Source organism: Aphelocoma coerulescens (genome assembly GCF_041296385.1).
Source record: "Aphelocoma coerulescens isolate FSJ_1873_10779 chromosome Z unlocalized genomic scaffold, UR_Acoe_1.0 ChrZ, whole genome shotgun sequence".
NCBI lineage: Eukaryota > Metazoa > Chordata > Aves > Passeriformes > Corvidae > Aphelocoma > Aphelocoma coerulescens.
This window is the reverse complement of record NW_027184085.1, coordinates 71,215,893-71,437,136: the sequence shown is the minus strand read 5'-3', so window position 1 is coordinate 71,437,136 and position 221,244 is coordinate 71,215,893. Positions and strand designations below refer to the sequence as shown.

Here is a 221,244-nt window from a genome sequence, read left to right as displayed (position 1 = left end):
CTTCTGCTGAGCTAGTAGGGTCTGCTCTGACCCTTGGACCTGTCTGCAAGCAGAGGGTATTGTTCAATCAAGAGGGGATTACCTTCAGCCGGCTATACCATTGTTTTCCAGTTGTTCAGTAACTAAGACTTTATATCTCAAAGGTGGCCTTCATTTCGATGTCGCTTATAGTTTTCATATTCCCAAAATCTTTTGTTAGGCAATCATATTTATAAGGCTTTCCTGTTTCATCTTCCCCAACACCGCTGGTCTTATCAGCGGTCTCTTATCTTTTTCTTCCTGCTCTGGTATGCTGACCAAGCTAGACGCATTGCTCCTGACAAACGAATTCTTCTGCTCCCCATCCCCCTGATTCAACAGAATTTAAGAGGGAACAGGGCCTATTTTTCCTTTCTCTCCCCAGGCTTACCTTCAAAGTAAAACAACCAGGAAAATGTCGTCCTGACACTCTGCCAAATAATATTAACTACCCAAACCATACAGGCAAAGAAGAGTGAACAAAGGTAACATCAGCTCTGTGTGTACACAACCAAAGCTTCTGGTACCCCTTCAGCACACAAATCCTCCTTTTTGGGGTACATGGATTATGAACATATGAAGACTGTGCTGTGGACAGACAATTTGCTGTTTCTTAGGAAAATATGAAAAAAAAAAGAAAAAAAAAGAAAAAAAATTTTACAGTTATTTGCACTGCTGTTGTCTTGCTCATAACTCACCTGGTGCCCAGGTACAGGAGAGTTCCCAGCCCAATAACATCAACCTGGAACAAACCCAAACTAGAGCAAATTTAAACAGGCGTGACCTCTGACAAATAAGTGATATTGGAGTTAAATACTCTATTACTGATTTAGCAGAAAGGTGTGAAACACCCTTTTCCGCTGCCTGCAAAGCTTGATCTTAAGTGTGGCTGATCCTGGCTAGACACACATACACATAAAATTCCAGGCTGGAAAAGAAAGGACCACACATTCAGTACTTCATCAGAGCAGACAGCAAAGCAAGTCGCAGGAGCAACTGGGACCTCATGCTGTGGTTGAGCTGTAACGGCATCAGCAAAGGAGGCGTTTTTAATTTTAAAAACGCATACTGATTTCTTCTGGTTTTATTTCCTGGCTTTTAAACGTCGTTCATCAATGATTTTTATCTGCAGTCAGCGCGAGTTCTTCTTAAACCCGTGCCCGTTCTGCCTGGCAGCGGTGCAGTTTAAAGCACGCTTGGTGCACACCTCCCTCTAGTGGGCTCAAAACCCCGGAAAATCGTCAAAATCCGCGAATTCCTCTAGGGAGACACAAGTGTTAGGGATAACAACTAGAGAAAATGTAGTATTCTTTATACATTTTATACAGTGTATGTATAATGCATATATCTTTATAGCATCAACCAGGAAGTGTCATCGGGGTCTAGTGAAATGCTGAAAACACAAGATGCAGAAGCCTGGACCTGGGGGGAAAGCCTAGTTTGGTTTAAACATTTATTTAAGGTGCTGAGTGGCCTCCTCCAAGAACACAGCCCCGGGGATTCAGCTGAGCCCCCACCTGCAGAGCTGCCCCAGCCCTGGGCCCAGCTCAGGAAGGAGCTGGAGCTGCTGCAGCCAGGCCAGAGGAGGCACCAGGATGAGCAGAGGGATGGAGCAGCTCTGCTGGGAGGAAAGGCTGCCAGAGCTGGGCTTGTTCAGCCTGCAGAGGAGAAGCTCTGGGGTGACCTCACTGGGGCCTTGCAGGGCCTGAAGGAGCTGCAGGAAACCTGGAGAGAGACAATTGCCAAGGGCTGGAGGGCCAGGAGCCAGGGAATGGCTTCCCAGTGCCAGAGGGCAGGGCTGGATGGGAGATTGGGCAGGAATTGTTCCCTGGCAGGGTGGGCAGGCCCTGGCACAGGGTGCCCAGAGCAGCTGGGGCTGCCCCTGGATCCCTGGCAGTGCCCAAGGCCAGGCTGGACATTGGGGCTGGGAGCAGCCTGGGACAGTGGGAGGTGTCCCCGCAGCCCCCTCAGGCAGCACCTCCGCCGAGCTCCCCATTCCCTCCTTCCCCACAGTGCCGCTCCCACGACCGCCTCCTCCACCCCCACCTCCCCTCCCTCCCGCTCCTCCTCTTCCTCCTCCTGTTCCCCCTCCTCTTCCCGTCCGTCATCACCGTGCGCGGCCCGGCGGTGCCTGTGCCTGTACGTGTGGCGGGCCGGGCCGGGCCGGGCCGGGCCGGTGCCGTTCCTGTGCCGGTTCCTGGCCCGTTCCTGGCCCGTTCCTGGCCCGTTCCTGTGCCGGTTCCTGTGCCGTTCCTTTGCCGTTCCTGTGCCGGTTCCTGTGCCGGTTCCTTTGCCGTTCCTGTGCCGGTTCCTGTGCCGTTCCTTTGCCGTTCCTGTGCCGGTTCCTGTGCCGTTCCTTTGCCGTTCCTGTGCCGGTTCCTGGCCCGCTCCTGGCCCGTTCCTGTGCCGGTGCCGCGGGGCCGGGGCCATGACCCGCTGGGCCCGGCGGAGCGCCCCGCCCGGGGCCCGGGCGCTGGACGCGACCCCCTGGGAGCAGCTGGCGCCGAGCGGGGAGCCGGAGCCGCCGCGGGCAGCGAAGAGGAGGAGGAGGAAGAAGGAGTACGAGAACCAGGACGTGAACGGGTTCGCGGCGCTCCGCGGGGAGCAGCAGCAGCAGCAGGAGGAGGAGGAGGCGCGGAGGAAGGACAGGCGGCGGGAGAGCAGGAGGCTGAGGAGGCAGGAGAGGAAGAAGAACGCGATGGTGAGTCCTGTCCGGGCCCTGCCTGCCGTCCCGGGAAAAGGGAGCGTTTTAGCCTCAAACTCCTCGCGTTTCGGGAGTGCCTCAGCGCCCTTGAAGGGCCCACATGAACAATGCGCACAATTACACTTTTTATAATAAAATGTGACAGGTTGAGGCTCGAGGGATGCCGCTGACAGCATCTGACTGAGAAAGTGTGTCCACAGCAATCTAATCAAAGCAACACACGGACAAGCTGTAATTCCAGTAAAGCTCACACAGAGCACAGTCCTCACGCAGTGGGGCCCTGTGGGGGAGAGACAACGGATTCAGCTCATCCCACAGGTGACGATGGAGTCTTCCCAAACTTCTCCCCGTTCCTAGCTCACTTCCATATTGTTTTCTTTACGTTTAGATGGAGATTCAGTGACTTCAGCCTTACATCCTACTTAGGGGTGGTCATACCTTGGGAGTGGGTCAGTCAGGACAGTCCCTGAGGTAACCCTGGGGTGGGATGTGGTCAGTCCAAAGAGAGGGATTTCATCACAGCTGCTGATCCAACGGAATATCCTCCTTTATCTTCCTCGTTTTTCAGCTGTTGTGTGGCTGATCAGCTGCAAGGTACCACCAGGTTCCTTCCTCTGCAAGGACTTTGGCAGAGCTGTGGGGTCTCTGCCCCACTCCACCCTCCCATTAGTCCCACTTGGATTGTGGTGTGTGTGGGGTCCCATCCAGGGAGTAGCCAGTGTATTTTCCCCTGAAATTTCCCCTTTTAATCCCCAGTCACTTTCCCACAACCGTGTTAAAAGACAGTCCTGTGTGGGAGGCACAGGCCCCTCTCCCCGTGGAGGTGCTGCTGTGGGGCTCAGCAAGAGCTCAGCCCTCCCCTGCCACAGGCACAGCGTGTGCCAGGTGGTGTTTCAGGTGAAAGAAGTGAAGCTGGGAACAAAAGATGGCTTTCAGCTCAAGTCATAGCCTTTAGCATGGCTCTCCTGGCTCAGTGCTGTTCCTCCTGCCCCTTGAGCAGTCCCCAGCCCCTCTTGGCTCCTGGGTGAAGCTAACTCAGGACATTTCTCTGTGTGATTCATCAATGTGTTGCTGGTAAAAGAAGAGTGCCCATAATAATGTGGTTTGATGGCAAAGCACCAAGTCTCTTCCTGGCTGCTTTCTCCTGGGGGCAAAACTGTGTTTGCTCATTAGCCGCTGTGAAGGTGGGATTTCCAGGTCTCTGAGTGCCACTCACAGAATCACTGGATTTTTCTCTTCCAAGGTGTGTTTCCACTGCAGAGAACCTGGCCATGGCGTGGCTGATTGTCCTGCGGTGCTGGAGAGCCAAGACATGGGGACGGGGATCTGCTACCGCTGTGGATCCACGGAGCACGACCTCAGCAAATGCAGAGCCAAGGTGGATCCAGCTGCTGGTGGGTCTCAGGAATTTGTGGTGTTTTGAGGTGCTTGGGTCTGAATTGTCTAACTGCTGACCCTGAAGCTCTGTGTGTTAGAAATTTAACTTCTGCAGTATGATAACGAGGAACCTGACAGTAATTTATGGCATAAAGTGGTTAAAGTATTGTCACTGCACGGTGTTCGGTCTGTGGCTTCACAAAGGTTTTGATGTGGACCATAAATCCTGTGGGATTTTGCAGGGCCATTTCCATATGCAAAGTGTTTCATCTGTGGTGAGATGGGGCATCTGTCAAGGTCGTGTCCGGACAATCCCAAGGGGTTGTATGCCGAAGGTGAGTGTACTGATTCACTAAATTTAGTATAATTAAATTTCTGTGTCCTTCTTACCTGATACAGAACAAAGTAACACTGGAAGTGAATGAGAATGTGGCTAAAAGGAATTCCTGTGTATCTTTCAGTAAAAGCAGAGTAATTCTGGGGAATTCATTGTCAAATAATTACCTGGGGATTTCTGTTTTAAGTGTAAATTTAGTATGAAATGACTAGGATGAGGTACAAAGTGTCAATGTTCGCTTGTGCTTCGGTACCAGGAGATGCACAGAGGACCAAAATCCTGTGTGAGTGTAGTCAGTGTGTATTTACATGTATATGCACCAAAGTATGTGGTAAAAACATTCTCACACAGTAGCTTAAGATTTTGGGAGGTGGCAAAACATGGGCTCTCACTAAAGGGAGGATATCTTCAGTCTGAGTAACTGTAGTGAGAAATGGGGTCTAACTCTGAAGGTTGCACTTCCCCATTGGCACCAACAACCAGCATTCTGTTTCCCAGCATAAGTGTGTGGTCATGGCAAACTCCAAAAGGTGATCTTGCAGCATGGTGAAAGTGGAAGAAAAATCAGCCTGCTTTCAAGTGTTTGTATTGTGAAATTTTGTATTGTGTAGAATTTCACATCTCAGTGCCTGCAGTTGGATTACCTGCCTCTCAGGTCAATTTGAAAAGTTCTTTTGAGTATGAATTTCAGCAGAATTCAGCCTGTTTCTCAAAAACAGAGCTTCCAGCAAATTAGAAATACTCAGTATGCAGTGGCTGGAATTTGTGGTGTGTGGTGCTGTACAGTGAAGTGTGATCCCAAAGAGCTCCATCTCTTACAGACACTGGAAGAGTGTTTTGTTGGGTGTTTTTTGGGGTGTTGTTGTTTTATTCCCCTCAGATGAGTAACAACTTTCTGTGTGAACAGGTGGGGGCTGCAAACTTTGTGGCTCTGTGGAGCACTTCAAAAAAGATTGTCCGGAGAAACAGAATGCAGGTGAGATGCAGGGGGTGTGGGGTGGGTGTGGGTCCAGCAGTGGTCAGTTACTGCTCTGCATGACTGTGGGCAGGGAAAAGGCTTTGGGAAGAGAACTTGGAAGTAGCAGAGGTGACCTTTTGCTGGGATACTCAAGGAGGGTGTGGAGGAGGCAGTAAGTTGCAATGCAAAACTAAGATAATTCTTCTTTTTAAAAGAAAGGTTATCTTGTGTGTTTCTGAAGGCAGTATGAAATGTGTATTCTTTTGGCCAGTATTTGTGCTGCTGTTCACAGTTTGGCAGCTGTACAACAGAACTGGCTGCTGGTTTTTGCTGATTTCAGTGTAAGTGGTGGAGCTGAACCCAGTGCCAGGTGCAGGGTGGTGGTGTGTGCAGGCAGGCGTGTCAGGCACCCAGGACAGGGACAAAGATCTGTCCAGCTGGATTCACAGCTCATGAACTGCTTTGTTACGTGTTCTTCAGCTTTCCACGTGGGTGGAAAAATTAAATTAGATACCCCAAACCCTCACTGTGCTGAAGGAGACAAGAGCATCAAACAAGGGTTTGAAGAATGATCCTGTTACCGGAGTGGTGACACACCCGTGCATTTTTCTGCTTTGTTTCTGTGGCACTTAGTTAATAAGCCACTTAATAACAACCCACTTTGGTGAAATTTTCCTAAGAAATACTTATAGAGGCAACAGAGGCATTTTCTGTATCTGATCCTATATTTATGATATTTTTAGGTCTGAGACCCTATGTAGGATTCTAGGTGTGTACTGCTCTGCCAGTTTAGAATAGGTCAGATTCAGTCTGAATTGGTATAACAGAAATTTATGACACCAAAAGACTCAGAAATATCCCTAAACTCATCTGCAAGTAGTGATGCTGTGCCCACTTGGGTGAGTGATGCATTAGAAGCCTGTAACTAGATTTTTTTCTACCTTTTCCTAGTAAGGTTCACATCCATAATGAGGACTGTAAGTGCTGTTTATTTTCGCAAGGGACTTCTTTCAAAACTAGCACTGCTGGTTAAAAGCAGTCAAATTAATTGGAACTGTGACAAGAATTGTGGTTGGCAAGAACTGTGATATTTTTTGAAATCAAGTGTGCATTGTGCGGAGTATTTTCAGTTACAGAAAGACAGCTGAGAGCTGGCAAAGGAGTTCAGGCACTACAGCTTCCCGTTTCCTCAGGCAGATGGGGCCAGCTTTAGTACACAGAAGCTGCTCCGGGTGCCCATGGCATTCCCTGTGTGCAGTGCTGGGGTTTGCTGCCCTGCTGGGGCAGAGCCCTGGCTGTGCCCCTGGGGCAGAGCTGGCCCTGGCACTGCTGTGTTGTGTCCTGCAGAGCAGGTGACAGTCGGGCGCTGGACCCCCGGCCTGAGCGCAGACCACGAGGACGTCACGGCCCCGCCAGCTCTGCAGAGAGCACAGCCCAAGCGACCCAAAGTCGTCACGTTCTGAAGGCCTCCTGGCTCTCAAACAGTTCTCCTGCGCTGCCTCCCTCCAGAGAGGTGAGGACAGAGAGTGGAGCCAGACAATCAAGCCACATGCGGAGGAATTGTTGGATTTTTGTCTCCCCTCATTTTTCTGGTTTGCCTCCCTGGCTCACTGAAAAGCTGGGAACAACAGGGACACAGCAAGTGGCTTTTTTATTAAAGGAATTGTGGGTGTTTTTTAAAGGTCCTTGTTGGATTCTGGTTTGGTTTTGCCTTCTCCTTTTAGGAATAATGAACTTACTCCTCCATATGTTCCAGCTTGAGCAGTCTTGTGGTGAAGTTACAGATCAACCCTGTGGCCTGCCGAGCTTGGGGTGCAATTCCTGATGGTTGTAGTTGTTATTATCAGCCATTAACCTGATTGGTCATGCACATTGGGTTGTTTGAGTGTGTTCACTAACAGAATCATGCCCTTCCTCTGAAACCTGTGGTGAAACACACTCCTAAAGAATTGGAGAGCAAGTGAGAAGTTTTTTTAGTTTATTTACTTCTTTTTCAAAGGAAATGCTCAAAAATCTTCAGTGTTTTCATCCCTTGGTGAGTTGGGAGTAAACTTTGTATTACACTGCCTGCTTCATGGCAGACTTTTAAATGGAGACTGCAGCCTTAGAAAAACTGGTGCATATTAAAAAGAAAAAATAGGAAACCAACCAGAGTTCCTGCAGCCACCAGTGTTACTGGAGAAGTGCATCCTGAGCTCCCCTCACATACTTTTCTTGCAGCAAAAATCAAATATGGGGAATTAAATTGTGTGGAGATATTTTATATTTGTACAGGTAATTATTTTTAATAAAATGCTGCTAAAGAATACAGTGGTTAGAACTCTTATTTTAGGTTTCTTGGTTCTGCTGTGGAGACTGAGATAGGGGGTGTGTGTTCAGTTTATATTAATCACAGCACACTTTTAAATGGGGAAGAGGAGTGGATGTGAATGAAACCAAGGATTAATTATGGAGTTTTAATTAACTATTGGATTTAAGCTCAAAGCTATCACTTTAATGTGGACATTTTGGCAACAGACATTCATCCCAGCTTAGGAAGCATCTCCCTTTCTATTCTATGAATTAAGTGTATTGTTTAAAATAATATTTTTAGGTAATTCCCCAGCTCCTTGGCTTTGTAACGTGTTCCTGTAGCCTGGGGCCGTGGACTCGGCCTGTTCCAGTGAGGGCTGGTGCAGGTAGTGGGGTGTGCTGTGGTTCTGGAGCTCCCGAGGAGAGGCTGATCTCCAGCTCCTGCAGAGCAATCTGAGCTGTAACTGCTGGACAGAAATGCTTGTTAGATGCACCCACTGGTATTTCACAGAGGGATGTGTGGCTGCAGGAGGGTGTTTGAAAAGCACCTGTGAAAGGTGCTGCTGTAAGGATGTAAATGCATTTACAGCGCGGGGTGCAGGCAGCGTCTGGGCTGGCTCTCCCCAGTGCCTGTGGCCAGAGCCAACATTAGGGGTCTCTCTTCACCCAACTCTGGGATCTCAGAGCTTCCCTGCGCGGCCCCGGGCTCTGCCCTCACCTGCACAAAGCAGGGCTCGGAGAGTGAGCTCCTGCCTGGAGGGAGCTGGGCCCTCCTGAGCTGGGAGGTGGCAAACACGACCTTGGTGGCTTCTGTGCTCTGGAGGGGGCTGCCCTTGCTCCCAGAATGAGGTGCTGCACTTTATCCGTGTGATGGGAACTCTGATGCAGAATGGGATCTGGGTCTGTGGTCACTGCTCCAGAGCCAGAGGCCGGGAGCTGCGCTGGTCCCTGCACTGTGGGTGAAGCACAGCCGGCACTGTGGCTCAGCAGCCAGCGCTCAGGCAGCAGGCAGAGCTGTACCCAAGCTGAGCCACAGGCCGGGGGACACAGGTGGGGTGACACCCCCGGGGCTTACAGGGCTCCCCTCGGTGCCTCCCCTGCCACACTTCTCAGATGCAAACTCTGCTGGCGCGTTCTCAGCCTGTAAACCCCTGCAGCAGGCTCTGGAGTGGCTGCAGCTTCAGCTGAAGGTGCGTTCATTGGGAACTCTGCCAGCCCTGAGAGCTCTCACCCTGGCAGTGGTGACACTGCAGTGACATCAAGCGGCAGTGCTGCACCTCACGTGCTCTGATCCCTCACCCGCAGGTCCTCGCCAGGATCCAAATGCTGATGAGCACCCTCGTTCCTCTGAACAGCCTCTTGGAGCTTAAACAGGAGCACCAAACAAAACAGACACAACCACACTCCAGCCTCTGGAACCATCCTCCCCTTTTCATCTGCGAGGAGTGGATGCAGGGGTTGCTGTTGTGTGTTTGCTCCAGCCTGGCACAGAGCCTGGAGCTCACGGCTCTCCTGCAGAACCCACCACCGCTGCAGGGCAGCTTTCTGCACCCCCAAATACTGCAATGAAATCTGGTGCATTTGTTACCTCAGAAACAATAATTTATTGGGAGTCACAGAGAAACTGACAAGTACTGAAGTACAGACATTAGCAAACACTAATTTACATGGGCTGTTATCAGTTTATAAATAATGGGTGTGCAAGGACCTGCACAGCCAGGTCAGAGCACTGGCAAAGCTACTTGGTAGCACTGGTTTCTGCAGATTATTTACAGATTTAAAACTGCCTGGATGCCACTCTGTTCAACGTAACATTAAAATAGTGAAGTAGTCTCATGAGCTACAGCTCTACTGAGCCGAGTTCTGCCTCCATTTATATAAAATTCATTAATGCAATCAAAAGCAGAATCTGTCCCTTAATCTTTTTTAAATTAAAAGTTGAATTTAGAGCCTAAGGCCTAAGCTTGGTTTGATAGAAAATGCTTGTACCATGTATTCCCAGGCTGAAGCCCAGTACTGGCTACGTGATCCGAAGTAAGTAACCTACAGAAGCATGCTCAACACCCTTGCAGGAATTTAAACCAGAACTGCTTGATAATCTTCAGATGCCCCTTCAGAAATCTGTTTTTAACTTCAGCACTTACTCTCTTTCAGCTCTAAGAACTTTATACATTCCAAAGCAGTGTCTTCAATGGATTTTGATGAGCCAGTAAGATTTGCAGCTAAGTAAGGCATAACTCCTGATGTCACTTGATTGAAGTAACACACCTGTTTGAACAAAAGTAAATGAAACAAAAAAGCCTACAGATTGCAAGCTAGCCATTTTTTTGCAGAGCCGGGATGAGTATCACAGTTTTTATGGATGTGAATAGAAGCACACAGTGCTTCTGAAACTGAAGGTAATAATTTGCAAAAAGCATGCCTTTTTTACAGCACTCCAGTGATCTGGGTGTCCTCCCTGCTCTCAGATCCTCCAGCATCTGCAGGTAAATGTACAGAGCAGTGCAGCAAGAAACACTGTGTACAACATGTTAAATATGTGTGCTTTGTGAACAAAGCTGCTGCCTGAAAAAAAGGAATTGTAGCCATGGAGAGCTGCTGAAAGTTTTCAGAAATGTGGTTTTTTTTAAATGGGAAAGTTTTAGCCTTTCCATGGTAAAGAAGTCTGGCATGGGTCTAGAGATGGGATTCAGTTTGTGTGATTCCTGGCATATGAAAATTCAGGTGAGGAATGTACTTTGAAGTAATTTTTTGGCCTTAGTGAAAAGAGAGAGACACCACCAGAGACCAGTTTATGGCACACCCTCTAGAGGTGTATTTTAGGACTCAACGAATGACTCTGGAGGGGCAAGGCAGCCTCCAGTGCTTAGTTAGACCTCATTTCTAACAGTCAGATTGGCCAAAGCTGGGCGAGACAGACTCCACACACCCAGACCAAACTCTCTTTTTGGAGGTATTTTGCTTTTCCCTTTGCAGACTGTCAGGTGAGGTGAGGTGACAGCCCCAAGGCAGGGGGCACAGGGCAGGGGGCACAGGGCAGGGGGCACAGGGCAGGGGGCACAGCTGGGCCCTGCAGGGCTACTCACAGTGCAGGAGCTGCTGCCGTTGCTGTGGATCTGAAACCCAGCACAGAGGATTTCACTCCTGCAGAACTCCGGGCTCGGGGGCACCGCCCTGAGGGTCACCGACCTCACAGCCACCATGTAGGGCTCCCTGCAGGGCAAGGGCAAGCATCACCTTCCTCTTGTTAAAAACATGCATGGAAGTAACTACATGTCATTTTCACAGCCGGGCAGAGAAGCTCCTGTGTGTTCAATGATCCGATTGAAAGCCTGGGCCCAGCTGAGTCTCCTCAAGGCTTCACCACAGACTCCAGTCCGGGAGACCTCTGTGGCAGCCAGAGAACAATCCCCCACCTCCTGTTCTTTTTAATTTACCCTGCTCTCCTCAGCCCATGTTTACAGAATCAGGGAACAACCCTTACCCAGGGGCTTCATAGTATGGCCACAGTAAAGGTATCCAAACTCATTCAGTACCCTCATGGGTGGAAAGCAAGCCCAGTACAGAATACTGCCTTTTACTTACTGTTAACTTGAAGAATTACTGAATGTGAGAAAAGAAACAGAATAAAGAAGGGTAAGATACACCAAATGGTCCCATTTGCCCATGTTTCACTATGTAAGAACAAAAGGAAATCCAATACAAAATAACAAAATTTTAAAAAGCAGTGTATGTTAAACTGAGCAAGACTTGGCAGAATTTACGGACACAATAAATGTGGGAGGTTTCAAGCACCTCCTTGACTAAGTAAAAACTCTGTAATTACATTGAATGGGAGTACAAAGTCACTTCAAACAAACAAGAAGACAAGCTCCCAGCTAGGTGCTTCAGCCCACTGACAGGCTCTCTGGGACATGATTTTTTCTCCAATTTGCCCATTTCAAATTTTGGCCAATTTGCCCTCCTGGTAGACCACTCCCAAAGAATCACTATCAAAGAATCGATACTGGACTATGCTAAAAATTCATGCTGATCTGGATTTATTCCATCGCACCTTCACATCGCAAAGCTAATCTGGTTGTACAAACTCAGGCATCAACATAGGAATCTCACTCCTTAAAAAGTACAAGGCCACCTTTGTCACCCAGGGACAGATCCCAGTCACAGGACTCCAGACTGTGGCCCCGAAGAGCTCAGTTACAATCAGAGCCATACTCACTGTGGCCTGCAGGGCTGCCTTTGGGACACGAGGATCACAAAGTCTCTGGGCTTGTGGCCCGTCGTGGGGGGAGCTGTAACGCGATAGATTTTCTCCTCTTCACTCACAGCCTGCAGGACCTCGCATGTCCTGTAAACACATTTCACACACAGGTCAGGCGCTGGTGCGTGCAGCAGCATCTCCTTCACAAATGCAGTGCAAACAGGCTCCATCCCAACACCGAACCTTTGATTTGCATGTTCCAGCAGCAAGGCAGACAAGAGAGAACAACTGAGGTTTTCTGCAACACCTCATCAACAGTATTTCTTTAGGTTTCATTTGTTACAAGCTGTAAATTCAGTAGAGATTGTAGATTTTCAAATATCCCTAAGATTCCACTTCCACCCTCTGGTAAAAATCTTTCAGGATGGAATAACTAACTGGAAATGCTTCACCAAATCAAATTAGTGTAATTTCAATTCAACTGTCGCTAATTACTATTGTACAGCATAAAAGGTAAATAGAAAACCTCAAACACCTTTTAGAGCCATTCCAAAACCCATTTCCAATCAGACAGACTTCCAAACATGTTATTTTTCTGAAAATAGGCATTTTGAAGAACCCCATTTCTTGATTTCTCACTTTGACTGGACAGTGAAACTGAGAATCAGTGTCCCGAACAGCACAAATATCAAGGAATTCTGGTTTTCCTTAATTTTTAAAGTTAGCATGCACAATATATCCACCTCAGTTCTTACTTTTAACTTTTTCTTTTTTTACTCATTCTGGGTGTTTGTTACTTTTAACACACACATGTCTAGGATTGGAACTGTGCTCATTTCAGAAAAGACGACCTCTGTCCCATCCCTCTCTTTTGACAGAGCACTCTGTATTTTGGAACCAGACTAAGCACAAGCCAAATTTCATTTCTACAGTAAAAAACCAAAATCCATACTTCGACTAATGAACCTTTGATGTCAAATTCTTACAACGCTTTCTTCCTAACGAGGCAGCAAAGTTCCAGCACATCAGAAGTGTCTGTGACAGAAAAGAGGGGTGCTCAGGGGGCTCAGAGCCCCAGGGAGAGGCAGGTTCTCACAGGAAGTGTCTGTCCCAGCGCTGGCGGAGCCTGAAGTCGGACAAGAGGGAGAAGGCGACGTGCGACGGGACCTTCACCTGCATCTCCACCTTGAAGGACAGCACAGCACCCTCCTCGTGGGTCCAGATTCTTACCTGAAAAAAAAAGCCAGCATGAATTAAAAAACAAAGAATGATTACTATAAACACTTAGATGCATAATCCTACACATTTAGGACTCGAGCAGATTTTCTCAGGAGTTCCTGTGAAATTCCAGATGCCTTTGTCCAGGCAAATCAGCCACACCTTGGCCTAGGCCCACTGCCTCTAGAGTAACTTCCCTTTCCAAAATATCCTTATTTTTCTCCCTTTTTCTCTTCTGTGAAGCAGAGCACCCAGAACTAATGATGTATTGAATAACTACTTAGAAACATAGTTTTGCATCTCTTGTCCCACACATGTACTATCTTGTCTTGATTATCTTGGGTCTATTTCTATAGGCCTAAATCCCAACACAGAGAATTCAAAAGGAACTGTACATAACAATGCACACACAGAAGAAGGTTTGGCACCTCCCACAAACCCCGTATAATGGCAGAAGATGGGTACAACAAAATGCTTACAATTAGAAGATTTTATTCCCACATGCTTTATTGCTTCTCAAATCCTGGAAAGTTTAACAGATTTTCATTTCCAAGTAATACAAAATTCATAAGGTTCATCATCACTGCTGAGGCTTTGTTGGGGTTTTTTTGCTGTATCAAAAATGAACGATCTTTTGGTTATGCTGCATTTGTGCAACAACACAGATTCTGAATTTTTCTGGATTTTCCTGTCTTGGAAGAGGAAATAAATCACAACATAATCCAGCAAGCACCTTGCTGAAGGAAAGTTTGGTGTAAAACTAAAGGCTTAAGAGCTTTAAAAACCACCTACAGGAGGTCTGCATCAATATTCCTCTAAGGCACAGAACAGAAATCACATTGTTCTAGGAGTCTCCTAGACTTGAGAGATCACAAAACAAAGCAGGAGGTGCAGCTGTCAAAACACCTCTCTGCTATGCGAACATTAGCAAGGCTGGATTATCTCTGCAGGCTTACAAGTCTTGTGGTTTTGTGTCAAAGACTTCACAGTGCCATTTTTTACCTTCAAAAATTGTCAGTCAGCTTGGGGTCATTCCAGTTCCAGGGATAAGGGAACAAATCCTCTGAAGCTTAAGGTCATTCCCCCTTGTGGTGTCCTTCTCCAGACTTCTTGTGGGCCCCCTTTAGGCACTGGGAGGTGCTTTAAGCTCTCCCCAAAGCCTTCTTTTCCCCAGGATGAACAACCCAGTTCCTTCTGCCTGTCTCCATGAGCTGGTTCAAGCTCATTTTTCCCAGCACCAGTGTTGTCGTCTATTTGGCACAGCAGTGTTTACTGATGAAGTCTTTAACCACTGGAACAACCTACACATGGAACTGGCAGATTTGCCATCACTGGAATTCCTTATTATTGTATCTGCTCTTACTCAGGTGTCTTATTGTCTACATGCAAGAGTCACTAAGCAATGTTTCATAGCCTGTGATGCACAGGAGGTCAGACTAAAATACTGCAAAAGTCTTTTCTTGTCCCAAAACACCTCTCGAACAACATGATCTTGAAGTAAACTGAGTCTATCCACATTTCAGAACCCCAGCCTTGGCAGATGCCTGATGTCTCTCCATTGTCTGGAAAACATGCACTGCACTGGGGTAACACCAGGTTTGCCGTTGACTTTCTTCTGCTTTTCCTGGCAGCATCTTCCTCTGCTAGAACTGGTTTACACACGTTTCCTTACTGATTTTGGGTTTGTAACGCCAACTCACGAACAGAGAGGTGCTTTCCTTTCAGACTTCTGTGATTTTTTTTCTGCACTTACATTATCCAGGGTCCTGGTTATGTCCCATCCCGATTTTCTTGCCAGGTGTGTCAGTGCAGCTATGTTGCTGTAACTCAAATATGCCTGAAATACAAGACACATGTCTGAAAATGGAGGGGTAAAGGTACATTTCACTAAACATTGCAGAAATGAGGTGTTCTTCTTTCTATCATTACACTTCAACTGCAAACAAATGTTTATTTTCCTTGTAAGTGAAAACACACTTCAGTAGTTTCTGAATTAAAACTCTTCCAGTGGCTTCCTTATGCACGCACATGGCTGTTGGCAAAACAATATTAATTAAAGGACAAGAAAACACTATTTTCTGCTTCTCCAGTTATAAAGCTGTGCAGAACAACTTTGACCACCAGGGAGACAATACAGATAACCTCTCAGACCACTGAATTAATGGTTTTGTCCATCTTCCTCTGCAGTAATTACATGAAAATTAACCTCTTCTTTGCTACCAAGCTGGGTCCCTCTTGGCAATTGCTTTACACAGCAGGCTCACAGTAAAGAAAGTGCAAATACATCCATTATTTATGCTTGGCTACAGTGGATGCAGTTCTCATTTAACCACTGTATGGAGAGAATACAGCCTTAGAGTCCTTTCTGACAGGCTTTGATTTCACAGGAAATAAATCTTAAGCAAGCCATTTTTATCATTGTGTGTATATTTGCATTCATTGTTCTGGAGAAAAAAAAATGCTGCTTTAGCCACAAAACCTGGACACTGAAACAACATTTAGGTTGTCTATAAATCCACCTAAATTCAGGTTCAACACCATTCACTGGAAGACACAAGCACAGTCAATGGCCCAGCATGTCCAAAGCAGAGATACCAGTCGCCTGGTGCAGAGTATCTGGGAATGAACACCTGATTTCACCTCTCTCTCCATAGAAACAAAGTTTATGCTATTCCAATGTTCATATCTCTGTTGCTATCTCTCCCCCCACTTTTAGCACTTACTAAATGGTTTCCTCACAGCAATTTTTTAGATATTCAGTGGCTGGAGAAAGACAAGAAACAAAACCCCAAACTACTTCCTCTACAAGAGAATTCAGCTTCTGTAACAGCTGGGGACACTGAGGGATAAATCTGCAGGAGACCTTAAGGGACCACTTGTATGTGTCTGTTTTAAGGGCTTTTTTTTATCCTTTGCATTGAACTTACTCTTACATCAGCAGTGAATCATCTGCTCTCTTTTTTTAGAAGAGAAATTTCATTGTGTTACACATGCATCCATTCCCCATGACTACCACAACACTTCAGTGCAGAGGGTCCACCTGTACTGCCACAGCCTGAACAGCTGTTTCACCCACCCCAAAGGGTGCACAAACACAGCTGTCTATGCACCTACAGGTTACCTGGTTGCCTGTCTCCCAGGCATCAGAAGGCATGTCTCCTTTAGCTGACAGCATGCATTTTCTAAAACATAATTAAAAAGAGACATAGTAGCATGAATTGGTTCTTTACACTCACTTCTGTATATGCTAGTGTAGGTACAAAAATGATGCTAGCAAGGATTTTCTTGCTGTTTTCTAAGTCCGTGAGAGACTTTTCTCTCTCACAGAAGAGGTGGCAGGGAATGTAAACAACCCAGCCACCTGCAACCTTGAAAAGTCTTGTTTATGGTCTAGTAGAAAAATATTTTGACAATGGATGTTTTAGGATTTAGCCAATCACCCCCAAGGGGGGGCTGGTCCATTGTCCAATTAGACTATGAAGAAAAAAGTCTATAAAAGAGTTGGTAAAATAATAAATCAATCTTGCTGCACAATTCCTGCCTGCTGGATCTTCTCTCCTCCTCCTCCCTATGGCTGCAGGACATGGTGATATACCCTAGGAACCAGGCCAGTGGTAATATGCTAGGAAAAATCACTTTGTATAGGCTTAAGTGTTTTCTAAATACAGGTACTTTTATCAATTTTTGGTTTGAATAACTGCTTTTTCTTTCTGAGAAAGATGGTGAAACAAAATAACCTACAGAGGAAAGTAATTTTGGGACAAGGAGCCTCTAATAATTTCCATGCCAATGAAAAAAAAAATTATTTGGAAATTTATGCCATGTAACAGCCATATATATGTTAAAGAGAGTTCACTTACTTTATTTGGAGGATTATAACATTAAATTTTCAAATTAAGATCTGCCAATGACCCAGCTATACCTGGTGAGTCGAATCCTCCTCCGGGCAATTGCTCCATGGTACCTCCTCACAGCATCCTGTAGGAAAAGTGAACCAGAGAATAAAACATCTCATTATTTTTGAACAAAGTCTGAAAAAGGACAACTAAAAATTATTAATTACAGATGGGCAAATGCCAGAGAAATAATACAGGCAAATAAAGAGCAGTACTTTGTGTATTGAGCTTTCCACAGACTAACCCAAGTAAACTGGTGGTTTACTTTTTGCCTCAGCACTATTCCCTGAAATTTGTAAAATAACCAATGTGATAGAAGAGTTGTATCATTCTAGCATCCTCCTAGTGATTTTTGGTCCTAAACCAGTGGCAGCTGGGCAGTGCACCACACATGTTCCACTCTTTCTAAATGTGCCACCCACCAAATAAACTATTAACCCAATTTATCATCATCTGGTGTTCAAAGCACAAAGGAAGATTTTATTTTTTAAAGTCCATTTTTCCTCTTGGGACAGCCTGCAACGAGCAATAGTGCAACTTACTGCCCCACTGAGTACATAAGACACCTTGATTTATTTGTCTAGTTGCCATCCTATAAAAAATAAGGTCCCTGATGTTAAAAAATCATTTAATTTCTGCCTACACTGGATCACGAAAATTCTTGTAACTGGAGCAGGAAGATTAGTGACAGGTGTCATCACAGCAAATAATTCAACAATAGCATTCACACTGCTCCAAGTGCTTCATGAACCACTTTCAGGGAAACACAAACTGAGATCTCCATGTCAAAGGAACTGAAAAGCCCACCCACGTCATGGGATTTGATTCCCACAGACTTCTTTATTCACTCTATTTCTCATCTTTGTTAAGGCTTTATAAAAACAACTGTTCACTGAATACTTACAAATTTCATCCACAGTCAGTGGAAATGGCACAAAACAAAGACAAGTGGAAAAATCTCCAAACACATCAGATTCTTCTCTGCCCATCAACCACAGAATCTCTAGTCATGAGGACCCTCTACTGAGCCTCTCAGTTTTGGAATAGTAAAGCTAACAGTAACAAACCTCTCACTTGAGGGCAAACATTTCATTTGGAGCTTTTATCTCCTGCAAGATGCATTTCAGTGCCCTGCCTGGTCCTTGCTTGCCCCAGAAGGCTGTGGTGACCATCCGGCTCCTGAGAGCTCACCTGTGTTGTAGGCTTGACCCTGGGGAAGGTGAGCAGCTCCCCTTTGTCATTCACAGCAGTAAAAATGAGGAATGCACTGTTAATGTGCCGTGGCTGGGCCTTGATCCACTCCTCACAGTTGTAAGCCTCGACACGGACACCAACCTCCACGCTGAAAGGAAAGTTTGAATTAATTACTGAACTGCTGCAAGTGACGCAGAAGCAGCCCTGAGACATGCTAAAAAGGACTGCAGTACCTCCAGGCGTGCAGGAAGCCTGACTCAAATACCTTCTGTAGCATAGCAAATCAATTACTGAATCTGGACAGACACACTTCTGAAATAAAATAAAAGATGGCAGTAGCTAACTAGCATTAACAAAAATAAGCAATACATAGAACCTAGATCTGTCAACAAATGCCAAGATGGGAAAATCCTGGCAACAAGATGGCATCTTCTGAAGAATCAGATCTCTTGGAGCAACTCAGCCCTTCAAAATCCCTGAATTTCAGAGCAATATTTATTGTCCGTGTTTGCAGGAAAGGGATTTGGTGACAAATGGTCTTTAAACTGAAAGTCAGAGAAAAATTGTTTGAAAAACTTCCAGTGATAAAAGTGAAACAAAAAAAAAAAGCACATACAGGCAGTTACAGATATAGATACATCCCTCAAAGTTACACCTGAAAAGTAATTCATTCCCTAATGAAAATCCTGCTGATGAAACCTGAAACACAGTGCTGGCTGGTGCTGGAGATGCCAAGGCAGACAAGAGATGAGGAGCTTTACCTGTTGTGAAAAGTGTTGTTGACAATGGCATTGAAGACGAGGCGGTCACCCACAAAGGATGAGCCCCAGAACTTGAACATATTGACTGACTTCAGGATGGGATGGGAATGACAGAGGCGGCTGAAACAGAGAGAGAGAGCAAAACACACAGTTGTGCTAAAAAGCACAGCTGCGGGGGGTGACTGCAGAAACAAGGTTTGCAGGACCTGGAAGGTCACTAAATTACACTGATGTACTCCATGTTAGCATGCTTAACTCCAAGAGCATGTAACTCGAGCTTCAACCATCATAATACCACTTATGTCATGCTGTTTGCTTTCCAACACATTTTACAAACACCAATTAATCTCACTGCTTGAGACTACCCTCTCTTAGAGCCAGACCATGAATCCTTTACCGACAGAGTAACCACCTACCTCACAGTTTCATTAATTTCTGTAGGACTGCACAGGGAGCAGGTTCCTGAGCAGAGTAAAAATGCCAGACCTTAAAGCCCTTAAACAATTAAAGGAAACCTGAGCCGAAAGGCCAAGCACCAGGGACAGTGTCCAAACAATGCCATGTCAGTTTACCTAGTCTAAATATTTGTACTTTTTGCTTGTTTTTAGATGCTTTCTGCTTGTGTGATAGGAAATGAGAATAAAAAAACCCTCACATGGCTGCCAGAGGCAGTCTGTGTTAATAGGATCTTGTCTGTAAGCTCTCTGGAGCAGGCAAAAATCAGGTTTCTTCATCAGTTGTACAGGTAGCCAAAGCCCCTCACTTTGTGCTGGGATGTCTGTGCTTCACAGGAAGAGGGGACAATATACAGCACATGCCATTTATTTTTAGCCCCTGAAGCAACACACTGCTCTCAGTAAGGACCCCATGGGCACATCTGAGGATAGACTGTTCCATGGTGAAGTTTATAAATTTGAAAATACAGCTCTGTAGCACTCCTAGCTTTTAACTCAACTGCACAACTAATGTACCAGTATTGTTAAATGCACACAATTATCTGCAGCTAATTAACTGACTGGTACATCTCTTTAACAGTCTAATACATTTGAATTACTTTGTAATTAAATTAAAATAATTTGCTCTTCTGATTTAAAATGCTAAGCGTTGATTTAGTTTACAATGTTCACTCTAAAGATGCAAACACAATAATGATGAGGAGAGGAACAAACCAGAAATGGGCTTAAATATTCATTTTTTTCCTGGAAGAGTACACCCTGAATGCTTTTATTGCAAATGTAAGGAATAAGAAAGTATATATCAAGTTCAAGCTAATATTACTAATATTCAAATGGTTTTATGTTGGAACCCTGAGTTCTGAGAATTTCAGCCTTTGAGTCCTGACAGACAGTGATCCTCAGAAGCACACTGCATTTGACCTGAAGCCTTGGGAAAGGCTTCCCAAATTGTGTGATAACACTGAGGCTGTTGCTGTGTAGTTAAAAGTTATGTAGAAAAGTATATGTAGAGATGTAGAAAAATTAGGTTTATGGGATATATGTAACAATATGGAGGATTTTGGGTGTGGATTTGTTCTTCTTCTTTTCTCCTTCTTCTTCACAAATCTGGGTGTTCTGGTATTGGGTCAAAAAACCTGCACTGCAGATCATGAATAGCTATTGGATTATAAGTAAAAAAAAATTAGTTGGCATTCCATAATTGGGTAATTTGGACCTTAAAAGACCTTGGAAGTTAGAACTTGGAGCCACTTTCACCTTGTTAACCAAGAGGCACATCCCGTGCAGCTGTACTATAGATAAGAAAATAATGAACATCTAAGTCCGAAGATAAACTCCCAGGCTCCTGTATTTTAATTCGAACTCTGAGTAAAAGAACTCACAAAACAGAGGCAAAGAAGAAAAGAAATGATAAAAGAGAAAATTAATAGTTTTATTGCTATCTGCAAGCTTTACATGTATTGGCCAGCCAAAAAAAAGATGGTGGGGAGGTGCGAAGCCAGAAGGAGAGTGGGTAACCTTTAAAATGCCCTTAGAAATTTATTTTTCCTGGGTTCTCCCTCCAGTTCTGTTCCTCCATCACAGTCTGTGGCCATAGAAACTCTAACATGGCACCCTCAAAGGTCAGGTCTAACTCTGAGTGGCCTCACAAAAGGTTCATAGTGAGAGTAGTTATTTCTCAAGCTAAAACTAACATCTCTGTTTTCAAACAGCCTCTGACACCAGCTATTATTCCTGAAATTTCCAACATGAGTAATCATGTCTGACATTAATTAGTTCAAAGAAAATTTTGTTCGATACTCCATTTGCTGATGTTTCCCTTCCTTTTTTAAATCTAAATGTGACTCACACTAGGTAAAATTTATCAGATGAAAACTGGTAAATATTCTGAGTCATATTATGGCAAAAATCTGCAACAGTCTCTTCAAGCCATTGGAATTGCACACTGGGGTAAGGTCAGTGCACTCTGATGTTACAGAAACAAGTTGTTTATCCAACCACTACAGAAAATCTGTTGTTATCAGTAAAACCACTGGCTACAAATCAAAACGATATGAATAATGAATAGAGAAGCCATTTAATTATTAAAGATAAAAAGGGAAAACATATCTAACATCCCTGCAGTGAATTAGGTCACTCAGTATGCAAGGAGAATTCAAACTGAAACTTGAGTGGTGCTTACAAAGAAGCTTTGTACAGTGTCCAGGAACAGGAAGGGAGACAAATACAGTTTGACTCCAGGGAAGAGGAATTAAATGATTGTATGTCTGGGTCACACTGACAAGCAGTGTCTCAAAATACACTTTGTTCTTTTTACCTGAAGATGTCTGAGCTCTTTAAAGTGCTAAAATTGTTGCAAGCCATAGGATGTGCAACTCAGTGGGACTGAAAGGTCAAGTGACTTGCTGAGGGTTATACATCCATTCTGTGTACACACCAACAAAACAGAACCTATTTATGTAGATCCTTCTTCTCTGACTTCTTTTTCTTATGGCATCATGAGGATCTGCAGACTAAGTTCTAGAAGGCTGTTCACTTGTGGATGTCACTTGATACAGGGTCAGTATTGGTTTTATCCTTATTAAACAACTTTGTTTAAAACCTTTGCTTTTAAAACACTGTACCAAGCACAAGGAGGGTGGGTTTCTGCTCCGGTATCCAGTGTCATCTATCTGCAAAGATTCCCAGGAAGATAACACAGCCCCTTTTGCCTTAGGGCCTACATGTGTAACAGAGTAATTTCTGACTCTCAGTGGCATGGCATGCTGTGGGAGATGTACCACATAAATAGTTCAAAGGCCTCCTGTAATGTGAGGAGGAGGAACAGTCACTAAGGCCTGGGTCTGTATTCTTCATAAAATAAATCCCTGTGAAACCTTTAACACTAGAAGTACATCCATTTAGAACCACACACAGAGAAATGCTGTAGGAAAGTACCTTGCTGAAATGCTTGCCACTGTCTGCATCCAAGCCATGATCTGGCCACCAAAAGTGTTTCCATGATGGTTTGCATGAGGAGGCAGGACAAGCTCAGTGCTCTGCACATGAGTATGTTCAGTTGAAAGTGCATCTTTCTCCTCACAGGTATCTGAAACACAGCAGCAGTGTATCAATGAATGCTTTCAGAAGAAAACATACCCAGTGAAGCGTGCAGTTTGCTTCAGACTCAGTGAAAAGAAGAAAAACAAAGGCACAGAAGAGCCCTGTGGTTTGCAAGAGAAGCAAGAGGCTGAACATTTGGTCTGTCAGGGCGTGTTCACGGCTGCCAGCACTGCTCCAACAGGGGCTGTCAGAGCAGCTCAGCAGCGACTCAAACGCCTGTCAAAGACTACACTGTGTGTGATGGACACCTGTACAGATGTGTTTAATTAAGGTTAGAGCAGGACACAATTATTTCATAACTTGCTACAAATCCTGTGATTGTCTGAGACAACACTGAACAGATGAGAGAAATGAGGATCTGAACCAGTGACCATCTTGTGTTACTTGAGCATTTCTGATGTCACTTTCAAGTGTTTAGCCATGCATCCTCACTCTAATCTCTGTTCTTTTCTTTGGTGTTTTGCAGGAACAGATTCAGGCATGAGATTACACCAAGTAATTTTAAAAGTGCCTATCTGTTCTAGGAGCTGCTTGACCTGAATGGTACTATTGACTTATGCCATAATTAACTCACTTTGTGATTATACAAGCGTGTGGAAATGTATGACTAACTTGTACTTTGGCCCTACGTAAGTTGCTCCCTAAGATCCACTCATCACAAAAACTTCACTTTCAGGGTATGATTTGTACCTATTTTGCTACCTAGCAGGCTGCACACTCAATGTACCCTCTCTTCCCCCACACTTTGCTTGTTCTGTCTCCTTAAGGAGGTGAAGTAGTGCTACAATAATACCCTTCAAACAAGTTTCCAGGAAAGGCAGTGGAGACAGAACCCATCGACCTCTGATTTGTCACTCAGGTTATTAAACTCTACCCTGTGAGACAGTTACCATGAAGACAAATAGCTTGTTTTCTTGTACCAAACAAGACTCTTCAGTTCTGTGAAGTCGTACTGAATTGTTAAGGCTAGATTTTTTTTATAACAGGTTTAATCTCTCCTCAGTAAAACCACATAATGCCTGTTATTTATACATGGAGCTACAGCTCAGATTTTCCAAATACCAGCATATTTTCTTAACTGCTCTAATTTCTTCTGTGGAGGAACACAACAACTTTTGAGCACAACTTTCTTTAAGAACAGAAATTACTGCCATAAATAAAGAAAAACCTGTTTCTTTGCTCAGTTTTTCTAACTTTTTTACCTGTTTTGACCTCCATGTCATGAAACTTCTGCTTGTTGGGAATAATGTCAGGGCAAAACATAGCTCTTACTTTGCTTCCTGGCAAAGACATGGCCATAAGCCTGAGTGAATGTCATCCTTCTGTCTACATCACAAATACTGTCACAGAACTTTATTGCTGTAATGCAAAGTTCTGTGTGACTTGTGAAACCTCACACACAGAACCTACATGAAGATCTGCACTGCACATCTATTTAATGCATGCTTGGCCTTCAACCCTGCATTTTTAAATCTGGAATTTCTGAAAGACAAAGAAATACCAGTGTATCAAAATAACTGCCTAACACACCTCTGGCACTTCTAAGCACAAATCTGGCACAGACTTTTCCACCTGACACCACAACCCCAGGGAGATGTTTCGTCTGCTTTTTTCCTTCCTTCCAGCTGCCCACAAGTCTTTGTTCCACCTTCTATGCTGAGTACAGAAATCACCTTCCTTATTGCTCTCCTGCATTAGCTTCTGAAAGACCTGGATATAGCCCAGACGGATTCTTCTCCTCTCAATAGCCAGGCTGTGCTCCAGGTGGTCTTCTGTAGACAGAAGCTGTACAGGTTTTAACTCAACCTGTGCAAATGAGAAGGAAAAAAACAGAACAGGTCTGAATGTCACAATCATGACAAAGTGCACTTTGAACTTAAAACGGCATCAGCATTTTCTGCAACTTTTTCCTATCAACTGTCCAAGATGACAAGTTTATTAATACAAACAAGCACAGAGTTTAAAGTTCAATAGGTTCTGCATCATCCTTTCAGAATCATTCATTAAAACTCAGCGACAAAGTGCTTTTAGCTTTTAAATACAAACATCCATGAAAGCACACAGTGTTTAAGACAGTTCTCATTTAAGAAAAAAAGAAAGAAAAAATAAAAAAGACAGGAAAAGATGGAACTTCATATTAAGGTTTGAGGATTGAATTTTTGAACTACAAAAATAATCCAGTTGCACTGATCAGTGGTGTCAGTGTCAATTCCTGTGTATGCCAGTTCAATGACCAACTGAATCCAAACCTGTACTGGCTTAAGAAAATTACTACCTTTGGATAACTACAGCACAGGTGTCACTGCACAATCACTTGTGAGATTTGTCTAGAAGGCCTAGCCTCAGGAACATTAAAACAATGCACAAAGCAGTGCACCACAGACAAATTAAACATTTTGTGTCTTGCAGTGATGCCACTAATGTTTCTCGGCTTTTGACTCTTCCCTCAAACCCTCTTGCAGATTCATTGCCTCCCTCCCAGTCCTTTTCAAGAGTTTCCTAGATTTTCCCAGATGGTTCAGCTAAAAAATTAGGGTGGTGGCTGTATTGGGATTCTCTCTGTACAACTTTAGAAACAGTTTTCAGAAAAGTGGATTTGAAAAAAATATTCTTCAATTTCTCTGAGACTTTAGTTTGTGATGAAATTTGAACTGAACTCTGAAACTCCCTCTGGGTCATTCCTGTCTTAAGCCTAATCTTAGTTAATCATCACCAATTTAATCCTGAGTTAATCTCCTTGGAGATCTGGGCAAAAGATAAACAGGTTGATATTATGAGTATGATATCAAACTAATAAGAAGCAATTCTTACTTGATACTATTTTAGTGCTATCAGGGTAGCAATTTAGTCATTAGCCTTTCAGAGACAAGCTGGGCTTTAGTTTTGGTGAAACTGTTCTAATCTCTTTCTTCTGCAAAGTGTGCCCCATCCTCACAGAAGAGAAAGCAGGAGTGATTGGATATATATTAATATATCATAGGATATATCATGGGATGACTCTGCCAATCTGCAGTGGATGTTTCACAGGCAGATGTGCTGTCATAACACATTCCATGAGACAGGAAAGTCAGATCCGTGATCCAGAAAGTAGAATTTGACATACAAAGGGAATTAATTCAGAGAATCTGAGGAGTATTTGGCCTTTCTCCTAAGGAAATGCTAGAAGGACTGTGCCTTTCTGGCACAGCGATGTGAAGGCCAGCGGTACCGTGACTGATTTCTGAACACCTCCAGAGAGCCAAACACTGGGGAGAAGAAACAGCCCTGGCGTGAAAACTAATTAACATAAATGGCAAAGAATCCATTTAGATTGGAAGTTAGCTTAAAAATAATGTCTTCTGTCTGAACAGCAATGTCTGAACAACCTCCCCAAGAGGGGAAGTGAAGGAAAAAAGCCTCCACCCTACAATCAGCTTCTGAAGAGGAGAGAGATTCACAAGGAGACTCACAAGGATCTCTTTCACCGCTTGCCTCTGTCAATACTGCAGCCCTTACCAAGACCCCACTTCTATTATGAACAAATGTGCAAAAGGAAATGGAAATAACAACAATAATAATGGAAATAATAATAATGATATTGATAATAATAACAACCTAACCATTTCAGAGCAGAGAACTGGAAAAAAAACCCCCAAAACTCTACCTCATAAAGTCTGGACTTCATGATTTTTCCTATCACCAACCAGAATAAACAGTGTTTCTGCTGTGTTTCACAACCAGAAAAGTTGGGTTATTTCAAAGAAACTCAATCACTCCAAGCTTAGGAGTAAACAGGAGAAATACCTTTCCAGCACCATCTGGTTTGGCCACGTATGTTGCATATGCCACACTCACAATCTTCTCGGCATCAGTCAAAACATCCTGCACTGTCACCTTGATGCCAACCTACAAGGAAGACGGTGGTGGAGGAAGGAGACAAAAAAGGTGCTTACATCGTTGTCAATTGTCTTGAGACAAACCAGTGCAGTTTTTATCAAGTTAATCATGTCCAGTCCCTTACTCCTAATGGAAAAAGGTTAAAAAATTGCTCTGATCACTGATACATCTCTGATCATCACAACATTAACCGAACTCTGAGAGGTTTTTTAGTACAACAACTTTTATGTATGTTTAGCATCACTTGTAGGGTACAATTACAAAACAGGAAAGACACTCAGATGTAGTTTTACAGATATTTCCTTCCATTTACTTATGTGGCATTTGGAGTCCCCATCTGAGTATTCTAAGATCTGTACATGCAAAAAAGTGTGTTTAGTGGTGCAAAACACAATTAAACACTCGAATGTGAAACACTGAATTTGGTCCTGTGGAATAGGCTTGACATACATCAAACTTCTGATCTTTTCTAATTTTTAGAACCTTTTGGAATACATTACCTGTGGGATGCATCACTCCCATTAATAATAATGGGAATTGGACACAAGCACAATACATAAAAAGCATCCCCAAGGTTCAATTCTGATTTGAAGTGACTGGGCAAGGCTTTGCAGATTTATAACAATATGAAGACTAAGAACATGTGTACACCTGAGATACATATTTTGTATCAGAAGTTACAAAAATGCTTTGAACTCCACGTATTCAGTGGACCTGGCCTGGACCAACACCACTTATCCTCTCCTGCCCACTACACATGCCAAAGGCTTCAGTTCTTCAGGGCCCAGTTTCTACTCTGACATGGATTATTTTACAGGAAACACACAAACATAACACTCTGAAAGCAGTTTCATGAGGCAGTGTTATTGTTCAGATATCTGCAAGTATCTGGAACAAGTACATCTGGACCCCTGCTGTGTTCCTCTACTGCTCCCACCTCTGCTCTATTCCTTCAGTATCTTTAGAATTAAGAGTGATGATCTCTTACCTCCATGCTGGTTTTGAATGCTCTGTTCACCTTTGTTCTGATGGCAATAATTTGTCCAACCCTGTTAAGAAGAGTAAGACCTCACAGAATGCAAACATGCAGCTTTATAAGGGATTGAATCTGCCTCTCGAGGCACTCCTAACAGTAGTGAGGAAAATCTCATTAAGCAGTCTGTGTCTTCCATGCTGCACTGAAAATTCACTGAAAAAAAGTGAATTTCTCACTGTTTTCAGTTTAACACTGTTATTCACCAGTCAGATTTGGTCAGTAAAATTACAGCCACTCAGAGAACAGCATATCCTTAATGCCAACATTCCTTCTTTCCGCTGGTGTCTGTACGCTGTCAGGTGTGCTCCAGGCCCCAGGTGCACCCAGAAATTTTGGCTTTTGCTCAAAAGCACATCTTGCACCAAATCACTGAGTATATCTAGCTGCAAAAACAGTCAGATACACCCTACATGCACCCCTGGCACAGAGGCTCATGAGGCCATAACCCCAGGACAAAAAAGTGCTCTTGGACATCTTTAAAGGACGGGGAAAGACTTCACGTTCCAAGTCTTGGCCAAGAACAGGATTGCTTGTCCCTTCTCTGCTAACATCAACCCTCTGAAAACTAGTCTTTCCCATTCACCTACATGATATACACAGAATTTTTACTTTACCATCTAGTATTATTTCACTATATTATCGTTTTTTAAATTATATAATTTATTATTTATTATATTTTAAATTCTCTTAATTATATCATCAAATCTAATTTAAATGAGGAAATACTTTCTTTCCTTCTGGAATTCCTACAGTACCTGTTCCATGTTGGTAACAGGAGCAAACCTTGTTTCCAAACCCCTCAAATCCCAACTCTAAGCAGTGCTGAGAGGGTAGAAGGAAGGCAGTTTGCCCTCCAGTTTTCCCATTGAGCAGGAAGTAAAAGGACACAATGTGCAGGGTAAGCCAGAGGCACAGCCAAAACAGATGGGAGTCAGGCCACTGCCTCCAGGGAATTCAAACTGAGTTACAAATGCTGAAGAGCAGTCCTGGGGCAGGCCAAGTGGAGCTAATTACAGCCAAGACTGAAGTAAAATGTAACTCAGAGCACTTGGGTACTGACAAAATCTTCACAGCAAAGGATTTCACACAGTTATTACCCCAGTTTATTAAAAAAATAATAATAAGAATTTCTTCCTAATTTAAATGAATAAAGTTTTGACATTTAAAGGTAAAGGCTTACTTAAATTGCTTATTCCTCTGCAGAACTAGAATGGGAAATAGGAAATAGGAAACCTGCTCCTTCATAGGACCTGATAGGAACAACAAACTACACAGCAATTTTCTCTTTCTTGTTCACACCCAAGAACATGGGTGGATTCCTTTGGGTGGAAGGGGCAGAGGAAATGGTCAGTGGAAAGAACTGAGACCATCTGCAGGTACACAGCTCTCATTAGCTCCTGAAGAGGATGCTCAGAAGCAGTTCTTGCATTATTCATTGCAAAGAAAAAGCAGAACCGTTAAGGCAGTAGTTCTCAACTGCACAGCTGAGGGACCCACCAGCTCCCTTCCAGAAAGGAGTGTTCAGAACAGTGACTACAGATAGGCAGGGGCAGAAGTCACACAACACCACACTTTCACTTAAAACTGTCAGAAACCTGCCCGAACGAAATGACTATGATTCACCCATGGAACACTAATAAATTTTAAATAAATGTGATTTAAAATCAGATGTAACTGAAAATCAGTACCACTGAACTGCTGTGTTTACACAGACAGGGAAGAGGTTATCATGGTATAAAACCAAGTTTTCAGCTATATAGATTTGTGACAATTTCTGTTTACATCTCAGCTGAAATAAGCACAGAAGACTTAATCCTTATAGAAGATTTAGTAAGCTGGTTTAGGTAAATAAACCTTACACCAAGTCACTTCCTTAAAAACCATCTTATTAATTTACTAGTGGGAGCAGCAAGAGCTCTTATAATTTATGCAAGATGTTTGTATAATAAACTAGATCTGGCAAAATTTAGGAACTGCACAGTAACCTACAAGCAGGATGTTTGGGATAACCTGACACCAAAAAGCAATTTCTTACATAATCTCTTTCACAGTTACAAGATTTATACTTAAATTCTTGATACAAATGGAACATTAGTATTACAAGTGAGAGAAGAACTAGGGAAACAACAAATTTGGAAGGAAAAGTATTTTCATTATATTCTAGAAGCTCAGTTCTGCTCTCAAGATATGACGTGAAAGTGCCCTGAAGCTACTAAGTCTGAACTATTACACCTTAAAGGGAAATATTACCCTGACTTTGATTAGTTTTCACAGACAGGATTTTTTTCTATGGACAAAATTAAAAACACAGAGCAATTCCAGGCAGGACAAACACTCCAATATTGTAAAACAAACCAAGAAACTCTCTTTTGAGTTCCAGATTCGGTATGATCATGTTCTCTTCTTTGTTAGTGACTCTAGTTCTTACTCTAATGGCACTGCTCTAACAATCACGAGTGTTAGTGGATGCTTATTTTACACTTATGCCAGGAACAGTTTCAAACTGACAGCAGCTGTACCTCTGACAGCCACTGCTGCTGCGTTCACAGCCACGATAACTGCATGGGCACTGCTCTGGGCAACCATGTCTATCCCATCTAAGCACTCATTAATTCCCAGACTGCACGGTGTGAAACCACAGAAAACCCACAAAGTAATGGCTTTAAGTTTCTGTAAAGACATGGTTTAGGAATAAAGGTCCTATTTCCTCTTACAGTGTCTTTTATCCCTCTGAAAACCATGAAAAATGGTTGGAACAAGTTCAGTCCTGTATTATATTGTAGACTCAGTCGATTCAGTGCTCAGTGAATGCAAAACATTTCTGTTTTTCCTAAAAGAGCTGAAAGAAAAAGATGCTAAGAAAGAACTGGCAACAATAAAAACACTAATAACAGTAACTTTTGTAGGTGTGTAGTCCTTATTTAACAGAGATAAGCAATGGCCTGCAGCATTCACTAGAGCCAGAGACCACCGGGCCATCAGCATCTCAGCAGGCATTCGACTGCCAAGTCAAAGTAACAACAGTTTATTTTTGCCCTGTGAAATGGATCTGCTCTCTAGGTGGATCAGGCTACCACAGGTAGAAGAGAGCAATTTTGAGACTTAGCCCTGTGACTGTGGCGAGTTCATGGGTCTGCTATCTCCCATTTTATAATGCCCTGGTTTATCTCTGCCAAATAAGAATCTGCAGAATGAAAACATCTGACTGTTGTCAGCTGGTTTGTACCTGGCAGCCTCTTCAAACTGAATGTCATCCATGGACGCGGTCACGCAGGACACCCCGGCGTGCTTCTCAGCTTCAAAAGAGACACAGGGACACACCGTTACCACACTGCACCTGCAGGGAGCCACACCCCCGTGGGCTCCTGCCTGAGAGACTGAGACCACACACAGCACATCCCACTTCCTCCCGTGAACACCATAATGCAACCCTGCAGGGGGCCCTGAGGAAAAAAGAGAAGCTAAATGAGATTAAAGGTAACATTTTTTATCATGATTTTGTGGTAAAGGGTGTTCATATTTATGGATAACATCAAGAGATGACACTAGATGATAGCAACTATCCTATTCAAGTTTGAAAACCTCTAACTAAGGTCTTTTTGTTAAAATGAGCATTCTGGTAAGAGAGCCTTAGCAAGCATTTTGAAGACGGAAAGAGTCCCAAAGTGTTACAAAGCTCACAGAAAGCTCATCATTCTCCCTCCAAACAGTATATCATGAACATCAGCTAGGGCAATCCAGTGTGGAAGTTTTATGTCAGCTGAAGATTCTGAGATACAGGAGAAAAACCTATTGGCTTATTAGTGTGGTCACAACAGTGGAAAGCAGCTAAGTGCCCTTAAGCAGAGGCTAAGGACTGAGGCTACGCCTCAGATGCGATCGAACAAAGCTTTGTATGTTTTAAACTTCTTGAATGGCTCCATTTCAGAACCTACTCCACCAATTATCAGGCATTTTTCAAATAGTACTCAGGCAAAATTGAGAGAAAATCCTTTAGTCTTGATCAATGATTTAGAGATGGGAAAGACTGAGGGTCCATTTCAACTAATAACTTGGGGAAAAGGGTATGCTTGTGTCTCAACAGGTGCAGGACCAAAGTGGATTCCAGCAAAAAAACGTGAAACCTTATCAAGGCCAGAAACAAGCAGAAATCGACTCCGGGAACAAGGAGGCAAGCACACAGACGTGAATCAGTGCCAACACTGCTGTCGATGTCACAGACATCAGATGTCTTTCTGTGCAAGAACTGTGGATGGAGTCTTATGCAAAAAGTGGGAAAGTTAATGGTGTAAATTTTGTATGTAAGAGTGTGTTAGAAGTTGTGTTACAGATCAGAGATTCCCATGTGGGATAAAGCTGTTGAGAATGAAGCTCGATCAGGTATTACACTTGTGCCTTATCATCTCACTGATTGCCTTAAGCAACGCAGCTTTCCCAGTGAAACAACCAAAAGGAAATGTCTGGGAGACTTTGGCCAATGCATCAGGCCTAGATACCATCTGCCTAACTCATTCAAGGCCAAAGAAACCGTTCTCAACATGTTTGGTGGGACTACCAGAAGACAAATGGCCACCTTCCAAACATGCTAATCTCAAACTTTCACGATTCGGTTCAAATCCAGTGGAAATTTGGGATGTTTGGACCAAATCCCTTCTGGAGGCTCCTTACGAACCTCAGGAACTGGAAATTCTTGGTTCAATAAAAATGGAGTTTTGCGTAGTGTTTAGTTCTCCAGGGTTGAAACAAAATAAAGACAAGATAACAGATGTCACTCCAAATTACAAAATATACAGAAATGCAATATCTTGGTGCAATTCAACAGTAAAGATGAGCACACCGTTCAACCAGGATCCATTGCAATTGCCACGAGGGATGTTTCTCCTTTGTGGAGACAGAATTTGGCCTGCAATTCCCTCAAATGTCAAGGGCAGTCCATGCAGCTTTGGAAAGCTTTCTTTGCTAACGCCTAACACAAAAATGATAAAAGAGCATAAGAGAAGAGAAAAGATTTGTTGAGAAATATAAATCTGATTGTAAGGACAAATTTGTAGCTTGGAATTTTGGACAAAGGTTTTCTGCAGCTCTCCTTTTACCTGGTGCTGCTGCAGGAGCAGCCTTGAGACAATTGGATCAATTGGGCTGTTGGCTAAGTAAGAACTCTCGTGCTGTCTCTCTCGCACTGAGCGATGTGTTAACTGATGTTCAGGGTGTGAGACAAGCGACTCTGCAAAACAGAGCAGCAATTGATTATCTTCTGTTAGTGCATGGACATGGATGTGAAGAATTTGAAGGTATGTGTTGTATGAATTTGTCAGATCATTTGAAATCCATCCATGAAAGTATACGGCAATTAGAGGATGGAATAGCTAAACTTGGAGAAGAAAGCGGATCATTGTTGAACGATTTGTTCAATTGGTTTGACCTTACACCCTTATGGAGAAAAATTCTGAAGATAGGTTTGTATGTTTTAACTGTTGTAATTCTTTTAGTATTTGTGCCTTGTATACTCCACTGTGCTAGACAAGCCACGGACAAAGCTGTCAAGGAAGTGTTTTTGGTTCAAACAGGAGAGGGAGATGTAGGAACCCAGAGTGCTGAGAATATTTCTCTGCCTGTTTTTAAGGGCTCTTACCCCCCTGAGTGACACTGTTTTAGCCTCCAACCTTGGAAAAAATTACCAACAGTCAGACAAGAACTAGAAAATACAGTGGTGTGAATTTGGTGATAGACTACGATGTGAGATTGTCACAGGGTGAAAAATTTAGAGGTTTTGGGCTTCTCTTTGTAGTAAATAGATAAGAGTAAGAAATATCAAAATGGAGGATTGTTGTTGTTCTCCAAACCTTCTTCTTCTACTACTCCATGCTCTGCAGTAAAAGTAGTTTGGAATGATTGGATAGAGAATTCCGCAGTTCCTGCCCGTGTTACTGAATAACTGGTAGGAAAGTGAAAATAATGTACGTTTTTAGTGACTATTGGTTAAATTATCTTTAAAAGGCTGTGTAAATCTTGACAATTAGACTTCACTCCTGCTTTCTGTGCTCTGTGCTGTACCTGGGTCACGCTGGTGGCTCTGTTCCTCTGGTAAGACTTAATAAACAACTATCCAGCAGCATTGAAACTCCAGGAATAGTCTGGGTTTATCTTTAAAACTCCTTGCAAGAACTTTTAGAAAATTCTCTCCCATCAGGAGGGATTTGATTTATGGCACAGTTCAGTGTCATTAGTGTTGCACCAAAAATGCAGGAATGAAATAAAAACACACAAGATTTAGAAAATTCAAAACCAGAATTCACCTGCTGTGAAATATTTTTACCTAAATTTGAACAGTTCTTCATCTCCCTGGGATACATTTGGTTGTGAAAAAGAATGCACCCTTTTTGTATTAATTGTGAAAGCTAATCTGGAAAAGGTAAAAATCTTATTTATCCCTAATGTTTAATCACCTGATAGTTTTTATAGCAAGTTAATATGACATATGATTTATTTGACCATAGCACCTTGAGGTTCCAGTCAGAAGACAAATCTCCAGTGAACCAGGAGCTGTATAAACACAGGGAACCTCTGCTCCAAAGTCCTGAGTGACAGAAGCAATAGAGTGGACTGGCAGGAAGCCTGGGAAACAGCACTGCAGAACAGGCAAGAGTTCTCATTCCCAAGCAGCCCCGTATTTTCAGTGAGCCTCACAAGAGAGCTCAGAGAAATCAGAGATTTTATATCTCTGAGGACTTCCCTTTGAAAATGTCAGGGGAAACCACAGCCTCTCCTCAAAAAGCGCTGAAGGGCTGAAATCGAATCACTCCTCCATAAACCCCTAAAAAGAGGCGCGCTCATTCGGGGAAGCTGCCCCGCCGCGGTGCCCCCCGTGTCTGCGATCCCCGCGCAGGCTGGCGGGCGCAGGCAGGGCGCTGCCCACGCGTGGCCGCCCCGGGGACAGCCCGCGGGCCGGGAGCCCCGGGGGCCGGGAGCCCCGACCGGGCAGGCTCGGCTCGGGCGGGCACGGGGCGCGCCGCTCGCTGCCCGCGGCCGCCGCTCTCGCCGCGCTCCCCCTGCCGCCTGCGCTCACAGCAGGCACTCACAGGTTACTTCCACACGTCCGCGAGGAGGTTTGAGAAGCTTTCGAAGCCGAGATACGTCAGACATGGAGTGCTCTGCACGCTGGTTGGATCTGCGGTTGTTTCACAGAACCACAGAATCCCAGAATAGCGAGGGGCTGGAAGGGTCCTCTGGAGACCATTTAGTCCAATCCCCTGCCAAGGCAGTGGCACCTTTCCTTCCTTTTGGCACGCATGTGCCAATAATCTTAAATTAGCATTTTTCTTTCTTACTTATCTTTTCCCACCTCTCTTCTTCCCTTCTGCTGCTCCTTTTTAAAATTCTCCTCATCCTCACATTCCTATCACCTTTCCCGCTCTCCCCGTGCCATCTGACAGCTCATGGTGTCTGTTCCTAAGTGGACCCCAGATCCCCTGGGCTCCTCGAGAGAGACGTGGATCTCCTGGAGTGGGTCCAGCGGAGGCTACAAGAATGACTGGGAGACGGGAGCATCTTCTTCATGAGGTAAAGCTGAGCTGGGTCAGTTCTTCATGCTCGGGAAGAGATGGGTGAGAGGGGACCTCATCCATGTGTATAAATGTCCAAACGGGGCGTCAGAGCATGGATGAGGCTCTGTTTGGTGGTGCCCAGCAATGCAACACAAGGCAAGGAGCAGAAAATAATGCCCAGGAAATTCCACCTCAACATGGAGCTGTGTCAGGGGAGGTTCAGGCTGGATAGCAGGGAAGGTTCTTCCCCCAGAGGCTGCTGGGCACTGCCCAGGCTCCCCAGGGAATGGTCCCGGCCCCGAGGCTGCCAGAGCTGCAGGAGCGTTGGGACAGCGCTGCCAGGGATGCCCAGGGTGGGGTTGTTGGGGGTGTGTGTGTGCAGGGCCAGGGGCTGCACTGGGTGATCCCTGTGGGTCCCTTCTAACTCAGGATATTCTGTGTCCCAGTCTGTGCCCTGTGCTCTGCGGCGACCCCGAGGATGACCACTGTGACCCCTTCCACCCTGCCCCCACCCTGTCACCCGGTGCAACCTCCAAAGCCCTTTCCCCCCTCCACGGGATAAAACCTTCCCTCAAGCCTCCCGCTACCCCAAGGCGGGGACTGTCCCCTCCCGCTCCCGGGCCAGCAGCGGGCCGGGCCAGCAGCGGGCCGGGCCCCCCTGGCGGTACCTGCGAGGCAGGCGGCGGCGTCCATCCATCGCAGCAGCGGCCCCGCGCCCAGCTCGCCGCGGGGCCCGGCGTGGGCCGGCAGCACGGCCTGGCACATGCACACAGCCATGAGGGACCCTGCCCCGCTCCGCCCGGCACCGCGGCCAGCGCCAGCCGCCGCCGCCTCAGCCACGGGGCGGGACCGGCCCGCCCGGCGCCGCGCCATGCGGCCGAACCGCCTCCGCCGGCCTCCCGCGGAGGCGGGACGGGCTGAGGGGAAACGGAGCCGGCTCTGAGGGCAAAGGGGTGCCGGGCTGAGGGATACAGGGGTACCTGGGATGAAGGGAGGAGGGGGGTGGGGCTGAGGGGAAAGGAGGGCCTGGAATGATGAGAAAGGGCATGTGAGGATGTGGGGAAGGGGGTGAGGTGCCGAAGGGAAGAGGGTGCCTGGGGATGAGGGAAAAGGAGTGTCTGGGGCTGAGGGGATGGCAGTAGCAGGGGTGAGGGAAAAGAGATGAGAGTAGGGAGATGTTTGGGATGAGAGGATGGGGTGCCAGTGCTGAGGGGAATCATGGAATGGTTTGGGTCTTAAAGCCCCCCCAGTGCCACCCCTGCCATGGGCAGGGACACCTCCCACTGTCCCAGGCTGCTCCAGCCCCAATGTCCAGCCTGGCCTTGGGCACTGCCAGGGATCCAGGGGCAGCCCCAGCTGCTCTGGGCACCCTGTGCCAGGGCCTGCCCACCCTGCCAGGGAACAATTCCTTCCCAATATCCCATCTTCACCTACTATCTCAGTCTGAAGCCATTCCCCCTTTGTTCTGCCACTGCATACCCTGGTACAAAGTCTCTCTCCGGCTCTCACCTCTCCAAGATGAACAGCTCCAATGAAGGGGGTGCTGGTGTGTACAGGGCACCATGGACTAGATGTTCTGTCCACTCCTGCCCCAGGACTCCCAAGATCACCTCACAGCCTGGCACTAGGCACGGCTAGGTTTGGTTTGTCCACTGTCACTGAAATGTCTCAAGTCTGGCTCATACTCTCACTTTTATTTCTCTTCTGGAATCTTGCTCTCTCATGTTGTCACCAACTTGACAGCCCAGCAGATGTGTCCAGAGTAGACATATTCCCATCTCCAGAGGCAGTGCAACCGCTGGCACTTCCAGCACAGATGTTTTGATTCCCACCTGCGTGGCCACGGCCCTGGTAACATATTCCTGCAGGAGCCAACAGCTGGAGAGCTCACAGAGAACTCATTCTCTTACCTCCTCCTTATCACACAGCTGGTAAGGATATTGCTGTTCCTGCATGCTGTGAAAATACAAGCACTGCTGAGGAAGAGCAGACCAATCACTTCTGAACTGTCAGGAGGGTCAAAGTTTTACTACTGCCATAGATACAGTGTTATTGCTACTGAAGGCTCAACCAGTTTGGAGGTGCTCAGTGCCTGGGCTTATCAGCTGCTGGTGAGGCAGATGTGTTACTGCAATGTAGCAGAGGGTATAAACTGTAAATGGTTTTCAGGTAAGACTGCAAGGCTTGTATTTGACTACGGTGCTGCATGGTTTCAATACAGCAGCAAGACTGTTTTCTGTAGCCCTTCCTTACAACCTTGCCTCTCGGTAGTTACTATTCCAGAGAGGGCTTCCCGTATTTCTCAGAAACATACATTCACGAGTTTATATCGTCAACACTTGTTCATTTAAACATTGTTAAAGATCCAGCTTTAACCTACAACAGCCAGGAAAATTTGAATTTTAACCAAGACAGAGTTTCTCAGTGCAGTAGGGATTCTCTTCCCACACGGTCTATCACTGAACTGCTATAGCACTATCTCTGTTTCTATGCACGTACTCTTTTTATCAAGCAACACCATGGCTGTATTACCTCATTTGTTACATTTCAGGAGATCCTGGCTCTGAAAATCAGAATGTTGTGCTATTCCCTACATTTATTTTTGTTCTGTTGCTTCAGAAAAAAAAAATTAAAAATTTACTGGTATCTCTCTCCCTCTTTGGCTTCTGTGAAGGGAAGAAACAGACTGTCGTGGCAGTGAGACACCTTGGTCTTGCTACCCGAACAGGGTCTGTAAAAGGTTTGCACCCAGTGTTTCCTCCTTCCTCAACTGCTCAGTCCAGATGACAAGAACTCAGATTATCAGTTTCTCACACTGTGGGTCCTAGATGTTAGAAGAAAGAGTCTGTAAACAGAACTGAACATTTTCCTATTAAAAAAACCCCCTTCACTTATGTTTTGCCTGCCTAGGCCAGTAATTTGTAAATTTGTTTTCAGGTTTACCTAGTCATGCTCAGGCATTCTCTAAGATAATGCTGATTTGTTGCTCTTCCACGGGTGGCTTTCTGCACCTCTGTTAACACAATTCCAGTGATTGGGTGCCTGGCCTGTTACAGATCTCTTGTTAGCTGTGAGATGAGGAGCAGCAAAGCCGCTGGAATCACAGGGGGGCAAAGAAAAATCAAAATCTGCTCACATGAAAAACCTGCGGTGTTGGGGGGAGCACGTGCCTGGGGTGAGGGGAAAGAGAAAGAAAGCTGGTGTTTCAAAATCACACCTCTGAGCTGTGCACAGCTCCTGGCCTTCAGGGAAGGATGTCATTCAAGGGGTGTCCTTTGGTGAACAGGGATCCAAATGAGCAGTGCCTGTGGCTTCCCCTGCTCTGGGCACTGTGCAGGCACACCTGGGCAGTGAGGCCAGGGAACTCACACCCTAAACTGAGCTTTCCCAAACAATTCTCTGCTTTCACAAGCTGCATTTCTTCTGCTCTCCAGCTAAAGGACATGGAAAATAAAGGAGCATAATGGACTGCAAAGGAACCACTGAAGCTGACTCCTGTAGTTTCTTACACAGTCTCCACTGGACTAATAGAGTGTTTTACAGCTTTTGGTGCTCAGGTAATACCTGCCAAGTTGTACTGTTCTCCTTTCACTGCTGGAAAAGAGAAATTACACTGGTGGCCCCAGTTCAGAGAGGAGATCTGTGCTTTTCAATGGTTTCCCACTTGAAAAGTACTTTCTGTGGCACAGCTTCAGCAGCACCTGTGGCATCACCACCAAGGTAGCTGGGTCTAAGACAGCCTTTGCGGAAGCACCTTTGTGCATCTTTTCCAGTTAATAAAAGACAAGTGCAGTCTTAGATGTGAATAAATCTTCTGTAAAGTAAAGCCCTTAGAGCTAGCAAGAAGTGTTCCAAAATGCATCGTTTTGGTAACACTTTAAATACAGATGTCAGCTACTGCAGTAAATCAACTGCAGTATAGAGCTGTGCATTTCTGTAGACAGCATACTTCTTTGTTCTAGAAACAAACGTATTACTGCCTGAAGTTATAAATGTTTTATGTATGCTTCTTTCATAGTCCTAGTTATTTATGGAAAAAAGGTGTTTGGTTGTGGGGTTATTTTGGGACACAGCTTGTGAAAATACAACTACTTCTTGTAAAATGAAACTTTATTCTAAAATGTATCCAAAATTGCAAGACACAAGCACCATTAAACAGATAAATAGACATATATTTATGTACAGAGAGCATCAAAACACAAAACAATTGTTAATATAATTCTTATACCATTTTAATGAGTATCCATCAATAAAACTTTACAATTTAAAGGAGACTTTTCAGTTGCAAAACAGTTGTAAAATCATATGTATAAATTATGTTTACTACAATTCCAATAACAGAGGCAAAGTAAAATACAAAAATAATAATCAATACTGCAAATTCAAATACAAACCCCAAAAGTAATGCTGCACAGGTACGTATGTACACTGGATGAATTCATGCAGCCAGGCAGTGCAACAAATTAACTGCTGAGTTTAACTTATCACAAAATGGAACCACCATGTCGGCAAACAGAAGAAAATATACTTTTGTAATAATAAATCATAGTGCATTTTGAAGTTAGACTTTATAAAATGATTGTTGAGTGATATACTTCTAATATTCCCCATGTGATCTGAGATCCCCCCAACTCCTTTTTTCACAAAATAAAATACAAATGACAAAAGCTAAAAACCCCACTGTAGAACAGAGTCTGATGTACTGGTACCATCTTGAATGTATTTGTTTTAGTTCTTGGTATCAGACTTGTTTGCAAGTGTCCATGTCCACAGGGACACATGATTTTCCTTGCTACCAGAAGTAAATCTTTCACGCTCCAATGCTATCTCCATAAACTGCATCTCACACGATGCTTAGACTGCACTGGTTTGAAGAGACACAGCTGAGCCTTGAAAAAAGAACCCTTAAATCCCTATGAAGCACAGAGAGAGTAAATGGAGGATAGAGAGACCTCATTATTCCTGAAGCTCCTATCCCTAATTGCTTTAATTACATAAACAGAGATTAACATAAGAGGCTTTTATGGCTTGGGTGAAATTTCTGCTAATTTGCTGGGCAAGTGCGAAGCCCGTGTCTCTCCACAGGGCTTTGCCTTTCACAGTGCAGAGGGCTACAGATTCTTTTGGTTGGTGAAAGGAAGCCTCAGGTAAATATATAGAAAAATACCTCTGCAGTGAAAATGTGGTAAAGAAACAAAAAATCAAAGCAGAACCTCTGGAAAACTGTGACTTCTTGTGTAACAAAAACATGGCTGTCACCTTTCAGGTCTGTGTTGGTTGGTATAACATGAACACGTAGATAAAACTGGTTGTGTCAAAATTATATGAGATACAATTACACAGTCTGACACTTCTTTTCTTAAAATCTTAAGTGATAAGCACGCTCAGTGTTTTCACTAGGAAATTACTGCTAAAATGCTACATTTCGTTGCTGAAAAGACATTTATAGCAGCCTGTAAACTACTGAAGAGTTGCTCCCTGCATCCTTTGTGCTTCCAAAACCCCCTTCGAGCCATCACTAACTTCTGAGTTAATAGGAGTTTTGAGCAAAAAAGGGATGCAGAAAACCACCTGTATTGGGTAAATAATGTAGCAATTTATACAGCAGCTCTTCAGATTTTCCAACATGCAAGCACGTGTAGAGAGAAGCTAAGAGACAGCATGCACTGCAGTTTATGTCATTGTGCTTATGTCTGCTGAGGGCACTATGGCATTTTCACTCAGAAAAACTGAAATGTTAGCCCCAGAAGACTAAAAGAGCCAGTATTAATGAAGCCATCAGCTACTGGTGCAGTAAAGAACACCCCAAAAGAGGGAGGAAGTTCGTCTGCTCGTAGCGTACATATACTGAAGCTGAAGAGAATTACAAAGGCACAATACAAGCCTATATTTCTGGTAAATTATATATATTCATATATTTCTGCTCATACCACCTCAAGATAGTGAACGGTACAATAACAACTGAAGGTACAAATGTTAATTGAAAGTGAAGCTCTACAAATAAAGGACTGTTGGAGAACACAGCTCATTACTTGCTACATTTCTACTCTTCCCGGGTGGTGAGCTCATCCACCTTTCCTGCACTGGCTGACAACAACATGGTGACCCAGTGAGAGCACTGGAACACTGTCAGATGACAGACAGAATGGCTTTAAGCATCTGAAAAGCTGTCAGTGAGCGGCTGCCACAACAATCTTTCCCACTGCTTTACCTTTGGCTCAGAATTCACAGAGAAACCAGGAACAGCAACTGGAAATTCACACCCATTTTCATGCAGAGTTGAGGCTGAGATAAATCTATAAAGGTAGCCTTTTGGTTAACTTCAGCATTCAGAAATATGGAACAGCAGAGCAGGAGTTGTACCAGCTCATCATAAGAAACAAATCTCAATTTTTCCATTCATAGCTACACAAGATGCGTAAAATTTCCAACAGCAAATGACTCACAACTTAGGAAATAAAGTGAATGGATCAATACTGCTTCTGTTAAGCTCATAAAAAGTGACCCCCACTTTTGTGTGATGAAGTTACAGGGCAACTGTGGAGGCGACTGCTGTCCCAGCCCAGCTCTAAGAATGTGGACACTTGATGAAGGTGAAAGGTGCAGCTACAACATTTGAGTTTTTACTCTTGAGCTTTCCTCAGCTCGCAGCAAGAACTGGCACAACTGCTGTCAGGATTTCGTACTGGCAGGTAATGGAGGAAGGTATCAAGGGGAACTAGAGGAGGAGCCTGCTGGAAGCAGCTCTCCTAACCCACAGTAACGCTGCCTGCAACCTCTGCTCTATTTGACATGGGATGTTCCCTCATCTCCAAACCAGCACATTAAATCCCAACACATTTATCGCAAGTTTCCCCCAATAAAACCTATCATCAACTGCCATTACTACATGTATTCTCACAGTCCTCAGTCAGAACCTCCTAGATTTATTCCTTAAAACTCTCTGGAAAGGAATCTGTAGCCACACCTGGAAAGTATGAACATGAATTCCTTAGTTACAAGCCCACAGCTGAATTTAAAAGCTGCATATGCTGTTGCTGGTGTTGACTGATCTATGCAATGGTTTCTTCATGTGTTGCTTGCAATGAAAATCAGTGCAGGTAACGAGGAAGCCCACTTAACAAATAAAGGTGAGGCAGGGCTAATCCCTCTAGAAATGTTCCAACAAGTTGCAAGCTCAAGCTATAGCTGTTCATTAAAATCAAAGGAGAAATAAAGAAAATAGCACTACAGGGCAGAAGTCTCATGTTTGAGATTGAATTCAGAAAGTCATCTGTAAGTCACTTGGATTCAGGCTCAAAGGAGCTGCATTATTTTTGCCCCTTCCAAGTTCAAATAAATACACTTTTGTGTAGAGGTGTGAGAAGCCAATTGTAAACACTTGGATTCATCCCACCTAATTCCGGCCATTCATCAGTGGTGAGGGCAACTGATGCCATAATGCAATCTTCCAGAGGCATCTCCACTCGTGTCCCTCCTCTGCCTTACACACAAGACCCAGGCTGGTAATTTTTAGGCAGCTGAAATTAGGGCAGGATGAATCAGGCCACAGCATGGAGCGGAAACAAGTCTGATGTGGTGGCACAGTATCACCATGACAATCCAGTCTGTCACAGCCCTGCCTGAGGTTCCAAGCCGGACACGCTTTGGGTCAGTGACCCACACCATCCGTGCCTTTGCAGCTCACAGTCTGGCAAGGAGCTTGTCACACATTAAACAGTGAGGCTTGAGTTCATGATGATCCCCCAGAGCAAGACCTGGAGCCACTTGGTCTGGGAGTGCTGCTGGGCAGCTCTCGTCCACAGGGACTGCAGCCCTCCCAAAACATCCCAGAGGCTGCCCTGGAGAGTTACACACAAGGTCTGGAGGGGTTTGCAGCTGCAGTGGTTACTCATCCTAACACAACACGCACACATGTCCATGTATTCATGGTGCTGTGCAGTTCTGCATCCCCATGCCTTGGCTACGGCATGGGCTGGCTCTCTGCAGGAGCTGTTGGTAATGAGGATGAAGCACACACTGAGAAGAAATACAGCGTTCTGAAACACACATTTGTGAGATCCCCAATAGTATCAATAGTAATGATTAAGGTCAGAGGCAGTATCAAGTTTTGCATGCACTTTCTACATTAATATTTATATAGACAAGTTTCATTCTTGCTGGTTTGCAAAATTACTGAGGTTTTCTTTACTTCCAGAAACTGGAACACTGAATGTTAGTTTTATTTATGATGTTGAAAGTCATTCTTTGTCTAAAATACACCTACAAATACTTGGGATTATGGGACTGGGATTGCCCTGTTGCTCTCTGTAAAGGGCAGAAGTAACTAGAAATATTTTTTGATCTTAGAAATACAGGGAATTTATGTACAAATCGGACTGTAAGCATGAGGAACGCTTATTGCAAGTTCTCAAAGTCTTACATGAAAGGGTGAAGGTGCGAAGTCATTAAGACTGCCTTGATTCTAAAGATTAGCCTAGTCATTTGATTAAACTATCAATAGAAACACAGAATTTAAAATAATCGAAGTAAGAATCCCCTTCAACTTTCCAAGCTTCTTCAGTTTTCCCATCATTGCCATTCAGACTAGACAGGACTTGAACTTTTGATGTCAGAAACCAGCAAAGAACACAGACATTTTCAGATCTTTGTTGTATATCATAAAATACTGTAAAAAAGAATCCAGAGTCCCAGAATTCAGGTTATTTTTCTCTCTCGGTAGAGACAGAGAGTTCAAATCTCCTTAAAACACCACCTCAGGTAAAGCCTGCAGTGGGTGGGGATGAGGCCACAATCGCCAGGCAGCGCTGGGCAGCCTCCTGTATGCCCTTAGAGATGGGCTTCTGTCTTGGCACTGGTGCAGTGTTCGGGGAATAAAAGAGACACCAGGTCACACATCTTTGTAAAGCAGCAGCCTGCCCAGGTGCTGTGCCTGGGGCACCCCTTTGCCAGGGGACACCTGCACAGGTGTGACACATCTCAGGGGAGCAGGCACAGGCACCTGGGATGCCACAAAACCTGCAGCTGCCTGCTCCAATCCAACCCGAAGCTCTCAGACAAGGATATGAACTGGGTTGAAATCTCTTACATTACATTGAATATTCCTGTAAATGGCTTATAGATCTGCTGTTTGAAATAAATTCTGAAACCACTAAGCGTGCTTAACAGAGCTTCAACTCTATGTGGACAGCGAGTTCAGAGGACAGAACAAGGACTGTTGCAGTATATAATACACATGGCTGTACAGTCAAATGCCACCTGTTGCTTCAAAACAAGAATTTACAGTAGCAAGCAGTGGTGACAAAATTTCTTACACAAAACCTACAGGAATTTACAGGATATGCATGGATCACCCAGGTTATAACACCAGCAGTAGACAACACAGAGAATCTTGTGCAATGTGAACAAAGTTGACAATAGTTTACCAATGCTGTCAGTAATTCACATAAATATGCTAACCCACCAGCTATCAAATCTTCCTCCTCTTCCCACCAGAACCAGATGTGTGTACACCAATCCATTAAAAAAATGTGGTTTGTTTTTTGTGGTTTTAGCCAAACATGCACAAAATAGATGTACTCCAAGGGGATACTTGCAAAAAAAAAACCCCAAAAACCAAAAGCCTCAAAACTGGTCTCCAAGCACACACAGCAATTGTATTCACACTTCTCAAACAGCCATGACAGAGCCAAAGTTTATTGTATGGATGTTTTTTTGTCCTGGAAAAATAGTAGTATAAAAATTCACTTGATTTTTAACTAATGGAAAACTCCAGCTTTACTCACATCACTCTTCCATGTCTCTGATTCCAGCCCTAATTCATTCCAGTCCTACTTTAGGAACTTGTGTTCTCTTCCTTATCCATTAATGTAAATGCAAATCAAATCAAAACTACAACATAATCAGAAAAAATAAAAGAGACTCGAAAAATGAAAATGGAAATAGCTTGTACCTGCTTTTGGATGTTATGTTTATTGACAATAATTTGGTAGCACCACTTTGCTTTCCCACTAAACCACTGGATGTGCTCCTTGCTTCTGTTACAGAGAGCTTCAGTAAATTTCTACCTCAATTAAATATATCCTGTATTTAGGATTTTACTTTCCTCCAGTCTGCATGACAAGAATCAGCTTTTTTTTCAAGCTATTTTCTATCATTGTTAGGAACCATCTCATCTAATTTGCGAGCATGTGGGATGCTAACTTTCCTGATTTGGAGCAGTGAGAACTCTCGGGATGCTGCAGTGCCACTCCTTATCTGGTGTTATGCTCTATTTCTCTCAAATGAAATAAACTCTCTACGGCAGGGCTCTAGTTACAGATGTGAACAACTTCCTGCAAGTTTGTTGGGCAAAATGCTCTTATTTTTGTGCAAAGATCTGGCACAGTACATTTAATGGGGAAGTCCAAGTGAAAGAGGGTAAAACATGCAGATTAAAACAACAGAAATAAAGCCTAAAATATCCAGTTCATCCAGCCGACAATTTGACTCCTCAAGGATCAGAGCAGTTGTTCCACAGCAATATATATTCCCATCAAAAGCAATTACTGATGATTTCAGTATCTCTGTAACAGCTCAAACTCCTAGGTTGTACAGTCTATTTCCTAGTTCACCCAGGGCATTGAAAACACATCACCTTTCTAAATCCCCATGCTTTGTGCTGTTTCCCTACAACTAATGCGAAAAACTGCCAGAATTTTCTCTTAGCAAAATTCAGCCTCTTGTCTCAGCATTGTAAAATCTTAAAAGGATCCCCAGAACCTAACGGCAAGAAGAGTTGTGCAAGTTCTCAAGAGAACAGCGAGGTAGCGAACTAACACCTTGTTTCTGGTGGATAATTACCCAGTCCTGAGCCACCTGACCTGGGAACAAGCCTGCTCGACCACTCTTCCAAGACCACAGAACCCTGAATCATCCACGAGACACACTGAAAACACTCATCAGGCAAATTAAACCCCTATTTGTGATTCAGGCTTTGTACAAGGTCACACAAATCAGACGATGTCAAGCAGTACACTTTTGGGGATGTGGAAGGAGCTTCCAACATGAAGTCCAGCTGTATTATTTATAGCAACTAGGCAGCAAATCTCTTTTTGATCTGATTTCCCCCAAAATCATGTCTTTCAGCAAATATTTACAATGCTGAATTCAAATAAAGAAAAAATCAAGGAGATTTTCTTTTTCTCTCTCCATTTCTTTTTCACACAAAACTGAAATAGTGGCTAGAAAGTGACCATTTCAAATTATAACCGAAAACTGCATTTATTAAATTTGAAAACATGTACCCAAGAAAACCTTTATACATTTTTATGGCAAGTGTTCCCATTACATGAGAGGTTTTCTTACACATTTTAAGCTTAAATGAAGAACAGCGACCAAACAGAAGTTTGGACTAAAACTGCAAAGCTGTTGGCTGTGTTGAGGGAAACTATGGCCGCACAATTGAAAACAAGATGGAAGAACAAAGTCACAGAAATAGTTCATGTAATAGTGAACAAAGCTCTAATAAAGTAAGAAACAGAAGAAAGCCAAATCTGTTCCGCATGTCAGTACTATTGATACATAAACATGCTCCTGCACTGGTAAAACCTGTCAAATAACGTCTGCTTAGAAAAGACTTAATTTGAGCTCTAGACTCTCCATGTTCAAGCATGGGTTTAGATTATTACAGTCCTACTTTTTTACTTTCCTGAAGGATACTACCTGTGTTCTTAGATCTGTTTAAAATTAACTATGTGCAGGCTCAATTTCAAACCAAGGTGAAGCTGTTGGCAGGATCAGAATTATCATGTGCTGAGCAGATGACCTATTTATTTTTTCTAGATTTGGTACTGTAATTTGTTTCCAATATGTAGACACTATACAGGAGCGCAAAGCAGTATTTTAAATTATCTTTTCTCATTTCTCAGGTTGCAACATAGTTTCAGTAATTTCAACAGACCCTCTGTGTTTTGCTCTATATACTCAGTTTTTACATCTGCCAAATAATGTCACACCACAGGTAAGGTATGTATTTGACTCAGACTAAGGTGGAATCCTATCCAAAAAATGACCTTGTGTGAGTGGTTTCATCAAAGTTTCAGCAGAAGTGGCACAAGCAGCAGTTTATAGGATTGTGCCAATAATATCTGAAAAGCAGAGAGAACTGCATACAGTAAAACTGAAATGTAACTAATTTATCTCTGAATTTTTACAATTGTTTTGGATCACTGAATCATGAATTGGCTCCTCAATGTGCGATGTCAGTGTTGAAATAGCTTTTAGGGGTTTATTTGAAAGATGCACTTTGTCAGCATTCCCATCCTTAAGGCCTGAGCAAACCCAAGTGTGTCTGGGACAGGACCCACAGTTATATCACCACTTATAGTGAATTACAGAAGAAGCAAATTTACCTCTACTTTTTACATTATTAAGGTATATTTTATGTTCTTGAAATGCAAATGTCAATTTCTGAAGAATCCAGTTCATACTTAGGCACCGTAAGAACAACATAAGAACAACAATGGATCAGAGCTCACTAGGAACAGGGGAAAACACAAAATACTTAACTGATACAGAAATAGAAATCTGTGCAGCATGTATCAGCTGAAAAGTCCTTTTGAATAAAGTAATCAACACTAAATATTGTAACAGCTAGTCCCTCCTTAAATCTATTTCCAAATCATTTGCACATGCAGTATTGCATATGTTAGCCACAGAACAGGAAAATTCAGTTGGTTTTAGGCAGTTGAAGAAGCTGTCCTTTGATGCATCCTTAAAGAAGGAAGCTTCCACTCACTTTTTCCCAACTGGAATTATTTAAAATAAATGATTAGCCTATATATCTCTCACTGAGTATTCCTGTTGGAAAGGAAAGGAACAGCTGGATGTCCTGGGACATGGAACATTTAATCCTCCATTATGGGGAACAGGCTGAGCGTTGTTACTGTCACTGAACACGTGACCTGTTGGGTGGCTGGGGCTCTGCCACCAGAGGGCTTCCAAATAAAAAATGGAAGTTTTTGGCGGGGAGGGAGTGCAACTGCAGTTTTTCCTCATTTTCCAGTAATTAAGAAAATAACTTAGTCCCTACATGCAAATATCCAGGTGTTTTGCTAATGCATGCCAGGCCACATGGTTTATGTGGCTTTATGATTCGGACAGCTTCTTCCTTGCTCCAACCCCTGTTCTTGCCTACAAGACTTAGACATGGTGATAAAATCTGGGTGACATGGAAAAAAATCTGGATCTGAACACTCTTTCCATAGGTTTGAGCAGCAGGTAAGACCCTGGTTTCATTGTGAAGTTCACAAGTGAATCTAGTTTCAGCTAATTTCTACAAAGCCAGGATATTTGCAAGAGTTCTTACAGCATAAGAAATCCCTTATTCTTCATTTCTGCTACTCTAAGATTTAATCACTTCTGCTTTTAAGAAGGCTTACTCCAACCTTGCCGGAAAGACCCATTTACAGAATCACCATCTATTTATTTCTATACTAAAGAGCAAGATCTGTCTAAAAACCTAGTGTGAACGGATCTATCCCACACTACTTAAAACAAAATTCCTCACAGAGCTGGACAAATTCTGACATCATCAACAATGCTGTTGCATAAGGACAGAACCAAACAGCAGTTACATTGCTCCTGGTATCTGGAGCATAAGAAATGTAAGTGGGAGCAAAAAACGCTTGGGCATAGTCTTTCTTCCCATATTGATGCTCCTGATACCATGAAAATCCTACCAGGATTTTTAAGCAAAAGAAAGAAAAATGAACAAGCAAAAAGCCCTGTGCATATTAATAAAAAAATAATCCAAAGGTGTAATTTTGAAGTTGAGTGATTAGCACTTAAGATTGTTTTCTAATGGTTCAGCTGCAGAACCTGGCCTCTCCAAAGCCTGGATGAGGCTGGGTAAAGGCTTGGACAAAGCATTAGTGACATCAGCTGCTGCCTGTGAGGCTTTGTGGGTATGAAAATGAGAAATGCAGGATACAGTGACTGAATTACGTGCTGAAAGGATGTTATGGTCTTGTATAAAAATGAGGATAACATTTTTGATAATGACATCCAATCTGTGTCAGCAATTCCTTGCACAGATTTAATGGTCAGACTTCCATCCTTCCAAGGTGCCTGACAGCTCACTGACCTGGGGAATGGGCCTTGGCACTTGATGCACTCTTCCCATCTACCTTAGTCCATAAGCAGTGACATCATCTGACTGGAACTGGGCCACAAAGAGTCCTTGGATCCCTGGAAGGCTACCACAGATAATACAGGTGGCAAACACAGGCTGCAAGGACACCTGGACTCTGGGTGTACTGGGGCCACCCCAGTGGTGTTAGTGACAACAGCAAAGGGTCTGAGGAAATTACACCTGATTTTGTGTTTGTGACTCAAGCTAATAGCAGGGTCTGCCAGCATCTTTGGAGACAGCAACAAAGTGTTTTCCAAAGACAGGCAAATGAATGTGACCTTCTTAATCGATGGGAATACAGTCTACAAAACCATATAATGACTACCTAGGTTATGTTTACATCTAATCAAATAGTTCTTAATAAAAAGTAATGCTACCAAAATCTTTGATACTTCAACATAATTTTAATCCTCTGAGACTTTCATCTTTGAATAGGCCCAACAGGAGAGCAAAGTGTTAAATCTTTTTATTTCCATATATTATACACATATAATATATGGAAATAACGAGTTAGGAGATTGCAGTATTCCTTACACATCCCGTTACATTCAGCTACCATTACAAGCCCATCACATATGTTACTTTATCACAAGCTCCTCAAAAAAAAATCCCCTTTCAAGTGGACATGTCACATCCCAGAACTGCTCCTCCTCTGCAAGTGGCTCTTCTAGATTTAAGTCCAAGGACAGGAATTTGCTGTGGCACGAATTTCTGCTGAGCCACTTTGTGCCTGCACTGCTGATCATCAGCCTTTGTATCACTACAAACTGAAAACTTATTTTTCTTGGGGGAGCTGAAAATCTAAGTAAATGTACCATAATCTTGGTTTCAGAGCTCTGCCTGAAGAGAAATGGGAATGCTTCCAGAAGCGTTTCCTTTAGGCCTTTTTCTGCATTCTGTCCCCAGCTCTCATACCTGTCTGTCCTCCTTATAAAAGGGCCCCCCAGACCTTTGCTCCTCTTCTCTGCATGGCAAAAGGTAACACCCTCACAAGGCTAGTAGTCATAAAAAGTTTACTGTGGCATTTTGGCTCAAAAAAAAAAAAAAGGCTGCTGACTGGAAAGTTTTGGGGGAATTAATTCTGGCAGATATGGTAGATAACACACACCCAAGCAGCAGGATGACCTGATTTTCTAAATGGGCTTGGGATATCCTGGTTATAATTAGGAACATAGATCATATTTGCTCATATTTGTTTGAGAATCACTGAAAACAGGAAACATAATTGTAAGTTGTTAGGAAATGTTTTGGTGATAAGGACTCTACTGTATTTCCACTAACTACCACCCCTACAGAAGACCATGCTAAATAGAAAACTCAATTCCAAGGGCAGGAGAAGCCCTGACACTTTATTGCTAGATTCTATAGCAATTGGAGCTCACTTACAGTAACCTTATAGTACTCTATATAAACTGAGAAGCTTGTATCAAATTCAGGCTTCCATTTAAAATAGGTATTGCAGATATTAGGCTTCAGTTAAAGAAGAAAAATAACCTTCAGTGCTTATTTTTTTTCTCTTAAAGGCAAAGTATCAAAAAAAATCCCCAAACTAGGTGGAAGTTATTAAATTTCTCCAAAAAATTAAGATGAGCTTTCTTCTATTTCTTGAGACAGTACAATTTATGATTCACAGGGTAGCTGGTATCAAACAAAAGTTAATGAAAGCTCGTATAAGCAATTTTATTCCTATCCATAATGGCAGACACTAACAAAATCAAAAGAATTTATCCTTTGAGTTCAACTTAAAAAATAACTTATAAAGCAGTGATATATGCAACATAAAACAGTTCAGGAGGGGAGAGGGAAAGCAAATTTTAATAATTAAAATGTAAACGTGAAAAAAAAAAAAAAAGAAATGGAATAAAAGTCCCTACTTCTGATTGCTACGTAAGATGTCATGTGATACTATTTTACAATGTCCTGGGGTCTGTGTGATTGTGTGTGTGTGCTTTGTGTCACACACACACCCCACGCCGACCCACACATGTACACACACAGACAGGCGCTTGCAGCTCCACCTCGGGCACTTCTCTCATGCCACTCTTTACAGTTGTCTCAAGCATGTTTGGGACCCACTTTTTGACAAAACGGGGGAGATGGTAGGAAAAGAAAACAGGTGGGTCTGATTGTGTCTGAGATCCTTTAGTTAAACTGTACACTGGGACGAATCATTTTCTTCTGCGGTAGCTCTCTGGAGAGGGCCAACTCACTGTGGTCTTCACGGCAACACTTGTGAACGGGTCACACACTCATTGTCATGCTAGGGGAGTACTGGAAAAGAGGAATCCACATTTTAACAAACATTTACTCCCCACCCCAGGTAGCGACATCCACGCCTGGACCGCAGCAATGGGTTCAGGGCTCCTTCAGCTCCCTCCTGAATTTGTGCTGGAGCCTCTGCGGGGGCTGTAGTTCAGTTTGTGTCCTCAGAACTTCTGTTGTGCTTCCCTCATGCAAAAATATGGCTACTGCTGACAAAGGCAATTCCTAAGGGCTGTTTTGGTGTTACCTGGGTGCTGTGATGAACCAATACCTCACTGAGGCTTTCCACACCCTTTCCTGGCCAATGCTGGCTACTGGGGAATTTACCTGGGCAGGTGCCTAGTCTCAGGTAGACTGGCTGCACTCATGGGTAGCTGAACCACAGGAAGATTTTGGAGAGTTTTTTTATTACTTTATGGGAAGAAAGGAGCAAAGATATAGACTGTGATTAAATTAGGCTTTTGGTCTGTACTATTTTGTGTTAGAAATTTTAGGGGGGCAAGCTGAATCAGGGACCAGTGGTCAGTCTCCTTTATGTGAACCAAAAATCCAATGACCTCATCACACTATTGCAGTGACACAAACTGAACTGCAGCCTGTACCCAAGCTACAGCTACCCTCAGGTTAGCAGTGCTTCATTAAAGTAATCAATGGGACACCACAATGCCTAGAAGAAATGCACATCTATAAACTTAATTTGTTCTTAAATTGAAAACTGTGGACTGCAGAAAACACCTAATTTGGCCTAAAATCCTCTAACCAGAGGAAGATGTTCAAATGCAGGAAGAGCAGCTTGTTGAAATTTGACAGAAGAAAAAGGAAATATAAATTTGCCTGTGCAAAACCACACGTGCCATAAATATCCTGCCAAGTCTTGAGCTCCAAGCTGGCCATTTCCAAGTGTCTAAGCACATAGAAAAAACATTTTAGATGGCTCTTCCCCCTCACGTAAACTACACAGGTCTGACTACCAGCTCCAAGGCTTAAGGCAAAGCACCTGCTCAAGTAATTTCCTGTATCTGAGCCAGGGTATCTGGGGGATCACTTTGGGAAAGAAGTCAAACCACGGTCTCAGGGTGTTAAGGATTTTTAACTTGTTATTAAGCCCTGCATTGTTACCCACCCCTAACCAAAATTCCCGATGAACTGAAGAGCAAATCTACTGGAGAAAGGACTCCATGATAATGCCTATTCTGAGCAGCCAAGTGGCAAAATATGGATCAGAAAGCAAAGCAGTTCCCCAGGGCAACAGAGCAACCCATGTTAGAGAGACAGCAGTCCCTGGGAGCAGACAGGCATGTGTCACTCCTGCCTTGCAGGCACACATCTCAACAAAGCCCTTAGGAATCTGAGCCCCTGGCTCTTCCAGGCAGCACAAAAACACCCAGAACCCAGCAAATGTCTGGGAACACAGATTTTCTCTGGAGTACCACTGATGGCTCTTGTTCCCACAGCCCTGTTTCAGTGACCCTGCCTGCCCTCAGCACAGCAGAGTGTGCCAGATTGGGAGCCAAGGGCTGCTGGGAACAGGGACCACATTTCATGGAGGTTCTGAGTTTACTGCCATTTTGGCAGATATTAAACATTGCTCTTTTTAGGTTGTGTATGACAGTTTTCTTCAACACTCCACACAACCTGAATGTGTGCCCACCAACAGCTAACTGAGAGAATCTCTTCCTTTTCACTAGCTAAAAAAGAAAACCTGCCAAAAGCCCTCAAAATCTGATTCCCATGAAATTTTCCATGGAACTCAACTATGCTGTGATCCAACAGAAGCTGTTTACTGAGCTACAGGTCACCACTGGCATAGGTAACGAGGTTACTCTCCTATTCAGGGACCTAGACCAGCTTCAGGCACACAGCTATGACAATACCACAGTCTTGCTCTGTAAAGTGTTTACACCACATTTTGCTGCTTTGAGCATTATCCATTCTTAGAAAAAGCATAATTTGCCCCAGAATGAATACTAGTGGGAACCTTTGCCTTTTATAGGTGGAACAGCACTCTGCATCTTTGCAACATGGAATCTACTGGTGCTCTCATCACATACTTCAGTGTAAACCCTGCTTTTTCATTGATCTCATAGCCCAGAAAAAGTTTCTGCAGTAAATATATGCCTCCCACCTCTTCCAGCTTCACCTCTCTTTTGCACAGTATTTTTTATTCAAATCAATACTGTACTTTCAGAAGCTATTAAAAACCATGCAAGACACAGCACTGCACTACAAGCACACTACAAAACTTGTAAATTTTCTTTTTCTAAACAAAAGGCCAGAGATACAGGTTCACTTTTGCAACCCAACAGCCCACGTAATGAAATACTTACACTCTCACTCTGGAAGGGGTTTAGGAAGTTTCCACCCATCTCACTGTCATCCCTGGGAGTGCCAGGCTGGTTGCTCATGCTCATATTACTGGGAGAGTTCTGTTAAATAAGATTGTAAAATACAGATTCAGTGCTGAAGGTTTCAGTTCATTTCCCAGCCTCACCAGGTGTGCCCAGGGCATGCTCCACACATTACTTGGTGCACTTAGGAGCACTGTGCAGTGCACTAGGCTTCTCAAGGATGAAAAATCAGCCCCAGCAGGGTTCTGCATGATTCAGTCACTAATTTTAGCCTGTTAAGTAATGTTCTTTTTCCTGAAGCAAGGATTATTTACCTGTGCCTCATTTTCAGGTTATAGTCAGCATCTGCTTCTGCTGAAGTCAAGAAAAGCTATAAAAGGCTGCAGCAGGGATATGAGGAAGCTCATATTAAATCATGTGGTTGAATGCAGCCACGTCTGTGAGCCCTGACACATGTGAGTTACGAGTTTGTACTTAAAGATGGACAAAATATGTACCTAAAGGCGGATCTGGTCTGCACAGAGCTTTGCACAGGCCTGTGCCTGAGGTCTGCTCATCGTGGTCACAATGTACTGAAATAGTAACAACGTAAAGCCTTCCAAAAATTAATTGTTACTCCTTTTCTTACAGCCAGTGCACAACTGCCTCTGCAACTTCAAAAGGAGAATGGGTGAAACAAGGTGATTGCCATAGAAATTATTCTGCATCAATAGCTCACACATGGGTATTGTACCCACTACAATTAGTCAGGTGCTCTTACAAAGCTGGTTTGCAGAACCTGAACCATGGGCAATCCTCTTTCCATCACTGTTACATCTCCTACTTAAAGAATCATGATGGAAAAACAGAATTAAGGGGAAGGGAGGAGTGAAACCATGGATCTCAAAATGAAATCCTTACATCTATCACAGTTCTTTCCTTGCCTTTCTTTATAACCCAGAAAAACAGAATGCAATATAAATATAAATATAAATATAAATATAAATATAAATATAAATATAAATATAAATACCAAAGTAATTATGTATATGACATGCAAGTAGAACTTCTTTACCAGCATCTGAAATGCAGCTCAGAGAGTTGGGTCAAAAGCCCTGCCTTAGCCCTTCTTCTTTCTTCAGTCTAATTCACTGCTTCCAAAACTGTGACCCCCAGGGCCACTGGACAACACGCCCATCAAAGACAACTAAAAGCCTAACGAGGTTATTAACATCAGTCCATTAAGTACACCAGATATTCAGGGCCCCACAGCTTGGAGAAGGTTGAACCCTCCAGCCTTAACTCTGCCCCTGCTGCTGTACCCTCAGCAGGCACTAACTCAGGGGAGTCCATTGCCTGTGTTACACAGGAGGTCAGGCTACACAATCACATCACTCCCTCTGGCTGTAAAATCCAGGAATACAAAGACCTTGTCACATTTATTTATACTCTGCACTGTTGCTCATTCCTGGGGGATTTTCCCCTATTTTATCTTGCTCTGTGTAGAACTAAGCTTTGACATTCTGCCATTGCTACAGCACACCAGCCCCAAAGGCCCAAATTCCTGAAAAAAATCCTGTTTTAGAGACTCCCTCAGGCTGCTTTTGTGACTGCTTGGGGTCCAGCACTCTAGCTCCAACTGGGGTTTTCCAAAGCAAGAGTACACCTGATGCCTGCACAAATTCCATGGGCATTGCAATAAATGCAGGTTATTAATGTTTATTTAATATGCATAATTTCAGTTAATTTACTGCCCTCATCTTAATCTACTTCATAAAAATCTTTATGTTGTACCATGCAGCTAATTTAACCAAAATCTTCTCTAAAAAGCTAGGAATTCCATGAGCTGTACTGATTCCACCAAGACTGACTGGATCCATTTGCTACGGACAACTGTGTTACAGGCAAAATTAACACCATTTTCGTTACTTAAAAAACACATAGATGAAATGTGATTTCCATGAGTTATTCATGCAGGTTAATGTATATAACACTTCCAGGTAAATTGTTTTGGACCCAAGCTTTCAAAGCTACTGATACCTGCACCAGCACACACGGAATAGCTACAAGTGCAATACTGGCTTTAAAAATAATCCCAAGGGAATGGAAATGTTTTGGCTTTTTCCTTAAAAATGCTGCACTTTGCAGTGAAATACTGAAGAAAAAACACAGACTTTGATTAAAAAATTGATGTATGCTGGTTATCTCACAGAAGGGTTTCATTGAGCCCACCACTGCACAGCCCAGCACAGCACAGCCGAGGCAATGTGGTCTTTTCCATCCATCACTTTACTTTGTGCAGAGTCTGAAAATGTTTTAAGAATACAGGGTCCTCTTTATTTATGCCCCTTTACCAACACCACATCAGCTCATTAATCCTGAGTTAATGACAATCACGTCCACAGCATTTTTACTTTTACTGAAGTGACACATTCAACTATTATTTCTGTAGATGCAAAATCCCTGCAGATTAAACTCACATCCATTTCCAGCTATTTAATGTTTGTGATATCAAAACAGTGCTTCTTCTGAAACTGCTTCCTAATCTAGTTTCTGGGAATTTATCCTCAGGATTAAGATATTAACATTACCTTACAGAGGTGACAAACCCAATCCTGCAACACCTTAAGGAGATTGTCCCAACTTTACATTTGACTAGAATTGATTATTAGAACTGGTTTCATTTATTTTAAGAGTATCAAAGACTACAACATGATCTATCAGATTCTGAACTGGAGGTAATTATAGATAATATGATATAATAAATGTGCATTAAAAAAAGATTCATAATGCAGACAAAGGAAATGATTTTAGAGTGAAACACTCTAAAAATTCCAAATATTTGATTAGATACTCACTTTGGAAATACTGTCCATGTCTCCTGAGCCTGAAATTAAAACAGACAATTGCTCAGTTAGTTTTGAGCTGAACCTAAACCAGTAATTTTTTTCATAGAAAACACACAGTGCAACATTAATATTTTAAAACATAACCAACTCAGTAAAAGTTTACAGTCGTACAGAATAATCAACTCAATCAATCTGGGGCTCTGACAACTTTTGCTGCACTACATGTACAGAGTGTCTCTTAGAAGAAACCAGATGATCCTGATGTGCAGAGTAACAGAAACCAAATGAAATTAAATATAGTGAGTGCAAGACTATTGAAAACTAATTGAGGTTTTTTTTCACATGCTGTAGGTCTCTCCTCAGGTAAAGCCAAGAATAAAGGAAATGCAACTTTAGGATGGATGAACACAGAAAAGCATTCTTTTACCAGCAAAAGACACATATGTTCAGGAAAGACAAATTCTGGAAGTACTGAGTACAAAACTAGAAGAGTATCACAGCAAAACAATCACAAATGGAGCTGTGGGAGAAGACTGAAATAAGTATTTCATACAACCAGGCAAATCAGGGCTCAGAAGGAATATGATTTCTGTCTCTAAAAACGTCAGATACATAGATGTTATCAAGAGTTATTCTGTCATGGCCCAAAAGGATAAATTACATGCTATGTACATGTAAAATCCTTCCATAACTGTTTCAATTTAATTTTTCATTTTAGCTAAGGAGAAATCATTCCTGTCACTGTAGAAAGAGACAGAAAAAGGTGTGGCTGCCTCTCACAGAGATTTTCATTGATTTGAATGCAATGTGCATCATTATTAGTTAAACCAACTGCCCATTTTAGGATTGTAATAGGTAAAGAAAGGCTGTAAAAGCGTCCTTATATAAAATAATCTAAAATTTCAGGCACACGCTTTCCTAAAAAAAAAGTAATTTTCAGTAGGAGATAGATGCCTATGCTGAATTTTCATTGTTCACAACAAGTCTGCTCAGTGAGCTTCAATTATTTATTTTTTTATTGCCACAGCCTCTTCAAGTCACTCCCTTCATCTCACTGATGTACTTACAACTTTTTCCATACATTTTTACAAACTGTCTTCCACAGAACTCCAAGAATTAGTCACAGAAAATAGCACTGTCACTGAAAATACACCACACTGGCAATATTTACTATTAGCATTACCTAATGATCCATTCATATGATGTGAGTCCATTCCACCCAGTCCGCTCATGGGTCCATCTGAGCCTGGCCCCAGTGGAAACTACGAGAGGAGCAGGCATTAAAAACTGTACAATTATTTTTCACACAACCTAATAAAGAGAGAATATTCCTCAGGAGAAGAGGGAAAAAAAAGTAATGAAAAATCCTCAGCTCTGAATGAGAAGAGACTCTCAGGTCCCATTCAGACCTTTAAGAGAAGGTCTCTCATGTGAAGACTGAAAAACAGCATTGTTTTGGGTCACTTTCATGGTTTTTGGAGACTGTCATCTCTGTAGGCTTTACCTCAATGCTTTTTGTATAACTTCCCAGACTGCTGCTGGCAACTCAGCCCTACCCCCACTGAAGTTACAGGGAACTTTTATAACTCTCTTAAATCCATTTGTGATTAATTAACAGCTTTCAAACCCCACCTGACCTATACAGAGTTGGAAAGCTCCACATCACCTTCACAGCTTGAGCAGTTTCTGTCCAGTTCCAGTAATTAACCTTAAATTTAGCTCTTCACACATTTAAAGGATATTGCCATTATAGCCAAACAATCTACAGTTTACTGCATAATGATTTAGAATATCTATATACATTTAAGTTCTACTAGCCCTTTTTTCCCAGAGGCCCATAGCTGAAGAGCCACCCATAAAAATGGAAAGCTTATCAATAATGATAGCTGATGGAAACGCAGTGTTTGGATAAACAAAAGGCTGGACTACTTAAGAAAGGATGTAAGTAGATTCATATTTACATTAGGTCTGTTGGGCCCAGGTGGCACAGCATTCATTAAAGTGTACATGTTGTCTCCAGAGTTGGTTGAATCTGTAATAAGAGATTATTTTAAGTGCTAAAATACTCTTTTCAATAAAATTACTCACCTCATCCATTTCCTGTCATTTTGTTCATATTATTACTGTGCCTGAATCCCATACACAGAGGCAATATAACAGAAGATTTTATTCCCTTTCTATCCATTGCTGCCACACAACAGGGCTATGAAAAGGAATAATTGCCATGGTCCCCAAGTGACTACTTCTGGGCTCCAGTTTTATGCATGACTGTTGAAAGGTTTATAAATCACCAAGAATCTGTAACTATTTAATTCCATAAACCCTGTTTCCTGGAGTTCTAAATTTCTTCACTCATCTTCAATATTATCCATAGAACAGGACTTTTTTCTTATCAACGCTTCCTGTAATTTGTTTTCCATCTGTAATAAATGATAAAAAGCTTCTCCTTGCACAGACTGAGAGTTACAGTGTTTTACTCTCATCCCTGTCAAGTCCATATGATTTTGAATATATCCAGCTCTTCAGTGGAACGCTGTGCAAAGATCCTTCATTCCTGAGGGAGGCTTTAGCTGATAAATCTTCATGGTACAGCCTGGTGCAATGCTTGCAAAAAGCCCCCCAAAATGACAGAAACTGAAAGGAGAACGACCTGACAAAAGTCTGTATGCATCCCCAAGGGGATAGCATGATTTAAAAAAAAATACTGGCAACTCTGGAAAATCAGTATCTGCACAGAGAATGAAAAGAGCTCAGCACTCGTACCCAGACCCTCCACAAGACCATTCCACACCCAGTAGTCTTGTACGTACAACAGGAGGATATCAAGGTTTCTGCCTACCAATTAATCTTTCCAAGATGAATTTCTAAGCATTAATCTAAGCAAACAATTCCACTATATGCAGAGCACTGTGTATCACACTAGAACAGTCAAATATGCTGTCTGAGGAAAAGGGAGAACACAAGAGCTTCTAGCCTAAAGTAAAATCAGCCTATGAAGTTGTTTTCAACATTCACTGAGGCAGGCAACAAGTTCTTTACCCACCAGATCCTTTTGCAACACACATCCCTGGCTGTCCCCATGTTCTGCTGGCTCGTGTCAAAAACACAGGGGATGGCTGGGCTGTGGGAATCCTTGAGCTGCTGGTCTCAGAGGTGAGTAAATACCTTTGCAAAACTCACAGGGGCCAATTTCTAAGTGTTTTCATGCTTTGGGAAACAGAACTTCAAAATATATTTACCTTAGGTTGCTTTTCATTTGTTCATTTTCTGAGTGTTTTTATTTTATTTGGTTTTGTTTTTAATTTTTATTTTTATAAAAATATAATATTTAAATATTTAAATCCCTGAAATTCTAGTTAATGAAGCCATTATACTTGTGCATTAAGTTTTTATGGTCAGTTTGGAAAATTCCCTGAGCTGGAGACATCAGCAAGTAGGGAAAAAGAAACTGATGTAGGAAATACAGACCCCATAATTTATAGTTATCTGATTCTTTATTAAAAAAATAACTCGTGTACTTCCTAAAATCCCTTGTAATTTTGTTGTTTCCAAGTATATTTCAGTACCTGCAGGACTAGGCATGATGGGTGTTCCTGGTGGCCCTCCACCTCCTGGAGGACCCTGGAGAAAGTAAAAATTGTCAGTTAGCATGAAATAAAAAGTTAGACAACAGCTAAAAGAGACACACCAAAAAAACCCAAACATCAAGGGACATATATTTTTTTACGTTTTGGGTATTTCCATGTCAAAAATCTGATCAAGTCCAAGAAACACAAAATGCTCTGATTGTCAAACAAGAGTTTTAGGGTTCTCCAGGGATTTTATTCTAATCACCCTAAGCATTTACTAAGAACAGGAACACAACATCTTGCTTCCTATGTTTGCAGAACCCCTAATATCTCTAGGTAACATAAAAAACTACCAACTTCCACTTTGCTAAAAATGCCTGCATCAATAAAAGACAATAAATATTGACTTTCCATAATAAAACATACATAGATTGCTAGTAATAATTATTATTTCCATTGCCATATGACTATTACTGTACTTTATCTCTTTTGTTATAATTTAAAAGAGGAGATATTCTGTTTCAGGCAGGGATATCTTTTCAGTGGCAGCAATTACAAGGGTTTGGCTGTTCCTGTCTGCTTACAGGATATCTATCCACATACTTTTTATCCATAAATATATATTCACATTTTATCCATACCCACATGACCCTCTAGGCATCACAGGCTCTCCATATACTTTGTATCCATATACCTGTGTACTAAGCTCACAAACTTGATTTTTTTAAGGGCTCTCTCTGTATATTTTTCAACATTACATAAAGAGATGCAGGAACAACTAACTGGTCATTCATGAGAAAAGTTACTTGTCTTCATTAACTTATGCATCTCATTGTAAATTTGCTTTTACTCATTGTTTGTGTATTTTCTTCTCTTAGAAAGCCTCTTGGTATCAACTATTTTCACTCTGAGAATATAGTTTTATTTATGTATAAAGAGAGTATACATTTGTATATTTATACATATTATATATACTTACATATTTGTAGATAAGCTTATATTTTACTATATATTAAAACATTATATATAGATTAATTGTATTAAGTTCTCAAAGTGAATAAATCCAGATTACAAATCTTTTCACTATAAACCTTTTTAAGGAGCTCTCTGGCCCATCCCTCATCCTCAAACATTTGTTCTCTATGAAGTCAAATATTCCCCAAATGTTGTTAAATTCTGCAAAAACGGAATGTGGCAAAACCACAAAACGTCTTCCAAACAGACAGAGAGTTCTGTGAAGTTCTGCATTGAAAGAACTGACTTGGGGACAGCAAATCTTGGCTGCTTCCACTAAATTGTAACAAAATCACGGCTACAGTTATAGACACTTGCAAGAATCATAACCTTTCCCACCACTAATTGTCTAAATAAAGGACAAAATACATTGCTTTAAATATATAATCCTCCCTTGTCACCCTGTGACACCAGTCCTGTTCATGTGGCAAAAACAGACTAAACAATCTGCCTTAGAAGAGCTCCTCAGACATACAAATAAGCTGAGAAGAACAGCAACAACAACATAAAGAATCTAAAATAATAAACAAAGTTAATCTCTGGTGACAGAGACAAAATCCAGCACTACACGTAAACACTTTTTTCCTGTAGAAGTTCAGAAACTCTCACACAACATTGTTTTACTGAGAAAGCCAAGGGGTTTTTTGTCCTTCATTACTGAAGACAATACACTGTGCTAGCTACAGGAATGTTTTCTGAAGTGAAGCAGCACCGAGGGCAATGAGGAGCAGGCTGATGACGATTCTGGTAACCAACAGCCACATCTGTACCGGGGCCGGCTGGAAACCCTCGGTGCAGGCCAGATGTTCAGCTCCCAGCCGACACACCGGGGTTCCCCTCCACATCTGGGCTGCTGTTCCTCTGCCTGAACGAGACGTGGTGTCCCACAAACCCACAGGCACACACAGGTACTCACCACGTAGTTCCCAGGAGACGCCGAGGAATAAGGTATCTGTAACATCAACAGAAAAGCTGTGATTCCCTCTGCGCTGGGAGGGGCTCCAGGCAGCTGCAGGTCAGGGCTCATTTAATTACAGACACTAAAGATGCAGCTACGATCGTGGGGGGAAACACCTCTGTTGTCAAAATAAACACCTCTCTTCAGCAATTTTAAAATACTAACTATAAATTAAAGTATTAAAATGCTAAGGTGTAGGACTATTAAGGCAATGTAGTTGATAAGGTTTATGAACTTAGGCAGCAAGTACTTGCATTTCAGTCAGCAGGAGTTCAGAGTCAGCCAAGCATGAACTGAATTTGTATGTTCTTAGAGATACCGAATTTTGATTCAAATCATGACCATAAAAGGAAAAGAAGCTACCACATCTTTCACCTCAGAAGACACTGGTATTTATTTGCATTTTTTATTTATGGTTTTTAAAGGGCAGTGTCCTGGAGAAATCCTGTGAATAATCTGGTTGTCTTCTGTGTTACAGCCTTTGCAATTATTCTGTCCAAAGGAACACAGGCCAGTGCTGTTGTGGGAGGAGCAACTGTACTGACAAACACAAATTTCTCTACAGACAACTTGTCAGCCAAATGATTGTTACAAATGAATCTATTGTTGGACTTGCCAACTGATTTCAGGGACTGAAAAGACTTTGACTATCAGTTAAGAAATACCCATTTCAGTCAAGTACATGCAAAAGAAAACTGAAGAAGAGTTTCACTAATAGAATTAAAAAGCCCAAAGTGAGAAAACCAGAAAAAAACTGTTTAACAGGGTGAGCCAGACCCACCTTGTCCAAATGCAAGTGCTAAAAATGGACATGCTTAAGCCAATGATCCCTGAAAGAAAATGAGATTTTTCTGCCTTCTGGAGAAATACCAGACACTGCTGTTCATGTAGGACCCCAGAACAACCTTTGTATTACGGCACTGCTGGGCCTGCTGTGAAGGTACTTCCCTAAATACAGGAAGATGTCAAATATATTTGCAATATTTACTTACTGAATTGGCATTGGTTGGGTTTGGCCAAGGTCTGCCACCCCCAGGACCCCTGAAACAGAAGATGAATGATGAGACACAGAACATCCCCATCCTCTGACCATTCTCTGAGGAAAAAATCTGAATAACCTGTTTCCAGAGGAAGGAAGAAAGTGGCTTTTTTCAAACTAAAATGTGTTTACAAACCATAACTACCCAAGTAAAAATGAAGAGCAGAATTCTTGTTGTTGCACTGCTATTTAATAATTTGGTGAGGTAATTAATTTATTTATGACTCAGAAAATAAATTTAAGTCATAAAACAAATAAGTGTTCAGTCATAAAACCAGTAATCTTGCTCACATAATTAAGCACATGTCTGAAGTACTGAGGATGCATGCATTTACCATGGATCTAGAATCCTGCAATACAGTCATGTTTCATTAGTAAAACTTGTGCAATAAATGTTTTGGGAACACCTAATTTATAAAAGAACAAGCCATACAAAATATGTTGCTATGATCCCTATATGATGATGAAGATGATGATGATGATCACGATGATAACAACAATAGCCATGATAGTAAATTTCATGCATTAAACCCAGAAAACCCTCAGAGGGTTTTTCTCACAACTTCTGCTGTTATTTTAAGTTTCTCACTCTCAGCTAAGCCCAGAAAAATAGTTTGGGGATGAGGCTTCATCTCTTAACAATTCAGAGGGAACTCAGACATCTGTGTTTACCATCACAATGTCTCAAACCCACAATTATTTCTGGGAGCACTAAGAGCTCCTGGTTGTTTATAAGACTGAATCACTTTTTGAAGGCCGTGACAATGGAGAGGCAGAGCAGATGACAAAACTTTCACATTTAAAATGGCATTTTGGCCTCATTAGCTGTAGAAAAGCAACATTAACCACTGCAGCTCACCAGGCACGGGAGAGAGACTTAAACAGAGAGAAAGAATCACCCTTTATTAATGACTTCCAAAAGTTTTCTAAGTCTTGCAGAAATAAAAACTATTAAGTGCATACATTGCCTGAGGGATTTAATATTGAATCTTGGGGTTTTTTTTATTACGTTGTTGATGAAGCTATAAAGGAACTCTCTCAAAAACAAATCAAGAGAAAATTTACTTATTTCCACTGCCATTATTGTTGGAATGCTGGAAATCAAGAATGTTTGTATGGTCTTTTCTGCCTCATTCAATGAAAGACTGAGCAAGGAAATGCTCCTCAGGTCAAATATTCAGCAATTTCTCCTCTGCTGATGATCACATGGTGAAATATTAACTGGGTTTTTTCTCCTGTTGTTTTTATTTTTCATTGGTTTATTGGATCCTCTCTTTCAGAAAAACCAGGAATATTTGTAACACTTTAAAGTCTGTTTTCACCCCAAATGCTCGCACTCACTTCGGTGACATGTACTGACTCAGAGACATGACTGGAATATGGAAACTCAGAAATTTACACTGAGACATGGGAACTCACCTTTCATCTAAAAAGCTGTTGGAATTTCCAAATTTATTGGACAGCTTTCAATATAGACTTAGAAATCACTGCAGCAGAATCTGCTGGAAAGCCACATGGATTTTGTGGAGCCAAATGCTTATAAAACACACATAAAAACCTACAAACTGAATTTTGCTTTTCAATTCAATCCAAGCAGGTCTTTTGCCTTCCACTAAATGTTTTCTATTGGAAGGACTGACAGGGCCATAAAACACTACCATACAAGTACCGATTCCAAAATAATTAATGAAGTATCTGCAAGTATGACCAATTTCAGCTGGCCTGCACCAATTTTTTAGAGTTTTTCCTGTTAATGTCAAAGCTGACTTGAAAAAATAAAAGTCTGAAATTTTAGTTTCCCAAGAGGAGAATATATTCCATCAGGAAATGAAACATCTAGACTCAAGTTTGTGAATTGAAATTAAAAGACAAAATCACACCTTTTTTTTTTTTTTTTTAAATTCTGAGGCATGACTGAGATATTCTTAGTGCCTTAGACAGCACTGCAGGTCACACAGGGTGTTAAAAATCACCAGTGAAATGTAACACTGCTCCCTGAAATCTGCCTTTTTGCTCCAAAAACTGGCAGAGGCATGAAATCTTCCTAAAAATGGCTACGTCAAGTTCCAACTAAAAAACTTACAGCTAAAATGAAGTTATTCTGTGGAAGAACATGGGTTGTGCATCAGCTGTGTCCAACAGAAGGCTGATGGTGTTATTGATGACAAAGCAAGGAACTACCCAGCAGTGCTGCATTTGTGGATTATATGGACTGAAATGCTGCCTTATGAGTCCTCAGGCTGCCATTTCTGACCATAAAGAACACTTTCTCAACCAGAAAAATGGCAACATTTTATTTGGCAGATACTCTGCCCTTAACCAAAGCAGCTTCCTTTCACACCTTCCAAGGAGGAAAAGCTGGATTTCAAACAACAGCTGTTTCTGTGGAGCACACATTTTTGTATTTAACACTGCCAAAAATCCAAGAAAAAAAGAACAGAACACTAGAAAGGCATGTAAAGAAAACACTCAGGTATGAAAGACATCCTTATGTACAGCTGAAACGTGATTTCCCCTGATGACCCCACTGCTGCCTCCTGTGCTGAGATAAAGGGTGAGGGGTAACACAGAGAGCACATTTGGGTCCATCCTCTGCCACTGCCCCCAGGCCAGCCCTGGGTCTGATCCTGGACAGAAACGAGGCCTCACTAACATTTCAGTGACAGCAGTACATTTACAGTAAGAAAACACTCTAATGTCCAGAAAACACAATTAAAAGAATCCCAACTCAGAGCAACCCCTCTGATAAAATGTGCTTATAAAAAAGCAGCAATATTAGTATTTCAATCCATCTTCTGTCTTTCTGGTAGGCCAGGAAAACTTTTTGTCATCCAGGAAACTCTCTTCTTACGTTTCCTGTGCAAACTCTCATTTATGCCAATAAATAGTTTCAAAATATCTTACCTGTCCCTCAATTTTACTTCTGGAAAGTGAATTTCCTTTTCTTTATAAATCAGTCTTCTGCTGAGGAAAGCCTCTACAGTCCTGATACTTGACTCACACTGAATTGCAAATGCCCAAATATTTTTTCCACATCAATTTAACTGAAAAACGTAAGTGCCTACCCTCGGGAAGGCTCCTAGAATTGTACTGAATCCCCATATGTGATGTCTATGATAGGGCAACACACAACTTCAGATTTTAATTTATGTGCTTCAAGAATTCAATGTATGTCTGGAAATCCAAACAAATTAGAGGTGCGGTGGATTTTTTAAATCACACTATCTATTTCTGTACTTCTTTGAACTTTTCAGGGTGGAAACTTTTTACTTGAAATGAAAATTAACATTTCTTATTTGCATTTTCTATAAAAACTAGAGTAAAAATGGGTATATATGATATAATGAGAAAAGGGTATAGAAATCTTTACTGTTTTCTTATTGTTACATCTGAAGTATTTCTACACACTTAAAAGGGGGGTTGTCTTCAGGGATACAAGGCACAACACCCTGCCATGGCTAAATCCATGTCTGAGATAAATCTCAACTCAAATTATATCCAGTTTTACCAGATGATGATCCAGACCCACAAATACACAGAAACACTGACAAAAATACTCTCATATCTTTAGAGCTCTTCTATCTGTTTAGACTGGAAATAAATGTAGTTAAGGAAATAAAAACTGCAATTGAGGAAGACTTTCAAAGCAAATGTGTCCTTCTTTTTCTTATAAATAGTTCTAGACAAAGGCTATTTTGCTTCAATTAAGTACCGATTTATTTTGCAGAGAAGAACCATTCCTCACAAGATATTTAGTAAGTAGAAATATAAATAGTGTCATTTTTTAAAATGCATACAAGGATATATGAGTGATTACATAGACAAAATATTCCCAGTATTTGAAGTTTGATCTGTGAAAGAAACTGAGTATTTGTATAGACTTGTTAGGACAGCCAAGGCTCCAGTAAGACTGTTGGGTTCACTGCTTAAAACTGCATTTATTGGTCATCAAAGCATGTTCGCCCTGCCTTATCCATCCCAAATTGTTCCTTCTGCAATGCAGTAGTTTTCTAAGTACAGTAGGATTTATGTGGTGCTTACATGTTCATCCCAGGCATCCCCGGGCCACCTAAAGCGTTCAGAGGGGGTCTCATGGCACCTCCATAGTTCTGCAACGACAACCAAGGGTCAGACTACCACAAAACAAAAAAACAAAACCAAAGAGGAGGGGGAAAGAAAGGACAGCAGGTTAATGACATCCCTGTGCAACTGCTGCCAGGACAGGCCATGCCATTCATGCTTTCAGGATTCCCTGACTGGTGACTTAAAAAAATGAGATGATTAACCCCGAGGAGAAACGACTACAAACAACAGAAATTGGCTAAGAATGGTTAAAATGGTTTCAGGAGGAATTATATAATTTACACGTATTGAGCTCAAGTTTATGGCCAGCAAGGGTCAGTTTTTATAATGAATTCAACTTTTAATCCAAGGCTATTCAAAATCAGAAACCCTGACTAAGATTCTGAGATATCAAACTGTATTATTTCTAATTAGATTCCATTGTGTTTGCATAAAATTAAAACCATATGATATAACTTTTCTAATGTACCGTTATATTTCTCTTTCCATTATTCAATTCTAATAAATCACAGTATCCCAGGACGAGGCTTTAAAGCCCATCCAGTGTCACCCCCTAGCCCTGGGCAGGGACACCTTCCAGTATCCCAGATCTGTGATAATCAAAATGGAGAGCATTTAATATGGCAATTAATGTCATAGCAATGCTAACAAATTAATTTCCCAAGGCCCATAAAATCTGAATTTATTTCCTGATATTATGACCAAAGTTTCTCTGCACTACTTACACAAAAAAATAAATTACACCTATTTTTATTCAGTGGAATACAAGTAGAACAATCTGTCTCACCTGACAATCTAACTTCTGACTGTAATTACTGCTAGTCCTAAGCAGATGTACTCCTCTGCCCTCAAGTAACAGCACTGCCATTAGGGCCACCCATACAGAAGTTCTTTCAGAGCAGTGATGCTCTCTGCAGAGCCTGGTGGCCCAGGTAGATGGTGGTTCAATTATGGAGTCATTTGTGAACTTAAGTTTTGTGGACTTAAATTTTGTGTTGGTTAGGATGCTGAGCACAAGAAAGAAGAAGCTTACAAAAACACTGCATCTTAAATGACAGCAAAAATGGAAAAATTATCTTCATAAAAAGTGGCATGAGATTTGCCTGCTGTGTGACTAATGGTGCTGCATGAAGGATCAGCTCAATGTCATATGGCAGCAGAGCTTCTTTTCTACTCTCAAAAATGGTAAATACATTTCAGGGCTGCAGAAAAAAGTAGCTAATATATTTAATAATGTTCTGTTGGTCACACACAGCAGCTGTTGTGAAGAACTGCACAACTGGTTTCTAGCAAGAAGACCCAAAATTGTAGAGACAGTTGTGAACAGACTTGAAAGGCAAAGCTATTCCATCATTTAGAATTCAGTTGTTATTCAAACAAGAAGCCACCAGAGAGATTATCTAAAATGGGGAAGCAAAAATGCACAGTGTGGGCACAACAAGCACACTGTGAAACAAAACACTGGCAGAACCAGTGTGAAACACCACCACCCACGCTGCTGGCTGGCAGTGCTGACAAAACACAGAGCAGCCTCCTGGATTTGTGTGCCAGGGGTGCACCAGGACTGTTTGTGCCCTGCCTTGGAGCCCTGCTGGGACAGAGCCACAGAGAGGCTCGAGGTGGACAGCAGGGACAAATGGTAACGTGGATGTCTCACTTCACACTAAAATCCCTCCTGCACTCACCAAAATTTAAATCAACAGTGGATGAAAGAAAAACTTCACAGAATTTGGAGAGGGATTTTTGGTGAAGTTAGAGGTATTAATCTTTTCCTCCTAAACAGCTTAATCAATGAGGAGGAGGAGGAGGAAACACCTACCCCACTCCTGGTCTCCCTTGCCAATGTCACTCTTTGACTACAACATACACTTTTCTAAAAAAGCAAATGAAAGGATTCCTCTTTTAATTCCAAATATCAATGAAAATGACAGATTTTAATTTCAGTTTTGTACAGCTGCTACTCAGAACTGATTTTTTTGTAAAACAGGAAGTTTGTTTTAAAAAGGGACTATGAAAACAAGTCCTGGGCATCTTCAAGCTATGCAAAGACAGAGAATATAGACTAAGTCTAAGCCTGTCACTAAGAATAACCCATCTGTGGAAAATACCTGTGGTCCTAATGGCACCATTCCCCTTGGAGGAGTCATCCTCTGCATCGGCCCACCCATGTTTGGATGACCTGCGAATAAAACATAAAAGACATTATTTACGTACGCAATGCACGACTGATTTAATTATGCAAGACACAAGCACCTTCTGCAGCTACTTTTAATGAATCATCCCTTTCTAATTAACAGAAAAGCTTAAGGATCTGCAGAAAGGTTTGAAGCTCAGGGAGAAAGGTGTCAGTTTGTGAGGACAGCGCTGTGGAGGGGTCCCGCACTCACCCTGCTGCCGTGTGGGGTCCATCCCGCTGGGCAGGAGGGGCTGACTCCCCGGGACACCTCCAAGGGCCTGAGGCAGGGAAAACACAGCATTAAACCACAGAATGCCTTGAAATTCATGTTAAAGACACAACACACATATTTCATTCCTAATTCCTGGATGTTTCCTCTGAGTCAAGAGTTAATGTGCTTTTAAATCCCCACATTAATCTGCCCTCTGAGTTTACTGAATTAGGTTTAAAGCTCATTTTAACATGGTTTTACCTGTAGCTGGGTCAAGTAGAAAAATGTTTTTATGAATGATCTTTGCAGCTGATCCACAACGTGCTACTTTGCATTTCAAAGCACCACCACATTTTCAGTAAAAATGTATCCTGAATGAGCAGAATCTCAGAATGGTTTGGGTTGGAAGGGACCTCAAAGTTCAGCTCATTCCATCCCTCTGCCATGGGCAGGGACACCTTCCATTATGCCAGGACCAAACTACCACCCAAAATTTGGGCCTTAAAGCTGCACGACAGGAGTTTATTGCTTCCACACACTGCCCATCCATGCTGTAACTTGAGTACTGATGGTGCTGTTAAAGCAGCAATTCCTGAACGTGGCACAGTGTGAATGAAGCAAGAGCTGCAATTTGCTGGGATTATGTGATTAGCTTCCACGCTGGACTGAAAATACCACAGTGTGCAGAAAAAACCACTCCTGAGACCAAACCTGCAGGCTGGCAGTGCTTCCAACCACCACATCCAGCACCCACCTGCCAGGATTCAACCTGCTCAGGCACACAGGGTGTGAAACCCAAACACTTGGCTCAGGGGCTCAGACACCTCTGGCTAGGATAGTATTGGGAAGTCCAAAGTCCCGGAATGCACTGAGAGACAGCAGTAAAATGCTATCAAATATTAAGTGCAGAACTAATGGCACTGCACAGATGATCACCTAGTCAAGGTTATTTAAGTCACCCCCTGCCCTGGTGAGAAAGTAGCCCTGGTACAGGTACCTTAACCTGATTCCAAACCCGACCAGGTAGAGCAACACCTGGACAAGACTTGCCACCGGATACATCCAGCTCACTGAAATTTAGATTTCGTATCTTCTGGTGATACAGTGTCAAAATATGAAACTGTGTTACACAGATATAAAAAAATAGCCAGAAATGAGCCTGGGGAATAGTGTGACAATGGAAAGGCAGTCCTGGAAGCCAAAGCTGGACCAAACCACCTCTTCCATTTATCCTTTCAACCTTTCCCAATATTGTAAATGACCTAGTTTTCCTCTCAGAGCTCCACTGATGTTTTTTTGTCTGCTTGTCTTTAACTTTTCATCTGCTGACGACTCTTTCTCCTCCTCTATCTCCACTATGGAGAACTTAAAAGCACCAGAACCCTCTTCTCACAGATGGGCCAAAAAAGGTCCCTGCTGATGACCAGCAGCTCATTACTCATCCATGTCTCACTGGCACTGCTCATCCTTCGATGGAGATGAGACAAAATTGGGAAGTCAAAGCTTTTACAAAGTCCTCAGTGTCTGTAGGAGCCACAGAGCACTTACTGAGATCTGTTTCTCACCAATAATCCCCATATTTACTGTGAAATAAATATAATCTGTATGTCCAACAGAGATGGGCAGATGACTTTACACAGAACTGAGTAACAGAGGGAGGGAACCCCCAGCCTGGGCCCTGCAGAGCATCAGGGGTAAAGCCTTACCTGGTTGGGTATTCTGAGAGGTGGCCTTGGACCTCCAGGGTACCGAGGGGACATGAAAGGCTGCAGGGAAGAAAGAGAAACACTGCTGATTAATTCCACTCATCTTGTAAAAGCCACCCTGTGTCACTGCCATGCTCACACCCACCCAGCCTAAGCACTCCCGTGGAGAGCTCAGGACATTGTTCCACAATGCTTAGAAGTATTACATAAACTTAGACTTTCTCAGCCAATCCATCTATCAGGACAAATTATTTAACACTTTGTTTCAGCAGCTGTAAGTGCAGAATATAAACAACTTAATGCATTAATAGTGAAGAATAAGCCATAATCAGACATCTGTACTTTCCACTGCAGAAAGGGAAAAGATGGGAACTTTGGAATAGAAAACAAAAGTGTTCTTGGGAGAGTTTAGAGGTAGGGAAGAGCAAAATAATTCATGAATACTTCTCATTCATTTTTTCATAATACAGTAAAAAGCAACACAAAATTTAACTGATGGGGGCACAGATTCCCAGTTCATGATGCAAATATTTTGAATTTTGCTGGCTTCAGTTGCCATGTCAATTCAGTGCTGCACTCCTGTCATCCCTCCCTGCTCACACTCTGGATCTCCTCTCTCACACCTAAATTTATACACAAATCTGTCACACCATCCACACCATGTGAGGTTCTGGGGGCTCTTGGTTACTCCTGAGCTGCCTCACAGCCCACAAACAAGCCCAATCCCCCAGATAAATGAGTGGTACTGACAGCAAAAACATTTAACTTCTCTGCTGATCCCACCCCGAAGCGTGGCAATAACCTAGAAATCTAAAAAGATGAGTGGCAAATCTACAGGAAAAAGGCACAAACATCTGACTAAACAGAAGATGAAGAGGATGGCTTTGGCAAGCAGGAGTACCTACAGCTCCAGAAGAAAATGAAGAGATAAAAGTTTGCTTTGACTGAGCACAGGGACAAAAAACACTGATTTAGAGTAGCAATAGCTTGCAGAGAAACTGCAATTATTTTACCAATGATTACTACTGGAATTTTTCCTATGATCTTACATCCATAAATTAATGAAACCTTTCACATCCTGGAATCAGATGAAAGCTGAAATAATGTAACCTACATAAACACATACTCAAAGTAGTGCTAGAAAGCAATTTAAAGTACAGAGGGTTTACAAACTGGAGAAGAAAGTTCAATAACAATTGTGAAAAGATTAATAAAAAGATACTTGAAATGATGTGCTGTAGACGAGGGAGGCTCCTTTGTGCACTGTCTGATGGTGAGAACCTCTGATAAGGAAGAGAAAGGGCTGTGCTTGTGTCGAGGCCCTCGTGAAACAGTAGGAGTGTCAGGAAATTAGAATTTCAACCATTTCCACAAAGGTCAACCGAGTGCAGCCACTCCAGGGAGGACCCTGGGTTTGACTCGTCTCCTCCAGCAAACGAAACTCAGCTTTATTTACAGCTGTGCAACTCACAGAAGAGAAATCTGAAGTGTCTCTCAATTCAGCCATGTCTCAAGAGCAGAACCACCCTACTAATACTATGTAATAGTAATAAAAAATAGTAATAAAAACCTGCTCCTTCCAAGCTTACAAGGCTTATATGCTGTAAATATTCATCTATCTATGTATTCCGCTTAAACTCAGGTGGAACTGCAGTGACAAGCAGATTTCAAGTAGTTCCTATGGTTTGGTTTACCACAAAAATTTTACCATTAAAAACATAAATATTCTCATTTTTGTGTCAGTGATTGAACTCCCTACCAATATTGTGTTTGTCCACAAAAAGGTTCCACCAAGATATCTCAAGACAACAAAGAAATTCTGTCCAACATTTTACTGAAAATATGTTAAATACTCTCAGTTTTTCTCTACAGTGGCAGCAGTTTTAAAGTCCTCACACACATTATGGAGCACCAGATTCTGAAAGACACAAACTCAAGCAACAGAAACTTCGTGCCACATGTTTATTTATTCACCACTTGCCTTGTCACTTACAGGAACACCTGACATTTAGTCTCTGAACTAGTTTTACTTTAATTTTCTACTCATTTTTTGTTAGGAGTTGTTGAAATGTCCATGGCTTAGAGAGGAACCCCTGTGGGCTTCCATTTCTTACATCAGGCATCCCTCTCTCCCTGACTTCTTGGAAACTTCTTCCCCTTCTCTTGTAGCACAAACACCCTCAAACTTAATGGGCTCAAGATACTGGTGCTAAATCAAAACCAGTGCCCACAGACCTTGAACTGGTCACTCAGATCTTGTTTCTGAAGGTGAAAATATAATGTTTTCATGATGAAGACTTGGACATTTCTGCCTGCTGCCTCAGCCTCGTGTCAACTCAAAATTCAGCATTTTAAATGCACCTTAAACGGATGCTCGTACTGAATTTTCAGGAAGACAGAATTCTTATTTGTCTTGCAGTTAAGCTGGAAAAATATTCAATAATGCAGCAGGCAACTTTAGCTGCCAGATAGGAAGAAGACAGAGGGGCTAAAATCAACTTCTCCAATGGAGTTCAACAACTGGCAGACACAATAAGGTGTTAGGAGAAGCAGAAAAAAACCCACTGTAAAACAAACAAACAAAAAACCCAGCAAAAACCAAGCAACCACCCACAAAACAAAAAAAACCCCAAACCAGAGGACACACAAAGACCCCAACCTAATAAAAAAAACCCAATCCACACAAACAAAATCAAACCGCCTCCAAAACCTCTCAAAATTAAAAACAAAAAACAAGACAAAACCAAACAAGCCACCACAAAAAAGGGGGGAAATCCCAACTGAAAACAAATCCCAGCTAAAAAGCAACCGAGCAACCAAAAAACTCCCCAAAAATGAATAAAACAAAGAAACAGGCAAGCAAGACAGTTCTAAGCCACTGCTGAGATGGAGATGCCACCAGCATGTTGACACCAACATATTCCTACCCACAGGTATGAAATTCACTCATTTGGTATCACAAAAAGTGTCCTGAAGGTTGCTATCCTGCAGATAAGAGCAAAAAGAACCTTCTACTAAACAGGGTGAAAACAAAGCCAGAAAGGAAAAACTTTTTGTGTCGTCACTGCAGAATATTTTCATTTATCAACTTACAGTGGAAGTTAAAAAAAAAAAAATCCCAAAAACCTAAAAGAAGGAAAGTATTAAAATACTAGAATAATAGTGACAATACAAAATAAAATCAAGACGTGAAATGCTAAATTTAATAAGGTCCCTACTCTTACAGCAACATTTCATGTTGAATTGTTAGAAGTACTTTAAAGGAGGACAAGTTCAGGAACTTGAATGAGGGTGCCAGAAGTTGTAGCACTTTTTTGTTATCTCCCTGCTCAAGAATAATCCAGCTGTGTACAGGGAGAGCAAAGGGTATCTCATAACCTGAGTGTTTAATGCAAGTCTGAGAGGTCTGTGTGCTGTACAACATCAAAGTCTTGTAAAATCCTGTTTTTCTTGGTTCTCAACACAACGGAAAATAAGTTTCTCAGTGGGGAAGTCTTTGAGAGAGCAATGTTGAAGCACAATGGCCTCACTGCCCACATTTTGGTGCCAGAAAACGTGATTTTACAAAAAGCATGCACCAGGAATCTGATGTCATAGAGACACGGAGGTTGGGATGTTTCTCTGCCAGTCACACAGTTCTTACTCTTTTTCAGTTGTTCAGGAGACTCCACACCATGATGTGGATTAATTTTCACTTCTAATAATAGTGGTGAAATGAGGAATTCAGAAGGTGGTGTTCTACTAAGCATGACAGCCTCCAATGAATCTATGGTTTCTTTAAATTGACTTCCCTTCTCAAAGCTGGGAGTGTAATTTACTTCCTTCCAGATACAGGCTTTTTGCACTGACATTTTTATCCTGTTTTTCCTCATATCTTTACATTTATCAATCACATTTTGTCTCACATAAATTTGCAAAACTTACAACAACCCACAGCCAGAGAAATAACCCTGAATATTTCAATTCCTATTGTGACTTAATTGACTGTAAATATATTGACCACAAATTTAAAAAGCACATGGTGAGACACAGCTTCACACTTGGTGTGGAGAAGGACCGAAATGGCAATAATTTGTTTTATAACTCAGTCACCAACAGCACAAACGTAAACACAACTTATGCCTAGAAGCTGAAAATGGAACCACAGACCTTATTTGTACACACTGCAAGAAGTGATCTTAAATTAATTGTGCTGCTACTCCAGGTGCAAGTACTGGAGGTCAAGCTGCCAGAGACAAGGCCACATTCCCTCTGGGAATTCTGAAAATGACCCAATCTCTCCATCTATCCATTTAAAAGTTCTAAATGATAACAAGTGAAACAAACTAAAAATCTTTGTTCTCCTCTGTTTAAAAATCAGTTGCCAAGTTACACATTCTGTGTCTAAAAATACAATTAATCTTCACCTTTTTTGTTTTCAAACCCTACTCCCGGCTAAAAGGTTTGGCATCACTTCCTATTATGATTATTAGTGTTAGTACCAAATGATAAAAAATAAGACTTCTGAGCATTTTTATTTCATTTTCCTATTAGGTAAATAATATTTTGATATATCTCTTTAAGACTCCTGTGTTTTAGGAAATGCTCCCGAGGTGTTTTACACCTACATCTCCCGTTCTCAACCCAAAGGGGGTTTGCTGCCCTCCTGAGAGGACGACAGGGAACCATAAAATACGTGTGAATTGAATTTATCTGAATAACCTTGCAATTAATTTTTCATTTCATTACTTTTTATTTGTTAGTTTCCTCTCTGATTTATTTTTGTAGCATCTCCCTCAGCAGTAAAAAGTCACCCAAGTGTTCAGGACACTCTTCATTAGCACATTTGAGTTTTAACCAGAACTAAGCTCAAATGATATTTTGCTGAAGTATTTCAGTGATGAAATTTGGGTTCTACACTGCACATCTTGCAGTCTACCACGGCAAACCAAACCAGTTTTTTTCTATATTATTTTATATAAAAACATGTTATTCTCAGCACTGAGAGAGAATTTCTCTCCACATTGGCCTTTCCTGATGACCAAACCCAATTCCATGAGCAAGTTCTTCTCTGTGCTTCAGAAGAACATTCCTAAAAAATAATTCCTGTATTTATGGTTTTCTAAGAGCAGACTGACAACTTATAAATAGCAACAGTAAGAGGTGTGATTTAATTCAGAACAAAGAGAAAAAAATTTTTTTCCCCTAAATTGAAGAGCTCCTTCAACATCTAAAATTCCAAGTTACAGCAATACCAGCTTTTAAAATAAATTTGATGTTTTATCCCTGGTCAAGGAACACCATTTGGAAGAATACTGCAACACACACCTTGTTTGGTGTAGAGAAATGAAGAAATAATGCCATGCTTAAAATAACCAACCAACCAACCAACCAACCAACCAACCAACAACCAGAAAAGCCTCAAACAAAACCTTTTTTCCCCAACTAAACATTTGTTGATGCTGAAAGCCAGGTCTGCTTTTAGATGATCTTCAGGAGTTGCACTGTTACTGCATCTGTCTCACTTTGTGGGGAACATCATTATCTGAAGCTCAAGATTTCATAATTGGGGGAGAAAGTTGCTAAGTTCTGCACATCATACTTGAAGGAATTTTTGAAAGAAATTCAAATTTTAAAAGAGGTATTACTTATACGAATTTTAAACCAGGTAAATAGTTTTTACTTTAAATTTTATTAAATGCAAATAGAAAGGAAAATGGCATTTTTCAAATCTGACAAGCCAAAACATCTGAGATGTGTTACCTTAAAAACCCCCCAAAATAAAACCCCCTGCATTTCTAGAATTCAGCACCATCCAGACAGGTGATGGAAGCCTGAGAAAGCACTTCCCTCAGTTTGATAAACCTGATTATGATACACGGCTGATTCTTTGGAACAGCTGATTAACTCCTCAAGCTGAGCAGTTTTAATTTGTTCCAACAGTTATGAGCAGTAAAAGCATCACCACAACTGCAGGGTGGAATTATTGAGGCCAATAGATCCTGGATAACTTTATCTTTTAAAAGTTGACTTTTTTCCTGGTATTTAGAGAAAAGGAACTAAAAAGAGAGAAAAGCACAAGCTACTTATAGATCTTTCTAGATGATAATACCCTCTCACACAGTGCAACAAGTCATAATAATTTTAAAAAATGGAATATTTTAAAATGCAGTGTGATACTGCTGAGGACAAAAATGCACATATCGCAATTCTGCAAAGAATTAGACCTATAATTTTATGAAATTGAATATTCCCAGACTGCTCTGCTGCAGTGGATGCATTTACAAACAATGAAGATTCCAAAAATACAATAAATTTCTTCCTACCAACATTAATTGCACGAAGTCAGAGGGAAAAAGATCCCCTTTAAAATCTTATTTTCAAAGCTTCTCAAGCCCTACCAAAGCTGCTATCTTTGCTGACAAGCTGCTCGTGCAGCTCTGGTGACGTTTCATTCTTCCATCACAATGTTTTCACAGTCCAGGATGGTTTTGAAGCTTTTGGCACTCCCCTGTATCAAATTCTTTAACTTTTCACTCTCTCACCTGCAACTGCCCCATTTGCTGCACTGGAATTGAGGCTGGGTGTGAACATGTGCCAAATCCAGCTAGTTTTGCACTTGTGTTACAGTTTGTAACTATCTTCGTTTGACAGAAAAGTTAATGCTGCAAAAATGGGGAACACAGGAGGAGGATCAGCACTGGGAGGCGGGTGATGGATCCTGGGATGGATAACGAGGTGTGGCTGCTGGAACGGGGGAGATAAACACTCCTGGGAAACCAGGACAGTGTGTGAGCATTAAGGGCAGAGCTGAAAGAGCTCAAAGGGGTTCAAAAAGAAACAAACCATTTCTAAACTGGCAGAGATACAGGTGCTGGTTCTGCACAGACCAGGCTGAGCCACAGCACATCCTCTGGCTCCAGCTGTGCCATTCCACAGCTGGAATGGGGAATCCTCATTCCCTGCACAAAAAACAACCCCCAGTGGAAAATTCACTCCAAAATGGCTTTAAAGGGGTGCTGGGGGATTCCTCCCTCCTCATCCTCCTTTCTTCAACTGCTTTAACCAAATGCTGCATTTACTGAGTCTGGAATACAAACTCTACTGTTTAACAATGTGTCATGCCATGACTTTACCGTAAATACGGTCAATATTAAGTATGAACTAAAATAGTACATTACAGAGATATTTTACAGCCTTACACTGCACCTTACAAATCCATTTTCTTTTTATGTGCAAGTAGTTCACCATTTCTACTTTAAAATGCAAGAGATGTATGTTACTAATTTTCAATTTGCTGACTTTGCTTATTCTCCCTTAACTAAGTCCTAAACCTTGATTTATATTTATTTACATATGGTAGATATATATTTGTTATATATTCATATATAACAAAGCGAAATGCTTATATATACATACATGTTTATATATACATACATATTTATTGTCCTGCCTAGCATTACTATTTGAAATATATATATATATATTTGTATCTCAAATAGTAATGCTAGGTAGGAAAATAAAGTCCTTTCTGCTCATGTGGCTTACTGTAATGATGCTCTCCTGAAGCATTAGGCCAGCTCTACTGTGGCAAACAAGGCTAAAAATAATACTTTAGAATAATATGGATTGAGCTAAAACAAGCACAGGCAGCTGCCACTAGATGGCAAGGCAGGCTCACGGTACTTTGCAGGGCTGGGTTAGGGCTGGGGTTTTTTTTCCCCCTTTATATAAGAGGAATATGTAACATTTGTATTTCAAACATGGTGTCGACACTTCTCTCCCATGCCATTCCAAGTTTATCTGGTGATCTGAAGTTGGTGAACGAAGCCAACCACTTGAAAAACCCTTTAGAAAACACAGAAATAATGTTTAGTGGTAAGTTGAACTTGAAGAGATTTTAACAAATGTGCTGAAAAAAGTAATGCGTTTAAAAGAAAGGGCGCTTCACTTATGTGTGAAAAGGTACAGACAAGTGTTAGAATTTGACTTTTAACAAAATTACCAAATTAAACGAGTGAACTGTCAATTATAAAACAACCTGCTTCCCCTACAGCTCTCAGCAGGGTCTCCCAGGTGAGTGCCTCTAAATCCAGTCACATTCCTCCCACAGCCAAACCTTTGGTCAGCCATGGAATAGAGGAGCTGAGGACAACTGGGGTTTAATTAAACATACATTTAAGCATTTCTCCTAATTGTAGTGCAAAAGGCAGCAGCCAAGGCAGACTCTGGGTGTCAGTAACTTGGAGAATCAGTGGAAGGTGCCCCTGCCTACGGCTGGGGGTGGAACACGAGGGGCTCTATGGTCCCTTCCAAACCATTCTATGCTGCTCTGTTTTAAACTCTGCATTTAGGAGAACTAAAACTGGAAATTTAACTAGAAGGCAAATAAAATCCTGTGAAATCAATAGTTACATGCTGTTTAAAAACTTCAAGCACCTCAATGAACACACACTCCAAAACTTCCCTCTGGGCTCTGAGGCTCATTTGCTTACTAACACCAACATTGTCCACAAGGATCAAATAAATGGTCTGCAAAAATACAAACGTAACATCTCAAATTGTTTAGCTGCCTTAAATCATCACTGAAGAGAGGGATGGAAATGGACCTCAGTACCTGAAGAGCAGCAGTTGCACCTGCAAGACTGGATGTGGAAACCTGTAAGTCTCTGAATTCTACAACCTGAACCTCTTTGACCACAAGTGGAAGATTAAACTCACTCTAAAAAAGAGTTTCTAAGAGCCTTGTCTAAAGTTGTGGCTGCTGACATTATATATATCCACTAACATGAGACACAACAGTAATTATTTATTATGTCCTTACTCAGTCTTTCAGTTGCTCAGTTACTGTGTCAGGGTCAGACAGGGCTCCAAAGGGCAGGTCATGCTGATATCCATGACGGGCCATATGAAGAAACTAACATGGATTTAAAATGTCTACAAATGACACAGAAAACGTCCCAAATGACTTTATTATCACAGTAGCTAAGTGCCTTCCTCACACCTTAGCTCTATGTCCGGGATGCTCTATATGGGAAAACTGGAAAAGGATGATGTATTTCCAGACTCAGGCGGGGGTTGGTTGGGCATTGCAGATATGTTTAAAATCCTGTCACCTCTATGCAATCTAAGACAGTTTCATTGCTTCTTTGCCCAAAGCAGCTGCTTGGGTTCTACTATTTGGAGTTAAGGAGTCTTGTAGGGCAGAACTATCGTGCCCCACACATTCAAGTGCTGCTGTTCATGAACCAAGAGCACGTTCAGTTTCTGTATCACACAGAGTTCTTTCCAGAGTCCCACTGCTGCTCAGACTGAGAGAAGATGAGGACAAAAAGTATGCACCTGTGAACTTAAAGTTACATTAAAACAGAAACACACCAGCGGAGGAAACTGAGGAAACTCCACATAAACACAGACTTTTCGAATTTCACTTTTGACACTGCAAACAATTTCTCTTTAAAAAAACCAAAAAACCACAAACAAACAAAACCCCAAAACCTCATTTATTTGACAACAATAGCTGTGTACAACTCCACCACCTTCCCTGCACTGTGCCTTAGGTCTGGACTGTCAGCACTGCAGTGACCATCATCCCTCACCTGAACTATTAAAGTACAACTACAGAGAGAAACAAGACAAATCCAGCCGCTGGCTTCAGAAACTCCAGCTCTGTGTTCCAGGCATGAAATGCCACAGGTTGCTAATTAGTAACAGCGCTAGTGGTCTACCTGTATGAGAAAACCTCATTTTACAAAGAGAAGAGTTTTACCACACACCGTCTTAGAAACAACAATTTTCCTGTACTTCCTTACCTCCATGTGCTATACTAGCAGACTGCATTATTTATTAAAATAAAATATATTTCTTTTCTTTTATAAAAAATAAATATCTCAGAAATCATGTTAGAGGTCAGCAGTGCCAACCAAAAGGAAAGCCTGTTGGTATTTCTTCACTCCCAGCACATTTTCCCCCCTGGTCTGTGACATTGCCCTGCTCTGATAAGAACCCAGTGCAGCAGCAATGACCCCGCTTTGCTCATGTCCCTGTTAGTGCTCAATGCCCACCCAAAACAAAAAGTGCAAAACCAAGAGGGAAGAAATTACTTTAGATCATCTGTGACCCCTGAGCTCTGCAAGCAGAGCTGGTAGGTTCTGGCTGTCAGCAGCTTCAGCTTAGCCCAACACAAACAACTCCTGAAAGCAACAACAGGCACCCTTATCACTCCAGGGTGACCTTCCAGATAAATTCCGGGCTAAAGGAATTAAAATGTTACGAGGCTTTTGTGGACCAAAGTCTCAGTGCACTAAATATAGACACAAGCACCTCTCTCCTGCTCTGCCCATGCTGTCTGACTCTGGAGAACAAACTGTCTGCTGCCATAATCTGGGAGTGAGGGGCAGGTCTCAGCTCCAAACTGCTGAGGGAGAAGAGTGAGGACTGCCAGCTCTCAGACCGAGACAGATGAACCTGTTCTCTGTGGTCTGTTTTACTGTGGGATCAGAGGAATTGCAGAAGAGGTGGGAGAAACAGCCCGTCCACATAAAGGTCTACCAGAACAGCAGTACCCGTGGAGGAAGGAGGAGGTTTTCACCACAAGTTTCGCTTTCTTGCCTGTGATTTCACCTGCGTTTCACAGCAGCAGATGATGCCCCTCCATTTTCAAGTTCCACACACACAGGCTCTGTCTGCCAACACATTTTCTTGTCCTCGGGCGAATTGACCTTGGTGAGACTCAGCTCTGATGAAGGTTTCAGAGCCTGGCACCAAGTGCTGCCTGACAACACCCACTGCAGCACCAGGGCTGTCTGCACTCACAGCCTCACACACCTCAGGCTCTCACTGGGACAGAACCCACTGGATTTTGGCTTAGCTCCCCTTGCTGGGATTGCTCCCAGCCACATCAATGCACCCACTACCAGTCCTGATTTACGAAATTACATGTATTCTTAAGCACACAACTACAGCAAGAATTAATAATCACTTGAAAAATCTTCCTTTTCACTCCCAGGCCTCTCAAAAAGAGCAGGATGATGTTGTGGCTTCAAGTCAGACTCAAGCCAGATACTGGCATACAATGAGATTTTACCCACACCCAACTTTCTATCAGCTTGTCTTTCTTACATCTTCAAAGATCTGGAGTGGCTAGAAGTCTTTTCACGCTTCTAAAAACAAAACTCCCACATCCCCCTGCAAAACCTTTAAAATAGTTACTCTCTCCTCTGTACTTCACACACTTGTCCTATCTGTGCCCCTTCCCCCTCCTAATTGTCATCACAGACAATAACAAAAAAAGTTAATTCCTCTGACATCACAACTGGAGTGGGAGGCTGAAGTAAAAAAAAAAAAAAACAAAACTGAAATATTGATATATCGATATAATATAAAAATTAAGACAAAAAATTATGTGTAAAAAGTCTACCTAACCAGCTGTTCAAAGCGGTAAAAGCAGAAATAAATTAATTAATGAGTTCTGCCAGCTCCTGAGAATTTTTTGACTGGCAGCAGACAGATATTTTCCACTTCACTAACAAGTATTTTTTCATTCATATATTACAAATCAAGCCTCAGTTTGCCAGTGTAGAGGAAAACAACTGAGTTTTGGTGAGGAGGAGATGCAAGCCCAGCATGGGAGAGTCCAGCCTCGGGTCACAAATACCCTGCTGGGCTTGCACTAAAATGTAATTTCTCCCACCGTCATATCCTGTGCTGCTACTGCCCAAAGTGCTAAATGGGTGCTCAGCTCCACTTAGGTCAAAGCTGAACAGAAGCAACACATGGTCTAAATCCCCAACTTCACTTGTTTAGGCACTGGGGCTGAGATCTTCAACGTGCAGGGCAATGCTCAGTGGGACATTGTGCACTGCCCAGGCTGCATTCCCACAGCAGCTCAGAAACCTGGCCCGTGGCTTTGGCACAGAGCTGAACACAACCAACAACGTTCTGACTTCAAAATTTCTATGCAATGTTATGTATACCATCGTAAGAAATTACTTCAATATTATACTCCAGCATTTTCAATCTCTGCTAACAACCTGGCACCATTTCTTGTTCTGTGCTGTACTATTTCATAAATTAAATACTCGTCAGTCAAGTCCCTTCCTTCCCACCTGTCCACTTCTGTTTAAAAATAAACTCTCAAATATTGCACCACACAGTGAGACATAGTTCAGAACAGGACCTTTTCTACAGATTTGCAAACAGTATCAAAAAGGATTTTCTATCCTAAAATTCCTGTAATTATAATTTTTTTTCTTAATACCTGAAAAAACCCCGGTGGTACTGGACCTACTGGCATGCCATCTCCTGGGGGAATGTTTCCTAGCACTGGGCTGGGAGCTGCTGCAGCACTCTGAAAAGAACAAAGGGAGAATAAACCTTTGTCATTGCATGGTATGCATTAAACCCCCCCAAAAAACCCCAAACCTGACCAAAGTGCAGAAAGTAATTCTCTGGATACGTCATTATTGTTTCATCTGAAGGTAAATTAAAATTGTTCAGCCTTTTGTCTATACAAGTACCATGATTTGTTGAAATAACAAATGTATGTTGAGGGGAAGGGTGCCAGAGACTGCACAGGCCAATTAGACAAATCCTGACTAAATTTTTAAAAATGTTGCATCTGAGTGTCTCTACATGCACCAACGTGAATGTAACTTGCACACTTCTTGTCTTACACACAGGAACAGTCTCACACATGCACACAGAGCATAAAGAAAGCAATTTCTGCATTTTATCAGCAATTTCCAAGCACTTTAAAGATAATTTCAGCAGCCTGCAATATTTTTCCAGAACAACAACAAGCTTCAAAACAGGGCTCTGTTATAAACAGTACAAGAAGAGATGCTCATGATTCTGCCGGTAATGCTCAAGGTTTTACCAACCCCAAAAATAACTACCATGACAAATTAGAAGAATTCAGGTTATGTTTTTGGAAGGGAAAAGAAAAAAGGGATTTCTAAGGAGTGAATCAGAGGATGAAATTAGTTACCTTTGCAAATCCTTCAGCTGGAATAAGCGAGTAAAGAATATTGCTCCTGGCAATTTACACGCAGAAGATTGTCACAGAAAAGAGAAGCCAAACTGCTTCTGTTGTCATGTGTTGGAACCTCAATTACTTTTAATTTCTAGCACTCTTCCTTCCTGCAATGTGTTTCTGTGGGGCATGAGGCTGAATCACCTATAAATGCTCAAAATCCTGTGTGAAAGTACTGGAGCACACAGAATGCTCCCAGAGCCACTGGCAGGTTACTAATGACCTGCCAATGCCTGCCCTGCAGAACACACAGATATTAAATTATCACTCTATTTATTGGGCACTCACACTCGATACCCTAAAGATGCAGATCTGGAAATTGCATTTCCAGGTGTTTGGCACATACCTAGGAAAGGAAAGAATAATGCTGGAAAGATCTGAAAACTGGCACAAAGGAGGGCTGGCCTTTTTCAACCAAGCAGAAAGGAAATATTCAGTTAATCACCACAGATTCCTTCAATGGCTTAAGCTGTGTTTTAGAATTAAAAGTCCTGAAAAACTCACAGTAACGTATTTAGCATCCAAGCTGAATGTTCTTTGGAAAAGTCTGGAATGTATCACTGAAATATAAAGTCTGCAAAAAGTACTGGCTTTCAAAATGAGTGCAAGGCTTTGATTCACTGAAAACCCCTGTAATAAAGGGTATTATCTATGCAAGCATCAGTGCTAGAACACTGTCGAATTGCAGCTGACAGAGAAAGCCAGCCAGGTGAGCTGGATGCAGCAAACACTTTGGAATCATAACCACAAATCATGTAGGGAGAGGCCACCACAAAGCAGCCAGAGCAGCCTGGGAAGATGTGGCCAAAAAAGGTGGTGCTCTGCCAGCCACTGCTACTCATGTCAAATAATTATTTTTGTATCATCTCCATTTCCAAAGGAAAACAGAAAAAAAAGCTGCTGGTTTGCTGCTGTTTGGGTATGCTAAGGAAATATGAGCTCTTTAAGCATCAATGTCCAATAAACCCATGACAGGCAGTCTGAGTGGAGCATGTTGGATGCAATTCTGCAGGTACAGGTTTTCTGGATGAAGGATGACAACAGCAGCACCACTGATGGAGAAAATCGATGATGTTAAAAGCCTGAGCATCTCCAAAAGCCCCAAAGAGGCTGAGCTGCAGTGGCTGACCAAGGAGGAGCAGCCCATTAAAGAGGCACCAGTACTGATGGGCTTTATCACAGCACCATCCGTCCCTGCGTGGCCATCCCCTGGGCTGAGCCCCCTCACTGGCCATTGGATGTGCCCCCTGCAAGGTCCCTGGGGTCACAGGGGAGGGAACAGCCCCTCGGGATGCAGAGCTCCACAGGGATACAGCAGCCTGCTGCTGACAGTTCATGCTCCTTCCCACTGTGAAAAAGACTTTTCAAAAAACAGCAAATGTAGCTTAAATAGAGAGGGGGAGGGGGAAATAATGATTATTCCAAAATGGAGGGAGAAAAGGATTAAAGTTATAACTGTTAGCCATTTAGTGTCCTATGAAGGCTTAGTAAGAAATATACCTAAAAACAACATTTTCATTATTGTCTCAGAGAGGTGGGGTTTTTCCCCTATTTCTGAGTCTCACCTGGCACTGACACCAGAGGAGCCCAGCCCTGCTCCCTGGTGAATCACCAGGAACTGGCAGGGAGGAACTCGGTGTGCTGGGTTTAATTTTCAGTGGATGATCAGTGGCTCGATGCCCCCCAGGTCACAGACACCCGTGCACACGCCCCGTGCCCCGCAGCGTGCGAGGGAAGGGGGACACAGAGTCTGTGGGGCCACAGCAGCAGGGCAGTGTTACTGACATCTGCACCCATCGTGGTAAGAGTTCTGCAGTTACAGCCACTCGCAGGCGTTACAGAAACCTCCATTTCTATCCTTCATTATGCAATGCACTGGGGTTTTATGTTTTCATGTTTGCTTGGGATTTTCTTCCCTGATGGGCAATGAAGTCCCAAAGCCAGAAATAAAGCATTTTCAGTGTTTTGGGTATATTACATTTTCTAGCCTGTGCTAAATAATGAATCTTTTAAGAACTTCTACCAGGTAGATCAATAAACAAACCTGCAACTGCTGCATGGAAATATTCTTATTTATTCTATCGTGATGAATTATTCATTCTTTTTCCACAGTCCCATAGCAAACCATGGCCTCCTTTTGCATGCCTTACAAGTTGTTCATCATTTATACTTCCATTAGTTTGACATTTTAAATATTTGCAAATTGCTTTCCCTGCTTTTCATAAAAAGATGAAATCGGAAAATTTAGATGGTATAAAGCCTTTGTACAATACCTTACCTCCTTAAAAATGGAATCTGTATTTGCTTTTGTAGCTAAAAGAATGCATTTATACTAATGAAATGATAATAATTCACAATTATTAATTAAAACTGTGTACTTGAGTGGAAGTTATGGTCATTCCTTCTCTATCCAAGCTACTCTTGGCAAAACAAAACCAGATTATTACAGTAACTAATAAAACTAGCTATGGTTTAGAATGGATTTACAATAAAGAAATCACAAAGTAAATAAAATGCAAAATAAAATCATTTAGCTATTCCACTAGTACAGTATCTGAAGTATAAAAATCCAGAGATAAACCTGCAATGCTCATTTTTTGAGGCCATCCCAAGAAGTGCCTAATGAGGAAAGCTTACAAATAATTTCATTTGAAACCAAAGAATGCTACAAAGAAATGACTTCACTTTATAAAAATCCTCACTGGCTCTTTCTTTCACCAAGGCATTTAATTTCAGGTATTTTGTTTACAGTAAGACTTCCTTATTTTTATCCAAATAAAGCAGTTTACCACATGCTACTAAATTTGTCCACTCAATGGAGAGTTCTGTTTTTAGGAAGTCTCACTGATGGCAAATGATGGAATCTACTGGATGATGGTGGGGAGGAGCTGGACCCTACACATAAAAGTGTTGGGCACCCAATTCCCTCATCATCCCACCCTCCTCCACATCAGCCCTAAATCTACTCTTACCATTTAAGAATATAATGTTTTCACATATTCGTACAAGCAACCACAACATGCAGTCTCCAGACAAAGATATTCTGCCATGGGTGGTACCAACTTGATCAGCTGAACCAGAACCAGAGCACAAACCATCAAAATCTCAGGATATCTTTGTATACACTGGTATTGGGTTAATGAAACAAACTGGGCAGTGAATGTGGAATGTGAAGGACAATGCAGGGAAACCACAACCACGTTTGAAATGCTGGTGAGAGCAGCACAGTCAGAAGGAAAAGCAGAAAATGTCAAAACTTAAAAATTTCTGTTTCTTTTTTTTTTTTTCTTCTTCTCTTTTCTTTTCTTTTCTTTTCTGGGGTCAGAGGATAAATATCCAGTACATTAACTCAGGAAATGATGGGAAGCAAGGAATTTAAATGTAGTTGTTTGTTCTTTTTTTTTTTTTTTCTGGAAAGACAAACAGTGGATGATTGCTATTTCCAGTCATATTTACCACATATTTAATTTCTGGTCATTGATAGCTTTGAAGTGCCAGACACACTGCAGCCAATACGGTAAAAAATATCAAATTTCCTTTTGTAAACACTTCAACCTGTAACTTACCAAGTGTTTCTAAGACATCAGCTGGTTACTGTAACAGACCTTCCCTATTTGTACCCATCACAAATTAGAGAAGGATTAAAGGAATTATATTGATCAACCACTAGCAACCTTCTAGTTTTCTCCAAGAGAGAACATAAAACTACTCATCCCTCTGAACAAAAACATAAGTAAAATTCTAAAAACTCCCAACACTTTAATTAAGTCTCTGTGCCTTTTACAAAGCCTTTGAACACTTGGCTGTACACAAAGAAGCCAAAGCCCCCAGAATGAGCAGCCTTGGTTTACTCAACACAGACTGGAAGGTCAGGACCAAAAAAGGTGGATTCATCACACTGAAAGAGGCAGGTAATTTGAAAGATCTGGATCATGAGGCCTAATTAAATCCTGGCGTATCTCCACTGATATATATTTATCTAAACTGCTTAATTTCTGTTGTGTAACAGGAAGGCATTCACTTGACAGCACAAGTCTGAGAAGTGTAATTGTGGAAGGTCATTCCTTGCAACTTCTCAGTTTTCCTCCAATCAATCCCAGCTCCCTATGGTTTTATCTGGACTCTGTCATTTTATTTCTCTTAATTCTATCTTATGGGTAATAAAGAATAATAAAAATAATGATGGCATCAAGGCAGATGAAAAAAGAAACGACATTTAATCCTTTTCTTGGAAACACAAAAAGGGTTGCAGCAGCAGACATGGTCACCTAGGGAAGGGCAGACCTGTTGATGGTGAGGATGATGATGATGAAGGTGCCCTCTGGGACTCCACCCATCCTTCTTCCCCAAGAAATAATCCTACCCCCAAACCAACCTCACTTTAGCAAAACTTCCCCATATCTGAAGTGGGATCACAGTTTGTATCCCAGTGCCCAGTCTGAGGGTTTCATCCTGCTTAGCTGAGACAGAGAAATTGTATTACAGTGCTGAAAACTAGCCACTGTGCTGGAACAGAAATTAATTTTGTGGAAAGCTTTGTTATCAGTGAATAAAAGAACTTCAAATTCCCGTTAAAAGAGAGCATTTCCACCCTGTCTCTAAGCACTGCTTTTTGGATTATCTAGAATATAACTTCCAGACAAGATTTTCTCTAAATTATGTTTATAAAGAAAAGTTGTTTAAAAGAAACTGTCATTATTGCTGGAAGTTAATAAAATCGGTATTATCCATAGGTATCAATGGACTGTTCACTTACAAAAGCTGCAAAAGTACTTCGTGTTTTAGATACGGAAATAAACCTATGAAATTCTTTTGAATTTCTGCCCATTCTTCTGTTTTGTTGTTTTTTTTTTTCCAAAACAGAACTGTACCGAAAAGCAGAATACCCGGCTTTCCCCAGTTATTGATGAAGATTCACAATACTTCAAATAATGCTTTCAGCCCCTTCTCTGTGACGGCAAGGGCACTCCTGTGAGCTGAATTCCAGGGCCGGTGTCAGCCAGGCAGGTGCATCTGTGTGCAGGGCGAGGCAGGACCCTGCGCTCCTGAGCTGCAGCAGCGCTGCCAGCGCCAGCAGGAACCACCGCGCTGCCGACAACAAGAGGCACTTGAGGACGCAAAACGCTGCTGTTGAAGCCTGGAGCCGAGTTGCAGTGATATTTCAACAAAATTACTTCTTTTCCAGAAGTGACACTTACACCCCTCCTCCAGACTCCCTGGAGACTGAGGCAGCTCCGATCGGTGCAGCTCCGACCGGTGCTCGCTCGGCAGCCACGGAATCCTCCGCACGTTCCAGGCGCTGCTCTCCTCCTGGTTCCCTCCAGGATTGCCTCTGCCGAGCCAGGGCCTCTGCAGACGATGGGTTTAGCCCCCTGCCTGCCCCAGGAAGATGCTGCTCCTCACACAGGGAACGGTTCGACCTCCACACGCTCCGTGTCTCCAGCTGGAATTTTAAATTCCAGATATTCCCTGTGCTCAAGACACGACTCGCTGCACAAAGGGGGCTGATCACTGCTCATCCTTCCCTCCTTCTTCCCCAACATACTCTGCCATTTTTTTCCACGCTCTACAGATAATTCATGGTTGTGCTAATTGGACTAGTATGACAAGACTATCTCGCACCCTGACTTCCCCTAGCAATTAAGTGGTTGGCACAGTGTCTTTTAATCATTTAATTAATCTAATTGTTAAATCCATTTTATTTTCCAAAGATTTTAAGATTGCCAGAGTATTGTATCCCAGTTCTCATGGCACAGCACTCCACACAAGTCAAGTGCTTTCCCATTTTAGGAATATAGTGATTATTAAGATGAAAGTTTTTCTGTATCTCTCTGTCCTTTCCAAGTTGTGAAACAAATGAAAAAATATGCTGTGAGCTGAAAGACTAAAATTTGGCTATGAAATGCAAAGTAGCCTGGTTTGGGGTTATCCTCAGGTCACCAGGGAGTGATTCACCAATGCTGGCAATATATGCACAGCTTCAGAAAGGAAAATACACCAACCCCCCCCCCCCAGTAATTCCTTCACAATTCAAAATGGATTTTTGTTTCCATATGTAGCTGACTGGAAAAATCATACGTACAAAAAGCTAAATTGTACTTCAGAGGGACCTGAACTGCAGAATTTACTTTATTATGAAAATGCTTTTCTGCTTCTCCAGAGCCTGAAAAATTGTTCATTCGTGTGTTCTTGTCTGGACCTTCATGTCATGAAATGCCCCGTTAATAACATTTACTAAGATACCAACCACAGATACATCTCTGCTTTCCAAGTCTGTGCTCCAGAAGTTACTACTCCGTCCTAAAATGTGAAAACATGGGACTCCACAACACTGCAATTCTGACAGCACCTTTTCATAGAGGAAACTTACTGAAGCATCCATTTGGGGATTTTATTTCAACATTATCTCCATTATCAGTGGAATTAGTGGTACATAACATATAACACAATACATACTTTAGGGTCCCTAGACTAAATTTCACTGCTTTAAAACCAGTGGTATTTCTTGTATGTGCAGCTGCTGATAAATAAATACTTAATTCCCTAGCAATTATGTATTCATTTGAAGAAAAATAGGATAAATTTAAAACTCATGGAAAGCTAGCCTCTAAAGTATCTCATTTTTTCTCATGTTGCCTGAATATCTATCTTTGGATAAATGTAACTTGTTGAGCAGGGAGTTAACACCTCTAAGTGCTAAACCAGAATTAGGCACTGTGCTTAGAGAGACCACACATTTTCATGCTGGTGATTATTTGCTATAAAGGAGTTATAGGGAGTAGTCAAAGAGCAACAGAAGCCTCACAGCCCACCCCAGGGGGTACCAGAATTCAAAGAATTTCTGTATTTCCTTCCATCCATCCATCCATCCATCCATCCATCCATCCATCCATCCATCCCTCCTCCACAGACAGCAGAGGCAGAGCAGGGCTCAGTCCTCCAAGGACCTGCTTTTTGGATGTCCTTCTGAAAAAAACCCTTAATTCCGTTTCTTTGGGAATTTGATCCACGGAAACCAAGCCTGTGAGTGCCCAGCACGCACCCCAGGGCTGGCCGAGGATCGAGGCAAGGAGAAACAGCCCTGCCAGGAAAAACCCTGGCTGCAAATGTGACCAAACTCACTGGTGCCCAAGTCACACAGCAGAGCAAGTGAACCTGTCTCAGGTGGCTCCTCCTCAGGGAACCAATTATTTTACACCCTGTGGTGTGAAATCCATAGCAGCGATAATGAAAGCTTGAATCTTTCAGGGTTAACTACCTCCTACAGCTCTTACACACACCCTTAAAATCTTATTCTTCTGATTATTTTATTATTGTTTGGGTTTTTAGGTGGTGCCCATACAGACACTGAAGGGATGCTGATCCATGCACAGCTATTCCACCTGGCTGGTCCATGGACTACTGGGTCACCCACATGGAAAACAGCAACACTGACAGTGTATTTTTAAATATATTATGTTATACAAGAAACAAGATTCAAAATTCAGCTGATGCAAGAATGATTGCTGAAACTTCTGCTTCACCATGTAATTCTTCATTGCACTTCATTAAAAAAAAAAGAAAGGAAGGAAAAAAAAAAGAAAATCAGCTAAACCCAGGAATATGGTATGAAAAATTGCCTTCATAAACAGTTTTATACATGCACAGATTGCATATAGAAACAGGCTGGGTTTAAATGAGAATTATGTGTATATGTATCTTCACTAAAAATGCACATTTCGCGGTGAAGGAACCATTACAAAGTACAGAAGGTATAAACCCCCTTGTTTATATAAATAAATCAGGTCACATTACACTGATCCAAAACAAAAGCGAGCCTGTTTTCCCAAGGTCCTTGACTGAGTCTGTGAGTGCAGACCTGTCAGGGTCACCTTTACCTCAGCACCACGTCCAAGATGGCCTAAAACACCAGAGATTAATGTGAGCACTTAGTGGTTGCAATAATCCATATTTCACTATATATAAAAAACTGGCTTCCTCCTCAGCTAACACAGAGAGGCTTACAGAAGGAAAAGTACAGACAGATCCAGTTCGGCTCTGTTATTTAGAAAAATTACCTAAAGGAGAGCAGCAGCCACCCATGTGCCACCTGAACACATGGGTCCTCAATGTCTTTGGAATTAAGTGTAAGCTCAGGTTAAAACACAGCAGAATGAGAACTATGGAATGTACAGGCTGGAAACAAAAGGAGAATTGAAGTCAGTTAAAGCATTCTCCCCATCCTAAACTACGACAGAGGCATTTTCCAGGAGGAGGAAAACGCGGCTTTTATTGGGATTGCTCTAAGCAGCAGCCAAGGCACAGAACTCTAAAGCTCCCCCATCCCACCATTTCCTCTTCTTCACTTCCACTTCTAAGCCTTCCAATCCCTCATAACAACTCCAGGCTTTTCAGTCTCTGGGGACTGCAGCCCATCACACAAAAATAAGCAGTTTTCTGCAGGCAGAGGGTCCCAGGGGAGGGATATTCCTGCTTACTACAAAAGCTGACAAAACTTAAGTGTCAGGTAACAGTGGGTAATTGTAGTACTTCATTTAACTGCTTCATCTACCCTAATAGCCTGCACAGAGCAAGTCTGATGAAAGGGACTGCACATTCCTGGGATGGTGAAGTTTGTTTCCTGCAATTACCTTAGAGCTGCTCACCTATGTGCTTGATGTCCCTTGTGCCTTCAGCTTCATGTGAAATGAACGGAAAACATTTTTTATTTTCCAGGCAAGTACCACTCCATAGAAGGGACTTTCCAGGATCTGTTTTCCAGAAAGCACCCTTTTTTATCATTCCCTGTGATTATCATTTGCATGGATATTTTACTAATCACGATCATACACAACAGAGGCTCTTCTTACTTTCTATGCACTCAACTTGGTACCTCTTTAAAATGTCTGGTCTACTTCAACTGCTGTCTAATTAAAATGTTACCACTCCAGCCTAAAAATCCAAGAGAAAGGTGCAAAGTTTGTATAAAAGAAGGACAATCAAAGGGTTATTTTTTCCCTTAGTACCTCCAGTTTGGTGCTATTCCTGTATGAACTTATGTTTGCAGCACTCTTTGTGCTATTGTACACATAGCAAAATTCACATTTACCACTGCTTCAGATTGGTGAAGTCTAGCTAGAGCAGACTGCATGAAACAACTTGTAATTTTCAGATGGAAAACCAGCCTAAAACACAGTACAATGTGTGAAGAGGTGACAAATATCCCAGTTTAAATATATGCAATATGAAGCTTGGACTGAATTTTTTACTTCTCGGGCTAAGGTAACACTATCACAAACTGTTATCAGCCACAGCAATGAACTTGTACAGGTTTTTCAATTATTTTTAAAATTCTTCTTTATGCCCAGGACACTGTGTGCATTTTCAGTATGATATTGACAAAGGCACACTTGATAAAGCACTGTAAAAAAACCCCCAAACAGAATTTTATTACTTTTCTCAGTGTAATTGCTAAATCCTTCTCATCCTCAACAGCCCTCAACTCTACCAGTGCCCATTCCTGTAGTGTTCCTCAAGCACTCAAGTTTTGAGTGTATTGGTTATTTTGAAGCAGGAAACAAGGTTTTAAAATAAAATAAAAAGAGTTTTTCATGCAATACAGTGCCAAGACAAAATTACAGGAGGCAAGGAGACGCTGCTCCGTGTTTTCCAATTTAAGTTGTGCCATGGTTAGGACAAGAAAAAAAAGATGTGTGGTACCTGCAGGGAGACTGGGGGCAGCCCCCAAACCCCAAACCTGACTAGGCTCTGATCCAACAGGTCCCACCAACGCCTGGAGCTGGGAAGAGGCTTTTTGGGGTGACCTTTGGTGGTCTCAGGAGGACAGGAGGATGGGGAAGGTAAATGCAAGTGCTCCCATTAGTGCAGTTCTGAGTCACCTCCACCCCCACAATTAAAGAAGAAAGGGCAGAAAGTTCAAAATCCGACTGCAAAGGGCATCTTAAAACTGCTCATGGGTCTCAAAATCCTTGTAACCAGCATTTTACTCCAGAGATGGGAACGTTTTGCACAGGCAACCCTCCCCCATGCACTTTTTAGGCTGTTGCTTTTGGCTGAGGCTGCTGCTACAACAGGAAATAAAAATTATATTACTCAGGAAGGAAGCTAATGAGTTTCCCCTCCCCCCAGCGCCATTAGACACTTCCTGAATAAAGGAGAAGCACATTAATATAAAGAACGGCCCTACGTGAGCAACCAGGGGCTGAACAGCTCCGGGATTAAAGCTGAATTCCACCTTTGGAGGGACCAGGAATACCAGGCCAGCTGCCCGGAGGCACCACCTCACTGCCTGTGCCTTGTCCATTCTGCACTCAAACCACCCAAAATCAGCCACGATTTCATCACTTCCTCTGGGAGAGCATGCCAGGAGATAAAACAGCTCTTGTAAGGAGTGCTTTCCATGTGCTTACTCTGTTCATTTTGCTTTATTGTTCTGAATTTAAGATGCTGCTTCATAAAACCCCAAATCTGGGCTTTTATTGCTCAGTTCGTTTTGGGAGTTCTTTAGGCTGAGGGATTTCCCAATCTGGGAAATATCCAGAGCCTGAAAAATAAACAAAATACCCAACACTGAATTCATGGAAGCTTAGTGACTGACCCTGCTGTGTTATTAACATTCAACACTATCTTAAAAATGCAGCAACTGTTTTAGTGCTCAGAATATAAAAATTTTTGTGTTGATACTAAGACTTGTGTCCAAATCATCAAGCTTTCCATGTAGCTCATCTGTATTAGGTACTTTGGACTGTAGCTACTTCATTCTTCACACTGTTTTTTTTTTTTTTAAATCAAGTTACAGTAAGAAATTTAAGGGGAAACTCTGCAAAAATGTAAGTGAGGACCATCTGAAGTTAAAAAAAAAAAACCAGAGGAGTGAAGTTTTGCACCTGTTTTCAATCTTCACAGGAGCAAACCTTCCCAGCAAAGGAGCACGAGACACACAAAATAAGTGAGTTTAGAGTTATTCAGCATGAGTTGGCTCTTCTGACCACCCCAGCACAACCAACAGTGACAGCTACAGCACTCAGAAAATCCACTTCTTTGCTTTGGCTTATTCTGTTCTCACTTCCTTTTCTTTTCTGTCCAATAAATATTTTGTTTTCTTGCCTTCTTTAGGCTCCTCCCAATTCCTCAATCCACCAGTCTTTTTAATCTCTTTTGATTTACTTTAGCTGCTAAGAATTAATGAGATGCTGAAAAAACAAACCACAGTTTTGAGTTTAACTCTTACTGGCACAAACGAATGGGGAGTAAGTGTCCCTCCTGGTACCCTGTCTCTGCCACTGGCACAGCCCTCATCCAAAAGGATAAAACTCATGAGAACAGAGGGGTTTCTTGCCAAAGCTTCTCTAGCTTCTGTATTCTGTAACATCTTTCATATCTAAACCATGGCTTAGAATTATTTTACATGCCATTCGGAGAGTTTCAATTTCAGACAAGACCTAACGGTGTAGAAGACAAAACAAAAAGCATAACTGACATAATTTTAACTTTGCACATCCTCTTCCTAGTGTTACAATACACGTGTTGTTGTATTATAAAATTTAAATATAGGACCATTTCATTAAAAATAGAACCATTTCATAATCACACTGAGACATTTCAGAGTGTGTCTCACACTGGATCTTCCTCTTTCCATCAGGAGCTGAGACACCCGGATTTTTCTCTTCCGAGGAAACCGAGATGCGACAAGAAGCCACCGTGACACGGCGTGTGTGGAGCCTCAGGATTTAACTACAGGATCCTGCTTTTTAAAGAGAAACCACACCAGTGCCCACACCATGTTCAGGAGCAACAGAAATGTGTGATTTAAACCCTGTGGATTAAATTCCTTTGCTCCTCACTGCGGACAAACACAGCATTAGTGACACTCACATACAACACCTAAAAGGCAAAAAAATAGGGGGAAAAAAAAAATAAAAGAACCCAAAATATTACTTTCCAATTTGTTTACCCATTTAAAAAGCAGAGCTATTATTTCCAGCCAAATCTAGCAGCCTTTGGCCATGATTCTGAACATACCTACGGAGTATTGTGAACAACAAAACAAGTTTAAATTATTGAAGAGGAATTCTCCAGGAAGCAGGAGGATGAGCTGGACAGAGGCCAGCACCACCAGCCAGGTTTTGTCACGGGGACCTAAGCTGGAGCCCTGCACACCACAACTCTTGCACAAAAACAATAAATGACTCTCAGCAAAATAAAAAGTACACACAAAAGTGCACAAAACCTTCCATGTCTCTTCCTCCCCAAAACGAAATGTTAGTGAAGGGTTAAATTTCAGCTCATGTTAATGCCACAGAAAAGCAGGATAACTCTGCGAGGAATTAACACTAAATGAACCGAAATTCCCTCCAAAAATAAAGGATTGTGATTTTTTTAAATGATTGCCACATTCAAAACATTACGTACTCTAAATTTGTGCACAAATTTATCTTTTTGAGCATGTTTTTTCACACTCCTCACAAAGCCTGTATTAATCACCTGCCAAACATGCAACAGTTCCCAGCTTCTCCTGGCACAGCCCCTCTGCATCTGTGGCTCCTGATACCAGAACATTGTCCCAATACCAGGCCAAACTGTAAGCTCACAGAACGTTTACCCACAGTTTTTCTTATCAGTTGCAGCTAAGCAAGAACAAAATCTAACCTTCACACAACCCCTCAAGTCGTTACCCTACTACTCAACACCCACCTTTTCCTTCATTTAGAAGGCAGTGAACATTACATTAAGAAATGAAGGCACTAAACCATTCAATTTCTCTGTTTGGGTTTGATTTGTTTGGGGTTTTTTTTCAGATAAAGCAACTAAAGATCACCTCAAGATAAAAAAGGGTTTTTAAGTAGCACAGGAATTTCAAACTCTGGCATTCCCCTGGGCATAGCCCTGTATCTGGCCTGCAGGTGATGCTCTGAGCCTGCCAGCCCCAGCCCAAAATACAAATTCTGCATACTTAGATACAGATAAACTATGAGTATTCTAAAAGGTGAGGACAAAGACAACAAGAAAACTTTATTCTAGGGTTTTTTCCCCCACCCTGGAAAGAAAGGACTTTCAAATAATGAAGCAATAATTACTGTAGCACCCTTATATTATCATTCACTTCACACACCCTGTCGTGCTTTTTGTTCAGAAAATTGCTCCAGTAGGCTAAAAAGAAAAAAAATTCAGAACTGCTTCAAATCCATTTGTAATTCAGTAAGGTTTTTCATTTTTGGCCGATCATACTGACACTGTCATTAAATATCCACATGAAGAGCAAGTTTCCTTTCACCTGGAGATTCCCAAAGTGCTGGGCACAGAAATCTGTTTATCTTGATGCTATTCAACATCTTTGAAATTAAGATACGAATATTCAAAGAATGCCTCCCACACCAAACCTAAAGATAGCAATTTCTCATTCCCATTGTATATTCTGAACTCCAGAGCTGGCAGTTTCGGAGTTCGGAATTTCTGAGTGCACCGTTTTTGCTTCAGAAGAGGGAAAACACTGAACAGTGATTTCATCAGAGCTCAGAAAATATTTTAACCCTTATTTAAAATGAGGTTCATTTTGTCCTCACTCTTCTCCTCAGGGGGAGACCCACCTGTTCTGCACCAGTGTGACTGCTTTATAAGGCATAAGCACAGCATCTATGTAGCACTAAATCACTGTTTCAGAGCCACATGATACAGCAAAAACCTTCTGAACTGAATTTCCAGAAGTAAGACATCTCAGTTCTGAAAAACTGAGTCAAGTTGGGCTTCACTGCTGCAGTTAAGACTTAAATAATACCACTGAAACAGAAATCCTAATATTTACAGCTAATACAGGCGTTGCACAGGGTTGTTTTGAAGCTAAATCCAACACTTTGAGGCACTGGTACTTAATATTAATGACTTTTTCAGCTTTATAGCAATGGCTATCCAAAATTTGAATAATTAAACAAATAAGGAAGGGGGGGGGGAGAAACTATCATCAAAGTAAAGCCAAAGCCTTTCTTGATACATATTTTCAAAAACAGCAAACAAAGCTTCCCTGAAAAGCCACCTTGTTATTTAATGGTTCCTAACAGCTACAACCTTGCACACCCCTTATATATTTAAATAAATAACAGTTTCTTTGGTGTAGTAATAACAATGAGGAGTATCTTAACAGGAATCAGCGGTCTGTGCTTGGAGGGGGGTGGGGAAATCCAGACCAAGCAGGATATAACTTCTCTGGGGACTGAGGAGACCTTGTGTGTAAACTGTCAACTCCTTCCTCTTCCCTCAGCAGCAGGAAAGGAAACATTAAGGGTGGGACATCACTTGCTTCTCTTATAAACAAATGCCAGGGATCACAGACACCACAGAAAAAATACCTGTATCATGAACAGAAGTGATTAATTTTATTCAGCAGGGAGAAAAACAAAAGCCCTGTAATTACAGTATTGCTAGCTAACACCAGAGGAGAGAGGTGGAGTAAATATAAAATAAGTACAGCTGGACTCTTTTTACTGCCTGGTAGCAAAGAGGGAAATAAACCCCTAGGATAAAGCTCTTTTTAAGAGATGGATCAAGTTGAATAGTTAAAACCTTCCCAGAATTTAAGGGAAGAGAGTGCACTTACAGCCGTCTACAGTGCTTACATCTGTCCCAGCTAAATCTCACCTAATGAGATTAAAGCCAATTTCATTCACAATTAAGTTATGTTGGAAGAAGAACTTCTTACTCCAAAATTATTTTATTTATGACTTACAAGCAGGTACTGAGGTCAGACAAAACTGAGAGCAGAGAACATCTGATCCTTTTTACTGCAGTGAGTGACTGAAATTAAGAGTTTTGAGGGATGACTTTAGAAAGGTCTGAGGAACAACTTGACATTGTCTTAAGAGAAATTCTCACTTTGTCTCTTGGTGCAGCCTTTTCCTTTATTTTTCACAAATGTTAATCAGCCTGTGACAGACCCCACAGGCCCCCAGCTGCAGCAGCTCCTGCCTGGGGTGGTTTCATACCCATTTCAGAGACTCCCTCTCACAACAGGGTCTCCAGAAAACCTTTAAAGAATGCATTTGTTTCAAACATTTGCTTGAAGACTGTGTTGGTGGGAGGAATAAAAGGAGTGTGGCACGAGCCTTTGCACCACGAAAGCCCCTCCAGCTGGACACCTGACCCCCATGGCCGTGCCCAGGTGTGAGCACTGCTGGCCCTGTGGGGCTCTCTGCAAAATCAACAAGCACATGAGGGTCTTGGTCAGCATTAAGGATGCTACTCCTCCCACTGAGGCATCTCCAGGTTTCTTTGTTTTTGTTCCAGAAACTTGGAAGTAGCCTCATTTGAGGGGATTTAAAGGGTAAATGTCAAGGATTATGATGAAAAGATAGAAAGACAAGGCAGGATTTCACCCACATTTGGCTCTGGTTGATCACCACAACCAGAAGGTACATTTCTCTTCTTCTGGGAGAAGCAGCTGAAGTCACATTCAATTTTTACTGCTGCCACAGTAAAACAGCTTTTTGTGATGCCCAAACAGAATTACCTGTATTTCAGTCTGTGCATTGTGTATTAACTCACCTCAGTTAGCAAGATCTTGTATTAATTTTGCCCAATATTCAAGTTTCAATAAACACACTTTAAAAGGAATTAAGCACTGTACGACTCCTGCTAGTTTCAAAAGGTATTTCCAATTATATATGTGGTAATACCTTAAAAAAAGGAAAAAAAAGGTAAATTAAGGTAAATTCTACATGAATAGCTGTCATTGGATGCAGAAGAGTAAAATTGTGGCCAATGTTAGTAAAATAAACAGTCCTTAAAGAGCTTCCTTAGGTAATGGGCACAATCCAAGCAGAGTTTGAAAAGAGATGTTTTTGCACCACACTTGGAACAAAAATACATCAATTAGATATATTTGTTGGCCTCACAAAGACATTCCAGGAGTGGTCATGCAGCTCAGAAGTCTGTGAATCCAAGCTCAAAACCAAAGTGAGGCTCTCTGTTTGATAAAGATTATTTTTCGTGTTGCTTCCTAAATATTCTCTTACTTCAGTATTTCTTTTTTGAAGGAATTCAGTGATACTCCACTCATTTCAAAATTGAAGATACTAAGATTACCACAGCTCAAAACTTATATAATTAAATACTAAACAATCCATTTTTAAGAAGAATCCTACTGAGCCAAGTTCCAATTCAATGGCATGATGTGTTCTGAGGATCAAAACACAGAGGAAAGAAACCAGCTGGTAAATAAAAATGTTTTTTCAGGGAAGCATAGTGAATGTATGAAGTTTATACAGGTTTGAAAATAACATGAAATAGTAAGTTCTCCAATTCCAAAGGGAGGAAGGCAAAAAGAAAAAGAACTCCCTGGAAGTGTAAAATACAAAGAAAAGTATAAACATGCCCAAGATTATTAAATTATCAATAGAGCCTTTTCTTCATAATTAAACCTAATTTAGTGTTTGAAGACATGTTTAAGTCTTTAACTGAACAAGTATAGAATTATACAAAGCAAGAATCAAAAACAAAATTATGAAACATTACATAATTTTTAGATTATTTTGAAAAATGAGCTTTTAATTATCACCTACTATTTGGATTTCTCCAAGGCTGCAGAACTATTTGAGAGCACATCAATCCCTGATAAATAACTGAAGTCAGAGTCTCATCTGATGCTAAAACATTATCACATTCTGCTAAGGTGCTGTGCTAATGGCTACATGGGAAAAGTACAAAAATCAATGAAAATCTATTAAATCTAAAAGGTGCTCCCTTTTTTCATCTGAAGAAGCAATATTAAAAGCATGTCTGCAATTCACACCCTCCATGATCAGATTAAAAAAAAAGAAACTGAAATCTTACAACCCTTGACAACATCTGAAGAGCCTTCATAATAAGAAGGGATACACCCCAAAAAATTGGTTTTTACACAAGAAATCTTGCACAGTGACAGTCTTCAAAATCATAGGTGGTGAGCACTTTCTGCAGCTGTAGAAATTATGGATTGTAACAAAACTAAAGCAGGTGGAAGTCTTCTTCTGAAATACAGCAAATCAGTTCTCCAGCTCTGAACTGATTTAGAAAATTAGCATCCTCCTCTCATCAAACGAGGTCACTTGCATCATTACATTTAATTTATTTTACAGCTACATAAGAAAAAACTTAGTATCATTATACGATATATGGGAACCTCATTAACAACAATAGGAATTTCACATCCATGGGGAGAAATACATCAATGGAGTCACCAGGATTTGGGAGAATTCATTGTGGGACCTTATGTTTTTGCAATATGTGTGTGTGCACAGGATGTGACCACAATTTACAGTAGATTAGGAAAGATTAAAAGTAAGTCTGGGTCATTAGGATATTAGAAATTAAAAGCCCGGGCTCACACTGCTTTAGGGCACCCACAACACTCAAAGCACCTTGATCTTGACTGTTGCATTGGAATGATTGATTAGAGGAGCACAGAACTGGAAAAAGGATTATCCATTTGTTTCTATGCTGAGCAATGATCAGTGCAAAACAGTTGCCAATATTTAGCCAATTCCTCTTAGGATTGGGCCCTTCCAATCTATTTCTCTGCTGCAGACAGGTTACATGGAGGCCACAAGACAAGCAATTTTGGGTGTTCTGGCAGTTTTGTTAACCAAAACCAAAGACTGACCTAACCACTGCTGAATAAAACAGCTTCTGCCCATCATTTCCAGCCTAAAAAATACAAAAGAAAATGTTGTCATGGAAACCAGTCTATCCCAAAGGTATACTGCATTTTTCTAGATCCAAATTATACCAGTATCCATACTTCACTTATTAGCAGAGATAAAATCTTTGTCACATCACACTGAGCACAGCCACCATTCAGCACAAGTAAAGCCAGCCTAATTTTTAAAACAAATTACTAAGTAATGCTATGAAGTATTTATAAACTATGATTTTGCAAATATGCAAAATTATAAAATCTCTATACAAATATGACAATGAAAGGCAAATCACACAAGAAGACCAAAACCACCAAGTAACTGAAAATCAAGACATGAAAATCACGAAGTCTCAAAAAATTGAGAAGAATCTGAGTATTGATGTCAGCCTTTGGCTACTTTTCCAGGACTTTCAAATGTATACATTACCCTGATTCATGTCTGGGCCTCAGGGATTATATTTATTTCATTTATTTGCTCCACCAAGGTCAAAGCCTTTACATAAAAGCAAACAGAACCTGAAGAGTGTCCACTATGTTTAGTCCAAACACCACTAAAGATTAAGTCAAAATGGCAAAAATCTTGCTCAAATCCAGCAGTTTAAAGCAAAACTAAAGCTTTTTCTTTGCACTTTAGGTGGCACTGTGGAAAGCTGTGGTAGAAACCACCTGGATCCAGGTCAGTTGTGGATTATCAGGAAACCAGGCTGGATGGAAAGGAACACCAGCCTGACCAGTGAGCAGATGAAATAAGAGCTTTTAAGGGTTTTAGTTACAGACTGTCTCAAGAACATTCCTGCAGCAATGTGTTTATAGAAAACCTGGTGAAAATGGGAAATGGAAGATGTCTGCTTGCTCGACTCCCAGCTCCAGTAGACACAGCCTCAAGAAATATTCCTCTGAAGGACCAGGACTTTCAGCCTCCACAAAGCAGGAGCAGAGCTACAAAAAACTGCCAAACAACCAAAATAAGAAGGGAGGCAGAAGAAGACTCTCAGGTCCCAGTTTCAACTCCTTCCAGTGACCACGTTGGCTTATTGACTCCAGGACACTCAAGAAGTACACTTGGACTTGGTCAACCTCTGCGTGGCATGCCCAGGGTAAAAAGCCTCACAAAACCAGCTGAAATCCAAGAGGATTTGGTACAACAGAATCTTCTTGCTGCTGGAGGAGTAGTGGTGATGGGACTGGGGAGCTGTGCAAGTCTCTGATGGTGGTGGAGAAATACCTATTAGTCATTGTGAAATATATGGGCAGACAAGCCTAGAAATTGATTTTTTTAAAAATTCAGCAGATCATAAGGATATATTTAAATGCAATTTGTTCTGGTGACCCGTGCTGCATCTGGAGCTGTTCAGAATAGTTTGAGTCTCTACTGAAAATGACGCAGGGAAGGAAATCGACCTGGTGTTCACAGCAGCTCTGTTCCCATAGCCACACAGAACCTTTTCTGTGTCACAAAATAAAGCTACTAGGGAGTAAAACCAGGGAAAAAATCCAGGCTCCCTCCTAGGGCACAGACATTTCACTCTGCTTTCCCAGGAGAGTTTAGGCAGTCAGTGGTTTTCCTGCACTGACAGGTATTTACCCAGAAACACTAACCCAAAGGTGGTAACAGAGCTGCTAATCTGGGGATTAATTCCGACCCCCATCTCAAGCTTTAAATTGCTACACCTGGCTAGCAATCCAAGCCTGTAATTATTTCAACTGTATTCCTCTCAAAACCACTTGGAATGGCCCATGGGGCTGCTGGTTTTGGGAAGCCACCTCTTCTCAACTTCACTTCTAAAGCCAGAAAAAAACATGGTTTATGGAAGGGGCTCACGAGACACAGACACACAGTACAGTTTTGGTTTTTTTCTTACCATAACTGTAATTATCAAAGTGAATAACCATAATGGTGGCTTTCTGCTCCACGATCTTCTCCCCTCTCTACGGACTTTCAAAAAACCCCAAATGCAGTAGCAGACTTCTGTGGGTGTGGTTTAACTTCTTGGGTAAATAGCATTTTGGTTGATCAGTGAGAACATGAGCAGAAATCCCATTTTAAATAACTTAAAAGATGAAAACCTGACACAGTTCACTGTCAACAGCTGACTTTTGTGAGATCAATAAAAATTTTAAAGTGTAATATACATCATGCCCAAATAACACAGATTCTATCCAAGTTGTGCTTCAAAATTAACAAAATAAAACTTCAATTTTTTTGTAATTTCACAAGCCTGTCAAGGAGCCATTTGAAACTGGAGAAAATTTTACTTGATATTTCTACTGAGTTTTCTAAAGTCTGTAAAGTTCACTCATGGGAATTTCTACCCTAAGACTCGAGATACTGCAAGTAAAAAAACATCTTGCGAGTTACTGCAAGTAACATGTATTTGTTGTTGCTAATCATCCAAAGTGGATGTTCTTCAGGTCATATTTAAACAAAATACATCTTTTTCTAACCCCCCATCACAGTCTTTCATTGGTTTCTAATTAATGGCTACTAACATAATGTAAATAACCCACACTGAAGTTCTTGGAGTTATGGGGAAACAAAGTTCCAACTTGGGATTTTGGAGTTATAAATCACTGTAGCCTTTAGTAAAAGGAGAAGGTAGATAATCTAGTTTATTTTCTTTTCTGAATTTTCTTTTCAGCATGCACACTCTGAGGCACATGAAACCATTAATCACATATGGAAAATCCATTTTTTTACTCATACAAACAAGACAAGCCTCATACAAACAATCAGTGTGTGGGACTTGTTACATGGATTAGAGCCTACAAATTGCTGCTATTCAAGGTTCTATGTGAACATTACTGGCCTTGGAATCATGTGTGATTGGGGAATTCAGAGGCTATTGGTTTTGTATGGCTGCCAAACCAAAACCAGTGTCATTGTTTGCTCAACAATACTCAATACTCTTGTCTTCGACAGCTCCACACCGAGCACTGCAACATGACAGGGAATGGAGAACTCTTACATTTCCCCACAAATCCAGCAGAAGCAGTGAATAAAAGAGTTACAGTGAGAAAAGAAGCCAATTACCTGGAGCAAAGGAGTGTTGATGGCAATTAGATACACTGAGATTCCTCTGACTCCATCTTTACTTTTATTTAAATGGTTGAAACTTCTCAGCTCATATCCATTTTTCTGCCTTCAGCATTTAATTCCATCTATATTTTCAACTTTCTTACCAGCACTTTTTTTTTTTTTTTTTTGTTCCAGGCTAATTGTGTTTCCAGACCATACCATGCCTAGTGTACTCCTTGTACAATTTATAACATTAAGGTAAAATTTCGTTATTTTATGCAAGTATTCAAACCAAACCTCCTTGTGCCTTTACCCAAAAGAACAAATTTAAGCCCAAAATCCAGCATCTCAACCTCTTGTCAGAATCTTTGTGATGGTTTTTTTTCATACTGGTAAAGCAACAGCTGTTGCTGAGTATTTTTAAACACAGGAGGATTTCTTTTAGTGCTGCTACATAAGATAGCCAAAATTTAAAGTGACAATAAATTAAAGCTCATTATTGTCATAGTAATAGCAGTGTGATGTGTTTAAATGGTACTTAGAGACTGTGTCTTCTGAAGTTAAAATTAATTACACCTGTGCTACCTATCACAGATTTATTTGAAAAATTACAGCCCTTGGTGAGGCCTAAGAAAATCTTGAGTTGATCTCATCTGTAACCTCTGTATTTTTAAATAAAGGACATATCTAGAGACAAAATATAATGAAAATAATGTAAACCATCACCCAAAATAACAGAACATGTGACAGGATGGCAGCACACAATATTACAGCAAATCACTTTACAACTCCTGTTTTCAGGGAATTGGGTTTATTTCCGTAATAAATGATTACTTAGAAGATTTATAACTCTGTTTCAGGGTAAGTATGGTAGGAGTAGTTTCCCTCAGGAAGGACTGCAAGATTACGTCAATAAGCAGGTCCCTGGTGATTCTTTTAACCACTTAGGACTTGATGTTCTGATATCCAAGATGATTTCACATCAAGCTCAGCAAATACCCTTTTTTGGTGTGACCTCAGAGAGATTTCGGCAGCCAGGCAGCAGAGCAGGGAGCAGGGAGGCAGAAATGTCTGAGTCCTGCTCATATGAACAGGTTTTGGATGCTGTTGCTTCTGCTCCCTCTAAATTTTCATGGATTTGATTTGCAGGAAAAATCTCCAACAGTAGCTAAATGTAAGATTCTCACAAATATGCACACTTCCAAGGACTCTAAAAAAATTCTACTACCCAAACTCAATAAAGCAGCTGTACTTTTACAGGAGTACAAGAGAACATTTCATGGTTACAATCCTGCAGATCCACCACATACTGATATTTTCCCTGTAATGTGCTACCTAAGCAGATGAAACATCACTGACTATTTTTTTGTTAAAACCATGAATCTTTAATGCAGCCAAGGTGTCCTAGTACTTTGTCACCCTTTGCCATATTTAAGATTCGTAAAAATAGCTATCTTGAGTTGATGAAATGGTTGAGGTGTTTAATCATGACATTATTTTACATCTTTCACATTCAAAAAAAGTTGAACCTAAGAGTGGTAACTGTGTAGAACACAGGTGAGCAGCATCACAACTAAAGCAGAATGGTTTAGAGAACTGAAGATTACAAGCAGGAAGTACTAATGCAAATATTTGCAGCAATCTCAATTAGGATTTGTCATTCTGACATAAAACATTACTGTATGAATGGTGTGGTTTTCATTCAATCCAGCTGTGGTTTATGATGCATACCTTTACATTTGTATTTTAATTTGTATATTCATTTTAAAATTCACATATAATTACATCTGTATCTGTGTGTAACACTGTTCAACATGACATTGTGCTTTATTCCTAGTAACACACTACACTGAAAACTTTGGTAATTGTCTGTGAATTCTTCAGAGGTACAATTTTACTGTACTAGTTGTTCTTAATGCCCAAGATAAACTGTAGACGTGTCCACTTCAAGAGCTACCACTTTCAACTCTTGCTACTGCCCAGAGCTTTTCTTACATGTGTAAAATCATGTAAAATCCCTCAAAATCAGGCAAGTCATCCAGAATCATCAGTTTGGTCAGTGTGGGGCAGCCTGAGACAACAGGACAAGATGCAGTCAACTAAAAGTAATTCTTTCAATGTGTCCCACAGAAGAAAATAAGCCAAATAAAACTAATATAACATGTTTTTGGTTGTTTTTTTTGTTTTTTTTTTTTTTTTGTAAAGGCACTGAGAACAAATATCCCCATTTTTAAGAATTACTATAGGATCACCAAGTAATTTAGGTTGGAGGAGACTTCTGGAATTCCTCTACTCCAGCCTTCCCAGGGACTTGACCAGACAAGCTCTGAATATCCCAAAAAGTGATACCACAGCTTCTCTGGGCAATCTGTGCCAGAGTTTTGTCACAGTTGCTGTAAAAAAGGTTTTCCTTATTTTTACCTGGAATTTCCTATGTTCTGCTCCAACCTCGTTTAGGTCAAATCACCCAGTAGAACTGATTCTCAAATAATTTGCCCATTTAATTTTCACTGCTCATACAACCTGAAAATATACAAAACATGCTCTTTGTGCATTTCATTTACACTGTCATTTTCTTTTTAAATTAGAGGAGGAAATTATTTGTTATATGAGAATCTTTAGACTCCCTGAACACACTGCAGTGGAAAGGCAAGAATATGATCAAAGACCTGGAGGGAGAGTTCAAGGCTGCAAAGTGTAACAAACCTGTTCATATATTTCAGGTTTCTCATGAAACTAACAGAAGGTTTCAACTGCACCAAGCCCACCCAAGGTACAGCAAGCGGAATTTAAAATCCCATTTCACTGGGAAGAAAGGAACTAGGTAAAAACATTGTAATAAAATTCACAGCTCCAAATTAAATAATTAACAGATATGATTTCTTAGGGTAGCTTACTATTGAACCAAAGCTTCTTATTTTGTTTTACAAAACATAAAGAAATAAAATTAATGGCTATTTTATGTGGTGGGAAAAAAAATGTTGAAGCATGCAGAAGTTGTGTAAGTAAAAATGATGCAGAAAAATGAAGTGCTCAGCAGAATCTCCGGCAGTTCTGCTCCCAAGCAGCTTTTATGCACCACAATGACCCCTCTTCTCCTTCCACATGCCACTTTTGGCAGGGGACCCCCAACAACCACTGTCAGTGCAGCTGATCCGACCCAGGACCTCACTGGTCACTCCCAGAGCCTGGCAGCAGTAACTGGAATTTTCTTTTTATCCTCTTCAGAGGCATGTTTATGGGTTGTTTCTGTGAGTCTTGGGTTCGTTTTTTCGGTTTGTTTCGAGACTGTTAAATGAAAGGAACCGATTCAATGGTTCTGACATGAAAATATCTCGTAAAGAAGAGCTTTAAAACCTTATGCTACTGGATTTAAGGACTCTGATACCCAAGGACAGGGCTGTAAGAATTCAGTACAAAATCCTTGTAAATTCTGAACTTACGGATGTAAGGAGAACTTTGGATGTGAGCCTGGCCAAGATTTCAACACTTGATTTTGTGCTAAAATCTATTTTGAGTGAAGAACTTGTAGGTGGACATTATAAAATAGATTAAAGTACAGTATAAGCACATGGACAGATGGACACATGTCAGAACCTGCAAATGTTACCATTTTAGTAGGACTAAATTAATTATTTGTGGCACCCTTATTTTGTTGTCATTTGTAAGTATTAGGCAAAACTTCATAAAAAATAAAATGCACTGTAATAATCTTTTTTTTCTGCCAACAGATGTAAATATGTAATTATTAAAGCCTTACTATTCAGACTCTCCTAGTATACAAACCAAACTATTTATTATTTATTATAATTAAGAAAATAAACAACTCATGCTTTGAAATCTGTCATTTACTGAGATACAAGGAGCCAGTCTGCTTTATGGCTGAGGCTTTTAAAAAGTAGGGTGTCAGCAATTTTAAGGAAGAAAAACTTTTGCCTCTGTCAGAATTATATTCCCTTTTATTCACGATACCTTTCAGCTTGGGCAAACACTGAGTATTTTCTCTACTCCGCTCATTTTTAAGTTATTTTCTGAATAAAACCTCAAAAAACAGTCACAACTCTTCCAACCCAAGCCTGTCTGTGACTGAAGGAGGTCGATCCCATGGTGACCTGTGCAAACCCTTCATGGAACACTGGGAAACACAGGGAAGGTGAAAGATATTTACATTTGTGGGCACTGCAGGAGTGTTACCAATAAAATTTGGCAATTCCATGAAGTTGGAGGTCTCAGGAGTGAAGGAACAGAACACCGCTGGTGAGGAAACAGATGGACAGGATGACCCTCAAAGGGACAAAATTTTTCAAGTGTTAACTGGGAAATGGATAGCACATCTACAAATTAACAGAATATATATTTAATCAACCTATGGCAGAATAAATATATAACAATAAAGAGTGATTATGAGACCATGAAAGCAAACACAAATCTACAATTTGAAGTAATTTTGGTAAAGCACTGGAAAACACTGATGTCAGTCCAGAAATGATCTGTGAGATCCCAGCTGGGACATGGAAAACTGTGACCATTAAGTGAAATTAATGTGGACTGTAACAGAATTAAAGAAACACAGTGGCAAGAGGTTTGATCATTAAGGGTGGTGGAGAGTTAATCAGGCTTGTATGTCCATTTATTAACCATAACTAATTTCACAATGGACATTCAGAAAACTGCCAGAGCCAACTGAAGATGGAGCATTTTCATATGGAGTATATTCCCTTCAATTCTGACATCTTTTGAAACACAATTTTATACATCTGTATTGAAATAACCAAAGATGAACAAATGCAACCCCCCTTGTGGTTTTGGATGAGAGGGGTGGGGTTGTGACAACAGGTCACAACCTGTTGTCACAACCCAAACTGTAATACAGAATCATCAATTAGGACAAAAAACTATATATATTATTAGAAAGTTTCTTCCAGCTTCTGGTTTGTTTCATGAAAGTCTCTTTTACATCTGCCACTCTCCTAAAAGTTGAAAAAAATGCTAAAGATGCTCATGCCTGTGTTCCCACACCAAGTAGTTTGTAATATTCTTGTGCTACATGGTCATAGGCTCTTGTGACCAAAATAACTCCAGATAAATTCCTAGCAAACAGAACTGTAAATACTGTTGTACTCCTTTTGACTTTGATCAAGATACACTGTGTTGCCCTGGCTGAAAACCTGCCCCCAAATATTAATGTAAAACTCTGGTTCCAGCAGCACAGAACAGGGGAAGAAACAGGAGACTGAGAAAACTAAGGTAGTGGTTTTTGAAAATTTGACCAGAGCAAAGATAGTACTCAAATTAGATTGTTTCCATCAATTTCTGTATATAATGCTAATAATACACATTCTTTAATATGTAAGACCATAAAAAATTTTTGGAGATGGCAATATTCACTTCCCCCATTTTACAGGAAAACAAGTTTGGGGAAAAATTTTAACAGGGCAAGACAATGACAACAGGAGGTGCAGGGAGGGAACCCCAGAGCTCCCAGCCCCACATTCAACCCTTTTAATCACACTATCTCTTCTAGAGACCACATGTTGTACTCATGACTGGATGTAACTGCAGCAGGCCTGTGTGTAGGATTGTTTATTATTTTTAAGGTCCCAGAAAACTTCTGTTTGGCTTAAGGACCCATGAAAACAAAACACTGAAGAAAAGTGGAAAGGGGGAAAAAAATAAGGAAAAGGCAGTCATGTTCAGAAATAAACAAACATTTTCTTGACATCTCATTTCATCCACAAGGTGAGGAGGTGCCATCTGGTCACCTTAACCCTCCCACCTGTGGTTCAGGTTAGGGGAAGGTACTTGAGACAAAATGCTTTTTTTCTAATGCCCACCTGGAGAAGTGGAAAATTCCATTTTAGCAAGAGGCACTTAAGAACTGTGAGGGTCCAAAATCGAGAGAATATCCTTGAATTTCAATATAAATCTATGATGTTGTTTTCTAAAATAAACTATTACAGCTGATGTGATGCCAGTAACTAATTGATTCTGTGTTAAATAGAAGTATCTTAAGGATCACAGAGCTCAAGAGCCAGTGATCCACAGGAGCAAGCACCTGGCAAGGAAGGCAAGAGACCAAGGAGCAAGGACTTGCTGGACAAAGGAAAGGCACAGAAGCAAAGGCAGTGGAAAAGAAGAGGTGACCTGGGAAGAGTCTGGGGGTGAAGGTGGGTTGTGTAGGGATGGAGTGAGGAAGGACAAGGCACAGCTGGAGCCAAACTTCTCAAGGGACACACAGAATAACAGCAAAGGCTTCTACAGGTCTGTCAGACAGAAGGCCAGAGTTGCCAAACCACTCTCCAGAATACTGGAAAAGTCCAGGCAGCCAGGTGAAGTCCCAGGTGACTGGAAAAAGGGAAACATTGTCCCCTTCTTTAAAAGGGGTGGAAAGGAGGACCCTGGGAACTCTCCCCTGTCAGCCTCCCACTGTGCCTGGGGAGATCCCTCCTGGAAGCTGTGCTGAGGCAGGGGGAGGACAGGAGGTGACTCGGGATAGGCAGCATGGCCTCACCAAAGGCTAGTCCTGCCTGACCAACGCCGTGGCCTTCTCTGATGGCGTGATGCCAGCAGTGGACAAGGGAAGGGCTGCAGATGGCATTTACCTGGACTTCTGCAAAGCCCTTGACAGAGTTCCCCACAACATCCTGCCCTCCACACTGGAGAGAGATGGATTTGACTTATGTGGATTAGGAATTGGCTGGATGGGCACATCCAGAGGGCGGTGGAAAACAAGTCAAAGTCCTGATGGGCATCAGTAACCAGTGGTGCCCCTCAGGTGACACCAGGCTGAGGGCACAGTGACACCCCTGAGGGATGGGGCCATCCAGAGGGAGTTGGAAAAGCTGCAGAGGTGGGAGTGGGAATCTCAGGAGGTTTAACAAGGCCATGTGCTGGTGCTGAGGCCCTGGCACAGGGTGCCCAGAGCAGCTGGGGCTGCCCCTGGATCCCTGGCAGTGCCCAAGGCTGGACATTGGGGCTGGGAACAGCCTGGGACAGTGGGAGGTGTCCCTGCCATGGCAGGGGTGGCACTGGATGGGCTTTAAAGCCCCTTCCAACCCAAACCACTTCGTGTGTAATTCTGTGATTCTATTTTACATAACAACAGAAAATAAACTCTTATGAAATAGTTACTTGTTTCTCAAAATTAGAAACGCAAAACACAAAATGATGCCTGCTTATGTTCTTGGGAAGAAATCCCCAACCAACCAACCAAACCCCAAATACTAAAATTACTGTACAGTGGGTAAAATTATAGCAAAAATTCCTGCTATACCATGCTGTGAACTAATGTGCTCGAGCTTGTACTGAATTACAATTTCCCATAAATGATCCAAACATCACTACTCAGAGATAAGTCACCCACTTTCTCCTCGCTCTCACTGCATCACCTCGCCTTTATTCTGGAAAAAATTCAGTCTTGAAGACACTACCTGCAGTTGCCATTAAATATTACTTTATGTAAGGGGTTTTGTGCACTAGTACTACCTTAAGGAAAAACAAAAAAAGTCCTTTCACTGACTAGATATCTCACCATTTTTTTTCCACTGAAAGCCAGCTGTGAGTATCAAATACGAAAGAGTATTTTAAAATGTAAAAATGTCTTAAAATAAGGACATTTTCACATGAAAACAAAATGATCAGACACTACTTTGAATAGTGAAGAAAAGTCGGGGCGCTGCTACACAGGAGTAAGTGTGTCATGGGATGACTGAAAATATTGTATTTTATCTTTAAAGACAGGTTTCAAGAGGCATCAACTGTTGGAACAAGCAACTCAACAGTGAAGGGGTTAAATGAAAAACTGTGTCACAGTAAAGCTATAAAACTTGTTTTCCTACATTAAAAATGAATCTCATGCTAAGGTTATTTTATTGTGCTCTGGTTCAGAACCTTTCCATGCCTTCTGTGAGTTCAGCTCTCCACTGAAGAGCTTCCCATTGTGTGTACACAAGCAACTCCAACCCTGAGCAGACCCTAACCCTCCAACAGCAATAATTTAATGAGCTGAGCCACCACCAGCAACAGGCACTGCATGCAGAGTTTCAAGAACATTAACCTCCTTCCTCACCATTCAAAATCCAATTACCCACCCAGCCCAAGCATCACAATTACTCTTCATTAAAAAAAAAAAAAAAAAAAATCAGTAACATCCAATATTATAAATCCAGCTCACTGTGCAATTATTTCCCATAATAAATCTACCATTTGAAATAATTGTTCAGAATCCTTTCTGGAAAGCAATCCCAAACCAAAGCTGGTTCTGTATGGCCCAAAAAGCACTTTTATCATAGGAGTATAGGCAAGGGGTTGGAAGAAGAAAATCTCTGGCGGTTGCAATGACCATTTTTGCACACAGAAGCCAGATGAGGCCCTAACACACATTTTTCATTATGAGTTTATAAAATTTTCCATACTGATTCCCACCCTGTTTATTATGCAAGCCTTACACAAGCTTATTATCCTGTGCTATCATAAATAATTTGAAACTGAGAGATATGGGGTTTTTTTATAACTAAGGAGAGAACTTCCTCAAAATCCAATTTGAGGATACTTTTTGCAAAAGGAAGGTGAAAAAAAAATATAACACAAATACAACATGAGAATGTTAAAAACAAGAGGTTTGTGTCAGAAAGGCTGGTTAGTTTGAGCCCTGGATTTATTCATCAAGCGAACAGTTAAGCAGTGTTTTTTACAGGTGGTGTGTTTTGTCAAACTTTAAAACAATTATTTTCCACATATATTAATTTATATAGCAATTATATTAATATATATTGTTTATATATAAGCAGGATTACACATTTCAGTGGTAGGAATGCAAAATTTGTTAGCATAGTTGGCACTATGCCAACAATTAAAAACACTCCACTCAGCTCTGGAAATACTGGAATTTTTCAAGGACAATTTTAAGAAGTGTATAAGATGCTGAACCACACAAGTTCTGAACTGAATATTTATGATACACAACAGCCACTTCCTAACAGACTTTGCTTGAAATTATTCTACCTGTGGATATAGGCACTCAAATACATGAAAATCTTTGATCATAAAGGGCTCACCAGCCTTACTGAAGCATCACAAGATCCAATAGCCAGAGGTTACAGTTATATTGTTAAAATTGAGAATTATTCAGCACTTAAGTGCTGTTTTCAAGAAGTCAGGATTATTACACATAGAACTGACTCACCAAAAGAGGTCATGGGCTTATTATTGGCAGACACTTTTTCAGGTAAGGCCTTTTTTAAAGTTATGTTCCTACCTACTTTGAGAAAAAATTATCTGCTGTGCCCAGAGCCCCATTTTCTCTGCCTCTTTCCTCCTTTTGCCCTGGGGAGAATGGAGATGCTCCCACCGCCCCCAGCATGCTTGGAACAGCTGTGACCCTGTGTGGTAGAACCAGTTAGGGCAAAATATCCTCCCTAATGAACCTGCCATGGTCCAGACCCTCTCCCCTATGGTTACACCTGCTCTGACAGGACAGCACTTCACTGATTTTTAAAGAACAGACTGTTTATGTTCCAGGCTGTTCCTAATAAACTTAGAACATCGTTTCAGTTCTCTTTTCCCTTCTCATTTTCCCTTGAACACTCCTCTCTGAAATTTACATTCCTTACTATTCACCTCATGTAAATACTTCAGACTTCCCAGTGTTTTTCTTTGAAGAGCATTTACACTTTACTGGTTGAGCATCCCATCTTACCTGTCCTTGCTGTTCAGTGTAACAGTGACCTCTAAGAAACTGCTGGTTTCTTCTCAGACCATGCTTCCACTAGATCCTTTTCACTTTTAACCTCAGTGTCTCTGTGATTAACTATCTGATTTTACTTCCTCTGAAGCTTTGTCTCCTCTGTGTTGCCTCTTGGTTCTCTATCTCCCCCTAGGATGTTGAATTTAATTATATTGCAATTATTATTAAATTGGTGGCTCAGCCATTCCATCAGAAATTAACTTCAGCTAGGTATTTAATATTAAATTGAGAATAATGTTGGCTCTCCAACTAACTGCTCTGGAGAAGTTCTTTAATGAGCTGAAAAAACTCACCTCAAGTTTTGTGCTAGCCACCCACTTCAATCCTAACTGGAGTCCTCCATTATTGTAACAATTTAGACAAGATTGCACAGACTCTCCATCCTTCTCTGCTGGCACTCCAGTATCCTTTCCTTGGCTCATGCCTGAATTATGCAGTTTATTTAGCTTCTTTCACTTGGGAATGAAAATCTGAGAGGCTTTAAATCTACCAGCTGACAGTGGCTGTGTAAAGAAATAAGTGAAACTTGAATAAAATAAGCATTGCTTGAGTTATAGACTGACTGCCACTCCTCACTTCCAGACACAAATACACACCACATCTGAAAATATGCCCCAAAACATCTATACTTTGTATAACCTTTGCCTGCAGGAGCAAATACATTTCAGACTGTCTTAAGGCTTTTTTTTTTTTTTTTGCAATGAGCTCCCCATGCCTATTATCACCTACCATTTGCACTTTGATAAAAGAAAAAGACTGAGGCAAATCATAATTGATCATGGGGGACATTGCATAAAGAAAAAGAAGGAGGTAATTCTTACTACAGATAATTTATGCTTTAAACAGAGACAGAAGATCTGAGAAAAGGACAGTTATGACCAGTTTACAGATAAGAACCTGAGGCAGAGAAATTGTCTTCATACAGAATTCTGCCTCAAAGGTGGGCATTTTCCTCAGTCCTCCCCACTTGACTCCCATGTGGAGATAAAGATGTATAAATGACTACAAGGTTATTCTTTCCTTCTGCATTGTAAGGGAAGGAATAAAAGGAAACCACTGGAAGTCCTCCCTCTCCCTCTGAATCAGCTGATGGAAAAGGAGTTCTTTAAAATACACAACACCTGAAAACCACTCAACAACTTTTGAGTGCTCTCTTTTATGGCTTTTAATATTTACTGTTTTGCCATTTCAAGAACTTAGTGAAACTCTTATACCTAGACTACTTGAAAAGACCAGGAACAACATTCACTGTCTGTGTTTACTGTCTGAACTTATTTCCACATTCTTTGATTAAATAAATGTTGTAAGTGCAATCATACCTGTTCTTTATTCTGTATGCTGCCTGACAAATATAATTTCTGCAATATATGAAACACAGTGATTCTGATACTTAAAAGTCTGATGGTGAATTATTGAAGAAATCAGTCACACACACCGAAGAGACTGACTTTGAAACTGGAAAATTCTATGTCATTGGCAATGCCAGAAATAGGTTCCCAGAGGACTTTGTAAGTTCCTGTATAATGTAGCTTTACCACTGCTTTTTCTTCTGTGGCAGAACAGTAATTAGAATTATATTAGAATAAATAGAAGTTTATTTCCCTCTCCAGTGTAGCAACAGGAAACTTTTGTTGCTGCTCAGGTGGGTCTCTCCTTTGGATAGGAAAGAGACAGAAAGCAATGCCCACAGAGCAGGAAAATCTAAAAATGTCTCATCTAAAACACACTGATAATAAGATATTACCTGAGGTCCAATCTTCAGAGCTGAATCTCTGAAAGTTTACTTTCAGGCTGTATCATGCCTAACTGAGGAGGTTAAAGCTATGTTCAAACAATCTTATCTACCTTTTTTATCATTATCATTACAATTATTATTATTTAAAAGTTTGGATTTTCTATTATTACCGTGTCCCTATTTTACTTAGACAAACCTTCCAAATCTGCATAGAGAGGGCAATGGCTCTTTTTTTCTAATGATGCTGAGTGGAAAATATTTTCTCCTTTGTTTATTTTATTTTTCCTGTGCTGTACATGAGGATGAACATCCAGAGTATTAAAATAACTCAATCATTGTTTTAAAAAACAAACATGTGCACCCGAGGGGAATAATCCTTCCTGAATTTCTTCCTCAGATCTATCCAGATCCAATTCTGAGAACTCTTTTTCTCTTCCAGATGAGAGAGGAAGAGATGCACACACTCTTGCTTCTTCATGTTTAAGGTTTTCTTTTTAATTTCTCTTTGATATTTTGAACTGCTTGACGAATATCAACTATAAACTTAAAGAAATAGGATTTCCAACTTCTCTTTTCTAAGCAAGGGGGATTACTCTTCCTGCCAATATATCCCTGCTGGAAAGGACAGAAATTAAACTAATAATGTTAAGGTTTTGTGGAACCTCTTCAAAGTTTGGGATGCACTGAAGTTGCACTTGAAGAGGGACATTATAGGTTGGCTGGTTACAGGTTTGCACTCTTGGAAGACAAGGAATCACCTCACTTCCTCTGCATGGAATACGTATAAAACTGGCAGAATTGGTACAAAAGTGTCAGGCAGACACTCAGAGGAAAAAAAAAAAGGGAGAAAACCAGTTTGTCCCTCTACAGTCAGAGCAATGGATTCATAACCAGGGCACTTGAAGCTGCAAAGAACGAACTGAGAGAAGACTGCTGGACACAAATGCAACCAGTTTCAGAGGAAAAAATCCTAATACATTTAATAGGATCCTTTGTATTCTACAATGTTGTTAATGACACTAACAGGACTTTCTTGAGAAATCAGACTACTTGACAGTATTAAGAAAAGTTGCTAAATCATCAACAGATATCAACATAAAATTCCAAATCAATTCCATTACCATATTTGAGCACACAGCAATGAATTGGTAAGCAAGTTCCTTACACAAAAAACATACTAAGGAGCAGCTAAAATTCTTCAAACTCAAGCTACATTACTATTTGGGAATTCAATGATTTGTTTCAAAAAACATAGTGATATAATGGGGCATGCCTTTGACTCCTCTGATCTATTTTAATTCAGCTTCCAGGTTTAAACATTTCCATGTACAATCTTTGGTCATAAGGTTTTATTCACTCTCCAGCCTAAGCTGTGGCTGCCCCTGGATCCCTGGCAGTGCCCAAGGCCAGGCTGGATGAGGCTTAGAGCAGCCTGGGACAGTGGGAGGTGTCCCTGACCATGGCAGGGGTGGCACTGGATGGGCTTTAGGGTCCCTCCCACCCAAACCATTCCAGGATTCTGTGATTCTAAGGAGTTGCAACAATAAACTGCAAAAATCTCCCTTTGAGGAAACTGGGGTTTTTTCCTCCTCGTTTACTACCTATGACACTATCACTTACAAGGCCTGAATATTTGCAACTAACAGAGCTATGAATATCTAGAAAAATACATCATTTTTTGCAGAAACTGCAAATGGTCCGTACTCCTCTGTTTTAAATATAAACAGAGCTTTTATTACTTACAATTATGTGCAATGGTCTTGGTCTTGCTATTGACTTATTTGGTAACTGATACGTACAAAGGAAAGAGAGCAAAATGAACATTTTTCTAAAGATTGATGGGAGGGAAGGTTGAGGTATCTGTACAAGGCTTGTCCCCAGGGTAGAGGGACACAGCTCAGAGGCTGATGTGGAACAGATCCTCCTTACATGGGAAATTCTGGGAAAAGAGATCGTCCAAGCTCAGCAAGTCAAGACATCCTCATGTCATGTTAAGACCAGAATTACTTTTTGCCCTGGCAAATGAGGACTACATTGCACCAAACTGAATATATTCTTCTTAATGACTCTAAGCAGGACCATTTCTGAAGAAATCCCTATTTGGTCTTCCGAAGACAAGGTAAAAATAATTACAGTGTCAGATAAATACTCTGAATATTTCAGCTGCCAGAATGTCCAGGACTACAAACAGAAGGACACAGAAAAAGAGGACAAATCAAGGAAAGAGAGAAAATCAAGGAAAGAGAGAGACCACCACACAGGCAGCCAGACAAACCATATTAACAGTGCACTTCCCTGACTTTTAATGTATAAAAAATACTGAAAACAAACAAAAAAACCCAATTAAGACACTAAAGTCAAGTTTAAGTATTAATCTGGAGAACGGTGACAAGTAAAGCCTGAGAATATTGAGATAGCTTCTCTTCAACAGAAAGGAAAAGCACAAGATTGGAATGATGGTTTGAAAATCAATGCAGGAAGGGCAAAATTTGTATTATGGCAGGTTATTAACTTTTTATTAGTAACTGGTAGCAGTAGAGTGTGATCTCTGAAGCACAGAATCAACAACCAGTAGTGGAAAATGCAAGGAAAGTGAGTACCAAGTTAGAAGCAGGATTTCTATAGAGGGTGGTACAGCAACCCCAAGTTTTTGAGGGCCAGAGAAAAGCACAGTTCCATAATCAATATATTGGTCAAGCAGAGACACAGTAATTTCAGTTCTACAGAAAGACTGAGAAGACTGGAATGAATCTATCTATCTATCTATCTATCTATCTATCTATCTATCTATCTATCTATCTATCTACCTATCTAGTGACTGGGAAATACCTGCAGATCTCAAAGCATTCCTGGCTATGGTAAGAACAAGGGAAAGGAGATAGCAAGTTTAAAAGCCTGAGGGTCAGGTAGTCAAACAACACAACCCTTAATTATCCTATTTCCTTCAAAAGGAAAGGTGCAAGAGAAAGGCTAGGATGCTGATTTGGAGAAAATAAATTTTTGAGGATGTGAATAGTTATGAAGACAGTAGCTGTGTTTGTGTTTGGAACTGACCAAAGAGTGAATATACCCAGAGGAAAAACAGGCAAAAAGATGAGAGAGGTTAAAAGATGAGGAAAAGTCACTGTAGGAAATACTGTAGGAACATCTGGCAAGTCAGGAGGTGAACACACAGCCAAGCCATCAATGGCACTGAAGGAAGGATGGGCTGGATCCCATCAAGAATGGATCAGATTTTTCACTTGAACAGAACAGGTAGAATCCAGGTTGGAGAAGGCCACTCACGCCTGTGAAAGAGAGGTACCCCAAACACACACTGTGAGGGGTGAAAAGCTGATGACAGACAGTGATGTGGCGCAAGGAAAAGGAAATCAGAATATTTTGTGTGTGTGTGCTCTTAGAGAAAAGAAGGATTAAAAACCTTTAGTTATAAATCAGGGGGGAATAGCAATTAATAAGAGGAAGGTGAAGAACTATGCAAAGAATGCAAGAGAAGGAAGCTGAACAAGTGGAACAAGCAGCAGGAGAGCTACAACCCCTTCCTGAACCTGTAACGAAACAGAACTGAGCAGGGAGAGGGGAGAAGGCAAACCAAAGGAGGGGAAAGGTCACACTGTGTGTTACTGTGCTCTTATTTTACTGTTTGTAAGACACCAGTGAAATTATACAGAGAGAAGGATGGGAGGGCGACAGCCAAGAGTTCAGCAGAGATCCAGAACGAGGGGAGAGCCAAAGGAGCTGTTGGGGGATGTGGAGATGTGAAGCTGCTCAGCGCGAGGATGGCAGAGCTGGGGAAAGAGAGGAGCTGGATCTGTGTCCAGAGGAAGCGGGGCTGGCCGCAGGATTTCCGCAGGGATCCAATGCTGCCGCAGTCGCGCGGGAGGAAGCGGATGCTGGGAGCCTGCCAGGGACAGCAGTTGGTAGCGGGGGAAAAAGAGAGAGGACAGCACAGTTTACCCAAGAGCTCTGTTCAAATATGTGGTTAGAGGAGAACAAACCCAGGAGTCAGAGCAAACAGGGTGAGGGCCTGGAGTGTTTGCTCCTGCAGAGCTGGGCTGGCTGGGGATTTCACGTCTTGCTGTCAAGACAGTGCAGGGCGGGGGGAAGCAAATGATGGGTATGCTAGCAGATAACCACAATGTTAATTACCTTAAAATATCAATTATCTCCAGAAAATCTCCCCTTTGATCTGGGGAAATCCCAGTTTCTCAGTGGCATAAACATGCAGAGCTGGAGGCTCAGGAGCTATTCCTGAATGTCTGAGCCACCTTGATCTAGAAATGTTTTTGATCCCACACTCACTACCACAAGCTCTCAACAGTGAATTTTCCATCTTCAGTTTCACATTTCAGCAGGTCAACATTCAAGCAGTTCCTGTTCCCATCCACCACACAGTTACAGGCTTAAATACCCTCCTCCTCGTCCTTCAGACTCTGCCAGGAGCAGCAATATAAAACAAATTCTGGAACAAGGGATTGCTTTCAACACCAGTGCTGCTGAAAGATACAGGTGGGCCTGACATTATTTCACCAACTGAAAACTGGGATTAGGGACAGTTCTGCTGTGAGACATATGGATTGCAATGCCTGCATTCATCAGATACGTTTATATGTATGTTTGTAAATCTTGCAGACATAATTCCAGTTTCACTGCAGTGCAATCCAGCAATCAATGCTATCTGTATCGGGGACAAAAAAATACTAAATAAAAAAAAATCAGGAAAAGGTTCCCTAAAACCACCTCTAAAAATTACTTTTTCAATAATCATCTGGAAAATGCAACCTCAGGTGCAGCAACACTGATTTTTTGAGAGAGGAACTATACATTATCCTGTGGAAAATACTATCTTGGGTCTTGATAAATTATTCTGGGAGTTTAAACTGCAGGTTTTTCTAAATACTCCAAATCCTGAACAACCTTGCAACACACTCTCCTAATCTCCAATATAGTGGCAATGAAGCAGCAGACTTACATATCAGGCACTGGCAATTTAGGTCCTTGTTTTTTCCCCAATCCTCCTGAAATTCCCAAGAATTTTGCTATAGTACAGGAAATCAGATTTTTCTGGAGAGCAATGAATTTACAAATTTTTATGTATTAGACTTCATGCTGGGAGCAGTGTTTGAGGGCCATGTACAGACACAGTGCAACTTAATAAGAAAAAAGGGGTTTTATACTAATCAGCAAATGAAAGCTTGGTTCCAGCACACAGTACAAAAGTACCACAGCACATGAATTACTCAACACAGTTCAGCATTTCACTTTGCATCTACAAAAATAAAAGTACTATAGTGACACAGCATGTGCTGATTGCATATCTTCAGAAATAAAAGGGAAATAAAACCCCACTGGAAAAACTGATATACAGAAAAGAATGTCAGCTACTTTAGGCAGCAGATTTAACTTCCTGGATATAATAATGAACTGGTTAATTTTGGGGGGTGCTGCTTAATTAAAAAGCTACCAAGAAGACCACAGATACAAGCAATATTGGTTGGTTTTAGTCAATACCTAGCACAGAAATTAAAATAGAAACCTTTTCCACAGTCGGACACTGGATATGGGACCCATTTCTAAATTTCTTCCATTCCATAACAAGTTTTGACTTCAGCAGCTGCCTCAGTACAAAAACCCCTTGACAATATCAGGCTGCAAACTGCTGAGCAACTGGAACAAAGAATATTGACAGTACTGCTTGGGTCCCCAAAGAGAACATTTAGAAACCAAGTAACTGGAAACGAGACTTGAACCAATTCTATGGTTCATCAAACATCTGCAATAATATTTGATTCTAGTGTAGTTACAGGGAGTGAATCTGAATGTCTGTCAGGCTGGGATTAAAAATTAAAGCAGAGGCCTTGGCTTGTCAGGAATTCATGTTGGTAAGGAAAAAAAATAGGAGAAACATATTTTAAAAGCAAAATCACTGAACAGTGGAGGATCACCACTACAGTGGTGACAGTGGGTTGAGAAAAGGAGGAGAAAATGTATGTATTTTGTCAAGGCTGATAGCCAGTTTGAAGTCTGACATTTCAGCATGCTTAAAAGCAATACTTGAGACTTTCTTTACAGTTTTTATAAAGATACAAGTGGTTTGTTACATCCCTAAACTGTAAGATGGGATAAAATAAAAACATCAACTAACTTACCTTAAAGCAGCTTCAGAGAAGTGAGGACTGAGCTCTCAAACAAAGGGACATAAAGCACAGGTCTAGAATGGTGAGTTATGCAAGGAAAACACAGGTAAAAGAAGAATCTGTGCCTTGGCTTATTTACCACAGGCAAACACCGACAAGGGTGTTTAGAGTGGTCACCTCATCTGTGTGAATATTATTTAAGTTTAAATAAATCAAAATAATAAATTTTAAAATAATAATTAATTTTAAAATTGTAGATTAAACAATGTTTTTCCTGATCTGTAGAGAAGTCATGATGCTTCAGAAGTTCATGGGAATTGGGGAAGAGGCAACCAAAAGCAACTCCCATAACCTGTGCCCATTATTTAAAACAGAATTACAGCTCAATTCTGGAAATTTGTGCAAAAGCAATTAACCAATATGGAAATGCCTTTTATTGGAGCAGCCAAATGCTTATCAGAGTTCATGAGCCACAGCACTACCAGGAGCAGTAGGTTCAAAACCTTTTTCTCTTTAATACTAAGGAAATAGCCCCAAACGCAAGAAGCACTCGAATTTCAGATAAATTTACGGGGAAAACTTGAGGAGGCTCTAGGACACATCTTCTGTGTCATGTAAAGAACTTGTAAGAACCTCTCATATTTTTAATTCTGTATAAATAAATATTATAAATAAATACATTTGAAAATTTCCAAGTTTAATTTACTATAGGTTGGTCCCTGGAAAACAAGACACAGTAGCAATGGCACTTTAAAAACTTTGTCCTGCCACTGTTTGTTCTTTTTGTGCTGAACTTCTCTCTCATGACCAGCACTGTGAATTATAATAATTCACACAGAGTCTAGAATACCAAGTATTTCAGCACTACTCCTACCTCCATATAATGTGATTTCTGAATCAGCACCAGTAAGGGTTTGCTAAGCCTTTTTATTTCCACGGAAATAACACTTTAGGATTAACAACTCCAACAGTATTTTGTGTTTTGGGGCATCTGAAGTTTCCCTGAAGACAACCAGAGGAACCAAATGTCACCACCATGACCTCAAAAAAAAATTAAGAGACAATTAAATAAGGATTAGAAAGCCCAGGGTGAAGTAAAGCACCAAGCAATGGCACAAGAGTTTAAATGTTCAAGGGAATGTGTTGTCCACAAGACACAAATGGACACAATTCCACTTCTGCAGCTCCAACACCTCCATGGTTTGCCTACCCAGCAAAAGTGCAACACAGAAAGTACTACCAAAAAAAGACAATTCTTACAGAATTCTTCTCCTGTTTAGGCAATGGTTGTGCAGAACTGCTCACACCACCACAAACAATAATTCAGTTTCTGCTACCAGGCAATATCTCAACAACTGCAGCATTTGCCAGGCTCTATTCAATAAAGCTGGAATGCATTTTCTAAGGTGGCTTCTAGTCACTAATAAGTCTAGTATGTAAATGCATCTGTATTCTTGCAGTATTTCCTTTGACTTCAGCCTTTGGTGAATTCTGAAAACTGTGACCAACCTCATCTGAATTACTGAGTTTTACTGTAACTTTTCTAAACTAAGAAGTTTCTGACAAAACCAGGATATACCACCTGTTTTATGTGACTGGTTTACAGACTTTGGCTAATCCAGTATCAGCCCTGTACAAAAAAAAACCAACCTCTTTGTTAAGAAAAGAGATTATTACTACAGATAAATACCCTAAACTGAGCCTCTTGAACAGGCAGTCTGATTTATGGCAGCTGGAGAACCTCTGGAGTTCATCTCATGTCAGGAACAGCTGCTGCAGACTCCACATTTTTACGTTAAAAAAATAAAAGAAGAAAATAAAACAAACACGGTACTTCTATTAACATGAACTGGTAGCTAAAATTTAGACATAGCTGAGATTTAATTCATGACGTCAGAATCATCAGAACACAAATTACTACCTGTTTCAGCTCTTGCTCTCTTTAAACATATTTTTAAGGCACAGAACAAACTCAGAGGTTTTACCACCTTTCAAACCTATACTGGATGTTAATAGTGTTAACTGGGCCACTTCCAGCTGACACTATGAACAAATCATCACTGTTTTGCATCTGGGCAGTGGGAAAATTAAGAAGAAAGCAGAAAATAAACGTATTGAGGTGATAATTTGTTCTCTCTTTTTTTTGTTTTAAAGTCACAGGCTGCTCAAAAGTGAATAATACACTGTTCATTGAGGGCTTTCTAACCCAGAAACACACACCAGCCAAAAAATTGTCACTCACAAATGCTGCAAAGACTGAGGTGGGGTCAAAGAAACTCCTCTGGAAGGATGTGAAGGTTCTGCACAACAAAATCTGTGTGTCTACATGCGAATTAAACACAACACAGCTAAACACAGGTATTTAATAGAAAAAAAACCACCTCCATAAAACCCCCAGGTAGCTCAAGAGGTGCCTGAATGCCACAGCAGCATCACAGAGACATGTCGTGGAGGGATATCTTGGATAGACAGCTACAACTGCTGAAATTTAGGAAAACTTAAAGCAACCAAAAATAGGTTTTTTTTAAAAAGAATCTGACACTACAGATTACCCTTTATAAACTTATTATCCATATTGCACAAAAATGGAAAGTTACACGTGTTTGTATGTTCTAGTGTCAACAAAGTAGATTTACTAATGGTAAATGTTCTAGAACTACCCCTGTGGGGTGAAATGGCATCTGGTAACAGGGTAGAACATTAAAAACCTATTAAAAACCCTCTTCTGCAATCACCCTCTTGGATACCTTAGCCTTCAATAGCATTTTCTTGTAGTAAAGTGGAATTAAGGAAGCTGAATAGAAGCAATGTCAGTTTTACTGAGGAAATTTCTTTCTTTTGGTACCTAATTATTTTCCACCATTCACTCAAGTCATGTTTTCTAAATAATCAGGCTAAAAAAAGATTTTTTTTTTTTTTTTTTTTAAATAATGAAAGCTCAGTTCCTTGCACAGTTTAAGAAACATGACTTAGGGAACAGGAACTTCAACAAAACCCTCCACAAACTATAATGCTGCAACAATAAATAACAATACCCATCTTGTTCCAGGAAGAAGAAATTCTGCACATTATCAGGATAAGATAGCAAAGATGTCAAGGAGCTACATTTTTTTCCTATTAGGAGGAAATCCAACACGTGTTCTCCAAACAGCAATGGGGGTAAAGCAACTGGAGCAAGAAAAATAAAGCAATTGGCAGGGGGAGTCACAAATCACCTTGTGTTGTCAGTAACACAAAACTATGAAAATACAGGGAAAATAAACCAAATATTATAAATTAAATGATAGGATGGAGTAAAAGCTTTCTGCAGGGATATCTAAGGGTTGTCCAGCAACCACTCTTTAACACTTTTGTCCTTGCAAATAAGAAAATTTGGTATTTTCTTCACAATAGAGGAAACTGGAAAAGAGTCTCTTTGCCTCAAATACATAGAAATAAACCCAGATTAAATAAATAGTTTCAGTACAGAGAAATAACTCTAAAACTGAACAGTAAACAGGAATGACCCCACTGCATTTGTACTGTTTTCTGTGCCCCTGCTACTGCAAACATGTGTGACTCTAATCAAAGTATTCACACAAAAAATGCTACTCGACCATGAAATTGTTTGCCAGACGAGGGCCAGAGTCCCTGATCCTGCTGTCGGACCTGTCCAGGCACATCCCAACATCTGTGCAGAGCTGGGATCAAGCCAACAGGGTCGTGCTCCATGGGGATTCACTGCCTGCTTTTACAAATCTCACTGAAATCCTACTCATGTAAAACTGATTTATTAAATGAAGTGTCATACTCAACTATGCATATGCACAGTCTGTGCACTTTTCTGCCACTCTTTTAGAACAGAAAAGACATTAAAACTCACCTCAGGGGTTAAATTATTCCCTTCATTATCTACTACTTAAGAACTTAGTACATTTCAGACTAAAATTTAGGTTTGCAGTATGGAAATCAGATCTGAAAGCAGAACTGGAAAATGTTTTCCAGATCCTTTATGTCTCAGAACATATTTATTACACACCTTATGAAGAACTTTGTCTTCCTATGTCACAGAAAACCAGACAGGTCATGTATCTCTTCTGGTGTAAATTATGCACAGAACTACTTTATTGGGTAAATGAGCCTCTGATGGGTTACAGACTGCTGCATCTGAATTTTGTTACAGGTATCCTCCTGAAGTGGCATAAATCCAGTCTGTGGATGTTGCTGTGACAGCACTTTGGAGAGGTACACTTAAGTTAAGGAGGGGTCACAATAAAACAGCCCACAAGGACAAAGTGCAGTGCAGACTTTCACCTTAAGTCAAGTTTAATATTTTTTATTCTCCTTGATTATGCAACAACCTCCATTTTTCTCTAGAGGGGAGAAAATGGAGATGAAATATTGTATTTTCTCTGTCTGTATACACTCCAGGTTTACTGTTGTCAGTGGTTATCACGTTTGGAATGCAGAGATCTCAAAATAAAAAACAAGATTTCCAAGCTTCCCTCTAAATGTATCCCAATCTGCAGATCTGCACGTTTCTTCCCAAGCACCACATCCTGTGCAGGCCCGAGGACCCATGTAAACACAATGCTCTGTAACACCTAGGCCTTAATTCTGCAGAAAATTCAGAACAGACCATTATCTGCTCCCTGTGACTCGTGTTTCGCAATGTGCATCTCATATTTAGCGCGGTGTTTGGATGTGACAGTTCTAGTCAGCCATGGATATCCATGTTCCCTCCAGAGGCCTCCCCGCCTTTCCTCCTCATTACTTCACTTTTCACCACCTCTCATAAGGCATTTGTTGTTCAGCTGTTCTTATTAAGAGCCGCATGTCTCCTGCAATTTATGATCTTCAGGATTCATCTTTCATCATATTAGAGAGCAGATGGAAGTTGTAAGTCCTTGGATTTTCCAGAAATGTGCTAAGCAAGTCTGAAATGAGTCACTTAGACGTATTAACAGAGCAGTCGAGCTGATAACAAAATCTGTGTTTGGCATATTGTGCAGAAGTAAGACTCTCACTTTCACTTTTGCTTTTCATGAAGCTAAAGAAGACTGCATTTAGGCAAAGTGCCTCCAGCCTAGGCAAACAGAAAAAGGAAAATGCTTCCCATCAGTGCAGCTGTGCTTAACCTGGTGCAGACAAAGGCACGGCCACACGCCGGAGGCGCAGCTCTGCAGAGCCACAAAATGCCCTCGTCCTCAGCCCAGAGCAATCTCACAGCTGAAGTGGGACTGCTCAGTGCAAACACCTGAACCAGGGGCATCATAAACATCAGGAGGGACCCTGGCATGGAAAATGAACCATCAGGAGGAAGAGCACACGGAGGAAGTAGGCCCTGGCAAGGCTTAACCCAGCACTTGCTCCCTATTGATCAAATGTTTGTGCAGCACTCTATTGATGTAAGGCATTATGTACAATCAGTGTTAAATATTAATGCCAGAAAATCTCCAGCTCTGAATTCAGAGTTAGTCCATTTAACATTCCCAGTGTTACTAAGCTACAACTTGACCTCCTTTGGTAACGTTCTGGAGTGCTGTAAGAACATATTGTGTGCACTATGCCATGAATAAGGACAATCTGCATGTCAACAGTGACAAATAAAATGCTTTTAAATACAACTACTAAACCAAACATTTAGAAACAGGGCATTTTTCAATGCTACTTAAACTCATGGTAGGCTTTCTCTTCTCACTCTTAAAGGTGAAATAAATTCAAAATAAACAAAGCTGCTACAACTTTTGAGGCAATGTCTAAAATCCAGAGGGTTTACACTTCTGTATACTGAATTATTAGATTATTAAACACACCCCATGAAGTGTGTATATGTATAAGTGCTTCCATTTGTAAAAGAAAAAATATCCTCTCTCCATTGAAACCTTGATTTTAAGTTCACTCCAAATGATAAAGTTTAAAATTTAAACTGTAATACAGCTTTCACTATGGTAGCATAAATAATCCATTAGAGCAAATGAAAAAATTAAAATTTGAATGAGCAGAGTTCATTCAATTGCAAGACATTTTACACAGGATACATTTAACAACATTACTCTGAGAAATGTCTGAAGTTAACAGTTGTACATCAGGACAACCACACAGGAAAAGAAACTGCAGTACCCTGGGACTTCCATTGAGCTGGTCAGAAATTTCCTGTGGAGCCTTCTTCCAGGCGATGACACGTCACAACTTTAGAGCAGAAGCACCTCAGCTTTATTTTAATTATAAAGAAAGCCCCTGGCTTCAGAACTCAGAGAAATTAATCAGTGGAGACACCTATCATGAACTAAAGTATCTAGTAAGGTAGCAGTCTGTCTATCAACATTAAAAAAAAAAAACAAACTCAAACCTTTACAACCAGATTTTACCAGTGTTTTTTTAAAAAACTAAGCTACTCCAGAAGGCTGTGAAGCAGCCTGAGCATTCCAGCTACTCCCCTTTGTCTTTCAGCCTCTGCCTCATCCTGTGAATTCCACATTATCTCTTCAACCACTCACTTCTCCCTTAACTTCCTGAGCCTTCACATCCTCCTCCTTTCCTCCAAGCAAAAGAAAACCAAATTTTATCCCATTTCATAAATTTGGCACGGTTCTGCATACAGTGTATATAAATCCTTTTAGTGCTCCACTCTAAATAAATACTATTTTTCGAACAGAATGTTCCCAAAAGCCTCCCCTCATTAAAATGGCTGTTATCTCCCATTGTTTTCAATGAAAGTGAAGCTAAAATGGTTGTTAGAAAAGAGGCAAAATAAAGAAATGTGTCCAGTGCCTCCCTCTAGGAACCATGAAAGAGGAGCTAAATTACCTTTGGGGAAATGGTGGTTCCTTATCCTGTCTGAGGCTTCCATTGAGCTCAAACTAATTAACCATTTTACTTCTAAACTCTAAGAAAATTAAATATTCACTCAAAGAAGAGCCATTGAAATTTCGGGGAGGAAATGCTTATTGTTCTCTCTGAAACAAGTGGCTGAGTTCTCACATTAAAAGAGAAGCAAAGCCCAGAATTACCTGGGAAATTACCTCTATAAAGAGAAAAATTATGTTGGCTGTAAGAAACAACACATCTCTGTATCAGAGCTTACAATTAACATTTGTGACACACAGCAGTTCAAATCCAAGCCTTATATTTTCCACTAATTTGTGGAAAGGAATGATGAAGGAGGATGGTATGAGCAGAACAAGCACATCTTCCCTCTTCATGAAAATGTGAGAATGAGAATTCAGCTGAGGGATTTCTTAGCAGGAAACAGGAAATTAATCCTGATTTTTCTGCAACAGGAGTCTCTGCAATCCAAGGGAAGCACCAATTTCTCAACTTCAAAAAATTCCTGATGAGCAAACAAAAAGAGTTTCATACTCCTGGAGATACAGTGCAATATTCTGATTTTCACCTGTAAATACATGAGACCAGACAGTGCTGTTTGCAGACTTGGGAGCTGGAGCATGCTTTTAACTAATCCTTTCCACACAATTGCATTAAAGAACAGCTACTGAGCAATAAAATAAGAGCTGAGAGACTGAAGAAGCTCAGCTCCCCTGTGTAAATTCTATGTAAGATCCTCGGGTGGTGACCCACCCTGTCCTCTCCAAACCTCCCAGTGAGCACTGGTCTCCATGCAGACAAAACAGCTCCTACACCAAGGACAAGAATCCTAAACATTTATCCAGTTTTTCACACTCATGGCATTTTTGGCAGCACACATGAGAAAGTCAAGGATGTATCACCTTGTGATATTACACCAGTGTTCTGCACAAAATACAGTTTGTTAATTGTTTATTGTAGTGCAATCTTTAACCCTATGGATTTACTTAATGTGTTCAGATATGGAATTTCAAGGCAACTGCAAATTCCTTGGTTTTCTTCTGGCTTCCACATCTAAGAACACATTTTACTGCAGACATATCTGAACAGTGTGAGACATGATCTCCACAGAATGAAAAGAGCAGTAAAGGCACTTCATTCAAAATTAAATATGAATGCTATTTACAAAAGGAAAGAGCACAATTTTAACAATGAATCTATGAGAAGAAATGCTACAAAAAGAATGCTATGGCCACTTAATAAATTTCTTCTACTTTTAAGAAATAACCTGTTCTCTACCTGGACACAGGAACTATCTACAGAGTAAACAAATCAGTTGTCTGAAGAACATATTTTGAAGGCGAAATCACTGACTTAGTGATGACCAGTAAACATGTAAAGGGTCTTCCAGAACTTCGTGACCCTCAGGTCACAAAGAACTCAGGTAAGGAATTAACAGGTAACTCAGATCTCCAGCATTGCCTCTGGTACAAAAGCCCTGGAGCAAAGCAGGACACCTTGTCATCTTTTGCCTTTCCATGGGAGGATGTGAATGATGGGGAGCTTTTTTTCCTTAATTTCTGTTTTAAGCAGAAGGAGTTTAACATTTATTCTCCACAGAAAATGACAGCTGGAAATTATCCAGTTCAGGTCTCTTGTGGGTCCTGGGACATATATAATCTTGAGAAACTGATTTCGAGAAGGAGACTGAAGGGAATGTTGAACATGCATTCTCCACAGAAACCAGACCGAGAATTCCATTTCTAGCAATAAACCTAGAAGCAAAAGCTGCTCTAGCTAGGCTGCCTGCAGAAGGTCACAGTAGCAAGAGATGGGTCAGGCAATCAAGAATGAAGACAAGTTCCTCCATCCCTGATACACAAAAGGCAGAGAAAGAGGACAGCAGTTTAACGAAACCAAAAACAAAACAGTCCTTGTGAGAGAAGTCTCACAGGCTCTTCATGGTAATCTTTAGTCCAAAATGGACATAAAAATATTCATAACTCCTCAAATACTGAGTACTGATAATGATTAATTAAGGGGGCTTGGGGCATTTAGGGTGTGCAAGCACCTCTTAGTTCTACTGGAGGGAGATGGGTTCAGAGAAGGAAATGGTAATTTCTCCTCCTCCTAAATGCAGAGACCAAACTTTTCTGAAGAGAGATGCACAGAGATTGATCAGCCATCTCAGCCATCAGCGTCCAAACACGCTGCTCATTAACCTCTAGGAAAATTTGATTTCCAGAGTTATGACCTTTAAAAGGAATAATCTGGACAAAACTGATGGCAGCATTGTCTTTGGTACACTCTACAACCCTCACATGACCTAAGCTGTGTCACAGAGCTCAGCATTGAACTGTGCCAACAGGGCAGGGGGGATGTGGTACCAGCTCATGAGGCTGCTCAGTCTCTGGGGCGAGGAATGTCTCTGGTTTGTTACCCTGTACATTACCTGGAATTCTGGGAGACACAAACACAAACCAGAGACCTTTGCCCATAACAGAAGTGATCTTTCAAAGAGCTGGGGAGAAGAACTAACCAAACCTTACCTGGGAAATAATCAAGATTTTAATACAGCTACATGTGAGAAATAATAAATCCCTTCTTTATACCAGCACCACACAGTAAAACTTCCAGTGTCAGGAACATGAGAATAAAAGGAGCACAGGAATTTCTGGACAGTAAAAATATCTTAACCACTATGTATAGAAATCATCTTGTAAGGAAGGACTTTTCAGGTACCACCCCCCTTCAGACCCAGAGATGGGGATGAATGGCCAGGCCTGAGGACGAGCAGGATGGTCATTTGCGGCCATCAGAAGCAGTGGTGCTGCTAAAAATCCAGTTTTTATTTCCCTTTTTGACCCCGTTTTCACCTTGGAAAGAAGTGGAAAGAGATGCATGTTGGAACTTGCTTCTCTCAGCAGAAGATCTCAAAACATGGAAAAATGAGCTCTTAACTAGAGGTGAAGAGATCTCCTCAGGACACCATCAAGAAACACAAATCATTCTACACTGAAGACTGAATTTTGCCTCAGACCATCCATGTACATGATTTCTCACAAGACTTTAAAGCACACAGAAGTTTTCCTGCAGGAAAAGTAAAGTAACAGGTACCTGGAAAAGAATCACAGGGATTTTTCTGCTTCAAATGAAGCTACCCCTACTGAAATACCTGCATTATTAACAGACTGGGTGAGCAAGCAACAGTTTTCTTTCCTCAGTCACCTGATACAATTTCCAATTCTACATCATGTATCTCAAAATTTCCAGGCCAGGACCTACCTCCCTGATCCAACACATGCATGTTCATGACATGCATCTTTTCAAGCCTAAAAAAATGATATAAATGTACATAATGAGTTCAGAACCTTGTTCACTCAGAAGAAAACATATCCAGTGGCAAATCTTGACAGAAAATAAACACACAATCCATTTTAAATATGGACGAGCTGCAAATACTTAAACTCATGATGAGCATGGAAAGTCTTTATAAAGCCAGAATAAGTCTTTGCTTTTCTATTTAGTGGGTTTTTAGTAAGATGAACATTGTAGTGCTGCAAGCAAAAATGCTGGGGGGGGAGGGGGGGGAGAGATCAAACAGCATTACTCTCACAATTGCAGCTAAGATAATGTAAAACTTATACGTAAACTTAAAGAAACTCAGTCTTTCTGTGTATTCGTTTTATGAGTCAACCTGTGTGTTCCTGCCTGACTCGCAGCAATGTCGAGTGAAGCAGCAACATTTCCAAATCATTAAATCATCTGCAAGTGCTTTCTTCCTCCATCAAGCATTCCTAAGCCTTTCTCTCTCCACAAAAGCAAAGACAAGATTATTTCCTCTCCAAACACAGCCCACTCAGCTACAGCTGCCATGTCTGCAGCAGCCAGACCATGCGCCCCTTCAGCAGGAATGGTTTTTCTTAGGTCAAGTGGAACACATGCCTCATAAAAAATTCTGAATTGCTCGTATGAATTAATAAACAAGCCTTCTGTGCTGTTTTGTACTTACAATAGCAGTTTTCAGATATGACAGCACAGCTACAAATGCTCTACTACTTGACCTGCAATGTGGCAGCAGAGTTTTGATTTACCAGCCCCCTCAGCCTTGGCAGGAGCCAGAATCCAGCAGCAGTTTCTGATGGTCCCCACTGATGGTGGGATTTTGACCCCTCCACAGTCAATGGTAAGACACTACATGGATCAGGATTTCACTTAATTCATGTTCATCTTCCTCTGCTGTGAAATCTGCTTGGCTGTATCCCATAACCACTTTCTTGTTCTTTGACATGAGCTTACAACACTCCCTTAAAATACCAGACACAAAAACCATGATGAAGACTGTCCTAAGCAAAATTCATGTGATGACAAGGAGCATTGTGAGTCTTGTGAGGGATTAAATGAGTTTATGCCAACTGTGACAAAAACAATGCAAAGCTTTTCCTGCCACCTTAAAATATTGAGAGAATGGGTTTTACAAACACCAGGTGAATTAATTTCTGAAATAAATCAAATTGTTTCTAAAATAAGCATTCATCCTGCCTTGATGTGAAAATAGAATCATACCATGATTTTATCTTTCCTTCATCAAACACAACTTTATATAGTAACTTAAACGTTCAAGCACAGAACTGTAGGACACGCAGAACTCACATTTTCTCACTTTCCTTGAATTATGACAATGCACATCATGAATGAAGACAGAACTGAGCAATAAGGCCATGTAATATTCCAAGACCTGTAGAAATTAGAAATGCTAAGGGGTGCTTCTAAATACTTTGATTCACCTACTCAGATTCTTAGTATACCTCTAAATTTAGACTTACTGATCAGTTAAACTCTTCTGAGCTTAAAGGTTTGTGGACTCCTTCTAGACTCCAAATACTTTTTCACTGAAAATTTTCTCTTGCTGATCGTTTTGTTTTACAATTTTGTTTCACAACAATATTTACATTTTTTGGATTTTTGGCTTTTGTTACACACACTTTATTTTGAGAACACAATGTCCCCCACTGAAGTCAACTGTTGTGCTTTGGATCTCCCCACGTTTAAATCTCTAATGTCATTCCTCACGGTCTTACACCATTCTTGTAAAATTGCTACTCCTTCAGTGAGGAATTACACCTTCCTCTAATAACAAGGATTCAAAATACTAAGTAGCTAATACTAATAGCTAAGTGTTCTATTTTTCCAACAACTTTATATTTAAAGCAGATTAGGCCAAAATGACCACAGCTATTACACTTGCAAGAGATACTTCATTTTTAATTTGAGGAATGTGCCTTACTAAGTTGGCTGACCTTAACAACTATGTGGGTACAAAATGCCCTTAAACTTTATTCCTCTCTCGGATAATTATTTCTTTTATTAATTATGTTTAGTGGTCAGCACAGCCTGGACATGACTGTGCAACATTGTCCAAACTCCTTAACCAGTCACCCTCCCAATTTAATCACCACTACAGGGTGTTAAAGAGACATTGGTGAAAGATGCTGAACAGCTCTGACTGTGCTGATGGTACATTTAGAGTCTAAGGTGCTGTTTACTGCAAACAAGGCAAGAACACCATTAGCTCACATGTTGTAGGATGCCAAGCCATTACCAGATTTTGACAACAGAAAATGGAAAATGGTCACTTTGCTGAATCATTTCTGTTGTTCTCAATCTGTGTTTGTAAGACACTTAGGGCAGTCTAATTTCAATTTTATCCGTAGAAATATTTTTTGGCAGTAACTAGACACTATTTGTGAGACAGACCTGGAAAAGACTCAAGGAAAGAGGTTTCACAGTTGTACTGTGAGAATTACTCTTACTCAAGACCCTCCCTGTTGTGTTTTGAACTAAAGGCAGCAAAACTGTCATGAAACTTCTGCTCTTTATTCCTCCTGTTCTCTTGGACCAGCTGATGTTGCACTTAACTTACTCTACGATGTTTGGTTGTTTATTAGGATGAAAAAGACTTACTTCAGGATACAAAAATATATGACCCAGCCCAGTTTCAGCCAGGGGGGTCCTGACAGAAGCCAGGGATCAATTCCATCTACAGAAGAGCCTTTTCTTTAGCACTGACAGAGCACAGATATTTGGGCAGGTCACATCCATCTGTCCTGTGCCTTTGTGACCAGCCTCATGTGTCAATGGCATGGGGGACAGAAGGACACTCTTTTTTCTGCATTAACACATGGGACAGCACGTTGATCTCTGAGCTTCCAGGAGTCACCCATATTGTGCTGGCAGTTAAAGAATTAGGAACTCCTAATTCTAAGGTAACCTCAGAAAACTGAGAGTTACATATGACCAAACCTGTGTTTTTGAGCCACTGCAGTGCAGAAATACTTCTCTATGACATTTATACATGCAATTAATGAAGCCATGGTAAAGACACACGAAACTTACATAGTCATGAAAGGCTTTTGCTTCACTTGAGTGTTCACATGTTTCTCGTCTTTCTGGAGCCGCACAGTAGAGATCCCAAAATACACTGCAAGGGAAGAGGTTACAGGGATGATGAGAGTGTCACTGTGATGCTCATGCAGATTTTATGGTGTACACACACCCCACGTGGATGTTCCTATACAGAATCATCACTTCTCCTCCAAAGCATGGGAACACTCACCCCTAAGGAAGAATTTAGCTTTGTAAATCATCTGTGAGGAACCAAGTCCTGCCATCTGATCTCTGAGGCAAGCAGTGCTCTACTCCTTTAATACCACTGCAGTACAGACCAAGAATCTGGGCTAATATATAAGAATATAGCATGTATTACTGTGCTTAACCTTATCCCTCTGACAACTGCTCAAATGATTTCCACAACGCATGGGAAGGAATGAATTTGTAATAATATGGAAAGGAAAGAAAGTGGAGAGAAAACTGGGAGTCCTTCCATGGTCAAGGTTCATGGAATCACAGAATGGTTTGGATTGGAAGGGCTTTAGAGCCCATCCAGTCTCCACCACCTTCCACCATCCCAGGTTACTCCAAGCCCCATCCAACCTGGCCTTGAACACCTCCAGGGATGGGGTAGCCACAGCCTTTGCAGACGAATGTCCAGTCCTGTGCCCAAACCAAAGTTCCCTGAGGATCAGGTGCCTGGGCAGGCACAGAAAAATGGATGGGTATGTTCTTAGGTCATAAAGAGTGAAAGGAAGGGTATTATGGTACGTAACCCCATTGGTCCTCCCCCACAAACTCCTTCAACTAGAGTTATACACCAATCAGTTCTACCACAGAGTTTCTGGAATTAAACTCTGTGTATGCTAGAATGACTTAATAATAAATTTGATAATAAAATTTGTTGGAGTTCCATAGTCGTTTTTTACTGGTTTAGACTTAATCCTTTATAACTTAATCCAGCACCATAACAGCAATTTATGGACAGTTTGAGCACTCTGCTGCAGACAGTCAAAATTAAGGATAATGCAGACATTAAAGGGACACAGTCTTGCCAGGCTTCCATCACACTGCAAAAGCTGTGAAAGAATGGTCAAAGAAGGACACCCCACTTCCCATGCAGCTGTGTAAATCCCTTTGGTTCAAATGGGATGGTTTCAAAACTTGTGAATTCTTGTGCTCCTGACAGCTGGGCATACTGTCTGCACTTCTGCATTCCTTCAAACACAGGCTTGTCGGATATATTAAAATAATGAATAAATACCATGGCTACACAGCAGTGCCTATGAGCACTCTTCTCCCCTGGGGAATTCTGCACACACAGCTATGGACTGCAGACTGAGCAAGCTCACATCTATGGAGTCTCTGCATTTACTGAGTTTTCTTTTCAAATGCAAGTATTTATGATATGCAGAATGATCCCATAACTGCAAAATGTGCAGGAAGGTGGTGAAGAAGGAAATCCAGGCCATCTTCTTTCTTATGAATGCCCTATGCACATTTTTTTTTTCTGTATCCAAGATCCGTATCTTTTCCTGCATCTAATTTTCTTTTATTTTATTCCTTAACAAGAGAATGCCTCTTTATCCTCACCCTCTCATTCTTCTTACACTGTTCACCTGAATTTCTTGCCTCTAGCAGCTGGAAATGGCCATCGACATATTCTAAAAAAATCAGAGGAAAAGAAAACTGGTACTTACCACCACCAGGAATGCAAGAATCCTGGGGGCTCCCCCAGTGTGATGTTTTTTTCCCATCTTATCTAAAACAAAATGATAAAAACAGAGGTGTACATTCTCATGATCACTGTGACTAAAAAGCATTACATAATTCAGATGGAGAAAAGATGAGGAAGAGAAGATTTCATGGTTATGAAACACTTTATGGGCATCAATTTGGATGCCCTATTTACTTACTTTTTTACACTTATTGATATAGCTGATACTTAAAATTAGCTCTTCTTATGCTAGGGAAGCATATTTTAGAATTTTATTCCTTGTTTTCTTCTAATTCTGAACACACTGTGTATTATTTTAAGGTCAAAAATGCAGGATTAAAAAAGTAATTATAAAGTACCCTTAAACCCTGAAATCTTTTCCCATTTGCACAGGACTGATGCTGTAGATTCAGCAGGTGGCACTCTTCCCCCCGCAGCCACGGCCACCAGCGTTTTATAATCCTCAAGGAGTGCTTCAGTGAGAGGCAATGAGGCAAAAGCAAGGCAGCACCACTGCCATAACCCAGTCTCCCACCACTTGGGGAAGATGTACAGCTACTCTGTCTTGGTTTCCTGTGCTGGCAAGCTCTCCTCAACACCTGTACAGGCTGAGACTTCCTTCCCACCAAGGAAACTTGGTTAGTTTGATGCTGTTTTCAAAGGAAATGCAGTTTAAGAACTCTCAACCCCCGAATTCAAACTTTTGTTGTTGATCAGGGAACCCATCAGACAACACTGATGACAGCAACAGAGTCTGTCCCTCCGCTAAACTCCCGAAATGTTGTACTTTAACTATACTAACACAACCACCTTTTCAATGCCAGTCATTAGCTTATCCTTAACTTCAAAATTAAATAGTTTGGGCTATAATAAAGCCCACACAACACTGTCCAGAAGAATGTCCTATGTTAGAACTTGGTGGATCAAAGGCATTGTGTGTGCTCCAAACTCCTCCAGTTATGACAAACAGTATCATTTCCTGTCCAACTCTGTTAAAAAAGGAGTTGTTAAAAGCACAAACCTTCTCTAGAGACAGAAGTAATGGTAGACAAGAAGAGGGTTATTTTAATTAAATGCTTTAGTAGCCTTAATATGAAAGGAATTTAAAGAGATAGATCCATATGCATATATGTAAAAGTACATAAAAGCTAAATATTAAAGGCAGATATAGTGTTCATACTGCCAGGGACCCTCCTAAAGCTGGCATTTTTCAAAGAGACTTAAGATTCTCAACTCCAACTTGATTTCCACATCCAGTTCTTAAGAAATTTAAACACATACAAGTTTTGTCTATAGCAGAAGAATATGTAGCACATACACCTAAAAATGTTGTTTGCACTTACATGAAAATCCACACAGAAAATCTCAAACATGAAGAAACCTAATGCAATTTTGATATATTATATGAACACAACAATTCAAAAATAATTGTGCTGTTTTTAAATTGTTCATAAAATATAACCTTGAGCCACTATCACTTTAGTTGGTAAAGCTGGCAGAATGAACCAACATCCCTCACATACGCTAATACACAAAAAACCATATTTTACAAAATTCCTGCTTAAGTGCTGGCAGAAAAAAGTAATGAGCATTTGAACACCAAAGCTGCTACAAAGGTATTACACACTCTTCAAATACACTTCTCTGAGGCACAGCTACTCCTCCTGTGCCCTGGGAATGTCTTGGAAAGACTTGCATTAATAATCAGGAACACACAGTACCTCTGAAAAGGTTCAAAATAACATAATGAAGAGATGCAATGTACAACTAGAATGAGAACGGGGTTCCTGAAGCAGAAAAATCATTTGCTTAAGAGTAAAAATTTTGTCTGTGTAGAACACCCACATTATGTCTAAGCAGTGTTTTGTTTTCTTCAAAGGAGGGCCTGCTGAAGAAATTACCCGATTCAGGTCTTTTGTTAGTCCTGGGACATATTTCATCTTGAGAAACTGATTTGGAGAAGGAGACTGAAGGGAATGTAGAAGTTTGGGGCTCTTTTCAAGGGTTTTTGGTTTTTTTTTTCAGAGTATCCTTACTTGTGCTTCACATGGCAGATGCAGTCTGTCTGATAAATGAGACTTATCAAGAATTATTCATTATAGAAAAAAAACCCTTCATTGTCAACTGTACAGTTTAAGCTCATAGCCAGGGATGGACTAACTGGGAAGTGCCCACCAACCTCGTCCAGCCACGCTAATGGAATTAGCCCTCCAAGGCTGGAATCTGACTCCCAGGACAGAAAATATGTGGGAAAAGGATCAGCTCTTCAAGGGAAGTGTACAAAAATCAAACTAAACACAAAGCACAACAGAAACACAGGGATGGTCAGGACAACCATCCCTAAGTTATAGAGTATCACAGTGGATTCATGGATATCCAAGTTCTATTTTCCTTGAATTTGGTTCCATTCCTCTGAGCCACAGTCCCTGGCAGATTTGTGAGAGAGGGCTCTTAACTTTTAGACACCACTGGCCCTACAGCTCAGATAATCTGTGTGCTCTTCTTTAAAGCTGAGTGTTGGGGCTTGAGAGTTGCTCTGAACCGTTTAACTTTTAAATGAAACCCACCCAAACTGAGAGAGCCTCCAGCCCAACAGTCAAAGAACCATTCACAAGAATTATCAGCACATTTACCCCTCGGCACTGCTAATTACAGAGGGAAATAAACTCACAGCTTGTACCTCATACCCACTCTATGCACTGCTAATTGTCCCTGACCCTACTGACCACCTCTTGATGAGTATAAGTTTTAATTTGGAAGATTTGATATATCCTTATGTTTCATTGTTCAGATCTGAGAACTTCTCTGGAACTCAAGACTGAATTAGTTTTAAAAGGTGAGTTTCAAGACACTGTATTTAATGTTTTCTGGAAATCCACACGTCGTACCAGCTATGCTTCTGCCAACTGCTCATTTTGCAAATACATCATAAAAATAAAGTGAGCAGAATTTACCTTGGGCAATGCATTATTTACAAATGACAGCTGTTTTGGGAAAGACAAGATGATACTCTACATTATTTTATCTCTTATTTTTCCATTGCCTTACCACAGAGATAAAACAATTGTCAAAAACATAAACAGATCCTACTACAATTCTACCCTTTTCCCTTATATCTGCTTTGTCAGTTTTGTGTAAACATCACAAACAACACTCTGGGTTTTCATTTGTTCCTCTTCCATCTCCAAAATGTCATCACCAGCATAATAATTTTATTAGCTTTTGGAGGAGGATCAGCTAAAGCAGCAAATTTTCATAAGACAGTATCTTGCCTATTTTTTCCCAACTTCTGCTCACTATTCCTATTATTACTACTTCTACATTACTATTGCTATTATTATATCATTATCATATCATCATTATATCATTATTATATCATATTTATGATGATGATAATATCATCATCATCTTATATATTCTTGTGAAAGATTAAAAACAATAATAAACCCAGAAGACTTCAATATGTTCAGCATACATTTGTATCCCAGGACAAAAGTAAAATGCCAAGGAGACATAATTTACTTCAACTTTCAAAAGATGCATATCAAGTCTTTGAAAAGACTCTTAAAAAAAAATAAGCTACTGTGTAAAGGTAAAAATTCCATTAGCAGTTGAAAGTGTTTTAAAAAGCAGGACCTAAGTGGTTGTAGCCATCATTGATTCAACAGATGAAAAGAAGTGAAGTGGTTAAAAGCATGGTGAGAGCACAGAGAGATCAGCAGTGCTTCAGAGAAGGAGAACCGAGAGTGTATGACAGTGGGATGTAAAATACATTTAGAAGGGCCCATCATTCACAATTGGAGATATCAATAGTAAGTTAAAAGGTCATCAAAAACGAGTACCACTGAAGTGTTCTCCAACATGCCCACTTATTAGAGAAAATAGATTAATCTTCCCCAGTGTAGAATGGGGATAACAAACCACAGCAAAAACAGTTACACAAAGTCATGTAAAATGACATGGTAAACTGGGTTCCAGAGGATGAGGAACTACTGATTGAGGCGAACTGATACCCCAGGTTCTCACTGCTGTTATTCTAGACCAAATCATATTTATTTCACTTGCAGGCCCTTGGAAGTCATATAAGAAAACTCACCTCTGATAAAAATGTCTGGGCTGATTTCTGTGCTCCTACATGGAGCAGATACTCATATACGTACAGTGCTAATCTGGAAAATAAACAGAAAGGACAATATTTAGTATTGTGCATTTGTTTGCTCCTTGTCTTCAGAAATAAAGGCTTATCGCGAGTTTGAGGTGTGCCCCACTGCCTTCCACAATGTACTGAACGTGCCAAATCTATTACCTCTACCAGAATTGTTCAGCTAGACATGTAGGTCAATCTGACCACAGGTGTTTAAATAGTCGTCAATTAAAACGTTATTAAGCCCCCAAATTACTTAATGTCAACATTTTTAATATTTGGCCAAGCGCCCAGTGAGCTAACAAGTGACCCAGTGCTGCTCTGAGTGAGCGTGCTTACTGTAAATACAATGTATTCATACAGCATCACTGATTGTTTTTCCAGGTCAACTTTTTTTAACATGTGGAATGTGTCAAGTTGTTAGCACACTTGAAAAACAGCCCTGTGGTTTTTCCAAAGAACACGGAAACTTCAGGCTGCATCAGGAGAAGCGATGGCAGCCTCACTGCCCTGCACAGCTGAACAACCACAGCTCTGCAGCGAAGGGAAAACGGATCCTGAGACTCATCCAGACCTGGGCTCTGATGGCAGCAGAGCTACAAACGACTGCCACAGCTCCAGGGACTCCCCAGAGACTCCTGTCTGTCTGTCTGCGAGCCTCCAGTCCTTCCAGGAGAGGGAGCAGGAGCAGGAGCAGGAGCAGGAGCAGGAGCAGGAGCAGGAGCAGGAGAAGGAGAAGGAGAAGGAGAAGGAGAAGGAGAAGGAGAAGGAGATAGGCGTCTTTTGTATTTGCTACCTGTGCTGTTTCTAAGAAGTAAAATGCATTTGAATGCATCTAGTGATACATCTATTCTTATTTGAAACATTCTTACTATTCATTTTCAAAAACCTGCAGATAACTCCACAAAGAAGAGGGAGAGGATCTGTCTTCCTGTTACTGTTCGAAACGCCATGCCTTGGTCTGTGTGATCACTGTCATCGTGGCACTGATAGAACAGTAATTATAGCAGTGATCTATGAAGTGTAAAATTTTAAAATCTCAGAGAGGCATTGCCCAAAAATGGTTTTCACTAGTTGTTTGTACTTTGTACATGCAATACATACACGTATTACTTTACTCTCTGTCCAACTTCAAAAGGAAAGATGTACTTTTTTCTCAAATTAAATATATATAATTCAAACATGTGACTAGTTTTAGTTTGAACTCTCTAAGTACTGTGGGGAGAGCGGATCTCCTAAGAGTTGACTTAATTCTTTCCAGTTCAAATTCATCCAAATTTTAAGCAATAAATGTTGTAGACAAAATCTAAAACAGATGTAAAAGACAGAGAAGAAATGCTCTCCTGCCACAGCCAATACATCCTGAATACCCAGTAATGCTTTACAGCACCTCATTTGTCTTATGAGAGTCCCTTTTTTGTTCTTACCAAAACATGAAGCCTGCAGTCCGGATAAAAGGATTGGTGCGATCGCATCCTTCCTGCCCCGCCAAGGAAAGCGAAGCAGCACGAACGCCGGGTTTACTGCAGGCATTTACACCACCCCCATGGGTCTGCCCTCGACTGAAAGCTTTGGCAGAGAGGGAATTGTGATGCCCACACTGACAGCACAAGAGAGATTTAATGTCCAGAGAGATTTGTGACTCCTCTCAGGACTCCTGGGGTACCCATGAGTGCTCCAGCACAGCTCAACACCGCTGCCTGTCCCCACTGTCTCTGCCCCAAAAACACAAGATATTTCAACACTGCAACAAAAAGACAACCCTAAAACGTTTGACATAAACACACAGAATGTGCTAATTAAGCATGATGGTAACTGTTAACATCTCCAGCTCTGTGCGAGAGCTGTTACCTCTTGGTTGGGCTAAATGAACCAGTGCAATGAAATGGTGTTTAATGAGTGTGTGGAGGGTAAACGTGGCAGATTTCAGTAAAAAGAATAGCCAGGCTTTAGGCTTCCAGGTTGATCCACCTGTGGTAAACCCCAGGCTGGCAAGGGGACTGGCTGCCTCCTGTGCCAGGACAGCTGGGACCAGCTCCCACCGGCAGACGTGGGACAGGAGCACAACACAGAATAACCCGATCAGGTCTTACCAGGTCCTACCAGGTCCGTATCGCCGGCCCAGCCCTTGTTATTGTGCTGTCAGGAAGTCTTTACAGAATGTAACAATGTTACAGGTTCATTCGGAAATAAATGCATTAACCACAGAGATCAAAAGAGAGATACTAATGTTTCACTGTGTGACAGCCAAAGGATCAATGGGAAACTGACGCTCTGGGGAAAGACCGCAGAGACGCCCAAAAAGTTGACACGCTGTGTAACAAGGAGGAATACTGAATATACAAACTGTAACTACAGGCTAGGAACAGAACAAGACAAAAACCAGGCTACAGTTCAAATGTGTAAAATGAACAAATTAATGAACTATTTCACATGCTGGCACAAGACTAAGAAAGTAATAGCGAGGTGGTCTTCGACACCAAAGACTTGGGTTTGAAGTGACATTTTAAAAAGACAGTTTTTACTCATTAAACTGGTGTGAGAAACTGTGCAGAAGCAGCAAGCAGACATATGTTGAATTTTCACATTTGCATACTTGTTGACATCCCATGAGTAATGTGAGGAAAAAATATTTCCAATCAATTTATGACAATGCCGCAGTAATTTCTGTTAAAGACATGACACAGGCCAGAGCTCCCCCCTCCCTGCCAAGACAATTAGAGCACACATTCATCTGTACCCTGATGATACATTCACTCCATTAACAAACAAAAAAGGTTACTGTCTGACTCATGTTGCTAACCTGGTGCACTTTGCCTGAAGTTTCTGCTTTAATTGGACAAGGCATTCTTACATCCCACAAGCAGCTACTGAATTCCAAAGAAAGGAACCATTTAAGTGGTTCAAGTCAACCATTTATCAGAATATTACCAGGAAATAAACACTAATCCTCTAACTGTGCCGTGGAAATTACATTGCTACATTTTAGAGATGGGGAGATGCAATTAGCTTAATGAGAACTTACAACTCAAGCCTTGCAGCAGCATTTCCATTGACAAAAACATGGTGAACTCACCCAATTCCAAACCAAAAGACTAAGACTGCACATCAGAGAAGTGTTCCCACCACTTCCTCCGTCACCAAGAGCCATTATGCAGCTAACATCTGACGCTGGATGTAAAAAAATAAAGTATCTATAATGGGAATGTTCCAGATCTGAGCATCACCAAGACATATTTATAGCATTTTTAGATTGTTAAGATGTAATTTTTTGAAAACTCTTCCTGTATGGAGAGTTCAGCATATGGCACACCATCCATTTAGCTTTTGGTGGGTTCAAAACAGTAATTAAAGAACTAGAAAATCAATATCCATACATAATTGTAAGTCTGAGTGAAGCAGCTGAGCAAGAATTAAAAGCAACTCCATAGAAGAGATCTTAAATGTTACTCCCCATGTTTCAGAAAACCTCACGTATTCTAAAATTACTACTCTGAACTATAGAGAAGTAGCTTTTTTGTTGTTTTCAAAAATGTTTATAGACTTCAGTTCAAATCCATATTTCATTTCAAAGCCTAGGAATCTCACTCATCTGACACCCAAATTACAAACCTCATTCTCTAAAACAAGAGCAAGTAGCACTGAATCTTAGCACAAGTGGGGGTTTTCCTGAACAAATTTTCTTGAATCCATCAATCCAGTACTTTAAAACCTGCTCCAAAGCTCCTGGTGGTGAGCTGGTTTTACCAAGTTTCAACAAACACTGGTAAACAACCCTTCTAAGGAAGTTTATTTAACATGCCAAACCATGCTTTCTGGCCTATTTGGTCATACTGACAGTCATTTTCCGCCCCTTCTCTCCCCTCGTTTTTAGCATGTTTATATGGTAATATAAATTATCCCTAAGTATTTATTTTTAATATATTTTTGACATATAGATATGTGTGTGTGTGTGTGTATATAATCTTTTCCTACACATCTCCCCTGAGATTTAGGGGATTCAGTCTGCTGTCAACCACCCACCCCTTGGAGAACTGGACAAGAGACAAGATGAGCCATGGTTCTGGATCAAATTCAAGCACTACCTGAGAAGATCATGACACTTTTTCCCTGGGCTTTGGCAGCTCCATGATGGGCCTCGAGGCTGCAGGGATTTCCCTGCACCCCCCAGCACATGCAGCAATCCCAGGGTCACCTCCACATCCCACACACCACTGACATTTTGGGCTGTTCAGCTTGAGCCAGCAGGCTGCCCTTGCCAAGAGGCTCCACTCAGGCTGCTCTACTGCTCCTTCTCCAGCTCAAGACTTGATCTGTGTCACTGTGAGTGCTCTGTGTCCCATCACAGCAATCTGAGAGGTGCTCTTAGGAACACCCAGGTATTGAATGGAACCCAAACGCTGGTTGAGGAAACAGTCCTTGGGGAGATCCTTGATGTTTGCCTGGCACTGAAGTGTCCTGAGAGCTCCTGCACTGCCCTGCAAACACAGCCAGTGTAAAAGTGAGTGTGTTCAACATGATTTATATCCAGGTATTTCTCCCTCTCTCACACAGCAGAAGACACTTTCCTTGCATTCACCCAAACACAGAGGGATTGCACCCAGTGCTGCAAGGAATGGGGGCCTTGCAGGAGGCTGGTGGTACTTCCCAAATAAGCTGATCCTTCTCCTTGTCCATCCCAGTTTCACAGACAGGGAAAGCCTTCACCCAGCACAGCTCTGGGCAGGCAGACCCACCTCTGGTCTCTTTTCCACTAAACGCCTTGGAAGATGTCCCAAAAATTCACCTTCTGAAGTGTGGCCACCCTCCTCTTGCTTACTGCCCTGACAGTACCATAAACAACAGCAGGGTTTTTCAGTTCACCCATATACTTGCAGCTCACTTTTTTTTTTGTGTGTGTGTCCTAATTTCACATGCTTTTGCTACTTAACCTCCTGCAGACTTCAAGCACTGGCACAGCCATTTCCAAGCATGTGCGAAGTTGAGCACCAATGTGTCACTAAACACTGAATAGGTACCTGGTATGCACTGATCTTTTGGGAAAGATCAGAGATGTGTGCCGTGGTAGTGCCTGCAGTCTCCCCCACAAGCACTTAATTGCAAGGTTTTAGGTATTTTCATCTGCTAAGGATGCCTTGGTTTGTGCTGTCACATTGCAGCATTCCCCACTTTGCTTTTATCTGACTCTGGTTAAATTTAATATTCATTTTTTGTCTCCGCTCATAGAAATTACTACAGATCCAAACTACTGCAGAATCAAAGCACTCTTCTGCAGGCTCCATCTTGAATGGGACAATATCCATCAATTTCCCAATACTTCATCAAAAGGCAAGTTTTCTTGATGACCTCCAGAATTTAAAATAAAAACTGTCATTTTTGCACCTCTGTTTGGCACATATATTCCTCAAGATTTCCAGTGGGGTTTCACAGGCTTCCTGGTCCATGGTTAGGAAAAAAAATAACACATTTTATGAAAATATATGGATTTTTAAAGGTACTCTCTAAGTAGTTTCTTGGGCTTAACCCAAATAAACTACACAACTTTCTATAATTATAAAATATTCCAAATGGCAGCTAAGAAATTGTTACCTGACAAAATACATTTTAAAGTGCAAGCTGAGACTTTTATAAAAATACTTGATGTTTCACCTCTTCCTGGTAGTAAAGGTAGTAACCTTGGTCTTCCCTGCTGCTTTCAGTGGGATAGTAATGGGTTTTTACACGGTATTCTGTCCCCAGTATATAATTTGCTGTATTTAATGAGTTTATACAATGCATCCTGACCTGGCAGTAAGCAGAGGCAGCAGCACAGAGCTGTCATGGAGAGAAACACCACCAGAGAGCAAAGCAGAGACACAGTACTGACCAAAACGCAAATTTCAAAGCTTTAAAGTCACAGAATTACTGATTGGTATATGACATCTTAAAACATTACAGCTGTTCCTGATGCAGCTGCCTGCTCTGAGTAGAAAAAAACTGTCTACAGCATCCGTGGAGAAGGCTGAGGAGGAGGAGGGAGCAGGAATGCACACAGCAGCTCCCCAGGGACAAGCTGGATCAGCACTGACTGGACATGCAGTGCCCACCAGCCTCACCAAGCAAGTAGCACCTAATTTGATTTTCATTCATAGAAAGAAATCAGTGTTTCTGAGTATCTGGCTCCTACAAGGACCCATGATTTTGCTAGTAGCTTTCCCAGCTTTTCTCAGAGAGTGTACATTTAATATCCTGTCCAAAGGATCCCAGGATATTTGGGGCTGGACTGCTGGTCTCCCTTGTGTCATCAATAATGTTGGGCAAAATAGTTTATTGGTCTTTTACAGCATATCCTGGTTAAACCCAGCTGCAGATGTTAAATACAGACTGTGGCATTCCCCCTCCTCACTCCTTTTACAGTGTTCAGACTCTGTAAAATGCAAACTCCGCACTTAGAGCTTGGTAGGACGCCCTGAAGAGACAGTAACGAGTCACCTCATGAATTTTATGGGAATCATATGGGATGGTGACACACAAGATGAAATTCCATGAGTTTCTACCTAAAAAGTAATGGTGGAAAGTAATTTATATGACTTATTATGAAGCAGTAAAATTTTCTTCTGGAGAGAGTAAGTTCTGAAAGGATCAGAGTGAAGCTACCAGACCTTGGAAGTCAAAGAAATTCAGGGAGCTGGTGGAAAGAGTTTCTTCAGAAAAACAGATAACCTGGAGATAAGAAGTGCAAGACAAACACCAGGTGCTTCAGGCTATATTAAAAAAACTGATGGCAAATATCAGTGGAAGACAGACAGGAAATAATAAGAGGTTACTCTGGCTGCATCCAAAAAGTCCTCAGTGATCCAAGAAAAGACTGCAACAACAATGAAGAAAATAAAACCATGTAACAATATTAACACCGATTTAAGTATTTGAGTCCAGTAGATGACAACTGAGCCTCTGCCTGAACCATTAAGTTTCCCTCCCAAAATGGGGAGCTGTGATGCTGGGAACAAACAACCACCCATGGCTTTGAGACTGCCACTCATGCAGGGTGACAAGTTCTGCACTGGAGACTGAGGTGGAGGAACTCAAGGCATTTCCCTGCAGAACAAGAACAAAACAACAGCCACCCCAGACAACAGAAGGTGTTTGTGTGTGAGTGCAAGCACACCACTGGAAGTTCTCAGCACACCTGAACTGGAGGTGCAGGGCTTGAAGTGCAGATTCCTCCTCAAACCACTGCAGTTTGCACCCACAGGACACAGCTGGCACACAGCTGGCTCTGACCAGGCCCACAGCTGCCTGCAGAGCTCCTACACAGCTGGCCACCCTGCTCCAGGGATTTACACCCTTGCCTGCTCCTCATGCCCACCCCTGGCTGACAGAGGGAGCTGCAGGGAGTCTCTTGCTGCTCCCCCAAACTGTACCATGGCCCAGAAGGATTAGCCAAGACCCCCAGTTACTCAACGCTTCCACTCAGCAACATCTCCAGATAACTCCCAGCCTCAGCTACAGCTTACACATGAAGACTTTGCTGAGCCTCCAGTCCTCTCAGGCTGCCTGGGGGATGGTCTACTACCCACAAGTGTATTTTACAACTTTACAGATAGTTAGACCCTGAACTGGAAGTTACCAGAAATACCTTCCTTTTGAAATGCGGGTCATAAAAAAAACATAGTGGGTTCCATATCCTCCCGGTTTTTTTTACAGTAAGAATACTTTCCAAACAAAGAATTACAGCAATAGGAGGAAGATACTTGAAAATCAGGCTCACAAAGAGCTGATCCACACATTAAAAACCCCAAAACTTAAAAAAACCTCAGCAATAATAAAACGTTGCAGTAGAGAAGCTATACTACGAAATGTTTGACTGTCAGTCTAGAAAATTTGAATGCTAACTCTGCAAATTGCTACCACTGCCTAGTGTTTGAAAGGAAGAAACCAGATGCAAGAGAAAAGGGATGGGAAGGATTTGATTCCGCACTGACTGCTGATGTTTGGTAGAAGAACTGACACTGTGTTGTATTTGCTCGTGTATGACACAGGCAAAACAGGCAAACCACTTGTCACACGATCTCTGGCTGTGCACTTACTACTAAATCAAAATTCAAAGGGCGTAAGCATCCAAAAGACTCCAGTTCTACCACATGCAGGACCCAACTCAGACTGTAGTTCTGCTCTTAACAGTTATAAATGCATTTCTGCACAGGACATATTCAATTAAAAAAGGGTTGCCTTACATTGGTTTACAGGGGAAAACAGAAAATTCTCTGTTTTCTTAAGTATGTATTAATAGAATTCTGTAATCCACACTGGATTCAGTTACTAAGTTAACTTTATGGATAACTTCACAGGCAGGCAGGACAGGAAATACAGGATATAAGTCCATGTCATGTTGTCAAGATGCAATTCCTGCAGGAGGGCAGTAAACAGGCAAATAGGAGACTTCAACAGGGCATGGACAGGTTTTAGGATGTCAGGAGCTGGCACTGAAAAGTAAAAATAAACATATAAATAGATACAGGGTTTTGGTTTTTTTTAAAAAAAAAGGGGGGGGCAGTGGCAGGAGGAAAACAAAAAGGAGAGGGAGAAAAAATGGAAAAATAAATTAAGGAAAAATAAATCCAGATGGGTTCTGCACAGCCAGACATTTTAAGGTTCCAGAAGTTTATGCTTCAGTGAGCTGATGTGCCCCAGCACTGCAGCCCTATTAATGTACCTGACTGAGCCAACACCTGAACACAGCCATGGCAGAACAATTCCAAGACCCCTGGGGATCACCATCAGTGGCACTCCGAACACAGCAAAGAAGTACTTAAAAGTGTCAGCTTGTGACCAAAAGGAAAAAGATAGTGAAGATGTCTTAATGGAGTCAAAGGTTTACAGATTAAAAATACTGGTGAGCACTATGCAAGAACTTCAGGCAGTTTAGATAAGGAGAGTTTCCGAAAATATTTTCCAATGCATCATGAGTGAGAAACCATTTCATGTAAAAATCCTCTGTAATAATAGTGAAAAAAAAAGTTAACCTTCAAAAGGAACTCAAAAATGTTTTATTAAATATAAACACCAGTTTGCTTACTGTTCATGTGCAAACTCCTGCTTGAGCACAATTTTTCATTTCTTCTCAGTGATATTTTAAAGAATTTTGATTGAACTGCTTGAGAACAGAGAAAAGTTCATGAAAAAAAACTTACACAACTTTCATGTGTTTTTCACTTCTCAGTTAAATATTAATAGAACATTAAGATTCAGCAAATATTTGTATTTAGGATGGTGTTCACACACTACCTGAAATTGACTTGAGATATTTATGTGGTATTAAAGAGATTCTGATCCTGAGCCACAAAACTACATGCACACACACATAGAATACCAGACTCATGGAATGGGTTGGGTTGGAAGAGACCTCGTAACTCATCCTGTCTCCTTCCTGCCACGGGCAGGGACACCTTCCACTATCCCAGGTTGCTCCAAGCCCTGTCCAACCTGGCCTGGGACACTGCCAAGCACATTGCAACAAGAGCACTGCTATTGCATGCTTCATTTATTTCTTTATCCTCCATTCTTCATTTTTCCTGTTTCTTAGAGTAAAAGGAAAACTAATCTTGAATTACTCTGGAAACTCTCAAAAGCAGATTTCGGTGTAAGAAATCAGCACATGGGAATTACAAATAGCAGAGAACAGGGATTTGTTTTGCTGATCCTTATCTTCGACAAGAATCCTACCAGCAGAAGGAAGGGGAAAGAGACTTTCTTTTAATGGCTGCTTTTTCTGCAGCCTTTCAGCATTATCTCTGCTGCGGTGTAGGGAACGGCTGGTCCTGACAGGGGTGGGAGAGGGGAGGGAGATGTTCTAAGACTCCACCAAAGATTTTGCCCAAGCCACTTCCAGCACCAGCTGACGAAGAAAAGCCTGTTAAGATCCTTTCACTCTTTCTACCAACTATATATTTTTTACCAGTGTACACAAATAAATCAATTTATGCCTCCTGTCTCACCTTTGATACACAGAAAGGCAGAATATAGACTTTTACAGGCACAACCACTTCAGTTTTACAACGCATAATGTTCAAATCGTTATGAAACTCTGTTATGTCACATAAAGCTTTTATGAAGAAAAATTATGAATCAAACTGTAGTATACACTTTTTCAAAAAGAAGTGTTGATGCAGGATTCTGAACAACTGCAAAAACTCTGAGTGAAGAAAAAGATATTAAACTTGCAATGAATGGCACTAAAGTGAAAAGGAAGTCAACACCTGTGATTTACTAAGCAACTCTCCTGTGTCTGCATTAACTGTTCACTTGATGCTGAACAGAGTAAAAAAACCCATGAAAATTTCAGTTCTCAGCTAAGTGGGGAATATCCTTCACTCCTGTCTCACATTTACTGGAGACAGAGTGAAACAGAGAAAATCAGACCATACCTGAAATGAACAAAACCAGCTACCACCAAAGAAGAAAGGACAAGGAAGGCGCACCACAAAGACCTAGGACTAAAAAAAAAGCTTCACTATATCTCTGTCATATTAATTCAGTGTTACGTGAAATGTATCTGCTAAAGTTTCCCTCTTGAAAAGGTAAAACTAGAAACAGATCTCACAAGAAATTGTACATATATATAGAAATCTGCATTAAATGCAACATTTTCATTGGCAACAGCAGATGATTGCATTAAAACCAAAAATAAAGAAAATGTAACTGCCTGTTAAAACACAGAAATTAATTTTCATTAGGAATACCATTTCTTACTCTCAACATGACTCAAAATGAGACTTGATTCTAAATCTTGTACTCGTGTTAAAATACCTTGCTTTATCTTCCAAATTACTGATGCTTGACTTGGTCCTCTGTCTACTTAGAAAACACACATTAGTTTTTTAAAATATCCTTTAATTAGTATATTACAAGAAGACAGCTTGTCAGCACAGCACCAGGCATTCACAGCTCTGGATTTCAATTTCATCTCAAAAAGGCATTCCCTCCTCAGCATGGTTTTACTGGAAGGCTGGAGTCAAGTCCTGGAATTATATTTAGTACTAACTATAAAGTATTTATAAATATGCATTGAGCAAATCAAATGTTTAATATATATTTTAACAAAGGGTCATTTGTTATGGATTTTAGGGCAGTAGTTAGACAAAACACTGTCTTTAACACCTTCTACTGTGTGCTTATTGCCATACATAATACACACTCTTCATGCCTGTAACCTGTTTAATAACAGACATTAATTATTTATTAGCCCTCTATAAACAATTTATAAATGTACTCTTACTATAAAGCATGACTGGACTGGCCTTTACTCCCACAATGAAGGCGTCTGCAGAATTTTAACTGCTGCATTAAGGAGCAAACCCCACTTATAAAGAACTTAACAGCAATACATATTTTGTGATATAAAAATACAGCTAAACAGCACAGCCCGTCATTTATCTCAGAATTCGGTATTATGCAGGGGATTTCCCAGAAGTTTATGTGAATTGGTTGTGATGGCACTGTTAACAAAACTAAAGTCGTGTTTAGGTGCAATAGAAGAAGTTTTTTTATACCTCTGTCATGCATCTGTTGGAGAAGTTTAATTTTGTGCTTGGGTAGGTTGGAGTGTCTTACCAATACTCTTTTTAACAATATCACCCCAGGCAAGGCTGCCTAGGGTGCTGTGCTTGCCCAGGGGAGAGTGAAAATTTTAGGAAAGCTGTGTATTTTGCCACCCTAGTTTTCAACAGCTTTGGAAATAATGCTGTATGTTAACTGAGGGTCAGTCTTCTCTTTCAGACCAGCTGATGTTCTTTATATTTTTAGTATTAAAATCAGTTAATAGTTTTAGCATGTACAAGGCATTTTGTGGCTCCTTCTGGTACTGCACTGGTTTGATTTTTTCTATAAATGTTAATTCTTCTTGTGTGAGAACTGCATTAAATTTAAAGCAAATACTTACACCATAGAAAAATCAAGAAAAGTTCCTTAATGGCAAGACACAGGGAACAACACTTCCCTCTAAGTTTTCAAGTCAGCTGTTTGCACCTCTCCTCTCTGGGATTTTTTTCCAGCTCAGTGAGTAATCAACCACAGCTTTCTAACACTGCTGAAACTTGTGGCATTTTTCTGATTAAACTCAGAATTCTCCTTATGGAATTTTCCTTATGGGACACATCTTTTCTGAGCAGCACAAGATCTGAGCAAACTGGTGGAACATCAACCCCAAATATCAGTGGTTGCCTGTGTTGCTCATCTCTGAGAGCATGTTCAGGAGAACCAACCACAAGGAAGACCACATGCAAAAAAATCAGGAATAAAACAGCAGAGTCTGTTTAACTCCATGTTCCCAGTAGTCTGGATTCATTCAGGAAAGAGACATTGCACCAGGGAAACATAAAATACAAAAAACACAAAGGCTCACAGTGTAAGATTAACTCATGCAGCTCAAAACTACTCATCTATTTAAAGTCAATGAGAAATAAAAATCACAGTCAAGGCTGCTCTTTGTACATGTGGAAAATGCCTGTCCTTAACAATAAAAATGTCCTCTTCAGATCTAAATTATGCCTTCTATGTATCACCTAACTTAACATGAATGCACAAACAGAAAAACAAACCCAACAAGTTCTTGCCTATATGAAGCCCACGGGAAAGATGACAAGGGAATAACTCTATTATTTGAATAAAGAGAAAAGAAGCTTTGAGTTCATAAATGAAGACAGACTAATCACTGTTTTTTAAGATGTGTCAGGAAAAAGTAAGCAGACCTAACACAGAACATTCAGGTAGAAGAAAACACTAGGAAAGACAGAGAGGAATAACCACAGGATGACACACATTATGTGGCATTTAACATCCTTGGCAAGACAGCCTAGAACTGGATGGATGGAGGTACCAGGTGGGAATTTGAGCAGCAGTGCTGGGGGTGAGAGCAGCAGGAAGGAACACAGCTGTAGTGATGACACTGGGGTGCAAGAGCTTCAACATCCCCTACAGGCAGCCTCTGGTCTCTTTCTAGCAAGGAAATGGATGTGCCAACACAGCAGAGAATTTCCTGGTGTTTCCATCATGCCTGTACAGGTGATGCAGTCTTTCCACTGCTTGGTCAACAAGCCAAACCCATTGGGATTTACAGTCACTAAAAAGATCCTAAGCACCCTCCAGGGTGATGAACACAACCCTTCCAAGACTCTCATGCAGCTATCCAATCCTTTGAAGATCGAGTCCCTGGGGATGTGCAGCTTTGAAGGCGTCCTCAAACTATAAAGCAACAATCTTATGTGGGGAAAAAAAATGCATGCACGGGGATAACAACTGAACAAGCAAACCTGAGATAAAGATCTGTAAAGTCCAATGGGAACCTCAAGACAACCCTGGCAAGATCAGCACAGTTAAAAACTGCTCATTATTTCACAATGTGTTCCTTTCCCGGTGCTTCTGACCTAAATAATGCCCTTGCTTTTCAGGAGGTGGCCACTCTGTGGTTCCTCACTGCTCCCCTCTCCAGGAGAGCACAAGCTTTACTGTGACTGAAACCTAAACCCAGGGACTCTGCTTCTTGTGCTCCAAAGGAAATGGCAAAAACCCCACAATGAAATGCCCTTGAAAAGGGATAACAAGAGGTGGGTAAACCTCGAACTGCATCAACCATGAGACTGCAAGAGACGGAGATGCACTTGGAAATGTTAATCTCTGCGGTGTCTGTCAGACTCTGTGGTCTCTCCTCATCCCTAGATATGTGGGACTGCAGGAAAAAGGGAGCAGCATGAGGAGAAAAGGGAGTATCTGGAGCTACACAAGTCTTGCTACTGTGAAAGTAACAGAAATCTGAGCCCCATGCAACCTCCCTTTACAAGTTATTTCTATTGGGAATTCTGCAATTTCCCAAATCCTCCCTGAAGGTGCAACAGCCATGGAGAGATAATTTTTAATAAAATATGTTTTCCAAAGGTAGCTTGTTATGGGCATCAACTATCAAAACAAATTTAAGCCTAATGGGAGCTCTGGGACTGATGGTGAGCAAAGTTAAGAGTGCTTACTGGACCTCCTAACAATCCATAAAAAACCAAAACCAAACCTTTTACCAACCAGGTCTGCTATGGCCAAGAAGGGAAAAGCAGCATCTCCTCACAAAGACCACTCCTCCCTTCCACGTGCAGACAGCAGAGACCTGGCTGGTGCAGAGCAAGAGAATCCAGGTGGTTATCACACCTTTCTTGTGTTCTGGGTTTTTAGGAGGGGTACAGTCTCCTCCACAGGACATGGGAACGTGTCCAGGTGGGCTTGAGATGTCTCCAGAAAGGGGGATTCCAGGTCCTCCCTGGCAGCTATTCCAGGGCTCTGCCACCCCAGAAGAGAAGCCAGGCCCTGCTCCATCTCCCTTCCAGACCTGTCGGGACATCAGGGACAAGCTGCTCACCAGCACCGGCTACAAACATTCCTCAGGAAACCCAGCCTTGCCCTTCCTGTCTTCAACTCTCAATGCCACCCTTGAAAATCTAAGTCAAAAAGAGTCACTTCCATCTCTTCATTTCACTGAGGGCCACTCACTGAAACAAGGGAAACGTTTCTCAGGACCTTTCACTGTTTTAGTAATCTTACCCCTTCACTTTAATAAAAGGGAGCCATTGCTTGCCTGTTTGTTGAAACCTCACATGGAATCAATGAAGGCAACATTTGCTGCTTGTTTGTGAGTTTGATCACACTTCTACAGTGATGATTTCATTAGACCTTCCAAATACTAGAGTTTTGAGGGGTTTGGAAGGAAAATACAAGGAGTAACAATGATTTCTTTCTATACTCATCCTTAGCCAACATCAGTGAAATAATTACAAGGAATGCAGGAGAAAAGGTTTATTGAGAAGCTGCAATTTTTCATTGTTTGCCTCAGACCTGAATGTGCTTCCCTGCTTTTTTTCACTCAAAAGCCTACAAAAGGATTTCATTTAAAACAGTAGAAAAAATATACTGCTCTTATTTCAAGATGTGTCAGCTGTTCCCAGAACAAATGTTGATGAAGTATGCGATGTTTGGATTCAGAAAGTTACTAATCTCTGTTACAGACTTCATACCTTGGCACTGTTCATATATGAGGCACCAAATGCCTGGATAGGGTATAAAACTAATGTGGATTTGACCATGGCATGGAGAGATCCTGAGGTGGTATCACTCTCCTCAAATCAAGCTAACACACACAAACCCAAAAAAAACCCAAAAATACTCAAAACAACAACCAAAAAAAACCCCAAACCAATCCCCCCCAAACAAAAACCAACAAAAAACCAACCCAAACCAATCAAGCAAAAAACCCTAAAGACACCAAAAAACCTAACACAAAACCCCCACAAAACCCAAAAACCGCACCCCAAACTAAACCCAAACCCCAACCAGACAAAAAATCCCATCCTCGAACCCCCAAATCAGTGCTTGTGACTTCAATCTCAAGCTGCAGCATTCAGTACACACTACCCTAAACAAGGAATATGCTCCCCTGAGGCTTCTATGCCAAGTATTTGCGTGTTCATTCTAAAAACAGCTTTTCAGAGCAGCTCAGGAGGCTGGTGCTTTTCCCTTTCTCATGCATCCCATGACCTTTTGCAGGTGAGAGGGGGAACATCAGCCCCCTGAGGTGCTTTTCACACTTCCCTCAAGGTGAACAATGGGTGGGTACAAACTTTACAACACCAGGACTAAATTTCAAACCCAGCAACTTGGAGATGGAAGATTAACAGGAGACATCGATAACAACCGGTTTGACAAAGCACTCGGAGTTCCCCAAATTCCAGTGCATCTTGCTCCACCTGGCCCCCGGGAGGGTGATTTGTCTCCCATTTATCCCACCTGGGCTGAAGGGTTTTGCTGATGCCCGCGTGTCGTGTGCATTCCACATAAATACATATTTATCTGTTAAAATCTCTGCTGTTTTCCAGCGCCCAGGTCGCTCTGGAGGAGGGCACAGCTTCATTCCTGCTCCAGTTATTTCCCTCCCCAGGGCTGCCATGAAAACAACAAACGGAAATCACATGGATGACGATCTTGTCAGGTCTCATCAGCAAATAAGAGCCGGCCTGGTCATTATCAGAATACGAGATTTAAAATACAAGCTTGAAACAAGGCCACAAAACTTTCATAGACCGAGCTGAAAGCGCTCACTGCAGCTTTCCTGTAACAAATCCCTTTACTGCGAGGATTTTACAGAACTTTTCATGTTCATGAAGGACGACTGGAAAAAATATTTGTACAAATGGCAAAAATAATGAGTCAGCTGCTCAGTTTATTTAGGATCCCTGCAACTTGCACGGCAGTTTAAAACAAGTTGCACAGGAAATTCAGCCAGCAAAATAGATTTTTAAAAATTTTTAAAACTTTATTAGGTCTGGACTTGCAAAGAGAAAGAAATTTCCGACCAAGATGCCAACAGTGTAATTATATTAGCCTGCTAGAAAACAATTAAAAGTAATGAAATTTTGACTTCTCGCTAAGTGTTAAGCTTAAGATTAGTATTTGGTTAATCCTTCAGTCCCACTGAGAAGCCCTCACACGGACCAGACAGCATTCTGGAGGTGGTAGGGTGCCCCACAGCTTCCCAGCAGTATCACTCATCTCAGAGCGGGAGACTGACAGCTCCAAACAACAGCAGCTCGCCCAAAACCACCTTTTGTCATGTATAGATGCACTCAGAGGTGTGCAAAAAGGAGACCCGCTGTGCAAAAAGGAGTGAGGTGACAGCTGTGGGTACAACATGAACCTGGCCTTTAAAAACAAACAAAACTGGTGCACCTATATTGAACTGCATCCTCTAGCAGAAAGCTGTGTCTGAGGAGGGACTCATGACTGCCCACTCTCAGGGAGGAGCAGGGCAGGAAGGACTAAACAAATACTATTTAATTTTTTTTTTTAAATATATAAAAACATTTTAAAAACCCTTGGGCACACAGCCCCAAAAATAACTCCACCACCCACAGTACTATTTTGGGTGGCAACTTTTAGGCTTCATTCAGCTTTGCCAATGGCTACTGGAAGGTTCAGGGTCCCTTCCAGTAAAGGAATCGCTGGGTGGTGAGGAGCTGCTGCAGCCTTGCCAGTGCAGACGTGTGCCCAGCCGGTCCCAGTTAATGGGTTACATCCTGGTGGCTGCTGCAGCCTTCGAGCAGCTCCCACTCCTGCTACAGAGCAGACTGGAACCAGAACACTGAGACAAAGCCTCTGCAGAGAAGGCAGAGTCATCTCCTCACTCTGCAGGGCAGGGGCCATGGGATGTATTGTCCCATATAAACAAACACCTTGGAGGGGATGCAGAGAAAAGGCACTATGGTCCATTTGTGTTTAACAGCAAACGTCCATTCAATTTTCCTTTTAAACTGAGCATGATTCCCACCACCTGCCCCTCTCACCCCCACCTCCCCAGCCCCACAGGGACAATGCTGGACCAGTTGCTGGAATCACTACGTTTCACTGAGGCAAATCTGCAACTTTTCATCTTGAGTCTGAACTTTGTTGGGAAAAGAACTGATGACATTAGGATCTCTGAAATTATGTTTCAACAGGCTGAGGTGGATCTTAAAGGCAAAAGGTCAATGTAAGTGATTTTTTATGCTTTCTTTCAAAGCAGTGTTCATGTGGGTTTCAGGGAAAGGTAGGGTTATTCAGAAACTTGAAAATGCTGTAAGATGTGCCACCAAGTACAATATCTGGAATATTGAAGAATTCCATCAGATAACAGCCCAGACACCAAATACAACAGTTGGTAATAAGAGTGAGGATTGGAACAAATTGCTGCTTGGAACAAAGAAAAGAGAAAGAAGGTATTTCCAAATAAACAGTATTTTGTAATGCAATATCCCATTTAATTATTCTCTGCTTTTTAGTTTATTTACTTCTCTGTGTTTTTAAGCAGAAATCAATTACATCTATTTTTTTATACAAACACCACCTTTTAAAATAAAAAAGAAGCTTCACTGAGAACACAGCTATGGCAGCATCAATCAGAGAACGGAGTAATGAAGCTGATGCAAATACTTCAGACCAAGAATCAAACTTCCCCCCCAGTTCTGAAGTGTTCAGTTTCCTGGGAGTCGGTGTGGGCAATTTGGCAGGCATGCTCATGAATATATTAACTTACAAGAACCATTCCCCCCCCCCCCCCCCTCCAGTTAATATATATCAGGGGGAAAACATGTAGAGAGGCTCAAATAGCTAAATATCTCAGGCTAAAAATATCAAGAACTCCCTCAGCTGGAAGTTGTTAGCAAGAGCTCTGATAAAAATAAGGAACCAGGACAGCATAAATTCTTTCCTTTCCCTGCAGAAAATAAACTACATTTGGGAGGAAAGTATTCAAAACATAATAAAAGAGGTGACTCACCCCTTTCAACATGCAGCACACAGTGCATGGAAGGAGGGAAGGGGGGACAGGGACGCAAACCCAGTGGAGGAGTCCTGGGATTACAGGAGAGCAGCAACTCCCAGCTCCAGCTCAGCTCCCAAAAGGGTCACCACAGCAGCTGTCACACACACACCCCTGCCCTGAGGGAGCCCCTGTGCCTCTTGAAGGGCTTCAGAGACAGTAAATGACCACTGCGAGTAAATGACTGCTTCTAGAGCCTTCTCCTGAGGTTAGTGGGATGCTCCTCCAGAAGGCTCCTAACACCTACAGCAGGAACTGCAAGGCTGAAGATGTTTCAAATTCACCTCTTAGCCAACAATACTTCCAGACATGGGCTGCATTCTTTATTTCTTACATATTTCTCAAACTTACCTTGACACAGTCCAGTGAGAAAACCCAGAACTAGCAGAGCCAGCTTGGCTTTGGTTTGCAAGCAGACACATGCACATCACTTCCATTTTTGGGCAGGCAGGGTATCAAAAATCAAGCCAAACCACCTACATTTAACAGCCTTCCACACTCAGAAGAAAAAAGGAGGTGAGCAGTATGGGCTTGTCTCAGCTACAGAGGAAACAAAGCAAACATGGTGTCTTAGGACTACTAAGACAGCAAATAATTTACAAGGGCATCCCATTCCTTCATTGTGGATGGAGCTGGAGGAACTGCATAAAGAGGAATGATATGGCTACAGCACATCACAAGTCTAACCATTTCATAATCACATAATTGATGCTTGTACATCACTTTGGGTCACACGCCAGAGACACTCAAAAGGGTTTGGACCTTTCAGAGTCATCTCCAGCGCCTTCTTCCCTGCAGTATCCCACAGCAGGGTGGGATGCTTCTGCACACCAACATCCCCATTTCTTGTAGAAATAAAAACTCAGGAAAGAAAGAGAATACTGGTGCAAGTCTGTATCTGAACATCACCTGAATGCCCAGGAGACTGATGAAATTTACCTAGTTTTACAAACTGTGTCACATAAGTAAAAAAAAAAAAAAATAACTCTGCCACTAGGAAATACTCAGATCCCAGCCACTTCAGGCAGACATATTCTTGGACTCTTGGATACAAATACAGAACAGTAGGAGTGGGCTGGGAAATGGTTGTTTACTGAATTTCAGTCTTTGAACGTAAAGGAAAAAAACCTTGACTCCGATGTAAGGACACCTCAACATCTTCACTGAGGAATGCTGCAGCATAACTCATGGATTGTATCACAGCCCGGAAAGATCTTTTTCTAACAGTTTGTAACAGTAATTTTTCAATTTTACATGCTGGATGAAGACACACAGGGGTGCTGGGAAGCTTCCTGTGCTGAAGAGTGAGTTGAGGGAAGAGACAGGAAGGTTCGCCCCAGCAGCACATCTGAGTATCCAGGCACATCATGTATTAGCTTAGAACACACAGAATTTTTATCTGTTACCATTACAGCCATAAGACTGTGGGACAAAGAGGGTTCAAACACACTTTGATCCTTGAGATGGCTTCTGTATTGTTTCAAACAGTGGTACACCTCTCCTGTCCTCTTCAAATGTTCACATTTAGCTAAAATATCTGAAGCTACCTTAAGAGCACCAGCTCTCCCTCCATCTGAGGTCTCCCCCACCACCACCAGGTGAGAACAGAACCCTTCATCCTGGTTTTTATACTGCTTTCAGCATTCCCCCAAGCCCTGGAACCACACTGTGAGGCTCTGTCATTCCCTAGGCAGAATCAATAGACCTGGAGGGAAAAAACCCACACAAACCAAAAAGTGGGCAAACGAGAAAGAATAAACCTTTGGAGCACAAAAGCTTCTTCAGCTCATTTGGGCTGTCAAAAGGTAAGAAAAAACCAATTTCTTTTTTGGATAAACTTGTGTCAGTTGCTGGGGGTGCTGTCCAGAGAGAAACATGGATGGAAGCTTGTTGGGGGAATCCAAAGCTTGTTCTACCAGATTAGCATTAAGGGAGTAGTGCATTCCCAGGCAGAAAACAGTTACACATATGGTCTGCTCTTGCTGTTTTCAGAGGCTTTCATTCACATTGCTTTAAACAAATACTTTGCTTTAAGAAGCTGGGTTGTTGGGTATTCCTTTTGTTGGTCCTAAAGAGAAGCAAATACAGGTGTTGAATATTGATCCTAAAGACCAGTAAATGCAGGTGTTGAACATAAAATCAGCGTTGGTGAGGTAACGACAGTCACTACACAACCAACAGGTAGGACACAGTAAATTCTGTGTTTCCATACCAAGCAACATGACAAGGGTGTAAGGCTGACACTGAACCAGCTCAAAAGTGGACTAAGAGTGCCATTACTCTATTAACTCTGAAAATGCCCCTTCTAATTTTATTCCATATCTGAATCAAAACTGTTTCTTATTTTGTCTTTTTTTTCCACCAATCTGCTTCTGTGATTTAACACGTGCAAGTGATGCCTGTTTACCTGGTCTAAAGACAAAGATATCAACCCTTGATATATAAACATGATTATACACATTCATACATCCACCTATAAACACACACAAACAAAGGCGACACAGTGAGAAAAATGAGTGCTGGGAGAATGTGATGATCATCTCTCTTCAGCTACGTTAATCCTTCAGATATGTTCCTGGAGTGGGAAACGAGAAAACACCAAGAAAGTTGGGGGCTTGCTAAAAACTGCCTGTCACAGAACTGGACTGAAGTTTAGCTGAAATCCACAACTGAATCACAAAGGCAGGAAGCACATGAAAACACTTCCATTTTGAGGCTGCAGAATACACAGCAACTACTTTGCCAAGTTGCACTGTTGGTCCCTTTAATCTCATTTCTTGGTTCCTTTCACAACACCCTCGGAATGCCTCAGAATAAGGTGTCAGGAAGCCCGAGGCACATCTGACACTGCCATGGGTTAGGTTTCCCTACACTTTCCTCAATTAGTTTTTCACTTGCGCCCTGAATTACTGAGGATTTCCAATGTTTGTGCTGAGCATTAAGTGCCTGTGCTCACTCCAGCCCACAACCATTTGCAGAAGGCAAAGCTCTCTGTAAAAACACACTACACCAGAGAGGCCCTCTAATTATGCTTTGCCCACTGAATGTGTACACTGTGCAATGAGAAATTAAACAGAAAATAATACCAAAACACTTCCACAAGCTCTGTGTGTTTCCCTGTGGCTGCCGCTGATCGTCCCTGTGCTGCTCTATCAGGGAGCCCCTTCTGCACGATCTGCTCTCTAAAATATGGAACAGGTACTCCCACAACCTGCTGCAGCCATGACCCTGCATTTTCAAATGCATTTATCTGGCTCACAGTCTAAGTATTGAAACCACAGTCTGTTTTTGACTTTCTGAAGTATTTTTTGGGCTTTACCAGATAGTGATATGAGTGAAAAACTGCTCAATCCACTTACATTGTTTTACAGGAAAAATACTTACGGTTTTATGACAAGAAAACCTTCTATTTTTTTTTTTCTCCCCCTAAATGAGTAATCCCACCCAGAACTGGAGATTGGCACTGGGCAACTTCTATCTTTCTTTTTGTTTTCTAGTTTGGAATTACTTACTACAGACTTACAGGTCTGTTTGGGGAATATAGGTAACATTTTATAAACAACTATTTTTAATTACTGCATTTAATAGGAATACATCTGCATCCAGTACTCCAGTCTGCTTTTGTTTCTAATCATCTATTTTAAATAATCTGTGAAGTAATTCAAAATACTTTTTTCATTCACTTTTTCTATGTTCCCCAGCTACAGTTGGACAAATTACTTAAGTCTTGCATCTTTGAAGCATAAGATAGTTTTATTTGGGGACAGGAGTTGTTTGCTTATTTGGGTTTTGCTGCATCATAATACCTCATATTATTTCTAAAAATATTTTGAAGTATATATAACTAAGTTTGTGGATGCAACATAATGGTTGTCTACACATAATGGTCTTCTAAAAGTAAACATCTTTCTTTCATAAAGAATTAGATGTACATTTAGCACAATTAGAAGTGACACTGGATTTGAGGAGCTGCATCAGAAGTCAGGAACACCAGCATGTTTTACCTTTCAGATCTGCTTGTCAAGCCCATTACCATCACCAGAGGCACATTTCCAAACTTCCAACGCTGCTCTTCATTTCCTGATCAGAAGCTCTCCTTCATCTTTTCCAGCTTTGCATTTTTGTTAACCAACTGTCCTGTGTGCAAGCTCTGTGTGTTTATTTGTTGATCATGCATTTCTACTCCAACCCAGAAAAAGAACTTTCATTTGTATTCTTTTACAACGTGCATAAAAACACACAGCAAAACCAAATGCCTCAGGCTGGGATATGTGCCTTTATGTTTTTTTAAACATCACCTTCACGTGCACGTACCCTCTCCAAATTCACATTTCAAGGAATATTAAACAATAAGCAATTAAAAGGGCCAAACAGTTGAAGTGACACACAATAGGAGTCATAACCTTCATTTCCAGGGCAGTTTCAGATTTGGCAAGGGAGCTTCATTATTCCTGATAGACCTGATGGAATTTCAGTAACTCACCCACACTCCAACCATGCAAAAAGCACCAGCACCTCCCCATCAGCACCTCAACTCAAAGGCTGACCCGAACAGGAGCCATCCAAAGCTGGCACCCACCCTTTGAGAGTTAGCTGGGAGAAGAACATAAATACATATCTATCATGGAGAAATCAAGTGGGGCTTTGGTTTCTCAAATCCTGCTGTTGCTGTTACAGGGATCTGATAAAGCACAACTTCTGAGGAGCGTCAGGTGGCAGCCTCACAGATCCCCCCATATTTATGACACAATCACACACCCTGTCAGCCACATGGTCCACTCTGTCCCAGCACCGTCCAGAACAACATTTTAGTAAGGAATTACAGTTCCATTTCTGTACTCCAGTATCTTCCTCAGAAAGCACAGCCCCTCCCAAGGAAAGGAACACAGGCCACTTCAGGTTGCCACTGATGTTGCTGGAATTTTTTTCTAACCTATAAAACAGGTTTTCAAGACTAAAAGCCAACATTTTTTTATAAGCATTAAGGTGTTTACCACAGAAAACACAGAGAGTCTTTTACCTTCTTCTGATTACCTGTAAAAATGCTACATTCCAGCAGTGGAACATTCTTATTAACTTTCCAAATTCATTATATCAATATAAAAATGCACCTGCTAGTAACAAGACATTATCAATAGCAATATAAAAACAAAATTACATGCACTGGAATTTACATATACTGGGAACTCATTAGTCCTGATTACTTATTGCTTCTGTATTTTCAAAACACTGGATTCTTTCTATGAAAATTAGAGGGGTTGGGTTTGGTTTTAAGGTGAAATCTCTCCCAAGAATCAGAGGCATTGGAAACAAAATGGAAATTAATGTAAAGAATAGGACATGGTGTAATCAGTAACTTCTTAAATTTCTTCTTCATGATGGAAATTTCTTTCAAAGACAATATTTTATTAAGGAATAGGAGAAAGGAAGAAAAAAGAAACAGTCAAGCCTGAGTAGCAAGTTAGGAATTCATTGGCAATTTAGGCCTGATCAATCCCATCAAGAGTTTGGGGTTAACATCAAAGACTGTAGTTCAACCAGACCCATACAACCTCCAAAAAACACCAAGACACAAGCCCAAAGGCAGATTTAAAGCCTAGCAAGGATGGGATGAAGCAGCCCATGAATTCAACGCATAGAAGAGCTAAACAAGCCCACTATCCACAACCACAGCTGACAAACTATATCTGCCACCAGAAATGTGATTTATGAAACCTGGATTTTCTCAAATTGTAATTTTCAATTGATATTTGCACAGGAAACAAGGTGAGGCAAAAAAAGTGTGGTGTCACAATGTTCTTTCACAGGTGGCTTCAGCTTAAAAATAAACCCTAAAAGACCCCGGTACTCTTGCCCAAAGAAAGATTGAGAGAACTTTGGAAAGCCTAGAGAAAAAAATGGGCAACATAAATGATATTAATTTAAATTTTTGCTCTTTTATCACCAGCAAGGCTGGTTTTCCTAGAGAGAAGATATGTATGTCAAAGCTGTGTGCAGCTGGGGCTTGGAGGAGCCAAAGGCTTCTCCACAGCAGGCTTAGGTCGCTCTGGGCACAGGGAATGGAGGGGCAAAGGGAGAGGACAGGAAGGGCTTCGGGGATAGAAACACCTTCAGAACAGAAAGGCAAGAGGCCAACATTATCTGTCAAGGAAAAGAAATGTCAGCTCAGTTTGGGTTCCCTGGGAGAGTGGGCAGTGGGCAAGGAGGAACACGTGGAAAAGTTAAAATATTAAGTTTTGGCTCCTAGCCTATCACATGACGCCTGCATCAGCAAGCATCTTCATGAAATGAAAAATCAGGGTACAATCACATGAAATAAATGATGGAAGAGTCACTAACAGCGTGTTTCTACAGAAGAGAGACCGTTTCAAGAAAGCTCTTGCTACCCTAAGAAAACTCCAGTGAAAGACATCCATTAATGAGTGGTATGTAGGAAAATACAGAAGTGTACATGACAAATCAGGAAAGATTACAAGCCCTTCTGGGGACAGGAAAAGAAAAGGGAAAGTTAATAACAGAAAATTCAATACAGGCAAATGTGGAGTACCATGCTCAGGACTAAGAAATCAACTACACAAATATGAAATGGGGAATAATTGGCAAGGCAGCTGTGTTGCAAAAAGAACCTGGAGGGCATGTGTGACTGCAAAAATGGATTACTTGAAAAACAAAATAAAACAAAAACCCTCAAACAAACAAACAAGCCCTCCCAACAACAATAAACATGCAAGTGTTCCAGGGAGTATTAGCAGGATTGTTTTATAAATATATTATTTCAAATGAGAGGTAATTATTTCATTCTGCTCTGGACACGCTACTAATAACATGGAGAAAACCCAAAAACAGTCCAGAGGCAAGAACCACAGAAGGTGTGAAAGGGGAAAAAAAAATGATCCACCACAAAAATGTTCAGTTTATTTTTATATTTGATGGAAAGTGAAAAGCTAGGACTCTATGGTCTTGACTAGTGCCATATTTCATTTTCTTAGAAAGGGACATTTTATGTTGTCACCTGTTCCCTTCCTGGAACTGCAAGTGAGAAATACCGCAAAGACTAGAGAAGGATGGACAGAGGTCATTAAGATTTCTGACTTTACACGTTTATTATTATCTGAGGATGATTTTCAATCAGGACCTGAAACAGCACCTTGCCCATTGCCTGAACAGCCTGGACTTAGGGGTCAGTGGCTCAACTGAGCAGAAAAAATCCCTCAGCTGTGACTCAGCCTGGACCAGCACTCCTTTCTGGAATGTTTGTGCACCAAAAAAAGCAGGAAACAAGTGGTCCTAACCCCAAGCAACACTGGAGCTGGAAGGCTCTGTAGACATAGCTCCTGAACATCTGTGGAGAAAAAATGTCATCTGGTTGTGTCCAAAGGAGCTTTAGCAGAAATCCCTTAAAAACAAGGTGCTTTGAGCCATTGCTCATTGCCTGCAGAGCACCACACGAGGCTGTGCAGGGCAGTGACCCTCCCAGGAAGTGGCTGTACTCAATCACAGTCACCCCAAACCACACAATCACAATCACCCCAAACCACACAACCACGCAATTGTGAGTCTCCCTCCTGAAGCACAGCAGCCTGGAGAGGTCCTTCTGCAGGTAAGTGCAGCTCTCCACCTGGGATAACTTTTGAGTGTGTTCCCCAATTTAAAGTGGAACCAAAAGAGAGATGGTTTCAAAAAAAATACTACATTTCTACAGTTCCTTTGGCATCTCATCCTGTGACAAGAGAGACAGTGGAAGCTGTCCATATGCATTTCTGGTTTATGTGATACACTAATAAAAAAAAAAAAATTCAGGGCTACATACCTCAAATTGGGCACCCAATAACCAATAAACATTTTTCTTTTTGCTTTTCTGCACCTTAGTGCTACTTCCAAACTGGCTGTCGGTCAGGAGTGGCTTGATGCCTATTTTTAGAGGTGAAGCTCAGACACAGTGGAGCTGGGCACCACAGAAACAACACAATCTTCCTGTAGGAACAGCCGTATTATGAAACAGCAAGGCAGCCATAAGGCACATACCGCAAGACAGCAAAATAGCAAATTATCAAATAGCTGCTCATTACCAAAACAATGCTCTTCTCTGCACAATAAAAACCCCAGAGCTTTTTTTTCCAGAGGGAAAAAAATTCAGTGAACATGCAAATGAGGGCAAAGTGAGAAATACGCTCAGTATATATCCGCATTTTCCAAGTTAAGAGAACATTTTTGGGAATGCAAGTACAGCACCCAGACACTGCAGAGACACACTGTTCCAGCTGCTTGTGAATGGCAAATCCTACCCTTCCCTCCCAGGGTTCTGACTTCCCTGAGATGCAGCTCCAGGACTGCCACACACCCCTCGGTCAGCTGGCATCTCATACGTGTGGGCAGCGTTTTACCTTGCAAGACAACAAATTTTACACCTCTGCTCTCTCGAGTCCTTCCTGGCAGCAAGGGGATGGTCATTTCCCAGCACTTGGAGGGACAGAATGTTCCTCCTAACTCAACAAAAGCCTCCCGCTTCCTGACCTGCCTCCTAGCTGTGCTGGCTCTGCTCCCTCCTGCCAGGTCTGTGTCCCTGGTCCAGATGCTGCAGCCAGATCCCCGACCCCCAATCCCAGATCCCAGGGCCGGTTCTCTTAGGGAGCAATTCTCTATCTCCCCTCTCCAGACTGGCCATTTCCACTCCGTGTCCTCCATGCTCCCTGTTATCTCTATGTCCTGGCAACTCACAGCTGCAGGCTCCAGCTGCTCACATCTACACTTTCCTTCCCACCCAGCCCCAGTTTTACTCCCCTCTGATCCCAGGATCTGCTGCCTCCCAGCGAAGATGAAATATTCAGCGATTACAGTCAGTAAGCCCTAAGCATATGCAAATGCATCTTTTTGAAAAGGCTTGTATCCTGGCTAAATTCAGATGCTTTGTCATGCAAATGGGAGAAAGACATATCCCTGGAATCAAATCCCGCATCCTTTTCTTTTTCAACCAGATTTCAAGCGTTTCGAAGGAGAGGAGTATCATCGGTCTTCCACGGCAAAAGTTGTGAAAACTTTTAAAACACTGGAAAACGCCTTTTTTTTTTTTTTTTTTTTTGCCTGATTTTCAAAACGGGCCTCATTTCAACTGAAGTTTTACACACAAACAAGTTAAATAAATTGGCACAAGGCTTAAATATTGCATTATAACTTTTCCACCCAAACAGTGGAAGTTTGGCAGAGTTAGTAAAATCTTGGCTGCTTTAATACTTGTGACAGTATCATATGCCTGTAATTTAAGCAGAATGAATTTCTACTGTGTACCTGTTTAATCTGAATGGCAGTACATACATTCCCTGAAACATTTTCATGTGCTCCCCAGACACCTGTGCAGAGTAAGGGAGCACCTGAAGCACACGGTCAACAATAACTTGTGATAAACAGCTACTAATTCCAGAGCCTTCCCTTCTGCACGCTTTGCTAAAAGGTATATTCTCCTAAAATGCCTGATATCCACAGACTCCCTGAGCAGCACAACTGCAACTTTTACAAGTTAGACCTGACAGACGGAATCAGTGTATAAATGTCAAACCCAAACTTTCTAAAATAGGCAGGATGAAACTACCAGATTTGTCTTCAAAGAGGGGAAAAAAGAAATTAATGTATCTTTTACCACCATGAACTTAAAAAACTAGGTGGCCATTTCCCAGGGATGAGCAGCAAATTCGTCACTGAAGCCAGTTAATTTTTATCTGAATCCTATTTTTATGTAGCTTACAAACATTGCAGTGGGAAAAGGTGACTTAACTATGTAAACTTGTGCAATGCAGTCTTTTCAAATCTGAAGGAAAAAAACCAAAAAACCACGAAAAAAGAAACCCAAACAACTCCACTCATACAAAGGAACTGTACGTACAAACAGCCAACTGCCCAAAACAGACCTGATGAGAAACAATATTTTGATAAGGCATCCTTTTGTAACAAATGAAATTGCAGTCTCTTGTCATCCAGTTAATTTTAAACAAAATCTGCGTGTCTGCCAAGCCCCAAGAAGGTTAAGGGCTTCTTGGGAAGAGGACTAGTTTAGAAGACCACTGGAATATGAGGAAAACTGATTTCAAAACATATATTCCACCAGAATTCAGTTTTCCTTATATGTTTTTTAAAACTGCTTTTCTACATAGGTATTTTCAACTAGAAATATTATTTATCTATAAACAGATAGCTGCATTTGCACCTGGAACTTGAATGGTCCGGTCCTCTTTTCTCAAAGATTAAAAATTTACAGAGTTTCACCATTCAGTGAAATGTTGGCAGGTCCAAGCTCCTCATCTGAAATACTCCCATTTTAAGGAATAAGGGGGGGAGGGGGGGGGGGATCAAAAAAGATTGCTCATAGTTGCTGTGAAGAGATAACAGTAGAGGATGTGTGGGTACTTTTTAGTCTTTTTTCCTTTGACGATGTAGTCAGCTCTTAGGTGGAGCCGGCACAGCGTTGTGATGAGGAGCTACTGTTTAACACAACTTTTCCCTCCTTGAGCAACTGGGATGGACACAGCGCAAAATTAAGGCACAGCTGTTCCAGTGAGAGGAAGGGGCACAAAGACTCCCGTGATTTTCCTCTCCACCTTCCTCAGGGCTCACAGGTATCCTGTGCCCTCACTTTCGGTGTTTTACCCAGCTGTGCTGCACCTCTCTGGCACAAAATTCGGTATTGTCGCCCCCAAATTCAGCTACCCACACTTCACACGTGCTGTGGAGCTAAGTAACACAGGCACTTCACCCCAGAGGTCAAGCAGGAGGGACAAAGAGAGGAGGACCATAAAACAAATGCCATCTTGGAACTGAAGATTTGCCAAGGGCTATTATAAATGGCTGGCAAAAGTTGTTCATTTTTATAGTAATTACATAACCTCAAAGGACACAAATACTGAAGGCAGCACACAGCAAGACACCGTGCTACAAAACACACTTGGCACTGGATTGTTCTGTAAAATATATCACAACAAATATCACAAACAGCAGCTGAACAACACACATCTTTTCCACACTTGATAAATAAGCTTTTCACACCCTGGTCCTCTCACTGGCACACATCCTCATGGGGAGGAGACATGGTCCACATAATCAGGCCATTAAAAAAGTAAGAGAGTGTAATTTTTTAAAAAATTTTATTTCCTCAATTATTACAAGTGTGTTTTGGAGATTGGCTACTGGCTACAAATTTTAGGCACTTAAACTCTTGAGGAGACATGCCAGCGTTCAGTTGAATATTCTGTTCTAAAAACTTTGAAATTAAACATAATTATAATCCCACTCTTCTTGATTAAATAAGTACTTATTGTATCAGTCAAACATATGTGTTTTTCTCTGTGGTTTCCAAATTAACACAATTTCATGCAGAAGTCAGAGCTGTATTTTTGTAGAGATATTTAATTGGACAGCCACTTCTTTTTGAGTGGAACAAAAACTCATGCTTTACGTTGGGACAAGCATTGCGTGGCTGTAAAACAAAGTCCTAACAGAAAAAAAAATTGCAATCATAGTTTTTTTGAAAGTCAGAAAGAAAGCATATGCAAATAGCAAGGATGTGATCTGATCAGAAAGAAGAAACTTTAACAGATGTAATACCAAAAAATCTGGAATGTAGACTATACATAATGGTATTCCACATCATAAAGCAAGTCTAAAAGCTTTTTTTCTCTTTTTTTTTTTTTTTTTTCACTGAAGGAAGGAGGAGGGGGGAGAAAGAGGATATTTCCAACTCCCAGCTGAGTTCATTTGCAAGTATGTGCGACCATGAAGTTTCCGACCTGTCAGGTCCACCGTGTAAAAACAAACCATTTCAGTGCTTTGCATAAAATAATCTACATGTGAGGAGCCCACATTCCCAGCTGTTAGTTCTGAGTGGGAGACAACGTGTATTTAAATCGAACAGCACCATCTAGCAGGTCCTCATAACTTTACTTTGGAGGGCAGTTGCTACTTGGCAATAAGTCAGTCTGGCAAGCTTGCCCTGAAAATTATCAAGCATTTTCAGACCAAACGAAATATTATGTGCTTTACAGCAGCCAAGAACCTCGAAGAAAAAGCACCTACAATGAAAGAATACGGCTGAGAACTGTTTAAAGTTTCAGCCGCATGACCAGAGCACTTGTGTGTGTGGCTTATGCCGGGTAGCTTTTGCAAAGCAGAATTAAAACAACATGATCTTCATCTGATCCGACACACAGCAGCCCTATGGATTTGTTTTCAGTCCCACTGCGAGATCCCACTGTGCCCTTCAGTGATTTACCAAGTGTATTGACAAACACCAGCAACCATGTAGCACAAGGAAATGGTTTAATTCCCTAATTTTGCTAAGACAAATAAACAGTGCTTCCACTAGCCGGTTAAGCAATTATTTTTAAAATTATCCCTCCACTGGAACTAAGGAGTGCCACTAGTTGATCAGATTTCAGAGCCCAAGTTGTGTCTCCCGCTCCATCTCAGCAATTAACGCTTCCCGTCAGGGCTGCCTCTGTCTCCCTCCACTTTCCCGTGGCAAAGTTAGGTGTGAAATCGTCAAACGCCTTAAATTCCCCCTACCACCTCCCTCTCCTCTAGAAACAGAGATGCCTGGCCTGCTACTGCTGCAGGAAGCGTGCATGCCAGCCTTTGGAATTAGGAAGTCCCTTAAAAAAAACCCACCAAACAAAACCAAAAATAAAAACGCACGAAAAGAACTAACCCAACGTTAAAAAAAAAAAAAAGGCAAAAAACCAAATAAAATCACCAAACCAAAAAAACCCAAGCCCCCCCCCCCCCACACACACACAAAAAAAGAAAAACACCCAACAAACAAACAAAAAACTTTTAGGTGAAGGTTCAAGACAAGCTGCCTGAAGGGAAACTCCTCAGCCGTGCCCGGAGCGCGGATCTCGGTGCTGAAACCAGCTCCGGAGCGATGCGATTTTTGGAACAGAGAGGTGTGAACCTGGGCTCTGGACGGAGGTCTCCGCCTCCGGACCCCCTCGGCAGCCTTACCCCGACCTTCCCACCTCCGATACACTTCGTCCCCCTCCTCCTCTTCCTCCTCCTCCTTCCTCGCACGGGCTTTTCCTCCCCCTCCACCCCCACCGTGCCAAACCGGCCTCGGTCACGCCAAGTCGCTGCCGCTACAGGACAACTTGGGGAGACGCCGTCCGTTCCCAAAAACTGGGTTTTCCCCCCGAATTCCCCGGCGGTGCGCGGGTTGGGGGCACCCCCAGCCCTCCCCGTCGGGCTCTCCCCGCTCCGCTCCGCGGGCAGCAGAACCCAGGAGCGCGGCTCGCCCGGGCGGTTTGTGCGCAACGGGAAATAAAAAATAATAAAACCAGCAGGAGTTTGGGCAGGCAGCGGGAGCCCGGCCGGCCCCAGGCGGGGGGCGCGGGGGTGGCGGGGAGCCCTTTGTGCGGCGGGGCGGGCGCGGAGCCCCCCGAGAGCGAACAATGCGGGGCCGGGCAAAAGTTGCGAGGCGGCGAGTTGGGACGGGCGGGACGCGGCCCCGGCCCCCTGCCCGGGCTCTTTGTTAGCGGAGGGGTCCCGGCACCTTGCGGGGCCGGCCCGGGGCGCGGGTACCGCGGGGCAGCGTCCCGAGCGGGGCCGGGGCAGCACCGCCGCGACCCCCCCCGAGCGCGGGCACCGCGTCCCTCCGCGGGGACCCCCCGAGCGCGGCCGCTGCCCCCGCGCCCCCTCCCGCGGGCCGGGCCCCGAGCGCCGCAAAGTTTGTGAGGGGGCGCGCGGGGGGGGGGGGGGCACTCACTTCTCGCGGGCCTGGCTGTCGGACGGGACGCTGCTGTTGCTCTTGCCTTTGCCGTACATGCCTGCGGAGAAGCTCCCGACTGTCACGCACCTGTCAACCCATCACCGCCTCCCCGGGACCGGCCCCGTCGCCACGGTGACGGGCGCCACACGCGCGCGCCATTGGCCGGGCCCGCCCCCCGCGCGGTGATGGACGGGGCGCGCATCCGGCCCCGCCCCCCCCCGCGCGCCGCTCCCCGCGCGAGGGGGAATTAGAAACGGTTCGAGAAGGATTTTAAACAACCGGCTGTTCCCGGCGCCCGCCGCCCCCCCCGCCGCCGCGCCGCCGAGCGGGGAGCGCGCCGGAGAGACGCAAACTGCGGACCGGACTCGCGGCCGCCCCGGCCCGCGGCCTACCGCCCGCGCACCGCCGGACCCCCGCGGCGACCCCCGCCCCGCTCCCGCCGCCCCACCGAGCCCCCCCGCCCCGGCCGGCACCCCCGGACACACCCCCGAGGGTCCCTCCGCCCTCAGCGTCCCTGCACGGCCCCCACCCCCAGGGACCCCCCCCAGCGACGGAGGAGGGCGAGAGCCGGCACCGGCCCTTGGCGGCTGGAGCTGGGGAGGAAACGTTTCCTGAAGCAAGGCAGCGTGTCTTAGAGGAGCTTAAGAAAATAAAATTTAAAAAAAAAAAAAAAAAAAAAAGAGAGAGAAACACCCACGGTCTGAAGAAAATTCAAGGAAATGCTTTGATTTTTTTTAAAGTTACATGGCAATAATTGCGTGCTCCGCAGAGAGGGGAGAGAGAGAGAGCGGCCACTGGGGCCATTTATTACTTGATTTCTCTTTCTTTAAGTACCCGAAGCTCTGGAATTTTTTTGCTCTTCCTCCTCAACCACAGTCCCAAATTTTGCAGATATTAATGCCTGCTTATGTCTAAACTTCGACCAACCTTGTAAACCCACGCCCATGTGTGCCCGTGAGAGGGGGGCTTTTAGTATTCTGATGTTTTAAGTGTTCGATGCCAAGCCCTTTCTTTTGGTCAGGCCAGGTTGCAAATGCACCCAACATCTATCTCCCCGTTGTGTTGGCAGGGAAATGTCAGGAACAACCAGGGCCACGAAAAACCCGACCAAAATTCGAGCAGGGAAGTTGTGCCAGACGTAGACCACCAGCATCTGTTTATCATTGTTGGAGCTGCAAGGGGAAAAAAACATCCTCTGGATCCTGAGCTGCCGGAGCGAAGGGAATGGTTGGTGAGGTGAAACTGGGGAGGGGGGATTAGGAGAGTATTAATGAGCGGCTGGAACAAATTAGCGAGGGAGTAGCAGAGACAACAGGAAGGAGTGAGAGAGGCTGGAGAATCCGAGGTGCTTGTGGCAGTTCCCTGCCCGGCGTGGGCTGTGTGGGATGTGTGTGGAACCCACCGCAATAATTCATCAGTTTAAAGCACACGGCGACAAAAGACATTTTGTGCCAAAGTTGGTCGTCTCGGGCTTTCACCCCATTATATGGGGTTTTTTTTTTATTATTTTTATTAACAGCGTGAGAGTGTGGTTGGAGTGGATCTAGGGAAGGAAGTAAATTAGGCTGACATCATTCACCCTGGTTGGGACCGAGGCTCCTGCTCCCGAGCTACACCCAGGAAACCAGAGGAAGCGGGTTATGGTATGAGGAGAAAGTGGGAAAGGAGAAAAAGAGGGAGGAAGGAGTGAGTGGAAGGGAAGGAGAAGTCGGCAGAGGAAATGAAGGATGAGGAAAGGAAGGATGCGAAAAGGAGAAAGCGAAGTAAAAGCACAATTCAAGGTGAATTTGGGTGCTAAAGGAGGTACAGACTAGGGAGAGAACCTGGGGAGCTCCTGAGGAGTGAGCCGAGGGGAGGGAGGGAGGGAGGCGTTCTGCCCGCGTTGGGGCAGGGTGATGCTCGCTCGTGGTGTGCCCCGGAGCTGAGGTGCGGCTGGTGGCACCCGGAGCGAGCACGGGCAGCAGGACACGGCACAGACAGACAGACCGACTGAGAAGGAATCAGGACAGAGAACAAAGAAGGACTCGGGCTGTGCGTAGGACGTAAAAACAGAAGGTTGCTGAGGAAAGGAAAGGAGTGAGCGTGGACATCCTCGGTGGAGCTACAGGGGCCGCTGGCACTTCGATACACATCACCCAGAGCACAACTTTCGTCTGAGTGTTCGCCTGCCCTTGGGGAAGGGCCCTTATCACCCATCAGACACGATGAGTAACTCCTCCCCAAGGCTTCCCTCTGCCGCCCATCAGCCGTGGTATCAGCAGGGCTTTCTCACGAAACTGATAACGGTGGCGAAATCCTTCCCGGGCAAGAGAACCCTCCGAACCTCCCCTTTTTGTTTGCCTCAATAGTTTTGGTTGATTTGTTTGTGGTTTGAAGGGTGGGGGGATATTCCGAGAAAACGGCGGTGTCCGTGTTGTGTCAGCCCTGTGAGGGGAGAATTTTCTCCTTGAAAGGACAATGTTGAGGTGTTTCCCAAAAACGTGATGGTGAGATAGCGGTAATGTCCTTTGGATATGCATCCCAGGACGGGACTTTTGCAGCAGAAAATGCTTTGTTCCCGTTTTTCGTGTGATTTGTTTGCATCCCTGTGGTTTACTTCGGCCTGAAGGACCGCCAATGCCTTGTGGGTTCGCCCATCAAATTGTGGTTTGGGGCAGAGCAGGATGAGCCTCGGGAGGGCGGGGATGGGCCCTGGGACACGAGCAGGATGGCCCCGGTAAATGCTAAACGCTGAAACTCATTCTCTTCACAGGTCTGCTTCCCAAGCCACCATTAACATTCAGGTGATGACTTGGTAATTTTGCTTTTCAGTGGAAAACGCAGAGATGGTGCTAGCCCTTATTTATGCTGCATGTGGAGAACGGGGCACAGGGAGCAGTAAGGCGCTCGCAGGACGCTGCGGGTTCGCCAGGGTAATATTACCTCTGCCTTGGGAGGAATGCTGTCGTGGGGTATTATCTGTCAGCACCACACAAACAAAAACCCCATCGCGCGGGGACAAAAGTTTGCTTCGTAAGCAGGTGAATTCGCACAAAAACCCACCCAAACAGTCCTCCCAAGTTCGGTGTGTCAGTAATTCTTCCCGGGAGTGGTGATGCACGTACAATACCCGTGTACCCCTGCCCTTGTTCCCGTCACTCCGAGCACAAACACTGCTCTCAGCAGGAGCAGTTGTATCTCATGAGGCCAACGCTGTAATTAATGAGATTTGAGGCACAAGCGCTGAGACAAAATTCAAGTTTCCAATATCAGAAATGAAGATCCAGCCTTTGTTACAAAAGGGGATGAGGGGTGGCAGTACTTTAAAGCTTCTCAGTCCGACACTGGAAAGGAATTCACAATGTATTTTTAGAGTGTTATAAAAATCTCTTACATAATGCTGATTAATTCTTCGGTTTTAGGGAAGAGCACTGGGCTTTGTGTATAAGTGTTGACCAGCTAAGCCACTGAAAAGGGCTGGTTTGGGCTGGATTTTTTTTTTTTCCTTTAACTTTTTCTTGGATAGAGAAAGCTGCAATTATTCAATTATTACAGGATTTTGCTTTTGTTTGGGCGTGTATGAATATTATTCTGGAAACTGCGTCTTATTCTTGGAAGTCTTTATCATTTTAAAACATATGTTATGTTATATCACCCTGTCTGAGATATAGGATAGCTCCAAACTGGGTGGGTTTTTTTTTTCCCCTCTCTCTTGCTGCAGCTAGTTACATTATGGATTAATGTTAAGGATATCTGCAGTGAAACCTTGCTTGTGTGGCTGTGCAGGACTGACTTAGACAATGTCACATTACAGGATCATAATTTTACTGATACGGTAATATGTGCAATTAATTTGTGTTTCTGCCCATTCTGTTGATCTTCAAAATTCTTTGATTAATCGAAGTGGCAGGTTTCACACAGTTCTTAACAAAGGGCCATTCAGGAAATTAAGTCAGTAAATGGTACTCCCTTATTTTAATTCTAGTTATCTATACTTATTGCTGTGTAGCTGGGAAGATTTTTTGGGCAAGATATCATAGGAGAGAGACGCTTTTGTTTTGTCTTTTTCAACAGATACGTGACCGAGGCAGCTTTGAAGCCTGTTCTGAGGAATCCCTCGTCCTTCTGTAGAATGTTTAATCTTCCTGTGGAGTGTCTAACTATGAGACTCATTCTGCAGACTTTCATTCTTGTGCCATACAGATGAGCCGGGGTTGCTCAGGTGATTGGATGAGCCCTAAATCGTTACTGCAGAATGGAGGCAGCAGGAATGCGTAGGTCAAAACAAAATCTTTATTTGCCCCTCTTCTCCACCCAGGAGGAAAAAAACGTAATTATAGCTCAGGGGTAGGGAGGGATAATCCTTGTGGGTCCCTTCCAGCTTGAGATACTCTGCGATTCTGGGTCTCAAAGAAAGGCTTATCAATAACCCAATAACCCCTTGCACTTCCTGCTTCCAGCAGGAGCCACAATTCCCTCCAGGACTTGCAGAAGGAGCCAGGATGATTTTGCAGCCTCTTCTTACACAGTTCATCCATGAAGGGGCCAGAGACAGCACGAATACGATCAGCTTGGAAACAGAACTTGCTAAGAACAAACCTTCCATGGGTTTATTGCTCTCGCTGGCTGTGCTGTGTCTGCTCACACACTGCACACACACATGCAGCTCAGAATAGGGGAAGTTATCTGTACAGGGCACCCAGTGCCACACAGCCTGAACCTTACAATGGAAAAAAACCCCACGTTTGTGGGTACTGGTTTCTTCCATGACTTCATTTTCTGATGTTTCATGTGGTTTCAGCTCTCCCTGGTGCAGTTTCCACTGGAGGGGCTGTCACAGCCTCTCTCTCACACAGACACTCACGTGTGTGTGTGCCTTTGGTGCTGGCTCTCGTGACGGAAAGTTCAAAACCAGTCTTCCTCTTCTCCCCAGTCACACATTTTTACTTCCACAATGGGAATTGATACATTCATTGGTGAAATTTATTTGGTGATTGGGTTAAAATTATGTCTACATATACATAAACACCCTTGGCACGTGACATCTCCCTGATTTCATTGGTTACCTGTTGTTTTAAGCCATCTGATGGAAATTATATTTTACCAGACAACCCAGTCTGTGGAAGAAAAAAAAGTAAGGAAAAAAAGTAAGGGAAAAAAGTACATAGCCTTAGTTACTAATCATTTGAAGGATAGCTGAAAGTCACCATTGCTGGTTCAGGGATGTGTCACATCAGGAATGTGGCTCCTTGTGCTGTGTGCGGCAGTAACCGGAAGAAGAGCAGCGTGGAAATTGGGGAGACACGTGGATGTGAGGCTAGATGGGACCCAGATCCCACATGAAGCTCCACACGGGCAGATCTATCTTTGCATGATGTGGGTGCAGGGATTTGTGACAAAGGACTTTGCTGCTGTAGCGCCTTAGCTGCCACTTTTAGCAGTTAGTGCTGTGCTAAAAAAAACCCCAAAAAACAAAAAAAAAAAAACCAAAAAAAAAACCCCAGCCAGAAATCACATTAGCAGCATCAAAATTGCTTTTATTTTCAGGGTCACTACCCTCAGCAATATGTTGCAGGAAAAGGTTGATCCCAGTATGGAGTTGCTGATAATTCCCGAGTTGGTTTGACATATGCGGGCTGCTGTCGACTTCAACAGGCTTATTTAACACATTTGTTTCTTTTGGGTTTAGGATTAGCCAAAATGCAATTTTGTGAAGCTGCACTGACGAGGCTGCCTGTAGTGGGCTGTGGGCCTGGCAGGACTCAGGCTGCACAAGTATGACAGCAGAAAGGCTTCCCCTTTAGCCTGGAGCTAACCGTGATTAGGGCAAATAACCTCTTCAGAACACTCAAGATTTTTACATTTATTAAAGTCTGCTCATAAAAAAAGAGACTCCAAAGCAAGCAGTGGCACTCAAACTGAAGATCTGGGAAAATAAATGGCCAAAGCTATCACACTGTGACAGCTTTGGCAAACCTTTGCACAGTTTTATAAAACAAACACGTGTGATGTTCTATTCTCTGGGTAGGTCTTTGCATTAGAAGTTCATACCTAACTCAGAAGATGAATAAAATGGTTCTCTCTCTCTCTCTCCACATATTTACTGAGCACATACTAGTGAATTGAGTGCCATCCCCGTGCTGTACCATATCAGCCACGCTCTATCAGCACATCCAAGCCTCTGTGCAGCTTTTCTACCTTCGTCGAAGTGTGTAACCCATAGAGGATGGAGATATTTCCAGCCTGTTTTGTGGGCTTAATATTCCAAGGAACTAACTTCTCTGCATCTCAGGAATGACAGAAAATAAAACAATTGTCTGTGGGCTTGCTCTGCTTTTCAGCAAGTACAAAATGTGCCAGTGGACTCTGATAACCGAGTGTGCCTCCGCTGGTTTTCAACAGCAAGATTCGAGCTTCTTCTGCTTTTTATGAACCATCTGAGGTTTTTGTGTTCAGCTAAGAATATAGTGAAAACTGAGAGAATTTCACTCTGTTTTGGACCTGTGGCCCAAGGAGGGGGTGGTGATGATAAAAAGCACTGGCACATGTCAAATCAAAGTTGTACCGGGTCTGACTGATTGTTTAACAGCTGGGCCAGGGCAGTGTTAAAAGTAAAAAAAGGAAATCACAGCATTATTCATTAATTTATGCTTATGTATGTTTTGTTTCCCTCAACACACACACACGTGATATTGTTCATATATATTGTTCATCTGGTAAGGAAGAAATAAAAAAAGAAATTGATACCAGTCTGCATATGTGTTCAAAAGCTTAGTGAATTCTCCGAGCTCTGCTGGGGATCAGATTTCATGAAACTGCAATAAAAAAATCCTTTTTTACCTTGTCTTTGTGTGTTCTGAGGTGGGTTTGTAAGGTTTGAATTACTGGGTAATAACCAAGAAGTCTCCTTTTCATGAGCCTGCAGCTGGGAAATGGACAGTTTAATATTAATGGAAAGAACAAACTCTTCTCCTTTCTCTCTCCTCTCTTCTCTGCACTTCTGCTTCATCGTTTCCTTTCCTGAGCTCTCTATCCTGAAACTGCCTTTGTGGAACTCCAGGATGAACTACAAACCAGGAGGAGCTCAATTTTTCAATTTTTCATTTAATGGTGTCAAATGACACCAACTTGTGAACATTCAGGATAGAAAAAATCCACATCATTGATATATCTACAATTATTTGTTTAGCTAAGAAACTAATATCACATGAATATGCAGAAATCACACTAATATCACACGAATATTCCCTTCTGAAATACTTTATTAAGTGCCCTGATATCAGCATGCCAGGGGGAGGGATGAGAAAGTGGAAGTAATCACTTCTGGCTTCTAAGAGAAGGAAAATACCAAATTTTGTAGAGAATTACTTCTCACAAGTGACTGAATAGAAGTAACCAGCACCACCAGTCTGTACTGTGGTGTATATCCACTTCAGGTCCATCCTAGCTTCACTTCCAGACAAATTCAGCAAGAAATTGAAGTTAAATACCAAGATTAAGCACGTTGTCATTTTTGTTTTTCATTAAAGGATTTATTCAAAACCTTTTTCCTTTAAGCCAAGTGCTGGGAATTCGCTGTGATGGACAAGAGAGGACAACCCCAAATCAGCATCTCCAGGGACTGCTGGGTCTGACCCTCTCTGGGATTTCTGGCACGAAGGAGCTCCTTGGCACCCAAAGGGTTGTGGGAGCCTGTTGAGAACCTACAGAAGTCATGGGACTGAACTGACAGCTCCAAAATGTTTCTTGCTTCTCCATTTCTGGACAATGGTATACTTGAACAAAATCCTCTGCTGATGACTGCTCTGCTGGGTTTTGAGCTGCCCTTCCCCTGTCTAAGCCTGGTGGTGTTTTTTAGGGAGCTGAACAGAACAAGCTCCTCTGACCTCTTGTTTCGTCCCTGAGAGATCTGTTTACACAGGCAGAGCTGTTCTAGGGGCTGAAGCCACTGGGTTTCTGCCCAGGTGGTGTCTCTGTCCCAGGAGATGTGGGTCTGTGAGGAGAGCCCAGCCCTGGTCCGAGCGGCTGGAGCGGGGATGGTTACAGAGCCGAGTCCTGAGCGAGGGAACAAGGATGCCTTAGGGCTGTGAAACAAACAGAGGCTTCTCCCATCTGTTCTCTCCTGTTGAGTTCTCCACATACTTGCTGCCTGGCATGGTGTTTTCTTAGGATATCTGAGTAAGGAGGAGCCTGAAATCTAAGGCGAATTGTGTTGTTTAAAATATCCTTCTTTTACGGTCAAAATTTATAGCCCAGTTTCATGACGCTTGCCTGACCTGTGGTACCCTTTTCCCCCTGGTGATTTAAAAGTGGCCTTGAGAAGCAGAGATGTTTTAATTCCTTCAATTTCCTTTCATGTTCTGGGGTTTTCTTCCCCCCTTCATTTTCTCCTGCACTTAAAAAAACACAAAACCCAAAATATTCTTCCAGCAGCACAAGCTATGACTGACCAGTGCGTCCCAAGGTATGGATTTTGGTGAGGGAGGAAGATGTGCATTTTTTATGTGGCTGTTGCTAACAGACAGGAGTTCAAGGCAGGGAGGCTGGTCTGGGAAGCCTCCTCTGTGGCCTGGGAGGGCATCGTGTCCCATTATGACAGCTCACTCAATCCCAGACACTGCCCAGCAAACAGGGATGTGGAAGGGCATGTATATGGAAGAGGAGGGCTTTTTCATCTCCCTGCTTGGCCTCGGGGGTTTCGGTTCAGAAGGAGGCAGGAGTTATATAGAATTCCCAGAATACAGCTGGTGCACCCCTAACTGCATTGGCTATAATGGGATTTTTTACTGTGCGAGGAATGAAATATCAGGCTCTCATTGTTATCTTTCCTCGTGCAGCTGTAAAGAATTTATTTGTGAGTTTTACAATATCCAGAGGTGGTTCCTTTGTACCCTTTTTCAATAAAGTTGAAATGCCAAAAGTTCTTTAGCTTGTTATTGCTCTCTTTGCCCAGCACAAAACCCTTGTAGCAATCCTGAGACTGGCATCTCTGTCTGATCATGAACCTTCTCTTAAAGAGACTGTCCTGATTTCCCTGCACAGCTGGTCCCTCTAATGCCATTTTTTAGTCTGCCCCAATATCCAGTCTTTTCCAGCATCCTGACACTTGTATTTGTGGTTCTGAAGAGCTGCATTATTTTATGTGTTCTTGGCAAGAGTCTGGATCATACTTTGGATTTTAAGCATTCTCTGTTCAGTGTATTCAAATTTCTCATAAGCTCAAAGAGTCCCACCTTAGAATGGAAAAAATGTTATTTAAGATTGTGGGGATAAAAATGTTTTACTGGGAGAAGATGCCTCCGTTTTCTGGAATACCAAGGAATCAGGGAGCCAGTTCATTTCCATCTGCCAGCTCACGTTCCAGGTGCCAGCTTGCTCCCTGGTCTTCCTTTTTAACCATTCCTTAAAGAGTTTGGCCCTGATTTCTCGCTGCCTCGAGGGGAATCAGGAGCAGGCAGTGATGTGGCTTCCCAAGCACTCCACTCTCCATCATCAGTCAGTGGCTGCTCGTGAGAATTGTTCTGGGTTTGATACTGGGGGCTGAGCACATCCAATCCTGACAAACACAGTCCTTTTTAAAAAAAGCTGCCAGTGTTAAAGGTAACTTGCATGTTGACGGAAATGACAAATTAATCCAGCAAAGAAATACACAGTGATGAGGAGATTCTCTTTATATTTTATTTCTCTTTCTCCCTACATGCTGAATCTTTAAAATTAATTTTAAGAAATACCTTTTTCTTTTTTTTTTTTTTTTTTTTTTTTTTTTTTTTACAGTGGGACTTTTTTTATCTTTCACTGAATTTCATGAATCCCCTTTCACCTCCATAGGTGCTTGTCCTGTCTGGGGAAACAGCACATGCTAAATTCACCTGCAGCAGGTCAGTCTGCTCAGGAGTGAGTTTCCCCTTGAAACCAGGATGGTTTGGAATGGTGTAGGACTAGGGATTGCTGCTAAGGAGTAAGGAAACAACAAACTTCACATTTTTTGGAAGGACATGAGGGAAACAGTGAAGAAAATCTTTCTTTTAAACCCTGCCAGTGAACCTACATCATATATATCTATAGATCTTCAACAGCCCTCCTCATCTGGGAAGTATGTGGACAGACGGATGTCAGGAGGGGACTAATAAACTGTTTCAAGGTCCCCAGATTAGGTCTGCTTGAAAATTAAAAATAGATTTAGAGATACTAGCATCCAATCTGAATGTTGTCCCTGATTTCCATGGTTCCAGCAGTATCTGGCTCCTAACATAAACACAAAGGTCATAATTTGTTTTCCATCCTCTCTGATGTCAATGTAAACAAATCTTTTGGATGGGTCTGGATATTTCTCTGCATGAGGATGGAAGCCTAACCCTGCAGTATTGTGTGAGCTTATGAGAAACAGAAGGGGAATCTGACAAGCTTGGTGACATTGTCCAAGCTATCTGAAACATGAGGAATGTCTTACACAACGAGAAGCACTCGGGAGTCGAAGATATGTGCTGCATTCCTTGTTTTGGTGTTCATTGGAAGCCAGCCATGTCAAGACTTGAGTTAAAATGACCAAAGCTAAGGCCAAAGCAAAAGGCATATAGCAATGGCCAACGTTTCACACAATTCCCTATCTCCTGAAGCTATTAAAATGTTCTGTGATGATATTCTCTTTTTTTTTCCAGATTTGTGAGGAAAGGCAGTTCATGCAGGGCCATGTCGAAACCCAGGGAAGGCAAGGTTCACCCCTTTCTTTCCTATTTGTTTCTATTTCTTTCCTATCTATTCCTATTCCTTTTAAAAATAACCTGATGCATCTTTCCTGGAACACACAGAGATATATATACATGGCTATATATAAATACATATATATGTATATATATATATACACACACATATGTGGTCTTGGTTCTTGTCTTGCAATCTGAATTTGAATCCAATCAACTGCATTTCCCAAGGAAGTCTCGCATTCCAGCCCAAGTCACCAAAAACATTTGTTCACTGCTTGTGGACAATCATTATCTGTTGACAGATAGGGACTGGAAGACCCTTTTTAAATTGACTTTTTAGAAATATTTTAGGGCTTATTTTCCAGAAAGAGTTCAGGCAAGAGGGTAAATGTGAGTGAGTACAGCCCGTTCTGCTTTTCCAGGAGCTGCACTTGGAGTGGGAATTCAGGGGTCAGTGCACCCTGGAACGAAGGAGGCTGGAGCTCACCACGGGCACTGCGGTGTTCCCACACTTACTTGAAGACCTGGCTCTTCATTTGGAAGTCTGGTCACTCTGTACTCGGCTAACAATGTTGTTTACCACAAAGGGTTCAGCAAAAGCTACTGCTAAAGTTGCTCTGTGGTCAGTTGTGTTTCTGGAAATTAATTTCCAGGCTGCTGTGAGGAGCTTTATGGCAGACTGTCTCTCCTCACTGCCAGAAGTCGCCCAGGACCTTTTCATGCACGAGCAGGGGGCTTCAAAATATGCACTTGCTTAGGCACATTATTATTCTAAACATCTCAAAGTTATGTTCTCCCTCCTTGTCACCATAGAAATGATGATACAATTACGCTCCCGTTCCTCCACAGAGGGGCTGCCTGCGTGGCTGGGTAGGGACACAGTGGCTCTCCAAGGCACTGAGGAATTACTCGACTGCAGGCAGAGACCCTCCCTTCACTCCCCAGATGTGGCAGGGAAGGAGCAGCTGCTATCCAGGCTGACCAGACCTATTTTGGGAGGAGCAGGTAAGGCAGGCTGTGGGCACGTTCTCCCCTGCCTGCAGCCACACACCTGCCTCATCTTTCAGGTAACTCCCACCTTCACTCCATAATACATTTTGTGTTCCCTCTTTTTAAAGCTCTTTCAGGTTCAATTTTTGTTTCTGCCTCGCTCCTCTCTTTGTTGGTGTTTTCTTCCTATAGAAATAATCTTCTATGGATCTTGAGTTTAGTGCCCAAGTTCCCAGCAAGTCCTAAGAATTCCCTTCTCTGAGCAGTGCATTCATTAAGGACTCTCACTGAAGAGAGCCTTTTTCAAATTCCAAACTGTGCTAAGACTGCTTTGTTCCCCCATGTCCAGAAAAAGTGACACTGAAGCATTACATAAAATATTCTGCTGTGGTTTGACATCTTGTTCTGAAGGCATCATCCTGGAAAAGTATTGACAAACAGAGGTAATTTTAGAGGAGGAGCAAAGCAAATTGTCCAGATGCCAATGTGATAGGATTTGTGTTTTTATATCTATACTGTAAAAATAACTTGGTTAAAAGGCAACCATGAGGGTTTGGCAAGGTCCCAGCATTCAGAGGCCATGAGAACACAAACACAAATGGCTTTTACCAGTCAATTCAGGGGTATTGCAGCTGACTCCAGGAGGAGCTTCTTGAGCGAAAGATGGATCCTTGGGGCTCATACAGAATAGCTGACTGCAGAGAAAATGGCATAACTAGGCAAACTGTGTGGAAATCAATAATATAAATAAGTCATTGAAATGAAGGGAAAACTCCTAGCAGTGAGCATCCAACAATATTCTCAAAGGAAATGGTGAATAGCTCATCCATCAGAACATTTACATCTCATTTGGATAAAAACTGGGATTTTTTCCACATGGATTCCCCTGGTCTCTGCCAATTCCTTGAAAGCTCGCGGGAGCCTCAGTGGGGTTTGGTTACACCTCGGCAGAAGACGAGCCCTTATCCACCCAGTAGAGAAATATTTCTCCTGGCCATCTGCCACACGGAAACCAGACCTCAGTGTTCATCTTGGTCCTCTTCTCTGCATGTCTTGTGTGCTTTCTCTCCTTTCCCTCTGCTTCTGGGGCCTTTGCCCTGCAGGTGCTGTGCCCCACCAAACCCCGTGCCCGGAGCTCCCCTCCCCACTGCTCCACCGTGCAGGAAGCACAGATGGAAGTGTTCCTGCACAGGAGCATCCTGCACGCTCTGACTGTGCAAAGTTGACTCTATTTTGACTCATCTCACCTGGTCAGGGCAGATTTGCTCGTGCAAGCTGACAATTTGTTTATCTCTTGTTCAACAGTTAAGTACTGGAAGCTTCAAAGCTAAAAATCCCCAGCTTTCCTAAGACCTTTCAAGTCAACTTTCAGAGGCACTCTTTTATTGCCAGGTTATAGAACCCTTTACAAAGAGAAAACTTCAAATCTGAATATTGAAGTAAAGTGTTTTAAGTTCCTTTTTTGATCGTGAACCTATTATTAAAGCAGGATGGAAACCAGTTTGCAGCCTGTCTTCTACATGGAGCATCCATAATGCCGGAGCCCAAAGTGAAGTCACTTTTTTTGGATTAGGCACTGACCACAGAAGGCTTAGAAATGCCACTTGTAATTAAAAACATTGTGCCTGGATCCCTCTGTCTTTATTGAGGTGAAATGGCCACTGGAAGCAATACAAGTTGAGGCTGAAGAACAACAGCAAGCTCTTGTCCTCTGTTTTCTGATACATTTAACTGTTTATGGATGCTGGGGAAGCTTTGTACGTTCTGTGCATTTCAACAGTAAAATGGATGCAATTTCCTCCAGCTTTGATAGTGGTTGTAATAAGAGTTAGTGCTCTGTGAGGCCAAGCAGAGCCACCTCTCCTTGTCCCCTTCTCTGTGCCACGTGAGATGAGTGCCAGCCCCTCAGCCTGCAAAAACCTCTGCTGTCGTTCCAGCTTTCTTCTGTTTTTTCAGCTTCATCTCTTCTATTTCTACTAATGCCTTGTCTACTTTATGGATCAGAGACTTTTATCTACCCGTCTGGAAGGGCTTAGCACAACACAGCCCTGATTCTGCCCGAGCAATCCAACATCACCACTAATTGCACAGCATTTTAATTCTTCAAAGTGTTGTGTAAACGGGCTGGGCTCCACTCTTGGTGGTACCCAGAAAAAGGGGGTGGGTACTGAAGTGCCAGGTAAAATACTGTGTTGTAAGGTGTCCCCTTCCAGCTGCTGTCAAGGTGCTCCAGGCTCCCCTCCTGAGGTAGAGCTGGGAAGCCACAGAAGTGTTTGTTTTCCCTGTCACAAATGGTCTCAGCATCAGTGAACTCCCTGCAATCATGTCTTTTCAGAGGGATCCCTGTTTTGCCATAAGTCTTCCATGCCCAAATTTAGATGTCTTTCTGATAAGGGCTCCCAAACGTGCTGGATTTGGCATGAGGTTGTTCTGTGCACTCAGCAGACCACAAAGCGGAGGAGAAATGCCAGCAGCTCATTAACCCTTGCACCCCCTCCTTTAACCATGTTAATTAAACCCTTTACCAATCCACAGAGGTGCCACAGGCACTGTCAGGAAAGACTTGAGGCTCAAGTGTAGCATCCCAGCATCCCAGAGTTGCCTGAGTGAGTAGTAAGAGGGAAATTCATCTGCTGGGATGCAGCCCCTGCACCACCACACCAATCCATGATGTGTTCCGGTTGAACAGCAGCCTTTAATTTTCATATTCTTTTCCCAAACACATCTGCAAATCTGCATGTCATACTCCTCAGTGGCTTTTCCATGGCAGAATCCTACAAACAGTGAAGTTGTGGTTGAGACACTGGTGGTGGTTCCTGCTCAGGGGTGGTCAGCGAGCAGCGCAGGTGACGTTCGGCGCCCGTCACCACGAGAGGAGGCTGGAAATACTGCAGCCTGCAACAGGGGTGGGAGGGCTGTGAACAGCTCTGATACGGTACAATTTAATTCTGGCTTTGCCCATGAATCAGCAGGAGACCTGGAGAGATGTAAATCCTGGTGGTCCTTGCTGCCTGGCTGCTGACTGTGCACGATGGTGCCGTGCTCCGCAGGGGCCGTGCTGGGGCCGTGTTTAGCCAGGGCTCTGCTGGAAGAGCTGTGGATCACTGCCATAGGAGCCAGGGTCAACAAAAACTCCTTGGTGAGGTAAAATCTGATGTGACATCATGTGCAGGGCGGGTCAGGGTGTGTGGCAGTGGCCAGCAGCGTGACCACAGGCGCCCGGCTCCCCTGAGGGTGCTGCGAGGTGTCCACGTCTTGGTTTTGTTCTGTGTGTCTCAGCCAGAAGTGCAGGCTTTTTAGTCAGTTTTAACTGAATGTGGAAGTTTCTCTGCTTCCTTTTGGAGCTCAGGGATGGAGACAAGGAGAGCACTAAAAGCAGGGATTAAGTGAATCCCTGCTGTCTCCAGACAGGTAGGGCAAAAAATCACAAAGGAAATCTGTGTGTTATTAGCCAGGGTGGTTAACAAAAAATTAATGTATTTGACACATTTAACAGCTTAAATATGTCTTAAAACATTTTACTGGCAAAATCTGAGAAGCCATAGGTATTTCTTCGCTGAGCCAAGGAGCTGTGAAGGAGTTGTCTCACAATGTTCTGTGCATAGAAAATGTCAAGAAAGGGAAAAAGGTATGGAAAATAATGGGAAAGAAACCCTGAATATGCTGTTAATTCTTTGTAAAAGCACTTATACTTGCAAACAGAGAGATGCACTTTTTGCTCAAGGCTGTTTTGTGCTAGAGGAGTAGGGTAGGACGAAGCTGGGAGAACAGGCTTGGAATGCAGCTGCTGTCAGAGGGCAGAAAGAGGAGAGCACAAAGACGAGGACACTGCCAGGCGTGGAGCTGAGGAGGAGGTGCCCCAATAAACACCTGGGAGTGGGAGAAGGGTGATCTTGTGCTTGACGTTATGCTTGGAAGGAGGAGGTGGCTCCAAGGCACGCGTCCAACTTCTTCCCAAGCCTGCTCCCAAAGGTGACACCAGCACGTGGCCAAGGGGAAGAAGGATCAGGTTTCTCTTCCCACAACTGTCAGTGTTCAGGAGAATAATCCCTGATGGGTCGGTAGGGCTGGAGACTGAAATCACACAGCAATAAATGTTCACCATCATCCAGTGGGAATGTGAATGGAACCAGCTTCCCTGCAGCACCTCACCAGGAACGGGCTGGAGAACAGCTTGAGAGTTACTGATAAATTATGGCCTGTCTCCTGCTACAGACACTGCCTTAGCATCTGAAATGCTTGATAGAAATCTGTCCTAAATGATCACTGACCTTCAAACGGGAGGGGGAAGAAAGCCAGACCCAACTTGGCAATATGTTCTCTGAAGAAAAAAACCAAAAAACAAACAAACGGGAAAACCCCAACCAAAACCCCCTGTATTTTACTGAATTCTCATGAAAGATCACGTGTGCCACAGGAAAATAAATTCAGAGCATTCTCAGTTTCAGAGTGGATATTTTATATAAACAGACTAAACAGTATAGGAAAAATACAGTGCTGTGCACAACAGCAATGCTCAGTGAGCTAGAAAACCAGACTGGGCCAGATCTTAGTGATAATTCCCAGTGCAACCTATTCTTGAGTCTGAAGTCTCCTGAGAGATACCTTACATAACAGGAAATTGTGGATAATCACAGAAAATACATCAAAGCCATCTCAGATATTTCTAACACAACGTGTACTAAACGTTAGTGGGGGGGGAAAAAAAATAAATTGCAGATTAGCATTTAGGATTGTGGTGTTTTGGTGGGTTTTTTTTTTTTCCCTTTATTTTGAGTTGGTTGGAATATTTCCTTCAGGAGCAGGGGCTCAGAGATTTTCCAGGGCGTGGAGTTCTGACCGGCCTGTGTGTTCCATCCTGCCCGTGTGATCTCCACGGGAGAGCACGGAGAGGGAACAGGCACAGCGGATCAGAAGCAGTCGGGGAACATTAACTGCATACATGCATAATTATTGCTACAGTGACCTGATGGAAATTTTGCAGGGGTTTCCAAATGCGTGCGAGGAACGCGGGGAGCGAAACCTTCCCCGAGCCCTTTTGTGCTTCCCTGCGCACACTGGGAAAATGGGAACGGTCAATAATAATATTATGGGTAGGTGTTAATTCATTACAGCCCCTGGAATTGCAGCAGGGGTTTTCAGGAGAGGGTAACTGCTTTGAAAATGGTAGAAGGCTGCATCAAACTAGGTGCTATACCCATCCATTCCATGCAGGAATAACTATACAAGGGAGAAAATGCCAGAGCGAGGGACTGTGGCTGCCACCATCCATACAGCGCTCACAGTCTGCACCGGGGATCCATCCACCCATCTCTCTGTGTCTGCTGATTTTCTGTCTTATGGAAGTATTATGATAATGCAAAGGCGGAAAAATTCAAATTTATCATGGGGGGGGGGGGTTTTTGTGGGTTTCTGTGCTCTCGAGATGGCACAGTGGTGTCGAACACTGTGTGCTAACTGATTCAGAGCTGGGGACTGTGGGTTGTGGAGTTTCAAAATATGCTGGAATTAATGACAGAATCCACCGTTCCATGGTTTTATACCAGCCTGTCTCAGTCTAAGGTCAAACTGGAAAAGTTTCACTGACAAGAGCTGTAGGTCTGACTCTTTGCCTCGCTGCTGACTGAGCTGGGTGGCTGCATAAGTATAATATAACCCGAAAAAATCCTCTAACGGGGGGGAGGGGGGGATCCACAAATTTAGGTTAGAAACAAAAGTTATGGCAACGTAAGTGCCTCTAAGTTTTGCAATAATCCTCCAGTACTTTTTGCATCCCAAAAGGCTCCAGATGTGACCAGCCACTGCGAAGTGGCGAGTTGTTTATCAGCATCCTGCTCCGCAGACGGGCACCTGTAATTTCACTCGCGCTTTGCATCAGCAGAATCAGGATATCCAGGAAAAAAATAAGGGGAAAAAAAAGCTCTGCCGAGGCATGTTTCTGCGTTTTAAGGCATAAACAGGGACAGTGCAAAGCCCTGCCTGTCACCCTCAAGGTGAGGTGGGCAGCACCCGGCTCCTCCCGAGGGTGGGGGTGTTTTTCTCTGCTGGGTGTTGAGGGTGGTTCTGTCCATAAAAAGAGCGAAAATTAATAAAAACCAGCTACTCTCAGCAGTGTTGTTAATCACCTGGATTTTTTTCACGTCTGTCCACGGCGTTTTCCAGCTGTCAGTGATGGGGCTGGCCACCACCCACGGGCTGGCTGATACCTGTACACTGTGTGTTAGAAAACCGCCTGGTTTCGGTCGTGTTCCCTTCCTGATCCAGTCTATTCACAGCTTCATTTTGTTTTGGGGAGCAAAAGTTCCTCTCAATTACTTCTTTCTAAAAATGAGTGCCACCTTCTTCTTCTTCATTTTTACAGGTGGTGAATTCAGTTGTTGACAGAAGCCACCAGATAAAATTCCTGTGCTCAAGGGGCAGATCTGTATTTTCAGAAAGTCACCTCCATGTTTGTGTGAAGCACCTGCCAATTAATATGCTTAAAAATATCGCTGGAGTTATGTAACATCTTTAAAAATCCTTCTCCTTCTTGACTCTGCAGCACTTCACCTATGACTAAAAGTCATCAAGCTTCAATGTGCTTTAAAATAAACTCAGAACCCAAGCAGCCCTAATTTAATAGAAGCAAGAAGTCATTAACTCCTTCCTCTTGTGCAGGATTATTCAAACCTGTCCATATGGAGCACAGCCTGATCTTGGACTTACGATCTTGTGAATCTGTGTCCCTGGTCTGGCAACCCCCCCCCAACAACAGTGCCTTATTATAGGTCATTCTTTTATATAGATACAGTTATGTATCATTCTCTGTTAATTATATATAGAAAACATGACATTCAACATTTTATTGGCATTGGAATGATGATGGCAGAGTGAGCTCCAAGCTCAGTGTACCAAACCAACTGCCCAGGGTTGTTCTGGTTCCCTCATCACTTACTTTTCTAAATTTTTTTTAAAGAAAATGCTATATTGAAATGAACCTCTGGGGGCAAGTTGGGGCAGATGTACTTTTTTCTGGTGCAGTTTTGACGGTGGGAGGTGAATGATTTTGGGTGACATGGGGGTCTGTGAGGAGTAACAAACACGTCCAAGCCACAACCAGCATCAGGGGTGAGAAACGTGCTGCTTACGGCACCTTTAAACACCTTTAAGCAGAGTGAGATTTGTGTAATATAAATATTAAATCCTTCATAGCAGTGCTCAATATACAGGGTGTTAGAAGTCATAAAGGTTTTCTGGTTTAAAATTGTCGAGGATACTGAAGGTGATACGCGGCGCTTTCTCTTTCAGGAGCTGATTCGGGCTGCTGACGTTAATGAGAATTTTTCCTTTGTGAGCTCTGGACGAGGCTTTAAGTCAAGACTTATAAATAAGTAAACAAATAGATAGATAAAGCCTCTCCCTCCTTTCTCATTTGCCACCCATTTAGAGATTTTCCGGGCTGGAGCTGTTTTTGTTCGCCAGGTACCAAGAGCTGGGAAGGGCCTGCTCTTCCTGCAGCCTTGCAACTGCAGTAACCCCAAATATATTTAGACTGATGACTCGATTCCCTCATCAGAAAGATATGTGAGTAGGAATTGTTGTCTATCTTGTAAAAACAGTGCTGCACTTGTACATGCATGTGTGGGGCTGTTAAAGGTTTTACAAGATGCACGGGAACGCGCGGCTGCTTATCTGGGGCGAGGAGGGAGCCCAGCACCACAAACCCTCCCTGGGCTGCCCAGTCTGGGCCACAGGACTCTCACATCCTGCACCCAGAGGTGAACACTCGGTTCACTTCAGAGGGAAGATTTAGGAGCAAACTTTGCTTCCATTTACATCATTAAAATCCTAATGAGGCCGTAAATCAGGGTGAGAGTACGGTCGAGGTCGACAGGGTTGGGTGGGTTTAAATGGCTGCAGAATTTGTCCATTTTAGGTGGAAATACAGACCAGACGAGCCAAAGCAGAGCTGAAAGAAAAAAGGTTTCAAATTCTTATGTGAAGACCTGAAGGGAGTAACAACAACTATCAATTTTGAGTCAGATTGTTTTGCTTCCTTCTGGAAAGAGATAACAGTGAAAATGTTTACTGCCCTAAATCACAGTGGCCAATAAGAAACACATTGAACTGGGCCAAAAAATATTTACAAAAGTTTGAAATTTTGTTGTTGTTGTTGAGATATCCTTGATAGGGTAGTAATTAGAACTACTTTTGTATACTTCAGTTTACAATTTTCTTCAAACTGTTAACAAAATCTGATGTATTTCCCAAGATACACCAACATGATTACATTTCCCAGTACTTCTCTTTTTAAAGTCAGCTTCAATATTTCAAATATTACATAATGTGGAATGATCTGGAAATGCATATATTGTCTGAGAGCTTTGGATTGAATTTGAAGTTTTAATTAAATGTGTTTAATCAGTGTTTCAGTGTAAGAGGGCACAGTTCAGAAGCTGAGAAAGGCAGCCTATCCTGTACACCCAGTGCAGACCACTGGTTTCAGTGGAATTCTCCACCTAGCACAGCCCATGGAAGCAGCCTCTGCTCTGAGCTGCAGCCAACTTGTTTTTCTATTCCTTAAACAGTCCTGCAGGGCTTGCCAGGAAATGCAAGAAAATAAAATGACTCACTGAAACAGTAGTTGTTTCCATTGGAAATTATTAAAACAAATGGTAATGTTATCATATATTAACTTTAATATGAACATTCTGCAGCACAACTGTTTCTGATGATGAGTGGCAGCATCACAGCAGGGACCATTTTGTCTTAAAAATAATATTAATGTGAGCCGATGCAAGTGGTGAGGTTGCCTAATGCAGTAGTGCTGACACAAGTCATGGAATGACAATCTATGGACCATGGAAAAAAACCACTGTCTGCTGAGCCAAGCTCACGTCTTCAACTTGCACAGCAGCAAATCTGTGATTTAATTGTGAGGCTCTTTGCTCACAGGCAGCGTTAATTCCATATACCACCAACATTAATTGTGTTCATGTCATAGAAACATGGACAGGATTATTATTTTTTTTTCCGAAATGTGAAGGGAGTGGTTCTGAAAGACAAAATTCTAGCTAAGATTTCAAGGCTGCAAGAGAATTTGCACATAAAGGATTGCACTAAGAGGACTGACAATGAAATTGTTACAGGTTGTTCCTCTGTCACGATCTGAGTTCAAATTCCTGTGTTTTCTTTGAAAACCGTGCAGTATCTATTTTCTTGCATCGTTTGATCTGCCCAGCCATGTTACAACACTTCCCAGCAGTTGGAATACTGACCTTGGGAGTGGCTAATGCAAAGGGCAGCGACCCAGGGAATGGAAAGATCTGGGGTTCCGTACATTTGTGGGTTGCTGAAAGATTAATATCTGGAATTGCTGAGAGTGACGGGGGAGATTTGTGGTGCCCTCTGAGCAGTTGCTGTTTAACCAGGAGCTGGTAGCTCCTAACTAAACATAAACCCACGTGTGCGTAGACACCCGTCCTGACATCACGATTGCATAATAAAACATACATAAAAAACAGCAAGGCTTGTAATTAGAGTTCCAGCGGGAACATTTGCGTCTGACAGTCTGAAATATACATGAAATTTTTGAATTATTTGCTTAAATTGTGCAGTTTCTGTAAACAACCCTAACAGTAAACCTATTAGCTGAAATATTCACACAAAGTAAACAAAAGGAGCACAAACACAGCCAAGTCAAACTCAACTTTCTTTCTTAGTAAACACTTGTGGGAGCATTTTTAGAAGCACATTTCTAGCTCTGTCTGGGTTTTTCAGACCTTCGAAATACTGGTCTGTACAGAATTAATAGAAGTATATAAAAGTACATTTGCTCCCCCACAAAACCAGGAGATCTTTTATCAAATAAAAGGATGCAAGGCAGCAAAGCCAAGCATGAGTCTTGCCCTTTGTACCTGGCCCAAACTCTCGGTTCTCAACCCCAGCCCCTTTTTGGCTGCTTTCTCCCCTAGAGATGCCCTCAGTAGAGAGAGATGTACAAATATTCCGTGTCCAGGTTCTCTGAGCTGGTTTGCTCTGGGTGTACCTGGAAAGCCACACGTGCTGTGTCCACTCGGGCAGGCTGGCTACGGCAGCCCTACGCCCTAAACATCCCCTCACTCACCCTCACTCCCCTATTTGGCACATCAGAAACGGGAATTGTTGGGGAAATGCAGGACTGGAGTGTCAGGTTTTTCGTCACCATTCTGCCATGTGATAAGGGTTTGTGGAAGACGATGAAGTGATGGATGGGGGGCACGCCAAGAGCTTGTCAGGAGAGGCACCTTTTGGTGCCAAGCTGCCCCGGGTTGCCCGGCTCTGATGTGTGGGGCAGGACACCCTGGTGCCACGCTGGGGAAACAGCTGGGAGGAGAGAAACCACCGACACCAGGGCAGGTGTTTCGCTGCGGATCCCGTGCTTTGGTCACGACTAAATCTCTTACTGTGACATTTAATGCCTGCCTTTATGAGTAGATCATAATTTTCAAATAGAGAGCAAAATTAGTTTAAATCCGCTTTAAAAAACCAAAAAAATGTGGTTTTGTCCACCACAAAAAACACTGTTTCTGGTTTCTGCGATGAGTTAGAGAAGTTTGTTTTAAGAAGTTTATACCAGGGACATTCTGCATGTTTTTTTCCTTCCTTCAAACTCTAGTTTAGCTCAATCAACCATTTGTTTTACTTTTTGGTGCAAGAAACCATTACCCACTCTTTACATGCATCACGTATAGGATGGGGAAAGAAAGAAAGAAAATATTTGTCCTAGTTCCTTTCCTTTGCCTCCTGAGGATGTCTTTTGGAACCACAGCTACCTCCATCCTCGTCCCAGAGACGAGATACATAATCTCTGCTTCTCCTTGCTCTCTTGGCAGAAGTAAAACCATTTTTTTTTATCTCCCACCCTTCAAATCTTGCAGTGAGAGCAGTCGAGCGAATTTCACACCTCACACAATTGCAAAGACATGGCGGGCACGCTGACAGCGCTCGCCTCAGTTTGCCTCCAGGACGACGTATTTTTGGTGAGGAGTAGAATTTACAGTATATAAAACATGCCGTTGGGAGCGAAATGGAGCAGCAGAAGGGAACCTTTTTTATGTATTCCACTTCCAGCAGACACTCGAGGAAACAGCAGAGGATGCCCAGGGTCTCCAGCAGCCTTGGACAGAGGTGCCTGGGGCAGGGCAGGGTGTGCAGCGCAGGGGCGGGAGGTGGGCGCGGATCAAAGGGGGCGAGACCGAGCCATCGCCCACCCAACACCACCTCGGGGGGACACAGGAGCAGCCCCACCTGGGGCAGCCCCGCCTGGAGCTGCCTCGCTCTCCCGCTGCCCTCCCTCCCTGCCTCGCCAGCCCCGGGCACAGCAGCCCCGCACCTCGCACCGCCGGAGCCCCTCCGGGAAGGACCGTGCGGGTCCCCGGCCAGGGGCAGGAGGAGGCGGCCCCGAGGGGAAAGGAAAGCAGGAATGTTAGATATTAAAGCCCTAAGCGAGCCAACTGTGCCTGCAGAAATTGCTGGAATGGCTCCTTGCCTTCCACTCCGTGTGTCCAAATTCCTCCGAGATGCCTCAGCAGCGGCGCTTCCTCCACGAGCTGCCGTGGGAAGGTCCGAGGAGGAGCACCACCAATAAAGCGCATTTTTACCAGCAGCGCATTTTCGCTCTGGCCAGAGCCCGAACAGATCAAAGCGACGCCCGGCACAACGCAACGAGCAATGGGAGCCTCGAGTACCCGCAGGAATTCATGCTTATCTTTGGAAGGTCAAAGCCTACCCCAGTTTCAGTTTTCAGCTGAACATGGGGAAGGAGTTGCTAAGGTTCAGCTCTTAAAAAAAAAAAAATAAAACTGTAATAAAACTGTCTGGAAGAAGAAGTTTGACTCGCTCCCGCAGGATTCATTACTTCCCCCATAAATGCAACATGGCATTTCAACATGTTTGTATTGTGACTTCAGTAGCTTTTGTTATGTATTTGAAATATAATAATATTCGATAATAGTTCATGGCAGAGTTATTTTTAAAATGTATAATACTGACAGCATTCAGACATACTACAGACTTCATTTGAATGAGAAAAAGTTTCTGATTCACTTGCCGTACAGAAATTGTATTTTACTGTCATTATCAAAATTACATTATTTAAGTACTGCACGATTTTCATACCAAATTATCTTTTCACAGGAAAAAAAAAATCACTGCGGTCAATTACAGTGTATTAAAATTCTGAACACCATTTTCATATTACATTACAAGCATTCTTTGTGCATTGTTTCTTCGCTGTAGCTTTGCTCTTTCATCAGATACAGCCCATGACGAGATGTACAGAACTGGTCTGAATTGGGAAGAATGTGCAGGAGATGTTGGTGCTGGGATCCGTTATGCTAAAGGCAAACGTTAATCATCTTTGTTCCATTATGCTTATCTTCCCATGGATTTTTGGCTAATTTTCCAGGTCCAGGATATTAACAGTGTTTTTTGGTATGCATGGATTAGGTTGTTGTGTTAGGGATGGGATGGCTAAGAGGGTGAAACCAAAGAAATGCAGTAAAAAGCTGCTCTTTGTGGAGTTGTAAATAGTTTCCAGCAGACATGTCTCTGCCTACTCTGCTCAGCCCCAGAGCCTGGGGAAGGGGGTTGGTTTGCTTGAACTCAGGGGTGGCTCTGACTGCTCCAGGTCAGTTATTAATGAGGAAAAGAAGGCTAATGGCAAGAGGAGGTGCTGGCAGCCCAGCGTTTATCCCGTGAAACCATGCAATATCAGATAGAAACAGCGCTCGTGTCACAGTGACTGCAAAACCAGCAGTTTGTCAAACGTATCTGAATTCAGCCAGACTTTTTTTTAGTATATGTCACAAAAGAGACTGTGGTTGGAATAAATAGTATGTAATCACACAATGGTTAATGTGACAGTCTGATTTCAGTGGCTGTAATGAATGATTAATTAATTCATTAATTAATGTAGAGATGACTCAACAGCCCAGCTGAACAAGCCACCTCTGCCCTCCTCACACGGGACATCCCAGGCTGAGGGGGCAGTTTCACCCCCATTCTCCTTCTTGGTTCTGTGCAGGACTCTGGGACAAGCATTGCTCCTTAAATGCTGATTATTTGTCTGTTTTATTGGAAAAGCTGCACCATCAGCCAAAGAAAGAGCAGGTGAAATAACCAGGGACTGGGGTGGAAAAGATGAAGTCAAAGGGGCAATACAGGGGTGGTCTCTGAAACAACTGAAGCTGTGACCCCACAAGAGCAGCCCAAGGAGGACTGATGTTCACACTCTATTTTGGGGGGTTTCACTCAACCCCCAGGTGTGGTCTCACGGAGGGAATGCTGTTATGAAACAGGTTGGATGGGCTCCTAGGCTCTCAAATACACTGAATTTCAGAGCAGCAATTCCGTAACTGCACAAACATCAGAGTGTGTTTGGTCTCTCTCATCGAAGGAGTAGCTCTGAAGTCACTGCAGAGCCAGAGCTCCATTTGCCACGAGCCAGCACAGCATTAGTGTGGGCAGGGCAAACCAGGGGATGGACACGGAGCACGATAACGCCTTGCATTCTTAATCTTAATGTATGTAATCTGTGGGCAGGTACAGAGGAATGAGTGCAAGGGATAGCAAGGGGAATGTACAGGTAAACCTGCAATGACTGATCATTGAGGTGTGCTAAAAGTATGGTGAAATCTAGCATGTAGAGGGGAAAAGGGTGGTTTGCCATCAGGGGCAGCCCTAACTGGAAAAATCGTGTCCTCACTAGGGGGGCCCTAGGTGTTCATGCTGGAGGAATTCATGCCATTCCTGCAGAACAGAGAGGGCAAGCACATGGTGTCAGGGATGGGGACGTATTTTGGATTATTCTGTATGTACTGTGTAGTGTCCACACACTCTTCCTTTTGCCTGCTATTATTTTATTACCATAAATACTGTAAATTAAATAAATTCAATATACAGCGTTACTGTACTGTCACAAAACCCTCATCACTCCATGTCTGTGAAATCACAGACAAAAGCAGGACTCTTGTTCCAACACCGTGGGAGATATGTGATGTCTTGATTCTAAATAAAACACAAGCTTTAATACAATTCTATAGGAAATACAATTTTTTAGCATGTATCAAAAATTATTTAACTTCTGGGAATTAAGGATGTGTTCCAATCCAACCATCCAGAAAGGCCAAATTATACATAATAAATGATTGTGGAGAAAGAGGTATCACACTATCTGTCTTGTCCATAGCAAATGATAAAGCTATTTTAAACCACAAATTTCGAGTTCTTAATCAAAGAAAACTACTTCCAATAATTTTGCTGCAGGTTTTTATATAGCTGTGAGCACGTACGTCAGTCGGAAGGACGATAAAATGTTTTTAGAAGATCAAATGTTACTTAAAAATTCATATTGCTTTATGTCTTGGAATTGTACTGGCAGGTCTTTTCATTTTCCTTCAGCATGGCCATAGGCTCGGCTCTGTGGTCTTTGGAGCCAGAAATAAAAACACAGAAACGTGTTTTCTGCTGAATGATGACATCACGGGGGGCGTAGCAGCAGCCTCTGAATACTGAAGGCGACTGTGAGATCCTGCTTCCTTCATCCAAGCCAAGGCAAGGCCGGCTTGGGTAAGGGGGTTAGGATTGGGTCCCTGGAAAAAGGAGATAACGAGCCATAAGTAGGGATAATGGGGTGATCAGAAGACGTGGAAAACGCAGGTTGAATGTCATTAAAATCTTCCTGACAGTGAGCTCTATTGTGCCGGGGAATAATCTCATCGGCTTCAACGGGAGCGCTGCCAGGGGAAGGCCTCAGGAGCAGCCCTGGTGCCGGTCCAAAGCCCACAGAGCTTGGAGGGGACATTTCCTCACACTTCAGAGGGCTCTGGGCCCGGCCCAGGGCGAGCAGAGCAGAGAGCTCGCCTGCACCCGCAGAATTCCCGGCTTTTCCCGTCGCCGTGGCGCTTCTCAACGCAGGCAGCACATGGTGTCCTGCTCCCTTGCAGCTCAGCTGAGGCTTGAGAGGCATCTTCCACATGGTGCAAGCGTGAGGAAGCTGTAAAAATCACGGGCTGTGGCTGAGCAGTCAGGTGGTTTTAGCAAGGGAGGCCGCTGTGAAGAGCAGGGGTGCGGAGCAGGGCCACGCTGGATGTTCTGGTAGCCCAGGGGTGGTGGAGGTGGCATTGGAAATCCCTGGTTCCTGTTTTCCTGCCTGTCGATGCCACGAGCGGAAAGTCAGGGGAGCTGTGAGCGAGGAAGTGCCAGGCACAGCATCACATACTCCAAACAAGTGAGGAAACAGTATTTTTTTTTTCCCCCCATGCATCTTGTGTGTGCCCTTGGTGAACAAACTGGATCACGTGGGAGCTGGCAGCGTGCGTCTGTTCTCTCCTGACAGACAAAACTTGCAGGATTATGAACTTTAGCTGCTACCTGGCTCCAGAAAGGCAGCAGACTAAATATTGGTGGGAAGTGCCTCTGCACAGATAATCTCAGTCATATGTTGCTTTGTAGGCACCAGTGATTAAACGCAGTTTAATGCTGAACCTCAGTGAAGTACCGCAAACACCAAATATTAAAACCCATGTTTTCCCAACAGCAAACACTCTTTTGCCCTTGTGTGAGTTCCCTGCACCTGGGTGTTTTTTTCAGCCCCTCGTCCAGCCCTCCAGCCTATCCACATGTTTTATACTCTGCCACACACTGGCAGATGCTGATGTGAAAGTTTCTGTCTCCCAGTGAAGCTTCTGTGGCTCACCAGTTGAGTTGCTGGTGGGAGAGGGTGAAGGGAGGGAGGCCTAAAGTTCATCCATTTTTATTCATTAACACATGTACCACAGTCAATGAGATGTAGAGATCCACAGCACTCATCTGAGGCTAATAAAACCACATTACATAAAGTTCCTGCGGTTTTTTGGGTAAATTTATTAAAACCTCAAGATCTGTGTGTGGGAAAAAAATGACTGCACACCTCCTCAGTTTTTACCTTGCAGCACTCGCTGGTCTGTGGCAGGTCTGGGGAGGGTTTATCCAGTTGCTACAGCACTTTGTGATTACATCAGTTTAACCCAAAGCAGAATGACACAGTGAAAGCAGTTTCACAGCTTCTTTTTGGCATTGCAAGTCCTGTGCTGTGCTTCTCTACATCTTCTCCTCAGTATCCCTGAACAGGGCTCCCCTCTTCTTGCAGCACTCTGATGTTTCTGAGTTTTGTTTCACTTTGGGTTTCCACAGCTCCAGCACAAAGTCTGTCCTTACCCTGTGTACATCCTCGGGGTGTAATTTTGAGGTTACTAATGGGATTTCAACCGGATTTTCAGATCTTTTCTAATTTTCAACAGAATTTTGAATTATCACCCTGCCCTTGAACGTGACCTCAGCTTGCTGTTATCTTCAGAGGAGAGAAACTTTTCGTATTCTATCAACTAAGCCCTTGCTAAAAGCTGCTGTACAGTACTGGGCTAGAGAAGAACCCCCAGTGTGAAATCCCGTTGGATAATCTGTTTCTACTTCGATAAAGTGACACCTGTGCTCTCCAAACACATTTTCAGTAAGATGATTAGTAATCTCCTGTTTCACTACCTTGCACACAAGGGCTCTGTGGCACAGTGACACAAGCCCACTGAAGCCAAGGTTGTACCATGTCCACGGCTTCCTCCTGCTCTTGATGCCTGTGACTCTGCCACGGAACAAAATTAGTTTGTTTGGACATGATCTACTCTAGACAAATTTATCTTGGCTGCTGCTTATCTCTTTGTTGTCTTCTAGAAGCCTAAAAATATTTTAATTAATTGGTCCACAACTTTCTCCCTCGATTTTCTTCTTCCTACTACAATGCCTTTAAAATGCCTAGTTGTATTTAATATCTTTTTTGTCCTGGCCTACCCTTTTCTTCTTCTTTTTTTTTTTTTTTTTTTTTTTGGTACTTTGACCTAGTTTCCAACTTCCTGTACTCTCTTCTTGTGTTTTAAGCCATTGAAACACTCCTGATTTAGCTACATTCATTTCTAGCATGCTTCTGCATTGGCAGAGTTTATGGTTCTGCCTTTAATATAGTTTTTTAAAGGAACTGTCAAATCTATTGGATATCCGAGACCTGTTCCCCAGAAAATCTTCCCATTTCTGTGCATTTATTGAACAATGACTTTTTGATGCCCATTGGTTTTGTTTTGCTTCAAACCTCAGGCTGATTTTTCTCCTGCTTTCCCACCTCACCTCTGGAGCATTTAAATTTCTGCGTTTCGCCGGGCTCCACTGTTTTCACACAATTCCATCAGTTTACAAAAGCATCACTCACTGCAGCAGTGCACAAAAGCTGTGACACTGCCCTCGATTTTTCCTGTTACTTTCACCCTCAGGCTTGTAACCCATCCATCTTCTTCCCCACCGGGGCCTTGGGACAACTCCTGCACCATCCTGATATTCAACAAAACACTCTCTGCTGCCCTCCCCACCCTTCCAGGGAAAGTTATACCCTCACATATTAATATTCCAGTCATGTAAATCACTTGAACAAGTGCCTGCTATGCTTATTAACTCGCAGTTTTGATCGTGCACCAACACTTTCAGCCGTTCCTGTTAATTCCCCCACTTTTTGCTGCACAAAATTGTAAGATATTGAGTAGGTGGCTTCATCCTCCTGCTTGTCCCTCCACTAACCATAAATATCATAATTTTTGATATTTATAAATATCATAAATTTCCCCAGATATTCCACTTGTAGCCTTTTGAGCTGAACTTCCCCAGTGCCACTGTTGTGACCTGCCACAACTATTGCCAGGCATGTGAAAAATCATGAATTCTGGCATTGCCTTTTTTTTCTACATTTTTGAAGATGGATGTTGCTTATTTCCTTTAATTTTTTTTTCTGAGATTTGCAAAAGGAAATAATCACAAAGGCTCCTATAAAATAATGTGATGCTAGCAGAAGTCATCAAGAACTCTACTGAAGAAACTGAACTGGGGGCTAAATTGAAAGGTGGTTTTCTAAATGCTTTTTACAATAAAGCCCAGTTCTGATGAAGTTATGCAAAATGTGAAATTTTCTGCTATTTAATAATATTAAAATTCCCTGGGTTACTGAAGCTCCGGAGATACTTAGAGGAGCTATTAGGGAAAATTTGGCGGGATTTAGGAGAGTCTTTCAGCATCTTGTGAAAGCACATTTTCTACCAGATGTTTGTAAAGAAAGGAAAAAAAAAGCATATTTTGATTCCATTGAATCATCAGCTGCATGAGAATCTTTGTCTTCTGAAAGCCCCTTAAGCACTTTCTCTGGATCAAATATTAAGTGAAACTTCCATTAATTAATATAATTTTTTTTTCAGTAGATGACAGAGATTGGGTTTGGAACTTCCTCAGGAAATTTTCTGACGATTTGGAAGACAGGTTCCTCTTTTCTGTTCTTTTTTAGCTTTTCCAGAACATTACTAGCTGGAGAGCGGTGGTGTTTTTTAAGAGCAGCAGAAGACGTTGTTTATAATGGAGAACTCTTCCTGTCATGAAATCACGTGAAAAAATATCAAAATACCCTATTTTAATGCCACTGATAATTACCACCACTTACTAAAAGCAAAAGCACATCATATTCCTGCGGAGGAATTTGCTTTCTCCCTGCTCACGCTTCGCTGAAGCACGGTTTTCAAACTCTCTGGGATAATCACATGCCTAATTGCTGCCGCTGCTGTTTTTCAGCACTTCCAGCTTATTTCACGTTCTTGGTGAAAACCGATACCCGGCAGCGGCCACGACTGAGCCGGTATCTACCTGCGGCCGCCCAGCCCTCAGCACCGGCGGGTGGGGGTCTCGGGGGGGCCCTGGGAGCCGGAGGGTCTCTCCTGGGCAGCCCCTTGGATGCACAGCAGCTCTCCCAGCGCTCCAGCTGCTGCTCCCCGCCCCGGGCCGCCCACGGCCCGGCACAGCTGCGCCAGCGCGGCGCGGTGGGCGGCACGGAGCCGGGGCTGCCGGCGGGCAGGGATGCTCCGGGCGCTGCAGGAGCGCTCGGGGCGGTGCTGAGCAGCGCTCGGGGTTCCTCGGCGGGGGTGGAACTGTTCCCTGTTCCTTCACTCAGCGCAGCTCCTCTGCCCCTTGTCCCCGTCCCTTGCCGGGACATCGCCAAGGGAGTGCGGGAGCAGAGCCGCCGCTGGCCGGCCGTGACTGCTGTGCCTCCACCAGCCCACGCTGAGGAATGATTGAAGTCCAAGAGCGCTGACGAGGCTTCAGCCGCTGGATGAGGCCAGTGGGCGACAAACGGCGTGCTGGCCTCACCTCAGTTTCACCGAGTTTCCTCCCCAGTGTCTGCTGCGGGGCGGTGTTTGGGGCTGTGCTGAACACGGGGCTGATAAAGCAGAGCTGTTTTCTCATCGCTGAGCTCACCCAGAGCCAAGGCCTTTCCTGCCCCTCGTGTGGCCACGCTGGAGGGGCTGGGGGCGTGGGGGAGGCTGGAGGGGGCACAGCCAGGACAGGTGACCAGCGCTGGCCCAAGGGATGTCCCAGACCGCTTGGCATCGTGCTCAGTGCGGAACGGGGAGGGCGCAGGGGGAAGGGGGGTGCTGGGAGCGATGCTGTTTGTCTTCCCCAGTGGCTGTCGCAGGTGAGGGGCCCTGCTCTCCTGGAGGAGCTGAGTGGGAAGCAGGGAACGACTTCCTTGTCTTGCTTTGCTTTGTGTGCATGGCTCTTGCTTTCCCTATGGAACGGTCTTCATCTCAGCCCACGAGGTCTCTATGTTTTACCCACCCAATTCTCTCCCCAGTCCCACTGATGGGGAGTGAATGGGTGTTCATGAGGGGCTCAGCTGCTGGCCGGGGTGAAACCACAACACACAGGCACCAGTGTCAGTTCTGAGTTGGTGGAAACCCAGAAACTGTAGCAAATTCACAGCTCAGCTCAGCCCAGAGCCAGTTGTCCACATCTCCTTATCCACAGGCAACCTGGCCTGGCAAGGTGTCCCAGAGAGAGCCAGGCTGTTGCTGTCCCAAAATAGCAGAATGATTCCTCCCAGCCAGCAAAGTGAGAGCCAGTTCTGTAAGATGGGGGTCTGCTGCATGAGTGAATGTTTTGGTGGATGTAGATGGGTTAAATCCCATCTCCCACCCTGAGAAACCCAAGTCACCAACAAATGACCAACAACAAATGCACCCACAAGTGTAACTGAGTGTGTCTCCTCTGCAGGCATTCCCCAGCCGAAGAAAGTGACCCCACAGTTTGAAACAACTCATTAATTTGCAAATTCTCCTCAGTACAAAACAAACATGGGTTATCATTCAGGGATTAGATCTCCTGTTCTCTCTGGTGTTTAATCTGTTTCGGCAGTCGCTGGAATCAGATGTTTCTAATAAAAGTTCAAGGAGCCATCAGGAAAGATGTGCAGTGATCTGCCCAGTATCTGTCCGTATCTGACTTGTTTGTTCTGAGATTGAGGGAAGATTTGGAACCTAAGGTTTTATATCTCCTTCTGTACATGTTTGCTTTAGTTTATCTGCTCCGATTTTGAATGTTCTTGCCGCTCATAAAAAAACTCTGATTTCTTTTGTAGCTTGGAAACTGCTTCACCTCAGTTATCTGTCGTGGCAATGTGTTCTCTGATCTGAAGTCATGTGGTTTGATAAAATGTTTTCTTTCATTGATGGTGAGTTTGTAAATAGTGATGTTCCCCTCTCCTTTTGTATGAAACAGTGGGAGCAGAAGCTGTCAATATTTTTTTATTCTGCAACAAACCATGAAATCAGCATTGGCATGGCAAGTCAGGGCAGAGTGATCCTTATGCAGACACTCTGACCAAAATGCCCTGCCAGTGCATCAACAAGATCATGTATTTTTTTGGAAACAGTCTCTTCAAAGTATTGATTTTTAGTTAGGATTAACTTTCAGAGGCTCAGGAAAAAAACCAACCCTTTAGAATAAAAACCTGAAAAGGGTCCTGTGCTTAGAAGTGGATGATTTCTTGTCACGACTTCCATGACCTTTGGAAATTTTGGAGAGATTCTTGGAGTTTCTGAACCAAACTCTTCCATATCTGAGCTCCACACAATTGTTCCAAGGTCTGTGTTAATTGTGCATGTGCAAAACTTTGGACTCAGACTGGCAAATGCTCGAAGCAACTTGAGTGAAAAAAGGAGAAGATGGCTGAAAAAGACAAGGAGCTGATTCTCATGAGCGGCAACTTGGAGCAAGTCTCTGAACAGCAAGACCAAGCATGTTAATTCTCCTGAGGTTGTAGAAAAACCTGGAAAAGATAAACATAATTCAGTCTTTATAGGTTGCAGTAGCAAGGGTTTGGCTCAGAAAAACCCTAAACAAAATATGCATATAGGTGTTTCATCAGAACTACAGAATTTGACAGGGAATCTGCGTTAGGGTAATGGTGGATCTGAAATAGGAAGTCTGAATTAGGGTGATCTGTTTGGTGACCCTGTGTGAGAGGTATTAACTCTGGGTGCCACACGTGAAACCCCCGTCTCACTGCACTCCTTGGGAATTCTGAGCCGGTCCTTCAGCATCTGGATTTCAAGTCACTTATTCTTCAGAAAGAGAAGAGTTAATGCTCATGTGTGTGCGTGTGTGTCTAATCAAAGTGCTATCTTTTTTAGACAGCAAAAAATCAGGCATTAATTAGCAGGAAGTAGTGGAGTTGGGCAGAGCGCCGTGTGAAGAATACAGCTGAAGGAGCAAAGTGGACCAACCTGGAAAAAGCAGGAGACAGGGCAGAGTCTGCTGGGCGATATAAACCAACAGACTGGAATAGTGAACCATCCTGAACAGGGAATTAAGCAAGGAATGAAATCGGCCAGCTTGCCAGGAGGCAGCAGGGCTTACTGGACAGCTCTGCTTTTAATGAGCCTCTTGCAAGCCACACTTGCAGGATGTCAATAGTGCTCATACTGCATTTATTTTATTTATGAATAGACCGATTCTCTGTGGCAATGGCAAAGGCAGAAATATCCCAAAGGCACCAAACTGTCCATGCAGCACCCTCACACGATGGAGCCGTGTCACGACATGGTGGAACATGTCACGACAGTCCTGAGGCGGCAATGGATATCGGGATACTGCAGTTCCTGACAAAGGTGGCTCTGCTGATGGCAGGGATGATCCCATGTGCACCAAACATGAGTTGAGGGGCAGACTTGTTTGTAGTGGGAAAAACAAGAGTGACTCACGTTACTGCTCCCCATTATTTCAAAAATGAAATAATGCCCAACTCCCTAAAAAACGGGTGCTCCCAGGGAGGTCCTTCCATCCCGGGAAGGAGCCAAGCAGCTGTGTCAGTGGGAATTCTGGGAATCAGGCATTCTTTAAGACAGAAACAAGCCTCTGAGCATGTACCCAGGGAAGCATTTTTGGAATCCAAAGAGTGCCGTGTCTTCGAGGAGGGCCAGCACAGCCGCCCGTCGTCTGCCGGCCCACCGGGGCCGGACCCGGCTCGCCGGGAAGGAGCTGGGCAGGGCTCGGGGCTGTGGCGTGGCGGCAGGGCTGGGGCCGGGTCACTGCTGCGGGGAGATGCCCCTCTGAGCCCGGGCAGCGGGAGGGGCGAGGGGGACACGGGCCCCTCTTTCGGGACGTCGCTGCCCCCGGCCCGTCCCGCATCCCCTGGGCCGAGCCCGAGCATCGCTCCCGCTCCCACTTCGCCTTGGCCGGGCACCGCCATCAGCCGGAGTGGGAGGAAGAAACATTAACTCCAGCAGCTGTTTCTTGACCCCGGCTGTCAGCCCTGCCCCAGAACGGGGCGCGCTTCGTTCTGCTCTTGTTTATTTTTAATTCTTATTATTTAAAACAAACAAACAAACAAACAACCCCAAACCCCAGTATTTTCAGATGCGGAGAGCCCAGCCGTGGGGCGCACACGCACCCGCTCTCACACACAGGCACGCAAGGACGGGTGAAGTTTTGGGGGTTCGCTGGGACGTGCACCCCCCCCCCTTCACCCCCCCCCGCTCCCGCGGGCCCCCGCGCGCGCCCCCGCGCTCCCGCACCGCCGCCGCGCGCGCCCCCGCGGTCCCGCACCGGCGCTGCCGCGCGGAGCCGGCGCTGGGCGCCCGCAGCCGCGGCAATTCCCCAGCATGGGCGGCTTGAAACTGCTGGGGCTGAATAGCATTTGCTGTTCCGTCCCCGCGCCGCCTCCCGCCGCCGCCCGGCGCCTGGCGCGGCGCTGCTCCCGCTCGCCTTGTGCTGACACAGGCGCTGCCGCCGCCGCGCCTCCGCTGCCCCCGCCCGCCGGGGCTCCCCGGGGTCCCGGCCGGCGCTGCCGGGGCGGGGATGTGCGGTACCCGCTGAGGGGCTGCCTGCCGGCGCCGCTTTGCCCATGAGTTGCTGGGGGCGGGGGTTGGTTCCCTCTCTTGTTTTTTTTGTTTTTTAGTACGCGTGTGGAAAGGGACGAGTGGTCCCCGGGCTGTGTCACTCGGGGTGAGGGCAGAGTCGCGGGTGGGCTTTCACTGGGGGCACCCGCGCCAGCGGGGGGGACAACCTTGGAACAAAGAGGGGGGCCGAGAATGCCCGTCCTTGTCCCCTGGGAGCCGGGCAGGGCAGAGGACGGCAGGAGCAGGGAGGCGCATGGGGAGCGGGCAGGTGTGCCCACACCTGCAGCGCTGGGCAGGCCAGAGCCGCGCTCCATGCTCCCCGCTCGCACCTGAAGTTGCTCCCACACAATCTGAAGGGTTCGGGAGGTTTCGGGGGGGTAGCGGTTTAAGTGGTTTTCTGTTGGCTCTGTGCCCTCCGAGCCCTCGGAAGGCTTTGTGGAAGGAGGATTAACTCTTCGCAGGGCTCAACACGCACATTCCAGACGCGCAGCCCTGGCCACTGGCAAACAGCGGGACCCTCCAGCTACGGCCGGACGCGCCCCGTGGTCACGGCGGAGGGACGGAGAGGCAGCAGAGCCGGAGCGCTGGGAGCCACGGGCGATGGCTCCTGTCCCTCGCGGAGCCCGCTGTGCGCGGGGCTGCAGGCACGAAGGGGAGCTGCCCGCTCGCCCCCCGAGCCCAGCATCCCTGCGCGGCGACCTCCCGCTGCCTGGCGCGGCTGCGGCTCCGTCCTCTCCAGCGTCCCTGCGCAGGGAAAAGGAACTCTGAGGAGATGGATGCTGGAGTGAACATGCCCATGGGTGTCTGTGCGATGGGGGACAGGGCGTGAGGAGGAGGAGGACTGCTCTAAGGGCTGGGTAGCCAGGGCAGCCAGTGCTCCAGGGATTGAGCGGCATGATCAGCCTCACTTGCTGTGGTCAACAGGAGACTCATCCTGACCAACTTTGTGAATGAAACAGTAGTTATATATTCTATACTAACCATAAGAGAAGTAAAAATCTTGAGCACATATGTTATAGACTGATTGAAGGATATTTTTCTTAAACTAGCAGAGAATATTCTTCCCTTTCGGTAGAGTGGGAGTACTTGCCTGTGACTCCTCAGATCCATACAAACCTCCTTATTTTGAGGTGTTCAGACATATTTTGAGTTCCTCTAAACTTAATTTGATTGCAGCTGGTGAATAACTTGTGTTTTGGGTTTCTTTAAAATAAAAACACTGACTATACTAATGAAAGATCACTGATGTGTCCTGGAATGTCGAGTTGCCTGAACATAAAGCAGGGGTCTCTCACTGCCCTTTCAAGAAAAATCTTATAAACTTTCTGGAAAATATTGTGATAGTGCCTAAGTTGTGTTTCTTTTTTCTGTTTTTTTTTGGTTTTGTTTTGTTTTTGTTTTTGGTTTTTTTTGTTGTTGTTGTTGGTTGGTTTTTTGGTTTTTTGTTGGTTTTTTTTTTTTTTTTTTTTTTTTTTTTTACTTTTTGTTGTCTTTATAGTTAGTACAATTCTGTTTTGGGAAAGTTAGTTTGAATTCCTGTGATGATTTGCTGAACATTTGCTTCTTTGCCAGCTGTGAATGCAGGTGGGACATCAGCAACCATGTTGGAGGCCAAGATTCCAGATACACCACCAAGTAATACATATTGTATATAAATATATATTGCATGTAAAACATATTATATATGGCTATCATATCAAGTATTGCATCTATAAGTATGTCCTGCAGGGCTGTTTCATGCAAGTTATTTACAAGGGAGGTGTAGAGGAGGTGTTGCACTGAGACTGAAGACAAATCTGGTGCAGCAGAAGTGTTTTCCTAAATCTAGTCAGAACTATAATCTGTTCCATATCTTGCACGAAGATTACTTTTATTTTAACTGCATTCTAAGTGGATCTTGTGCATATTCTTAATCCAGATGCAGCATTTACCACTCATGAAGAGGGTGGTATCTGAGCAAAATTGTAATAATCGAAGTCCATAAGCATGAGGCTTCCTTGCAGAGCTCTTCAGCTGCCTCCACTGAACCTGGTGATGAAGTCCCAGAGGTCTCACGGGTACAGGATTAATTTTCTAAAAGTATTATGGTAGTGCAAATAAACAGAAAGAATAATAGTAATAAAAGGGGAGAAGAGTAAGCAGTTGGGAAAGCGAAGTGTTTCATGGCCAATGCAGACCAGAAATTCATGTTTTTCTGAAGTTTTCATGGTAAGTTTTTGTTCTTCCCCAGTGCAGTTGATAACCATCTCTGTGATGTTCTGTGCAGGAGCAATTTCACGTTGGTGCTGATGCCAGTTTTAACCCAAGAATACCTTGCCTGAAGTTGGAATCTGGTCTGTGATGTCTCTGTCGTGTTTTTACATGCTTAGCAGCAAAGTGCTAATGAAGGCATGGTGCAGAGATGGTTTTATGGTTAGCTAAAACATACATTCAGGTTTGAAAATGAAGGTGCTAAAAACTAGATTAATGAGGTCTGGATAAGCAGCTAAACAGTGCCTAATGGATTAAACTGCAATAAATACTCAATGTGTACTTCTTTTTCTGCGAAAAGTCACATTGTGTTGTCCAATTATTAGAGAAATTTCTAAGGCTAGAAGGAACAATTGCTGAATTTCCACCCCCCCTTTCCCATATTTTATGGTTATTTTCTTTTGAATTGTTCTGGATTTGGGCAGCAGTTTATTTATTGGTACATTGGCTACCAATCTTCTTGTCATGAGTCATGACACAGAATTTCAGTTACCCCTGTGGACAGAATCTTAAATATTTCCTTCTTGTGGCAAAATTTACAATATTAGGAAATTACTTAAATAATAGGTCAAACACCCATTCAGCACGTGGCTTAATTCTTTACTATGTGCAATAAGAATACATGGGCATGTGAAATGTGGATTTAACATTTCAGTGGCTCTCCAAAATGTGAATATGGCCAGCAGATGAACTCGGTGGTAAACCGGAGTCTGTATTTATATCCCACTAATGGTGCAGACCTGAGCTGCAAAGCAGAGTGGGCCCGTAGTGACCTCACCGTCCTGGAGCTGACAGTCCTTATGTGAGGTTAACCTTTTTAGTAGAAAGTGCCCCAAAATTATGAGCTTTTTGCCTGCTGATGAGAAAGATTAAATCTGTAGTCACAGAGATGAGTTTGAGGAGAGAAGAATAGGGGTCTTGGTTAACAAACAGGTTCAATATTGTGAGTTTCTTACAAAAATGGTCCAACAGTTTCCAATGTCCACATACTGTTTTGCGTGTCCTTTATGTTTCCTCTTTTGGGGGGAAATGGTTGCTGTGAGTGTTACATTTTTAAGTCTTGATACCAGTACTTTTGGCTGTAACATCACCGGTCTTGCATTAATTTTTGAAAATATTCTAAAAATGTACCTTTGTAAACGGGAATAATGTGAGCATGGGAGCCAGTGTTAGAGCAGCAGGTTACTCGGCTGTACAGCTGTATTCCCTCTCAAGAAATTAACTGAGCAGGGTATAATGAGCACTGGCTGGTTTCTGGGAGTTGAGGGGGAAGGAGTGAAACCAGAGTAGAGCTCATGCTGCTGTTTTTAAAACAGGGTGTGAGAGGAATTTGGAGCAAGAAAAGGTTTGGGCAACCTTTTCCTTTTGTCTGAAGTAAGAAACAAAGAGGAGGAAAAAGAAAAAAAGAGTAAATCAGTTCCTTTAAGATTTTTTGGGGTTATTTTTTAAGGGAATAGTTACACATTCTGGTCCTTTTCCTGGAAGGAAAAATCCTCTTCATATGTTAGGCAGTTTTCCCTTGCACGTGGAGGAGGAGACAGCAACAAGACAGGGACTTCTGAGGGACCCAGGCTCCACCACTGCAACAAGACCATTTTATTTGGTCCCAGCACCACATAAAAAGCAAGTCCCTGATGATGGTAGATCCTGCAGCTAAACTCTTCGGTTTACAGGAATCAGGAGGGGATAGCCAGTGAGCAGTTCAGAGGCTGGGGAGGACAAAGCCACCCCCAAAGTGACACTGGAAATGCTCCCTCCATCCCTGTGAGAGCCCAGGTCCTGGCACCACGCTCATCCCAAAGCGCTGCGGGCGGAACGGCAGAGGAGCTGCTGCAGCTCCTTCGCAGGAAGGTCCTGATGTACCCGATCCCCCTCTCTGCTGCCACGGAGGGTCGGAGGGGGTGTTCGGGGCCAGCCCCTCCCTGGGGGTACCGACCCCTCAGCCGGGAGCGGTGCCCGCCGTGCCCCCCTGGCTTCACAGCCCGGGCCGCGCTCTGTCCCTCTCCTCCGGCCTCTGCTCGCTGTGACAGGACTCTGTCCCCACCCAGGGGCTCCTGTGTGCCACACAGAAAGCCACTGAACCCCTTTTGTCACAGGTGGTCGCTGTCTGTGCCCTCCTCTTTTCCCGGCTCCCCACTGGAGCCTCTGCGACCTAATTTGTGGAAGTTGTGAGTGCTCCCGGCTGTAAACAAAACTGGAGCGGGCTGTCCTTGGCATTCCCGAGGAGAGCTGGAGTCCCGGGCACACCGAATTTGATATCTCTCTGTTTCCTCAGTGCAGCACAGTCCTCTCCTGTAAAACAGTGTAGGGTGCTCTGCCACATCCCCACAGCGAAGGTTCCTCTGGCTGAGTGGGAAGCTTTCTTTGATATCCTCAAAAGCAATTTAGGAATTCTATTTTCCAGCCAGGGTTTAAATAAGAGCAGCAGCAACATATTAGAGACTGAGTAAAAGAGCGTAAAAAAATACATGGCTGCTCATTAAAAGAGTTTAATCTAATCTGTGCCCTCAAAAAGGTGGGCAAACACAATACAGATGAATCACTAATTACCACACCAGAATGCTGATGTATAAGATGAACAAATTAAAGTGAAATTCTGTGATCTGAGACTTTTAAGTACTAGACTTTGCAAGTGTAACAGTATTGAACACATTATTTTATGTACAGTATGTATAAAACACTGACAGTTTTGCTAATATGAATGGTGCTCTTCAAAGGACCCCTTATCTAGAGGGAAGGTCATTTAAAATCCTGGAAAATTTCCATTTTATGGAAACAACGAAATAATAAACATAATTTTAATTCCTTAACATCTTCCCTAAAATTCTAAAAGGTACTTCTCCTTAACAGGAGAACCAAAATCAGAGTGAAGATTCCAGAGAAAAGTTCAGTCAAAATAAAACCAAAGAGAATTTTCAGCCTGTTCTCAAAACAGTGCATTTCAGGATTTTTTTTTTCCCCCCTAATGTCCTTGAAAACATATCTGGGAGTGAGAAGGAATGCAAAATTTTGGGGGAGTTATTTTGTTACACATTAAAAAGAAAAAAAAAAAAAAAAGACCAGAAGAGAGAAAATGCTTAAAAGCATGTTTATCTCAAAACCCAAATTCTTACCTTATCTGGAAAGTAGCTATTGCAACCTTTTATTGCCAGATCAGCACAAATACAAAGACAGAGATAATACAAAGGTTATGAGGCTGGTTTTGCTTTGTATGGTGGATTGTGGAAGGACAGATATAGTGATTGTTTTTATTTGATTGAAAACTGCAGCTTGTTTTAACTTTTCAGGCATGTTTTAATTGGATTGCAAATATTATACTGACTCCCCATCAATAAAGTTTTAAATAAATAATGAATTTCAGCTGTAACTGGAACGGATTGATACTAAAAGTGATTTTAGCATGGAGTAGTAACTTTGTGTGACTAGAAGGGCTCAAAGTCCAAACAAAATTGTGACACTGAAATGGAAAAACCACTGGGTGATAAAGTATGTCTGTTAGCTTCGAAAATGTAAGTGATGAGCAATTCAGGTATTCCCCAATGAAATAAAATTCAGGGAAATGAGTATAAATAAAAACCCAAACAAGCTCTGATTTGTACAAACTTGTCCTGCACACACCTTCAAGAAATATTGTATACGCTGTGATCAAAAGGATCATCTGCAGTTTCCATATGATACCATCACTTTGTGGCTGGCAGTTCATGCTATAGCTCATGGATACAAACTTTGAAGAATATTAACAATATCCCATCTTATGACCCTGTGTTTTTTGTACTCCCTGCCTCAGCATGTCTGCCCAGGGAGAGACTTTCTTCTCCCTACCAACCTTCTCTCATTGAGAGGGTTTGTGACGTTGTTCACACTGACGGAGAAATTACCTGGCACTGAAGTGCTGAATAAACAAACAAACAAAAAGAGCATAGAATGGCCAAGAATGAGGCATTTCTTCACACTGCCAAGCTGTTCTTGCTCATCCATCCCATTAGGCAGCAGGTCGGGATTGGAGTAAAGCACATGTAGGACAGAAAAGTCCTGTTTCTGGGGTTCCCTTTGAACATGGGTTTCTCAGGGTGAAATCTGTCTGAGCCAGAACACTCCAGTGTTTCCATTATTTCTTTATAAAGCTGCAGGTCAAACAGTGTCTAAAACACTGGGTAAGGTCTGGCCAGCTGTAACTGCTGATTGTGTAGATTTGTCTTTAAAAAAACTGCATTAAAATAGCATGGGACAAAGGGACCCACACTTGCAGGATGGATACATGCTCCACAGGAAAGGCCAAGTGCCAGCAGAGTAATGAAGTTTATGTTAAGCATTGCACTGTAACCACATGCCCTGGAATGAATTACTGAGCTTCTTAAATGGCCATGCTAATGTTTTTACTTATGAGTTCTTACCTGTAGAGGTATGGTCTCATAATTACTGTAATTACAAGGCTTATGAGTCTCATCACTCAAATCACCTTGCTCCCTCAAGACATTCTCAAAATTGCTATCTGTCTGATTCCCACACCGAAAAGGTAATTTTGGAGTAAAGTTTCCACAATGAAAAAATAACTCAAATAGTCAGAGGAAAGAAATACTCAGCTCTGTTATTCAAGCCCCATCTCACTTGCAGTTTTCCTTTCTAAGTTTACCGAACCTCTCGTGAGCAGCAGCACCACAGGACAGGCAGACAGGGGTTGGTGAGGAGCACAGTCGGTGTAGGGTGTTGCAGAGTGAGAACTACAGCACCGAGTTTATTAACTGGTGCCTGAGTTAATGCCAGTCAAGGCATGGGAAGGAAGAAATATTTCTCTGTAGTGCCACTGCTGGTGTTTCCAACAGCATTGGCCGCAATGCTGAGAGCTGCACTAAGGGCTGCACTGGCAGCATGCTCAGGATTAAGGTTGCTGAATATTTCTTGGCTTCGATTTTTTCCTTTAAAGTTGTAGAATCATGCAATCACAGATGGGGTTTGGGTTGGAAGGATCTTAAAGCCCATCCAGTGCCACCCCTGCCCAGTGGGCACCTCCCACTGTCTCAGGCTGCTCCCAGCCCCAATGTCCAGCCTGGCCTTGGGCACTGCCAGGGATCCAGGGGCAGCCCCAGCTGCTCTGGGCACCCTGTGCCAGGGCCTGCCCACCCTGCCAGGGAACAATTCCTGCCCAATCTCCCATCCAGCCCTGCCCTCTGGCACTGGGAAGCCATTCCCTGTGTCCTGGCCCTCCAGCCCTTGTCCAAAGTCTCTCTCCAGCTCCCTTGTAGGTGCTGGTATTAACTTATAATGCCACTGGTTTCTGGTTCCCCCGTGGATGCTGAGCGATTTCCTGTAACTTTCTGGATGCAGCCATCCAGCCAGGTCCTTATCCATCTAACAGTCCCTCCTTCAAACCTGTCTCTCCAATTCAGTGCCAAAGTCTGAGTCTACGCAGAGCTAAGTAGTTCTGCTATGAAGACAGAAATTATTTAGAATGCAAAAGAAATCTTGTATCCTACAGGGAATAGCTGTATGCTTAATTTTGAAAGTTCAGAATTGCCTTATGGCTAAATATGTGCATGTGTGAAATCTGGAATTTGTGGAGATGGTGGCTGTTAGCCCCCAAATACATAAGAGAAAAACAGGAGAAAATGTGAAAGAAGAACATTTTGAAATGCATCCTCTTTCACAGTATACCAAAGAGTTATAAAAAAATGATTGTCTTTTGCAAGAATATTAAGAATATTGGGTATATTTTGTATCTAAATTAAATTATTAAAGATATATGAATTCGGCTTTAACAGCCTAATTACTGCCTCTTTGGAAGTAATGTGGAGGGGCATCCAATGAAGAGAGAGAATGCTATAAATAGAAACCCCAGTGAGAGGGCTGCTACTGGAATGTTCATGATACTGTGGAATCCAAACAAGAAGACAAAGTTCAAGAAATGAAATGTAGGGTAACGCGAGTTCCACACGCTGAGTGTTATATCTCATTTATGTCTGACTTTACATCATGTACAGAACAGTTGCAGTTGATGTGATCTGTGGCAACTTGAGATTTATAAATGCTACCTCTTTAGCCTTTTCTGGATTGAGGTGGAGGTACACCATTGCATGTTCTCTAAAAAGGAATACTGGTTGCAGAAGTAATATTGGCTCCTTAGTCACAATGAGGGGAATTGAGGGCGATGCGGGTTAGTTTGGACATTTCAGCACTAATAAATTCAAACCTGGTAAATCTTCAGGTGCTTTTCGATGCCATAGTTCTTAAGAGAAGACTCACAATTTTAACAAACTAATATTGTCTCCAGTAAGCCTTATCTGATAATATAACCAGTAATAAAAAAGCAGTAGGGACCTAAATTGGGACCTGTTAATGTTGTGTTCACTGATATGGTGAATATGGTTACAGGCTTGGGCCCTTAAAACACCATTTTACAGCTTCCCATTCCCAACCATACTGCCACATCTCTTTCAGACACCAACATTGTGGCACCTGGGAACACAGTTTAGTGGTGCACATATGATACTGGGTTGTAGGTTATACTTGATCATCTTAGAGCCTTGTCCAGCCTCAAAGGCTAACATGAAAAAAAAGGAAATTAACATTTCTTGCTAGGAATACCCTCCCTGAGTTCAATTAAAAATGCTTCTTTTTACTTATTTAATATCATGTCTCAAAATCCTTCAGTTCCAGTGGTCTGATTATCTCATCATCCTGCCTTCCCTTCCCTTTTACTCTGAACAATACTGTACATTTTCATAATAATTATACTTTGATTTTCTATACACCCATGCTCTCACTTGAGCGTCTGAAAGGTCCTTAAGTACTATTGAACTGATCTTCAAAACACCTCTTCCATTATTCTCCTCATCCTCATTCTGCAGGTAGTGAAAATAGCAGCAAGGAGCCAGTGACCTGCCAAAGGCAACAGAGAGAGCAGAGATGGAAGAAGACGCCAGCTGAAAATGGGTGACACCACCTTTACCATTAACCTCCAGTAATTCTGCAGATGATAAAACAGGATAGAGCAGCTGTTCCTCAACTTCTGGGAGCCCACAGTGAGCTGTCATCTCCCAAGGCGCTGTCCACTGCTTTTAGCCACCTCAGCATGTAAATATTTTCCTAAAAAAGGCGAGAAGGACAGCATTTGTAGGTGTTGTTGCAAACATACACGGATATGTTTTGTTTATATGAATGAAATACGCCTATCCATAAAGCCATGTTGTCTAACAGTGAGAGGTGAAGGGACGGAAAAAGTTACCAAGTGTTGGGATAAAGGGGATTAGGCAGAAAGTGACCCGGATTTGGGTAAAGCCTCGGGACGGCAGACAAAAGAAACATGGCTGGGAAAACACAGTGCTCGGGATCGCTGCTGCTGGGTGGGTCTCCTTTGAATTGGTGCTCGGGGGCACATTCCACTATTGTTACACGCAGAATAACCACCTCTCTGGCCTCTACAAATCACGTATGAATGTATACATTGTACACCAAGGAACCACAGTTTAATTTTACGTCTTATTTTGGCTTTGTTTCTCGAATGTAGCTGTTTCTGTGAAAATTCCTAGGAAGAGAAATCTGCCTCTTAAACATGATTTAGTCTGAGTCCTGTACAGGACTTAGCCGGGTTTGTCATTCCTCAGGTGTTGCAGCCCCAGCACTAGCCCGGATAATGCAGAGTAATTGCTGGGCTGAATGAATTCTGACATAGCCTCCCTGAGTTCAGCAGAGTTGCACCGGCGGTGAGTTTGGCCCGCGGATCCCATTGTTATGTTAAGGAGCTGTCAGTGCCGTGCACAGATTAGGGGAGCTAACGCTGATGAGCTGCTGAAGCTAAAGTGTGCTATTTCACAGTGTTATTAAATAAATCATTCAGATTTTGGAGACAGATCACTCTCAGACTCTTCTCTTCCTGACTTCCTTTGACTCGTGTTGTATTATTTACCTGGTGAAAGTGCTGCACGATGTCCGGGGCTGGGGATTGGAAGTGGTTTTGATAATCTGTACCCCCTGCCCTGCCTGAAATCTTCCCGGGTGGTGTATCTGTGCTGTAGGTAAATACTGCAGTGAGCCCCTTGTGCTGGGGTAAATTTGGTCAAGTAGGTCAGTGCATCCAGGAATCATGGACTAAAAGTAAAGAATTCCAAAGTAAGTGCTGGGAGGGGGGGGGACACACAAGAGTATTGAGACTGCAATAACCTGGTGTTGAAATTCTGCTGACACGGTTTGGAGGGTTGGACCTACAAACCCTTTCTTTGCATACATTTCTGCAGTGGAACTTGTCAGCAGTTGCAGGGTCCGGAAAATATTCCAGCATCATTCAAAGGATCATCTTGCCTGATGGATGCACTGATTATGCAGCATGCTGCAAGTTTCAAACTTTATCTGAATAAACATACAGCTGTTATGGGGAAGAAAACACCAAACCCAAACAAAACTGGATCTGATAATACCTCTAATTTAACTGCTGGCATGACTTTTGGAGGTTCTGGTAAATTCACAGGTGCTATAATTCAAAAGAATGAAAAAAATGTTCTTGGCCTTGACCACATAATGATAAGCAAAAGCATGCATGTTATAAATAAACTTATGTTATTTAACAGAGCATTTGGTGAAGTCTAGCATAGAGGTGGTATTTTAGCACATGCTAACCTGTTCATTTTAGGCAGCAGGTCTTTTCTGTGGTGTAAAGATATCTCTTATCATTAACAAATGAGAGAAAGAAGTATATTCAAAATGTATAGCTATGTTGGTGAGGACAATAAAACACAGGGATTTTCCATTGCCACAACTGTTGTATTAGGAAAGCTAGAGAGTAGTAAAACGGTAAGAATTCCTCCGGGAGGTGAGGCCTGAAGGAGAACTGCATAATCCCTTGTTTGAGGTTACTTTGTTTCTGCACCCGTTTAACTCGCATTTTAAAAACTGCCTTTGAACTGTTCACAGAGAGACCATCTCCAAGCTATGCACTTGTACTTAAGAGATTTTTAATAACTTTTTCCAAGTAAACTTGTAAATTTCTGACAGCAGCTCCAATTTACTATTATAAACTCATACTAGTGTTAGAGGCATGCCCTCTGACAGCACAGAGCAGTTTAATTCCATTGTTGTAGGTCCACGTACATAGCCCAGAGGATGTTTTTTAGGGTAGAGAAGCCCAAAGTCACATCATAAACCCCCCTAACTCCCAAAGACTACCTCAACCCGTTATAACCCCTCCTGTAGCTCCCCCAATCTCCCCAAATCCATGATAACTGCCCTATAGCTCCCTGAGACCCCCAGAGCTCCCCCAAATTCATGATAAGCTCCTATAGCCCCACAGATCCCTCCCAAGCCCCCCAAATCCCCCAAATCCATTATAACCCCCCAGAACCCCTCCAAACCCCCCCAGAGCCCCCCAGTCCATTATACCTCCCCATTAACACTCTCGTCCCTCTAGAGCCCCCCAAGAACCCATAAACCCCTATAGCACCCCCAGACCTCTCTAGAGCCCCTTCAAATCTATAACACCCCAGAGCCCCCAACTCCTCTGCACTCCCCAAACTCCCAAAAAACCCCTATAAACCTACCAGAGCCCCCAAGCCCCCATAACTCTCCGATAGCTCCCCCAGAGCCTCCCAGACCACCACAAATCCATAATAAACCCCATCACCCCCTATAGCCTCCCTAGACCTCCCCAAAGACCCCCATCATCCCTCTATAGCCCCTACCAGACCCCCTGCAGTGCCCCAAATCTATAACACCCCAGAGCACCCCCAATCTCCTTGTGCCCCTCCAGCCTTCCTCAGACCCCCATGAACCCATGATAACCACCCTATAGCTCCCCCAAACATTCCATAACCCCACAGAACTCCCTCAAACCCATGAAAACCCCCTACAGCTACCCCAAATCCTCTGTAACCCCCAGACCTCCCGCAAACCCATGATAATTCCTCTATAGCCCCCTCATATTCCCCCCAATCCCAACAACCTCCTTGTACCCCTCCCCAGAGCCCCCAAACCCACGATATCCCCCCTCACAACTTTCACCCAGATGCCCTCAGGAGGTATTTTCACAGCTCTGGTGTGTCTCCAGTGCGCCAAAAGCACACTGCAGTTGTGCTGCTCCACTGCTAGGTATGCAGCTGGCATTTCCTCCTGGGATCTGAGCAGTCAGAGAAGGATTTCATGGTCTTTAGTAAGAGAAATTAGCTGTTTCTAAAATAACAGGGAGTGGTAACACTCCATGGGTAACAACCTTACTGGAAGGTTCTCACTTGGACTATGAGCTTAAGCTCCACGGCTTGTCACTTTGGTGTCACAGGCAAGGGCA

The 221,244-nt window shown here is 42.5% G+C and overlaps 3 protein-coding genes across 6 annotated transcripts; 1 reads left to right on the top strand and 2 right to left on the bottom strand.

Moving 5' to 3' along the window:
• The first annotated feature begins 2,183 nt into the window (after window positions 1-2,183).
• On the top strand, window positions 2,184-7,694 carry ZCCHC9 (zinc finger CCHC-type containing 9). Of its 2 annotated transcripts, XM_069002095.1 has the most exons (6): window positions 2,654-2,719; window positions 2,868-3,040; window positions 3,966-4,116; window positions 4,342-4,434; window positions 5,344-5,412; window positions 6,747-7,694. In XM_069002095.1, the coding sequence occupies exons 3-6, from the start codon at window positions 4,035-4,037 to the stop codon at window positions 7,217-7,219; spliced, it is 717 nt and encodes a 238-aa protein (XP_068858196.1). In that variant the 5' UTR covers window positions 2,654-2,719; window positions 2,868-3,040; window positions 3,966-4,034; the 3' UTR covers window positions 7,220-7,694. The 2 variants fall into 2 exon arrangements, with proteins under 2 accessions (XP_068858197.1, XP_068858196.1); XM_069002096.1 differs by lacking the exon at window positions 2,868-3,040 and having other exon boundaries at window positions 2,184-2,719; window positions 6,742-6,951.
• Window positions 7,695-8,997: 1,303 nt separating this feature from the next.
• On the bottom strand, window positions 8,998-35,784 carry ACOT12 (acyl-CoA thioesterase 12). Of its 2 annotated transcripts, none has more exons than XM_069002109.1 (15): window positions 35,638-35,784; window positions 30,652-30,868; window positions 27,378-27,438; window positions 26,297-26,398; window positions 24,187-24,319; window positions 22,349-22,499; window positions 18,957-19,076; window positions 18,193-18,343; window positions 17,028-17,083; window positions 16,227-16,287; window positions 14,859-14,942; window positions 12,984-13,117; window positions 11,906-12,034; window positions 10,773-10,899; window positions 8,998-9,954 (listed from the first exon to the last, which is right to left on the bottom strand). In XM_069002109.1, the coding sequence occupies exons 1-15, from the start codon at window positions 35,744-35,746 to the stop codon at window positions 9,820-9,822; spliced, it is 1,770 nt and encodes a 589-aa protein (XP_068858210.1). In that variant the 5' UTR covers window positions 35,747-35,784; the 3' UTR covers window positions 8,998-9,819. The 2 variants fall into 2 exon arrangements, with proteins under 2 accessions (XP_068858210.1, XP_068858211.1); XM_069002110.1 differs by having other exon boundaries at window positions 8,999-9,954; window positions 30,652-30,721.
• A 3,277-nt stretch (window positions 35,785-39,061) lies between these two features.
• Window positions 39,062-173,990, bottom strand: SSBP2 (single stranded DNA binding protein 2). 2 transcript variants are annotated; one of them, XM_069002153.1, is made up of 17 exons: window positions 173,795-173,990; window positions 141,636-141,708; window positions 137,523-137,584; window positions 135,829-135,913; window positions 83,575-83,664; window positions 71,337-71,396; window positions 69,631-69,697; window positions 69,352-69,422; window positions 67,202-67,269; window positions 63,114-63,162; window positions 62,080-62,115; window positions 60,147-60,201; window positions 58,542-58,612; window positions 57,764-57,842; window positions 56,590-56,618; window positions 53,732-53,830; window positions 39,062-51,413 (listed from the first exon to the last, which is right to left on the bottom strand). In XM_069002153.1, the coding sequence occupies exons 1-17, from the start codon at window positions 173,851-173,853 to the stop codon at window positions 51,384-51,386; spliced, it is 1,083 nt and encodes a 360-aa protein (XP_068858254.1). In that variant the 5' UTR covers window positions 173,854-173,990; the 3' UTR covers window positions 39,062-51,383. The 2 variants fall into 2 exon arrangements, with proteins under 2 accessions (XP_068858254.1, XP_068858255.1); XM_069002154.1 differs by lacking the exon at window positions 83,575-83,664.
• Window positions 173,991-221,244: the final 47,254 nt, after the last annotated feature.

Coding starts and splice junctions, on each gene's coding strand:
- ZCCHC9 (XM_069002095.1), top strand. CDS start 4,035: ATGGGGACGGGGATCTGCTACCGCTGTGGATCCACGGAGCACGACCTC. Junction 4,435..5,343: donor CAAGGGGTTGTATGCCGAAG/GTGAGTGTACTG, acceptor CTGTGTGAACAG/GTGGGGGCTGCAAACTTTGT. Junction 5,413..6,746: donor TCCGGAGAAACAGAATGCAG/GTGAGATGCAGG, acceptor CCTGCAGAGCAG/GTGACAGTCGGGCGCTGGAC.
- ACOT12 (XM_069002109.1), bottom strand. CDS start 35,746: ATGGCTGTGTGCATGTGCCAGGCCGTGCTGCCGGCCCACGCCGGGCCC. Junction 14,943..16,226: donor CCTGGGAGACAGGCAACCAG/GTAACCTGTAGG, acceptor CTTGTATTTCAG/GCATATTTGAGTTACAGCAA. Junction 10,900..11,905: donor AGGCAGCCCTGCAGGCCACA/GTGAGTATGGCT, acceptor CTTGCCCTGCAG/GGAGCCCTACATGGTGGCTG.
- SSBP2 (XM_069002153.1), bottom strand. CDS start 173,853: ATGTACGGCAAAGGCAAGAGCAACAGCAGCGTCCCGTCCGACAGCCAG. Junction 63,163..67,201: donor GGGATGCCTGGGATGAACAT/GTAAGCACCACA, acceptor CTTCTGTTTCAG/GGGTCCTGGGGGTGGCAGAC. Junction 56,619..57,763: donor TCATATGAATGGATCATTAG/GTAATGCTAATA, acceptor TTTTAATTTCAG/GCTCAGGAGACATGGACAGT.